The sequence below is a fragment of the Salmo trutta genome, chromosome 17, assembly GCF_901001165.1.
Source record: "Salmo trutta chromosome 17, fSalTru1.1, whole genome shotgun sequence".
NCBI lineage: Eukaryota > Metazoa > Chordata > Actinopteri > Salmoniformes > Salmonidae > Salmo > Salmo trutta.
The window spans coordinates 2,003,927-2,216,426 of NC_042973.1; the positions used below are offsets into that span (position 1 = coordinate 2,003,927).

General features: G+C 45.3%; 4 protein-coding genes and 1 long non-coding RNA gene across 12 annotated transcripts in view; 3 read left to right on the plus strand and 2 right to left on the minus strand.

Moving 5' to 3' along the window:
* Positions 1 to 7,388, plus strand: part of dpt (dermatopontin) — a 21,164-nt gene extending 13,776 nt beyond the window's left edge. The window contains exons 2-4 of the mRNA XM_029695375.1: positions 2,703 to 2,828; positions 5,147 to 5,254; positions 6,424 to 7,388. Coding sequence (XP_029551235.1) covers positions 2,703 to 2,828; positions 5,147 to 5,254; positions 6,424 to 6,490 — 301 coding nt within the window. The 3' untranslated portion in view covers positions 6,491 to 7,388. The remainder of the gene's footprint in view (positions 1 to 2,702; positions 2,829 to 5,146; positions 5,255 to 6,423) is intronic.
* A 16,048-nt stretch (positions 7,389 to 23,436) lies between these two features.
* Positions 23,437 to 59,340, plus strand: zbtb11 (zinc finger and BTB domain containing 11). Of its 3 annotated transcripts, none has more exons than XM_029695376.1 (12): positions 23,437 to 23,967; positions 29,262 to 29,512; positions 31,610 to 31,841; positions 33,321 to 34,459; positions 36,058 to 36,363; positions 40,235 to 40,466; positions 41,273 to 41,440; positions 44,398 to 44,515; positions 53,761 to 53,842; positions 53,879 to 54,006; positions 55,887 to 56,062; positions 58,605 to 59,340. In XM_029695376.1, exons 1-12 carry the CDS (start codon positions 23,658 to 23,660, stop codon positions 59,132 to 59,134), a joined length of 3,672 nt encoding a protein of 1,223 aa, XP_029551236.1. In that variant the 5' UTR covers positions 23,437 to 23,657; the 3' UTR covers positions 59,135 to 59,340. The 3 variants fall into 3 exon arrangements, with proteins under 3 accessions (XP_029551236.1, XP_029551238.1, XP_029551237.1); XM_029695378.1 differs by having other exon boundaries at positions 53,930 to 54,006; XM_029695377.1 differs by having other exon boundaries at positions 36,061 to 36,363.
* LOC115151446 (uncharacterized) lies at positions 36,518 to 38,735 on the plus strand. Its single transcript, XR_003867293.1, has 4 exons — positions 36,518 to 36,703; positions 36,785 to 36,824; positions 36,879 to 37,868; positions 37,963 to 38,735. It is a non-coding gene; the product is annotated as an uncharacterized LOC115151446 (long non-coding RNA).
* A 975-nt stretch (positions 59,341 to 60,315) lies between the features above and the next one.
* On the minus strand, positions 60,316 to 133,793 carry tp63 (tumor protein p63). 6 transcript variants are annotated; one of them, XM_029695383.1, is made up of 12 exons: positions 133,585 to 133,792; positions 115,786 to 116,043; positions 89,286 to 89,472; positions 88,837 to 88,952; positions 86,607 to 86,716; positions 86,230 to 86,354; positions 85,354 to 85,436; positions 82,351 to 82,475; positions 67,433 to 67,584; positions 65,355 to 65,499; positions 64,845 to 64,938; positions 60,316 to 64,439 (listed from the first exon to the last, which is right to left on the minus strand). In XM_029695383.1, exons 1-12 carry the CDS (start codon positions 133,624 to 133,626, stop codon positions 64,143 to 64,145), a joined length of 1,734 nt encoding a protein of 577 aa, XP_029551243.1. In that variant the 5' UTR covers positions 133,627 to 133,792; the 3' UTR covers positions 60,316 to 64,142. The 6 variants fall into 6 exon arrangements, with proteins under 6 accessions (XP_029551243.1, XP_029551240.1, XP_029551242.1 ...); XM_029695380.1 differs by having other exon boundaries at positions 67,433 to 67,641; XM_029695382.1 differs by having other exon boundaries at positions 86,218 to 86,354.
* Positions 133,794 to 152,752: 18,959 nt separating this feature from the next.
* LOC115152509 (tumor protein 63) lies at positions 152,753 to 183,537 on the minus strand. Its single transcript, XM_029697369.1, has 4 exons — positions 183,315 to 183,537; positions 161,452 to 161,589; positions 161,050 to 161,195; positions 152,753 to 152,946 (listed from the first exon to the last, which is right to left on the minus strand). Exons 1-4 carry the CDS (start codon positions 183,368 to 183,370, stop codon positions 152,753 to 152,755), a joined length of 534 nt encoding a protein of 177 aa, XP_029553229.1. The 5' UTR covers positions 183,371 to 183,537.
* Between the last annotated feature and the right edge of the window lie 28,963 nt (positions 183,538 to 212,500).

Here is a 212,500-nt window from a genome sequence, read left to right on the forward strand (position 1 = left end):
AGGCCGGAATTATTCTCCAAAAACGTCAAATGGGCTTGTGTACTCATTCAACATTTTCAACAGACTGTCTTGTGTGTTTTTCTTCTCCTGGTGATTTGTAACAGTCTTTATACAACTAGCAGTTTCTTGTCCATCCTCTGACAGTTCCTTTGCTTACTTTATGATCCCAGTTTCCTGTGCTTTTAGAACTGTTTTGATGTTGGGCACAGCTTTCTGACACCATGGCCAGCTGAGATCACTCCACTTGATCAGGAAGCTGAACAAATATGTAATTAACTCGAGACAACGTCATTATTTCAGATTAAAATATTCACTATTTTTCCCCTAAGAAACACTGTCATTCATGTGTAGACTGAAAAGAAACATTTCCAATAGACGTAATGTATATTTATTTAGTCGTTAGGCGGTGATCAGCACGCCGCTGCGGTTTGAAAAGGTATTTCATTAATATTGTGTTCCACCCTATAACCATTGTGTTCCACACTAACCATTGTGTCTCAGCTTGCGGTAAGGTTAGGTTACAATCATGTCTGGAAACAAAGGCTTCCTCTGGGAACTGAGGTAGACGTGCTCTCTCTATCATCCCAGGGGCTGAGGCACACACCGTGGAAATCTTTATTTATTAATTTAAATTGTACCTTTATTTAACTAGGCAAGTCAATTAAAAACAAATTCTTATTTTACAATGACGGCCTAGGAACAGTGGGGTTAACTGCCTTGTTCAGGGGCAGAACAACAGATTTTTACCTTGTCAGCTCGGGGATTCGATCATGCAACCTTGCGATTACAAGTCCAACGCTCTAACCACTAGGCTACCAAGGTGAGGCGCCGAGGTAGACGTGCAATGTTCCATAAAATCAAGCTGAGACACACACATAGACAGAGACGTGCACTGTCCCATGGGCAGCTCACACAGGGTTTTCCCTCAGGTTAATGGGGCTCAGTTCTGATATCTGATCCTCTGATATCTGATCCTCTGATCATCTGATATCTGACCCTCTGATCCTCTGATATCTGATCCTCTGATATCTGATCCTCTGATATCTGATCTTCTGATCCTCTGATCCTCTGATCCTCTGATATCTGATCCTCTGATATCTGATCCTCTGATCCTCTGATATCTGATCCTCTGATATCTGACCCTCTGATCCTCTGATATCTGATCCTCTGATATCTGATCCTCTGATCCTCTGATATCTGATCCTCTGATATCTGATCCTCTGATCCTCTGATCCTCTGATATCTGATCCTCTGATATCTGACCCTCTGATCCTCTGATCCTCTGATATCTGATCCTCTGATATCTGATCCTCTGATATCTGATCCTCTGATCCTCTGATATCTGATCCTCTGATATCTGATCCTCTGATCCTCTGATATCTGATCCTCTGATATCTGATCCTCTGATCCTCTGATATCTGATCCTCTGATCCTCTGATATCTTAACCTCTGATCCTCTGATCCTCTGATATCTGATCCTCTGATCCTCTGATCCTCTGATCCTCTAATATCTGACCCTCTGATCATCTGATCCTTTAAATTTTGATCCTCTGATCTCTGATCCTCTGATATCTGATCTCTGGTGCTATGATCTCTGATCCTTTGTGAAATCCTCCTGTAACGGGGTTCAGCATGGATACCGCTGAGCTCTGAATTTCCGGCCTGGCCTCAAAGACTAGATGTAACATAGTAAACATAATCTAACTATGTTAGCATGCTAGCAAATATGTTAGCATGTTAGCAACTATGTTAGCATGTTAGCAACTATGTTAGCATGTTAGCAACTATGTTAGCATGTTAGCAACTATGTTAGCATGTTAGCAACTATGTTAGCGTTTTAGCAACTATGTTAGCATGTTAGCAACTATGTTAGCATTTTAGCAACTATGTTAGCATGTTAGCAACTATGTTAGCATTTTAGCAACTTTGCAACTACTTAGCATGTTAACTGACCCTTCCCTTTTACAAATTGTAATTAATACATACCATACGAAACGTAACAAATCATACTAAATGGATTGCGCTATATACATTTTAAGGTCATTTCTAATTGAGCTGACACACGCAGCATTTACTGTGAATGCAGTCCATGCTAACACAGGAACAATGCTAACCTTCTGCAGTATATGGACTTATCCTCCACATTAGTTCTATAGCTGCTGGCTGGGTCACTGTTGCCATGACAAAGGGCTACAGATCACTGTGCTCTCAGCGCTCTAGGTTACTGTTGATCATATTGTTCTGTTGTGATGACAACTGGCTGCATGGACTATAAACACACTACACCGTGTTTATATCAAATCACCAGAGTGGAGGAGAGGAAGAGAGGAGGGGAGGAGGAGAGAAGATGAGAGGGAGAGGAGAGGAGGAGAGAGGATGGGAGGGGAGGAGGGGAGGAGAGGACAGGAGGGGAGGAGAGGAGGAGAGAGGATGGGAGGGGAGGGGAAACGATGAGAAGATTGTTAATAGATAAAGCTTTCCTTCATGTAAAATGATAACTGCCTCATTTTCAACTCTTGGATGTCAATTGTATTGAAAGGATGAATTCATCTTACTTTGTTTAAGTGATCTGTAGTCAACTGTGGCAATGAAGCCATTACAACTCTGTATCATCGGTTTCTGAGACAAATCCTTTGAGATTCTTGGCCAACTATATTATGGGTCTTTGGGTCATAAAGTTTAATTTACAAGTTGTATTTCAGGTCTTCAACATGCGGCAACAATGGTCTGGTGGCAGGGGTGATGAGCAAGTACTTTGAGCCTGTCCTGGACCGTGAGTGGTCGTTCTACTGCTGTCGCTACAGCCGCCGCTGCCCCTACTCCTGCTGGTACGTCCCCTACGTCTAACCCTACTCAACCTAACCCTAACCTTAACCCAACCCTACCCAACCTTAACCCTACCCAACCTTAACTCTACCCAACCTAACCTTAACCCTACCCAACCTAACCCTACCCAACCCAACCTTAACTCTACCCAACCTAACCTTAACCCTAACCCTACGCAACCTAACCCTAACCCAACCTAACCCTAACCTTAACCCTACCCAACCCAACCTTAACCTAACCCTAACCCTACCCAACCTTAACCTAACCTTAACCCTACCCAACCTAACCCTAACCCTACCCAACCTTACCCTAACCTTAACCCTACCCAACCTTACCCTAACCTTAACCGTACCCAACCTTAACCTAACCTTAACCCTACCCAACCTAACCCTAACCCTACCCAACCTAACCCAACCCTAACCCTACGCAACCTAACCCTAACCTAACCCTAACCCTAACCTTAACCTTAACCCTACCCAACCTAACCTTAACCCTAACCTAACCCTAACCCTAACCTTAACCTTAACCCTACCCAACCTTAACCTAACCTTAACCCTACCCAAACTTAACCTAACCTTAACCCTACCCAACCTAACCCTAACCCTAACCCTAACCTTAACCTTAACTTTAACCCTACCCAACCTTAACCTAACCTTAACCCTACCCAACCTAACCTTAACCCTACCCAACGTTAACCTAACCTTAACCCTACCCAACCTAACCCTAACCCTACTCTACCCAACCTAACCCTACCCTAACCCTACCCTACCCAACCTTACCCTAACCCTACTCAACCTAACATTACCCTAACCCTACCCAACCTAACCCTAACCCTACCCAACCTAACCGTAACCCTACCCAACCTTACCCTTCCCTACCCACACTATGTGGTTACATTATGTAGTTACACTATGTAGTTACACTATGTAGTTACACTATGTGGTTACACTATGTAGTTACACTATGTTGTTACACTATGTAGTTACACTATGTAGTTACACTATGTAGTTACACTATGTGGTTACACTATGTAGCTGCACTATGTAGTTGCACTATGTAGTTACACTATGTAGTTACACTACACTATGTAGTTACACTATGTGTTTACACTATGTAGTTGCACTATGTAGTTGCACTATGTAGTTGCACTATGTAGTTACACTATGTAGTTACACTACACTATGTAGTTACACTATGTAGTTACACTATGTAGTTACACTATGTAGTTACACTATGTGGTTACACTATGTAGTTACACTATGTAGTTACACTAGGTGTTTACACTATGTAGTTGCACTATGTAGTTGCACTATGTAGTTACACTATGTAGTTACACTACAATATGTAGTTACACTATGTAGTTACACTATGTGGTTACACTATGTAGTTACACTATGTAGTTACACTATGTTGTTACACTATGTAGTTACACTATGTGGTTACACTATGTAGTTACACTATGTAGTTACACTATGTAGTTACACTCTCTCTCTGTCTCTCTCTGTCTCTCTCTCTCTGTCTTTCTCCACTCTCTCTGTCTCTCTCTGTCTCTCTCTCTGTTTCTCTCCACTCTCTCTGTCTCTCTCTCTCTCTCCCACTCCCTCTCTCTCATTCTTTCTCTCTCTCTCTCTCTCTGTCTCTCTCTCTCTGTCTCTCTCCCTCTGTCTCTCTCTGTCTCTCTCTCTCTGTCTCTCTCTGTCTCTCTCTGTCTCTCTCTCTCTGTCTCTCTCTGTCTCTCTCTCTGTCTCTCTCTCTCTCTTTCTCCACTCTCTCTGTCTCTCTCTCCACTCTCTCTGTCTCTCTCTCTCTCCCGCTCCCTCTCTCTCATTCTTTCTCTCTCTCTGTCTCTCTCTCTCTGTCTCCTTCTCTCTTTCCCTCTCTCTCTCTCTCTCTCTCTCTCTCTCTCTGTCTCTCTCCCTCTGTCTCTCTCTCTCTCTGTCTCTCTCTCTCTCTCTCTCTCTCTCTCGCTCTCTCCTCTCTCTCTCTCTCTGTCTCTCTCTCTCTCTGTCTTTCTCCACTCTCTCTGTCTCTCTCTCTCTCTCTCTCTCTCTCTCTCTCTCTCTCTCTCTCTGTCTCCCCCTCGTCTTTATTATTTTGGAACTTTTGTGAGTACTGTTTACTGTTCATTTTCATTGTTTATTTGACTTTTGTTTGCTATCTATTTCACTTGCTTTGGCAATAAATCCAGGGAGAGAGTGAGGGAGAGAGGGAGATTTCAGATGTCATATTATGTCTATATACAGTGTTGCAACAATGTGCAAATAGCTCAAGTACACAAGGGAAAATAAATAAACATCTCTCTCTCTCTCTCTCTCCATAGGAAATCATTGGAGGTACCTGGGCAATACAGAGAGGAGGGAGAGTTTGTCATCCCAGGCTACGGCTACTTCATCAGAGGGGCCCAGACCACCTTCGATGGAGTTCTCAGGTCTGTAGACTGTAGCTGCAGGTCATTCATTGGTCAGTTAGTTAGCTAGTTAGTTAGTTATTTATCTAGTTAGTTAGTTAGTTAGTTAGTTAGTTAGTTAGTTATTTATCTAGTTAGTTAGTTAGTTAGTTAGTTATTTATCTAGTTAGTTAGTTAGTTAGTTAGTTATTTATCTAGTTAGTTAGTTAGTTAGTTATTTATCTAGTTAGTTAGTTATTTATCTAGTTAGTTAGTTATTTATCTAGTTAGTTAGTTAGTTATTTATCTAGTTAGTTAGTTAGTTAGTTATTTATCTAGTTAGTTAGTTATTTATCTAGTTAGTTAGTTATTTATCTAGTTAGTTAGTTAGTTAGTTAGTTATTTATCTAGTTAGCTAGTTAGTTATTTATCTAGTTAGTTAGTTATTTATCTAGTTAGTTAGTTATTTATCTAGTTAGTTAGTTAGTTAACTAGTTATCTAACTAGTTAGTTATTTAGCTAGTTAGTTAGCTAGCTAGCTAGTTAGTTAGTTAGTTAGTTAGTTAGTTAGTTAGCTATCTATCTAGCCAGTTAGTTAGTTAGTTAGTTAGTTATCTAGTTAGTTAGTTATCTAGTTAGTTAGTTATCTAGCTAGTTAGTTAGTTAGTTAGTCAGTCAGTCAGTCAGTCAGTCAGTCAAGGGGCCCAGTACTCCTGTCTGTAGTAGCTAGTTAGTTAGTTATCTAGCTAGCTAGTAGGTTAGTTAGTTATTTATCTAGTTAGTTATTTATCTAGTTAGTTAGTTATCTAGCTAGTTAGTTAGTCAGTCAGTCAGTCAGTCAGTCAGTCAAGGGGCCCAGTACTCCTGTCTGGCCTCAGGAGGGAGGACTGCAATAGTAGTCCATTTATAACACTGAAGCGGGCGAAGCCATCTCATATCTCAGCCTGACGTTTCATAGCAGTATCTATCCATCCATCCACTCACTGTGGAAACAGCCTGTCATTCACCTCCATCCGTCCACTCACTGTGGAAACAGCCTGTCATTCACCTCCATCCATCCACTCACTGTGGAAACAGCCTGTCATTCACATCCTGTCTGTCTGTCTGTCTGTCTGTCTGTCTGTCTGTCTGTCTGTCTGTCTGTCTGTCTGTCTGTCTGTCTGTCTGTTTGCCTGTCTGATAACCTTCTTCTCTCTTTTTGTTTGTTGCAGAGATCGGCAGTGGAAGTACATTGTGTGCAGAATGACCGATTTCGACTGTGAATTTGAGAATTTATAGATGTACATTCAGACTCAGTAAACAAGGCGAGATGGCCACTGGTGTTTGGCGAAGAGAGTCCCGCGTGCGACAAACCGCTGTTCTACTACCATCAGCGAAACAGATGCTTCCTTCTACATGAATTTGTCTTTCACTTCAACCACTAAAGTATGACGACACAAACCCACAATAGCAACAGATCCCTAGAATCATTAAGTCCAATATTCACATCCCCTCCCAGAATCATTAAGTCCAATATTCACATCCCCTCCCAGAATCATTAAGTCCAATATTCACATCCCCTCCTAGAATCATTAAGTCCAATATTCACATCCCCTCCTAGAATCATTAAGTCCAATATTCACATCCCCTCCTAGAATCATTAAGTCCAATATTCACATCCCCTCCCAGAATCATTAAGTCCAATATTCACATCCCCTCCTAGAATCATTAAGTCCAATATTCACATCCCCTCCTAGAATCATTAAGTCCAATATTCACATCCCCTCCTAGAATCATTAAGTCCAATATTCACATCCCCTCCCAGAATCATTAAGTCCAATATTCACATCCCCTCCCAGAATCATTAAGTCCAATATTCACATCCCCTCCTAGAATCATTAAGTCCAATATTCACATCCCCTCCCAGAATCATTAAGTCCAATATTCACATCACTGTTTACTATTAATATTGCAATATCCTTGATTCTTGATAATAACCATGCTTGTATTATTTTTTGGGATGAATGTAATCTTAAGTTTTAGATGTCAAATCACTTATCTTTATATCTATCACAGCACCATAGCAATATAAATAAAATGTCTGTGTACAGCACTTAGCCTACTTTTCCAAATGTAAACGATCCAAGTAATGTCTCTACTTGTTATGATCAATAAAAGTCCAATGGTTGAACGATAACAGAGTATCAGAGTGTATCAGTTTGGGTTCAGTTGGTAGGTCACGGTTCAGTTGGTAGGTCACGGTTCAGTTGGTAGGTCACGGTTCGGTTGGTAGGTCACGGTTCGGTTGGTAGGTCACGGTTCAGTTGGTAGGGCACGGTTCAGTTGGTAGGTCACGGTTCAGTTGGTAGGTCACGGTTCGTTTGCAGCACCAGGGTTGTGGGTTTGATTCCTATGGGGGTGACCCCATGCATTCCCTACTCTAAGTCACTCTGGATAAGAGTGTCTGCTAAGTGACTAAAATGAACAATGAGATGTTAGACCACAGGGTGAACCAGGGAAGAGGACTGGAGAGGAGAGTGTATCCATGTTGTGATGTCAGACCACAGGATGAACCAGACTCCAACACTGCAAGATGAAGGCAGCTCTGAGTAGCACATTAACTGCCGCATATACACAGCGCCTTCGGAAAGTGTTCAGACCCCTCGACTTTTCCCCATATTTTGTTACGTTACAGCCTTATTGTAAAATGGATTAAATACATGTTTTTCCTCAGCAATCTACACACAATACTCCATAATTACAAAGCGAAAACAGGGTTTTAGAAATGTTTCCAAAAAAACAAACAGAAATACCTTATTTACATAAGTATTCAGACCATTTGCTATGAGACTCAAAATGTAGCTCAGGTGCATCCTGTTTCCATTGATCATCCTTGAGATGTTTCTACAACTTGATGTCTGCAGCATTGAAGGTCCCCAAGAACACAGTGGCCTCCATCATTTTTAAATGGAAGATGTTTGGAACCACCAAGACTCTTCCTAGAGCTGGCCGCACGGCCAAACTGAGCAATCAGGGGATAAGGGCCTTGGTAAGGGAGGTGACCAAGAACCCGATGGTCACTCTGACAGAGCTCCAGAGTTCCTCTGTGGAGATGGGAGAACATTCCAGAAGGACAACCATCTCTGCAGCACTCCACCAATCAGGCCTTTATGGTAGAGTGGCCAGACGGAAGCCACTCCTCAGTAAAAGGCACATGACAGCCCACTTGGAGTTTGCCAAAAGGCACCTAAAGACTCTCAGACCATGAGAAACAAGATTCTCTTGTCTGATGAAACCAAGGTTGAAGTCTTCAGCCTGAATGCCAAGCGTCACGTCTGGAGGAATCTTGGCACCATCCCTACGGTGAAGCACGGTGATGGTATCATCATGCTGTGGGGATGTTTTTCAGCAGCAGGGATGGGTGAACGGAGCAAAGAACAGAGAGATCCTTGATGAAAACCTGCTCAGGACCTCAGACTGGGGCGAAGGTTCACCTTCCAACATGACAACGACCCTAAGCACACAGCCAAGACAAAGCAGGAGTGGCTTCGGAACAAGTCTCTGAATGTCCTTGAGTGGCCCAGTCAGAGCCCGGACTTGAACCCGATCGAACATCTCTGGAGAGACCTGAAAATAGCTGTGCAGCGACGCTCCCCATCCAACCTGACAGAGCTTGAGAGGATCTGCAGAGAAGGGTGGGAGAAACTCCCCAAATAGAGGTGTGCCAAGCTTGTAGTGTCATACTCAAGAAGACGTGAGTCTATAATCACTGCCAATAATCTGAACTGGAGACAGTATCTATAAATAATCTGACCTGGAGACATTTACATTTACATTTTAGTCATTTAGCAGACGCTCTTATCCAGAGCAACTTACAGTAGTGAATGCATACATTTCATACATTTTTTTCTCCGTACTGGCCCCCCGTGGGAATCGAATTCGATTAGTGTCGGTGGCGGCTCTGGTACGGGACGAAGTACCCGCTCATCCCGCGGATCCGCCAGCATCAGGGGCGGCTCTGGTGTGGAACGAAGAACCCGCTCATCCCGCGGATCCGCCAGCATCAGGGGCGGCTCTGGTGTGGAACGAAGAACCCGCTCAGCTCGTGGATCCACCATCTTTGGTGGTGGCCCTGGTGCGGGCCGAAGAAACCGCTCATCCCGCGGATCCAGCCATGGACCCAGGCTGAACACTGTGCCTGGACTGGATCTCGATGCCGAGGAAGGCTCCTGCCATGGAGCTGGACTGGACACCGTGTTTGAACTGGACATCGGCGGAGGTTCCGGATGGTGGACCGTCGCCGGAGGTTCCGGACGGTGGACCGTCGCCGGAGGTTCCGGACCGTGGACCGTCGCCGGAGGTTCCGGACCGTGGACCGTCGCCGGAGGTTCCGGACCGTGTACCGTCGCCGGAGGTTCCGGGTTGTGGACCGTCACCGGAGGTTCCGGGTTGTGGACCGTCTCAGGAGGTTCCGGGTTGTGGACCGTCTCAGGAGGTTCCGGGTTGTGGACCGTCTCAGGAGGTTCCTCGTTGTGGACCGTCTTAGGAGGTTCCGGACATCCACTGTACATCAAAAAACCTTTAATAAGCAATGAGGCTGATGCAACAGATCACAACGTTTAGCTTAAAATGTTGATCAACTATCAGGCTATTTATTCACATTATAAGTGCAGTAATGCGTACCTGGCAGTGGGCTATAACCGCAAATGTTCCCAAATTGCAATTAGAGGGAAAACACTGTTCTCAAAAGTGCAAATGCAAATGCCAGCGGTTTCATATGACAGAGATGAAAACATCCTTCAGAAATGTAGAGAGGGAAGATTCAACAACAAGCATGAGTTGTTAATATGGGTTGTTATTATGGGAGGTTAATATGGGTTGTTAATATGGGTTGTTAATATGGGTGGTTAATATGGGTGGTTAATATGGGTTGTTAATATGGGTTGTTAATATGGGTGGTTATATGGGTTGTTAATATGGGTTGTTAATATGGGTGGTTAATATGGGTGGTTAATATGGGTTGTTATTATGGGTTGTTATTATGGGTTGTTATTATGGGTGGTTAATATGGGTGGTTAATATGGATTGTTAATATGAGTTGTTAATATGGGTGGTTAATATGGATTGTTGATATGAGTTGTTAATATGGGTGGTTAAATAGGCCATGGTGGCAAAGTAATTACAATATAGCAATTAAACACCGGAATGGTAGGATGTGCAGAAGATGAATGTGCAAGTAGAGATACTGGGGTGCAAAGGAGCAAGATAAACAAATAAATAAATAAATACAGTAAGGGGATGAGGTAGATAGATGGGCTGTTTACAGATGAGCTATGTACAGGTGCAGTGATCTGTGAGCTGCTCTGACAGCTGGTGCTTAAAGCTAGTGAGGGAGATATGAGTCTCCAGCTTCAGAGATTTTTGCAGTTCGTTCCAGTCATTGGCAGCAGAGAACTGGAAGGAAAGACGACCAAAGGAGGAATTGGCTTTGGGGGTGACCAGAGAGATATACCTACTGGAGCGCGTGCTACAGGTGGGTGCTGCTATGGTGATATGGGTTGTTGATATGGGTTGTTGTTATGGGTGGTTAACATGGGTGGTTAATATGGGTGGTTAATATGGGTGGTTAATATGGGTGGTTATTATGGGTGGTTAACATGGGTGGTTAATATGGGTGGTTAACATGGGTGGTTAACATGGGTGGTTATTATGGGTGGTTAACATGGGTGGTTATTATGGGTGGTTATTATGGGTGGCTATTATGGGTGGTTAATATGGGTGGTTAACATGGGTGGTTAATATGGGTGGTTAACATGGGTGGTTAACATGGGTGGTTAACATGGGTGGTTATTATGGGTGGTTATTATGGGTGGTTAACATGGGTGGTTAACATGGGTGGTTATTATGGGTGGTTATTATGGGTGGTTAACATGGGTGGTTAATATGGGTGGTTAATATGGGTGGTTAATATGACTAGGATTGTGTCATTGGCTGCTGGAAAACGAAAGAAAGTTGAGAACATGAGAGAAATACTGGTTTCAATGGCATTTATAAAAGTGTTTATAAAATAATAAATCCACTTAACATCGCTATGGTTGGAACATGGTGACACATGCCTCCAAAAAACAAAAACAAAAAACGTGGAATTAATTTAAGTCAACATCTAACAGGTTAAGTATTTTTACGTAAATTGTTAAATGTGTATGAGCTATAGGAGGACGGGCTCATTGCAATGGCTGGAATGGAGTAAATGTTTGGTGGTAGAATGGCATCAAACACCATGGAAACCATGTGTTTGATGTATTTGATACCATTCCACGGATTCCGCTCCAGCCATTACCACGAGCCCGTCCTCCCAAGTTAAGGTGCCACCAACCTCCTGTGTACCAAACACATGGAATCAATTTGTTTCACAATGTGTTTCCAATCGATTCCATTCCAGCCATTACAGTGAGACCCTTAATTCCAGTCTGGTCCCAGATCTGTTTGTGCTGTCTTGCCAAATGCAGATCAGTGACCAGGCTAACAATGTTTCCATAGATGGGGCCCATTTATATTATTTATATTTTTTATTTAACTAGGCAAGTCAGTTATATAAAGTGCAGTGAATTAACTTAATGAGGACAGAGCCAGCAGGAATTAAGAACCAACGGAACAAAATACATTTAATAGTTCTGGTAAGTTCCAGAATCTTCCAGTTAACAGTGTGGTTACGTCACAAATGCCATCCTATTCCCTGTATAGTGCTCCATCAGCCCGTGTCGAAAGTAGTGCGCTACACAGGGAATAGGGTACCGTTTGGGACGCATGCTATGTGAACAAAACAATGACCGGGTGTTGTAGTCACCTCTCCATTCAGCTATCTACATCACAGGCCATAAACCTCTCATTCATTCTGCTACACTACCCGGGAATCCACCAATGAAGAAGCCAGCGGTAATAATGACGCTATTGTTTGTGGTCTCTACCAGCAGGGAGGGAGAGGGAGAGGGAGAGGGAGAGGGAGAGGGAGAGAGAGAGAGAGAGAGAGAGACAGAGAGAGAGACAGAGAGAGAGACAGAGAGAGAGAGAGAGAGAGAGAGAGAGAAACACAGTCACGGTACAGTCACAGTAGGCTGGTTCTGTTCTACTCTGTTCTGTTCTGTTCTGTTCTATAAAAACACAGTCACGGTATAGTCACGGTAGACCTATAATGGATGTGTCTGTGACTCCGGTAGGAACAAATGAAGATGAAGGAGATTGTAATTGTGTGTTGAGATGAATAACCCACTGTGATTGGGTGTTGAGATGAATAACCCACTGTGATTGGGTGTTGAGATGAATAACCCACTGTGATTGGGTGTTGAGATGAATAACGCACTGTGATTGGGTGTTGAGATGAATAACCCACTGTGATTGGGTGTTGAGATGAATAACCCACTGTGATTGGGTGTTGAGATGAATAACCCACTGGGTTCTATGGGATCCTATTCATTCAGAGCCCTGAGAAGAAAAAGGTGTCTGTCTGCAGTAAGGACAAACACAGCTGGGAAATAGACAGAGAGGAGATTGCCTTATCTTTCATTGCCTCTCCTGGATCTCTCTCCACTCTGCTCTGTTCAGCCTGGTTCCACTCTGTTCTGTTCAGCCTGGTTCTGTTCTGCTCTGCTCTGTTCAGCCTGGTTCCACTCTGTTCTGTTCTGTTCTGTTCAGCCTGGTTCCACTCTGTTCTGTTCTGTTCTGTTCAGCCTGGTTCTGTTCTGCTCTGCTCTGTTCAGCCTGGTTCTGCTTTGTTCTTCTCTGTTCTGCCTGGTTCTGCTCTGTTCAGCATGGTTCTGCTCTGTTCTGTTCTGTTCAGCCTGGTTGTGCTCTGTTCTGCTCTGTTCAGCCTGGTTCTGCTCTGTTCTGTTCTGTTCTGCTCTGTTCTGTTCAGCCTGGTTCTGCTTTGTTCTGTTCTGCTCTGTTCTGCCTGGTTCTGTTCTGTTCTGCTGTTCTCTCTCCTCTCCTTCGTTCTGCTCTGTCGGGGTCATGGTCATTGATATGGAGCTGAGTAGGGCTGCCTTGGTGCTGGAGTAGTTTTCCATCACACACACACACACACACACACACACACACACACACACACACACACACACACACACGCGCACACACGCACACACACGCACACACACGCACACACACACACACACACACACATACAAACAAACACTGAAGGAAAGATGGAGCCATACTTTGCTATTTTATGATTATTTTGGCCTTTATTTGTACTTTATTTTCACTAAATGTATCCGCTATCATTTCTTACAACCAACAATAACTATTGAACATCAGATCAGCAGTTACTTACCTCAATTCCAGCTTCAACTGCTCACTGGGGCTTTACCTCCTCTGTCACCCACCACAGAGGCTGTCAAATGGGACCCTATTCCCTAATATATTGCACTGTTATTGACCCAGAGCCTGTAAGGCACTGTATAGGGAATAGGGTGCAATTTGGAACCTGGCCAATAACTCACACAGGACAGGAGAAATGTAACGCACCTCTGAGTTGAAGAGAAGTTGAGCGGCCAAGTTTTTTTTTGTTTGTTTGTTGTTGTGTCAATAAATGTGAGTAGAATCACGATGCTCTTGCTGTGGCATCCCTCCAGCTTCCTGCTACTTCCTGCTTCCTGTCAGCCAGGCAACAATACAAAACTGTCCTCATCTTCTTCGTCATGTTGTGTGTCACAGATGTACTAATGAGCTGACAGAGAAACCTCAAGGTTAAAGGACTACTTTCCTCCGTCGAACGGATTGTAGTGTGGATGTCATTTAGGGCCCCTTAGTAAGACATACATGTAATTTACTGTGTAAAAGTTAAATACTCTTGGAAATGTCATGAGTACAGTAAACACAGTGATGATTGTGTCAACAGACATACTGCTGGGCAGTATGTGGACGCGTGGTATAAACAAATACTACCAATACAAAGACCAAAGGACCAATAGGAGCACTGTCCTGTTAGAGGGATACTTCTCCTAAAGACCAAAGGACCAATAGGAGCACTGTCCTGCTAGAGGGACACTTCTCCTAAAGACCGAAGGACCAATAGGAGCACTGTCCTGCTAGAGGGACACTTCTCCTAAAGACCGAAGGACCAATAGGAGCACTGTCCTGCTAGAGGGACACTTCTCCTATAGACCAAAGGACCAATAGGAGCACTGTCCTGCTAGAGGGACACTTCTCCTAAAGACCAAAGGACCAATAGGAGCACTGTCCTGCTAGAGGGACACTTCTCCTAAAGACCAAAGGACCAATAGGAGCACTGTCCTGCTAGAGGGACACTTCTCCTAAAGACCAAAGGACCAATAGGAGCACTGTCCTGCTAGAGGGACACTTCTCCTAAAGACCGAAGGACCAATAGGAGCACTGTCCTGCTAGAGGGACACTTCTCCTAAAGACCAAAGGACCAATAGGAGCACTGTCCTGCTAGAGGGACACTTCTCCTAAAGACCAAAGGACCAATAGGAGCACTGTCCTGCTAGAGGGACACTTCTCCTAAAGACCAAAGGACCAATAGGAGCACTGTCCTGCTAGAGGGACACTTCTCCTATAGACCAAAGGACCAATAGGAGCACTGTCCTGCTAGAGGGACACTTCTCCTAAAGACCAAAGGACCAATAGGAGCACTGTCCTGCTAGAGGGACACTTCTCCTAAAGACCAAAGGACCAATAGGAGCACTGTCCTGCTAGAGGGACACTTCTCCTAAAGACCAAAGGACCAATAGGAGCACTGTCCTGCTAGAGGGACACTTCTCCTAAAGACCAAAGGACCAATAGGAGCACTGTCCTGCTAGAGGGACACTTCTCCTAAAGACCAAAGGACCAATAGGAGCACTGTCCTGCTAGAGGGACACTTCTCCTAAAGACCAAAGGACCAATAGGAGCACTGTCCTGCTAGAGGGACACTTCTCCTAAAGACCAAAGGACCAATAGGAGCACTGTCCTGCTAGAGGGACACTTCTCCTAAAGACCAAAGGACCAATAGGAACACTGTCCTGCTAGAGGGACACTTCTCCTAAAGACCAAAGGACCAATAGGAGCACTGTCCTGCTAGAGGGACACTTCTCCTAAAGACCAAAGGACCAATAGGAACACTGTCCTGCTAGAGAGACACTTCTCCTAAAGACCAAAGGACCAATAGGAACACTGTCCTGCTAGAGAGACACTTCTCCTAAAGACCAAAGGACCAATAGGAACACTGTCCTGCTAGAGAGACACTTCTCCTAAAGACCAAAGGACCAATAGGAGCACTGTCCTGCTAGAGGGACACTTCTCCTATAGACCAAAGGACCAATAGGAACACTGTCCTGCTAGAGGGACAGGTCTTCTAACCATCACATTTCAAGGTTGGACTATAGGGGACATTACCTTTTTTTGGTCCTTTCTTCATCCTCAATATAAATTAATTTGATAAAAGCTGACAGGAATCCCTGTGACAATAGTGTTTCTTCATACATTATATAGTCCTACAGCCTTCAGGAGCTATATGTGGCCTTTGTTTGTAAGTGCTTGTGTGTGCATACATGCCTGTGGTTTAGGGCCTGTATGTGTGAACTGACCACATAGAGAACGTGACAGTCAGAGATAGGGGGGGGACACACAGACAGACAACAGGACTGTTGTTAGATGAGGATAGCTGGGATACGGTCCATCAGAAAACAGCGATGTGATGAGTCACCCAGGGCTGTTGCCCAGCAACCCCCTTCAGAGGTGGAGGCTGTTCAATTATCTCTTCCAGACAGAATGGAGAGCGCTGCCCAGACCAGACAGAGGGGAGGAGGGGAGGAGACAAGGGGGGGAGGCGAGCAGAGGAGAGGAGGGGAGGAGAGAAGAGGAGGAGAGGAGGGGAGGAGGGGAGGAGAGAAGAGGAGAGCTGAGCAGAGGAGGAGAGGAGGGGAGGAGAGAAGAGGAGGGGAGGAGAGCTGAGCAGAGGAGAGAGGAGAGGAGGGGAGGAGAGAAGAGGAGGAGAGGAGAGGAGGGGAGGAGGGGAGGAGGGGAGGGGAGGAGAGAAGAGGAGAGCTGAGCAGAGGAGGAGAGGAGGGGAGGAGAGAAGAGGAGGGGAGAGAGGAGAAGAGGGGAGGAGAGGAGGGGAGGAGAGGAGGGGAGGTGGAGAGTCAACACACCCAATAATGTCTCTCTAAAAGTCCTCTGTGACTGTGGCTTTTGATTGGCTTCATCTTGATGACAAAGCAATGTCATTGGTTTATTTCATTACCCGTCGACTATTGTACAGCAAGATGCATTTTGGTTTATTCTATTATTTGGATGTGATTGGATATGATTGGATGTGATGTGATTGGATGTGATTGGATATGATTGGATGTGAATGGATATGATTGGATGTGTATGGATATGAATGGATGTGATTGGATATGATTGGATGTGATTGGATATGATTGGATGTGAATGGATGTGATTGGATATGATTGGATGTGATTGGATATGATTGGATGTGATTGGATATGATTGGATGTGAATGGATGTGTATGGATATGATTGGACTTAATACACAACAACACACTCAACTGCCGTGAAACATCTTATGAGGTCGCATGAAATCTCTTTGCAAAATCAAATCCACCCTTATTCCTTAAAACTGCCTGTCATGCCCTTCCTTGGAGGGCTCCTGGAGGAAACAATGCTTTAGTTAAACTGGTACCGGACAGCCTTCCTTGGAGGGCTCCTGGAGGAAACAATGCTTTAGTTAAACTGGTACCGGACAGCCTTCCTTGGAGGGCTCCTGGAGGAAACAATGCTTTAGTTAAACTGGTACCGGACAGCCTTCCTTGGAGGGCTCCTGGAGGAAACGATGCTTTAGTTAAACTGGTACCGGACAGCCTTCCTTGGAGGGCTCCTGGAGGAAACGATGCTTTAGTTAAACTGGTACCGGACAGCCTTCCTTGGAGGGCTCCTGGAGGAAACGATGCTTTAGTTAAACTGGTACCGGACAGCCTTCCTTGGAGGGCTCCTGGAGGAAACGATGCTTTAGTTAAACTGGTACCGGACAGCCTGCCTTGGAGGGCTCCTGGAGGAAACAATGCTTTAGTTAAACTGGTACCGGACAGCCTTCCTTGGAGGGCTCCTGGAGGAAACGATGCTTTAGTTAAACTGGTACCGGACAGCCTTCCTTGGAGGGCTCCTGGAGGAAACGATGCTTTAGTTAAACTGGTACCTGACAGCCATCTGGGATCAACGACTGGATCGGGTGGTTTGGACTTGGGAGGAGGCCATTGCTGATTCTGAGATGTTGTTGATTATTAGTGGTTTGTTCGAACAAGCATTCATATATATATATATATATATATATATATTGTCAATGTTTGCTCCTTTTCTATCAGGCCATTTAAATATGTAGCCTATGAAAAAGCAAAATGATACTTACTAGGAGATTAATTTGAAATAGGAATCATGAGTAAAGCTTTGGGAAAGAGGAAAACAGCTTGGTTTGTTGTCACATTGCGCCGTCTTGTGGTGAGAAATGAACATAGCAAGGCATCGTCAAAGACAGTACGGTATGAAGACAGGCAGAAACTGCTTCTCCAATAGAAATCCCCGATCACACTTGTAGGCCATGTCATGGTGGCGTCGGCTAGCTAAGAGTCTAGCGGTCGTCTCGCCCCGAACGAAGGATCTGCAGACCGTCAAATCAAAGACCCTCCTTCCACATAAAGTTGTTTTGGACGAAAATGAAAACGTGTCAGTTTGTCATTTTCACCAGGTTGGAGTAATAACATGTTCAACTACTGAAGACATTGGCTCCAATCTAGGTTATGCCTTTACATTTCATGAAAAATGAACAACTAAAAAAGAATTTGTCACGTCTCTCACTTGACAAACCCCAAATCCTGTCTTGCTTGGTCTGTTTCTCAAGAGTTCCTGGAAGTCTGTACAAAACATTTCAGAAGAAGTAAACTTGGTTAAAGCTTCTCTAGTGTCCGTGAGTTATTTACTCTGGAAAATAAGACCCTAACAGTTGTTACCCGGGAGATCCATTTGAAGTCTCTATAAAAAAAATCGTGGATGAGTTGAATGAGGTGAGAGTAACGAGAAGTGGGCTTATTTGGGTTTTCTGTGTGTCTATGTGTGTCTAGAAGGAGTGTACTCTACGCCTCATGAAGATATCGGATTGGAATGTGTTGTATGTAGGTGTAACGCTCGTCGTAACAAGGAGAAGTGGACCAAGGCGCAGCGTGGTGTTCATGATACTTTATTCAAGAAAACACTCAAACAAGAATAACCAAAAGAAACCAATATGAAAAGCGAACAGTTCTGTCATGCTCAGAATGCTAAACAGAAAACAACCTCCAACACAAACACAGGTGGAAAACAGGCTGCCTAAGTATGATTCCCAATCAGAGACAACGATAGACAGCTGCCTCTGATTGGGAACCACACTCGGCACAAAAAACAAAGAAACGGAAAACATAGACTTCCCCACCCGAGTCACACCCTGACCTAACCAAACACAGAGAATACTAAGGATCTCTACGGTCAGGGCGTGACAGTAAGACTGTGGCGGTCATGACATTTCATCAGCCAGTGATGCCGGTCTCACGGTAATTGACCGTTAATTAACATAAACACGTTTATCATCTCCTGGCTTCCACACATGCTGATCTTTGGAACATCTACATTTTAAAAAGTCAAATAAATCCATGTAATGTAGCCTAAACCATCACAATAAATCCATGATTTATTTTTAGACAGGTCTAAAGAAACATGATATGAAGAAAATGTAGTCTATTTCAGAAGAACAGAATAGTGTACTCTGTTGTCTGGGACAATGGCTTTGGATTCCGTGGCATTATTTTATAGTATGAAGAACACAATTGAACATAGCTGAATAAAATAGCTGCAAAGGATTTGAGGAAGTGTGCACATGCAGCTATTCTGTGTTGAGCGGTTAACAAAGAAACAGGTACTCCTATATGCTTCATTTAGAGTTATTTATGTAACTTTAGTTGTGATACAAATGTTGGGTTATATGTTTAGATTTTTAATACATTCTAAGGCTGCATGAAGGGCATGAGCTCTGCTTTGTTTATTGTTTCAGGCTGTACACACTTCATCAGTCTCTCATTCACAATTTGACAAGCACTTCATAATGCGTCGAATTTCTCTTTTAGACTCTCGGAACTAATAGCTGACAAAGATGGCAGATACACTACATGGCCAAAAGTATGTGGACTCCTGAGTATATTCTCCCCAGGTATATTTATTTTGTCACTAGAGTCCCTTGGCTGCACCATTAGAGCTAAGGAGGATATAAATGGAATCACTTTGAGTGGTCATGACTTAGAAACCAACCTATACTCTGATGATATCTTAGTAACACTGTCAAGTCCCAGCTGTTCGATACCAAGGGTGCTACAGCTCATAAGAGCATTTGGCTCATGTTCTGGACGTATATCATGATTTATATACTGTTCTGGACCTATATCATGATTTATATACTGTTCTGGATATAAAGTGAATAGGAGGGAGACTGGTCTGAAATACCTAGGGGGAAATATCAGGTTACCGATCAATAAGATATTTAACGTAAATGGACCAGGTCTCTTAATGTCATCTCTAATGGTTTCTAGGAGACGGACAGTTCTATCGTTATCACCATGGGGTAAAGGTGACAAAGATGACTATCGTTCCTTATGTCAGCTATGCCACTTCAGTTCCCTCAGGACTGGTTTAAAGAGATACATCGTTTATTTTCTGGCTTTTTGTGGAAAGATTAAAAAAAAAATTTTTTTAATAATAATTAAACCATAAAAACTTGTCCATGTCAAGAAGCAAGGTGGTCCTCATCTTTATTTGTATTAGTGGTCTTATAATGCCAGATACCCATTGTCATGGCATTATAAAGTCTTATAATGCCAGATACCCATTGTCATGGCGTTATAAAGTCTTATAATGCTTGATACCTATTGTCATGGGGTTATTAAGTCTTCTAATGTCAGATACCCATTGTCATGGCGTTATAAAGTCTTATAATGCTTGATACCTATTGTCATGTGGTTATTAAGTCTTCTAATGTCAGATACCCATTGTCATGGGGTTATAAAGTCTTATAATGCCAGATGCCCATTTTCATGCCGTTATGAAGTCTTATAATGCCATAATCCCATTGTCATGCCGTTATGAAGTTTTATAATGCCAGATACCCATTGTCATTCTGTTATGAAGTCTTATAATGCCAGATACCCATTGTCATGCCGTTATGAAGTCTTATAATGCCAGATACCCATTGCCATTCTGTTATGAAGTCTTATAATGCCAGATACCCATCGTCATGCCGTTATAAAGTCTTATAATGACAGATACCCATTGTCATGCCGTTATGAAGTCTTATAATGCCAGATACCCATCGTCATGCCGTTATGAAGTCTTATAATGCCAGATACCCATTGTCATGCCGTTATGAAGTCTTATAATGCCAGATACCCATTGTCATGCCGTTATGAAGTCTTATAATGCCAGATACCCATCGTCATGCCGTTATGAAGTCTTATAATGCCAGATACCCATTGTCATGCCGTTATGAAGTCTTATAATGCCAGATACCCATCGTCATGCCGTTATGAAGTCTTATAATTCCATAATCCCATTGTCATGGGTTATACAAATGGGGAATAGTAGGCAGCTGGGAGTGGTTCGTTTTAGACGAAAAAAAAATGTATGAAATGAAATGTATGCATTCACTACTGTAAGTCGCTCTGGATAAGAGCGTCTGCTAAATGACTAAAATGTAAATGTAAAATGTTAGAGGAACACATTGTAACTGAACATAGCAATCATTATGGTATTACATCAAGTTCTACTGTAAGATAGATAACCCAGGACAGCGGAGTCAATCACCACCTTCCGGAGACACCTGAAACCCCACCTCTTTAAGGAATACCTGGGATAGGATATAGTAATCCTTCTAACCCCCCCCCCCCAGAAAAGATATAGATGTACTATTGTAAAGTGGTTGTTCCACTGGATATCATAAGGTGAATGCACCAATTTGTAAGTCGCTCTGGATAAGAGCGTCTGCTAAATGACGTAAATGTAAATGTAAATAACCCAATGCTTGAGTTTTCATGTGAAAAGGGGTGCAGCTAATGGGAAAGGAACGGTTTCCGCCTTATACACGCTGGTTGGCCTCTCCTCCACAAACAGCAACATCTCTACTCCGTTACCTTGGGAACAGGACCTGGGTGTATCTCTTACCGCAGTACAGTGGGATGCAATATGGAAAAACACCAGCAATATCCAAATTATTCAGATTAACTTCTTACATAGGGCTTATATAAAACCTCACTTGTTGAAAATTTTTTTTTATCAAAGCCTTTCAGATTTGGCATAGGTGCGGTGAGGTTGGTAAACCAAATGCATCTGTTCTGGAAATGTCCGGCCGTCAAAAGATTTTGGACAGAAGTATTTGATATCGTATCTGGAATTTTGAACGTATGAATTCCATTTTGTCCTGTAGTGTGCTTGCTAGGAAGTAGGATGGACAATATCCGACCTAGAGCCACGCATCATTGCACTGGCCTTCCTATCGGTCGAACGAACAATACTTATGAAATGGAAACAGTGTACACCTCATGGACATTTGGTTAAGGGAATTCGTGGATTTATTGAGTACGGAAAGAGCGGCATCGGCCCTTCAGGACTATGGTCTAGAGGGTCTCTGGGACGTTATAAAAATTAAATATAGTTAGTTAAATAAAAGATAAATAAATATTTTTTTTACATTTAAAAAAAAAAATATGTCACGTTTATCAAAGAGCATAGCCTAATATATTAATGGTCTGTATTTGTTTGTGAACTGTAAGTCCCCAGGCTTTTATTTTTTATTTATTTTATCTTTATTTAACTAGGCAAGTCAGTTAAGAACAAATTCTTATTTTCAATGACGGCCTAGGAACAGTGGGTTAACTGCCATGATGCCTGGCTCACATGATGCTGCCTGGCTCACATGATGCTGCCTGGCTCACATGATGCCTGCCTCACATGATGCCTGGCTCACATGATGCCTGGCTCACATGATGCTGCCTGGCTCACATGATGCTGCCTGGCTCACATGATGCTGCCTGGCTCACATGATGATGCCTGGCTCACATGATGCTGCCTGGCTCACTGAGTGTCCTGTGTTTCCTGGTCATGATGTCATCATGTTGTTATTGTCTTTCTAAATGTAAAATAATGTATAAAATGGACACACACTATAATAATCTGGCAGCAGCAGCTGTGATGTGTGTTAAGTGTAGCAGATGGGGAACTTACTCCTAAGCCTGAAGTGTCCCTCTTGCGTCGCCTCATTAGCTAGCTTTGAGGTGGAGCGATCGGATAAGACACTTGACGGGGGCAGTTGTGTGTTTGCGAGGCAGAGGTCTCGAGTTCACGCCAGGTATTGGGCTAAATCGGGAGGAAGTGGTACTCGCTAAGCAAGCAGCTCAATATTAAATGGGTGTTCTCGTAATTGTATACTCAGTGTATATAGAAACAGTATCAGACCTCTGGTATCACACGGTAAGGAAGAGAACAGACTGTTGGTATCAGACCTCTTGTATCACACGGTAAGGAAGAGAACAGACTGTTGGTATCAGACCTCTTGTATCACACGGTAAGGAAGAGAACAGACTGTTGGTATCAGACCTCTGTTATCAGATGGTAAGGAAGAGAACAGACTGTTGGTATCAGACCTCTGGTATCACACGGTAAGGAAGAGAACAGACTGTTGGTATCAGACCTCTGTTATCAGATGGTAAGGAAGAGAACAGACTGTTGGTATCAGACCTCTTGTATCACACGGTAAGGAAGAGAACAGACTGTTGGTATCAGACCTCTGTTATCAGATGGTAAGGGAGAGAACAGACTGTTGGTATCAGACCTCTGGTATCACACGGTAAGGAAGAGAACAGACTGTTGGTATCAGACCTCTTGTATCACACGGTAAGGGAGAGAACAGACTGTTGGTATCAGACCTCTACCCCCCCTCTAAATGAATATTTTTGTTTCCTTACCCTGTACAGTAGGTGGCGTCAATACACCCGTAGGTTGTAGTCCGCCATTAAAACCTCAAAGAAGAAGGAGGACGAGGCGAAGCGAGAGGGTTGAATCTGTCCACGATAAACAGACCACCTGCCTTCGGGACACCGACTAACACTGTTAGGGCGGAGACAAGATTATCTCGCCGTTACATACAGTATCTCTGCTCTTCCGCCATTTCTCACGCCACATCCGGTTGTGCAGCAGCCATTTTGTCTGTTCGTGCAAGTCCACCCCTCACGGTCAAGAACTGCGTTCCCCCTTTCGAAAATAACCTGAAATATTCTATTTTTTTGCATATTATGCGGCACTTATACGGATTTAAAAAATTACGAGTTCGAAGATGCTTTTCTCTTCGAAATAAATAGCGTAATTAATTTTTTTGTTGTTGTGTGCGCGAATAATTAAGGTGATGTCGTGCGAGGAAAGCTACTTAGCCATTAGACGTTATCTGACCGACGAGCGGGAGCCGTACGCACCAGGGACCCATGGAAATACTAAGAGAAAGATTCGTAAAGCAGCCGCTTGTTATGTCGTGCGGAATGGCACACTGTACTACCAGAGAAGACAGAAAGGCCTGGATGAATTCACCGAGTTGGAAGTGGTGTTGCAGGCGGGACGGAGGAAGGAACTTATCGTCGAGTCACACATTGTCGCCGGAGAAGAGCACCTCAACCAGCATCACACATGGGAATCCATTTCTCAGAAGTATTGGTGGAGAGGTAAAATACTATTCTACAGCTAAATTATCTAGCAACACTTTGTTTATTAGGCCAGAGAACACGCTGGTTTATTTCCTACGCAGTTTGTTAGCCATGTGGCTCGCTAGTTAACCGGTGTCTGATTCATTGGTACGTTTTTAAAGGAGCAATATGCCGAAATCATGCCGCCATTTCCTGGTTGAAAAAAAATTCTAATATTTGGCCTAATTTCAGTTTGTGACAACCAAAGTCATTGTATAGACAATCATTACCGTCTAAACAGCTGTGAATCATTTGTTTTGTATTTTCAGATATTACATATTGTATTTTCAACTATTTTTGAAGCTGGTGTACAAAAACCGAATGTAAAAGACAACGAAAACTAAACGGGAACCATAGAGATTGTACACAGAACAGATACACCACAGCTTCTTAGACCGGCTTTCAATGAGAATGACATATCTTTAACTTTCATTTCTATGTGAATTTGGTGGCTTACCCAAAAAGTTACATATTGCAGTTTTAAGTTATGTGCAGGTTGAGTCATACCCGCAGTCCCCATGGGTATATCTGTGGGGCAGGCGGGTTTAGGGTTGTGAAATATTGCGTGGATGAAGGTCAGTAGAGCCCTGTACAGGCATGGATTTTAAGCCTTATGCCTGCAACGTTCAGGCCCACAGTTTCTAAACCCAGAGGTGAAACATTGCGAGACTTCTGTGAATGCTTGCCAAACAGGCCAGGGTTTGAGAAGTGTGAAATTCTTCCTTTTTTTAGTTGTTTGTTTTTTCTCTATCTAAATGCACAACCAAGATTCCAGCCAATGTCATAAGTAGTTGAACATGTTACTCCAACCTCATGAAAATCACACTTAAAAAAAAAAAATTCTTTAAAAAAACAACTTCATATCGAAGGATTTGATTCACATTTACATTTTAGTCATTTAGCAGACGCTCTTATCCAGAGCGATTTACAGTAGTGAATGCATACATTTCATAATTGTTTTTTTGTTTGTACTGGCCCCCCGTGGGAATCGAACCCACAACCCTGACGTTGCACACACCATGCTCTACCAACTGAGCCACAGGGAAGATTTGACGGCCTGAACATATACAGTTCGGCGAGAAACTACCATTGGACCCGATGACGTGTTTTTACGATGTACATTTGTCGTCATTTAGCAGACGCTCTTATCCAGAGCGACTTACACGAGCAATCAGGGTTCAGTACCTTGTTCAAGGGCACATAGGCTGATTTTTCACCTAGTCTGCTCAGGGATTCGAACCAGAGACCTTTCAGTTTCTGGCCCACCACTCTTAATAACCTCTTGGGGCTATGTGGGACGCTAGCGTGCCACCCGTGGTGCACCCTATCATCAGCAGGTGCATTTCAAGAGCGGCAAATTTGAAACCAAATAAATGTCAAAATTCAAATTTTTCAAACATACAACTATCTTACACCCTTTGAAAGATAAACATCTCCTTAATCTAACCAAGTTGTCCGATTTCAAAAAGGCTTTACGGCGAAAGCATAAAGTTAGATTATGTTAGGAGAGTACATTGACAATAGCTGTGTGTAATGTTTTGTCAATTCAAAGACAGGCGTCACCAAAATCAGCTAAAATGATGCACTAACCTTTGACAATCTCCATCAGATGACACTCCTAGGACATTATGTTAGACAATACATGCATTTTTAGTTCTATCAAGTTTTACTATGGCGTTGATGTTCAGGAAATCGTTTCCCTCCAATAACCGGCAGTCAAGTCAGCACAACAAATTAAATAATTAATATTAGAAAACATTGGTAAAATATTATATTGTCATTCAAAGATTTATAGATTTACATCTCTTGAACGCAACCGGCTTGCCAGATTTAAAAATAACCTTACTGGGAAATCACACTTTGCAATAATCTGAGCACTGTGCCCAGAAAAATACGCTTTGCGATACAGACTAACCGCCATGTTGGAGAGATCTAAAATCGAAAATAGTATGTAAATAATCCATTACCTTTGATTCTCTTCATCAGATGTCACTTCCAGGAATCCCAGGTCCATAACGAATGTAGTTTTGTTCAAAAAAGCTCATCATTTATGTCCAAAAAGCTCCGTGTTGTTAGCACATGATCTAAGCCCGCCGGACTTCACTTCATGAACGAGGGGGGGAAAAAATATTTACGTTCGTTCAAACATGTCAAACGTTGTATAGCATAAATCATTAGTGCCTTTTTTAACCAGAACATGAATAAAATTCAAGGCGGACGATTGCGTTCTCTTTTAAAACGTATTGGAACGAGAGTACCCAACATGAACTCGCACGCCAGAGTCTAATCGGCCATCACCGTTCCATGGCTCTTGTTCGGTCAGATCTCACAGTAGAAGACTCAAAACACTTTGTAAAGGCTGGTGACATCTAGTGGAAGCAATAGGAAGTGCCAAAACATTAATAAGCCCCTGTGTGTTTCAATGGCATAGGCTTAAAGGTAATTCAACACATCAGGTATCCACTTCCTGTCAGAATCTGTCTCAGGGTTTTGACTGCCATATGAGTTCTGTTATACTTACAGACACCATTCAAACAGTTTTAGAAAATTCTGAGTGTTTTCTATCCAAACCTGAACAATAATATGCATATTCTAGCTTCTGAGTTGGTGTAGGAGGCAGTTAAAAATGGGCACATATTTTTTTCAAAATTCTCAATACTGCCTCCTAGCCCTAAGAAGTTTTAACAGGTAGGCTTACCGGCCGCGTGAGCTTTGATAGCCAACGTTGCCTAGAAGAAGTGTGATCGGGGGATTTCTATTGGACAAGCAGTTATCTTCATATCGTACGGTCTTCGTTCAGGCCCTACCCAGGTCAATTGCTTCTGCGAAATTGAAGGCAAGACTGTAACAGAAATCAGAAATAAGTGAATAAGTGAATTCATTAGCTGCTCCCCTCTTTCACTCGCTCCCTGCATGCTGCTCGCTCATGGCTCTCTGAGTCTGTAAGTATCCATCGCCACGGAGCCGCTTTTTTTCTTTTTTTGATTTAACCTTTATTTAACGAGGCAAGTCAGTTAAGAACAAATTCTTATTTACAATGACGGCCTAGCCCGGCCAAACCCGGACGATGCTGGGCCAATTCTGCGCCGCCCTGCGGGTCTCCCAATCACGGCCGGTTGTGATACAGTCTGGATTCGAACCAGGTTGTCTGTAGTGACGCCTCAAGCTGAAATGCAGTGCTTTAGACCGCTGTGCCACTTGGGCTGCTCTGCTCAATGAAGAGCCATGAGAGAGCAGTTAGCTACTTTTCGTCACTCAACTCCGACAACACTCAAGTAACATTTATCATTTTCTGTGAAATAATCTCTCCTTCTATTTGACGAGGTTGAAGCACTTCTGACCCCATGTTATGATCTTAGTCAGATATAACTGTACCACGCAGCAGAGGACATGCAGATGGCTCAGCATCAAACCCGAGCCCTGGCCATTTTGTCTCTGTGTCCAGTATGATGGACATTTTAGAGGTAGTTTTGTGAAACAATGCTAACTAGCTTCAGCGCAATAACTGGAAGTCTATCTGCTAGCATGCTAGACTCGAGGACATAACAATTGTAGCCACGAGTTAATCGGACTCTGAGGAAGTAGATAAAGTGCCTCATTGCCAAAATCCTGAAGTATCAAACTTTCAAAAAACAGAGCATGATGTCAAGAATAGTTCACATGGTGTTCTATAATCTATATTTTAACTTTATAAATGAATATGTAAAAAAACAGAAACAATCAAACTGTCATTTGGAAATTTTGCACAGACTTCAGTTTTGATAGTTGTTGCATTTTCTCCCCGGTCCCTAACGTTTTCTCCCCGGTCCCTAAACGTCTTTGCTCTGCAAAAAAAGTAGAGATGACAGAGAACCTCGCTGATGTCAACTGGATTGACGCCTCCATTCTATCGATTTATAACATTCTGGTGAGGTTCTCTGTTATCTCTACATTTTTTTTTTGTGGAGCAGAGACCTTGTTAGGTTTTATTTATTCTTCATATGACAAGAGAGAAGCTACATGTATGTAATTATAGACAACAAATAGCTAAAAAAGAAAATATATTGGAAATTCAAAAAATCGTTGCACCCTTTGACTGTAGTCTACGGCACATTTAAAAAATGTTTTATTTAACCTTTAGTTAACCAGGTAGGCTAGTTGGGAACAAGTCCTTTAGTTAACCAGGTAGGCCAGTTGAGAACAAGTTCTCATTTACAACTGTGACCTGGCCAAGATAAAGTAAAGCAGTTCGACAGAAACAACACCGAGTTACACATGGAATAAACAAGCGTACAGTCAATAACACAATAGAAAAAAAGAAAGTCTATATACAGTGTGTGCAAATGGCGTGAGGAGGTGAGGCAATAAATAGGCCATAGTAGCGAAGTAATTACAATATAGCAATTAAACACTGGAGTGATAGATGAGCAGATGATGATGTGTAAGTAGAGATACTGGTGTGTAAAAGAGCAGAAAAGTAAATAAAAACAGTATGGGGATGAGGTAGGTAGATTGGGTGGGCTATTTACAGATGGACTATGTACCGCTGCAGCGATCGGTTAGCTGCTCAGATAGCATTTTCTATATTAGCGGTTCAGGTGATTTTTCATTTTTATCACATCTATACGGATTATTAGCAATTGTGGGTGAACAAACAGCTGACCGGCACGCCACTGGTACGCTTAGCAACACGCCACTGGTACGCTTGGCAACACGCCACTGGTACGCTTGGCAACACGCCACTGGTACGCTTGGCAACACGCCACTGGTACGCTTGGCAACACGCCACTGGTACGCTTGGCAACTGGTACGCTTGGCAACACGCCACTGGTACGCTTGGCAACACGCCACTGGTACGCTTGGCAACACGCCACTGGTACGCTTGGCAACTGGTACGCTTGGCAACACACCACTGGTACGCTTGGCAACACGCCACTGGTACGCTTGGCAACACGCCACTGGTACGCTTGGCAACACGCCACTGGTACGCTTGGCAACACGCCACTGGTACGCTTGGCAACTGGTATGCTTGACAACACGCCACTGGTACGCTTGGCAACACGCCACTGGTACGCTTGGCAACACACCACTGAAGGGAATTCAATATTAAAATACCAACCTGCACATGTTTCAAAAACTGGAATTTTTGTCCAAAATGTCTACTCTTCATTGATGTGATGAGAGTACTGCTGCACCATAACGATGAAGGGAATACATGCAGCTACTGAAACCATTCGATGTGTACGTAGTATACTGTTGATAAATCAATGTGATTTAACCCTGTGTCATCCCAGGTATCCTGAAGCAGGTGAAGGACTACATGAGACAGTGTAGCCAGTGCCAGAACAGACAGGACCGGAGAGGCCTATCGGAGGACCGGAGCGGATCCAGACTGGTGGGCCGACCGGGGAGACCAAGGAGGGTCACGACCCCAGCCAGTGACGACGACGACGAGGAGGAGGAGGACGAGGAGATGGACTTGGTGACTTCCGTTCATCACAAGACCAAGAGCCCCAGGACTGTGGCTAAACACGAACTGGTCTTTGTCAGTGCTGCTGAATTTTAATGGGGGGATATAGCCTAGTCACTTTACTGATACTATACTGTCTAGTGCTGTCTTAGGTCTCTCTCTCTCTCTCTCTCTCTGTCTAGTGCTGTCTTAGGTCTCTCTCTCCTTCTAGTGCTGTCTTAGGTCTCTCTCTCTCTCTCTCTCTCTCTCTCTGTCTAGTGCTGTCTTAGGTCTCTCTCTCTCTCTCTCTGTCTAGTGCTGTCTTAGGTCTCTCTCTCTCTGTCTAGTGCTGTCTTAGGTCTCTCTCTCTCTGTCTAGTGCTGTCTTAGGTCTCTCTCTCTGTCTAGTGCTGTGTGATTTGTGCTATATTTGTATTTTTAATCCCAATAAGTAAATGTCATAGACCAACATGTTGATCAGGGCTTCATCTAGATGTCGTTACTACCTGTGTTATCTATCCAGGTGGGAGACAGTAGTCGTTACTACCTGTGTTATCTATCCAGGTGGTAGACAGTAGTCGTTACTACCTGTGTTATCTATCCAGGTGGTAGACAGTAGTCGTTACTACCTGTGTTATCTATCCAGGTGGGAGACAGTAGTCGTTACTACCTGTGTTATCTATCCAGGTGGTAGACAGTAGTCGTTACTACCTGTGTTATCTATCCAGGTGGGAGATAGTAGTCGTTACTACCTGTGTTATCTATCCAGGTGGGAGACAGTAGTCGTTACTACCTGTGTTATCTATCCAGGTGGGAGACAGTAGTCGTTACTACCTGTGTTATCTATCCAGGTGGGAGACAGTAGTCGTTACTACCTGTGTTATCTATCCAGGTGGGAGACAGTAGTCGTTACTACCTGTGTTATCTATCCAGGTGGGAGACAGTAGTCGTTACTACCTGTGTTATCTATCCAGGTGGTAGTCGTTACTACCTGTGTTATCTATCCAGGTGGTAGTCGTTACTACCTGTGTTATCTATCCAGGTGGTAGTCGTTACTACCTGTGTTATCTATCCAGGTGGTAGTCGTTACTACCTGTGTTATCTATCCAGGTGGTAGTCGTTACTACCTGTGTTATCTATCCAGGTGGTAGTCGTTACTACCTGTGTTATCTATCCAGGTGGTAGTCGTTACTACCTGTGTTATCTATCCAGGTGGTAGTCGTTACTACCTGTGTTATCTATCCAGGTGGTAGTCGTTACTACCTGTGTTATCTATCCAGGTGGTAGTCGTTACTACCTGTGTTATCTATCCAGGTGGTAGTCGTTACTACCTGTGTTATCTATCCAGGTGGTAGTCGTTACTACCTGTGTTATCTATCCAGGTGGTAGTCGTTACTACCTGTGTTATCTATCCAGGTGGTAGTCGTTACTACCTGTGTTATCTATCCAGGTGGTAGTCGTTACTACCTGTGTTATCTATCCAGGTGGTAGTCGTTACTACCTGTGTTATCTATCCAGGTGGTAGTCGTTACTACCTGTGTTATCTATCCAGGTGGTAGTCGTTACTACCTGTGTTATCTATCCAGGTGGTAGTCGTTACTACCTGTGTTGTCTATCCAGGTGGGAGACAGTAGTCGTTACTACCTGTGTTGTCTATCCAGGTGGTAGACAGTAGTCGTTACTACCTGTGTTATCTATCCAGGTGGGAGACAGTAGTCGTTACTACCTGTGTTATCTATCCAGGTGGTAGACAGTAGTCGTTACTACCTGTGTTATCTATCCAGGTGGTAGACAGTAGTCGTTACTACCTGTGTTATCTATCCAGGTGGGAGACAGTAGTCGTTACTACCTGTGTTATCTATCCAGGTGGGAGACAGTAGTCGTTACTACCTGTGTTATCTATCCAGGTGGGAGACAGTAGTCGTTACTACCTGTGTTATCTATCCAGGTGGTAGACAGTAGTCGTTACTACCTGTGTTATCTATCCAGGTGGGAGACAGTAGTCGTTACTACCTGTGTTATCTATCCAGGTGGGAGACAGTAGTCGTTACTACCTGTGTTATCTATCCAGGTGGTAGACAGTAGTCGTTACTACCTGTGTTATCTATCCAGGTGGGAGACAGTAGTCGTTACTACCTGTGTTATCTATCCAGGTGGGAGACAGTAGTCGTTACTACCTGTGTTATCTATCCAGGTGGACAGTAAAGGCGTGGTGAAGCAGTACCTTCCCAGACACGGTCAGACGATGCTGGACAAGCTGAACCAGCAGCGCCTCAACAACCAATTCTGTGACATCACGCTGCTGATCGAGGGCGAGGAGCACCGGGCTCACAAGGCTGTGCTGGCGGCCTGCAGCGACTACTTTAATGAGCTGTTTATCGAGAAGGGAGCCGTGTCCAGCCACGAAGCGGTGGTCGACCTCTCAGGTGAGTCTAGAAGCGGTGGTCGACCTCTCAGGTGAGTCTAGAAGCGGTGGTCGACCTCTCAGGTGAGTCTAGAAGCGGTGGTCGACCTCTCAGGTGAGTCTAGAAGCGGTGGTCGACCTCTCAGGTGAGTCTAGAAGCGGTGGTCGACCTCTCAGGTGAGTCTAGAAGCGGTGGTCGACCTCTCAGGTGAGTCTAGAAGCGGTGGTCGACCTCTCAGGTGAGTCTAGAAGCGGTGGTCGACCTCTCAGGTGAGACGTGAAGCTGCGGTGGTCGACCTCTCAGGTGAGACGTGAAGCTGCGGTGGTCGACCTCTCAGGTGAGACGTGAAGCTGCGGTGGTCGACCTCTCAGGTGAGACGTGAAGCTGCGGTGGTCGACCTCTCAGGTGAGACATGTAGAAGTTGCGCTGGGTGAGGACGTCTGATAAATGACTCCAATGTAAATAGACCTTTTCATCTCATGGACTCCAGACCACCGGGTGATGAATCGGGGTACAAGTCTGTCGAGAGCAGTTATCAGAACAGCGGGGAAAAGTCACCGTGTCCTGTGGCCGAATATAGATCCTGAGTTATAAAACGGTCGGATGATGTCTGAGTAATTGGTTTCCCTGTAATCATCATCTTACTGAGGTGGTTTGATCAGTGGAATGACCTCTGTCTCTCTCTCTCTCTCTCTCTCTCTCTCTCCTGTCTCTCTCTCTCTCCTCTCTCTCTCTCTCTCTCTCCTGTCTCTCTCTCTCTCTCCTGTCTCTCTCTCTCTCTCTCTCCTGTCACTCTCTCTCTCCCGATTTCTCTATCTATCTCCTGGTCTCTTCTCTCTCCTCTGTCTCTCTCTCTCTCTCTCTCTCTCCTGTCTCTATCTCTCTCTCTCTCTCCTGTCTCTCTCTCTCTCTCTCTCTCTCCTGTCTTCTCTCTCTCTCTCTCTCTCTCTCCTGTCTCTCTCTCTCTCTCTCCTGTCTCTCTCTCCTGTCTCTCTCTCTCTGTCTCTGTCTCTCTCTCTCTCTCTCTCCTGTCTCTCTCTCTCTCTCTCTCCTGTCTCTTCTCTCTCTCTCTCTGTCTCTCTCTCTCTCTCTCTCCTGTCTCTCTCTCTACTCTCTCTCTCCTGTCTCTCTCTCTCTCCTGTCTCCTGTCTCTCTCTCTCTCCTGTCTCCTGTCTCTCTCTCTCTCTCTCCCTGTCTCTCTCTCTCTCTCTCCTGTGTCTCTCTCTCTCTCTCTCTCTCTCTCCTGTCTCTCTCTCTCTCTCCTCTGTCTCTCTGTCTCTCTCTCTCTCCTCTGTCTCTCTCCTCTATCTCTCTGTCTCTCTCTCTCTCCTCTCTCTCCTGTCTCTCTCTCTCTCCTGTCTCTCTCTCTCCTCTGTCTCTCTCTCTCTCTCTCTCCTCTGTCTCTCTCTCTCCTCTCTCTCTCCTCTGTCTCTCTCCTCTCTTTCTGTTTCTCTCTTTCTGTCTCCCTGTCTTCTCCTCTCTCTGTCTCTCTCCCCTCAGGTTTCAGCAAGGTCAGTTTCCTCCCCCTGCTAGAGTTTGCATACACCTCCAACCTCTGCTTCAACTTCTGTGTGATGGCCGACGTCGCCACGCTGGCTCGACACCTTCTGATGGCAGAGGTCCTTCAGATCTGTGAGTCCGTCCACAAGAAGGTAGAGGAGCAGAAGCTGATGGTCTACCAACAAGGAGACATCCACACTGTGTTGTCCAGCCAACCTGTACCCCAACAGGCCCTGAATGAAGACCCCGGGGCCTACATTATGACCATCGGGAACGACGGCCATGCCGTGGTCACTCATACCGGGCTAGCTGGAACAGGGGACGACCTGGACTCCTTGTCTGTCATGGCCCACACAGCAGAGTCCTTCAGAGGGGATCTGACGTCTGTAGTCACCCAGGCTCTGGGAAGTGAACCAGAGGAGACTATGACCGTGGTTGGGGAGGCTGGGTCAGAGACGGTGACTCTAGTCACTCACAGCGGCCAAGCCCGGGTAGGCGAGTCTGTCACCCTCTTCTCCCCTGCTGGAGAGGCAGAGACCATGACGGTGGTGACCCACAGCGGCCAGGCCGGAGCCACTGAGTCCCTGGCCGTGGTGTCAGCCTGTCTGGCCCTGGAGCAGCAGCAGCTGCATGATGATGGGGACGACGGAGATGGGGACTCCCTCTCCATGGAGCCGGGGGCCTTCCTCATCAGCGTGGACCCAGGGAAGGTGGCCCCTACTGAGGTGGTCCATCTGGCTGTAGCGCCACCTGTAGTCCAGGAGGACCCAACGCCCCAGGAGGAGGAGGAGACGACGACGTCAGCATCGGCGCACCAGATGGTAGATCCAGCACCCCAGGCCGAACCCCAGCCTCCTGCTGCTCCCCAACCCCCCAAGAGGAAAAGAGGACGTCCTGCCAAGGTGAAGCAGGAGGTGATCGAGGAGCCAGAGTCTCCTGTCGAGGAGGAGGAGGAAGTGGTGCCAGAGCCGGTCTCTACTCCTGCAGAGGATGTTCCGAGGACCCATGACCCCTATAAGAGACGCCTACGGCAGCGCTCCATGGGGGAGGGGGGGTACGTCAGGCTACACATGGGGCTGGAGGACGACAGAGAGGACAAGAAGGGAGCCCAGACCCCACAGCGCCCCAGCACCCCCAAGGTAGGCTGTAGACAAACAAACTGAACGGAATCACAGTCACTATAGATTCATGCATGGATAATACATTAGTCTTGCAGAGCAGTCTTTGCGCTTGTGTGTGTATGTCTCTCTCTCTCTCACTATTCAACAGCCAGTGAAATAGCAGGGCGGCAAATTCAAAACAACAAAAATCTCATAATTCAAATTTCTCAAACATACAACTATTATATCCCATTTTAAAGATACACTTTTCATTAATCCAACCACATTGTCCGATTTCAAAAAGGCTTTACGGCGAAAGCATAGCATTAGATTATGTTATGACAGCGCCGAGACAAGAAAAACCACACAGCCATTTTCCAAGCAAGGAGAGGCGTCACAAAAAACAGAAATACAGCTAAAATTAATCAGTAACCTTTGACGATCTTCATCAGATGACACTCCCAGGACTCAATGTTACACAATGCATGTATGTTTTGTTCGATAAAGTTCATATTTATATCCAAAAACCCTATTTTTACATTGGCGCATGATGTTCAGAAAATGTTTTGCCTCCAAACCTTCCGGTGAATGAGCACATCAATTTACAAAAATACTCATCATAAACGTTGATAAAATTTACAACAGTTATTGAAAGAATTATAGATACACTTCTCCTTAATGCAACCGCTGTGTCAGATTTCAAAATAGCTTTACGAAGAAAGCACATTGTTCAATATTCTGAGTACAGAGCTCAGCCATCAAAGCAAGCTATACAGTTACCCGCCAAGTTCTCGAGTCAACAAAACTCAGAAATAGTATTATAAATAGTATTACTTACCTTTGCTGATCTTCGTCGGAATGCACTCCCAGGACTCCCACTTCCACAAGAAATGTTAGTTTTGTTCGATAAACTCCATATTTATGTCCAAATACCTCTGTTTTGTTCCCACGTTCAGATCACTATTCCAAAGGCACAATGCGCGAGTGTAAAACCCGAGACAAAAAGTCAAAAAGTTCCATTACCGTTCGTAGAAACATGTCAAACGATGTTTACAATCAATCCTTAGGGTCTTTTTATAATAAATATTCGATAATATTCCAACCGGACAATAGCGTATTCATTACAGAGGAAAAAGAAGGAACGGCGCGCCTGCGTGAGGGCGCAGTAAACAACTCATTGGTCTCAGCCAGTCCAATTGTTGTCAGCTCTTATTCTCTCAGTAATAGTAGAAGCATGAAACAAGGTTCTAAAGACTGTTGACATCTAGTGGAAGCCTTAGGAAGTGCAAAATGAACCCTAAGTCACTGTGTTAGATAGGCAATCACTTGAAAAACAACAAACCTCAGATTTCCACACTTCCTGGTTGGATTTATCTCAGGTTTTGGCCTGCCATATGAGTTCTGTTATACTCACAGACATCATTCAAACAGTTTTAGAAACTTGTTTTCTATCCAAATCTACTAATAATATGCATATCCTACCTTCTGAGCCTGAGTAGCAGGCAGTTTACTACGGCCACGCCTTTCATCCGGACGTCAACATACTGCCCCCTACCCTAGAGAAGTTAACTTTTGACTGGTTGTGTGTGTGTGTTACCCATCATAACTGTTCTGTATCTCTTTTCCAAACCCTCAAGAAGAGGGGTAGACCTGCCAAGAGGCTAGTTGAAGAGATGGAAGCTGCCGTGGCAGGGATGAAGAATGTTGTCCAGACAGAGACTGACGGCGTCCTATCACCAGACGGCATTGTAGATGGAGCACCTATCACAGAGCAGCCCGTGGGGGAGGGGCCAGAGCCGGGTCAAGGCCCCGCCCAGCCAGATGGAGGGAGTGAGGTGGAGGGAGAACACACCTGTTCAGAATGTGGACTGTCCTTTCACCGGCGCTACGCTCTCATCATGCACACACTCAAACACGAGAAGACCAGAGGATACAAGTGTAGTGTACGTACCAACAACACTGTTCTCCAGATGAGGTAGAACAACACTGTTCTCTAGATGAGGTAGAACAACACCGTTCTCTAGATGAGGTAGTAGTGTACGTACCAACAACACTGTTCTCTAGATGAGGTAGTAGTGTACGTACCAACAACACTGTTCTCTAGATGAGGTAGAACAACACTGTTCTCTAGATGAGGTAGTAGTGTAGGTACCAACAACACTGTTCTCCAGATGAGCTAGAACAACACTGTTCTCTAGATGAGGTAGTAGTGTAGGTACCAACAACACTGTTCTCTAGATGAGGTAGTAGTGTAGGTACCAACAACACTGTTCTCCAGATGAGGTAGAACAACACTGTTCTCCAGATGAGGTAGAACAACACTGTTCTCTAGATGAGGTAGAACAACACTGTTCTCTCGATGAGGTAGTAGTGTAGGTACCAACAACACTGTTCTCCAGATGAGGTAGAACAACACTGTTCTCTAGATGAGGTTGAACAACACTGTTCTCTAGATGAGGTAGTAGTGTAGGTACCAACAACACTGTTCTCCAGATGAGCTAGAACAACACTGTTCTCTAGATGAGGTAGTAGTGTAGGTACCAACAACACTGTTCTCTAGATGAGGTAGTAGTGTAGGTACCAACAACACTGTTCTCCAGATGAGGTAGAACAACACTGTTCTCTAGATGAGGTAGTAGTGTACGTACCAACAACACTGTTCTCCAGATGAGGTAGAACAACACTGTTCTCCAGATGAGGTAGTAGTGTACGTACCAACAACACTGTTCTCTAGATGAGGTAGTAGTGTACGTACCAACAACACTGTTCTCCAGATGAGGTAGAACAACACTGTTCTCTAGATGAGGTAGTAGTGTAGGTACCAACAACACTGTTCTCTAGATGAGGTAGTAGTGTAGGTACCAACAACACTGTTCTCCAGATGAGGTAGAACAACACTGTTCTCTAGATGAGGTAGTAGTGTAGGTACCAACAACACTGTTCTCCAGATGAGGTAGAACAACACTGTTCTCTAGATGAGGTAGTAGTGTACGTACCAACAACACTGTTCTCTAGATGAGGTAGAACAACACTGTTCTCTAGATGAGGTAGTAGTGTACGTACCAACAACACTGTTCTCTAGATGAGGTAGTAGTGTACGTACCAACAACACTGTTCTCCAGATGAGGTAGTAGTGTACGTACCAACAACACTGTTCTCTAGATGAGGTAGTAGTGTACGTACCAACAACACTGTTCTCCAGATGAGGTAGAACAACACTGTTCTCTAGATGAGGTAGTAGTGTAGGTACCAACAACACTGTTCTCCAGATGAGGTAGAACAACACTGTTCTCTAGATGAGGTAGTAGTGTACGTACCAACAACACTGTTCTCTAGATGAGGTAGAACAACACTGTTCTCTAGATGAGGTAGTAGTGTACGTACCAACAACACTGTTCTCCAGATGAGGTAGTAGTGTAGGTACCAACAACACTGTTCTCCAGATGAGGTAGAACAACACTGTTCTCTAGATGAGGTAGTAGTGTACGTACCAACAACACTGTTCTCCAGATGAGGTAGAACAACACTGTTCTCTAGATGAGGTAGTAGTGTAGGTACCAACAACACTGTTCTCCAGATGATGTAGAACAACACTGTTCTCTAGATGAGGTAGTAGTGTACGTACCAACAACACTGTTCTCTAGATGAGGTAGTAGTGTACGTACCAACAACACTGTTCTCCAGATGAGGTAGTAGTGTACGTACCAACAACACTGTTCTCCAGATGAGGTAGTAGTGTACGTACCAACAACACTGTTCTCCAGATGAGGTAGTAGTGTACGTACCAACAACACTGTTCTCTAGATGAGGTAGTAGTGTACGTACCAACAACACTGTTCTCCAGATGAGGTAGAACAACACTGTTCTCTAGATGAGGTAGTAGTGTAGGTACCAACAACACTGTTCTCCAGATGAGGTAGAACAACACTGTTCTCTAGATGAGGTAGTAGTGTACGTACCAACAACACTGTTCTCTAGATGAGGTAGAACAACACTGTTCTCCAGATGAGGTAGTAGTGTATGTACCTCTAAATAGGTATGTGAGACGGGAGGGGCCGGGAGACACTGGGGTCTGAGTCATGTATGACTGGCAGCCAGTGGTCTTGTACTGTTTTCCTTTAGAGGTGACTTAGTTCTGAGTGAACAGAGACGTTATAGTATATATATGATCTATCGTGACCGTGTATGGCAGGGTTCCCCTACTGGCGGCCTGCGGGTCATTTTATTTGGCCCTCCCAAGTTTTCTGAACAGGAAAAAAAGGTTTTTATGTGTGTGCGTGTGTGTGTGTGTGTGTGAGAGAGAGAATCAAAAAAAGGTAGAATCAAAAAGGTAGAATATAGAATCAAAAAAGGTTTATTTATATATAGATATATATAGATATAGATTTTTTATATATAGTGATTTTAATGTAGGAAATCTGTTCCAAAGTTTTCACACGCATTATATAGAGAGATGTAACATCACGAAGGGAAAGGGGGGATACCTAGTCAGTTGGAAAGGGAAAGGGGGGATACCTAGTCAGTTGGAAAGGGGGGATACCTAGTCAGTTGGAAAGGGGGGATACCTAGTCAGTTGGAAAGGGGGGATACCTAGTCAGTTGGAAAGGGGGGATACCTAGTCAGTTGTACAACTGAATGCATCTTCTGCATTTAACCCTCTGAATCAGAGAGGTGTGGAGAGGGGGGGGGGGCTGCCATAATCCACATCCACGGCGCCCGGGGAACAGCACTGTAACATCACGGAGGGCAGTAATTGGTCCTTTTGGACCATGGCGCTCTCAATGACTTATTAACAGTAACTAGACAGCATCCCCAGGTAGTCTCTTCATTCACGTTGGAAACAGGACTTGTTTGATAACGTTATCTGTGTAGTGCTAGCTAGATCCCCTTCCTAATATTCAGTTGAAACCTCCCTCTTCCTTTTGCACTCAGACTAGCCTCAATTTGTCAGGATTTTGTTTATTTTTTTATTATTATTATTTCTTTAACCTTTTTTATTTAACTTGGCAAGTCATTTAAAGAATCAATTCTTATTATCAATGACGGCCTTCCGGGGAACAGTGGGTTAACTGCCTTGTTCATGGGCAGAACGACAGATTTGTACCTTGTCAGCTCAGGGGATTCGAACTTGCAACCTTTCGGTTACTAGTCCAACGCTCTAACCACTAGGCTACGCTGCCGACATGGACTCTACAAGGTGTCGACAGCGTTCCACAGGGATGCTGGTCCATGTTGACTCCAATGCTTTCCACAGTTGTGTCCAGTTAGCTGGATGTCCTTTGGGTGGTGGAACATTATGGATACACACGGGAAACTGTTGAGTGTGAAAAACCCAGCAGCGTTGCAGTTCTTGACACAAACCGGTGCGCTTGGCACCTACTCCCATACCCCGTTCAAAGGCACTTAAATCTCTGAATGGCACCATACACAATCCATGTCTCAAGGCTTAAAAATCTTTCTTTAACATGTCTCCTCCCCATCATCTACACTGATTGAAGTGGATTTAACAGGTGACATCAATAAGGGATCATAGCTTTCACCTGGATTCACCTGGTCATTATGTCATGGAAAGATCAGGTGTTCTTAATGTTTTGTACACTCAGTGTAAGCAAGGTTTGAAAGTATTATGTTTTAGTGAAATATATCCGTTTTGGGTTTTTTGCATTAAATTTGCAGTTTACAAATGATTTGTAATTATGTTCTGGCCCCCCGACCAAAACAAATTGGTCCCGCAGCTGAATCTAATTGATGATCCATCCCTGCTGTGTGGTCTCACCAGACTGCAATGCTGACTACAATTTCTTCTTTCTCTAGTTATGTAACAAGGAGTTCCAGTATGCTGCCTCTCTGAGGGCCCATCTGGCCAGACACAAGCACCAGAAGAGCCAGAGACCCACCCTGGTCAGGGTTCCCCAGCCCCACGGTGAGGGCCTCGAGGTGGACGGCAGGGCCAAGGGACGCACCAAGAGAGAGTTTGTCTGTGACATCTGTGGAAAGACTCTTCCTAAGCTGTATTCTCTGAGGATCCACATGCTGAACCACACTGGTCAGTTTCCACCAGCTCTCAAGGTGGTAAAAGCGCCTGTATAAATACCAATCTGTTGTTGTTATTGTTATCAGGGGTCACGTTAAACTTTCCGAAATCAGCATTTTTTTTTTCAAAACACAGACCATCAAAAAACAAATCTGTTTTTAAACCATTTCATCTGTGTTTTTAATTTTAAAATGCATTAATATTCCGTCAGATTTCGTATGTTTACTATCAAGCGAATACAGCCAGCTACATTTCCTAATGTTTCGCCTTAACTTAAATCTTAGCGTTTTTAACTTGGTGTACCTTTCTCCGGTAGTTTTTACTATCGTCTCTTCCTCTCTGATAATCGGTCAGAGCGCTGTCTCCTGATCGAATGCCTGTTTGTGAACGCGGGAATTTGATTGGTCTGACGACGAGGGCGAAAGTTTCTCGTCTGATTTGGAGAAACGCAATTGAAGCACAACATTTAGTCTGAAGCCGAGCAGAAATGACAATAAGAAACATTTTACATCTGCGTTTTTACGCAATGCAAGCAAGATAGTTAAATATTTTTTTTTTCCTGTGAGAAATGTAGAATTCTCTGACGTGGCTTATTATTATTATTATTATTGATTTTAAGGATTCAATTCTATGGCGGGTTTTAGGCTTCTGCCTTTTTAAAGGCAATGTTCCTGCAATCACAGAAATTCTATTCACTGCATAAAACACTGCATATATTACCTCAATTTGAAGTTGCCCTTTTTTTAAAGCAGTATTGCCTCTATTACCCACGATGGGCTGTGAATCCTAGCCTAATATTGTTGTTGTTGTTTCCACAGGGGTGCGGCCCCACTCCTGCAGGGTCTGTGGGAAGACGTTTGCTCACAAACACAGCCTGAAGATGCACAGAGCTCTACACGACGCTGCTAAACAATTCCACTGTTTGCTCTGTGACAAATCCTTCGTTAGTAAGAGAAGTCTGGAGGAACACACCAGTATTCACACAGGTACAATATACAACATTATCCTCAGGCGCCAGTATTCACACAGGTACAATATACAACATTATCCTCAGGCGTCAGTATTCACACAGGTACAATACACAACATTATCCTCAGGCGTCAGTATTCACACAGGTACAATATACAACATTATCCTCAGGCGCCAGTATTCACACAGGTACACTATACAACATTATCCTCAGGCGTCAGTATTCACACAGGTACAATATACAACATTATCCTCAGGCGCCAGTATTCACACAGGTACAATATACAACATTATCCTCAGGCGCCAGTATTCACACAGGTACAATATACAACATTATCCTCAGGCGTCAGTATTCACACAGGTACAATACACAACATTATCCTCAGGCGTCAGTATTCACACAGGTACAATATACAACATTATCCTCAGGCGTCAGTATTCACACAGGTACAATATACAACATTATCCTCAGATGTCAGTATTCACACAGGTACAATATACAACATTATCCTCAGGCGTCAGTATTCACACAGGTACAATACACAACATTATCCTCAGACGTCAGTATTCACACAGGTACAATATACAACATTATCCTCAGGCGTCAGTATTCACACAGGTACAATATACAACATTATCCTCAGGCGTCAGTATTCACACAGGTACAATACACAACATTATCCTCAGGCGTCAGTATTCACACAGGTACAATACACAACATTATCCTCAGGCGTCAGTATTCACACAGGTACAATATACAACATTATCCTCAGGCGTCAGTATTCACACAGGTACAATATACAACATTATCCTCAGGCGCCAGTATTCACACAGGTACAATATACAACATTATCCTCAGGCGTCAGTATTCACACGGGTACAATACACAACATTATCCTCAGGCGTCAGTATTCACACAGGTACAATATACAACATTATCCTCAGGCGTCAGTATTCACACAGGTACAATATACAACATTATCCTCAGGCGTCAGTATTCACACAGGTACAATACACAACATTATCCTCAGGCGTCAGTATTCACACAGGTACAATATACAACATTATCCTCAGGCGCCAGTATTCACACAGGTACAATATACAACATTATCCTCAGACGTCAGTATTCACACAGGTACAATATACAACAGTATCCTCAGGCGCCAGTATTCACACAGGTACAATATACAACATTATCCTCAGACGTCAGTATTCACACAGGTACAATATACAACATTATCCTCAGATGTCAGTATTCACACTATGGAGGCCGTTGAGCTGCTGAAAGCAGAGTTGTTCTGCGTTGGCCTGACTAGGTATCCACCATATTTGGTAGAAATAGCCAGTGTGGTACGTCACGATAAGGGGTGTCATACTATACTGTTCACTCAATACAGAAGTCCTTGGTTTGGTGAATCGTAAGTATCTCTGGTAATAATATCTCTGTTAAATGTCTTCCAGGTGAATCTAAGTATCTCTGGTAAAAATATCTCTGTTAACCTCTCTAGGACCGGTGGGACGAATTCGTCCCACCTACGTAACAGCCAGTTGAATCCTGTGGCGCGATTTTCAAATACCTTTGAAATGCTATTACTTCAATTTCTCAAACATATGACTATTTTACAGCTATTTAAAGACAAGACTCTCGTTAATCTAACCACACTGTCCAATTTCAAAAAGGCTTTACAACGAAAGCAAAAAATTAGATTATGTCAGCAGAGTACCCAGCCAGAAATAATCAGACACCCATTTTTCAAGCTAGCATACAATGTCACAAAAACCCAGAAGACAGCTAAATGCAGCACTAACCTTTGATGATCTTCATCAGATGACACACCTAGGACATTGTTATACAATACATGCATGTTTTGTTCAATCAAGTTCATATTTATATCAAAAACCAGCTTTTTACATTAGCATGTGACGTTCAGAACTAGCATACCTCCCGCAAACTTCCGGCGAATTTACTAACAATTTACTAAATTACTCACGATAAACGTTCACAAAAAGCATAACAATTATTTTAAGAATTATAGATACATTACTCCTCTATGCACTCGATATGTCCGATTTTAAAATAGCTTTTCGGTGAAAGCACATTTTTCAATATTCTAAGTAGATAGCCCGGCATCACAGGGCTAGCTATTTAGACACCCACCAAGTTTAGCCTTCACCAAAGTCAGATTTACTATTAGAAAAGTTTGATTACCTTTCCTGTTCTTCGTCAGAATGCACTCCCAGGACTTCTACTTCAATAACAAATGAAGGTTTGGTCCAAAATAATCCATAGTTATGTTCCAACAGCGACGTTTTGTTCGTACGTTCTAGACACTATCCCAATGGTAAATAACGGTCGTGCGCACGGCGCATTTTGTGACAAAAGATTTCTAAATATTTCATTACCGTACTTCGAAGCATGTCAACCGCTGTTTAAAATCAATTTTTATGCCATTTTTCTCGTAAAAACGCTAATATTCCGACCGGGAATCTGCAATTAGGTAAACAGCCGAAAGAAAATATATCATTGGGTCGACTCGGGCACGAGCCTAAGCCCTTTGTCCTCTGATGGGCCACTTGGCAAAGGCGATAATGTGTTTCAGCCAGAGGCTGCCTCGTCATCGTTCAGGTTTTTCCCGGGCTCTGAGAGCCTATTGTAGCCGTAGGAAGTGTCACGTTACAGCTAAGATCCTGACTCTTCAATAAACAGAGCAAGAACAACAACACCTTGTCAGACAGGCCACTTCCTGCATGAAACCTTCTCAGGTTTTTGCCTGCCAAATGAGTTCTGTTATACTCACAGACACCATTCAAACAGTTTTAGAAACTTTAGGGTGTTTTCTATCCAAAGCCAATAATTATATGCATATTCTAGTTACTGGGCAGGAGTAGTAACCAGATTAAATCGGGTACGTTTTAAATATCTTCCAGGTGAATCAAAGTATCTCTGGTAATATCTCTGTTAAATGTCTTCCAGGTGAATCGAAGTATCTCTGTACCCAGTGTGGGAGGTCGTTCCACCGAGCCTCTGGTCTGAGTAAACATGTAAAGAGACACCAACCCAAACCTGACGTACGAGGGTTCCCCTGTAATCAGTAAGGACCTGCTTCTCTCTCCTCATTCTCATACATTCATTTGGATTAAGTAGGTTTATCTGAGTGGGTGAGTTTTGTCTTTTCGTGTGTGTGTGTCAGAGAGGTTTTGTGATGTCATGTCTGTGTGTGTGCTCATTCCTCTCTGCCAGCTGTTTATTTTAGGTGTGTGAGCAATATCGTCTGTGTCGCTGTGTACAAAACATTAGGAACACCTGCTCTTTCCATGACCACAGACTGACCAGGTGAATCCAGGTGAAAGTTATGATCCCTTATTGATGTCACCTGTTAAATTCACTTCAATCAGTGTAGATGAAGACGAGGCAAACGGCACTGACCCAGTGACGAAGACGAGGCACTGACCCAGTGACGAAGACGAGGCACTGACCCAGTGACGAAGACGAGGCATACGGCACTGACCCTGTGACGAAGACGAGGCATACGGCACTGACCCTGTGACGAAGACGAGGCACTGACCCTGTGACGATAATATTCGCTCAATTAAGTTGAACATTTTGAGAACTAAAAGACGGATTAGTCTTTACATTGTCTTCTCTTTGAAGCAGTAGCCTATTGTTTCCAAACTAAGTTTTCCTGCAATTGTAGTTTGAAATACTGCGATATGCCTCGCTGGGCCCCTCTCTTTCATTGACATTTGCAACTCTAATCATTTATATGATAGACTATTTTCCACACCCTCGGCCTTCAAAACAGGCTATGGGATTTAAAACAATTTTCCAAATTGTTTAATTCTAATCGTTGGTTTAACTAGAGTATGATTGGCAAAAAATTTTAAAACCAACAAAACAGGCACATTTCATTGTGCCAATACAACGGGCCAATGGAAATGCAATATTGAATGATTCAAGAAAATTAACCTGTTTTTTGTTTTGTGTATTTGCTAGGGCATCTGAATAACAATTATACATGGACAATAATTTCACATAGCGTAGTTTATTTTAACATCTAATAGGCTATAAATAAATTGCTGTTACACTGAACAAAAATATAAACGCAACATACGCAAACAGATGTTTACTGAGTTACAGTTCATATCAGGCAATTGACATGAATTAATTAGGCCCTAATCTATGGATTTCACATGACTGGGAATACAGATATGCATCTGTTGGTCACAGATACCTTTATAAAAGGTAGGGGTGTGGATCAGAACCAGTCAGTATCTGGTGTGACCACCATTTGCCTCATGCAGCACGACACATCTCCTTCACATAGAGTTGATCAAGCTGTTGATCGATAAAATGTGCATCGATAAAATGCAACTGTTCGTTGTCTATAGTTTATGCCTGTCCATACCATAACCCCACCATGGTGCACTCTGTTCACAACGTTGACATCAGCAAACTGCTCGCCTACACGACACCATACACGCCGTCCACCATCTGCCCGGTACAGTGGAAACCAGGATTCATCCGTGAAGAGCACACTTCTCCAGCGTGCCAGAGGCCATCGAAGGTGAACATTTCCCCACTGATGTCGGTTACGACGCCGAACTGCAGTCACGTCAAGACCCTGGTGAGGATGAACGAGCACACAGATGAGCTTCCCTGAGACGGATTCTGACAGTTTGTGCAGAAATTCTTTGGTTGTGCAAAACCCACCGTTTCATCAGCTGTCCAGGTGGCTGGTCTCAGACGATTCCACAGGTGAAGATGCTGGATGTGGAGGGCTGGCGTGGTTACATGTGGTCTGCGGTTGTAAGGCCGGTTGGACATACTGCCAAATTCTCTAAAACAATGTTGGAGGTGGCTTATAGTAGAGAAATTAACATTTAAATTCTCTGGCGACAACTCTGGTGGACATTCCTGCAACCCTGTAGGATATAGGATCTATAGGTACCTCCACCCTGTAGGCTAGATGGGTGGGGATGGGGGGGTACCTATAGCCTACGAGGTGGAGGTACCTATAGATCCTGTAGCCTACGTGGTGGGGGTACCTATAGCCTACGTGGTGGGGGTACCTATAGCCTACGTGGTGGGGGTACCTATAGATCCTGTAGCCTACGTGGTGGGGGTACCTATAGATCCTGTAGCCTACGTGGTGGGGGTACCTATAGATCCTGTAGCCTACGTGGTGGGGGTACCTATAGATCCTGTAGCCTACGTGGTGGGGGTACCTATAGATCCTGTAGCCTACGTGGTGGGGGTACCTATAGATCCTGTAGCCTACGTGGTGGGGGTACCTATAGATCCTATAGCCTACGAGGTGGAGGTACCTATAGATCCTGTAGCCTACGTGGTGGGGGTACCTATAGATCCTGTAGCCTACGTGGTGGGGGTACCTATAGATCCTGTAGCCTACGTGGTGGGGGTACCTATAGCCTACGTGGTGGGGGCACCTATAGATCCTGTAGCCTACGTGGTGGGGGTACCTATAGATCCTATAGCCTACGTGGTGGGGGCACCTATAGATCCTGTAGCCTACGAGGTGGGGGTACCTATAGATCCTGTAGCCTATGAGGTGGGGGTACCTATAGATCCTGTAGCCTACGTGGTGGGGGTACCTATAGATCCTGTAGCCTACGTGGTGGGGGTACCTATAGATCCTGTAGCCTACGAGGTGGGGGTACCTATAGATCCTGTAGCCTACGTGGTGGGGGTACCTATAGATCCTGTAGCCTACGAGGTGGGGGTACCTATAGATCCTGTAGCCTACGAGGTGGGGGTACCTATAGATCCTGTAGCCTACGTGGTGGGGGTACCTATAGCCTACGTGGTGGGGGCACCTATAGATCCTGTAGCCTACGTGGTGGGGGTACCTATAGATCCTGTAGCCTACGTGGTGGGGGTACCTATAGCCTACGTGGTGGGGTACCTATAGCCTACGTGGTGGGGGTACCTATAGCCTACGTGGTGGGGGTACCTATAGATCCTGTAGCCTACGTGGTGGGGGTACCTATAGATCCTGTAGCCTACGTGGTGGGGGTACCTATAGATCCTGTAGCCTACGTGGTGGGGGTACCTATAGATCCTATAGCCTACGTGGTGGGGGTACCTATAGATCCTGTAGCCTACGAGGTGGGGGTACCTATAGATCCTATAGCCTACGTGGTGGGGGTACCTATAGATCCTGTAGCCTACGTGGTGGGGGTACCTATAGATCCTGTAGCCTACGTGGTGGGGGTACCTATAGCCTACGTGGTGGGGGCACCTATAGATCCTGTAGCCTACGAGGTGGGGGTACCTATAGATCCTGTAGCCTACGAGGTGGGGGTACCTATAGATCCTGTAGCCTACGTGGTGGGGGTACCTATAGATCCTGTAGCCTACGTGGTGGGGGTACCTATAGATCCTGTAGCCTACGAGGTGGGGGTACCTATAGATCCTGTAGCCTACGTGGTGGGGGTACCTATAGATCCTGTAGCCTACGAGGTGGGGGTACCTATAGATCCTGTAGCCTACGAGGTGGGGGTACCTATAGATCCTGTAGCCTACGTGGTGGGGTACCTATAGCCTACGTGGTGGGGGCACCTATAGATCCTGTAGCCTACGTGGTGGGGGTACCTATAGATCCTGTAGCCTACGTGGTGGGGGTACCTATAGCCTACGTGGTGGGGGGTACCTATAGCCTACGTGGTGGGGGTACCTATAGATCCTGTAGCCTACGTGGTGGGGGTACCTATAGATCCTGTAGCCTACGTGGTGGGGGTACCTATAGATCCTGTAGCCTACGTGGTGGGGGTACCTATAGATCCTATAGCCTACGTGGTGGGGGTACCTATAGATCCTATAGCCTACGTGGTGGGGGTACCTATAGATCCTGTAGCCTACGAGGTGGGGGTACCTATAGATCCTGTAGCCTACGTGGTGGGGTACCTATAGCCTACGTGGTGGGGGCACCTATAGATCCTGTAGCCTACGTGGTGGGGGTACCTATAGATCCTGTAGCCTACGTGGTGGGGGTACCTATAGCCTACGTGGTGGGGGTACCTATAGCCTACGTGGTGGGGGTACCTATAGATCCTGTAGCCTACGTGGTGGGGGTACCTATAGATCCTGTAGCCTACGTGGTGGGGGTACCTATAGATCCTGTAGCCTACGTGGTGGGGGTACCTATAGATCCTATAGCCTACGTGGTGGGGGTACCTATAGATCCTATAGCCTACGTGGTGGGGGTACCTATAGATCCTGTAGCCTACGAGGTGGGGGTACCTATAGATCCTATAGCCTACGTGGTGGGGGTACCTATAGATCCTGTAGCCTACGTGGTGGGGGTACCTATAGATCCTGTAGCCTACGTGGTGGGGGGTACCTATAGATCCTATAGCCTACGTGGTGGGGGTACCTATAGATCCTGTAGCCTACGTGGTGGGGGTACCTATAGATCCTGTAGCCTATGAGGTGGGGGTACCTATAGATCCTGTAGCCTACGTGGTGGGGGTACCTATAGATCCTGTAGCCTATGAGGTGGGGGTACCTATAGATCCTGTAGCCTACGTGGTGGGGGTACCTATAGGCTACAGGATCTATAGGTACCCCCACCACGTAGGCTACAGGATCTATAGGTACCCCCACCTCATAGGCTACAGGATCTATGAGGTGGGGGTACCTATAGATCCTGTAGCCTACGTGGTGGGGGTACCTATAGATCCTGTAGCCTACGAGGTGGGGGTACCTATAGATCCTGTAGCCTATGAGGTGGGGGTACCTATAGATCCTGTAGCCTACGAGGTGGGGGTACCTATAGATCCTGTAGCCTATGAGGTGGAGGTACCTATAGATCCTGTAGCCTATGAGGTGGGGGTACCTATAGATCCTGTAGCCTATGAGGTGGGGGTACCTATAGATCCTGTAGCCTATGAGGTGGGGGTACCTATAGATCCTGTAGCCTACGAGGTGGGGGTACCTATAGATCCTGTAGCCTACGAGGTGGGGGTACCTATAGATCCTGTAGCCTACGTGGTGGGGGTACCTATAGATCCTGTAGCCTACGTGGTGGGGGTACCTATAGATCCTGTAGCCTACGTGGTGGGGGTACCTATAGATCCTGTAGCCTACGAGGTGGGGGTACCTATAGATCCTGTAGCCTACGTGGTGGGGGTACCTATAGATCCTGTAGCCTACGAGGTGGGGGTACCTATAGATCCTGTAGCCTACGAGGTGGGGGTACCTATAGATCCTGTAGCCTACGTGGTGGGGTACCTATAGCCTACGTGGTGGGGGCACCTATAGATCCTGTAGCCTACGAGGTGGGGGTACCTATAGATCCTGTAGCCTACGAGGTGGGGGTACCTATAGATCCTGTAGCCTACGTGGTGGGGGTACCTATAGATCCTGTAGCCTACGTGGTGGGGGTACCTATAGATCCTGTAGCCTACGAGGTGGGGGTACCTATAGATCCTGTAGCCTACGTGGTGGGGGTACCTATAGATCCTGTAGCCTACGAGGTGGGGGTACCTATAGATCCTGTAGCCTACGAGGTGGGGTACCTATAGATCCTGTAGCCTACGTGGTGGGGTACCTATAGCCTACGTGGTGGGGGCACCTATAGATCCTGTAGCCTACGTGGTGGGGGTACCTATAGATCCTGTAGCCTACGTGGTGGGGGTACCTATAGCCTACGTGGTGGGGGTACCTATAGCCTACGTGGTGGGGGTACCTATAGATCCTGTAGCCTACGTGGTGGGGGTACCTATAGATCCTGTAGCCTACGTGGTGGGGGTACCTATAGATCCTGTAGCCTACGTGGTGGGGGTACCTATAGATCCTATAGCCTACGTGGTGGGGGTACCTATAGATCCTATAGCCTACGTGGTGGGGGTACCTATAGATCCTGTAGCCTACGAGGTGGGGGTACCTATAGATCCTGTAGCCTACGTGGTGGGGTACCTATAGCCTACGTGGTGGGGGCACCTATAGATCCTGTAGCCTACGTGGTGGGGGTACCTATAGATCCTGTAGCCTACGTGGTGGGGGTACCTATAGCCTACGTGGTGGGGGTACCTATAGCCTACGTGGTGGGGGTACCTATAGATCCTGTAGCCTACGTGGTGGGGGTACCTATAGATCCTGTAGCCTACGTGGTGGGGGTACCTATAGATCCTGTAGCCTACGTGGTGGGGGTACCTATAGATCCTATAGCCTACGTGGTGGGGGTACCTATAGATCCTATAGCCTACGTGGTGGGGGTACCTATAGATCCTGTAGCCTACGAGGTGGGGGTACCTATAGATCCTATAGCCTACGTGGTGGGGGTACCTATAGATCCTGTAGCCTACGTGGTGGGGGTACCTATAGATCCTGTAGCCTACGTGGTGGGGGTACCTATAGATCCTATAGCCTACGTGGTGGGGGTACCTATAGATCCTGTAGCCTACGTGGTGGGGGTACCTATAGATCCTGTAGCCTATGAGGTGGGGGTACCTATAGATCCTGTAGCCTACGTGGTGGGGGTACCTATAGATCCTGTAGCCTATGAGGTGGGGGTACCTATAGATCCTGTAGCCTACGTGGTGGGGGTACCTATAGGCTACAGGATCTATAGGTACCCCCACCACGTAGGCTACAGGATCTATAGGTACCCCCACCTCATAGGCTACAGGATCTATGAGGTGGGGGTACCTATAGATCCTGTAGCCTACGTGGTGGGGGTACCTATAGATCCTGTAGCCTATGAGGTGGGGGTACCTATAGATCCTGTAGCCTATGAGGTGGGGGTACCTATAGATCCTGTAGCCTACGAGGTGGGGGTACCTATAGATCCTGTAGCCTATGAGGTGGAGGTACCTATAGATCCTGTAGCCTATGAGGTGGGGGTACCTATAGATCCTGTAGCCTATGAGGTGGGGGTACCTATAGATCCTGTAGCCTATGAGGTGGGGGTACCTATAGATCCTGTAGCCTACGAGGTGGGGGTACCTATAGATCCTGTAGCCTACGAGGTGGGGGTACCTATAGATCCTGTAGCCTACGTGGTGGGGGTACCTATAGATCCTGTAGCCTACGTGGTGGGGGTACCTATAGATCCTGTAGCCTACGTGGTGGGGGTACCTATAGATCCTGTAGCCTACGAGGTGGGGGTACCTATAGATCCTGTAGCCTACGTGGTGGGGGTACCTATAGATCCTGTAGCCTACGAGGTGGGGGTACCTATAGATCCTGTAGCCTACGAGGTGGGGGTACCTATAGATCCTGTAGCCTACGTGGTGGGGTACCTATAGCCTACGTGGTGGGGGCACCTATAGATCCTGTAGCCTACGTGGTGGGGGGTACCTATAGATCCTGTAGCCTACGTGGTGGGGGTACCTATAGCCTACGTGGTGGGGGTACCTATAGCCTACGTGGTGGGGGTACCTATAGATCCTGTAGCCTACGTGGTGGGGGTACCTATAGATCCTGTAGCCTACGTGGTGGGGGTACCTATAGATCCTGTAGCCTACGTGGTGGGGGTACCTATAGATCCTATAGCCTACGTGGTGGGGGTACCTATAGATCCTATAGCCTACGTGGTGGGGGTACCTATAGATCCTGTAGCCTACGAGGTGGGGGTACCTATAGATCCTGTAGCCTACGTGGTGGGGTACCTATAGCCTACGTGGTGGGGGCACCTATAGATCCTGTAGCCTACGTGGTGGGGGTACCTATAGATCCTGTAGCCTACGTGGTGGGGGTACCTATAGCCTACGTGGTGGGGGTACCTATAGCCTACGTGGTGGGGGTACCTATAGATCCTGTAGCCTACGTGGTGGGGGTACCTATAGATCCTGTAGCCTACGTGGTGGGGGTACCTATAGATCCTGTAGCCTACGTGGTGGGGGGTACCTATAGATCCTATAGCCTACGTGGTGGGGGTACCTATAGATCCTATAGCCTACGTGGTGGGGGTACCTATAGATCCTGTAGCCTACGAGGTGGGGGTACCTATAGATCCTATAGCCTACGTGGTGGGGGTACCTATAGATCCTGTAGCCTACGTGGTGGGGGTACCTATAGATCCTGTAGCCTACGTGGTGGGGGTACCTATAGATCCTATAGCCTACGTGGTGGGGGTACCTATAGATCCTGTAGCCTACGTGGTGGGGGTACCTATAGATCCTGTAGCCTATGAGGTGGGGGTACCTATAGATCCTGTAGCCTACGTGGTGGGGGTACCTATAGATCCTGTAGCCTACGAGGTGGGGGTACCTATAGATCCTGTAGCCTACGTGGTGGGGGTACCTATAGGCTACAGGATCTATAGGTACCCCCACCTCATAGGCTACAGGATCTATAGGTACCCCCACCACGTAGGCTACAGGATCTATGAGGTGGGGGTACCTATAGATCCTGTAGCCTACGTGGTGGGGGTACCTATAGATCCTGTAGCCTATGAGGTGGGGGTACCTATAGATCCTGTAGCCTATGAGGTGGGGGTACCTATAGATCCTGTAGCCTACGAGGTGGGGGTACCTATAGATCCTGTAGCCTATGAGGTGGAGGTACCTATAGATCCTGTAGCCTATGAGGTGGGGGTACCTATAGATCCTGTAGCCTATGAGGTGGGGGTACCTATAGATCCTGTAGCCTATGAGGTGGGGGTACCTATAGATCCTGTAGCCTACGAGGTGGGGGTACCTATAGATCCTGTAGCCTATGAGGTGGGGGTAGATGTGTGGGGACACCCTTAGTGTGGGGTGTTTTTTCCTTGGCACACATTGGGGCCCCTTGAACGCCGTAGGATCTCTGAACATCATTGCCAATCGTATGCCTCCCTTCATGTCAGCGGTGTGTCCATCAGGGAATATATGTTTTTCAGCAGGATAATGCCCCATGCCACAAGGCTAGGGTTGTCCAGGAATGGTTCCACGAGCATGAATTCAGCTTACTGCAGTGGCCTGCCCAGTCGCCAGATCTCTGCCCAGTCGCCCGCCGCCCGATCTCTGCCCGGTCGGTCCCCCGCCGCCCGATCTCTGCCCGGTCGGTCGCCCGCCGCCCGATCTCAATCCACTCCAATGAGCTGGAACGAGCTATTTGAAGTAGAGATCCACTAGCAGCCAACTGTGGGAATCATTGGAGTCAACATGGACCAGCATCCCTGTGGAACGCTTTCAACACCTTGTAGAGTCCATGCCTCAACGAATTGAGGCTGTTCTGAGGGCAAAAGGGGGTGAAACTCAATATTAGGAAGGTGTTCCTAATGTTTTGTACACTGTGTGTGTGTGTGTGTGTGTGTGTGTGTGTGTGTGTGTGTGTGTGTGAGAGAGATGTAGTGCCTGTCCTGACTGGTCTGTATCTCCTTCTCTCCTCCAGCTGTGATAAGAGTTTCTTTGAGGCCAAAGACCTGCAGCAGCACATGAACAAACACCTGGGACTCAAGCCCTTCCAGTGTCAGGTGGGGAATAATTATAATGGTGTTATATTCTATCAGGTATGTGGGAAGTGTTACAGCTGTGTTGTGTTTGGTGTTGTATTCTATCAGGTATGTGGGAAGTGTTACAGCTGGAAGAAGGACTGGTATTCCCATGTGAAGTCCCACAGTGTGGCAGAGCCTTACAAGTAAGTCCACCACCATAGGAATCTAATTCTATTCATCACATGCTTGGTAAACAACCGGTGTGGTCTAACAGTGAAATGCTGACTTACGGGTCCTTTCCCTTCAACGCAGAGAGAAAGAAAATAGAGAAATAATAATAGATACACAATAAATAACGATATACAAGCGGTGCCAAGTCGATCTGCCAGGGTACGAGTTAATTGAGGTAGGTATGCACATATAACTAGGAATGAAGTGACAAGTGGTAAAGTATAGCATGGTAAACGATAGTAAGTAAAAAAAAAAAAAGAGTCAATGCAGAAAGTCCAGCTAGCTATTTGGTTAACTATTTATCAGTCTTATGGCTTGGGGGGGTAGAAGCTGTTCAGGATCCTGTTGGTTCCAGACATCGTTACCGTTTGCTGTGCGTTAGCAGAGAGAACAGTCTAAGACGTGGGGCCTTCGGTTGGTATAGAGGTCCTGGATGGCAGGGCGTTCGACCCCAGTGATGTACTGGGCCGTACGCGCTACCCTCTGAAGCGCCTTGCAGTCACCATACCGAGCGGTGACGCAGCCAGTCACGATGCTCTCAATGGTGCAGCTGTAGAACTTTTTCAGGGCCTTGCCAAATCTTTTCAGAATCCTGAGGGTGAGAGGCGTCGTCGTGCCCTCTTCACGACTGTTTGGTGTGTTTGGACCATGACAACAATAGATCCCTTAACCACCTGGGGGTGCGACCCGTCAGGAAGTCCAGGATCCAGTTGCAGAGGGAGGTGTTTAGTCCCAGGGGTCCTTACCTTAGTGATGACCTTGTAGTGACCTATGGTGGTGAACGCTGAGCTGTAGTCAATGAACAGCATTGGCACGTCGGTGTTCCTTTTGTCCAATTGGGAAAGGGCAGTGTGGAGTGCAATAGAGATTGTGTCATCTGTGGCTCTGTTGGTGCGGTATGCGAATTGGAGTGGGTCCAGGCTGTCTGGAATAATGGTGTGTGAGCCATGACCAGCCTTTCAAAGCATTTCATGGCTACAGATGTGAATGCTATGGGGCGTTAGTCATTTAGACAGGTTACCTTAGCGTTCTTGGGCACAGGGACTATGGTGGTCTGCCTGAAACATGTTAGTATTACAGACTCAGTCAGGGAGAGGTTGAAAATGTCAGTGAAGACACTTTCCAGCTGGTCAGCACATGCTCTGAGTACGCGTCCTGGTAATTGGTTTGTGAATGTTAACCTGTTTTTAAAGGTCTTACTCACATCTGCTATGGAGAGCGTGATCACAGTCGTCTGGAACAGCTGGTGCTCTCTCTCATGGTTCAGTGTTGCTTGCCTCCTCGTCTGGTAAGCTCGCGTCACTGGGAAGCTCGCAGCAGTGATAGTTTGCAAGCCCTGCCACATCCGACGAGCGTCAGAGTTGGTGTGATAGGATTTGAGCTTGGTATTTGTATTGACGCGCTGACTGTTTGATGGTTAGTTGGAGGGCGTGGAGGACTCAACTTGGATATAACCTGTTTTAGCAGCGACTGCCCCTAAAAAGCAACTTCTCGTTTTGAGCCTTGACAACAGGTGTTTCAAAAACGGACACATTTAGTTTACGTTCAAACATGAAACGGCATGCATTCATATACTCAAACACCTTCATACTAATTCGTTTTTCAGATATGTTCTTTATTTGTCTCTGTTTCTAACGAGTGAAGGGTGGAGGGGTGATTCAACGAGGGAGGGATGATTCAACGAGGGAGGGATGATTCAACGAGGGAGGGTTGATTCAACGAGGGAGGGATGATTCAACGAGGGAGGGATGATTCAACGATGGAGGGATGATTAAAGCACTTTGTGACAATTGTTGATGTAAAAAAGTTTTTCTCTAGATGATATTTGATTTGTTAATCCTTTGTCCTGTAGGTGTAACGTCTGTGGTAAGGAGTTCTTTGAGAAGGCTCTGTTCAGGAGACACGTGAAGAAGGCCACGCATGGCAAGAAGGGCAGAGTAAAGCAGAACCTAGAGAGAGAGTGTGAACACTGTGGCAGGAAGTTCACCCAGCTCAGAGAGTACAGACGACACATGAACAACCACCAGGGTGAGACACACACACACACACACACACACACACACACACACACACACACACACTTAAAGCCACAATATGTCTTCAGCCTAATGGCACTTGGTTTACTATAAATCTGAGCGATGGGGCTGGAGAAATGTAAGCTCTCAAGTTCATAGCTGGAGCTATGCATGCAATTACTATACGGGCAACATTTAACACGCGAATCGCACTATTTAACTGGATCTAAATAGACTCTCTCTAACAGTAAAACGTACTGCTCCTTGATGATATAGGGTAAAGTCTACTTAAGCCCACAAATCTAAGTTTAGATATTTCTAACATATACTTGTTTAATTTTTGTAAGAAAAGCATCGATAAAATGAAAGATTAATTTCAAAGTTTTATGACTTTGTTGTTTAGTTTTTTTTTAGACATATACAAATATTTGATCAAATATGTGAGAAGTCCAGACTGGGCTTAATGGATACCTAATGTACTGTTAAAAGCCCATGGGTGTTCCATATAAGCCCTGTTCTTAAATATTCCATTTTAATTTAATTTCCAAATATTAAACATTCAAACTGACATTTTTCCTAAGTATGATTAGATTATGTTAATTTCCCCTAAAAGTTATTAAAATAAACTGATCATTACTATTCATCATTAAAGTAGCTCTCATAACGAGGGGGTGTCCAATCATATCCATAATGTGGACATAAGGTGCTTCTACACCTGCATTGCTTGCTGTTTGGGGTTTTAGGCTGGGTTTCTGTACAGCACTTTGATATATCAGCTGATGTAAGAAGGGCTTTATAAATACATTTGATTTGATAAGGTGAGAACCAATGTGCTCGTATACTCTCTCTTTTAAAAGACCTTCACTTGAAAAACATGAAAAAAGCAGCAATAGTACTGTTTGTCCATTTTGAGACTCCGTAGCCAGTATACACGTCCTGAAAATAGTTAGAATGGATCTAAGAACTCAAGAAATCTGTCGTTAATTTTGACTTTTTTTTTTTTGCCGACGAGTTCTTAGTCGTGAAATTTTACGTTAACTATGATGTTTGGTGCAGTATTTTTCAATTATTATTTTTATTTTTTTTGCATGACAAAACAGACTTTATTGAAAAATCATTACTGTTGACCAATCACAGCGGCGTAGACTGCCTCCAGAAAAGAATGTGCCCGAACATCCGAAAAACGTGTCGTTACCATGTTGTCCACCGACCACTAGCATAAAAAAATAATTTTAAATTGGCAAGAAATGGTAATTAATGCCCATGAGATATGCTATCGTGCTTATATCTCTTTGTTTTACATAAAGTATGATCTCTCATCTGAGAAGGTCCTAAACAAGTATGTATCTGAGAAGGTACTAAACAACAAGTATGTATCTGAGAAGGTCCTAAACAACAAGTATGTATCTGAGGAGGTCCTAAACAACAAGTATGTATCTGAGGAGGTCCTAAACAAGTATGTATCTGAGAAGGTCCTAAACAACAAGTATGTATCTGAGGAGGTCCTAAACAACAAGTATGTATCTGAGGAGGTACTAAACAACAAGTATGTATCTGAGGAGGTACTAAACAACAAGTATGTATCTGAGGAGGTACTAAACAACAAGTATGTATCTGAGGAGGTACTAAACAACAAGTATGTATCTGAGGAGGTCCTAAACAACAAGTATGTATCTGAGGAGGTCGTAAACAACAAGTATGTATCTGAGGAGGTCCTAAACAACAAGTATGTATCTGAGGAGGTACTAAACAACAAGTATGTATCTGAGGAGGTCCTAAACAACAAGTATGTATCTGAGGAGGTCCTAAACAACAAGTATGTATCTGAGGAGGTACTAAACAACAAGTATGTATCTGAGGAGGTCCTAAACAACAAGTATGTATCTGAGGAGGTCCTAAACAACAAGTATGTATCTGAGGGTTGCCTCAACACTGTTTCTTTGCAGCTTAATAATACAACATCTGATTGGCTTAGAATAACAACTGTTATGGATACTACATCTGATTGGCTTAGAATAACAACTGTTATGGATATAACCAGATTTTTTGTTTTTTAAGTTTTTAAAAAATTATCCAAAGATGGAAATGGGCTTAACACTAAAGTCTGAGTTATAACCAGTTATAGGCTGAGTTATAACCAGTTATAGGAGGGTATGTCAAGTGACAAAGGACAACAGCTAAATGAGATCCAACTGATGGCGTGTACACCGGTCTGTAAGCACGCGCGAGCCCTCAAATAATCTCCAATAACTGACAATGGACTATTTTTGACTGCCGTCATATCGACACCTTGTATTCATTATAATGCCATTATTGCATTTGTGCTGATTTTCACTATTTGACAAGCACACTTGGTGCTTATGATGTTGAAGCTACTGATTTATCTTAAGTTGACCGGAGCGTCATGGTCAGGAATGGGGGGGGGAGTCCAACGAGGCCTTTCTAATGTTTATCGGTACACTCACCCTACAGACGGGTGTTGATTGGGTGGCTGTAGGACTACAGCGTAGTACTGTATGTATCCCTGTCTCCTAACACATGTTCTCTTCTCTCAGGAGTCAAACCCTTTGAGTGTCTGACGTGCGGCGTAGCCTGGGCCGACGCCCGCTCTCTGAAGAGACACGTACGCACCCACACGGGCGAGCGCCCTTACGTGTGCCCCGAGTGCCAGGAGGCCCACATCGATGCCCGCTCCTTACGGAAACACATGACCAAGTACCACGGGGACCTCCTGCCGGGGAAGATCATGCTGGAGAAAGATACACTACAGTTCCACAACCAGGGTACTCAGGTCGAACACGCCGTCTCCATCATGGCGTCCGATCTCCCTCCCGAGCTCCGGCCCGTCCAGCCGCCGCAGGACGAAGAGATCGAGACGGTGCTGATCACGGAGGAGACCGTGGAGGCCGTAGAAGCGGTTCAGGCCGTTCAGGGTGACGGGGTCGCGACCTTGTCGGACCAGAGCATAATGCAGGTGGTGAACTATGTGCTTTCTCAGCAGACTGTGCTGCCTGGGGGGGTGAAAATGGAGGAGCAAGAGGTTATACAAACCATGGAGGTGGTACACATGGCAGAGGTGGAGTGACGTGACAGACCACCTAGTGGACAGGAAGAATCACTCGCGTAGTGACTCGTTTCCCTGAACCAGGTGGAAAGCCGAAGTGACTCTAGTGGACAGGTTGAGTGACCGGTAGACTCAACACAGGCCTGTCACTCTGTCCTGAGGTGGAGGAACAGGGAATCTGTCAGATACCTGTGGGGTGTTCAGTAAGGGGCACACTGTAGCAAAAACATTCTGCAATGGAAAACAATGTGTTCTTATTAGACAAATTCAGGTACTGTTCCCTTGTTTTTCCCCAATTTGAACAGGCCCCTCTGTCTACAGTGGGACAGAAGGTACAAAGTTGACTGTTTTTTACTGAACATATATATATATATATATATATATATATATATATATATATATATATATATATATATATATATATATATATATATATATATATATATATATATATATATATATATATATATATATATATATATATATATATATATATATATATATATATATATATATATATATATATATATATATATATATAATTTGAACGAACTGAATTGATTTAAAGCTCAATCCAATCTTGTGTGTAAATAGTGGCAGTGATTAAAATATTCTGGATTAATCTGGATTAATTTGCCGCATTCATGAATCTCACCAGACCCATTGAATCTCAGATGTTTTATTAAATTATAAAATAATCCAGTTTTCAGACTTTACTTTTGTTTCAGGGCCATTTTTTATTTACCATGTAGTACAACTTTTTGTTCTAGCCTTGTTTTAAATCAGCTCTGCAAGTTTACATTCTGGTTTCACAAGGTTTCTTTCCCCCCCCCCTTTTTATTAGTTAAAGCTCAACGAGCTCCCACCTGTCTGTCCACAGGCTGGAGGAGGCTGGAGGGGAAACATAATAAAACTATTGCTTATGTTAATCTTGTCTGCCTTTCTCTCAAAGACCACACAGTGTACAAGCTGAATTAGTACTGCCAGGAAGTGAATATTCTGCCAGGAAGTGAATATTCTGCCAGGAAGTGAATATTCTGCCAGGAAGTGAATATTCTGCCAGGAAATGAATATTCTGCCAGGAAGTGAATATTCTGCTTAATATAAGGCCATCTGCACTTTTTAGTGTCACTAATGGAAATGGAGAAAAAAAAAATATATACTGACCATATGAAATATTACAAACTCCCAACAGCATTTGATAACTTGGGATATTTTTTATTTTTTTGTTTATCAAAATAAGTACATTGCAACATATTTACAATTCATTTTACAAAATTGTGGAACAGCAGATTACAGTACTAGATTCTGCTTTCAATGTACCAACAGAATGACATAGTAGGGTCATTCATAGCATGTTCATTCAGTGATTTATCACACTTTTTAATATTGAAATTATATAACTGTGTTTATGGCAACACTGCACAGATCGCTTGTAATATCAGTGAGAACAATGACTTGTGAGACAGCGATTTTTTTTAAAAATTTTATTTAATTTATTTAAATGAATACAAATAACCCAAACCCCTTCGTACCATAATGGCTTTTAACCATGCACTATTCTACGCCAAATCCTTTTGGGTTTTTAGTAGAAAATAATATACAAATGTATATACAATGATCTCAATAGTTTGGGCCATCTATCAAGTTAATCTGTAACAACAACAACAAAAAATAACAGTTTACAAAATGTGGTTCCAAAAATCCAGCAATACTACAAGTCTCAAGGATCGTTTGTAATAGAGAAATATAGCCCAGTAAATGTTTTAACAGACCCACACAATACAAAGACTGTGCACCGTCGTTACAGACGGCAGAACAAGCAGGCAATAAAATATCGTCCCAAATGGCACCCTATATACAGTGCACTACTTTCGACCGTAGGGTGCAATTTTGGACAATACCAAGGAAGATCTGTAACATTATTGATACCACCTCAAGGGCTATGAGCGTGTTGAGTCGTTTAAATACTTCAGATAAAAGTTTGTGTAATGCGTTCTCGTTCACGTAGAAATACAGTAAAGCAGTCATAAAACACCATGGTTTAACCAACACTAGGGTAGCAAAATTCCAGTAATTTCCCCAAGAGTTATATAAACACAATTTAACTCAAAATATTCCAGTAACTTCCCCTAAGAGTTATAAAACACAATGGTTTAATTAACAAATAGGGCAGAACACAGGCACAATACAAGGCAATAACTTTGTTCTGTGGTTTTAAAAAAAAATCAACCAATCCAACCAACAAACAGCATATTATTAATAACACTTTTCTCTGACACAAAGTAAAAATGTATGTTGAAATGTATACAATCAAGTCCGGCTTGTGACCAGCAGGTAAAAACAGTGTCGTGGACTAAAAACAGCAGGCAATCCATGACAGTCCATTCGAGAGCAACAGACCGGGATTCAATCCAAGGCGTGGTAAAGAGCAGCGCATTATACTTTTAATGGTAATTTAGGTTTGAGCTCACATGTTATATGAATATTTATAATTTTTGGGCTGTATTTAGCAGTATATGGTGCAGTACCAATATGGCCACTAGAGGCCGCCACTCGCCTGTTATGAGGTTACTTCTTGTTGGCTTGCACTATGGCAGTTGAGAAGTTTGCCAATGTCGGTCAACAGAACCGATAAATACATTTTTATATCTTTATTTTGAAGGTAAGCGGGTGGAAAAGCACCATATTCAATTGAGTAATGTTTTCGGAGGTCGTACATATGTTTTCACAAAACGTATGAAAAGTCCGCTAGCCTACAAGCTAATGTAGCTGGTAGCCCCATAGCAACACTAGCTTCCTTAGTAACGGGCCTTGATCAGCAACACTAGCTTCCTTAGGAAAGAGTCTTGATCAGCAACACTAGCTTCCTTAGTAACGGGCCATGATCAGCAACACTAGCTTCCTTAGTAACGGGCCATGATCAGCAACACTAGCTTCCCTAGTAACGGGCCTTGATCAGCAACACTAGCTTCCCTAGTAACGGGCCTTGATCAGCAACACTAGCTTCCCTAGTAACGGGCCTTGATCAGCAACACTAGCTTCCCTAGTAACGGGCCTTGATCAGCAACACTAGCTTCCCTAGTAACGGGCCTTGATCAGCAACACTAGCTTCCCTAGTAACGGGCCTTGATCAGCAACACTAGCTTCCCTAGTAACGGGCCTTGATCAGCAACACTAGCTTCCCTAGTAACGGGCCAGGTTACTGCTGGGTTGTAACCTCCCTGCTACTATTAGCTATCGGGCGTCCGATATTCAGCACCAGCATTTGAGGAAATGCTTTGAAATCAATGAAAGCTGCTTCTCTGCCCGTGTTGCTCTTGCTTTACGTCGATGGTTGACCCACTCATTCATTAGATCTTGTGAATTGAAATGCAAAAATATGCAACATTTGGTTGCATATGGCCTCGACTATATACACACACACACACAAACACACACACACACACAGATATATACCACTGATTATTTTACTAAGAGCCAAGAAGCTACTATTACCTGAATGTAACGTCTAATGTAACTGGCCCCCTCTAACAGTACAACTGGCCCTCTAACAGTACAAATGGCCCCGGCTTGGCCCCCAGCAGTTGAGATGGTCTAGAACCGCCACTGAGTACAACAGTGGTGTGCAGAACAGCATCCCGGATCGCACAACTCGTCGGTCCTCGTCACGGATTGGACTATTGCAGCAGACGACCACACCGGGTTCTACTCCTATCAGCTAAAAACAAGAAGAAGAAGCTCCAGTGGGCAATTTACGACTGGGAAAAAAACGTTGCTTGGTCCGACGAATGCCGATTCCTTGAACATCACGCTGATGGCAGAGTCAGGATTTGGCGTAAACCCATCGCCCCAGTACAGGCTGGTGGTGTAATGGTTTGGGGAATGTTTCCTGGCATAAGCCTCTTGATACCAATTGAGCAACGTTTTGAACACTACACTTTGTATAATCAATTTCCTGAAGAATTCAGGCTGTTCTGTAGGCAAAATGGGGTCTGACCAGGTACTAGATGGGTGTTCCTAATAAACTGTCCACTGTGAGTGTATACCCTGTTGTATTTTGCAATATTTGTGAATTTATAAATCGTATATTATTATTTATGAAATGGGAGCAGTTGACAGATGTTTGCTAAGGTTGGTCAACAGCAAGACAGAAGCACCTACATAAATACAATCTTTATTTTGAATCTCTCATCTGTCTAACGCACTTTGGATTGAATCCTGGCCATACACCTTCTATAGCCCAACAACACCAACAACAACAAATCCCCCAAAAGGTTTCCTCTCAAGTCATGCTTTAACACATTGGAATGGATTATAAAACGTATTAAAACAATATCAAAGCAAAATCACAAAAGCATTTTAAGAGCTTTGTCTCAAGAAATTTGATTTGAATTTTTTTTTTTTTATGAAATGTATTTTTTTTCTAAAAAACCCAATTTGTCTCATCCTCTAGCTGGCAGCTATGGAAGGCTTTTTAATAAAATAAAATAAGTGCATTTTTATTTGCATAGTATTTTGCTATTTAGGATATCTGAACTAAGGACCAGGGTCTGGTTCCCCCGCTAGCGATGTGATTTAGTCTTACGACGACGCACTTAGCTAGTCTGAGGCAGGTCGGTAAACAACTTCCAACAATGGGTTTTTGGTTCTGCTCCAAACCAGGGTTCTAACAATGAACTTAGCCTTAATAAGATGCTTTTGAGGAAACCGGACCCAGAGCACTTAGAAAGCAGAGATTTCCTAGTTCTGTACCGTGATACGGGAGTGTGGTTGGTCAACAGGTGTATGACGTCAGACACAGGCTGGGGCTTCAAATCCAAGGACCATCGCCGACAAGCGGACTGCACTCAACCTTTTTTTAATGATAAATGTGCGCTTCAGCCGACATCCACAGCGTTTACTGTAAAAAGTGACCTCTGAACGTCAGGGAAATGGCCTTTTTTTTTCCAGACCCGTTTTGGTGCAGTGCGCTTGTCAACAGTTCACCTTTAGATTGAAATTCCATCCAGAGTGTGAGAGTTTTTTCCTATTCTCCTTCTTCCTTGATGCGCTGCTGCTTGTTGCGTCGCGAGTCCAGGTCGAAGGAGAAGTCGGACCAGTCGTCACGCGGTGGGAATGAGATGGTCTGGCGCAAGGTGAAGCGCACGGCGTCGATGACCCGTTCGCTCCGGGCCTCGGAGGACCCTACGCTGACGGTGGAGGCCCCGCTGGAGGTACGCAGGATGTGAGGAGGAGGGGAGAATTCCATGCTTTGCCGGTGCTCCATGATACCCTTCCAGATGACGTGCTGGAACTCCTGCGGGATCTTCAGCCGGGACAGGTCCTGTGGACGAGGATGACATCACACACTGAGGGGTTAGTCTCTTTTTAGTCTTGTTTAGTCTTCTCTCTCTCTCTCTCTCTCTCTCAGGCTATACCCAGGGCCCCAGGCAGCCCCCCCAAAAAAAGACCATTGTCTTACGTCAGATAGCGCGATAAATCCGTCTGCAATGATAGTTAGAATGACGCCATCTTCCGGAAGACAATGCTATCGGGCTCAGCGCCACGCAGCCCGAAAATGAAGAAGTAGTTCTGATTTGCATACAAAAAAAATAGACCAAGATGTCTGCAGATAAATGTTTTTTTTTTTTCTTGCCTTACACGAAAGCTCAGGCCTCTTGAAGCCAGCTGACCCTTCTCTCTGAGTTTAACCGAACAGATGAGGTGCGTGTGCCAGGCAAGGCCTCACCTCCAAGTTATAGTTCTCGATCTGGTAGATGTTGGTCAGACCCTGTGCTGTGAAACAGTCCAGGCAGGCTGCGCAGCCCAACCGCAGAAGAAAGCTGCAACAGGACACACACAGAAAGAAACAGGTTAGTAGTGAAAAATAACACCTCAGCATTCTTGTAATAACTGTGTTATACAGTTACACAGAGAGTTCAGTCAGATTGCAAGCGCTCTACCCTGGTAGAGCTTGTTTAGGTTTCGGTGACAAACTATCGGTGTTGCAATTGTTCTGTCAATATTGCGTCTCGTCCTGACTTTATTAGTGCCCACAACTGTCCAGAAGCATCAACAGACGTGTCGTTATCAGTGGTGGCTGGTGCCACTTTAAAAATCATCGGAAGGGACGGGGCTCTTAGTAACGGAAACGAATGGAACATTATCAAAACACAGATACTCTTAAGCCATTCCAGTCATTACTATGAGTCCGTCCTTCCTTCACCAGCCTCCACTGGTGGTCGTTTTAGCTAGGTACCTGGAGATGCTGCTGTCCATAGGGTAGGGAGGCGGAGGGGTGCAGTGAGAGCTGGGCACCATGGGTAACTGGGGCTGCAGGATGTGGGCGGGGCTCAGGGCAGACATGTCAGCATTCATAGCCATGTGGCCCATCATCGGAGTCACTAGAGAATCACATAGAGATCATAGTTTTATCTCTATAAAGGAAGCAATCTACTGTTAGCTACGTGGCCCATCATCAGAGTCACTAGAGAATCACATAGACTAGTGCGAGTGCCTCTTAAAGGGGAGGGTTTAAAATGTGAAATGTATCTCCAGCATCATTACTATGGTAACCATATTTATGTAGATTAGGTGCAGTGAACATCATAGTGTCACTCCAGAAACAAGCTCCTCTCTAAAGCCACAATCTGTCATTCGTTTTTTCAGCCCGCTCACTTATGGATGAGGCTGGGTGTGGTCCTTAAGGGATGAGGCTGGGTGTGGTCCTTAAGGAATGAGGCTGGGTGTGGTCCTTAAGGGATGAGGCTGGGTGTGGTCCTTAAGGGATGAGGCTGGGTGTAAGGGATGAGGCTGGGTGTGGTCCTTAAGGGATGAGGCTGGGTGTAAGGGATGAGGCTGGGTGTGGTCCTTAAGGGATGAGGCTGCGTGTGGTCCTTAAGGGATGAGGCTGCGTGTGGTCCTTAAGGGATGAGGTCCTTAAGGGATGAGGCTGGGTGTGGTCCTTAAGGGATGAGGCTGGGTGTGGTCCTTAAGGGATGAGGCTGGGTGTAAGGGATGAGGCTGGGTGTGGTCCTTAAGGGATGAGGCTGGGTGTAAGGGATGAGGCTGGGTGTGGTCCTTAAGGGATGAGGCTGCGTGTGGTCCTTAAGGGATGAGGCTGCGTGTGGTCCTTAAGGGATGAGGTCCTTAAGGGATGAGGCTGGGTGTGGTCCTTAAGGGATGAGGCTGGGTGTGGTCCTTAAGGGATGAGGCTGGGTGTAAGGGATGAGGCTGGGTGTGGTCCTTAAGGGATGAGGCTGGGTGTAAGGGATGAGGCTGGGTGTGGTCCTTAAGGGATGAGGCTGCGTGTGGTCCTTAAGGGATGAGGCTGCGTGTGGTCCTTAAGGGATGAGGTCCTTAAGGGATGAGGCTGGGTGTGGTCCTTAAGGGATGAGGCTGGGTGTGGTCCTTAAGGGATGAGGCTGGGTGTGGTCCTTAAGGGATGAGGCTGGGTGTAGTCCTTAAGGGATGAGGTCCTTAAGGGATGAGGCTGGGTGTGGTCCTTAAGGGATGAGGCTGCGTGTGGTCCTTAAGGGATGAGGCTGGGTGTAGTCCTTAAGGGATGAGGTCCTTAAGGGATGAGACTGGGTGTGGTCCTTAAGGGATGAGGCTGCGTGTGGTCCTTAAGGGATGAGGTCCTTAAGGGATGAGGCTGGGTGTGGTCCTTAAGGGATGAGGCTGCACCAATGTAAGAACTCTTAACGTTCTCTGAGATTGTATATTATCTACTTAAGTTAGTGGGGGGGGGGGGGGGCATCTCGACAACAATACATGAGGTGAAGGAGGAGAGAGAGGCTCCAGAGTCTCACAGGGATTTTTTATTTATTTTATCTTTATTTAACTTGGCAAGTCAGTTAAGAACAAATTCTTATTTTCAATGACGGCCTACCAGGGAACAGTGGGTTAACTGCCTTGTTCAGAGGGCAGAACAACAGATTTTCTTAACCTTGTCAGCTCAGGGGGATTCGATCTTGCAACCTTCCGGTTACTAGTTCAACGCTCTAACCGCTAGACTACCCTGCCGTCCCTTTGACCCAGGGGAGGATGCGTTCTGACAGGAAGCTGAGAATTGTACCGTGGCAACCAACACAACCCCTCCCAGCTCCACTTGTGCCCAGACAGATACCGTTATCCTCCCTGACGCGTGTCACATGATCGCCCCCCAGAGGGGACGTGGTATTGGAAGTTGGCGTGGAAGGGGAGTTATGACCCAGACATAAAGACTGGGAGAAAAACAAGCTGGGGGTTGGTAGAGGGAGGACATGGGCCTAGACAGATAAAGTCAGACAGGGGGAGCAGAATCTCTCTATACAAAATGGGGTAAGGCACACTTACTGTCAGTCAGGCCTTGGGCCATGGAGGAAGGGGTGAGGGTGTTGCGCTGTTGGGGGTTGATAAGCTGGCTGACGGACGGGAGCTTGTTGACCTTGCCGTGTGGGGGTGGAGGGGAGCTGGACCCGTATTGGGGCTGGGGGGCCATGGTGCTCCTGGGGCAGGAGAGAGGAGGGTACAGGCCGTTACTCTCATCGCCCCAGAGATCCCATCTTTAACGACAAAGGGTTAACCTGCCTGTTAGTTACATACAGTGGTAAACAACATTTAAGTATTACTGTTCAGTATAGTTAATAACATTGACAGAAACAAACAAACAAAACAGATCATTTTTTTTGACAGATTGTGTAGCTATTGTTATTCTCAAACACGCCAATGTGTTTTCAACACGATCGGAAATGATTCAATTGAAGCAAGCCACAGAAACTCAAAGAATCGCTCGATGACTGTAAAGTGTATGTGTATAGATTCAGATCAGCGGTAACCGTCGACGGCAGATGTTTTGGTTATTGGAGCTGTCAAATCGGTGTCACGAAGCCATGGTCGCCATCACTCTCCTTAGAAGTTCAGAACATCTGGACAATACACTAACGCTCAGATTAAACCTCATTCCAATTCAATGAGGGTTTCTGTCATCCTAATGGAAGGGACATCTGTCATCCTAGTGGAGGTGACATCTGTCATCCTAATGGAGGTGACATCTGTCATCCTAGTGGAGGAGTAGATTACATCTGTCATCCTAATGGAGGAGTAGATTACATCTGTCATCCTAATGGAGGAGACATCTGTCATCCTAATGGAGGAGTAGATTACATCTGTCATCCTAATGGAGGTGACATCTGTCATCCTAATGGAGGTGACATCTGTCATCCTAATGGAAGGGACATCTGTCATCCTAATGGAGGGGACATCTGTCATCCTAATGGAGGAGTAGATTACATCTGTCATCCTAATGGAGGTGACATCTGTCATCCTAGTGGAGGAGTAGATTACATCTGTCATCCTAATGGAGGAGTAGATTACATCTGTCATCCTAATGGAGGAGTAGATTACATCTGTCATCCTAATGGAGGTGACATCTGTCATCCTAATGGAGGTGACATCTGTCATCCTAGTGGAGGAGTAGATTACATCTGTCATCCTAATGGAGGAGTAGATTACATCTGTCATCCTAATGAGGTGACATCTGTCATCCTAATGGAGGAGTAGATTACATCTGTCATCCTAATGGAGGGGACATCTGTCATCCTAATGGAGGTGTAGATTACATCTGTCATCCTAATGGAGATGACATCTGTCATCCTAATGGAGGGGACATCTGTCATCCTAATGGAGGTGACATCTGTCATCCTAATGGAGGAGTAGATTACATCTGTCATCCTAATGGAGGAGTAGATTACATCTGTCATCCTAATGGAGGTGACATCTATCATCCTAATGGAGGAGTAGATTACATCTGTCATCCTAATGGAGGAGTAGATTACATCTGTCATCCTAATGGAGGTGACATCTATCATCCTAATGGAGGAGTAGATTACATCTGTCATCCTAATGGAGATGACATCTATCATCCTAATGGAGGAGTAGATTACATCTGTCATCCTAATGGAGGAGTAGATTACATCTGTCATCCTAATGGAGCAGTAGATTACATCTGTCATCCTAATGGAGGAGTAGATTACATCTGTCATCCTAATGGAGGTGTAGATTACATCTGTAATCCTAATGGAGGAGTAGATTACATCTATCATCCTAATGGAGGAGTAGATTACATCTGTCATCCTAATGGAGGAGTAGATTACATCTGTCATCCTAATGGAGGAGTAGATTACATCTGTCATCCTAATGGAGGAGTAGATTACATCTATCATCCTAATGGAGGAGTAGATTACATCTGTCATCCTAATGGAGGAGTAGATTACATCTGTCATCCTAATGGAGGTGTAGATTACATCTGTCATCCTAATGGAGGTGACATCTGTCATCCTAATGGAGGAGTAGATTACATCTGTCATCCTAATGGAGGAGTAGATTACATCTGTCATCCTAATGGAGGTGTAGATTACATCTGTCATCCTAATGGAGGTGTAGATTACATCTATCATCCTAATGGAGGTGTAGATTACATCTGTCATCCTAATGGAGGTGTAGATTACATCTATCATCCTAATGGAGGTGTAGATTACATCTATCATCCTAACGGAGGTGTAGATTACATCTGTCATCCTAATGGAGGTGTAGATTACATCTATCATCCTAATGGAGGTGTAGATTACATCTGTCATCCTAATGGAGGTGTAGATTACATCTATCATCCTAACGGAGGTGTAGATTACATCTGTCATCCTAATGGAGGTGTAGATTACATCTATCATCCTAATGGAGGTGTAGATTACATCTGTCATCCTAATGGAGGTGTAGATTACATCTATCATCCTAACGGAGGTGTAGATTACATCTGTCATCCTAATGGAGGAGTAGATTACATCTATCATCCTAACGGAGGTGTAGATTACATCTGTCATCCTAATGGAGGTGTAGATTACATCTGTCATCCTAATGGAGGTGTAGATTACATCTATCATCCTAATGGAGGTGTAGATTACATCTGTCATCCTAATGGAGGTGTAGATTACATCTGTCATCCTAATGGAGGAGTAGATTACATCTATCATCCTAATGGAGGTGTAGATTACATCTGTCATCCTAATGGAGGTGTAGATTACATCTGTCATCCTAATGGAGGAGTAGATTACATCTGTCATCCTAATGGAGGTGACATCTGTCATCCTAATGGAGGAGTAGATTACATCTATCATCCTAATGGAGGTGACATCTGTCATCCTAATGGAGGAGTAGATTACATCTGTCATCCTAATGGAGGAGTAGATTACATCTGTCATCCTAATGGAGGTGTAGATTACATCTGTCATCCTAATGGAGGTGTAGATTACATCTATCATCCTAATGGAGGTGTAGATTACATCTGTCATCCTAATGGAGGAGTAGATTACATCTATCAGCCTAACGGAGGAGTAGATTACATCTGTCATCCTCCGTGCAGCCAAATGGTAATGTTCGCTTTAGGTATAATGCCAGGAGCCACTTGTGGATTTGACAGCTCTGACGCAGTTTCACCTCAGACACAGTCAGAATGTCGGATAAAGCTGATCTGATTGAATAGAGCCCTTAGTGGAATCATGGGCTTGAGCTGAGGGTTCCTTGTTTTGCAAAATGAAGAGATGGAGAAATGAAGTAAAGTCAGAGGAAAAAATGAGAAGGAAAGTCAAAGCAGAAAATACATTTATTGAGTTCTGACAGACCAAACTGCAACAAGCCATGAATCACAACAATCTGTTTCAAACAGTCAAAAGAACGTTCTCCATAGAATCTGCTCTCTGTACATAAAGGCATATGTTTGTCATGTCAATCCTAAATAAATGCTAAATATCTTTCAGAAAATTAAACAAAAACAAACAAACAAACTGTCCGGCAGTGACTTTATACAACATGACCAGCATGATCAACTTGACAGTCATGATAAATCTCTCCCCATAACTACTAAGCGCATCCCAAATGGCACCTTATTCTCTCTACATAGGACTCCCCATAATATAATATATAATAATATAATATAATAATACCCAAATGGCACCTCATCCTTTTTATTATGAACTACTTTTGACCAGGATCCATAGGGCTCTACCTAGGACTGCCATAGGGCTCTACATAGGACTGCCATAGGGCTCTACATAGGACTGCCATAGGGCTCTACATAGGACTGCCATAGGGCTCTACATAGGACTGCCATAGGGCTCTACATAGGACTGCCATAGGGCTCTACATAGGACTGCCATAGGGCTCTACATAGGACTACCATAGGGCTCTACATAGGACTACCATAGGGCTCTACATAGGACTGCCATAGGGCTCTACATAGGACTGCCATAGGGCTCTACATAGGACTGCCATAGGGCTCTACATAGGACTGCCATAGGGCTCTACCTAGGACTACCATAGGGCTCTACATAGGACTACCATAGGGCTCTACATAGGACTGCCATAGGGCTCTACATAGGACTGCCACAGGGCTCTACATAGGACTACCATAGGGCTCTACATAGGACTACCATAGGGCTCTACATAGGACTGCCATAGGGCTCTACATAGGACTACCATAGGGCTCTACATAGGACTACCATAGGGCTCTACATAGGACTACCATAGGGCTCTACATAGGACTGCCACAGGGCTCTACATAGGACTACCATAGGGCTCTACATAGGACTACCATAGGGCTCTACATAGGACTGCCACAGGGCTCTACATAGGACTGCCATAGGGCTCTACATAGGACTGCCATAGGGCTCTACATAGGACTACCATAGGGCTCTACATAGGACTACCATAGGGCTCTACATAGGACTACCATAGGGCTCTACATAGGACTGCCATAGGGCTCTACATAGGACTACCATAGGGCTCTACATAGGACTGCCATAGGGCTCTACCTAGGACTACCATAGGGCTCTACATAGGACTACCATAGGGCTCTACATAGGACTGCCATAGGGCTCTACATAGGACTACCATAGGGCTCTACATAGGACTGCCATAGGGCTCTACCTAGGACTACCATAGGGCTCTACATAGGACTACCATAGGGCTCTACATAGGACTGCCATAGGGCTCTACCTAGGACTACCATAGGGCTCTACATAGGACTACCATAGGGCTCTACATAGGACTGCCATAGGGCTCTACATAGGACTACCATAGGGCTCTACATAGGACTGCCATAGGGCTCTACATAGGACTACCATAGGGCTCTACCTAGGACTGCCATAGGGCTCTACATAGGACTGCCATAGGGCTCTACATAGGACTACCATAGGGCTCTACCTAGGACTGCCATAGGGCTCTACATACGACTGCCATAGGGCTCTACATAGGACTGCCATAGGGCTCTACATAGGACTACCATAGGGCTCTACCTAGGACTGCCATAGGGCTCTACCTAGGACTGCCATAGGGCTCTACATAGGACTACCATAGGGCTCTACATAGGACTGCCATAGGGCTCTACATAGGACTGCCATAGGGCTCTACATAGGACTGCCATAGGGCTCTACCTAGGACTGCCATAGGGCTCTACATAGGACTACCATAGGGCTCTACATAGGACTGCCATAGGGCTCTACCTAGGACTGCCATAGGGCTCTACATAGGACTACCATAGGGCTCTACATAGGACTGCCATAGGGCTCTACATAGGACTGCCATAGGGCTCTACCTAGGACTGCCATAGGGCTCTACATAGGACTGCCATAGGGCTCTACATAGGACTGCCATAGGGCTCTACCTAGGACTGCCATAGGGCTCTACCTAGGACTGCCATAGGGCTCTACATAGGACTGCCATAGGGCTCTACATTGGACTACCATAGGGCTCTACATAGGACTGCCATAGGGCTCTACATAGGACTGCCATAGGGCTCTACATAGGACTGCCATAGGGCTCTACCTAGGACTACCATAGGGCTCTACATAGGACTACCATAGGGCTCTACATAGGACTACCATAGGGCTCTACATAGGACTACCATAGGGCTCTACATAGGACTGCCATAGGGCTCTACCTAGGACTACCATAGGGCTCTACATAGGACTACCATAGGGCTCTACCTAGGACTATCATAGGGCTCTACATAGGACTACCATAGGGCTCTACATAGGACTGGTAGTAGGGCTCTACCTAGGACTGACATAGGGCTCTACCTAGGACTGCCTCAGGGCTCTACCTAGGACTACCATAGGGCTCTACCTAGGACTACCATAGGGCTCTACCTAGGACTGTCACAGGGCTCTACATAGGACTACCATAGGGCTCTACATAGGACTGCCACAGGGCTCTACATAGGACTGCCATAGGGCTCTACCTAGGACTGCCATAGGGCTCTACCTAGGACTGTCACAGGGCTCTACATAGGACTACCATAGGGCTCTACATAGGACTGCCACAGGGCTCTACCTAGGACTACCATAGGGCTCTACATAGGACTACCATAGGGCTCTACATAGGACTGCCATAGGGCTCTACATAGGACTGCCATAGGGCTCTACCTAGGACTGTCACAGGGCTCTACATAGGACTGCCATAGGGCTCTACATAGGACTGCCACAGGGCTCTACCTAGGACTACCATAGGGCTCTACATAGGACTACCATAGGGCTCTACATAGGACTGCCACAGGGCTCTACCTAGGACTACCATAGGGCTCTACATAGGACTGCCACAGGGCTCTACCTAGGACTACCATAGGGCTCTACATAGGACTGCCATAGGGCTCTACATAGGACTGCCATAGGGCTCTACCTAGGACTACCATAGGGCTCTACCTAGGACTGCCTCAGGGCTCTACATAGGACTGCCATAGGGCTCTACATAGGACTGCCATAGGGCTCTACATAGGACTACCATAGGGCTCTACATAGGACTGCCATAGGGCTCTACATAGGACTGCCATAGGGCTCTACCTAGGACTGCCATAGGGCTCTACATAGGACTGCCATAGGGCTCTACCTAGGACTGTCACAGGGCTCTACATAGGACTACCATAGGGCTCTATATAGGACTGCGACAGGGCTCTACATAGGACTACCATAGGGCTCTTCATAGGACTACCTTAGGGCTCTACATAGGACTGCCATAGGGCTCTACATAGGACTGCCATAGGGCTCTACCTAGGACTGTCACAGGGCTCTACATAGGACTACCATAGGGCTCTACATAGGACTGCCACAGGGCTCTACCTAGGACTACCATAGGGCTCTACATAGGACTGCCACAGGGCTCTACCTAGGACTACCATAGGGCTCTACATAGGACTGCCATAGGGCTCTACATAGGACTGCCATAGGGCTCTACCTAGGACTACCATAGGGCTCTACCTAGGACTGCCTCAGGGCTCTACATAGGACTGCCATAGGGCTCTACATAGGACTGCCATAGGGCTCTACATAGGACTACCATAGGGCTCTACATAGGACTGCCATAGGGCTCTACATAGGACTGCCATAGGGCTCTACATAGGACTGCCATAGGGCTCTACATAGGACTGCCATAGAGCTCTACCTAGGACTACCATAGGGCTCTACCTAGGACTGCCTCAGGGCTCTACATAGGACTGCCATAGGGCTCTAACTAGGACTGTCACAGGGCTCTACATAGGACTACCATAGGGCTCTACCTAGGACTGCCTCAGGGCTCTACATAGGACTGCCATAGGGCTCTACATAGGACTGCCATAGGGCTCTACCTAGGACTGCCATAGGGCTCTAACTAGGACTGTCACAGGGCTCTACATAGGACTGCCACAGGGCTCTACATAGGACTGCCATAGGGCTCTACATAGGACTGCCACAGGGCTCTAACTAGGACTGTCACAGAGCTCTACCTAGAACTGCCACAGGGCTCTACCTAGGACTGCCATAGGGCTCTAACTAGGACTGTCACAGGGCTCTACCTAGGACTGCCACAGGGCTCTATCTAGGACTGCCACAGGGCTCTAACTAGGACTGCCACAGGGCTCTACCTAGGACTGCCATAGGGCTCTAACTAGGACTGCCACAGGGCTCTACTTAGGACTGCCACAGGGCTCTACCTAGCACTGCCACAGGACTCTACCAAGGACTGCCACAGGGCTCTACCTAGGACTGCCATAGGGCTCTAACTAGGACTGCCACAGGGCTCTACCTAGGACTGCCATAGGGCTCTACCTAGGACGGCCATAGGGCTCTACATAGGACTGTCACAGGGCTCTACATAGGACTGTCACAGGGCTCTACATAGGACTGCCACAGGGCTCTACATAGGACTGCCACAGGGCTCTAACTAGGACTGCCATAGGGCTCTAACTAGGACTGCCACAGGGCTCTACCTAGGACTGCCACAGGGCTCTACCAAGGACTGCCATAGGGCTCTACATAGGACTGCCACAGGGCTCTACATAGGACTGCCACAGGGCTCTACATAGGACTGCCACAGGGCTCTACATAGGACTGCCACAGGGCTCTACATAGGACTGCCACAGGGCTCTAACTAGGACTGCCACAGGGCTCTACCTAGGACTGCCACAGGGCTCTAACTAGGACTGCCACAGGGCTCTAACTAGGACTGCCACAGGGCTCTAACTAGGACTGCCACAGGGCTCTAACTAGGACTGCCACAGGGCTCTAACTAGGACTGCCACAGGGCTCTACCTAGGACTGCCACAGGGCTCTAACTAGGACTGCCACAGGGCTCTAGCTAGGACTGCCACAGGGCTCTAACTAGGACTGCCACAGGGCTCTACCTAGGACTGTCACAGGGCTCTAACTAGGACTGCCACAGGGCTCTACCTAGGACTGTCATAGGGCTCTGGTTAAAAAGAGTCATTATATAGACAATAGGGTGTCATGGGGAACACACTGTTAGGTTTGAGTCCAGCTCCAAAGACAAAACAACAAGCTCAATCAATAGACAAGTATTGTAGAAAAACACTAGCGATTGGTTCCTGACCAGCCCCAGCCAATAGGAGGGAGAGGTCAGCCGAGAGGCGGATAACTATGCATGTGCAATGTGTTCTGACTGCAATACAAGCTGACTGTGTCCCTGTCCATAACTCAATTACTAGCTTTATTTTTTTTTTACCGCTAACAACACAAACTTAAAAAGCAACAAAGACATGAATGGTGCTTTAAACAGGATGTAGGTTATGTGCTGTATAGCCTATTCGCTGACCATAGGGGTTCCCATGTGACACAGGCGGGTAGAGCAATGCGGTTTCAACTCCAGGGTTGTGGGGTTCGATTCCCGCGTGGGACCAGTATGAAGAAGAAGAAGAAGAAATAAAAGTAATAAAATGTATGCACTCACTACCGTAAGTCGCTCTGGATAAGAGCGTCTGCTAAAATGACTCTTCAGTGTAAAACATTTTTAATGAAACAAACTGAATTTTGAATAACTCAAGCGCCCTCTGCTGTTTGAGACTGGTGTTGCCACACAGCTACAACGTTTCTTATGTAAAAAAAGAATCTGGCATGCAAAACATCTTAAAATCTGACTTTTGAATGTGACAGCATCTTATCTGTAGACTGGTATGCAGAGTACTTTCCAGGCAGACTAAAGTTTGTAACATATTTATGTGTTACTACATAAGTAACGAATAGGAAGAAGGAAAAAAACTGTTTTATTTCATGAACATGAAGCACCAACAGACTGTTTTTCTGTTTATTTAACTCTGTTTGGAGAATGTGAGAGTTTCAATAGCGGCACAATCGGAGAGCAGGAGGGAGGGGGAGAAAGAGAGAGAGAGAGAGAGAGGTAGAAATGGAGGGAGGGAGAGAGAGGTAGAAATAGAGGGAGAGAGGAGAGAGAATATTAGAAAGAGCCCTGAAAGAGGGAGAGAGAGAGCAAGATCGATGAGAGGTGAAAGAGGAGCCCCTAGTCTGATTGTGGCTGAGGTTTGAGGGGCGAGGAAACTGAAGGGAGGAGGAAGGAGGAAACTGGAGGAAGGAGGAATGTGAGGATGAGGAGAGTCTCAGGAGGTACTGCATCGTCTCCTCTGCTCGGCTGCTAGGGGTTCCAGGAGCTCCGAACGTAGCCGGGCTTTAAGCAGACTGCAGACAGGAACCAGAGGAGAGAGAGAGAAAGAGAAGAAAGTAAGGACTCACTTTAGGAGAGTAGAAAACAGGAACCAGAGAAATAAACCAGTAGAAAGTCAAAAGTTGAGAGGAGAGAGTTACAAAACAGAGAAACAGAGCCATTTGGAAACACAGTATTGAAGTAGAAAATTAAGGATGGCCATTTCAGTGCAGTGTGGCCATTTCAGTGCAGTGTGGCCATTTCAGTGCAGTGTGGCCATTTCAGTGTAGTGTGGCCATTTCAGTGTAGTGTGGTCAGTTCAGTGTGGTCAGTTCAGTGTAGTGTGGCCATTTCAGTGCAGTGTGGCCATTTCAGTGCAGTGTGGCCATTTCAGTGCAGTGTGGCCAGTTCAGTGCAGTGTGGCCATTTCAGTGCAGTGTGGTCAGTTCAGTGTAGTGTGGTCAGTTCAGTGTAGTGTGGTCAGTTCAGTGCAGTGTGGCCAGTTCAGTGCAGTGTGGTCATTTCAGTGCAGTGTGGCCATTTCAGTGCAGAGTGGTCAGTTCAGTGCAGTGTGTCCATTTCAGTTTAGTGTGGTCAGTTCAGTGTGGTCAGTTCAGTGTAGTGTGGCCATTTCAGTGTAGTGTGGCCATTTCAGTTCAGTGTGGTCATTTCAGTGCAGTGTGGCCATTTCAGTGCAGTGTGGCCATTTCAGTGCAGAGTGGCCATTTCAGTTTAGTGTGGTCAGTTCAGTGTGGTCAGTTCAGTGCAGTGTGGCCATTTCAGTGCAGTGTGGCCATTTCAGTTTAGTGTGGTCAGTTCAGTGTGGTCAGTTCAGTGCAGTGTGGTCAGTTCAGTGCAGTGTGGCCATTTCAGTGTAGTGTGGTCAGTTCAGTGTAGTGTGGCCATTTCAGTGTAGTGTGGCCAGTTCAGTGCAGTGTGGCCATTTCAGTGTAGTGTGGCCATTTCAGTGTAGTGTGGCCAGTTCAGTGTAGTGTGGCCATTTCAGTGTAGTGTGGCCAGTTCAGTGCAGTGTGGCCATTTCAGTGTAGTGTGGCCATTTCAGTGTAGTGTGGCCAGTTCAGTGCAGTGTGGCCATTTCAGTGTAGTGTGGCCAGTTCAGTGCAGTGTGGCCATTTCAGTGTAGTGTGGCCATTTCAGTGTAGTGTGGCCATTTCAGTGTAGTGTGGCCAGTTCAGTGCAGTGTGGCCATTTCAGTGTAGTGTGGCCATTTCAGTGTAGTGTGGCCAGTTCAGTGCAGTGTGGCCATTTCAGTGCAGTGTGGCCATTTCAGTGTAGTGTGTGGTAACATTAACTTCCAGAAGAGGGCACTATTAGACACCAATAGTATCATAAATCAGGAGACTCTGGACTTGACTGTCCACAGAGTAAAATGAAAAACACCTTCTGGCAGGAGTTTTTAATTTGATAATGCTGTGAAGAACACCTACTGGGGTTAGGACTAATACAGGTGAAAGGTCATGGAGAAGAGAGTGAAGCAACAGGATCAGAATAAAGCAGAAAAGAGGCACAAGGATCTGATTTAGAGAACAATCCAGAACACAGTCCAGTCAACTATGCTACAAACTACAGATTTTCAGTCTAGCGTAAATATACAGCTGTTCTGACCTGTTTGTTGAGTTTGAGGATGTTGAAAATATCACCAAAACATCAATAGTGTAAAGTATAGTGTGTAGGCTAAATGCTGTTCTGTTCTTATGACATGAACCTGTGACAGCATTGCAGCGTATAAAACCACTGGGCCCTGCCCTGACTTTAAAACGCCTGCCCTCCTGTGTGTCATACATGCTGCACTGCCACATCCAGCCACACTGTGCATGGGGGGCGCCAGAGAGCAGGACGACAGAACCCAAACTAATAGTAAACCTGAAATGGGGGCTACGCCTAAAACTGGCTTTTCAAACCAGGATTATTTTTTCTTTCTTTCTTTTTTTTTTTAAAGCAAATGTAAGCATTATGTCAGAGAGAGTCTGACAGTTTTCTAAATGAGAAACGATAACAAAAGCAGTAATTATCATAGGGCGTCAAAGAAAGCAGCACACTATTTAAAACTATAATTTACAGACAATCGCCTTTTTCTCCCCAGCCCTTAAACTGAATGGGCGAGGACTGAGGGCAGGGGCGGACTGGCCGTCTGGCATTTCGGGCAAATGCTAGATGTGTTAGTCCATTTTCAGCCCAGTGGGCCAGTCTAACTTGTTTTTTTTTGTTTTTTCTTCAGCGCAAAATTATCCTTATCTGGTTAATAAATGAGGCCGGTGTGGGGGCCTTGAGGGAGATTTTTTTTTTTTGTTCCTGGCGTGTTAGAAATGCCAGGGCCGATTTCTGGTCCCAGTCCGCTCCTCAATGAGGGCGAGGGAGGGCAGCGTTTGTGTTTGTGTATGAGAGTGTATGAAAACACTCAAGCCAATTACTGGGACTGACTGGATAAGGGATTTGGAAACGGCTGTTGTTGTGCAAACCTGGCAGAGCACCTAAAGGCGTTTCCATTAGACTATTGAGGCTTCATCTGGCTGTTGGGTGTAAAACAGAGCGTAGGTTCTGTTGCTCAGGCTTGTAAAACAGAGCGTAGGTTCTGATGCTCAGGCTTGTAAAACAGAGCGTAGGTTCTGTTGCTCAGGCTTGTAAAACAGAGCGTAGGTTCTGTTGCTCAGGCTTGTAAAACAGAGCGTAGGTTCTGATGCTCAGGCTTGTAAAACAGAGCCTCAGGCTTGTAAAACAGAGCATAGGTTCTGTTGCTCAGGTTTGTAAAACAGAGCGTAGGTTCTGTTGCTCAGGCTTGTAAAACAGAGCGTAGGTTCTGATGCTCAGGCTTGTAAAACAGAGCCTCAGGCTTGTAAAACAGAGCGTAGGTTCTGTTGCTCAGGCTTGTAAAACAGAGCGTAGGTTCTGTTGCTCAGGCTTGTAAAACAGAGCCTCAGGCTTGTAAAACAGAGCGTAGGTTCTGTTGCTCAGGTTTGTAAAACAGAGCGTAGGTTCTGTTGCTCAGGCTTGTAAAACAGAGCGTAGGTTCTGTTGCTCAGGCTTGTAAAACAGAGCCTCAGGCTTGTAAAACAGAGCGTAGGTTCTGTTGCTCAGGTTTGTAAAACAGAGCGTAGATTCTGTTGCTCAGGCTTGTAAAACAGAGCGTAGGTTCTGTTGCTCAGGCTTGTAAAACAGAGCGTAGGTTCTGATGCTCAGGCTTGTAAAACAGAGCGTAGGTTCTGATGCTCAGGCTTGTAAAACAGAGCGTAGGTTCTGTTGCTCAGGCTTGTAAAACAGAGCGTAGGTTCTGATGCTCAGGCTTGTAAAACAGAGCGTAGGTTCTGATGCTCAGGCTTGTAAAACAGAGCGTAGATTCTGTTGCTCAGGCTTGTAAAACAGAGCGTAGGTTCTGTTGCTCAGGCTTGTAAAACAGAGCGTAGGTTCTGATGCTCAGGCTTGTAAAACAGAGCGTAGGTTCTGATGCTCAGGCTTGTAAAACAGAGCGTAGGTTCTGTTGCTCAGGCTTGTAAAACAGAGCCTCAGGCTTGTAAAACAGAGCGTAGGTTCTGTTGCTCAGGCTTGTAAAACAGAGCGTAGGTTCTGTTGCTCAGGCTTGTAAAACAGAGCGTAGGTTCTGATGCTCAGGCTTGTAAAACAGAGCCTCAGGCTTGTAAAACAGAGCGTAGGTTCTGTTGCTCAGGCTTGTAAAACAGAGCGTAGGTTCTGTTGCTCAGGCTTGTAAAACAGAGCGTAGGTTCTGTTGCTCAGGCTTGTAAAACAGAGCGTAGGTTCTGTTGCTCAGGCTTGTAAAACAGAGCGTAGGTTCTGTTGCTCAGGCTTGTAAAACAGAGCCTCAGGCTTGTAAAACAGAGCGTAGGTTCTGATGCTCAGGCTTGTAAAACAGAGCGTAGGTTCTGATGCTCAGGCTTGTAAAACAGAGCGTAGGTTCTGTTGCTCAGGCTTGTAAAACAGAGCCTCAGGCTTGTAAAACAGAGCGTAGGTTCTGATGCTCAGGCTTGTAAAACAGAGCCTCAGGCTTGTAAAACAGAGCGTAGGTTCTGTTGCTCAGGCTTGTAAAACAGAGCGTAGGTTCTGTTGCTCAGGCTTGTAAAACAGAGCGTAGGTTCTGTTGCTCAGGCTTGTAAAACAGAGCCTCAGGCTTGTAAAACAGAGCGTAGGTTCTGATGCTCAGGCTTGTAAAACAGAGCCTCAGGCTTGTAAAACAGAGCGTAGGTTCTGTTGCTCAGGCTTGGGTAACATCTCATCAGAGACTAAACCCAGCTCTATATCACACAACCCTCGGAGAAGCAAATGCATCATGCAACTTGTATACGTCTTGTGATAAAATGTAGTGAGTGAGTCAGTGACCAAAAAGCAAACATTTTCATCTGTCAAAACAGCCATTGTCTTAAGCCTTATCCAAATAATCATCATACTGATGTGTTCACTCAGCTCAAACATCACTACTGTAGTACTGTGGTCCCGTGTGGCTCAGTTGGTAGAGCATGGTGTTTGCAACGCCAGGGTTGTGGGTTTGATTCCCACGGGGGACCAGTACGAAAAAAATTTAAATAAAATAAATGTATGCATTCACTACTGTAAGTCGCTCTGGATAAGAGCGTCTGATAAATGACTAAAATGTAAATGTAAAAAATGTACTCGTAACCAACGTTACACAACTCTACGTCTCAATAACAGGCAATAGTCCACCAAACAAGCTATCACGCTCAAATCAGGGTGGTGTTGAATCCAAAACGAAAAGTAAAACTAGCATTTCACAACTTAGGTGGCTTCCCTTAAATAAGCTTTGTATGCTGCAGTACACAGTCTTTCTTTAATTCATAGGCAAACAAGTCAAACAAGTTCAAACGGCAACCGTAGAGCGTGCAGAAGGTTAAGAGACAAAACAAGGAACCTGAAGTTATCCCTTTACCTAATGGAACGGTCCGACAGAGGGTAGTACAGTAATCCTTTACCTAATGGAACGGTCCGACAGAGGGTAGTACAGTAATCCTTTACCTAATGGAACGGTCCGACAGAGGGTAGTACAGTAATCCCTTTACCTAATGGAACGGTCCGACAGAGGGTAGTACAGTAATCCTTTACCTAATGGAACGGTCTGACAGAGGGTAGTACAGTAATCCCTTTACCTAATGGAACGGTCCGACAGAGGGTAGTACAGTAATCCCTTTACCTAATGGAACGGTCCGACAGAGGGTAGTACAGTAATCCTTTACCTAATGGAACGGTCTGACAGAGGGTAGTACAGTAATCCCTTTACCTAATGGAACGGTCCGACAGAGGGTAGTACTCACTGTTTCTGCAGGAGGTTCTGCTGCTGCTGCCTGTACGACTCGACAGTGTGCTGAGGCAGAAACTGCATGAGTTCCAGTGACTCTTTGATTTTCACCAAAATCTCATAGATTTCACGGCCTTTAATCTACAGAGGCAGAGAGAGGCAGAGAGAGGCAGAGAGAGGCAGAGAGAGGCAGAGAGAGGCAGAGAGAGGCAGAGAGAGGCAGAGAGAGGCAGAGAGAGAGAGAGGCAGAGAGAGAGAGAGGCAGAGAGAGAGAGAGTCAGAGAGAGAGAGAGAGAGAGGCAGAGAGAGAGATAGAGGGGTTGGGACAATCCACAAGATTAATTTAAGTCACACAAATGTATACATACAGAGATGTATATAATATTGTTTGATAGAAAACATTCACTACATGACCAAAAGTATGTGGACACCTGCTCGTTGAACATCTCATTCTAAAATCATGGGTATTAATATGGAGTTGGTCCCCCCCTTTTGCTGCTATAACAGCCTCCACTCTTCTGGGAAGGCTTTCCACTAGATGTTGGAACATTGCTGCTATAACAGCCTCCACTCTTCTGGGAAGGCTTTCCTCTAGATGTTGGAACATTGCGGCTATAACAGCCTCCACTCTTCTGGGAAGGCTTTCCTCTAGATGTGGGAACATTGCTGCTATAACAGCCTCCACTCTTCTGGGAAGGCTTTCCACTAGATGTTGGAACATTGCTGCTATAACAGCCTCCACTCTTCTGGGAAGGCTTTCCACTAGATGTTGGAACATTGCTGCTATAACAGCCTCCACTCTTCTGGGAAGGCTTTCCTCTAGATGTTGGAACATTGCTGCTATAACAGCCTCCACTCTTCTGGGAAGGCTTTCCACTAGATGTTGGAACATTGCTGCTATAACAGCCTCCACTCTTCTGGGAAGGCTTTCCTCTAGATGTTGGAACATTGCTGCTATAACAGCCTCCACTCTTCTGGGAAGGCTTTCCTCTAGATGTTGGAACATTGCTGCTATAACAGCCTCCACTCTTCTGGGAAGGCTTTCCACTAGATGTTGGAACATTGCTGCTATAACAGCCTCCACTCTTCTGGGAAGGCTTTCCTCTAGATGTTGGAACATTGCTGCTATAACAGCCTCCACTCTTCTGGGAAGGCTTTCCACTAGATGTTGGAACATTGCTGCTATAACAGCCTCCACTCTTCTGGGAAGGCTTTCCACTAGATGTTGGAACATTGCTGCTATAACAGCCTCCACTCTTCTGGGAAGGCTTTCCTCTAGATGTTGGAACATTGCTGCTATAACAGCCTCCACTCTTCTGGGAAGGCTTTCCTCTAGATGTTGGAACATTGCTGCTATAACAGCCTCCACTCTTCTGGGAAGGCTTTCCACTAGATGTTGGAACATTGCTGCTATAACAGCCTCCACTCTTCTGGGAAGGCTTTCCACTACATGTTGGAACATTGCTGCTATAACAGCCTCCACTCTTCTGGGAAGGCTTTCCACTAGATGTTGGAACATTGCTGCTATAACAGCCTCCACTCTTCTGGGAAGGCTTTCCACTAGATGTTGGAACATTGCTGCTATAACAGCCTCCACTCTTCTGGGAAGGCTTTCCACTAGATGTTGGAACATTGCTGCTATAACAGCCTCCACTCTTCTGGGAAGGCTTTCCACTAGATGTTGGAACATTGCTGCAGAGACTTGATTCCAATCAGCAACAAGATCATTAGTGAGGTCAGGCACTGATGTTGGGTGATTAGGTCTGGCTGGCAGTTGGTGTTCCAATTCATCCCAAAGGTGTTCGATGGGGTTGTGGTCAGGGCTCTGTGCAGGACAGTCAAGTTCTTCCACACCTATCTCAACAAACATTTCTGTATGGTCCTCGCTTTGTGCACGGGGGCATTGTCATGCTGAAACAGGAAAGGGCCTTTCCCAAACTGTTGCCACAAAGTTGGAAGCACAGAATCGTCTAGAATGTCATTGTATGCGATAGCGTTAAGATTTCCCTTCACTGGAACTAAGGGGCCCGAACCATGAAAAACAGCCCCAGACCATTATTCCTCCTCCACCAAACTTTACAGTTGGCCCTATGCATTGGGGCAGGTAGCGCTCTCCTGTCATCTGCCAAACCCATTAGTCCGTCGGACTGCCAGATGGTGAAGCATGATTCATCACTCCAGAGAACGTGTTTCCACTGCTCCAGAGTCCAATGGCGGCAAGATTTATACCACTCCAGCCGACGCTTGGCATTGAGAAAGGTGATCTTAGGCTTGTGTGCGGCCGCTCGGCCATGGAAACCCATTTCATTAAGCTCCCGACGAACGAGTTTGGAACTCGGCAGTGAGTGTTGCACCCGAGGACAGACGATTTTTATGCACTACGCGCTTCAGCACTCGGCGGTCCCGTTCTGTGATCTTGTGTGGCCTGCCACTTTGTGGATGAGCCGTTGTTGCTCCTAGACGTTTCCACTTCACAATGACAGCACTTACATTTGACCGGGGCAGCTCTAGCAGGGCAGAAATTTGACAAACTGACTTTTTGGAAAGGTGGCATCCTATGACAGTGCCACAATGAAAGTCACTGAGCTCTTCAGTAAGGCCATTCTACTGCCAATGTTTGTCCATGGAGATTGCATGGCTATGTGCTCGATTTTAGACACCTGTCAGCAACGGGTGTGGCTGAAATAGCTAAATCCACTAATTTGAAGGGGTGTCCACATACTTTTGTATATATTAATGTATATAACAGGGTTGCTTTTGCCAGTATGGACAGAGGACTTTTATTCTGAAGTTCAGGCTCTTATTTTGAAACGTTCCCCCTAATAAATGTCTTCTTCCTCTTGTACCCGTCGAGACTGTTATATGTTCACCTGGGTTCTATTTCTATAGAACAGACAGTACTAGAACTTCATTCCATAGTTTATTGAAACAACATCATTATGGGGGTCAGTTAATTCCCCTGGGGGGAAAAATCCCAGCTGAATGACAAGAGATCTGTGGCTAGACTGTAGACACTTACAGGCAGACAGAACACTTCCTCATCTGTAGATCTTCTCTTCTTGATGGAGGACATCTGGATACCATGGGAGACCTGGTGGAAGGCTGTGGAGGGGGACAGAGGCCTGGTAAGTACCTGGGCTGGTACACCTGGGATGATGCTAACTTTATCCTACGTATTAACCTCAGCAAGCATAGGATGGGAAAACAAGCACAGAGCAGGAAGAGGCAGAGCAGGAAGAGGCAGAGCAGGAAGAGGCAGAGGCGGGCAGAGGCGGGAAGAGGCAGAGCAGGGAAGAGGCAGAGCGGGAAGAGGCAGAGGCGGGCAGAGGCGGGAAGAGGCAGAGCGGGAAGAGGCAGAGCGGGAAGAGGCAGAGCGGGGAGAGGCAGAGCGGGAAGAGGCAGAGCGGGGAGAGGCAGAGCGGGAAGAGGCAGAGCGGGAGGAGGCAGAGCGGGAGGAGGCAGAGCGGGAGGAGGCAGAGCGGGAGGAGGCAGAGCGGGAAGAGGCAAAGCGGGGAGAGGCAGAGCGGGGAGAGGCAGAGCGGGGAGAGGCAGAGTGGGAAGAGGCAGCACGAGACGGCGTAGCGCAGAACAGAAAGAGAGGGCTCAGCGCAGGAAGAGACGGCTCAGCGCAGGAGGAGAGGGCTCAGCGCAGGAGGAGAGGGCTCAGCGCAGGAGGAGAGGGCTCAGCGCAGGAGGAGAGGGCTCAGCGCAGGAGGAGAGGGCTCAGCGCAGGAGGAGAGGGCTCAGCGCAGGAGGAGAGGGCTCAGCGCAGGAGGAGAGGGCTCAGCGCAGGAGAAGACAGCGCAGCCAAGGGGCTGGCAGCATGCAGAGTGTAGTATAATCAGACTCAGTCAGTCCTTCACCAGCTCCCAGCATTACTTACAACGTTTCATACCCTCACTGGTCTTTGTTCCGTCAGTAACATGCTGCTTGCGGATGCTGTCCTCGTCCGCCTTGCGGTCTCGTCCAGGGCACGCACAGATCCTGGCCTCGAAGCAGCGTCGACCCAGCACCTGACCACTAGGTGGCAAGAGAGAGAAACAGACCAATAAGACCTTTTTTTTTTTTTACCATCTATGAGGTGGGATCAGATACAAAGTACCCAATATAGACATTTCCCCCCCCAAAGTTTACGTTTTGTTTTTCCTCATAAATCCCGTTTTGGAGAATTCCCACTCCTGATTCCGGGGGGAATCCTCCAACTGGGGAAAGTTTTTCAAGAATATTACAAACCTAGTAGCCGCTGAAAACAAAACAAAAAAATGTTCTTACTCTCTGGCTTCCAGGGTGACGATGATGAGGATGGGGCGTCGGTTCATTCCTCCAACACAGCTGGAGTTACACATGAAGTTATACAGGATGGTAGTGAACTCTGTGCCCACCTGGAAGAAGACGAGAACAGCAGGTCAAGTGAATGGAAAAACCTCAATGCATCTGACCATCTGGATAGAAGCAGTGCTTTTAAAAAAAAATATGACAGGGGTAGTAGTGTGTTGAGTGTTCAGAGCCAGGGCCTGGGCTGTTGAGGACACCAGCTGCTAGGCTGACTGTCACTGACTGATTGGATGAGGGGGTATGTAGGGGGGCTATGAGAGGGCCAGTACGTGAGGATAGCCAGCTTTACAGAAGTTCAGGGGCCACACTCTGCCGTGACCCTGTCTGAGACACGTAGGGTGTTGCAGACGTCTAGATTAGAGTGGTGGTTTTGACACTGTGATGACAGAAGGGGACAGGGGAGAGACAAGGGGGACAGGCAGGGGGACAGGGGTTGGAGACTGTCTGTCGCCAGGGCTGGGGGGGGCTTGGTGGTGAAAGGGGGGGACAGGCAGGGGGACAGGGGTTGGAGACTGTCTGTCGCCAGGGCTGGGGGGGGCTTGGTGGTGAAAGGGGGGGACAGGAGGGGGACAGGCGGGGGACAGGGCTGACTCTACACTGCCTGGGGGGGTTGTAAGGAGGACAGATGGGAGTACTGTAGCCTACCTGGGGGGGGGGGGGGTAGACAGGGGAGGACTGTAGCCTACCTGGGGGGTTTGTAAGGAGGGTAGACAGGGGAGGACTGTAGCCTACCTGGGGGGTTTGTAAGGAGGGTAGACAGGGGAGGACTGTAGCCTACCTGGGGGGTTTGTAAGGAGGGTAGACAGGGGAGGACTGTAGCCTACCTGGGGGGTTTGTAAGGAGGGTAGACAGGGGAGTACTGTAGCCTATCTGGGGGGGTTGTAAGGAGGGTAGACAGGGGAGTACTGTAGCCTATCTGGGGGGGTTGTAAGGAGGGTAGACAGGGGAGTACTGTAGCCTACCTGGGGGGTTTGTAAGGAGGGTAGACAGGGGAGTACTGTAGCCTACCTGGGGGGTTTGTAAGGAGGGTAGACAGGGGAGGACTGTAGCCTACCTGGGGGGTTTGTAAGGAGGGTAGACAGGGGAGTACTGTAGCCTATCTGGGGGGGTTGTAAGGAGGGTAGACAGGGGAGTACTGTAGCCTATCTGGGGGGGTTGTAAGGAGGGTAGACAGGGGAGTACTGTAGCCTACCTGGGGGGTTTGTAAGGAGGGTAGACAGGGGAGTACTGTAGCCTACCTGGGGGGTTTGTAAGGAGGGTAGACAGGGGAGGACTATAGCCTACCTGGGGGGTTTGTAAGGAGGGTAGACAGGGGAGGACTGTAGCCTACCTGGGGGGTTTGTAAGGAGGGTAGACAGGGGAGTACTGTAGCCTACCTGGGGGGGGGGGGGGGGGGGTTGTAAGGAGGGTAGACAGGGGAGGACTGTAGCCTACCTGGGGGGTTTGTAAGGAGGGTAGACAGGGGAGTACTGTAGCCTACCTGGGGGGGGGGGTTGTAAGGAGGGTAGACAGGGGAGGACTGTAGCCTACCTGGGGGGTTTGTAAGGAGGGTAGACAGGGGAGGACTGTAGCCTACCTGGGGGGTTTGTAAGGAGGGTAGACAGGGGAGTACTGTAGCCTACCTGGGGGGGGGGGGGGGTAGACAGGGGAGGACTGTAGCCTACCTGGGGGGTTTGTAAGGAGGGTAGACAGGGGAGGACTGTAGCCTACCTGGGGGGGTTTGTAAGGAGGGTAGACAGGGGAGTACTGTAGCCTACCTGGGGGGGGGGGGGGGGTTGTAAGGAGGGTAGACAGGGGAGGACTGTAGCCTACCTGGGGGGTTTGTAAGGAGGGTAGACAGGGGAGTACTGTAGCCTACCTGGGGGGGGGGGGGTAGACAGGGGAGGACTGTAGCCTACCTGGGGGGGGGGGGGGGGTTGTAAGGAGGGTAGACAGGGGAGGACTGTAGCCTACCTGGGGGGTTTGTAAGGAGGGTAGACAGGGGAGGACTGTAGCCTACCTGGGGGGGGGGGGTAGACAGGGGAGTACTGTAGCCTACCTGGGGGGTTTGTAAGGAGGGTAGACAGGGGAGTACTGTAGCCTATCTGGGGGGGTTGTAAGGAGGGTAGACAGGGGAGTACTGTAGTCTACCTGGGGGGGGGGTAGACAGGGGAGTACTGTAGCCTACCTGGGGGGGCTCGTAGGGGACCAAGACACTCTGACGGCCTGTGATGGAGTCCTCCAGATACTGGGAGTGGCTGTTACCCTCCACTCGGATCAGGTGACTGGGAGGGGCTATCTGACCTACAAAAACACAAAATACCATAAGTTTATCAAATAGCAAAACACAATGCATGTTCATATCAGAGAAGACACATAAGTGATCAATGGTTCATCAAAGGTAGTTGAGTTAATAACATCGTGGTACAGGAAGTATCTCAGGGGTAAAGGTTAGTTAATAACATCATGATACAGGAAGCATCTGAGAGGTAAAGTTAGTTAATAACATCATGGTACAGGAAGTAGGCTTGGGCTTAAAATATCCAAAATATGATGTTCTGTATTTTACAGTTTTGTAAAAGCATAATATGTTATCAATGTTGCTTTAGGATTGTTTGAGAGACATAACTAACTGACCGTCGTTGAACTCGCGGCTGAGCTCGTGGTTGGGGCAGCGTTTGACCACCTCGGTGACGTGCTCCGCCTTCTTGTAAACGGGCATGGCCCTGATGACGGCGCCCTGCGGGGGATTGGTCAGCACCTTGATCTGGATGGGACACGTCTTGGCGATCTGACAATATAGCTTCTTCAGCTCTGTAGAGTACTGCAGAGAGAGAGAGAGGACAGGTCAGTACTGGAGAGAGAGGACAGGTCAGTACTGCAGAGAGAGAGAGGACAGGTCAGTACTGGAGAGAGAGAGGACAGGTTAGTACTGGAGAGAGAGGACAGGTTAGTACTGGAGAGAGAGAGAGGACAGGTCAGTACTGCAGAGAGAGAGAGGACAGGTTAGTACTGCAGAGAGAGAGAGAGGACAGGTCAGTACTGGAGAGAGAGGACAGGTCAGTACTGCAGAGAGAGAGAGGACAGGTCAGTACTGGAGAGAGAGAGGACAGGTTAGTACTGGAGAGAGAGGACAGGTTAGTACTGGAGAGAGAGAGAGGTAGACAGGTTAGTACTGCAGAGAGAGAGAGGACAGGTCAGTACTGGAGAGAGAGAGGACAGGTTAGTACTGGAGAGAGAGGACAGGTTAGTACTGGAGAGAGAGAGAGGTAGACAGGTTAGTACTGGAGAGAGAGAGAGGACAGGTTAGTACTGGAGAGAGAGGACAGGTTAGTACTGGAGAGAGAGGACAGGTTAGTACTGGAGAGAGAGAGAGGTAGACAGGTTAGTACTGGAGAGAGAGAGAGGACAGGTTAATACTGGAGAGAGAGGACAGGTTAGTGCTGGAGAGAGAGAGAGGACAGGTCAGTACTGCAGAGAGAGAGAGGACAGGTCAGTACTGCAGAGAGAGAGAGGACAGGTCAGTACTGCAGAGAGAGAGAGGACAGGTTAGTACTGGAGAGAGAGAGAGGACAGGTCAGTACTGCAGAGAGAGAGAGGACAGGTTAGTACTGCAGAGAGAGAGAGGACAGGTCAGTACTGGAGAGAGAGAGGACAGGTCAGTACTGCAGAGAGAGAGAGGACAGGTCAGTACTGCAGAGAGAGAGAGGACAGGTTAGTACTGGAGAGAGAGAGGACAGGTTAGTACTGGAGAGAGAGAGAGGACAGGTCAGTACTGCAGAGAGAGAGAGGACAGGTTAGTACTGGAGAGAGAGAGAGGACAGGTCAGTACTGCAGAGAGAGAGAGGACAGGTTAGTACTGCAGAGAGAGAGAAGACAGGTCAGTACTGGAGAGAGAGAGAGAGAGGACAGGTTAGTACTGGAGAGAGAGAGAGGACAGGTTAGTACTGGAGAGAGAGAGAGGACAGGTCAGTACTGCAGAGAGAGAGAGGACAGGTCAGTACTGCAGAGAGAGAGAGGACAGGTTAGTACTGGAGAGAGAGAGGACAGGTTAGTACTGGAGAGAGAGAGAGGACAGGTCAGTACTGGAGAGAGAGAGGACAGGTTAGTACTGGAGAGAGAGAGAGGACAGGTCAGTATTGGAGAGAGAGAGGACAGGTTAGTACTGCAGAGAGAGAGGACAGGTCAGTACTGGAGAGAGAGAGAGGACAGGTCAGTATTGGAGAGAGAGAGAGGACAGGTCAGTATTAGAGAGAGAGAGAGGACAGGTCAGTATTGGAGAGAGAGAGGACAGGTCAGTACTGGAGAGAGAGAGGACAGGTCAGTATTGGAGAGAGAGAGAGGACAGGTCAGTATTGGAGAGAGAGAGAGGATAGGTCAGTATTGGAAAGAGAGAGGACAGGTCAGAATTGGAGAGAGAGAGGACAGGTCAGTATTGGAGAGAGACAGAGGACAGGTCAGTACTGGAGAGAGGACAGGTTAGTACTGGAGAGAGAGAGGACAGGTCAGTACTGGAGAAAGAGGACAGGTCAGTACTGGAGAGAGAGAGAGGACAGGTCAGTACTGCAGAGAGAGAGGACAGGTCAGTACTGGAGAGAGAGAGAGGACAGGTCAGTATTGGAGAGAGAGAGAGGACAGGTCAGTATTGGAGAGAGAGAGAGGACAGGTCAGTATTGGAGAGAGAGAGAGGACAGGTCAGTACTGGAGAGAGAGAGGACAGGTCAGTACTGGAGAGAGAGAGGACAGGTTAGTACTGGAGAGAGAGAGAGGTAGACAGGTTAGTACTGGAGAGAGAGAGAGGACAGGTTAGTACTGGAGAGAGAGGACAGGTTAGTACTGGAGAGAGAGGACAGGTCAGTATTGGAGAGAGAGAGAGGACAGGTCAGTATTGGAGAGAGAGAGAGGACAGGTCAGTACTGGAGAGAGAGAGAGTACAGGTCAGTATTGGAGAGAGAGAGAGGACAGGTCAGTATTGGAGAGAGAGAGAGGACAGGTCAGTACTGGAGAGAGAGAGGACAGGTCAGTACTGGAGAGAGAGAGGACAGGTCAGTACTGGAGAGAGAGAGGACAGGTCAGTACTGGAGAGACAGAGGACAGGTCAGTACTGGAGAGACAGAGGACAGGTCAGTACTGGAGAGAGAGAGGACAGGTCAGTATTAGAGAGAGAGAGAGGACAGGTCAGTATTGGAGAGAGAGAGGACAGGTCAGTACTGGAGAGAGAGAGGACAGGTCAGTATTGGAGAGAGAGAGAGGACAGGTCAGTATTGGAGAGAGAGAGAGGATAGGTCAGTATTGGAGAGAGAGAGGACAGGTCAGAATTGGAGAGAGAGAGGACAGGTCAGTATTGGAGAGAGACAGAGGACAGGTCAGTACTGGAGAGAGGACAGGTTAGTACTGGAGAGAGAGAGGACAGGTCAGTACTGGAGAAAGAGGACAGGTCAGTACTGGAGAGAGAGAGAGGACAGGTCAGTACTGCAGAGAGAGAGGACAGGTCAGTACTGGAGAGAGAGAGGACAGGTCAGTATTGGAGAGAGAGAGAGGACAGGTCAGTATTGGAGAGAGAGAGAGGACAGGTCAGTATTGGAGAGAGAGAGAGGACAGGTCAGTACTGGAGAGAGAGAGGACAGGTCAGTACTGGAGAGAGAGAGGACAGGTTAGTACTGGAGAGAGAGAGAGGTAGACAGGTTAGTACTGGAGAGAGAGAGAGGACAGGTTAGTACTGGAGAGAGAGGACAGGTTAGTACTGGAGAGAGAGGACAGGTCAGTATTGGAGAGAGAGAGAGGACAGGTCAGTATTGGAGAGAGAGAGAGGACAGGTCAGTACTGGAGAGAGAGAGAGTACAGGTCAGTATTGGAGAGAGAGAGAGGACAGGTCAGTATTGGAGAGAGAGAGAGGACAGGTCAGTACTGGAGAGAGAGAGGACAGGTCAGTACTGGAGAGAGAGAGGACAGGTCAGTACTGGAGAGAGAGAGGACAGGTCAGTACTGGAGAGACAGAGGACAGGTCAGTACTGGAGAGACAGAGGACAGGTCAGTACTGGAGAGAGAGAGGACAGGTCAGTATTGGAGAGAGAGAGAGGACAGGTCAGTACTGGAGAGACAGAGGACAGGTCAGTACTGGAGAGACAGAGGACAGGTATGAATATAATACAATAAAATAGAAAAGAAAATGGTGTCCACACAAGGTGGAAATTTGTCTTTTCCTTCAAAGTTCAACACATAATAAAAACGACATGAAAACCTCATCAGGAGCCCCTTAGGCTTCAAGATCATTTAACATGAACTTTACCAAAAAGTGTGCAAAACGCAGTACAGCAGAGAGACCACAGAGTTCAAAAGGTTAGATTCCTCGACAAAACAATTCAAAAAGGTCCCATTTTAAAATGTCAGGCCCAGGAGATGGTCAGGCCCAGGAGACAGTCAGACCCAGGAGACGGTCAGGCCCGGGAGACAGTCAGACCCAGGAGACAGTCAGGCCCGGGAGACAGTCAGGCCCGGGAGACAGTCAGGCCCGGGAGACAGTCAGGCCCAGGAGACGGTCAGGCCCAGGAGACAGTCAGACCCAGGAGACGGTCAGGCCCAGGAGACAGTCAGACCCGAGAGACAGTCAGGCCCGGGAGACAGTCAGGCCCGGGAGACAGTCAGGCCCGGGAGACAGTCAGGCCCGGGAGACGGTCAGGCCCGGGAGACGGTCAGGCCCAGAGATGGTCAGGCCCAGGAGACAGTCAGACCCAGGAGATGGTCAGGCCCGGGAGACAGTCAGACCCAGGAGACAGTCAGGCCCGGGAGACAGTCAGGCCCGGGAGACGGTCAGGCCCGGGAGACAGTCAGGCCCAGGAGATGGTCAGGCCCAGGAGACAGTCAGACCCAGGAGACGGTCAGGCCCAGGAGACAGTCAGACCCGAGAGACAGTCAGGCCCGGGAGACAGTCAGGCCCGGGAGACAGTCAGGCCCAGGAGACGGTCAGGCCCAGGAGACAGTCAGGCCCAGGAGACGGTCAGGCCCAGGAGACAGTCAGGCCCGGGAGACGGTCAGACCCGGGAGACAGTCAGGCCCAGGAGACAGTCAGGCCCGGGAGACAGTCAGACCCAGGAGAAAGTCAGGCCCAGGAGACAGTCAGGCCCAGGTGACAGTCAGGCCCAGGAGACAGTTAGGCCCAGGAGACAGTCAGACCCAGGAGACAGTCAGGCCCAGGAGACAGTCAGGCCCGGGAGATAGTCAGGCCCAGGAGACAGTCAGGCCCGGGAGACAGTCAGGCCCGGGAGATAGTCAGGCCCAGGAGACAGTCAGACCCAGGAGTCAAAACGAAGAACACAGTCACGTTACCTCAGCTAGTTAACTAGTTAACAACCTGGTAACTTTACCAGTACATCAGTCACGTTACCTCAGCTAGTTAACTAGTTAACAACCTGGTAACTTTACCAGTACATCAGTCACGTTACCTCAGCTAGTTAACTAGTTAACAACCTGGTAACTTTACCAGTACATCAGTCACGTTACCTCAGCTAGTTAACTAGTTAACAACCTGGTAACTTTACCAGTACATCAGTCACATTACCTCAGCTAGTTAACTAGTTAACAACCTGGTAACTTTACCAGTCCGTCTAAACATTTGGGGGCGCAGAAAGGAGAACGGATAGCTTCTTTAGAAGATCAATGATTACGGTCCCGTGTGGCTCAGTTGGTAGAGCATGGTGTTTGCAACGCCAGGGTTGTGGGTTCGATTCCCACGGGGGACCAGTACGGAGAAAAAAATGAAATGTATGCATTCACTACTGTAAGTCGCTCTGGATAAGAGCATCTGCTAAATGACTGTAAATGTAAAATGATTATAGCAATGAATGAATGACTGTTATCATTCGAACTTGACACTCTTAAAGAGACGGTGTAGAATTTAAATGTAATGCATCTCAATAAGGCTAGTGCTTTTAAACAATGTAGAAACATGTTTCCACAAATTACTTTGAAATTAAATACAAATTTAAACAAGTTTTTGTATCAACATTTTAGCTTTGTATAATTGCTACCCATTAAACATGTTAATGTCAAGCCCTGTGTGTGTGTGTGTGTGTGTGTTGTGTGTTGTGTGTGTGTGTGTTGGTGTGTGTGTGTGTGTTGGTGTGTGTGTGTGTGTGTTGCTGTGTGTGTGTGTGTGTGTGTTGGTGTGTGTGTGTGTGTTCGATGTAATAGTTAATGTTATTAATTTATTGCCTTTACCTCCCTTATCTCACCTCATTTGCTCACATTGTATATAGACTTATTTTTCTACTGTATTATTGACTGTATGTTTGTTTTACTCCATGTGTAACACTGTGTTGTTGTGTGTGTCGAACTGCTTTGCTTTATCTTGACCAGGTTGCAATTGTAAATGAGAACTTGTTCTCAACTAGCCTACCTGGTTAAATAAAGGTAAGGTGTGTTCCAGAGCAGTAGCCAGGCTCTACTGAGGAGTGGTGCCATAAAATGGACCCCGTCCTTCCAGGGACAATTTAATTAGCCCTCCTTTAAATAAAAAAATAAATAAAAATGTCCCTCCCTTAACTCTGGGCTTGGATAACTTAACTCTGGGCTTGGATAACTTAACTCTGGGCTTGGATAACTTAACTCTGGGCTTGGATAACTTAACTCTGGGCTTGGATAACTTAACTCTGGGCTTGGATAACTTAACTCTGGGCTTGGATAACTTAACTTAACTTAACTCTGGGCTTGGATATCATCTTTCATCTTCAAGACATGGGGACACGACACAGTGTTGCCATTTGATAGCCAAGACAGGCAAGAGTTTCCTCATAGCATCGTATTGTCTGCGTCTCAATCCAACGACGACGCTCATCGCGCGTTTCGTCATGAATCTTCGATGACTCTTCCTGACTCTTCACTGTAGAGGTCAGAGGTGGTTACCACAATAACATCCATTTCACCACCACCACTACTACCTGGCTGACACAGCATCTGACTAGTCAGAGTCCACGGACCGCAGGAATGGAAGTTTCCTCACTGAACGATTTGTCACTCACAATGCTATGGTGCTACCTAGCTAACGGGACACGCTGTTTCTGCCTAACTGACGCTGTCAGGAAGAGAAAGCAGAAAGGCCATCAGAAAGAAAACAAGTCAGTTGATTCTTCCAGCCGTTACCATATTTACTCAGATCCCTCGTATTGTTGTCTCTACCTTCTTGCCCTCTGTGCTGTTGTCTGTGCCCAATAATGTTTGTACCATGTTTTGTGTTGCTACCATGTTGTTGTCATGTTGTGTTGCTACCATGTTGTTGTCATGTTGTGTTGCTACTATGTTGTGTTGTCATGTTGTGTTGCTACCATGTTGTGTTTCTACCATGTTGTTGTCATGTTGTGTTGCTGCCATGTTGTTGTCATGTTGTGTTGCTACCATGTTGTGTTGCTACCATGTTGTTGTCATGTTGTGTTGCTACCATGTTGTGTTTCTACCATGTTGTTGTCATGATGCTACCATGTTGTGTTTCTACCATGTTGTGTTTCTACCATGTTGTTGTCATGATGCTACCATGTTGTGTTGCTACCATGTTGTTGTCATAATTCTACCATGTTGTGTTCCTACAATGTTGTGCTGCTGCCATGTTGTGTTGCTACCATGTTGTTGTCATGTGCTACCATGTTGTGTTTCTACCATGTTGTGTTTCTACCATGTTGTGTTGCTACCATGTTGTTGTCATGTGCTACCATGTTGTGTTTCTACCATGTTGTTGTCATATTTCTACCATGTTGTGTTCCTACAATGTTGTGCTGCTGCCATGTTGTGTTGCTACCATGTTGTTGTCATGTTGTGCTGCTGCCATGTTGTGTTGCTACCATGTTGTTGTCATGTTGTGTTGCTACCATGTTGTTGTCATGTTGTGTTGCTACCAAGTTGTGCTGCTGCCATGTTGTGTTGCTACCATGTTGTTGTCATGTTGTGTTGCTACCATGTTGTTGTCACGTTGTGTTGCTACCATGCTGTGTTTTCATGCATTGCTGCCTTGCTACGTTGTTGTCTTAGGTCTCTCTTTATGTAGTGTAGTGGTGTCTCTCTTGTCGTGATGTGCTTCCTATATTTTTAATCCCAGGCCCCCGTCCTCGCAGGAGGCCTTTCGGTAGGCTGTCATTGTAAATATGAATTTGTTCTTAACTGACTTGCCTCGTTTAAAAAAAAAATATTACGTCCCCAATGGCCCCCTATATAATGCACTACTTTAGACCAGAGCCCTATTCCCTATATAGTGCACTACTATAGACCAGAGCCCTATTCCCTATATAGTGCACTACTATAGACCAGAGCCCTATTCCCTATATAGTGCACTACTATAGACCAGAGCCCTATTCCCTATATAGTGGACTACTATAGACCAGAGCCCTATTCCCTATATAGTGCACCACTTTAGATCCGATACTCTAAAGTAGTGCACTATATAGGGAATGGGGAGGGGGCTATTTGGGATACGCCCAGTGTGTAAATCCCTCCAGTGAAGAGAACGTGATGGAAAAACACAGAAAAGAAAACTGTCAGCTTCACTTCTGTTCTCAAGCGTCCTGTGAAGATCGTCCCGGGGCTTGTTGCTCGCTGCTCTAGAACAATGCTACATGAAATTCCAGCTCTATTAAGTTGTGTTCCAGTGGAAAAGGAGCCCATCCCAGCAGCTGTCTGACTTGTAATATTACACAATCTAGCTTTTACTTGGCAAAAGATTACGTCTCCTCTCTTCTCCGTGCCAGGACGATCCCTCTAGCTAGCACTCCCTTTCCTTTCATCAAGACTAGCTCCTCCAACACACACATAGGAGAGAGAGACAGAGAGAGAGACACACACAGAGAGAGACAGCCAGAGAGAGAGGGAGAGAGACCAAGAGAGAGGGAGAGAGAGACCGAGAGAGAGAGGGAGAGAGCGACCGAATGTGAGAGAGAGAGAGAGAGAGAATGAGAGAGGGAATGAGAGAGAGAAAGAGGGAGAGAGACAGAGAGAGAGGGGGAGAGAGACAGAGACCGAATGAGAGACAGAGAGAGAGAGACAGACAGAGACAGACAGAGAGAATGAGAGAGAGAGACCGAATGAGAGACAGAGAGAGAATGAGAGAGAGAGAGACAGAGAGAGAATGAGAGAGCGAGAGAGACAGAGAGAGAGAGACAGACAGAGAGAGATTCAGATTCATAGAGAGAATGAGAGAGCGAGAGAGAGACAGAGAGAGACAGAGAGAGAGACATATGATAATGCTGTAAAGGGGAGACTCAGTGCTTATAATTTCAGAACTGACCATTCATTTTGCTAAGGGCAAAAAGATATGAACCATAACGGTGGCATGTAGCCTAGTGGTTAGAGAGTTGGACTAGTAACTAGCAGCTAGCCTAGTGGTTAGAGAGTTGGACTAGTAACTAGCAGCTAGCCTAGTGGTTAGAGAGTTGGACTAGTAACTAGCAGCTAGCCTAGTGGTTAGAGAGTTGGACTAGTAACTAGCAGCTAGCCTAGTGGTTAGAGAGTTGGACTAGTAACTAGCAGCTAGCCTAGTGGTTAGAGAGTTGGACTAGTAACTAGCAGCTAGCCTAGTGGTTAGAGAGTTGGACTAGTAACTAGCAGCTAGCCTAGTGGTTAGAGAGTTGGACTAGTAACTAGCAGCTAGCCTAGTGGTTAGAGCGTTGGACTAGTAACTAGCAGCTAGCCTAGTGGTTAGAGCATTGGACTAGTAACCGAAAGGTTGCAAGTTCAAATCCCCGAGCTGACAAGGTTAAAAAAAAATCTGTCGTTCTGCCCCTGAACAAGGCAGTTAACCCACTGTTCCCCGGTAGGCCGTCATTGTAAATAAGAATTTGTTCTTTAACTGACTTGCCTAGTTCAATAAAGGTTAAATAAATAAATAAAGCATTCAGTATCCGCCACCATCAAGGCAGAAGACTGCTGCCATACTGTAGGTTCACACACACACACACACACACACACTGCCACCCAGATGACGATAAACCCTCCCAGCCCTCGAGCAACAAACTTTGAGCAACTATGTGCTACTGGCTCTGTGTTTGCTAAGGAGCTGCTGCTGAAAGGTACACACACACACACACTGCCCCCCCCCCCCCCCCCCAGTGGCCCTCCTCTCCACTCCCAGGAAGGGTGTGCTACTCTCTCATATATTACTATGTAATTACACGGGTACAAAAAAAACACTGATAACACCATACATAGCTGGTCAAATCCCAAATGGTATCCTAGTCACCTACACAGTGTACTACCCATAAGGCCCTGGTCAAAAAGTAGTGCACTATATAGGGAATAGGTCTCTGGTCTAAAGTAGTGCACTATATAGGGAATAGGGTGCCATTTGGAACAGAGTTAAAAAAGGCTCTACATTTAAATGTCCTAGAACGCTGCCCTATGTGGAAGATAGGTGACTTGTAACAGTGCTCGGCGGCATTCAGAACAAATCTCCCAGCATCCCATTTCCTGTAACATGGCCCGGAGACTCGAGCTTCAGCCTTTCACTTCCGGAAAACAACTGGTTAAAAGTTGACTTGTTGTTACTGAGAAGATATTTCACAGCGATTTAGATGGTACAATCACTCGCTGGCTTTTCTATTCACTGCTTGATTTCTCACATCTGTTATTAGGAGAACAGTGTAGAATTTTAGTAACCCAGGAAATGACAGAGACCCGATTTCTCCATTGGCCACTTGACCCGATTTCCACTAGATAACACAGACACAAAGTCAGAACAGCTTTCTCATTTTGACAACAGATGCCGCTCCTGCGGGTTAAATCAATAGACAAATATCACAGCCAATCACAACACTGTGAAACACTATCATTCCACTGTTATTGCAGATATATTATGGACATGTTCTGCAAATTTCAATGCAAATTTCTAAAATGCTCTGGGAGAATCAGTTAGCATGAGTATATAGGGTAGGTGGGTAGGTGGGTAGGTGGGTAGGTAGGTAGGTAGGTGGGTAGGTGGGTAGGTAGGTGGGTAGGTGGGTAGGTGGGTAGGTGGGTAGGTAGGTAGGTGGGTAGGTGGGTAGGTAGGTGGGTAGGTGGGTAGGTAGGTAGGTAGGTAGGTGGGTAGGTGGGTAGGTGGGTGGGTAGGTGGGTAGGTAGGTGTGTAGGTGGGTAGGTGGGTAGGTGGGTAGGTAGGTGGGTAGGTGGGTAGGGAGGTAGGTAGGTAGGTAGGTGGGTGGGTGGGTGGGTAGGTGGGTAGGTGGGTGGGTAGGTAGGTGGGTAGGTGGGTAGGTAGGTGGGTGGGTGGGTAGGTGGGTAGGTGGGTGGGTAGGTGGGTAGGTAGGTAGGTAGGTGACTTCGTGTTTTTCTTCTTTTATCAAGTAAAGAGACAAAAAAAAACGTGATTTGTTGAAGCTGATGAATTACATTGTTTAGAAAAGCCACCCAAGCCCTCGTCCTTCCTGACACCAAAGATTATTCCTGCAAGACACACCAGCTGTGTGCAGCAGATAGATATAGAGGATGAAAGAGAGCCTGGATTCACTGTAACGCCAGAGGACAACAACAATGTGTGATTATGAGACATCCTGTATATTTCAAATGGTTGAAACTTGCATTTATGCACATTCATTAGCCTACTGAAGACGCATGTACAGTGTAGCATGCCTGCATAACTGTGTGTGTTTCAGTTTCTGTGTGTGTGTGTGTTTCTGTGAGAGTCTACTCCGTCTCTCACCAGAGGTACCCCAACCCAACACACACACACACACACACACGCACACACACGCACACACACACACACACACACACACACACACACACACACACACACACACACACACACACACAAACAGACTGTTCTCCTCCCAGCAACATGTACCAGGTTCAGGTTGAGACAGGCCCACAGCCGTAGCGTTCCTTCCCCAGCCCCGATGGCTGCGGGCGCACGCCAAATCAAGTCCTGACAGAGCTGGGCCTTAAACAAGCAGGGCTTGGCGCCTCCAGTCTTGTCCTCTTCATGCTTGACAGGTTACATCATGTCTTCAGCAGTTTCTCACTAACTTACACAAATCTTTAAAAAAATTAAAAAATGGAGCGTTTGTATTTTATTTTCTCTCCGGGGGGGAAAAACCCCTGCCTCTTGTTGAAGAAGAAACTACAGGATAGAACATTTTAAGGTGATAAAACATATCCTCCTTATTAGCGATTTATTTCCTGTGAAATCATTTCATCGTTTAGTCATCACGTGTTTTGGAAGACAATGTTTCTAAAAACACATCCAAAAGACAAAAAGTACTCCTATGTGTTGCAAAGATAAGTTTGGGAAGCAGCGCCCCTGAAAAGGTAGCTCTTACCAAGGACATCAGCGTACAAAACAAAATCTCTGCAATGATCGTACAAACATATGATGCTGCCGTCATCATGGGATAGAGTCCTAGGTGTCTGGATGACGTAGTGGGATATGACATGTTTATCTAGTCAGATCTGGGATGGTGGCCAAAGATAAGTATCTGTCACTCTTGGGATTAACCAATTCATTTTTGGGGGGGAGCTACAGTTTAAACAACCAATCACATCTCTGTGATAAAGTAATGAGCAAGACAACATCCGAAAAGTGAAAATCAACACATCAACTGCTATGCTATGTAGAGGAACGGACAGATTTTACCTGTGTTCAAAAAGTTGGGGAACCTTACAGCTGATGTATTGTTCTGTGATCTGAGTTGGGGAACCTTACAGCTAAAACTAAAACTCTAAAATGATATTTGGAGAACAGCAAAAAACAAAATGGCCCCAGCCATGATCACCTTGACTACTGAAGCTCCATTCATCTCAGTCCATCTACAAACACACAGCCTATTAGCTATACAATTAGCCGCTACACATGAACTCACATTAACATGAGTTTGCAGTTTACAATTGGGCTCATTCACCCGCCCTCCTCTCCCCTGTAACTATTCCCCAGGTTGTTGCTGTAAATGAGAACGTGTTCTTAGTCAACTTACCTGGTAAAATAACGGATAATTTTTTTTAAAAAAATAATTAAATATAGAAAATTAAATATTTACGCCGCACAGGGATTACAAACTATAATTTAATACATACAGTGGAGAGTGTTAGCAGAAAAAGTATTTTATTAACAAAAGATATACATATATTTTTTAAATACGTTAGTTTTACATAGCTTTTTGTTGCAGTTTCAAAGCAAATTTCCTGCAATTCTACACATTTTGTCATGACTTATGCCATGTTCATACAATATCTGAGTGAGTGGCAATGGGGGCCCCCTGGAATTTATTTTATGACATTATTTTATGACCGAGGCCCGGGGCTCGTGTCTATGTAGCTATGGCCCTGGCAACTACTGCTGTATAGCAGTGTTCCATTATAGCCTGGGTAATCTCTACAGCAGTGTTCCATTATAGCCTGGGTAATCTCTACAGCAGTGTTCCATTATAGCCTGGGTAATCTCTACAGCAGTGTTCCATTATAGCCTGGGTAATCTCTACAGCAGTGTTCCATTATAGCCTGGGTAATCTCTACAGCAGTGTTCCATTATAGCCTGGGTAATCTCTACAGCGGTGTTCCATTATAGCCTGGGTAATCTCTACAGCAGTGTTCCATTATAGCCTGGGTAATCTCTATAGCAGTGTTCCATTATAGCCTGGGTAATCTCTACAGCAGTGTTCCATTATAGCCTGGGTAATCTCTACAGCGGTGTTCCATTATAGCCTGGGTAATCTCTACAGCGGTGTTCCATTATAGCCTGGGTAATCTCTATAGCTGTGTTCCATTATAGCATGGGTAATCTCTATAGCAGTGTTCCATTATAGCCTGGGTAATCTCTACAGCAGTGTTCCATTATAGCCTGGGTAATCTCTACAGCGGTGTTCCATTATAGCCTGGGTAATCTCTACAGCGGTGTTCCATTATAGCCTGGGTAATCTCTACAGCTGTGTTCCATTATAGCCTGGGTAATCTCTATAGCAGTGTTCCATTATAGCCTGGGTAATCTCTATAGCAGTGTTCCATTATAGCCTGGGTAATCTCTATAGCAGTGTTCCATTATAGCCTGGGTAATCTCTACAGCAGTGTTCCATTATAGCCTGGGTAATCTCTACAGCAGTGTTCCATTATAGCCTGGGTAATCTCTACAGCAGTGTTCCATTATAGCCTGGGTAATCTCTATAGCAGTGTTCCATTATAGCCTGGGTAATCTCTATAGCAGTGTTCCATTATAGCCTGGGTAATCTCTACAGCAGTGTTCCATTATAGCCTGGGTAATCTCTACAGCAGTGTTCCATTATAGCCTGGGTAATCTCTATAGCAGTGTTCCATTATAGCCTGGGTTATCTCTATAGCAGTGTTCCATTATAGCCTGGGTAATCTCTATAGCAGTGTTCCATTATAGCCTGGGTAATCTCTACAGCAGTGTTCCATTATAGCCTGGGTAATCTCTATAGCAGTGTTCCATTATAGCCTGGGTAATCTCTACAGCAGTGTTCCATTATAGCCTGGGTAATCTCTATAGCAGTGTTCCATTATAGCCTGGGTAATCTCTACAGCAGTGTTCCATTATAGCCTGGGTAATCTCTACAGCAGTGTTCCATTATAGCCTGGGTAATCTCTATAGCAGTGTTCCATTATAGCCTGGGTAATCTATACAGCAGTGTTCCATTATAGCCTGGGTAATCTCTATAGCAGTGTTCCATTATAGCCTGGGTAATCTCTACAGCAGTGTTCCATTATAGCCTGGGTAATCTCTACAGCAGTGTTCCATTATAGCCTGGGTAATCTCTACAGCAGTGTTCCATTATAGCCTGGGTAATCTCTACAGCAGTGTTCCATTATAGCCTGGGTAATCTCTACAGCAGTGTTCCATTATAGCCTGGGTAATCTCTACAGCAGTGTTCCATTATAGCCTGGGTAATCTCTACAGCAGTGTTCCATTATAGCCTGGGTAATCTCTACAGCAGTGTTCCATTATAGCCTGGGTAATCTCTACAGCAGTGTTCCATTATAGCCTGGGTAATCTCTACAGCAGTGTTCCATTATAGCCTGGGTAATCTCTACAGCAGTGTTCCATTATAGCCTGGGTAATCTCTACAGCAGTGTTCCATTATAGCCTGGGTAATCTCTACAGCAGTGTTCCATTATAGCCTGGGTAATCTCTATAGCAGTGTTCCATTATAGAATGGGTAATCTCTACAGCAGTGTTCCATTATAGCCTGGGTAATCTCTATAGCAGTGTTCCATTATAGCCTGGGTAATCTCTACAGCAGTGTTCCATTATAGCCTGGGTAATCTCTACAGCAGTGTTCCATTATAGCCTGGGTAATCTCTACAGCAGTGTTCCATTATAGCCTAGGTAATCTCTACAGCAGTGTTCCATTATAGCCTGGGTAATCTCTACAGCAGTGTTCCATTATAGCCTGGGTAATCTCTACAGCAGTGTTCCATTATAGCCTGGGTATCTCTACAGCAGTGTTCCATTATAGCCTGGGTAATCTCTACAGCAGTGTTCCATTATAGCCTGGGTAATCTCTACAGCAGTGTTCCATTATAGCCTGGGTAATCTCTACAGCAGTGTTCCATTATAGCCTGGGTAATCTCTACAGCAGTGTTCCATTATAGCCTGGGTAATCTCTACAGCAGTGTTCCATTATAGCCTGGGTAATCTCTACAGCGGTGTTCCATTATAGCCTGGGTAATCTCTACAGCAGTGTTCCATTATAGCCTGGGTAATCTCTACAGCAGTGTTCCATTATAGCCTGGGTAATCTCTACAGCAGTGTTCCATTATAGCCTGGGTAATCTCTACAGCAGTGTTCCATTATAGCCTGGGTAATCTCTACAGCAGTGTTCCATTATAGCCTGGGTAATCTCTACAGCAGTGTTCCATTATAGCCTGGGTAATCTCTATAGCAGTGTTCCATTATAGAATGGGTAATCTCTACAGCAGTGTTCCATTATAGCCTGGTAATCTCTATAGCAGTGTTCCATTATAGCCTGGGTAATCTCTACAGCAGTGTTCCATTATAGCCTGGGTAATCTCTACAGCAGTGTTCCATTATAGCCTGGGTAATCTCTACAGCAGTGTTCCATTATAGCCTAGGTAATCTCTACAGCAGTGTTCCATTATAGCCTGGGTAATCTCTACAGCAGTGTTCCATTATAGCCTGGGTAATCTCTACAGCAGTGTTCCATTATAGCCTGGGTAATCTCTACAGCAGTGTTCCATTATAGCCTGGGTAATCTCTACAGCAGTGTTCCATTATAGCCTGGGTAATCTCTACAGCAGTGTTCCATTATAGCCTGGGTAATCTCTATAGCAGTGTTCCATTATAGCCTGGGTAATCTCTACAGCAGTGTTCCATTATAGCCTGGGTAATCTCTACAGCAGTGTTCCATTATAGCCTGGGTAATCTCTACAGCAGTGTTCCATTATAGCCTGGGTAATCTCTACAGCAGTGTTCCATTATAGCCTGGGTAATCTCTACAGCAGTGTTCCATTATAGCCTGGGTAATCTCCTAATGCTCAAGGAAGAAAACATGCTCAATAATAATAAAAAAAACAGGTTTGAAAAATGGGCCTTTTCCAGACTGCAGCATTATCGAGAAATCATTTCCTTTTCTTTTAAATCTTTTAAATAATTTCCTTATCTTTTAAATCCCCGGCTTTCTTCCCCTTCTTCCTTGCTATGTTTCCCAGCTGTATCTTTGAGGGCTTGTGTCTCTCTGTGTTAGTTCGGGGCGAGTCTATACAGGCTCGTTGACATAAACAAGTCTCAGCCACCATCTCTAAGACACGGGACGAGCCCTGGCTCTGCAGATGTTCCCAGGGGACAGGTTGGGTCTTGCCTAACGCTGTTCCCAGGAACACTCTTCTCCTTTGAACGGTTGGTTCTCTGAGAGGGCTCTCCTCCTGCGGCACAATGCGAGACGCCATGGCAGTCGAGAGCTAAAGATCAACTCCCTCAGAACAAAGACGGAGCACGGAGGCAAACACACGCCTCTCTCTCTCTCTCCCCCCGTGCCAGCCCGGAGCGCAGGGTTCAGCAGAGAAGCACACGGTATTTCCACAGTATTTCCTCTCTCCAGGTCCTCAATCCATTACAGTAATCCCCCCCCGCCCAAGCTCTACACAGCCTGGACCATCACATTCCTCCACTCTACCAGAGGCCTAGTATGTGGTCCAAATGGATCCCCATTCCCTGTGTAGTGCACTACTATTTTTTATCAGTTAAAAGTAGTGCACTACACAGGGAATATGGTGCCATTTGGTACGCAGACCTAGCCTACCTGGTGGCAGGTAATACACTAGACAAACCCCACCTCACGCTGTTCAACCCATTCATATACAGTAGCGAGGGGAAAATACCGCCAAATAGCACATATTTACACTGAACAAAAACATAAAAGCAACATGCAACAATTTCAAAGATTTTACTGAGTTACAGTTCATATTAGAAAATCAGTCAATTGAAATAAATTCATTAGGTCCTAATCTATGGATTTCACATGACTGGGAATACAGATATGCATCTGTTGGTCACAGATACCTTAATTAAAAAGGTAGGGGTGTGGATCAGAACCAGTCAGTATCTGGTGTGACCACCATTTGTCTCATGCAGCGCGACACATCTCCTTCACATAGAGTTGATCAGGCTGCTGATTGTGGCCTGTGGAATGTTGTCCCACTCCTCTTCAATGGCTGTGTGAAGTTGGTGGGAACTGGAACCTGGAACACGCTGTCGTGCACAATGATCCAGAGCATCCCAAACATGCTCAATAGGTGACACGTGTGGTGAGTATACAGGCCATGGAAGAACTGGGACATTTTCAGCTTCCAGGAATTGTGTACAGATCCTTGCGATATGGGGCCGTGTATTATCATGCTGAAACATGAGGTGATGGTGGCGGATGAATGGCACAACAATGGGCCTCAGGAGCTCATCACGGTATCTCTGTGTATTTCAAATTGCCATCGATAAAATGCAATTGTGTTCGTTGTCTGTAGCTACGGACAACCATGGTGCACTCTGTTCACAAAATTGACATCAGAAAACTGCTCGCCTACACAACACCATACACGCTGTCCACCATCTGCCCGGTACAGTGGAAACCGGGATTCATCCATGAAGAGCACACTTCTCCAGCGTGCCAGAGGCCATCGAAGGTGAACATTTCCCCACTGAAGTCGGTTACGACGCCGAACTGCAGTCAGGTCATGACCCTGGTGAGGATGAACGAGCACGCAGATGAACTTCCCTGAGACGGTTTCTGACAGTTTGTGCAGAAATTCTTTGGTTGTGCAAAACCCACCGTTTCATCAGCTGTCCAGGTGGCTGGTCTCAGACGATTCCACAGGTGTCGTGTCTGGCGTGGTTACACGCGGTCTGCGGTTCGGAGGCCGGTTGAATATATTGCCAAATTCAAAAAAAAAAAATTATAGAGGACGGAATATGTTCTGGCTCATTGAACCATAAAAGGACAGTATGTTTTGACTCATTGTAGAATGATTCTGTTAAAGAGACATCGAGGGAGGCGGGGGTGGGGTGGGGTTAGGGAGCAGGGAAATACGGGAAATGTTGAGGTGTCATACCACTCTTTACGTGTGTGGTGTGTGTCACAGTCAGTCCCAGACGGGAAGAGGTTAAGATGTGGGATTAGGTGCGTCTCTTAAGAACAGTCATTAAAAAAAAAAAAAAAAAAAAAAAAACACCAAACACACACGAGACAAAACACAGTGAAATAAAAGGGACTTAGGAATTTACACCTTATATGCATATTCGTCTGCGTTTCAGCACCAATTGGTAGATGTTTAAATACTCTGATCTTATAGATTATTTAGGTTTAGGAAAGTATTCGAGTAAAAAAAATAAAAAATGGTTCGGAGAGACTTTACTCACAAAAAGAAAGAAATGGTGGTTTGTTTCATTCTGAAAATTGGCCACATTCAGTTCTTTAACCCATGGTAATGTTGGAAGATTAGTATACATAGAACTATACTAGGGAGAATAGTGTACAATAGTAGGTTATACCCTCATATATTACCTGCTCTAACAATGGGACTGTTATAACAGGGAGAATAGTTTACAATAGTAGGTTATAACCTCATCTATTACCTGCTCTAACAATGGGACTGTTATAACAGGGAGAATAGTGTACAATAGTAGGTTATACCCTCGTCTATTACCTGCTCTAACCATGGGACTGTTATAACAGGGAGAATAGTGTTCAATAGTAGGTTATAACCTCATCTATTACCTGCTCTAACAATGGGACTGTTATAACAGGGAGAATAGTGTTCAATAGTAGGTTATACCCTCGTCTATTACCTGCTCTAACCATGGAACTGTTATAACAGGGAGAATAGTGTACAATAGTAGGTTATAACCTCATCTATTACCTGCTCTAACCATGGGACTGTTATAACAGGGAGAATAGTGTTCAATAGTAGGTTATACCCTCGTCTATTACCTGCTCTAACCATGGGACTGTTATAACAGGGAGAATAGTGTTCAATAGTAGGTTATACCCTCGTCTATTACCTGCTCTAACCATGGGACTGTTATAACAGGGAGAATAGTGTTCAATAGTAGGTTATACCCTCGTCTATTACCTGCTCTAACCATGGAACTGTTATAACAGGGAGAATAGTGTACAATAGTAGGTTATAACCTCATCTATTACCTGCTCTAACCATGGAACTGTTATAACAGGGAGAATAGTGTACAATAGTAGGTTATAACCTCATCTATTACCTGCTCTAACCATGGAACTGTGTGATGCCACAGCCAAGTATTTCACCATGCGTCAGGTTCAAACTGTCGCAGTCTGAGCTCCACTCCATAACACCTTATCATTAACTGTTACAAATCAACAACCACATGGCCACGATGGCGGGTTACAGAGGAAGCAAATGAAGGTAAACAATTAAATACAGTGGCCTTCTTCAGAAAGTGTTCATACCCTTTGACTTATTCCACATTTTGTTGTTAACAGTCTGAATTCAAAATGGATTAAATCGGGGGTTTTTCACCCATCTACACACAATACCCCATAATGAAAAAGCACACAGGTTTTTTTTTTAAATTTATGCAAATTTATTGAAAATGAAACACAGAAATATCTAATTTACATAACTATTCACACCCCTAAGTCTCTAATGACTGTCTTGCCTGGTTCACCAACTACTTCTCTGATAGAGTTCAGTGTGTCAAATCAGAGGGCCTGTTGTCCGGGCCTCTGGCAGTCTCTATGGGTGTGCCACAGGGTTCAATTCTCGGGCCGACTCTTTTCTCTGTATACATCAATGATGTCGCTCTTGCTGCTGGTGAGTCTCTGATCCACCTCTACGCAGACGACACCATTCTGTATACTTCTGGCCCTTCTTTGGACACTGTGTTAACTAACCTCCAAACGAGCTTCAATGCCATACAACTCTCCTTCCGTTGCCTCCAACTGCTTTTAAATGCTAGTAAAACTAAATGCATGCTCTTCAACCGATCGCTGCCTGCACCTGCCCGCCCGTCCAGCATCACTTCTCTGGACGGTTCTGACTTAGAATTTGTGGACAACTACAAATACCTAGGTGTCTGGTTAGACTGTAAACTCTCCTTCCAGACTCACATCAAGCATCTCCAATCCAAAATTAAATCTAGAATTGGCTTCCTATTTCGCAACAAAGCATCCTTCACTCATGCTGCCAAACATACCATCGTAAAACTGACCATCCTACCGATCCTTGACTTCGGCGATGTCATTTACAAAATAGCCTCCAACACTCTACTCAGCAAATTGGATGCAGTCTATCACAGTGCCATCCGTTTTGTCACCAAAGCCCCATATACTACCCACCACTGCGACCTGTATGCTCTCGTTGGCTGGCCCTCGCTACATATTTGTCTCCAAACTCACTGGCTCCAGGTCATCTATAAGTCTATGCTAGGTAAAGCCCCGCCTTATCTCAGCTCACTGGTCACCATAGCAGCACCCACCCATAGCACGCGCTCCAGCAAGTGTATTTCACTAGTCACCCCCAAAGGAAACACCTGCTTTGGCCGCCTTTCCTTCCAGTTCTCTGCTGCCAATGACTGGAACGAATTGCAAAAATCACTGAAGTTGGAGACTCATATCTCCGTCACTAACTTTGAACATCAGCTATCTGTGCAGCTAACCGATCGCTGCAGCTGTACACAGCCCATCTGTAAATAGCCCATCCAACCAACTACCTACCTCATCCCCGTATTTGTTTTTCTGCTCTTCTGCACACCAGTATTTCTACTTGCACATCCTCATCTGCACATATATCACTCCAGTGTAAATTGCTAAATTGTAATTACTTCGCCACTATTGGCCTATTTATTGCCTTACCTCCTTACTTCATTTGCACACACTGTATACAGATTTTTCTATTGTGTTATTGACTGTACGTTTGTTTATTCCATGTGTAACTCGGTGTTGTTGTTTGTGTCGCACTGCTTTGCTTTATCTTGGCCAGGTCGCAGTTGTAAATGAGAACTTGTTCTCAACTGGCCTACCTGGTTAAATAAAGGTTAAATAAATAAATACTTTGTAGAAGCACCTTTGGCAGCGATTTAAAGCTGTGAGCCTTTCTGGGTAATTCTCTGAGAGCTTTCCACACCTGGATTGAGCAACATTTGCCCATTATTCTTTTCAAAATTCTTCAAGCTCTGTGAAATTGGTTGTTGATCATTGGTAGAAAACCACGTTCAGGTCTCGCCGTAGATTTTGAAGTAGATTTAAGAGAAAACTGTAACTCTGCCACTCAGGAACATTCACTGTCTTCTTGGTAAGCAACTCCAGTGTAGATGTGGCCTTGTGTTTTAGGTTATTGTCCTGCTGAAAGGTGAATTCATCTCCCGGTGTCTGGTGGAAAGCAGACTGAACCAGGTTTTCCTCTAGGATTTACCCTGTTCTTAGCTCTATTCTGTTTCTTTTTTATCCTGAAAAACTGCTGCTCACTCAGTAATGTGTTGTATTGCATTTGCCCCAAACATAACACTTTGTATTCAGGACAAAAAGTTAATTTCTTTGCTACATTTGTTGCAGTATTACTTTAGTGCCTTTTGCAAACAGGATGCATGTGTTGGAATATTTTTTATTCTATACAGGCTTCCTTATTTTCACTCTGTCATTTAGGTTGGTATTGTGGAGTAACTACAATGTTGTTGATCCATCCTCAGTTGTCACCTATCACAGCCATTAAACTCTGTAACTGTTTTAAAGTCACCATTGGTCTCATGGTGAAATCCCTGAGCGGGAATTTCCTTCCTCTCCGGCAACTGACTTGGTGTATTTTTACACCATCCAAAGTGTAAATAATAACTTCACCATGCTCAAAGGGATATTCAATGCTTTTTTTCTACCAATCGGTGCCCTTCTTAGCGAGGCATTGGGAAGCCTTCCTGGTTTTTGTGGGTGAATCGGTGTTTGAAATTCACTGCTCAACTGAGGGACCTTACAAACAATTGTATATGTGGGGTACAGAGACGAGGTAGTCAGTTAAAATGCATGTTCAACACTATTATTGCACACAGAGTGAGTCCATGCAACTTATGTGACTTGTTAAGCACATGTTTACTCCTGAACTTCAGGCATAACAAAGGGGTTAAATAGTTATTAGACTTAAGGCATTTCAGCTTTTCATTTTGTATTAATTTGTACGTTATAATTCCACTCTGACATTGTGGGGTATTGTGTGTAGGCCGGTGACACAACATCTACATTTAATCCATTTTAAATTCAGGCTGTAACACAACAAAACGTGGAAAAAGACATGGGCGGTTTGATGACTTCTGATTGGCCAACAACAAGCCACACGCGCCACTCTCGTAAAAAGCAAAAGAGCAGCGGTATAAATTATACAATTTCTCTCTACTGCAGCAGTCTTGTTCGGATCTGTACGGGTCCATCCGGAATAGTCATTTCAAAACTAAACATACCCGAGACCCGTGACAATCATATCAGCTCTGACCCGCGACAATCATATCAGATCTGACCCGTGACAATCATATCAGCTCTGACCCGTGACAATCATATCAGATCTGACCCGCGACAATCATATCAGATCTGACTCAGACCCGTGACAATCATATCAGCTCTGACCCGCGACAATCATATCAGATCTGACTCAGACCCGTGACAATCATATCAGATCTGACCCGTGACAATCATATCAGATCTGACCCGTGACAATCATATCAGATCTGACCCGTGACAATCATATCAGATCTGACCCGTGACAATCATATCAGATCTGACCCGTGACAATCATATCAGATCTGACTCAGACCCGTGACAATCATATCAGATCTGACCCGTGACATTATTTAGAATGACGCATCCGGAGCCGCTCTGCTCCCACACCGGGTCTAAAGTGTTCATTCAGGTCCACGTGGAAGACCTCTAGCATGAGGTGTTAGAAGCAATTTATAAACTTTCAATCAAAAATAAATAAATTAAAAAAAATTAAAAATCACATTGAAATCAAATAAATTCAACAGAATAGGTTGAATGAACCAAAGCATCATTTTCATAAATCATTCCAAAAATCAGTAAAAGCACTTCAGATGAAAAATGTCGTCGTCCCCCTTTTCTTTTTCTCTTCATTGATTTCCATTTCCATTATGCATCAGGTAAACAAACCCAATATTGCGTCATGTGTTATGACTGTGTGACTTTATAATCCAGAGTAGTTTCACCCCCTCTCACTCTTCCCTGTTTCTCTCCACACACAGACGGACTCTTTTGTTTCTGTGCTGTAACGTTGAGAGGGACGAGATAGAGAGAGAGAGAGGGGAGAGTGAGGCAGTGTTGGAATTGGGTAAATGTTACTATCCCACAGTCGAGTTACTCTCTGTGTCCCCCGCCAGTTGACTCCAAGACATGACCTACCTACCGTTGGTTGATATTTAGGCAATAAGCCCACAGGTTCTACAACACTCTCTCCTCCCGTCTGACAAACAGGAGATTGATGACTTAGCTGAACCATAACCCTTTCCTGTAGTACAGTGGCATAGGATCATGTAAGACTGGTTCAGCCACATAGTTTCCCATGAATATTCTGATTTCACAAGAGAGATCCAGCACGTGAAGTAAACAGCGTATGTACAGTGAGGGGAAAAAAGTATTTGATCCCCTGCTGATTTTGTACGTTTGCCCACTGACAAAGAAATGATCAGTCTATCATTTTAACGGTAGGTTTATTTGAACAGTGAGAGACAGAATAACAACAACAAAAAATCGAGAAAAACGCATGTCAAAAATGTTATAAATTGATTTGTATTTTAATGAGGGAAATAAGTATTTGAACCCCTCTGCAAAACATGACTTAGTACTTGGTGGCAAATTGATCCAACCCAATCATTATTTCCAGTTGTCCCTTTGTGATAACACTGATGGTCGACCTCTCCATCTGCAGGCGAGTTAGGGAGCAGGTCACCTGGTGGCTAGGAACGGAGCCAGTACTGATGGTCGACCTCTCCATCTGCAGGCGAGTTAGGGAGCAGGTCACCTGGTGGTTAGGAACGGAGCCAGTACTGATGGTCGACCTCTCCTTCTGCAGGCGAGTTAGGGAGCAGGTCACCTGGTGGCTAGGAACGGAGCCAGACCATGACGGAGCCAGTACTCATGGTCACGGAGCCAGTACTCATGGTCACGGAGCCAGTACTCATGGTCACGGAACCAGTACTCATGGTCACGGAGCCAGTACTCATGGTCACGGAACCAGTACTCATGGTCACGGAGCCAGTACTCATGGTCACGGAGCCAGTACTCATGGTCGCGGAGCCAGTACTCATGGTCACGGAGCCAGTACTCATGGTCACGGAACCAGTACTCATGGTCACGGAGCCAGTACTCATGGTCGTGGAGCCAGTACTCATGGTCACGGAGCCAGACCATGACGGAGCCAGTACTCATGGTCGCGGAGCCAGTACTCATGGTCGCAGAGCCAGTACTCATGGTCGCGGAGCCAGTACTCATGGTCACGGAGCCAGACCATGACGGAGCCAGTACTCATGGTCGCGGAGCCAGTACTCATGGTCACGGAGCCAGTATTCATGGTCGCGGAGCCAGTACTCGTGGTAGCGGAGCCAGTACTCATGGTCACGGAGCCAGTACTCATGGTCGTGGAGCCAGTACTCATGGTCACGGAGCCAGACCATGACGGAGCCAGTACTCATGGTCACGGAGCCAGTACTCAAGGTCACGGAGCCAGTACTCATGGTCACGGAGCCAGTACTCATGGTCACGGAGCCAGTACTCATGGTCACGGAGCCAGACCATGACGGAGCCAGTACTCATGGTCACGGAGCCAGTACTCATGGTCACGGAGCCAGTACTCATGGTCACGGAGCCAGTACTCATGGTCGCGGAGCCAGTACTCATGGTCGCGGAGCCAGTACTCATGGTCACGGAGCCAGTACTCATGGTCACGGAGCCAGTACTCATGGTCGCGGAGCCAGTACTCATGGTCGCGGAGCCAGTACTCATGGTCACGGAGCCAGTACTCATGGTCACGGAGCCAGTACTCATGGTCGCGGAGCCAGTACTCATGGTCGCGGAGCCAGTACTCATGGTCGCGGAGCCAGTACTCAGGGTCACGGAGCCAGTACTCATGGTCGCGGAGCCAGTACTCATGGTCGTGGAGCCAGTACTCATGGTCGCGGAGCCAGTACTCATGGTCACGGAGCCAGTACTCATGGTCGCGGAGCCAGTACTCATGGTCGCGGAGCCAGTACTCATGGTCGCGGAGCCAGTACTCATGGTCGCGGAGCCAGTACTCATGGTCACGGAGCCAGTACTCATGGTCACGGAGCCAGTACTCATGGTCACGGAGCCAGTACTCATGGTCGTGGAGCCAGTACTCATGGTCGTGGAGCCAGTACTCAGGGTCACGGAGCCAGTACTCATGGTCGCGGAGCCAGTACTCATGGTCACGGAGCCAGTACTCATGGTCACGGAGCCAGTACTCATGGTCACGGAGCCAGACCATGACGGAGCCAGTACTCATGGTCGGGGAGCCAGTACTCATGGTCACGGAGCCAGTACTCATGGTCGGGGAGCCAGTACTCATGGTCACGGAGCCAGTACTCATGGTCGTGGAGCCAGTACTCATGGTCACGGAGCCAGTACTCATGGTCATAGTGGCTACAAACATAAACAAGCTGTGTGCAGGTGGGACTCTAAGCCAACAGCTGTCACTACAGCATTGTCACAATGACAGAGCACCGTAGAGCAGAGCTGTAGAGTAAAAATATTTAGCATTTTCAGGGTATCAACTTCATATTGAGAAAATAGTAGAATACACAAGGTGCAATTTCTAAACGTTTCTCTTGTTAAGTCAGTCACTGAATTAGCCCATGTCAGCAAAAAACATTTTTTACATAGGTAAGTTAGTCTAGTCAGATCTAAACTTGTAGTAATCGTGGTCGAATTACCGACCTGGGAACCCTCATTAAATGTTCTTAGTCACTCCGATATCATATTAAACATCTTTCTCCTCCCCATGGCAAAATGTGTAGAACTGCAGGAATTTAGTTACAAAATTGCAAAATATTCTCTCTGCCTTATGGCAAAATGTGTAGAACTGCAGGAATTTAGTTACAAAATTGCAAAATATTCTCTCTGCCCTATGGCAAAATGTGTAGAACTGCAGGAATGTAGTTATAAAATTGCAAAATATTCTCTCTGCCCTATGGCAAAATGTGAAGAATTGCAGGAATTGAGTTATACAATTGCAAAATATTCTCTCTGCCCCATGGCAAAATGTGTAGAACTGCAGGAAATGAACTCTTTTTTTTTTTACTCCACTATCAAGAGTGGGACCACTAAAATGTTTTGCTCACAAGGTGGGGGTGGGCCCATGATAGAACCCACCCATCAACCATACCTTAGACATCGCAGAATTCTACTTCCAACACAAATAATGATGAATTAAAATCATGTTGAGTCACTTTACATCATTTTTGAAGATATTCAATTGGATGATAAACGGAACGAATGTATTTCCAAACAGAACATCTGTCATTGTTAGAGGTAATAGATACAATTGTGACTGGTGCTATTGGGAATCTGTAAAGTGTGTTGAGACCCATTTGTAAAAAAAAATGCACTTTAAAATGAAGTAATCAACTTCAAAAATCTATCGATATTTTGACATGAACTCTTACCGTCCAGGTGGCAGACTTGGCTGTGGAGGACTGTTGGAAGGAGACGTCGAAGGTGTGTGTCCCAGCGTAGTCTGTGTTGGAGGGGATAGCCGGAGAGGGCGACATGGCGTCGAAGGTGGAGCTGGGCTGGGCGTAGGGTGAAGGAGCTGACACGCTGTTCTGGACATGGTCGTTGTTGTAGGGACTGGTGGAGGTAGAGCCGCCATTTTGAATGTTCTGATCCATGCTGTTCAGCAGCCCCAGGTTGGTATACTGTGACTGGACAGACAGAGAACTTTAAAATGACCAATTGTACACCCAAGGTCCAATGGAAAAAAATTATACTTCCACTTTATCCCAAACCCCACCAAAAGACACACAAAGGTTGGACAGGTGGGAACAGAGGGCAGCCATGTTACAGTGGTGATGGAGCCGTTTTTAGGGGTTAAGGGTCACAGAGCCTTGCTCAAGGGCCAGATTGTTGCACTGTGATTAGAGAGAGGTGAGAAGAGGGAGGGGAAAACACCAACACAGGAATGTCTCCTAGGAATGACTCGTAACAGGAGAATGTTACTGTGTTTTAGTCTAGAGCTCACAGATCAGTCTGAAACTCACTTTCCACAGATTGCAGATTATGTTGATCAATAAAAATAAATGTAGAGAAAGTAATCTGTGATAAAAAAAATAATTTAAAAAAATATGAATGTTTGAAGACAGATTACCCTTGTGTCATTGTCATCTGGTTAAATAAAAATGGTGGATCTGATAAAAGTGACAGAGTGGCAGAGGTACTGAACTAGCCGTAAGGGACCATGTATTTATGTGTCAAAATGTCAGGTAACTTGTATTGGCTGAAAGGGAATAACACTGGCCAAACTCCTGTATTTGTGTAAGGTAGTGAGAAGAGCCCTTAAAAAAATATAGATCTAAAAAAAAAAACGTTAAATTCGCATTTTCACATGTCGAGCTTAAATTTCACATGTGTTAAATTTAAAGTTCACATGATAACACCACCTTGTCACCTCATGTGAATTGCAGTTGCACATGTGAAATGTGCTGTTTCACACGTTAAAAACGTTCACGTTAAAAATCCGGTATGTAGTTTCACATGTGAAAAATCTCACGTTCACATGTGGAATTGCAAGTTCACATGTGAAAATCTAATTCGCAGTTTTCACACGTAAGAAAACTCCACATGTGAAAATCTCACTTTCACATTACGGAATTGCATTTTCACATGTAAAAAATAAATCACACATATATAAAAATGTAAATAAAAATCACATTTGCAATTTCATGTAAGAAACATTGATGAGATCTGAATTTGACATGTGGTAGTGAAATAGTGTTGTTCTCCTCACATGTGAAAAGGTGTTAACATGTTGCAGTAGCAATGTGTCCCCCATGTGGAATTGCTAACTCTGTAAAAAGGTAACTTAGCCTACCTGAATATAATAATTAAAATGTGTTAAAAAATAATGATTTCTTATTTGGGAGTTTTAGCGCTGCAGGTGCCTCTCGTCTACATACTTTGTTCAGTGACCGTCAGAAGAAGTGAAAAACACTGAGCAGTTAGAACTCCATGTCTCCTCCTTTATCCTGTTTAACATGTTAAAATTACCCCCGTCAGAGTTAATCAGTTAGTTAACTTGTTTTTGTAATTGTAGTGCAAATGTTCGTATTTTTTTTAATATTTTTTTTTTTACATTGTCTGAAAGCTTTCAAAATACATTGAAAACCTCCAAATTAGATCATCTCTACAGCTAAAAAAACAACAATGTAAATGTCAAAACAAGTTGATTGAGGTTAAAGAAAAAGTGTTGATCAATTTAATGATTTCGCTAACAGTGACTTCGGACAAAATCAAAAAACGGCAATATTCTTGCAATTCTATTTGTGTACATTTTTTTAAATTAAAGCTCAATTTGAGCAAATTATTCATTTCTGATTAATCATAGCAAATCCTGCACTATACTTGATTAAAATGTTTTAATCATTTGACAGCTAAAGTTGACATTAAAATGTAAAAAAAAAATGCAGACGTGAAAGTGTAGCAGACATGAGTCGGGGATGGTTGCTCATGGTCATGTGATGAGGTAGGCCCACATGTGACTTAAAAATGTGTGTTGGCCCTCTTGGTTGAATGGCCAGACAATCCCGCCAGCTACAAAAGCACACGTAAAATTTATATCACATGAAAAATGTTGGGAAACCACATGTGAAACATGTCCAGAAGCGACGTGTCTGATTCCTGTCTATTTTTCCCACATGCCATTTTACAGCGAGGGGAAAAAAGTATTTGATCCCCTGCTGATTTTGTACGTTTGCCCACTGACAAAGAAATGATCAGTCTATAATTTTAATGGTAGGTTTATTTGAACAGTGAGAGACAGAATAACAACAACAAAAAATCCAGAAAAAACGCATGTCAAAAATGTTATAAATTGATTTGTATTTTAAAGAGGGAAATAAGTATTTGAACCCTCACTGTAAACATGATTTGTTCACATCAAAAATTCATGTGAAACGGCCCATAAGTAAACATTTCACTGTTAGCCTATTTTTTTACGAAGCATATGAGAAATAAAATGTCTGAAAACCAAGTGTCTGAGATTATATATATATATATATTTTAACCTGAAATTTGTCATGTGATTTCTTTCCCAGACTTGTTTGAAAACCATGTGTTTTTTGTTGTAAGGAAGCTCAGTCCTCCACTGAGAGAGCGCTTCCTTCCTGTAGGTCAACAGAGCGTCTGGAAGAAGTCAAGATTATAATCTTCAGATCATAAAAACAAGCTTGTTTACTGAATGTTCTTATTGTTTCTTATCAGTAATATGAGCGGCTGAGACGTTGGTTTTACTCTATAAACTTTTCAGCTCCGAGAACAAAAATGAGAATTGTACCGTCCTTCTCTCTCCGACACCCTGCTGTAGAAACACTAAAGCCAAGAGGAAATTCAGCAACTCCTGGAGTGATTTAAAAAGTTATTTAAAAAATGGTTCTGTTAAAAAAAATAAAAAAGTAAAACCAATGTGTTTCGGCCAATAGCCAGGGGTTTCACCTTCCCTGTACTAAAATAAAAAGAAAATAAACACAGACATAATACAAAGGTAATAAATAATGAATACCAATATAATGTAGATTAGAAACACTGGCCTTAGTGTCTCCATCAATGTGTCCAGTAAACAGAAAGTAACAGAGTTCCTGATTCATTAATCCGGTTTAATGAAGCATCAGTCCTTGTGCTCCATTTCCATTCTGATAGGTCACACTCTCCATGTCAACCGACAAACCTGTACCCCCCCCCCACAGTGAATTGGTACCCCCCTGTATATAGCATCGTTATTATTTTATAGTTTTACATTTTATTATATTTCTTACTTTATTTAGTAAATATTTTCTAAATTATATCATGAACTGCATTGTTGGTAAAGGGATGGTATTCAGCATTTCACTGTAAGGTCTACTACACCTGTTGTATTCAGCATTTCACTGTAAGGTCTACTACACCTGTTGTATTCAGCATTTCACTGTAAGGTCTACTACACCTGTTGTATTCAGTATTTCACTGTGAGGTCTACTACACCTGTTATATTCAGCAATTCACTGTGAGGTCTACTACACCTGTTGTATTCAGCATTTCACTGTGAGGTCTACTACACCTGTTGTATTCAGTATTTCACGGTAAGGTCTACTACACCTGTTGTATTCAGCATTTCACTGTGAGGTCTACTACACCTGTTGTATTCAGCATTTCACTGTGAGGTCTACTACACCTGTTGTATTCAGCATTTCACTGTAAGGTCTACTACACCTGTTGTATTCAGCATTTCACTGTAAGGTCTACTACACCTGTTGTATTCAGTATTTCACGGTGAGGTCTACTACACCTGTTGTATTCAGTATTTCACGGTGAGGTCTACTACACCTGTTGTATTCAGCATTTCACTGTAAGGTCTACTACACCTGTTGTATTCAGTATTTCACGGTGAGGTCTACTACACCTGTTGTATTCAGTATTTCACGGTGAGGTCTACTACACCTGTTGTATTCAGTATTTCACTTTGAGGTCTACCTACACCTGTTGTATTCGGCACATGTGACAAAATCTGATTTGATCAGCCTCCTCAGATCAATGGCTCTTTCCCAGTAATTTAGTTTAACAATAATATCACTGTCACAGTACTGGAGAAGCAGCTTCCCAGCTCGCTGAGGTGAGATTTCCCAACCTATTCTACAGTCAGCTTGTTGATCAGACTCAGATCTGTTTACTTACCGGTATTTGAAGTCTATTATTATGTTGTTAAATTTAGATTTATAGACTTTCCATACACAAAAATAGACACTATCTGCCAGTACAAGTAAACGGTTCACTGTAGCTACTACTGTATAAGAGAGCCAACATCTAGAGACTGAGGTGACAGGGTTCACACAGCAGGAGTAGTATGACAATCAAAATGGCCACCTGTTGAGAGGAGGGAGAATGCTTATTCCCTCCCTGGACCTCAGCCAGCTCCTCCCTCTCCCCTCCCAGCTCTATCCACTCTGCTCCACGTCTCCCTCCCTCCCTCTCCTTCCTTCCCTCCCTCCTTCCTCCTTGCCTCTCCCCCCCTTCCCTCCTTCCCTCCCTCTCCCCTTCCAGCTCTATCCACTCTGCTCCACGTCTCCCTCCTTCCCAATCCTTCCTTCCCTCCCTCCTTCCTCCTTCCTCCTTGCCTCTCCCCCCCCTTTCCTCCTTCCCTCCCTCTCCCCTCCCAGCTCTATCCACTCTGCGCCACGTCTCCCTCCCTCCCTCCTCCTTCCTCCTTGCCTCTCCCTCCCTCCCTCCCTCCCTCCCTCCCTCCCTCCCTCCCTCCCTCCTTCCATCTCTATCCACTCTGCTCCTTCCTTCCCTCCCTCCTTCCTCCTTCCTCCTTGCCTCCCCCCCTCCCTCCCTCCCTCCCTCCCTCCCTCCCTTCCATCTCTATCCATTCTGCTCCTTCAATCCACTCCATTTATAAACTGCACATTCCATGCCGAGGTGTCTCTTTAGACACCCATTAATCTCTGCAGGACAGACAGGCAGTCAAGGGCCCCTTGTTTATTTCAGGCTGCACGGTCCCCGTCGCACACAGCTGTCCAGCTCACACCCTCCCACTCACATCACCAGGTGCTGCTTGCTGTGTGCCAGGTGACACACACACACACGACACACACACACACACACGACACACACACACACACACACACACACACACGACACACACGACACACACACACACACACACACGACACACACACACACACACACACACACACACACACACACACACACATACACACACACACACACGACACACACACACACACAGACACACACACACACACGACACACACACACACACACACACACACACACACACACACACACACACACACACACACACACACACACGACACACACGACACACACACACACACACACACACACACACACACACACACACACACACACACACACACACATGACACACACACACGACACACACACACACATACACACACACACACACACACACGACACACAGACACGACACACACACACACACACACACACACACACACACACACACACGACACACACACACACACACACACACGACACACACACACGACACACACACACGACACACAGACACGACACACACACACACACACACACACGACACACAGAAACAGCACCTGAGGGAAGCCAACCTCAACATAACACAGAAACAGCACCTGAAGGAAGCCAACCTCAACATAACACAGAAACAGCACCTGAGGGAAGCCAACCTCAACATAACACAGAAACAGCACCTCAGGGAAGCCAACCTCAACATAACACAGAAACAGCACCTGAGGGAAGCCAACCTCAACATAACACAGAAACAGCACCTGAAGGAAGCCAACCTCAACATAACACAGAAACAGCACCTGAGGGAAGCCAACCTCAACATAACACAGAAACAGCCTCAGGGGAGATGCTTTGGGTCTGTGTGTCACTAGTCTACTCAATCCCCTGGAAACAACGACACTGGGTCTTTGAAGAGCCTGTCTAGTGGAACAATGTCCTGGGTTAGACAGGACAGGTGTTAGGAGACAAGTGTATTGTGAAGGGAACACACACACACACACACACACACACACACGGGAAGATATCTCCGTACTGGAGAAAGCATAAACTCCAGAGCGTCTGCTAAATGATGTAAATGTAATACAGTAGGAGGTTCTCTCACTCCTTCACAATGATACACACTCCTTCACAATGATACAAACTCCTTCACAATGATACACACTCCTTCACAACGATACACACTCCTTCACAACGATACACACGCATTCACAATGATACACACTCCTTCACAATGATACACACGCCTTCACAATGATACACACTCCTTCACAACGACACACACTCCTTCACAAGCCTTCACAACGATACACACTCCTTCACAACGATACACACTCATTCACAACGATACACACTCCTTCACAACGATACACACTCCTTCACAACGATACACACTCCTTCACAATGATACACACTCCTTCACAATGATACACACTCCTTCACAATGATACACACTCCTTCACAATGATACACACTCCTTCACAAGCCTTCACAATGATACACACTCCTTCACAACGATACACACTCCTTCACAACGATACACACGCCTTCACAATGATACACACTCCTTCACAATGATACACACGCCTTCACAATGATACACACTCCTTCACAACGACACACACTCCTTCACAAGCCTTCACAACGATACACACTCCTTCACAACGATACACACTCCTTCACAACGATACACACTCCTTCACAACGATACACGCTCCTTCACAACGATACACACTCCTTCACAATGATACACACTCCTTCACAAGCCTTCACAACGATACACACTCCTTCACAACGATACATACTCCTTCACAACGATACACACTCCTTCACAACGATACACACTCCTTCACAATGATACACACGCCTTCACAATGATACACACGCCTTCACAACAATACACACTCCTTCACAATGATACACACTCCTTCACAAGCCTTCACAACGATACACACTCCTTCACAATGATACACACTCCTTCACAAGCCTTCACAATGATACACACTCCTTCACAAGCCTTCACAATGATACACACGCCTTCACAACGATACACAGTCCTTCACAACGATACACACTCCTTCACAACGATACACACTCCTTCACAACGATACACACTCCTTCACAATGATACACACGCCTTCACAATGATACACACGCCTTCACAACAATACACACTCCTTCACAATGATACACACTCCTTCACAACGATACACACTCCTTCACAATGATACACACGCCTTCACAACGATACACACTCCTTCACAATGATACACACTCCTTCACAATGATACACACGCCTTCACAATGATACACACGCCTTCACAACGATACACACTCCTTCACAATGATACACACTCCTTCACAATGATACACACTCCTTCACAATGATACACACTCCTTCACAATGATACACACTTCTTCACAACGATACACACTCCTTCACAACGATACACACTCCTTCACAACGATACACACTCCTTCACAACGATACACACGCCTTCACAATACTTCACAAAGGGGCAATTAGATAATAATGAAGCCGCTTTATACTGAGATGACTGCTGAATCTGATGGCTCCTTTGTGCCTGATCCCTGACTGGCTGTACAGCCCAAATGGCACCCTATTCCCTATATAGTGCACTGCTATTGACCATGGTCCAAGTAGTCAACTACTGTTGACCAGGGTCCAAGTAATGCACTATATAAAGGAATAAGGTGCCCATAGGACTCTGGCCAAAGTAGTGGACTATTTAGAGAATAGGGTGCCATTTGGGAATCATACTGGGTGAAGGCTAGCCTGGTTAGGATCAGATCACTTGGCTAGATTAGCCTCATGCTAAAGGCTAGCCTGGTTAGGATCAGATCACTTGGCTAGATTAGCCTCATGCTAAAGGCTAGCCTGGTTAGGATCAGATCACTTGGCTAGATTAGCCTCATGCTAAAGGCTAGCCTGGTTAGGATCAGATCACTTGGCTAGATTAGCCTCATGCTAAAGGCTAGCCTGGTTAGGATCAGATCACTTGGCTAGATTAGCCTCATGCTAAAGGCTAGCCTGGTTAGGATCAGATCACTTGGCTAGATTAGCCTCATGCTAAAGGCTAGCCTGGTTAGGATCAGATCACTGGTCTAAGATAAGCTTCTTATGCTAACGACATCAGCTAGGGACTCATTAATCCCGGGTAACCCAGAACTAGTCTTGCGTAATTGGTCATATGCTTGATTAAGTTCTGGGTTGATAGGTGTTAATTTAAGAGCAAGAGATGGAATGAGGATCCAAGGTTTCTCTTTGCAAGTTACAGGCAAGTCTATGGGCCAAATGTCCCCTCCCCCTTCCAAAAGACACTAAATCCCTGAGAAACCGTGATCTATCCGAACCATTGAAACTAATGCTGCTGGTTATCTCACACACCTCGTTGTAATCAGGACAGATCTACGCTACCATTTATGTTTACATAGTCTGTCCACCAGATATTAGGGACTAGTGTATATCCTGGAACTATGGCCTAAGAGGTTCCACTTTATACCAGGACTACGGCCTAAGAGGTTCCACTTCATACCAGGACTACGGCCTAAGAGGTTCCACTTCATACCAGGACTACGGCCTAAGAGGTTCCACTTTATACCAGGACTACGGCCTAAGAGGTTCCACTTCAAAAGTACCCACCTTGTATTACACTCCAGGAAAGAATGAAAACATCATGAATGAAAAATGAACAGATTAGGACATAAACAATGAAGACAAAAAGGAAATATGGATTCCAATTTTAAAACAAGGGAACCGCCTACAGTCAGCTTGAATGTTTAACTGAGTGGAAGTGGAAGCCATCAACCTTTAAAAAGAGAGATATTCAGGCCTCTTCCCTTTAAAACCAGGTCTGATTCCACCTTTAAACATCCTTCTGTTTACAGCCCTGCTCCTCCTAGCCCTCTGAGGCCCATCCCACGGGGCGGAGGTCAGGCAGAAACACAATGTACCCTATTCCCTTTACAGTCAACTTATTTTGACCATCAGTGGCACCCATATGGCACCCTACATAGGAAATAAGAGTGTCATTTGGGACGTACCTACACTAAAATCAAAAAAGGCCTTGATGTCCTCAACAGCTTTTAATAAAGCTGGTGAAAAGTTGCTGCTGAAATGGAAGGCAGTCTGTTCTGTTCCAGGTCTCTGAGTATTTCTTTGTCTGAAAGGCAGGCGGGGAGATTCTGGAGTAAGCATTTCAGAATCTAAGCCCGGTGGGAAAACTAGATAATGTCCAAAATTGGTACCCTATTCCCTATGTAGTGCACTACTTTCGACCGGGACCAATAGGGCTGTCTTTAAAAGTAGTGGACTAGGCCAGAGTGCTTGCTACCCTAGACTATTGACCTTCAAGAGTGATAGCCTGTCGATTCCACGGGAGGATTCCAATGATGTGATTATGCGGACACACACATGTCGGGGATTCTTCTAATGCAAACAGCAGTAGCTCTCACTCAATAGGTTAGCATCATTACTGCTGGTATTCATAGTGAATGTTGTATCATCGTGACTATTTGGTTTGGCACATACTAGACACCTATATGCTGGATCTTAGCTTGACCACCCTGTCGATGCAGGAAATGCTAACTTTAAAAAATAAATAAAAAAATGTCAGACTTGATTTACCCTGACTAAAAATGTATCAACCCCTATATATATATATTTTAAAAAAATGTCCATGAATTATAATCCTCACAATAATTCACATTTCCTGTGTGCTGCAGGATTATTTTCCTGCTGTGAAACTCTGGGTCAAATTAAGATCTTACATCTGTATGAGCATTGAAATTCTTTGGATTTGACAGTTTAAAAATAAGTCTTATATTTAGTACCACTCGCTCCATGAATCAGTTGTCATAGTTTTGGAACCATATGATTTTATATGGGCTATTTATGTCCTGACCAGTAAAAGGGGCCATTGGTCATTGTAGTATGGTCAGGGCGTGGCAGGGGGGGGGGGGGGGGGTGTTGTTTTGGTGTGTTTTGGGGGTTGGTTTATTTAGTGGGGATTTGTTCTAGTTTTCATTTTCTATGTTCGTTTTCTATGTGTGGCCGAGTATGGTTTCCAATTAGAGGCAGGTGTCTTTCGTTGTCTCTGATTGGAGGCCATACTTAGGCAGCCCTTTTTTTCCTTTGGGTTTGTGGGTGGTTGTTTTCTGTATAGCCTGTGTGCCTTTCGGAACTGTTTGGTCGTTCGTTTATTTTGTTTTGAGTGTTCTCTCGAAATAAAGATAGAAGATGATCACTATACCCGCTGGGCCTTGGTCTGTCCCTTACGACGCACATGGCAATTTAGGGTAAGGGTTGGAACCAAATCAGATCCATCTGAGATACAGTAGTCCAATTCATTACTTGACATGATAACCAAAAAATCAGGCTTACTTTTACTGGTAACTTTTCCTCTCTGGTGAAAGTGACACTGCTTTATTCTATTGTTACTAAATCTTCACCAACAGGAGAAAGTACAGAGACAGGGGAGGTCAGTATTCAGACCCCTACTCCTTGCAATAGCTAACAGGGTGAGGGTGATCCCTGGGTCAGTCTGATGGGTGTGGGTGGTCCCTGGGTCAGTCTGAAGGGTGGAGGTGATCCCTGGGTCAGTCTGAAGGGTGTGGGTGATCCCTGGGTCAGTCTGTAGGGTGTGGGTGATCCCTGGGTCAGTCTGAAGGGTGTGGGTGATCCCTGGGTCAGTCTGTAGGGTGTGGGTGATCCCTGGGTCAGTCTGTAGGGTGTGGGTGATCCCTGGGTCAGTCTGATGGGTGGAGGTGATCCCTGGCTCAGTCTGATGGGTGTGGGTGATCCCTGGGTCAGTCTGAAGGGTGTGGGTGATCCCTGGGTCAGTCTGTAGGGTGTGGGTGGTCCCTGGGTCAGTCTGATGGGTGTGGGTGAGTGGTGTTCAGGGTGTGGGCATTAACAGCTCTAACAAGGTGGAGGGTTATCTACACCTCCTATACAGTGCTGCTTGAAAGTATGGGCCCTTGTGCAATTACAGATTTTTTTTTACCATGAAAACTTCATTTAAATCAGAACCAGTCTTTTGGATCTGACATAAAAGGTTTATATTTACCAATACCATACTTTGGTGTAGATGAAATCATGGGTGTAGTGGAAAAACAACATTAAAAAGGAAATGAGTGCCAAAATAAGTGAACCCCAAGTTGCATTGGTTAAATCAAGTAAGTAAGTAGAATCAGATGAGTCAATAAGTGGGTACCAAATGAACCAATCAAAACGTGGGATGGTTAGGAAAGAGTTTGGGTAGGATTGATAAGAGAGATAAGAAACCAGGATCACTTTGGTGTTAACCCATCCAGGTGAACGGAAAGCACATCATACCGAGAGGAAAGGAGATCTCAGAGGACATCGGTTTGGGGAAGGATAGAAAATAATTTCCAAAAAGATTTCAGCTCCATCAGTCCACTGTGAGGATAAAGCATTTACAAATGGAGAGTCTTTAACATGACAGCAACTTGGCCTAGAAGTGGACGCTCATCCAAAATATCCCCAAGAGCCACAAGAACAATAATAAATCAGGTAAAAGCCAACCCAAACATCTCGAGATTTACAGACCTCCTTGCTGCATCTTGGGTAATGCCATTCATGGGAGGGTTGCTAGGAAGAAGCCTCTGCTGTCAAAAAAAGAACCAAACTGCTCATCTTAACTTTGCTGCAGACCACCTGGACAAACCTTTAAAAGGTTTCTGGAAGTCTATTCTATGGACCGATGAGGCTAAAATTGACCTTTTTGGTCACAATCAACATCGCTATGTTTGACGAAAACTCAACACTGCCTACCACCAAAATAACCTTATCCCAACAATCCAGCACGGTGGTGAGGAATGTGAAGATCTGGGGCTGCTTTCCCCCCTCTGGACCTGGACGACTCCACCTCATTAAGGGAACCATGAATTCTGGAACAGAACATCATGCCATCAGTCAAGGAGTTAAAGCTGGGCCCGAAAATGGGTCGTTCATCAAGACAACGACCCAAAGCATTCAATCAAATCTACCAAAAGAATGGCTCAGGAGAAATAATATTTGTTTTTTTGGGGGATTGGTCAAAGTCCTGACCTAAATCCAATCGAGACGCTGTGGCAGGAACCTGAAGCGGGAAGTTCATGCCAGATACTCCTCAAACCTCACTCAATTGGCTAAGTTCTGTAAAGGAGTGGTCAGAAACAGATGTCATAGACTGATTACTGGCTATAGGAGACGTTTACTCCAAGTTATTCACTGCTAATGGAGGTGCCACAAGCTATTGACGAAAGGAGTTCACATATTTCTGCAAACATCAAATCTGAGTTTCTGTTAAATAAACCACTTTTGTTAAATAAACAATACAAATATATTTTTTATTTTTCTGTCATTTACTTGGAATGTCTTTATTACAAATTGGGGTTTAGATAAGGATTTTTATTTTTTTTTAAATATTTTATAGCAAAAATAATGACCAGACCTGTAGGGTTCACAAACATTCAAGCAGCACTGTATACCTGCTGGGGTAGGCAGAGCAGGTGATCGTATCTACAACAACACACCGTTAAAGCAATTACGAGCGGGGGTCTAAAACAGCGGCGCCTGGCCCTGGAGGCTCCCTGGAAAGATAAGAGGAAGGAACCTGATACTCTACCCAGAGACTGCATCCTAAATGGCAGAATTAGTGCACTATGTAGGTAACAGGGGGCCTTTGGGACACAGCCAGAAGGGATATAGGTGGACAGAGAGAACACCGCTCAGTAAACTTTAAAAAAAGAGTTGCCCTGCCACACCTGTAATCTGCCCACCTTATAAATCAACCATCAGCGATCCTTACGGAGATGGCACGTTCGATACCAACTAGTTTTTTACTTATGACTTCACAAGAAAAGTCCCCCACTTATCACCTGTTTAAAAACAGAATATGCATGATGGTTCATTCTTAAACAATTTAAATAAATAAAAAAACAAAATCTCTTTACAATTTTTTTTTAAATTCAAATTTTTTTTTTCTCCCTCCAACTATCTTTTCAGAATAAATCTGTGACCGTGAGAGAATTACAAACCAAACCTGTGGGCCGTTGGGTTACCTGTCCCCAGATTAAAACCCCCAGGAAGGGGGTTGAGAGGTCTCAGGTAAATCCTGTATCTACGGCCGTCCACTCAGGAATAACTGTGTGTTTGACGCCAGTCCTATCTAGAGAAAAGAAACGCACACCTATAAAGGCGAGGTGCTGGCTAGCGGAGCAGAACACTAGAAAATAAAGGAAAGCCTCACACTCTAAGAGCTCAGATGCAAAAATGTAATAACCAACGTTTCGACAGCGAAGCTGTCTTCATCAGGGTATGACACCAGTCCTATACCAGCAGTGTAGAGCCGTCCAGTAACAGGTAGACAGACTCCCCACCTGAACATTATGAACGGTGGGTTTTAGGAGAACGACCAGACAGGGCCGTTTAGCTCTAACAGACATCCTAGAAGAGGTGGACAGTAGCAGATTAACACCAGGAGACTGCAGTTTTAACAGATAACCTAATGGAACAACAAAAAAATAGGATTCTTTCTGTTTTTAATGACATTAACACAGTTCAGAAGTGTTAATCTCCCCCTCTCCCCCCCCAAAAACAAGCATATTACAAAAATATCAAGATAACAATTTGCAAAAAAATATGAGAAACTATAAATTCCAGAAATATAGATATTCAGGACTACTAAATCCCTGCCACTACAGAAATAACTTTACTTGTTGAAAGTAAAGTGATATTTGACACAAATGATCTAGAAATAGAACAGGACATTAAATAAACAAAAAGCCTTAGTGAATATAATGACAGTGACCAGTCGTCGCCACCATTATCTGTTGTTTTCAAAAGTAACAGAACTTTCTACTGTGTCACTTCTGTCTCGAAGAACAATCATCTTTTTATGCATTTCCAGATGGTAATTTTAGAAGAGACCCTTATTTCACACCTGTAATTCAAACCGCCAAAACAGCTTTTACCACCCCATATTTCTGTTTCCAGTCAATTATAGAGGCTCCATTTTGAATAACCCCAAATAAGTTTAGAATGTATCAATCTAGCTTCATAACGTCACAAATATTTCACATTCTGTACCTGATATCATTCAACTACCTGAACTATGGCACATTATTCCAGGCTATATTGTTTCCATATAAAATGTACATTTTCCTGTTCCTAAACAACGTGAAAAGAGCAAGGCTCATCAAATCACAGCTCAGGTCTCCAGATCCACCCATCAACCACCATTTTATCTTCTGTCTGGAAATGGAATCACAGGAGTAATCTTTATCAAAGCCAGAACGAGGCCTCTACACAATACCAATTCCCACAAAGTTACAGGATCATTTGGGGAGATAAATCAGACATTATATCAATTTTGATTCTGTTCTGTGTTTTTACAATTCAGCAGGTAATCAAAATCAGTCTAAAATCCCAGAAAAGCAATACTATCCATGGCATAATTACTGAACATTCACAGTGTTGTCAGATGAAGGTGAAAACACTGATGTAACTAGAACAAATGGAACTAGAACTATTATAATTAGAACTATTGGAACTAGAACTATTATAATTAGAACTATTGGATCTAGAACTATTATAATTAGAACTATTGGATGTAGAACTATTATAATTAGAACTATTGGAACTAGAACTATTAAAAATTAGAACTATTGGATCTAGAACTATTATAATTAGAACTATTGGAACTAGAACTATTATAATTAGAACTATTGGAACTAGAACTATTATAATTAGAACTATTATAATTAGAACTATTGGATCTAGAACTAATATAATTAGAACTATTATAACAATAACTATTATAATTAGAACTATTATAACTAGAACTATTATAACTAGAACTATTATAACTAGAACTATTATAATTAGAACTATTGGAACTAGAACTATTATAATTAGAACTATTATAATTAGAACTATTATAATTAGAACTATTATAATTAGAACTATTGGATCTAGAACTAATATAATTAGAACTATTATAACTAGAACTATTATAACTAGAACTATTATAATTAGAACTATTGGATCTAGAACTATTATAATTAGAACTATTATAATTAGAACTATTGGAACTAGAACTATTATAATTAGAACTATTATAATTAGAACTATTGGATCTAGAACTAATATAATTAGAACTATTATAACTAGAACTATTATAACTAGAACTATTATAATTAGAACTATTGGAACTAGAACTATTATAATTAGAACTATTATAACTAGAACTATTATAATTAGAACTATGGGAACTGGAACTAATATAATTAGAACTATTGAATCTAGAACTAATATAATTAGAACTATTATAATTAGAACTATTGGATCTAGAACTATTATAATTAGAACTATTGGATCTAGAACTATTATAATTAGAACTATTGGATCTAGAACTATTATAATTAGAACTATTGGAACTAGAACTATTATAATTAGAACTATTATAATTAGAACTATTGGATCTAGAACTATTATAATTAGAACTATTGGATCTAGAACTATTATAATTAGAACTATTATAATTAGAACTATTATAATTAAAACTATTGGATCTAGAACTATTATAATTAGAACTATTGGATCTAGAACTATTATAATTAGAACTATTGGAACTAGAACTATTATAATTAGAACTATTATAATTAGAACTATTGGATCTAGAACTATTATAATTAGAACTATTGGATCTAGAACTATTATAATTAGAACTATTGGAACTAGAACTATTATAATTAGAACTATTATAATTAGAACTATTGGATCTAGAACTAATATAATTAGAACTATTATAATTAGAAGTATTGGATCTAGAACTATTATAATTAGAACTATTGGATCTAGAACTATTATAATTAGAACTATTGGATCTAGAACTATTATAATTAGAACTATTATAATTAGAACTATTATAATTAGAACTATTGGAAATATAACTATTATAATTAGAACTATTGGAACAGGAACTAATGGAAATATAACTATTATAATTAGAACTATTGGAAATATAACTATTATAATTAGAACTATTGGAACAGGAACTATTATAATTAGAACTATTGGATCTAGAACTATTATAATTAGAACTATTGGATCTAGAACTATTATAATTAGAACTATTGGAACTAGAACTATTATAATTAGAACTATTATAATTAGAACTTTTGGATCTAGAACTATTATAATTAGAACTATTGCATCTAGAACTATTATAATTAGAACTATTGGAACTAGAACTATTATAATTAGAACTATTATAATTAGAACTATTGGATCTAGAACTAATATAATTAGAACTATTGGATCTAGAACTATTATAATTAGAACTATTGGATCTAGAACTATTATAATTAGAACTATTGGATCTAGAACTATTATAATTAGAACTATTATAATTAGAACTATTATAATTAGAACTATTGGAAATATAACTATTATAATTAGAACTATTGGAACAGGAACTAATGGAAATATAACTATTATAATTAGAACTATTGGAAATATAACTATTATAATTAGAACTATTGGAACAGGAACTATTATAATTAGAAATATTGGAACAGGAACTATTATAATTAGAACTAATGGAAATATAACTATTATAATTAGAACTATTGGAACTAGAACTAATAGAAATATAACTATTATAATTAGAACTATTGGAACAGGAACTATTATAATTAGAACTATTGGAACTAGAACTAATAGAAATATAACTATTATAATTAGAACTATTGGAACAGGAACTATTGGAAATATAACTATTATAATTAGAACTATTGGAACAGGAACTATTATAATTAGAACTAATGGAAATATAACTATTATAATTAGAACTATTGGAAATATAACTATTATAATTAGAACTAATGGAACTAGAACTAATAGAAATATAACTATTATAATTAGAACTATTGGAACAGGAACTAATGGAAATATAACTATTATAATTAGAACTATTGGAAATATAACTATTATAATTAGAACTATTGGAAATATAACTATTATAATTAGAACTATTGGAACTAGAACTAATAGAAATATAACTATTATAATTAGAACTATTGGAACAGGAACTAATGGAAATAGAACTATTATAATTACAACTATCTATTCCACATCTCAACAGGACAGGGTAGCGGAGCAGAGCAGCCATTTCATATAGCACCTTTTCCTCTATTCAACAAACACTCCAGGTGTTTACATTCCCCTGCACACACACACACACACACACACACAACGCCACTAAATCGAAAGGCAAACAAAGAGGAATCTGCCGCCAAAACATCTTTCTCTGTTTGTTTGCGAGTGCCACAGACAGATTTAAAATGACCACTTTTTGTTTTTAACTACTAAAACATATTCCTTTGTTAAATGAAAGCTCTATACCGCCACTAAACCCTAATCCGCCAATAAACTCAGAGCCCAAAACATATCAAACTGATTTCATGGGGTGAAATATAAAATATTAAAAGCAGCAGTAACAATCCTATTAGGTATTTCAGTTTGAGGCCTGACATCAAATATTCCATCTGTCCCCACTACCATCAGAGCTCCATGGAGCCAAGAGGGTGTTAGTGGTCCCTGATGCCCCAGTAGGAGCCTCCTCCCTGGGCCTTACCTCGCTGTACGACGTGGGCGTCCCTGTCTCCAGATACAACATGTTGGCGCTGAGGTTGAGCAGTGCTGCTGCTGTTTGCTCCACTGGCTCCAGGATGAATCTACACCTCTGGTCCCTGTCTCAGTCTGAATGAACGAGTGGCAGGCAGAGGACTATAGATGACAACAGGACAGGACAAGCAGAGAGTCTCTATAGGAATCTATGGGAGGGAGATATATACCAGGAGGTGTGGGGGGGTAAGGAGGAGGAGGGGTCTGAGGAGGTACCTGTCCAATACCTAGGGTGGTTAAGTCCACACCCATCTCCCGGAGAAGCTCTCAGGTTCTCCTTGTGTCTCTCCCTAAGACGACTCTGCAGCGATACACAGTGTCAAACATATACAGTTCACTCAGTAAATTCCCTTCTTATATCGTCAACATCAATACAACCAGTAGAGTTAAATACAACCTGCTTTCTGACAACTCACTGCTATGTTCTACAGGACAATGTGTCAACACATATAGCTTTGAATATCCACATAGAGTACTACGTTCTAATGTCCTTAAAAGGCTCTGAATGCTGAACTGACCTGCTGTCGGTTACCTGGAAGTGTAGCCTGTAGAGGCTAAATAACACGTCTGATGTATTGGCTGGAAGTGTAGCCTATAGAGGCTAAACAACATGTCTGATGTATTGGCTGGAAGTGTAGCCTGTAGAGGCTAAACAACACGTCTGATGTATTGGCTGGAAGTGTAGCCTGTAGAGGCTAAACAACACGTCTGATGTATTGGCTGGAAGTGTAGCCTGTAGAGGCTAAACAACACGTCTGATGTATTGGCTGGAAGTGTAGCCTGTAGAGGGTAAACAACACGTCTGATGTATTGGCTGGAAGTGTAGCCTGTAGAAGCTAAATAACAACCAATAATATAAAACCAAGAATTTAACAGCACATTGAATAGGCTAAATACACAGAAATGCTATATTATAACATTATCCACTACATTACGACTGTCTGTCTTATTACATGACCCCCATGAAGAGATACCACTACATTTAAAGTAAAGATATTTGAGCAGTTGTAATCGTTTAAAGGAAAAATTTAATCTGTTATCAATTAAGAGACAAAAACTAAAGTATTAGTAGACCACAGGGCAAAAACAGACTATTTCCACAGGGCAAAAACAGACTATTTCCACAGGGCAAAAACAGACTATTTCCACAGGGCAAAAACAGACTATTTTCACAGGGCAAAAACAGACTATTTTCACAGGGCAATTACTATGAGAATATTCCAGAGTATATAATTCCAGAGTTAATCAAAGTACTCTCACACTAGACGGCTACAAAGTCAGGATCTCTGGATGCTTTAGAGTGGCTGGGAAAAGTACAGTGTTAGTTAGCATAAGAATCAACCCAAACAAAACCCAGCAGCCGGGCATCAGTACAGCAGCCGGGGGCATCAATACAGCAGCCGGGGGCATCAATACAGCAGCCGGGGGCATCAATACAGCAGCCGGGGGCATCAATACAGCAGCCGGGGGCATCAATACAGCAGCCGGGGGCATCAATACAGCAGCCGGGGGCATCAATACAGCAGCCAGGGACATCAATACAGCAGCCGGGGGCATCAATACAGCAGCCGGGGGCATCAACACAGCAGCCGGGGACCTCAATACAGCAGCCGGGGGCATCAATACAGCAGCCGGGGACATCAATATAGCAGCCGGGGACATCAATACAGCAGCTGGGGGTATCAATACAGCAGCCGGGGGCATCAATACAGCAGCCGGGGACATCAATACAGCAGCCGGGGACATCAATGAGACCCCTGTAGACAGCTTGTATCTATCAGGGATGACTGGTGTACAGGTGTTGTGAAATCAGGCATTTTGTTTCAGGTAGCAGGGACACTGGAGGTATTAAAGGAAAGGTGGTTGATGACAGTGCAGGGTAAGTGGGGTGGAGGTGGGGTAAATTCTATTCCTGCAGGACAAGAAGGGGAAACTCTTACCCTCTGGCCCAAAGTTAAACTCTTTCAAAGCTGTCACTAAACGGAGCAGAACCCTTACTACTCTGTGCCCTTGAGTCATCTGTCGCTGATTGTCTACAATCAGTAGCGACACCCAGCCAGCCCAGACCCCATGTCCAGGGGCCACAGACCTACCAAGACCACTATACCCCCAGCCAGCCCAGACCCCATGTCCAGGGGCCACAGACCTACCAAGACCACTATACACCCAGCCAGCCCAGACCCCATGTCCAGGGGCCACAGACCTACCAAGACCACTATACCCCCAGCCAGCCCAGACCCCATGTCCAGGGGCCACAGACCTACCAGGACCCCCTGACTACTACACACCCAGCCAGGGATGGAAATTAAGATAGGCTATCACTTCTCAGACTGGGTTATGACATACTAGTCCGCCGGTGAGTGAAATGTAGACTTTTACGATATCCCATGGCACAGATATTAGATCCGAGCCAAGCCAATAGAATGTCTAGTAGATATAGCCCAGCTGGCCAATACCCAAGAATCTTGAGTTCCAATCCCAGGCTCCTTGGGCTGCAGACTTACAAGTCAGCCTGCACTGGCTGTAGAGCAGAGGGACACGTTAAACCAAAATTGGCCCCCCCATTCTGATGGCCCCCACACTTCCTCTCCCTGCCACAGTACGATGACCTCATCTCATTCAAGCCCTGACCTCTTTTGAAGCTGGTAATTAGTTGAGCTAGCTAAACCAACTTGAATTATGTTATGACAACATTGGCAAAACGTTGGAGAGGTTAGGGAACTCTTATTGTTGTGGTTCTGGATACCTCGGTGTAAAGCGACGATAAACCCGAATCCGACCATCACCCCTGGTGAGACAAAACCGCAACTCATCAGTGAAGAGCACTTTTTGCCAGTCCTGTCTGTTCAAGCGAAGGTGGGTTTGTACCCATACGCGACATTGTTGCCGGTGATGTCTGGCGAGGACCTGCCTTACAACAGGCCTACAAGCCCTCAGTCCAGCCTCTCTCAGCCTATTGCGGACAGTCTGAGCACTGATGGAGGGATTGTGTGTTCCTGGTGTAACTCGGGCAGTTGTTGTTGCCATCCTGTACCTGTCCCGCAGGTGTGATGTTCGGATGTACTGATCCTGTGCAGGTGTTGTTACACGTGGTCTGCCACTGCGAGGACGATCAGTTGTCCGTCCTGTCTCCCTGTAGCGCTGTCTTAGGCGTCTCACAGTACGGACATTGCAATTTATTTCCCTGGCCACATCTGCAGTCCTCATGCCTCCTTGCAGCATGCCTAAGGCACATTCACACAAATGAACAGAGACCCTGGGCATCTTTCTCTTGGTGTTTTTCAGAGTCAGTAGAAAGGCCTCTTTAGTGTCCTATGTTTTCATAACTGTGACCTTATTTGCCTACCGTCTATAAGCTGTTAGTGTCTTAACGACCGTTCCACAGGTGCATGTTCATTAATTGTTTATGGTTCATTGAACAAGCATGGGAAACAGTGTCTAAACCCTTTACAATGAAGATCTGTGGAGTTATTTGGATTTTTACGAATTATATTTGAAAGACAGGGTCCTGAAAAAGGGACGTTTCTTTTTTTGCTGAGTTTACACACACAACTTTGGAGACACCTACTCATTCCAGAATTTTTCTTTATTTTTACTATTTGCCAATCAGTTGTGTTGTGACAAGGTAGGGGTGGTATACAGAAGATAGCCCTATTTGTTAAAAGACCAAGATCATATTGTGGCAAGAACAGCTCAAATAAGCAAAGACAAATAAAACAAATAAAATACAAAATAACAACGCCAATCAGTGAAAAGTTCACAGAATAAACATGATTAGTCTATAGTCTATAGTTTAGAGGTAATCATGTTGACTGAGGTATCCACCCGGCACAGCCAGAAGAGGACTGGCCACCCCTCATAGCCTGGTTCCTCTCTAGGTTTCTTCCTAGGTTTTTGGCCTTTCTAGGGAGTTTTTCCTAGGGAGTTTTTCCTAGCCACCGTGCTTCTTTCACATGCATTGCTTGCTGTTTGGGGTTTTAGGCTGGGTTTCTGTACAGCACTTTGAGATATCAGCTGATGTACGAAGGGCTATATAAATAAATTTGATTTGATTTTGATTTGACTGAGTGAAATATCACTCTGCTCCCATCAACTGTAATGGCACCTGTCCTGCATAGCGCCCGAGTGACTGTCAGTCTTTGGTTCCATTTCTCCAACCGCACCCCTCATAGCAAACCAAGTTGTGGTCTGTTGTTTTAGTTCTTGTTCAAAATGAAAGAGAGGGCCTTTAAGTCAAAAGGTAACTTTTACAAGTCACACACACACACACACACACACACACACACACACACACACACACACACACACACACACACACACGCCGAGGTGAGTCTGGTTAGCCAATATACACATCATCTCTGTAATCGGTCCTAAACGAGAAGAATGGGCACGAGTCTTAACTATTGACTTTTAACATTAGCCCTCCTAGTTCAATAAAAGGATAAGGTGACAACGGTTAGAGTGTCGCCTCAGGTGACACAGCAACACAAAAGAGGGGGAGTAGAGCCCTAAACCTGACCCTCACAAATTACAGCACAGAGCCACAGTGAAAGGTGGTTAAATCCCTGAAAGAGGACCAGCCTTCGGGGGGACTACTGTTTTATAATACACTATTGTCAGCAGGACAAAATAGGTTATTGGAGTAACGTTTAGAAAGTAGAATTGATCAAATACAACAAAACATTATTTTTTTTTAAAGTGTCCCACTTGACTATTCAGCAATCGGTGATTAAGGCTTTGAGTTACTTCTAAAACGGTAGTAGGTAAACTAGGCCTGAAATCCAACACCAAACAGACAGCTTGTTTACAACAGAGAGTTAGCCACAGGCTAAATGAATTAGCTATAGGCTACGGAGTACACTACTCTACAGCTACCATATAAATCAGTCATAACACTCATCTCTTACTGAGACTCAAGACAAAAAGAGGGCGCTGCTCCGTTTGCCCCTTCAAGAGCCTTTTCCTTTAAGAGCCTTTTCTCCTTAAATCTGCTAGATTAGTCCTGTATCATGTGTCAGGGTGTGAGAGTGCTGCACTGTGCAGAGGGAGAGAGAGCTTCCTTCCACACAGACCAGACAGGACAAGACAGCAGGCGGTGGGAGAGAGAGCCTATCCTTTTACACACCGCAACACCTCTTCTGCCCAGTCATCTGCTATTTTCATTGGGTCGGTGTCACGCTCAGTCAACTACATAGAATTGGTTTTCTTACTCATTTTAGCAGTGGGCCGGACTGCATTTCTTGATACAGGAAATGAATTTATTACTGGAAATTCATCTGTTGACAAAATTAGGGAAAACAAATCAGATGGTCGTCAGTGTTTCCCTAGAAATATACATAACCTTTTTGCAGCAATGGCAACAATTTAACAGTTATTGGACCACCTGAATATATGATAAACATAGCTGCTAAAATCAATATACTGTTTCTTATGAGTTGCATTCAGGATTATGACAAAGTCTTACGCTGTCTGTGTTCAACATCCTAGTCAACCAACATCTAAAACGTTGTCTGTGTTCAACATCCTAGTCAACCAACATCTAAACGCTGTCTGTGTTCAACATCCTAGTCAACCAACATCTAAAACGCTGTCTGTGTTCAACATCCTAGCCAACCAACATCTAAAACGCTGTCTGTGTTCAACATCCTAGTCAACCAACATCTAAATGCTGTCTGTGTTCAACATCCTAGCCAACCAACATCTAAACGCTGTCTGTGTTCAACATCCTAGTCAACCAACATCGAACGTTGTCTGTGTTCAACATCCTAGTCAACCAACATCTAAAACGCTGTCTGTGTTCAACATCCTAGTCAACCAACATCTAAAACGCTGTCTGTGTTCAACATCCTAGTCAACCAACATCTAAACGCTGTCTGTGTTCAACATCCTAGTCAACCAACATCTAAAACGCTGTCTGTGTTCAACATCCTAGTCAACCAACATCTAAACGCTGTCTGTGTTCAACATCCTAGTCAACCAACATCTAAAACGCTGTCTGTGTTCAACATCCTAGTCAACCAACATCTAAAACGTTGTCTGTGTTCAACATCCTAGTCAACCAACATCTAAAACGCTGTCTGTGTTCAACATCCTAGTCAACCAACATCTAAAACGCTGTCTGTGTTCAACATCCTAGTCAACCAACATCTAAAACGCTGTCTGTGTTCAACATCCTAGCCAACCAACATCTAAACGCTGTCTGTGTTCAACATCCTAGTCAACCAACATCTAAAACGCTGTCTGTGTTCAACATCCTAGTCAACCAACATCAGTGGTTTTCTAGAATTGGTTTTCTGTTCAAGGGCAGATTTTTACCTTGTCAACTCGGGGATTTGAACTTGCAACACTTTTGGTTACTAACCCAACGCTCTAACCACTAGGCTACCTGCTGGTTACTAACCCAACGCTCTAACCACTAGGCTACCTGCTGGTTACTAACCCAACGCTCTAACCACTAGGCTACCCTGCCACCCCAGAACAATACGACCTGTACCAATGTCAGATTAGGATATAGGACAAGGACTAGATGAAGTATATTTTTTACTACTACTTTCACCATTTTAGTCTTAATCTTTGGTTGTTTACTAAAACTACCTTACTCTTTTTAGCAGGTCCACACACACACACACACACACGTGAATCTTTTAAGGAGATGGGTGGGGCTAAGGCTTAAGAGAGGGTGTGAACGACGCTGAACGGGTGTAAACAAAGGAGAGCTCTCCAGTAGGCTCCAGCAAAACATTCATGGCACATTCTCTCAAAAGTGGGGTTACAAGTTTATCAACTTTCAAAGCAGAATTATTGTTCCTCAACTGTAGTGTATGATATAACATTTTCTAGCTCTGAGTCTCTACTTTTGTCCAATGTAAAAAAAAAAAAAAAAATCTAATTTTGCTACCTAGGACCTGAATCAAGGTGGTTGGTCACATATGATAATTAGAGCCCTCACGGAATCAGGGAATTAAAACGGAAATCAACAATATATATATTTTTTTACCTTAGTAGGGAATCAACTAAAATGTATTTAAAATTAATTAATCTGCTCATGTTCATCATAAAAGACATGAAAAGAATGCATCAGTGATTTGTGTTTTCTGCAACTTTCTGAAGAGGAAACAAGAAAAAGTCCATGTGTCTGTATATGTGCAGTGCGTGAGTCTACCACTTTGTGTACCTGTTAGCGAGGATGCTAACTTAAACAGTCTTCTGGACGAGGGAAGGCTTTCCCAAAAACCTTCTCAATTAAAATGTGAACTACTGTACAAAAAGTAGCCTATCCTCACCTGGCAGAATGATATCATGACTATTTTCATCAATCTAGTGGGTATTTGTTTTGCAAACTCTACCATCACCTGACAACAAAAACTCTGATAAACAACAGCCGACTGCTAGCTAGAGCACTTGAATGAAAGGGTAACTACATCCTGGTAACTACGTCCAGGTAACTACGTCCAGGTAACTTCGTCCAGGTAACTACGTCCAGGTAACTACGTCCAGGTAACTACGTCCTGGTAACTACGTCCAGGTAACTACGTCCTGGTAACTACGTCCAGGTAACTACGTCCTGGTAACTACGTCCTGGTAACTACGTCCAGGTAACTACGTCCAGGTAACTACGTCCTGGTAACTACGTCCAGGTAACTACGTCCTGGTAACTACGTCCAGGTAACTACGTCAAGGTAACTACCGGGTAACTACATCCGGGTAACTACGTCCTGGTAACTACGTCCGGGTAACTACGTCCGGGTAACTACGTCCTGGTAACTACGTCCAGGTAACTACGTCCTGGTAACTACGTCCTGGTAACTACGTCCAGGTAACTACGTCCTGGTAACTACGTCCAGGTAACTACGTCCAGGTAACTACGTCCTGGTAACTACGTCCAGGTAACTACGTCCAGGTAACTACGTCCTGGTAACTACGTCCAGGTAACTACGTCCTGGTAAATACGTCCAGGTAACTACGTCCTGGTAACTACGTCCAGCTAACTACCGGGTAACTACGTCCTGGTAACTACGTCCAGGTAACTACGTCCAGGTAACTACGTCCTGGTAACTACGTCCAGGTAACTACGTCCAGGTAACTACGTCCTGGTAACTACGTCCAGGTAACTACGTCCTGGTAACTACGTCCAGTTAACTACCGGGTAACTACGTCCGGGTAACTACGTCCAGGTAACTACGTCCTGGTAACTACATCCAGGTAACTACGTCCTGGTAACTACGTCCAGGTAACTACCGGGTAACTACGTCCTGGTAACTACGTCCAGGTAACTACGTCCTGGTAACTACATCCAGGTAACTACGTCCTGGTAACTACGTCCAGGTAACTACCGGGTAACTACGTCCTGGTAACTACGTCCAGGTAACTACGTCCTGGTAACTACGTCCAGGTAACTACCGGGTAACTACGTCCTGGTAACTACGTCCGGGTAACTACCGGGTAACTACGTCCGGGTAACTACGTCCTGGTAACTACGTCCGGGTAACTACGTCCAGGTAACTACGTCCTGGTAACTACGTCCAAAAATTCTCTCAAAATGTTTAATTTATTTTTCAAGATAATGTGGGCTATTTACTTAATTCTTCTGTTTTAATAAACTATATAAGTTGAAGAAAAAAACATTGTGGCAATTCATATCTTGCTGTAAACTCATGAGAAAACAGAACAAATGTTAAAAAAAAGTTTAATGTTCTTTTACTTAAAATAAAATAAATATTGTCCTGATCATATAGGCCTGGACGATATGTTCAGTTATTTAAATTGTAAAGTCATGTCTTTCTACACACAATACCACATCAAATTTGTCCATTCTGGGAGGTAAACTCAATAAAGTATTCAATCATTTCGTTGTGTATTTCTAATGGAATCAAGGCATTAGAATATACCAGAGGCCACCAAAATGAGATTGGGCTCAAGAAGGCAGTTTATCACAGATGGGGGCAATGGGGGCTTTCTTAGTGCCCCTTACATTCTCTCGCTCTAATGCAGGGATGAAAGGCCCGCAGATCCATTTTCAAAGAGCGAGAGAGATGGAGAGAGATAGATACAACATGATCAAAAGTATGCGGACAACTGCTCATTCTAAAATCATGGGTATTAATATGGAGTTGGTCCCCCCCCTTTTGCTGCTATAACAGCCTCCAGTCTTCTGGGAAGGCTTTCCACTAGATGTTGGAACATTGCTGCGGGGACTTGCTTCCAATTCAGCCACAAGAACATTAGTGAGGTCGGGCCGGCTGCGACACAGCCTGGACTCGAACCCAGAATCTCTAGTAGGACAGCTAGGGAGGTCCCTGTATTTTTCATTCCTTCTTCTGGTCCTAGGATTTCTTGGACGGAGAGAAGGTTCATCATTGTCAAAGGTCCAATGAAGATGTTTTTACCTCAATATAATTTCTGGGTAACAATTAAGTACTTTACTATGATAATTTTCCATACAAATTTTTTTAGAAAAAAAAACAAATAGCTTCTTAGCAAAGAGCAATTTCTCAAGAAATAATTTAGCGAGGACTGTCTGGGAGTGGTCTGAGTGGAGAGGGGAAAACTGAAAACTAGCTGTTATTGGCAGAGAGAGTATTGGAACTCTCTTTCTTATTGGTCTATTAACTAATGTACCGGCTTCGTGATGTCACCAGGCAGGCCAAAACAACATCCCACCAAAACAGGCTGAGATTTGAGGTAGTCTTTTCAAACAGCTCTTCCACTATAACAGCATTTATTATAATTTTCAACATTCCACAGTATTATTCCAACCTCACAGTATGGAAATATAAAAACACAGGAACATTGTGTTTGACTGCACTGGGCTTTTGGAGGTCCTTTCAGCCACTTTCAGGGCCTGCCAAGCCCCGACAGCGATACAGTTTATCCGTCTCTAAAGGAGTGCAGTTTATATCTCGAAGCCTTCAGCTTGTCCTGAACAAGTCTATTGTTCTATCACTGCAGCTCCTAGACACTGTAAAAACGTTGAGATTCTTTACAACAACCCACGGTGTCCCTAAGCGTATGGGTGGACTGTGTTGCTACAACCCACGGTGTCCCTAAGTGTATGGGTGGACTTACTACAACCCACGGTGTCCCTAAGCGTATGGGTGGACTGTGTCCCAACAACCCATGGTGTCCCTAAGCGTATGGGTGGACTGTGTCCCAACAACCCATGGTGTCCCTAAGCGTATGGGTGGACTGTTTTACTACAACCCACGGTGTCCCTAAGTGTATGGGTGGACTGTGTTACTACGACCCATGGTGTCCCTAAGCATATGGGTGGACTGTTACAACAACCCATGGTGTCCCTAAGCGTATGGGTGGACTGTTACAACAACCCACGGTGTCCCTAACCGTATGGGTGGACTGTTACAACAACCCACGGTGTCCCTAACCGAAATGTACAGTGTCCCTAACACTGTACATTTCAATGAAACATGGTGAAGCCCCAAAATTGCCCTCGCTAGAAGCCTGTGTTTCAGACATAAGGAAGTGGATGGCTGCAAATTTTCTACTTTTAAACTCGGACAAAACAGAGATGCTTGTCCTAGGTCCCAAGAAACAAAGAGATCTTCTGTTGAATCTGACAATTAATCTGGATGGTTGTACAGTCGTGTCAAATAAAACTGTGAAGGACCTCGGCGTTACTCTGGACCCTGATCTCTCTTTTGAAGAACATATCAAGACTGCTTCAAGGACAGCTTTTTTCCATCTACGTAACATTGCAAAAAATCAGAAACTTTCTGTCCAAAAATGACGCAGAAAAATTAATCCATGCTTTTGTTACTTCTAGGCTGGACTACTGCAATGCTCTACTTTCCGGCTACCCGGATAAAGCACTAAACAAACTTCAGTTAGTGCTAAATACGGCTGCTAGAATCCTGACTAGAACCAAAAAATTTGATCATATTACTCCAGTGCTAGCCTCCCTACACTGGCTTCCTGTTAAGGCAAGGGCTGATTTCAAGGTTTTACTGCTAACCTACAAAGCATTACATGGGCTTGCTCCTACCTATCTTTCCGATTTGGTCCTGCCGTACATACCTACACGTACGCTACGGTCACAAGACGCAGGCCTCCTAATTGTCCCTAGAATTTCTAAGCAAACGGCTGGAGGTAGGGCTTTCTCCTATAGAGCTCCATTTTTATGGAATGGTCTGCCTACCCATGTGAGAGACGCAGACTCAGTCTCAACCTTTAAGTCTTTACTGAAGACTTATCTCTTCAGTAGGTCCTATGATTAAGTATAGTCTGGCCCAGGAGTGTGAAGGTGAACGGAAAGGCTGGAGCAACGAACCGCCCTTGCTGTCTCTGCCTTGTCGGTTCCCCTCTTCCCACTGGGATTCTCTGCCTCTAACCCTTTTACAGGGGCTGAGTCACTGACTTACTGGTGTTCTTCCATGCCGTCCATGGGAGGGGTGAGTCACTTGAGTAGGTTGAGCCACTGACGTGGTCTTCCTGTCTGGGTTGGCGCCCCCCCCTTGGGTTGTGCCGTGGCGGAGATCTTTGTGGGCTATACTCGGCCTTGTCTTCGGACGGTAAGTTGGTGGTTGTAGACATCCCTCTAGTGGTGTGGGGGCTGTGCTTTGGCAAAGTGGGTGGGGTTATATCCTGCCTGTTTGGCCCTGTCCGGGGGTATCATCGGATGGGGCCACAGTGTCTTCTGATCCCTCCCGTCTCAGCCTCCAGTATTTATGCTGCAGTAGTTTATGTGTCGGGGGGCTAGGGTCAGTCTGTTACATCTGGAGTATTCTCTTGTCTTATCCGGTGTCCTGTGTGAATGTAAATATGCTCTCTCTAATTCTCTTCTCTCTTTCTTTCTTTCTCTCGGAGGACCTGAGCCCTAGGACCATGCCTCAGGACTACCTGGCATGATGACTCCTTGCTGTCCCCAGTCCACCTGGCCATGCTGCTGCTCCAGTTTCAACTGTTCTGCCTGCGGCTACGGAACCCTGACCTGTTTCACCGGACGTGCTTGTTGCACCCTCGACAATTACTATGATTATTATTATTTGACCATGCTGGTCATTTACGAACATTTTAACATCTTGACCATGTTCTGTTATAATATCCACCCGGCACAGCCAGAAGAGGACTGGCCACCCCTCATAGCCTGGTTCCTCTCTAGGTTTCTTCCTAGGTTTTTGGCCTTTCTCAGGAGGTTTTCCTAGGGAGTTTTTCCCAGCCACCGTGCTTCTTTCACATGCATTGCTTGCTGTTTGGGGTTTTAGGCTGGGTTTCTGTACAGCACTTTGAGATTTCAGCTGATGTACGAAGGGCTATATAAATAAATTTGATTTGATTTGATTTGATGGGTGGACTGTTACAACAACCCACGGTGTCCCTAACCGTATGGGTGGACTGTGTTACTACGACCCATGGTGTCCCTAACCGTATGGGTGGACTGTTACAACAACCCACGGTGTCCCTAACCGTATGGGTGGACTGTGTTGCTACAACCCACGGTGTCCCTAAGCGTATGGGTGGACTGTGTTACTACGACCCATGGTGTCCCTAAGCATATGGGTGGACTTACTACGACCCATGGTGTCCCTAAGCATATGGGTGGACTTACTACAACCCATGGTGTCCCTAAGCGTATGGGTGGACTGTGTTTTACTACAACCCATGGTGTCCCTAAGCATATGGGTGGACTTACTACAACCCATGGTGTCCCTAAGCATATGGGTGGACTGTGTTCCTACAACCCATGGTGTCCCTAAGCATATGGGTGGACTGTGTCCCTACAACCCATGGTGTCCCTAAGCGTATGGGTGGACTGTGTTTTACTACAACCCATGGTGTCCCTAAGCATATGGGTGGACTTACTACAACCCATGGTGTCCCTAAGCATATGGGTGGACTGTGTCCCTACAACCCATGGTGCCCCTAAGCATATGGATGGACTGTGTCCCTACAACCCATGGTGTCCCTAAGCGTATGGGTGGACTGTGTTTTACTACAACCCATGGTGTCCCTAAGCATATGGGTGGACTGTGTCCCTACAACCCATGGTGTCCCTAAGCATATGGGTGGACTGTGTCCCTACAACCCATGGTGTCCCTAAGCGTATGGGTGGACTGCGTCCCTACAACCCATGGTGTCCCTAAGCGTATGGGTGGACTGTGTTACTACAACCCATGGTGTCCCTAAGCATATGGGTGGACTGTGTTGTTACAACCCATGGTGTCCCTAAGCATATGGGTGGACTGTGTCCTACCAGCCACTATTCACACCAGCAGTCTGCCCAGTGTTTTTTTTCTTTTCCAGGTTAATGTACCTAACCCCATCTTTGGCCCTGGTCAACACCTTGGAGCCTATGGCTTTCTGCCTGTTGCCTTCCCCAGAAGAGCGTCCCATCGCTGTCCAGTGGGCATCGACTTCAACTGTAGGAGAGTTCAGGCAACGGTGTCATGCTCTTCGCTCATTGGGCACCATCCTCGAGGAACCACTTCTCTCCTCTACGGTAATGATGTTTATTTATAAATTAATGAACCCCTTCGAAGGGGCCTGGATGGCCCCTCTGCTACAGAAGAGTGTACCTGTTGGGCCCTGGGTTTTGGACATAACTCAGATTGGAGCAATGTATTGGGCTTCACTTCTTTATAAGGAGGTTTTTTCCCCCCCGATGGGCTGTTTCTGGACCTTCTTGGGTGTTTACTCCTTGCTGTTTAACCTATGGGCAAGAGTGAGCCCACAGGTTAAACAGCAAGCATGAGGAATGTGCTTTATTGTGCCGTGCTCGTAGGTTATAAAAAGGTCAATAGGTGAACGACATTCCCCACCACGTAGCGAATAGAGAGGAGAGATCTGACGTTATGCTGATGATAACATTTGTAACCTCACATTACATTCCCACTATGACCATAGAATAGGAAACCACATGAATTATATTAAATATTATTATTAAGTTAAAGCATTCAGACCAACCTTACTGATTTTACTTCTGTAAAACTACATTTTCAGAGCCTCTGAGGGTTGCTGATGCTGGAACTACCCTGAGTGATGCTTGGTAATACCCTGGGGTATGCTGGGTACTACCCTGGGGGATGCTGGGTAATACCCTGGGGTATGCTGGGTACTACCCTGGGGGATGCTGGGTAATACCCTGGGGGATGCTGGGTAATACCCTGGGGGATGCTGGGCAATACCCTGGGGGATGCTGGGTAATACCCTGGGGGATGCTGGGTACTACCCTGGGGATGCTGGGTGATACCCTGGGGGATGCTTGGGTACTACCCTGAGGGATGCTGGGTAATACCCTGGGAGATGCTGGGTACTACCCTGGGGGATGCTGGGTAATACCCTGGGGGATGCTGGGTTCTACCCTGAGGGATGCTGGGTACTACCCTGGGGGATTCTGGGTACTACCCTGGGGGATTCTGGGAACTACCCTGGGTGATGCTGGGTACTACCCTGGGGGATGCTGGGTAATACCCTGGGGGATGCTGGGTAATACCCTGGGGGATGCTGGGTACTACCCTGAGATGCTGGGTACTAACCTGGGGGATGCTGGGTTCTACCCTGGGGGATGCTGGGTACTACCCTGGGGGATGCTGGGTACTACCCTGGGGGATGCTGGGTACTATCCTGGGGGATGCTGGGTAATACCCTGGGGGATGCTGGGTAATACCCTGGGGGATGCTGGGTAATACCCTGGGGGATGCTGGGAACTACCCTGGGGGATTCTGGGAACTACCCTGAGGGATTTTATGGAGGTGAGGGGCTCACCTCATTCGCCACGCTACCTGTCTGTCTCCAACAGACGCTTTTGATAGGTTCTTCCGAGAGTATGTGACTCTAGCGAATCTCCCACACGTGAGATATCTCACTCATAACATCAGAAAACCGGGAACTTGCTGAGTGAAAACAGCCTTTCAAAAGAGATCATAGTGCAAATTCTCATGGTTCTGCAAAGACACAACATCTGTTGAAATGCCAAGGCAGTGAAAGGTATTCATGTGTAACTCATTGAGATGAACGGTAAAGCTCATGAGAGAGTCCTGCTTTGGGAATGAGTCCGGCAGGAATTGGAACTATTCTCTAGCTTGGACTGTTGCGTCACCTTTTTCCCCCTTCCATTCATGTGATAACAAAAGTATTCCCATGCACAGCCAGAAGAGGACTGGCCACCCCTCATAGCCTGGTTCCTCTCCACCCGGCACAGCCAGAAGAGGACTGGCCACCCCTCATAGCCTGGTTCCTCTCTAGGTTTCTTCCTAGGTTCCTGCACAGCCAGAAGAGGACTGGCCACCCCTCATAGCCTGGTTCCTCTCTAGGTTTCTTCCTAGGTTCCTGCACAGCCAGAAGAGGACTGGCCACCCCTCATAGCCTGGTTCCTCTCTAGGTTTCTTCCTAGGTTCCTGCACAGCCAGAAGAGGACTGGCCACCCCTCATAGCCTGGTTCCTCTGTAGGTTTCTTCCTAGGTTTTGGCCTTTCTAGGGAGTTTTTCCTAGGGAGTTTTTCCTAGCCACCGTGCTTCTACACCTGCATTGCTTGCTGTTTGGGGGTTTTAGGCTGGGTTTCTGTACAGCACTTTGAGATATCAGCTGATGTAAGAAGGGCTATATAAATAGATTTGATTTGATTTGACGTGAAAACAGAAGGCAAAAGAATCAGGCATACCTTGAAAAAAGGGACCATTATTAGTTATAACAGTTAACTTGAAATTCCAATAGTTGTATTGTTATTATAGGAAATTCTTACAGCAATATGTAGCTGTTGTTCTAAGAATTCAAAAGGAAACATGGCTATGTAACGCATGAGAGGTGTACTGAAGATAGACGGGTGATTCCAGACATGCAATAAGAGCCACTCCTCTGCATGTTGACAGAACAACTCTGCTGTGAATCTCCATCCTGCTCAGTCTACGTCCTGTCTCTAACAGGGACCTCTCAGTCTCAGTCCACATCCTGTCTCTAACAGGGACCTCTCAGTCTCCATCCTGTCTCTAACAGGGACCTCTCTGTCCTCATCCTGTCTCTAACAGGGACCTCTCAGTCTACATCCTGTCTCTAACAGGGACCTCTCAGTCCTCATCCTGTCTCTAACAGGGACCTCTCAGTCCTCGTCCTGTCTCTAACAGGGACCTCTCAGTCTTTATCCTGTCTCTACAGGGACCTCTCAGTCTCAGTCTACATTCTTTTTCTAACAGGGACCTCTCAGTCTCAGTCTACATCCTGTCTCTAACAGGGACCTCTCAGTCTTCATCCTGTCTCTAACAGAGACCTCTCAGTCTACATCCTGTCTCTACAGGGACCTCTCAGTCTCAGTCTACATTCTTTTTCTAACAGGGACCTCTCAGTCTACATCCTGTCTCTAACAGGGACCTCTCAGTCTTTATCCTGTCTCTAACAGGGACCTCTCAGTCTACATCCTGTCTCTAACAGGGACCTCTCAGTCTACATCCTGTTCCTAACAGGGACCTCTCAGTCTCAGTCTACATCCCGTCTCTAGCAGGCACCTCTCAGTCTACGTCCTGTCTCTAACAGGGACCTCTCAGTCTCAGTCTCCATCCTGTCTCTAACAGGGACCTCTCAGTCTCAGTCCACATCCTGTCTCTAACAGGGACCTCTCAGTCTACATCCTGTCTCTAACAGGGACCTCTCAGTCTCAGTCTTCATCCTGTCTCTAACAGGGACCTCTCAGTCACTATCCTGTCTCTAACAGAGACCTCTCAGTCCTCATCCTGTCTCTAACAGAGACCTCTCAGTCTCAGTCTCCATCCTGTCTCTAACAGGGGCCTCTCAGTCTACATCCTGTCTCTAACAGGGACCTCTCAGTCCTCATCCTGTCTCTAACAGGGACCTCTCAGTCCTCATCCTGTCTCTAACAGGGACCTCTCAGTCTTCATCCTGTCTCTAACAGGGATCTCTCAGTCTTCATCCTGTCTCCAACAGGGATCTCTCAGTCGTCATCCTGTCTCTACAGGGACCTCTCAGTCTCAGTCTACATCCTGTTTCTAACAGGGACCTCTCAGTCTCAGTCTACATCCTGTCTCTAACAGGGACCTCTCAGTCTTCATCCTGTCTCTAACAGAGACCTCTCAGTCTACATCCTGTCTCTAACAGGGACCTCTCAGTCTACATCCTGTCTCTAACAGGGACCTCTCAGTCAACATCCTGTTTCTAACAGGGATCTCTCAGTCTTCATCCTGTCTCTAACAGGGACCTCTCGGTCTACATCCTATCTCTAACAGAGACCTCTCAGTCTCAGTCTACATCCTGTCTCTAACAGGGACCTCTCAGTCTCAGTCTTCATCCTGTCTCTACAGGGACCTCTCAGTCTCAGTCTACATCCCGTCTCTAGCAGGGACCTCTCAGTCTACGTCCTGTCTCTAGCAGGGACCTCTCAGTCTCAGTCTACATCCTGTCTCTAACAGAGACCTCTCAGTCTACATCCTGTCTCTAACAGGGACCTCTCAGTCTACATCCTGTCTCTAACAGGGACCTCTCAGTCTATATCCTGTCTCTAACAGGGACCTCTCAGTCCTCATCCTGTCTCTAACAGGGACCTCTCAGTCTACATCCTGTTTCTAACAGGGACCTCTCAGTCTACATCCTGTCTCTAACAGGGACCTCTCAGTCTACATCTTGTCTCTAACAGGGACCTCTCAGTCTACGTCCTGTCTCTAACAGGGACCTCTCAGTCTCAGTCTACATCCTGTCTCTAACAAGGACCTCTCAGTCTACATCCTGTCTCTAACAGAGACCTCTCAGTCTCAGTCTCTATCCTGTCTCTAACAGGGACCTCTCAGTCTCAGTCTCCATCCTGTCTCTAACAGGGACATCTCAGTCTACATCCTGTCTCTAACAGGGACCTCTCAGTCTCAGTCTACATCCCGTCTCTAACAGGGACCTCTCAGTCTACATCCTGTCTCTAACAGAGACCTCTCAGTCTCAGTCAACATCCTGTCTCTAACAGGGACCTCTCAGTCTCAGTCTTCATCCTGTCTCTAACAGGGACCTCTCAGTCACCATCCTGTCTCTAACAGAGACCTCTCAGTCCTCATCCTGTCTCTAACAGAGACCTCTCAGTCTCAGTCTTTATCCCGTCTCCCAAATGGCCCCATATTCCCTATATAGTTCACTGCTTTTGACCAGAGCCTATAGGGATTGGAAATAGAGCTCTGGTCAAATGTAGTGAACTTTATAGCGATTATGGTACTATTTGGGATGCATCTTCCTTCTCAGCTCTGTGTTGGCCCGGCCACGCTCAGCTCTGTGTTGGCCCGGCCACGCTCAGCTCTGTGTTGGCCCGGCCACGCTCAGCTCTGTGTTGGCCCGGCCACGCTCAGCTCTGTGTTGGCCCGGCCCGGCCAAGCTCAGCTCTGTGTTGGCCCGGCCGGCCACGCTCAGCTCTGTGTTGGCCCGGCCCGGCCACGCTCAGCTCTGTGTTGGCCCGGCCCGGCCACGCTCAGCTCTGTGTTGGCCCGGCCCGGCCACGCTCAGCTCTGTGTTGGCCCGGCCACGCTCAGCTCTGTGTTGGCCCGGCCTGGCCACGCTCAGCTCTGTGTTGGCCCGGCCACGCTCAGCTCTGTGTTGGCCCGGCCCGGCCACGCTCAGCTCTGTGTTGGCCCGGCCCGGCCACGCTCAGCTCTGTGTTGGCCCGGCCCGGCCACGCTCAGCTCTGTGTTGGCCCGGCCACGCTCAGCTCTGTGTTGGCCCGGCCACGCTCAGCTGATCACAGCTTTATCAGGCTGTTCAATCAGCTGTTTAGGGTAGGATATAACCTTTCTCATGCCACTGTTTCTGACACATTCCTTCATGTTATTCTACCCTCCCCCTGTTCCCCACCCAGGTAGAGGTGACACACACACACACACACACAGAGAGAGAGAGAGACAGAGCGAGAGACGGGACCTCTGAGGGAGGCAGGTGCTGCGTTAAATTGCTGCCCTGCAGCTATGGGGGGGGGGGGGGGACCTACCAGAAGAAGAGGAATTTCAAATGAAACATGAAACCCTCCACAAAACAACCATTCCCCCAGGGCCATCAACAGAACGGCATTCTAACGACTCATGAAAGAGAGAGAGAGACACCTCTGTAGGAGGGAGGTGATTTGAGGGAGGGAGGGAGGTGATTTTGGGGGGAAGGAGAGAGGTATTTGCCTTGCCCATCGTGGTCTTTCATCAATAGAGGCTGGGTCTAACTAGGTAATAATCGGGTTGGGTGGCAGGCTGGGCGGCAGGCAATGGTGATTGGCACCCTGCCATGTTCAGCCCCACACGACGCTGCATGCCCCCGTACCACGCCCCTCCCTTGGTGGAGGTGGAGCGGAAGGTGGGTGGAGGTGACGAGGAAGGTGGGGGCGCGGTATTAATCACTATATCGAGAGAGAGAGAGAGACAGAGAGAGAGAGACAGAGAGAGAGAGACAGAGAGAGAGAGACAGAGAGAGAGAGACAGAGAGACAGGAGAGAGAGACAGAGAGAGAGACAGAGACAGAGAACAGAGAGACAGAGAACAGAGAGACAGAGAGACAGAGAGAGAGACAGAGAGACAGAGACAGAGACAGAGAGAAAGACAGAGACAGAGACAGAGAGAAAGACAGAGAGAAAGACAGAGACAGAGAGAAAGACAGAGAGAAAGACAGAGAGAAAGACAGAGACAGAGAGACAGAGAGACAGAGAGAAAGACAGAGACAGAGAGACAGAGAGACATAGAGAGACAGAGAGACAAAGATAGAGAGAGACACAGAGAGAGAGAGACAAAGACAGAGAGAGACACAGAGAGAGAGAGACACAGAGAGAGAGAAACAGAGAGAGACAGAGACAGAGAGACAGAGACAGAGAGACAGAGGCAGAGAGAGACAGAGAGACAGAGACAGAGAGAGAGAGAGCAGAACAGCCCCCCCTGAGGCAAACACAATGAAGTTGGAGCAGCATTACTTAGTTCCACACACTGCTCTGCTGCTGGCAACAGCACTCCTCCATTGGGAGCAGGAGAGCATTCACCTCATCTACAATAGTGTAGAGGGCATGGCGGCTAACTGATGTCAGAAAGACACAGCTGACTGACCCGTGGGTTTGGCTACAGCTTCCCCTGTGGCTCAGTTGGTAGAGCATTGTGTTTGCAATGCCAGGGTTGTGGGTTGGATTCCCACGGTGGGCCAGCACAAGATTTTTTTTTTTAATGAAATGTATGAAATTGTATGAAATGTATGCATTCACTACTGTAAGTCGCTCTGGATAAATGACTAAAATTGAAATGCAAAGACGTTCCACTATTCTAGGTCATGTACGGTTTGTATGACGTTATGGCAAATCTGTGCTCTTTTCAAAAGATAATTACATTTTACCAGACGCTCTTATCCAGAGCGACTTACAGTAGTGAATACATTTCATACATTTTTTTCCCCCCGTACTGGTCTCCCGTGGGAATCGAACCCACAACCCTGGCATTGCAAACACCATGCTCTACCAACTGAGCCACACTGTATGGTGTACAGGTCAACAGAAACTGTTTGTGACTCGTTTCAGGAAACTAGGCGCATGTCTTGGGTCACTACTTCACAAGAGAGCCGTTTGAACGTACACTTTAAAATTGTTTTTTATTTTTTATTATCAAAATGTGTTTTATTTTTGGGCAGAAATGCCTTCTGGAACATGTGAACTTTCATGTGCCTTAATAACAAACTTGTACGCCATCTGTAAATACGAATAAAACGTCTAAATTACGAGCCTAGTTGGTTTAGCTACCGAAAAAGTCAGCAAACCTTCCCGCTAGCCATGATTGGCTGAGATAATGAGTAGGCTGGATATGCAGAGAGATGAGTTTGGATTGGTCTGCCATATAGCACGCTTCTCTCTATTTGAGCTGGTTAGTATGTGTTGGTAATCCTGTCTAACGATGCTTCTTAAAATATATATATATATATATATTGTGTAGTAAAACTGTATAAGTGTTGCTCTCCACTGTCTGGAGGGCCGAGTTTTGAAATCAGTGTATGATAGCGTAACCGATGTGAAATGGCTAGTTAGTTAGCGGTAGTGCGCGCTAATAGCGTTTCAATCGGTGACGTCACTCGCTCTGAGACCTGAAGTAGTTGTTCCCCTTGCGTTGCAAGGGCCGCGGCCTTTGTGGCGCGATGGGTAACGATGCTTCGTGGGGTGTCAGTTGTTGATGTGTGCAGAGGGTCCCTGGTTTGAGCCCAGGTTGGGGTGAAGAGAGGGACGGAACCTACACTGTTACAATAGCTAAGGAGATGGAGAAAACACCCGTCTCCGGATTACATCTTCAAACTAAGGGCAAACATGGCATCTTTGACAGGAGACGCGTCCACCTATGATGTAATACGGGTAAGAAAGTGGTTTAATTTCAAGGTAAAGTGTACTATTAGCTAGCGAACAGATGGCTAGTTCACTAGCTAACGTTACGTGTATGATTTTATTATTTAGTATCTCAGAGCCATTTGCTTGGCTAGCTAACATTGAACCTGGTTGGTTAGCTACGTGCAGATTCATGCAAGGTGGTAACATCATGAGTTGTGCTTATGGTTCATTGTTTACCTAGTTAGCTACATGTCTTAACAAAAAGACTCCACTATGCAAGTAACCATTTCGGGTGCGTTCGTAAATTCAGTGTGGCCATCTACTCCGATTTCAGAGCACTCTCGTCTGAGTGTTCCAGAGCGCAGAACAACTGATGAATTTACGAACGTCCAACACCCGTTGAATATGGCCGGTGTCAGTAAACTTCGGCAAAAAAAAATAAAAAATTAAATTGTCACCAACACTCTGGATTACATGAAAACAGCCTAACCAGCTCTGCTAGGGCGAGTAAAATGGTCAGGCACTACAAAGGGCAGTGCGTACGGCCCAGTACAACACTGGGGCTAAGCTGCCTGCCATCCAGGACCTCTACACCAGGCGGTGTCAGAGGAAGGCCCTAAAAATTGTCAAAGACTCCAGTTTTTACCCCCAAGCCATAAGACTCCTGAACAGGTAATCAAATGGCTACCTGGACTATTTGCATTGTGTGCCCCCCCCCAACCCCTCTTTTACGCTGCTGCTACTCTCCGTTTATCATATATGCATAGTCACTTTAACTATACATTCATGTACATACTACCTCAATCAGCCTGACTAACCGGTGTCTGTATGTAGCCTCGCTACTGTATATAGCCTCTCTACTGTATATAGCCTCTCTACTGTATATAACCTCTCTACTGTATATAGCCTCTCTACTGTATATAACCTCTCTACTGTATGTAGCCTCTCTACTGTATATAACCTCTCTACTGTATATAACCTCTCTACTGTCTATAGCCTCTCTACTGTATATAACCTCTATACTGTATATAGCCTCTCTACTGTATATAGCCTCTCTACTGTATATAGCCTCTCTACTGTATATAGACTCACTACTGTATAAATCCTATACTGTATATAGCCTCTCTACTGTATATAGCCTCTCTACTGTCTATAGCCTCTCTACTGTATATAGCCTCCGTACTGTATATAGCCTCTCTACTGTATATAGCCTCTCTACTGTATATAACCTCTCTACTGTCTATAGCCTCTCTACTGTATATAACCTCTCTACTGTATATAGCCTCTCTACTGTATATAGCCTCTCTACTGTATATAACCTCTCTACTGTATATAGCCTCTCTACTGTATATAGCCTCTCTACTGTATATAGTCTCTCTACTGTATATAGCCTCTCTACTGTATATAGCCTCTCTACTGTATATAGCCTCTCTACTGTATATAGTCTCTCTACTGTATGTAGCCTCTCTACTGTATATAGCCTCTCTATTGTATATAACCTCTCTACTGTATATAGCCTCTCTACTGTCTATAGCCTCTCTACTGTATATAGCCTCTCTACTGTATATAGCCTCTCTACTGTATATAGCCTGTCTACTGTATATAGCCTCTCTACTGTATACAGCCTCTCTACTGTATATAGCCTGTCTACTGTCTATAGCCTCTCTACTGTCTATAGCCTCTCTACTGTATATAACCTCTACTGTCTATAGCCTCTCTACTGTATATAACCTCTACTGTATATAGCCTCTCTACTGTATATAGCCTCTCTACTGTCTATAGCCTCTACTGTATATAGCCTCTCTACTGTATATAGCCTCTCTACTGTATATAGCCTCTCTACTGTATATAACCTCTCTACTGTATATAGCCTCTCTATTGTATATAGCCGCTCTACTGTATATAGACTCGCTACCGTATATATCCTATACTGTATGTAGCCTCTCTACTGTATGTAGCCTCTCTACTGTATATAACCTCTCTACTGTATATAACCTCTCTACTGTATGTAGCCTCTCTACTGTATATAACCTCTCTACTGTATATAGCCTCTCTACTGTATATAGCCTCTCTACTGTATATAGCCTCCGTACTGTATATAGCCTCTCTACTGTATATAACCTCTCTACTGTATATAGCCCCTCTACTGTATATAGCCTCTACTGTATATAACCTCTCTACTGTATATAGCCTCTCTACTGTATATAACCTCTCTACTGTATATAGCCCCTCTACTGTATATAGCCTCTACTGTATATAACCTCTCTACTGTCTATAGCCTCTCTACTGTATATAGCCTCTCTACTGTATATAGCCTCTCTACTGTCTATAGCCTCTCTACTGTATATAGCCTCTCTACTGTATATAGCCTCTCTACTGTATATAGCCTCTCTACTGTATATAGCCTCTCTACTGTATATAGCCTCTCTACTGTATATAACCTCTCTACTGTATATAGCCTCTCTACTGTATATCACCTCTCTACTGTATATAGCCTCTCTACTGTATATAGCCTCTCTACTGTATATAGACTCACTACTGTATAAATCCTATACTGTATATAGCCTCTCTACTGTATATAACCTCTCTACTGTATATAGCCTCTCTACTGTATATAACCTCACTACTGTATATAGCCTCTCTACTGTATATAGCCTCTCTACTGTATATAACCTCTCTACTGTATATAGCCTCTCTACTGTATGTAGCCTCTCTACTGTATATAACCTCTCTACTGTATATAGCCTCTCTACTGTATATCACCTCTCTACTGTATATAGCCTCTCTACTGTATATAGCCTCTCTACTGTATATAACCTCTCTACTGTATATAGCCTCTCTACTGTATATAGCCTCTCTACTGTCTTTTTACTGTTGTTTGTATTTCTTTACCTACCTATTGTTCACCTAATACCTTTTCTGCGCTATTGGTTAGAGCCTGTAAGTAAACATTTCACTGTGTGGTCTACTACACCTGTTGTATTCAGCATTTCACTGTGAGGTCTACTACACCTGTTGTATTCAGCATTTCACTGTGAGGTCTACTACACCTGTTGTATTCAGCATTTCACTGTGAGGTCTACTACACCTGTTGTATTCAGCATTTCACTGTGAGGTCTACTACACCTGTTGTATTCAGCATTTCACTGTGAGGTCTACTACACCTGTTGTATTCAGCATTTCACTCTAAGGTCTACTACACCTGTTGTATTCAGCATTTCACTGTGAGGTCTACTACACCTGTTGTATTCAGCATTTCACTGTAAGGTCTACTACACCTGTTGTATTCAGCATTTCACTGTGAGGTCTACTACACCTGTTGTATTCAGCATTTCACTGTGAGGTCTACTACACCTGTTGTATTCAGCATTTCACTGTGAGGTCTAATACACCTGTTGTATTCAGCATTTCACTGTGAGGTCTACTACACCTGTTGTATTCAGCATTTCACTGTGAGGTCTACTACACCTGTTATATTCAGCATTTCACTGTGAGGTCTACTACACCTGTTGTATTCAGCATTTCACTGTAAGGTCTACTACACCTGTTGTATTCAGCATTTCACTGTAAGGTCTACTACACCTGTTGTATTCAGCATTTCACTGTAAGGTCTACTACACCTGTTGTATTCAGCATTTCACTGTGAGGTCTACTACACCTGTTGTATTCAGCATTTCACTGTGAGGTCCACTACACCTGTTGTATTCGCCGCACGTGACAAATAAACTCTGATTTGAGTGAGCTGTTCTCTCATTTGTGTCTGGAAGTACCTAACCAGTTAGCTTGGGTGATTGACTGTTGTGACGTCAGAACGTTCGAGTCAACCCTACTCGTCGGCCAGAGTAGTCCAGTGTGTGCGCTGAACGGGTCGAGAGGCGAAACGCTCTGAATTTACCAACGGACAATCTGACAGCACAGTTACAGTCCCCAACGCTCCGGATAACATAACAGCCTAACCAGCTCTGATAGGGCGAGTAATGTTCAGTGAGCTGTTCTCTCATTTGCGTCTGGAAGTAGCTAGCAAGTTAGCTTGGATGCTTGACTACTATTTAAAAATATATATATAATTATGAAAGAAACAAATAGAAAAACAGAAATATACAAACAATAGTAAATACACCTAAAAGACAGGGGTATTAGATATCCAGATACAGTTTCAATTTGTCAAAAACACTTACTGATTAAATTGAAATAATCTTCAACAAATGTGAAGAGGGTTTATTTTTTCTCCCTTCGCTCACTTCATTTTATGGATAAAGAATCTGCCATGAAAAATAAACAAATGAACAATGAAAGTTAAAATCAGGGTCCATATCGTTTGATTCACAATAAAACATAATATCAAAGTCTTACAAATAAACATTAATAGTCGTTTCCTTTTCAAATTAAATCGAACTCAATCTGAAATCTTCTGACATGAGAACAGTCCCAAAATAAACGGTCAAGAATCTCTGGGTCAGAACCACAAAATACACATTTGTTATCAATAGCTATTTAGAATCTGTGTAAAATAAAAGGTCTTTACAGGGGCGCTGTTGCTCTTAGTACAACCCTGAAAGGGACGGGTGGGGCTAAGGCTTTAATAAGAGGGTGTTAATAAGAGGGTGTTAATAAGAGGGTGTTAATAAGAGGGTGTTAATAAGAGGGTGGGGCTAAGGCTTTAATAAGAGGGTGTTAATAAGAGGGTGTTAATAAGAGGCTTTAATATGAGGGTGTTAATAAGAGGGTGTTAATAAGAGGGTGTTAATAAGAGGGTGTGAATAAGAGGGTGTTAATAAGAGGGTGTTAATAAGAGGGTGTTAATAAGAGGGTGTTAATAAGAGGGTGTTAATAAGAGGGTGTTAATAAGAGGGTGTTAATAAGAGGGTGTGAACGATGCTGAACGGGTGAAGACAAAGAAGAGCTCTCCAGTAGTGGAACCAAAACATTCAAAAGGACATTTTCTCAAAAGTGGGGTTTATAAGTTTATCAGCGTTCAAAGCAGAATTACTTTCCCCATTGTTCCTCAACTGTAGAGTATGATATAACATTTAGTAGCTCTGAGTCCAATTAATTTTTTTTTTTTTTAAATCGATCTCTAATTTTTGCTACATAAAACCGATTTCAGCTGGTCGGTCATGTATGGTGTACAGTACCACAGTGACTGTACGGTGTAACAGTGACTGAACGGACCCGCCTCTAAAAGGTCTTGCTATTCTATTTACTAATTCCATTGTAACAGTGACTGCACGGTGTAACGGTGTAACAGTGACTGTAACGGTGTAACAGTGACTGCACGGTGTAACGGTGTAACAGTGACTGTAACGGTGTAACAGTGACTGCACGGTGTAATGGTGTAACAGTGACTGAACGGTGTAACGGTGTAACAGTGACTGTAACGGTGTAACGGTGTAACAGTGACTGTAACGGTGTAACAGTGACTGCACGGTGTAATGGTGTAACAGTGACTGAAACGTGTAACAGTGACTGCACGGTGTAACGGTGTAACAGTGACTGTAACGGTGTAACGGTGTAACAGTGACTGAAACGTGTAACAGTGACTGCACGGTGTAACGGTGTAACAGTGACTGTAACGGTGTAACGGTGTAACAGTGACTGTAACGGTGTAACAGTGACTGCACGGTGTAATGGTGTAACAGTGACTGTAACGTGTAACAGTGACTGCACGGTGTAACGGTGTAACAGTGACTGTAACGGTGTAACGGTGTAACAGTGACTGTAACGGTGTAACAGTGACTGCACGGTGTAATGGTGTAACAGTGACTGCACGGACCCGCCTCTAAAAGGTCTTGCTATTCTATTTACTAATTCCATTGTTGCCCTCTACACCGCCAGGTGTGTTCTTGTGAGACCTACCCCCCAAAGTTCGGTCTATTGCCCTCTACACCGCCAGGTGTGTTCTTGTGAGACCTACCCCCCAAAGTTCGGTCTATTGCCCTCTACACCGCCTGGTGTGTTCTTGTGAGACTATAAATAAATAATTTGTATTTTACATTTGTGACATTTCCCAGTAGGCTATCTATAGTATTGTAATATTATAATGTACTGTACCTATTTAGCCATGTCCCAGTACAGTACTCACAGGTAGAGGCTGGTCAGATAGTAGAGTCCATGCAGATCTGGATATTGTACAGTACGTGGGTGTTCTACTGTTACATGTACTTACAGACAGAGATTCCTGTCCCTCGTGCATGCTAATGCAGTCCATGCTGATCTGGATGGTGTCCCCTGCTGGTCCATCTCCGTCTGCAGGGCTGTCTGAGAAGTTCAGCTCTATGGGCTGCGACGAGTGGAATGCAGACCTGAGAAACACACACACAGGGCAACACTGATTTAACTAGGTTTAGAACTGTGTGGTGTGGTGTGTGTGGTGTGTGTGTGTGTGTGTGTGTGTGTGTTGTGTGTGTGTGTGTGTGTGTGGTGTGTGTGTGTGGTGTGTGTGTGTGTGTGTGTGTGTGTGTTGTGTGTGTGTGTGTGTGTGTGTGTGTGTGTGTGTGTGTGTGTGTGTGTGTGTGTGTGTGTGTGTGTGTGTGTGTGTGTGTGTGTGTGTGGACTCACTGGTCCAGCATCTCCAGTAGCTGGTTAAACACATCCTGACTGAGGATGTCAGAGCTCTGTTCTGATTGGTTCTGTGACATTATGGAGGCCAGGAAGGAACTCTCCGTCCAGGACAAACAGGAGGAGGGGTCTCTATACCTGCAGGAGGAGAGAGATAAAGGAACACCGTCACTAACTACTAGAACTCTCCGTCCAGGAGAAACGGGAGAAGGGGGCTCTATAAGCAAGTCCCTGCAGAAATGTTCCAACATCTAGTGGAAAGACTTCCCAGAAGAGTGGAGGCTGTTATAGCAGCAATGTTCCAACATCTAGTGGAAAGCCTTCCCAGAAGAGTGGAGGCTGTTATAGCAGCAATGTTCCAACATCTAGTGGAAAGCCTTCCCAGAAGAGTGGAGGCTGTTATAGCCGCAATGTTCCAACATCTAGTGGAAAGCCTTCCCAGAAGAGTGGAGGCTGTTATAGCAGCAATGTTCCAACATCTAGTGGAAAGCCTTCCCAGAAGAGTGGAGGCTGTTATAGCAGCAAAAGGGGGGGACCAACTCCATATTAATGCCCATGATTTTAGAATGAGATGTTTGATGAGCAGGTGTCCACATACTGTTGGTCATGTAGTGTACTTTCAGCCAACATGTAGTGCATCTAGAGCTGCTCTTAGTTTATTACACTTATGGCTGGGACTGCGGATTGTCCCGGGGCTTCCGGCTGTCTAGATCCCTGCTGCTTGTTGTCCCGGGGCTTCCGGCTGACTAGATCCCTGCTGCTTGTTGTCCCGGGGCTTCCGGCTGTCTAGATCCCTGCTGCTTGTTGTCACAGGGCTTCCGGCTGACTAGATCCCTGCTGCTTGTTGTCCCGGGGCTTCCGGCTGTCTAGATCCCTGCTGCTTGTTGTCCCGGGGCTTCCGGCTGTCTAGATCTCTGCTGTTTGTTGTCCCAGGGCTTCCGGCTGTCTAGATCCCTGCTGCTTGTTGTCCCGGGGCTTCCGGCTGTCTAGATCCCTGCTGCTTGTTGTCCCGGGGCTTCCGGCTGTCTAGATCCCTGCTGCTTGTTGTCCCGGGGCTTCCGGCTGTCTAAATCCCTGCTGTTTGTTGCGGTTTCCATCTCCCCTGTGACCTGCCCTGTCTGGAACTATGAGTAACAGCGTAGCCTACCTTGCTACCATGACAAAGACCAAAGCCGGTGGGAGTACCATTGAGGACCCTGGGTGTCTCTCTATCAAAGGTGAAGGATCTTTTAAAACAATCAAAAATAGTTCTACAAGCAGTTGTTACAACAAGAAAATAACTTGAAGTTGTTTTGTCCAAATACTGGTGGAGCCAACCAATAGAAGAATGGACGACCAGACCAGAGAGGTCCAGGACCTAAAGGACAGTTTGCAGTTTTTCCAGGGTCAGCTCGATGTGTTTAAACAGGAGAACGGAAGGATGACAGTAATCTGTAAGTCATTGATAGAGGACATCAGTTCTGTGTGTGAATCCGTGATAACAATGACGGAGAAATCAGATTATCTCGAGGGACAATCAAGGTGGAATAACATTGTTGCAGACGGAATTGCAGAATCTCCACGAGACTTGGATGGAGTCTGAGGACAAAGTGAGGGAAATGATCACGGAGAAACTGAAGCGCGCCCACAGGACTGGAAAACCCACCACAGGCCCAGGTCGATATTGGGCAAGTTCATGAGGTTCAAGGAAAGAGACAAGAACTTGAGAGAAACGCACATCTTGCTCAACGAGGACTATCCCGAAGCTGTGCGCCAGAAGAGTGGGGACATTGCTTACATCTGATATGACAGGCTCATTGTCCACCTTCCCTCCCAAAAGCCTGGAAGGGATGAGAGAGCTAAGCCTATGGGTTCGTAGCTTCAACCCCGCAGCACACACATACCCCCCCCCAATTGATTAATGGACTGCTGAATGTATATTTTCTTCTCTTTCTTTGTTTTCTCTTCTCAGTATTATGTCTATCTCTGATAAGCTACGCAGTAAAGAGCTGAAAATAGCCCATATTAATATATATATAGCCTTAGAAATAAGGTTCATGAAATCAATCAATTGCTAACGTCAGACAGCATTCCTATATTAGCCTCACTCAGATAATTCCTCTAACAGATGCATATCTGTATTCGCAGTCATGTGAAATCCATAGATTAGGGCCTAATGAATTTATTTCAATTGATTGATTCCCACGTATGAACTGGAACTCAGTAAAATCTTTTAAATTGTTGCGTTTATATATTTTTGTTCAGCGTAATTTCCTGCACTTCTACACATTTCGCCATGCAGCTCAGAGAACATGCTGCAGTTTTAAAAGCAAATGTACTGCAATTCTATGCATTTTGCCACGATTAACGCTGTTCTTTTTGCTCAAACATAAAAATCTATTCTTCTATGCTTATATTTAGGTGACTGTTAGCTCTCAAAGATTATATTATTTAAAAAAAATATATATATATAAGTCCATTATCTTTTCTACATAGTTTATATCTGGTTTTGGTTGTTTAAGTTTATACTGAAAGTTTCCTGTAACTAACTTCCATAACACTCTGTCCAGGACAGGTGGGAGGACGGGTCTCTATACCTGCAGGAAGAGAGAAATACATCATCACTAACTAGTAACTACAACTAACTACCGTAACTAACTACTGTAACTAACTAACATAACCATAACTACCAGGACAGATGGGAGGACGGGTCTCCATACCTGCAGGAAGAGAGAAATACAACATCACTAACTAGTAACTATAACTAACTACCGTAACTAACTAACATAACCATAACTACCAGGACAGATGGGAGGTCTGGTCTCTATACCTGCAGGAAGAGAGAAATACATCATCACTAACTAGTAACGACAACTAACTACCGTAACTAACTAGCATAACCGAATACCATAACTACCAGGACAGATGGGAAGACGGGTCTCTCAACCTGCAGGAAGAGACAGGAACAGCATAATAATTAGGGCTGGGATTGTCACGGTACGATATTAATAACACGATACTTAGGTGCCGATACGATCTGTATTGTGAATATCACAATTATCACGATTCTACTTGTATTGTGATTTAATGTTCTAAACATATCGCTCACTATATGTCTGCTGCAGAGAGACAGCGTGTAACGGCAGCGGAGGTTGTGGATTCATTATGAATATTTAATAAAATGAACCACTATAAACAAAACATAAAACACCAACGATAGCAAACAGTCCTGTCTGGTCAAAAACGAACGAGACAGAAAACAATCACCCACACAACCCAAAGGAAAAATAGGCTACTTATGTGTGACTCCCAATCAGCAACAACGAACTACAGCTGTGCCTGATTGGGAGCCACACAGGGCCCAAAACAAAGAAATACAAAAACATAGAAAAATGAACATAGAACGCCCACCCAATGTAACACCCTGGCCTAACCAAAAATAAAGAACAAAAACCCCTCTCTATGGCCAGGGCGTTACAGAGCGTGAGATAACGAGTTTTGATCGGTGAGGGAAATAAAAGTGCTGAAAATATAAGTTGGTTCACTATTTAAATAGAAAACGGAGAACAAGCTATAGGATGAAACAAATAACTCTGAGGACAGGTGGGGAGGGTCAGGTCTCTAAACCTGCAGGGAAGAGAGGAGGGGAACACCATAACAAACTAGCTGTGCTTTATACAATGGATGAACCTCCTAGTCATTTCATACTAGGGAGGTAGAAGCAGAGCCTATAGCTGTGAACGGTTAAGAGCAAAAAGGTTGTAAAAAGTTGGATTTTAAAAATATGAATTTATAAGGGAGGTATAAATATCGTAGCGTAAAAGACATCCAGCAGAAAACATACTCGTGAAGAGCTCCATTGTCATGGCACTGAGGATCATGTTGTCCATCTACATAAAAAGGTGAATAATGTGTACTGAACAGCTCATTCAGAGAGACCGGGAAAAAAAGAAGAGAGAAGGAAGGAAGGAAGGAAGGAAGGAAGTCAGTCAGTGAAGTAGGTTGGACTACATTGACCTGCTCCCCTCTGTAACACTACAGCAGTCTGGAGCAGCCTGGAGCAGCCTGGAGCAGTCTGGAGCAGCCTGGAGCAGCCTGGAGCAGTCTGGAGCAGCCTGGAGCAGCCTGGAGCAGCCTGGAGCAGTCTGGAGCAGTCTGGAGCAGTCTGGAGCAGCCTGGAGCAGCCTGGGGCAGTCTGGGGCAGTCTGGAGCAGTCTGGAGCAGTCTGGAGCAGTCTGGAGCAGTCTGGGGCAGTCTGGGGCAGTCTGGAGCAGTCTGGAGCAGCAGTGTCAGAGAAAGGTCCATTGTTCAAGCGGCAGCCAGGCAAACTCCGCTGCTGCTGTCATCTGTGTGTGAGTCGAACACACAGCCAGTCGGAAATCCCCACACGGTGTATATGATACCACAGCACTGAGATTCCCAAACGCCTGGCATGTGTACAGCTGTACGGGGGGCTTGACAGGGGGCTGTGTGTGTGTATGTGTGTGGGCGGGGGGGGGGGGGGGGGGCATAATCTGAAGCTGCCACTATTTGAGGGCCCGGGTGGAGGGTGGAATTCCCCAACATTCTGTTATGTGTAGGGGGAGGGTAGAGAGAGAAGATATGAATACCTTATTCAACAACACAGTCAGGCATTTTGTAATGAAGCCCATCATCTGAGCCGGGCTAATCATAATGTACTCTAAGCAGGGACACACAACACAAGAGTGTGTGTGTTGAGAGTGTGTGTGTGTGTGTACCAAGTGGGGCATTTGGGGGTTTGGAAACTAGACCTCTAGGAGGTTGAACTACAGCTATGAAGAATCTTAAACACATTGTGTCTCAGTATGCGGTACTGAGTGATTTGTGTTTTTTTTGCGGTCGGTTCAGTTTCATTAGTTAAAAATAAATAAGCAATTTTGGTTTCAATAAAATAAAAAATAAAAACATGTAAACACAAAATCCATAATTAAATAATGACATAAACATTTTTTTTTTTAAATGATTAGAGATTTTTAATGGAAATTCCATAGCCAAAAATAGTGAACATTCAAAAAACATTGAAAATCATAATTACTAAAATATTTCAGTTGTGTATATTACTTTGTTTTTATTCAATGAGATTATTCGTAAATTAGAGAATTGTACATTTTTCAAACACCTGAAACAGCTTTTTACTGCAGCAATCCAGAGCCATAATACGTCTATTTTTCTGATTTTCTAAGCATACCTCTTGAGCAGTCTCCTCCTGACTGATGGCTGTTTTTAAAGAAACTCAATACGCTTGATTAAAAGGAGTGAGTCTTATTCAGTACATCACTGGATATCATAAGGTGAATGCACCAATTTGTAAGTGGCTCTGGATAAGAGCGTCTGCTAAATGACGTAAATGTAAATGTACATTTAGTCGCTTGCTTTTCTACAGTCTACCAACCATGCCAGCTTAGTGGCTAATAGTATTACAGAGAAAAACATTTATTTTATTTTATTTACAGGACAAATCTGAGGTGGCACGTGCCTGTGCTCCCGAAGGGCTCCAAATCTCTGCAATGGATTATGGTTATTGTAGTTTATTACCACATTTCTGCAATGAACTAGGTTCAATATTTGCTGAATGAAAACGCTGTGTGTGTGTGTGTAACGTCCATTTTATAGTTTACTCCGCTACTTGAATCCTCTGTCTCAATTCAATTCAAACGGCTTTATTGGCATGGGAAACGTATGTTAACATTACCAAAGCAAGTGGAATAGATAATAAACAAAAGTGAAATAAACCAAAAAAAAATGACAGTAAACATTACACTTATAAAAGTTCCAAAAGAATAAAGACATTACAAATGTCATATTATATGTATATATACAGTGTTGTAATGATGTCAAAATAGTTAAAGTACAAAAGGGAAAATAAATAAACCTAAATATGGGTTGTATTTACAATGGTGTTTGTTCTTCACTGGTTGACCTTTTCTTGTGGCAACAGGTCACAAATATTGCTGCTGTGATGTCACACTGTGGTATTTCACCCAGTAGATATGGGAGTTTATCAAAACTGGATTTGTTTTCGAATTCTTTGTGGGTCTGTGTAATCTGAGGGAAATATGTCTCTCTAATATGGTCATACATTTGGCAGGATGTTAGAAAGTGCAGCTCCGTTTCCATCTCATTTTGTGGGCAGTGTGCACATAGCCTGTCTTCTCTTGAGAGCCAGGTCTGCCTACAGTGGCCTTTCTCAATAGCAAGGCTCTGCTCACCGAGTCTGTACATAGTCAAAGCTTTCCTTAAGTTTGAGTCAGTCACAGTGGTCAGGTACTCTGCCACTGTGTACTCTCTGTTTAGGCCCACATAGCATTCTAGTTTGTTAATTATTCATTCTCTCGATGTGTCACGTAATTATCTTTTTGTATTCTCATGATTTGGTTGGGTTTAATTGTGTTGCTGTCCTGGGGCTCTGTGGGGCCAGCATCTAAGCCTGTCATTTATCCATGACAACATCAACCAGCATCTAAACCTGTCATTTATCCATGACAACCTGATCCAGCATCTAGACCTGTCATTTATCCATGACAACCTGATCCAGCATCTAGACCTGTCATTTATCCATGACAACCTGATCCAGCATCTAGACCTGTCATTTATCCATGACAACATCAACCAGCATCGAGACCTGTCATTTATCCATGACAACATCAACCAGCATCTAGACCTGTCATTTATCCATGACAACATCAACCAGCATCGAGACCTGTCATTTATCCATGACAACATCAACCAGCATCTAGACCTGTCATTTATCCATGACAACATCAACCAGCATCTAGACCTGTCATTTATCCATGACAACATCAACAAGCATCTAGACCTGTCATTTATCCATGACAACATCAACCAGCATCTAGACCTGTCATTTATCCATGACAACCTGATCCAGCATCTAGACCTGCCATTTATCCATGACAACATCAACCAACATCTAGACCTGTCATTTATCCATGACAACATCAACCAGCATCTAGACCTGTCATTTATCCATGACAACCTGATCCAGCATCTAGACCTGTCATTTATCCATGACAACATCAACCAGCATCTAGACCTGTCATTTATCCATGACAACATCAACCAGCATCTAGACCTGTCATTTATCCATGACAACCTGATCCAGCATCTAGACCTGTCATTTATCCATGACAACATCAACCAGCATCTAGACCTGTCATTTATCCATGACAACATCAACCAGCATCTAGACCTGTCATTTATCCATGACAACATCAACCAGCATCGAGACCTGTCATTTATCCATGACAACCTGATACAGCATCTAGACCTGTCATTTATCCATGACAACATCAACCAGCATCTTGACCTGTCATGTATCCATGACAACATTAACCAGCATCTAGACCTGTCATTTATCCATGACAACCTGATCCAGCATCTAGACCTGTCATTTATCCATGACAACATCAACCAGCATCTACACCTGTCATTTATCCATGACAACATCAACCAGCATCTAGACCTGTCATTTATCCATGACAACATCAACCAGCATCTAGACCTGTCATTTATCCATAACAACCTGATCCAGCATCTAGACCTGTCATTTATCCATAACAACCTGATCCAGCATCTAGACCTGTCATTTATCCATGACAACCTGATCCAGCATCTAGACCTGTCATTTATCCATGACAACCTGATCCAGCATCTAGACCTGTCATTTATCCATGACAACATCAACCAGCATCTAGACCTGTCATTTATCCATGACAACCTGATCCAGCATCTAGTCCTGTCATTTATCCATGACAACATCAACCAGCATCTAGACCTGTCATTTATCCATGACAACCTGATCCAGCATCTAGACCTGTCATTTATCCATGACAACCTGATCCAGCATATAGACCTGTCATTTATCCATGACAACATCAACCAGCATCTAGACCTGTCATTTATCCATAACAACCTGATCCAGCATCTAGACCTGTCATTTATCCATGACAACATCAACCAGCATCTAGACCTGTCATTTATCCATAACAACCTGATCCAGCATCTAGACCTGTCATTTATCCATGACAACCTGATCCAGCATCTAGACCTGTCATTTATCCATGACAACCTGATCCAGCATCTAGACCTGTCATTTATCCATAACAACCTGATCCAGCATCTAGACCTGTCATTTATCCATGACAACCTGATCCAGCATCTAGACCTGTCATTTATCCATGACAACATCAACCAGCATCTAGACCTGTCATTTATCCATGACAACATCAACCAACATCTAGACCTGTCATTTATCCATTTAAAAATCAGCTGACATTTCTACTGTCTTTGTCCCATTAACATCAGGTCTGAGCCACTAATGAGGAAGGGGATTCAACATTCTCTCTCTTCTGCAGACAGTAACTAGTCCAAGCATTTGACTGGCTGTAAACATAACCACTGAATAGGCCACTTACTGTAAATCACTCCCTTAAAAAAATGAGGTGTGCCGGTGCAAAGCTATTGCGACACTCAGGAACCTCATCCAGCATCTAGGCCTAGCCCTACTGTTGTATCCATTTAATCCTGCTGTCTTTCCGTTTTAGCCCATTTCTTCAGGCTACAGGTCTGAGTCAATTGTAATATATCTTCTAGCTAACTTTGCTGTGTTCAAAGTACATCTCCCTTTCCCCCCAAAAAAACCTGGCTTGGCAGTTCTCCTCCTCCTCCCCCTCCTTATGCGCTAAAGAGGCGTGGTGGTTTGCAAGGCAGTGGGGAACATACGCTCCAGTTGCATTACTAGGACAACAAGGTGCTGCCAAGCCTGTCATAAGGTAGAAAAGCTTCTTTCAACCCACTGTGTGTAGTCAATAGATAGTGATTTGGCAGAGAGAGACGCACACTGGGTATACGAGTCCCAAATTGCATCCCTATTCCCTATGCAAGTGCACTACTTTTGACCAGACCCTTACGGTCCTTGGTCAAACAATGCGCACTACATAGGGAATATGATACCATTTGGGACTCGTGTACAAGAGACATGCTAGCAGGTCAGTTGTCTTTTCACTCAGAGTGCACATCCAACTCCCCCTCTACTTTTCCACTTACCTATTGTATACAGAAGAAAACTAAATCCTCTTGTATTTTACGCAGGACATGCGTAGTTCAGTCTTTTGTGTTTTTGAGCAGGTAGGCCTAGGCTATATGTTTTATTATGCATGCTGAACTAGCTATAGACCCTGGCGGTGCACGGAAACATCTCCTAAAGACCAGCTGAAGGTGAAATCAGAGCTGTTTCCAGCTTGTGGTGGTGGGGGAGTTTACACCTTGACTTCATACAATGCACATCACCTACATATTTGCAGGACCTACAGTAAAACGTATCACATTAACATGTTATAAATGATTAAATCAGCATTAGCTAGCTTCCCTGTAATTGTAATAAACTATTTAAGGTTAGTTATGTAGAAACAGAAACATTGACTGCCAGACAGCTAGCAAGTCATGCATGACGTACTTTTACACACTATTTGATTCGCGCACATTCACACAAAATTAAAACATGCTTCAACTAAATATTGTAATAGTAAAAAATACACTTACTTTACAATTTGCAGAGATAATATTAGCTACAAGCTGGGTTCGCAATGCATGCATAAAACTTTCAGCGCTGCTTTCTGAGATTCAATTCAACTCAAACTTTATGCACCTGTCAACAATAACAAACAGACCACTGAGACAGATTATTTGAAGAGGCCCCTCGTAGATTTTTAGGCCTAAACTTTATGTAAAAACAAAACATGTTTAGAAAAGGTTAAAAATTGTGGCCCTTGGTGTACATAGTCCAGCGCATTAGAACCAAATATACCCGAGCTCATTCCACTTTATGATACGAGTATCAAACTTGGTACACTAATACTAGCTAGATACTTTAAGGCGGTTCCCACCAGGGGTACTAGGAACCCTGGGGGTACTTGGCCTATCCACATGGGGATGGCCTATTCACATTGAGAAAACGTATGAAACCATAGGACTACTAGTAAAATGCACATGAGGGGGTACTTCGGGGGTACTTTGGGGGGTACTTCAGGGGTACTTCCGGGGTACTTCAGGGGTACTCCAGGGGTACTTCAGTGGGGTACTCTTGGCAGGTTCACTACTATGGCCTATGTATTGCCTTACCTCCTAACTCCATTTGCACACACTGTATGTAGATTTTTCTATGGTGTTATTGACTGTACTTTTGTTTATCCTATGTGTAACTCTGTGTTGTTTTTTGTCGCACTGTTTTGCTTTATCTTGGCCAGGTCGCAGTTGTAAATGAAAACTTGTTCTCAACTGGCCTACCTGGTTAAATAAAGGTGAAGGACCACTTGAAGCCATAAACTACACAGAGCTGGGCTTTACAGAAGAGTGGCCAGAAAAAAGCCATTGCTTAAAGAAAAAAATAAGCAAACACTTTTGGTGTTTGCCAAAAGGCATGTGGGAGACTCCCCAAACATATGGAAGAAGGTACTCTGGTCAGATGAGACTAAAATTGAGTTTTTTGGCCATCAAGGAAAACGCTATGTCTGGCGCAAACTCAACACCTCTCATCACCCCGAGAACACCATCCCCACAGTGAAGCATGGTGGTGGCGGCATCATGCTGTGGGGATGTTTTTCATCGGCAGGGACTGGGAAATGTCAGAATTGAAGGAATGATGGATAGCGCTAAATACAGGGAAATTCTTGAGGGAAACCTGTTTCAGTCTTCCAGAGATTTGAAACTGGGACGAAGGTTCGCCTTCCAGCAGGACAATGACCCTAAGCATACTTCTAAAGCAACACTCGAGTGGTTTAAGGGGAAACATTTAAATGTATTGGAATGGCCTATTTAAAGCCCAGACCTCAATCCAATTGAGAATCTGTGGTATGACTTAAAGATTGCTGTACACCAGCGGAACCCATCACACTTGAAGGAGTTGGAGCAGTTTTGCCTTGAAGAAAGAGCAAAAATCCCAGTGGCTAGATGTGCCAAGCTTATAGAGACATATCCCATGAGACTTGCAGCTGTAATAGCTGTGAAAGGTGGCTCTACAAAGTATTGACTTTGGGGGGGTGAAAAGTTATGCACGCTCAAGCTTTCCGTTTTTTTTTTTACTTATTTCTTGTTTGCGTCACAATAAAAAACATTCCAATTATTCAAAGTGGTAGGCATGTTGTGTAAATCAAATAGTACAAACCCCACAAAAATCTATTTTATTTCCAGGTTGTAAGGTAACAAAATAGGTAAAATGCCAAAGGGGGGGTGAATACTTTCGCAAGACACTGTAAATCCTTTTCCTCTTTACCTTTAACCTTCTCATGTCTCTCCTTTGTTGTAGAGGACTAACAGTTGTCTCTCAGGCTTATCATGTCTCTCCTTTGTTGTAGAGGACTAACAGCTGTCTCTTCAGGCTTATCATGTCTCTCCTTTGTTGTAGAGGACTAACAGCTGTCTCTTCAGGCTTATCATGTCTCTCCTTTGTTGTAGAGGACTAACAGCTGTCTCTTCAGGTTTATCATGTCTCTCCTTTGTTGTAGAGGACTAACAGCTGTCTCTTCAGGCTTATCATGTCTCTCCTTTGTTGTAGAGGACTAACAGTTGTCTCTTCAGGCTTATCATGTCTCTCCTTTGTTGTAGAGGACTAACAGCTGTCTCTCAGGCTTATCATGTCTCTCCTTCGTTGTAGAGGACTAACAGTTGTCTCTTCAGGCTTATATCACAGGATGGATCCCTGTGTGAAGGGATTGAGTTTTCTGCTTATTAATGATCCGTTACAATATCAATATTGTAAATATTTCCACCCGGTGAGAACATGTTGTAATACATGTTCCTAGCAGCAGGTTCTGAGTTCCTCTATATCAGGTCACACTGTGTTTACATGCACTGCCAAGACCAGAGGCCAGTCGTGCATATGACATCACCGGCCTGAGAAAAGGCCCACTGAACATGGACGGAGAGAAGGCCCACTGAACATGGACGAAGAGAAGGCCCACTGAACATGGACGAAGAGAAGTCCCACTGAACCCGGACGGAGAGAAGGCCCACTGAACATGAACGGAGAGAAGGCCCACTGAACATGGACGGAGAGAAGGTCCACGGAACATGGACGGAGAGAAGTCCCACTGAACCTGGACGGAGAGAAGGCCCACTGAACATGGACGGAGAGAAGGCCCACTGAACATGGACAGAGAGAAGGCCCACTGAACATGGACGGAGAGAAGGCCCACTGAACATGGACGGAGAGAAGGCCCACTGAACATGGACGGAGAGAAGGCCCACTGAACATGGACAGAGAGAAGGCCCACTGAACATGGACGGAGAGAAGGCCCACTGAACATGGACGGAGAGAAGGCCCACTGAACATGGACGGAGAGAAGGCCCACTGAACATGGATGGAGAGAAGGCCCACTGAACATGGACGGAGAGACTGTTAATGATACAAGTCTATGAGACTGGAGAAGTCAGTTGACAATCGTGCACTACTTTTAACAAGGGCCCATAGGACATAGTGTTCCATTTCGGATACGACCAGGTTGTTGATTGTGGTGGGTGGCGTGCAGCCTGGTCAGGGAGGAGGTAGTCATTTCCTGAATGAAGGCGTGAACTAAACTGTCTCTCTAGTGAGGTCATCTGAATGAAGGTGTGAACTGAAGTGGGTGGGTTATTACAGGGTGAGTCAGCAGAGGGAGTTGAATGAAATGTTAAATTATATGTCATGTTTTGTTAGCAGTGATTTGGTTGCCGTGTCTCGTTCAACTTATTTTGTTTTACAAGTTATTGCAGTGTGTTGAATATTCCCAAGGATCCATGATTCCATGCAGTGTGTTGAATATTCCCGAGGATCCATGATTCCACGCAGTGTGTTGAATATTCCCGAGGATCCATGATTCCATGCAGTGTGTTGAATATTCCCAAGGATCCATGATTCCATGCAGTGTGTTGAATATTCCCAAGGATCCATGATTCCATGCAGTGTGTTGAATATTCCCGAGGATCCATGATTCCATGCAGTGTGTTGAATATTCCCAAGGATCCATGATTCCATGCAGTGTGTTGAATATTCCCAAGGATCCATGATTCCATGCAGTGTGTTGAATATTCCCAAGGGTCCATAATTCCATGCAGTGTGTTGAATATTCCCAAGGGTCCATGATTCCATGCAGTGTGTTTAACTTGTGTCTGGTGTAGACTAATAGGTACGGACAGTTTTGTAATAACATTTTGTCAGAGCTAGGCTGTTGTTTGGGTGTTTACAGAGGAGTTTAGTCTTTTCAGAATCAGAAGTACATTTACACATACCTGGAATGTGACTTAGTGAGTAGGTGTTGCCAGCAATAGGAAATGTGGAAACAGAATACAGACACTCTGGTTACTCAGAGAGTTATTTAGTCAGTCAGTCTTTCTGCCCTGAAGGGAAGGCTGTTCAGCATGACCCTACAGACAGACAGGCAGACAGGCAGACAGGCAGACAGGCTGGGCCCCTCCAGCCCCTCACCTGAAGACAGACAGACAGGTAGGCTGGGCCCCTCCAGCCCCTGGGCCCCTCAGCAGTCCAGAGTGAAGACTGAGCGCTGGGGCAGAGGTCACCACTAAACAGAGCTGAGCTATTGTCTCTCGCCAAGTCGGTCACATCCACCGATGAAAATGCAATCAAAACAAACAGACCAGCCAATCCGGGGGCTTTTCCTGTGTCATCATTAATCACACCTTCAAAGACCTCAGCCTTTCTTACGCTCAGCCACTCAGCCTCTCTGCTCCTCCCTCTCTCATCCCCCCTCTCTCTCTCATCCCCTCCCTCTCATCCCACCTCCCTCTCCCCCCCCCCTCTCTCTCTCTCTCTCTCTCTCTCATCCCCCTCCCTCTCATCCCCCCTCATTCTCTTATCCCCCCTCATTCTCTCATCCCCCTCCCTCTCTCTCACCCCCCCCTCTCATCCCCTCTCTCTCTCATTCCCTCTCACCCCCCCTCTCGCCCATCCCCCTCCCTCTCATCCCCCTCCCTCTCACCCCCCCCCCGCCCATCCCCCCTCACCCCCCCCCCCCTCACCTCCCCCCTCATTCGTCAACCAGGCTAAAAGAGGGACATGACTGCTCAACACTAGATTGCCCGAAGGTGTCTCCTGCTCTCTGTTGAATGCTTCTACTGTGTCCAAGGGTCTCAAACTAGGTAAAGGGTCTCAAACCAGGTAAAGTGTCTCAAACCAGGTAAAGTGTCTCAAACCAGGTAAAGTGTCTCAAACCAGGTAAAGGGTCTCAAACCAGGTAAAGTGTCTCAAACCAGGTAAAGTGTCTCAAACCAGGTAAAGGGTCTCAAACCAGGTAAAGTGTCTCAAACCAGGTAAAGTGTCTCAAACCAGGTAAAGTGTCTCAAACCAGGTAAAGTGTCTCAAACCAGGTAAAGTGTCTCAAACCAGGTAAAGGGTCTCAAACCAGGTAGTTGAATGGTAAAAAGGAGGGACATTCGAAATGAGAATCTCAGTCCAAAAAGTTTTACCTTGATGAGAATGTTTCCTAACGTGTCTTATAAAATAGATACATTTTTATTTTATTTTTTTATTTTATTTATTTCACCTTTATTTAACCAGGTAGGCTAGTTGAGAACAAGTTCTCATTTACAACTGCGACCTGGCCAAGATAAAGCAAAGCAGTTCGACACATACAACAACACAGAGTTACACATGGAGTAAAACAAACATACAATCAATAATACAGTAGAAAAAGGGGGGTAAATATATTATATCATTTTTAAACTTCCACAAACAAATGTATTGAGGTTGTTATACATCTATGCTAATTAAATATTGTACTTTTTAGGTCAATTAGCATGAGTTTCAGACTGTTTTCTCTAGCCAAAGTCCTTCATACAGCTATAGTAATGCTTTCAGTACACACGAGGTTCCCGGCTGTGTTTGTAAACCAGGCTTAGGGTCAAAGGTCAACCTCACCTTTGTATGACTGTCAGATGTAACCAACAGCTAGCTATCTTATCAGACTGCTCCCCTTACACCCCACACCCCAAGGTACCACTTCATCCAAGTTAAAAAAAAAAAACACCCAGTATTTACTCGTATAATATCCCATATCTTAAGTAAAGTATAAGTAAGTAAATCTAAAACGTGTTGTTTGTTTAGATTTCCTTTCGCTTTGTTATGAACACTCAGAAGAGACTTCTATATTGGAAAGCAACGTTCTAGTAGGAGGAGAGGATTTCAGCACAGTCTCACCCTCCTTAGACTTTTACTTATCATCTATGTTAGAGACAATTTAGACATGTTTGTGTCATTATGGGGTATTGTGTGTAGATTGATGAGAAGAAAAATTATTTAATACATTTTAGAATAAGGCGGCAACGTAACAAAATGTGGAAAAAAGTCAAGGGGTCTGAATACTTTCTGAAGGCAGTGTATAGATAGATAACGAGAGCGAGGGAGAGAGAGCGAGGGAGAGAGAGAGAGGGATGACACTTAATTCTATATATATCTGAAATATGAAGATGATATATATGAAGATTACTTTTTAAGATTTGATTATCTTTGGAGTGGCAGGTAGCCTAGTGGTTAGAGCATTGGGCCAGTAACCGAAAGGTTGCAAGATGGAATCCCTGAGCTGATAAGGTAAAAATCTGTCGTTCTGCCCCTGAACAAGACAGTTAACCCACTGTTCCCCGGTAGGCCGACATTGAAAATAAGAATTTGTTCTTAACTGACTTGCCTAGTTAAATAAAAATACACCTTGTCTCTTTAACTCTTCATATTCTTCTTTTCATGTCTGTCACGTCCTGACCCTTGTAAGGGATCATTTTCTATAGTAGAGTGGTCAGGGCGTGACAGGGGGTGTTTTGGGTGGTTGTCTTGCTTTCTGTTTCTATGTGGGTTTTCTAGATTTCTATTTCTATGTTGGGGGTTATTGGGATGATCTCCAATTAGAGGCAGCCGGTTCTCGTTGTCTCTAATTGGAGATCATATTTATGTAGGGGTTTTTCCTTTTGGGTTTTGTGAGTTGTTCATTTTTGAGTAGTGTTTGCCCGCTCTGCGTTACGGCTTTTGTTGTTTTGGTTATTTAAAGTGGTCGGTGCATTTAGTTTCACGGTTAATAAAGATGTGGAACTACGAACACGCTGCGTTTTGGTCCTTCAGAAAGTTGTGACAATGTCACAGTGACTGATAAGTGCAGTGGTGTAAAGTACTTAAGTAAAAATATTTTAAAGTACTACTTAAGTAGTTTTTTGGGGTACCTGTACTTTACTTTACTATATCTATTTTTGACTACTTTTACTTTTATTTCACTCCATTCCTAAAGAAAATAATGTACTTTTTACTCCATATATTTTCCCTGACACCCAAAGTACTTTTTACATTTTGAATGCTTAGCAGGATAGGAACATTGGCAAATTCACGCACTTACGAAGAGAACACGTCCGTACTGTAAGACGCCTAAGACAGGGAGACAGGACAGACAGCTGATCGTCCTCGCAGTGGCAGACCACGTGTAACAACACCTGCACAGGATTGGTACATCCGAACATCACACCTGCGGGACAGGTACAGGATGGCAACAACAACTGCCCGAGTTACACCAGGAATGCACAATCCCTCCATCAGTGCTCAGACTGTCCGCAATAGGCTGAGAGAGGCTGGACTGAGGGCTTGTAGGCCTGTTGTAAGGCAGGTCCTCACCAGACATCATCGGCAACAACGTCGCCTATGGGTACAAACCCACCGTCGCTGGACCAGACAGGATTGGCAAAAAGTGCTCTTCACTGACGAGTCGCGATTTTGTCTCACCAGGGGTGATGGTCAGATTCGCGTTTATCATCGAAGGAATGAGCGTTACACCAAGGCCTGTACTCTGGAGCGGGATCGATTTGGAGGTGGAGGGTCCGTCATGGTCTGGGGCGGTGTGTCTCAGCATCATCGCACTGAGCTTGTTGTCATTGCAGGCAATCTCAATGCTGTGCGTTACATGGAAGACATCCTCCTCCCTCATGTGGTACACTTCCTGCAGGCTCATCCTGACATGACCCTCCAGCATGACAATGCCACCAGCCATACTGCTCGTTCTGTGCGTGATTTCCTGCAAGACAGGAATGTCAGTGTTCTGCCATGGCCAGCGAAGAGCCCGGATCTCAATCCCAATGAGCACGTCTGGGACCTGTTGGATCGGAGGGTGAGGGCTAGGGCCATTCCCCCCAGAAGTGTCCGGGAACTTACAGGTGCCTTGGTGGAAGAGTGGGGTAACATCTCACAGCAAGAACTGGCAAATCTGGTGCAGTCCATGAAGTGGAGATGCACTGCAGTATTTAATGCAGCTGGTGGCCACACCAGATACTGACTGTTACTTTTGATTTTGACCCCCCCTTTGTTCAGGGACACATTATTCCATTTCTGTTAGTCACATGTCTGTGGAACTTGTTCAGTTTATGTCTCAGTTGTTGAATCTTATGTTCATACAAATATTTACACCTGTTAAGTTTGCTGAAAGTTAACACAGTTGACAGTGAGAGGACGTTTCTTTTTTTTGTTGCAGAGTTTATTTAAAACCAAATACTTTTAGACTTTTACTCAAGTAGTATTTTACTGGTTGACTTTCACTTTTACTTGAGTCATTTTCTATTACGGTATCTTTACTTTTACTCAATTATGACAATTGGGTACTTTTTCCACCACTGACAAAGTGACAGTTGGAGTTGATTAGTGGATAAGTTAAGCAGTACTCTAAACAATATAAACACAAATACAAAAAGCCTAACTCTTCTAAATCATCAGATGTACTTTATTGTTTCTATGTGTGGAACTTAACCCCAGTAATAGGTACAATATCCCACTATGGTCAGACATACATACCACTGTATCAATATCCCACTATTGTCAGACATACATACCACTGTATCGCTATCCCACTATGGTCAGACATACATACCACTGTATCGCTATCCCACTATGGTCAGACATACATACCACTGTATCAATATCCCACTATGGTCAGACATACATACCACTGTATCAATATCCCACTATGGTCAGACATACATACCACTGTATCGCTATCCCACTATGGTCAGACATACATACCACTGTATCGCTATCCCACTATGGTCAGACATACATACCACTGTATCAATATCCCACTATGGTCAGACATACATACCACTGTATCAATACAGATCAATCAAGAGCTCGTATTTCCTCTAAATCAACTTCATCTCAACAGCCATTTAAATGTACAGTAGGGTGAAGGAGCACAAGGTTTCATGTGACTGCTAGACTGCTCTGCTGTCACCTTAGACTCTGCCTGGCGCTCCTGTCCTGTACTGTGGAGGCATTGTTGCCATATGTACGCCACACCTATAAATATCAGGCCAGACCAGGCTGGCAGCTGAACATCTAGACACAACTGTTTTAACGTCTGTTTGCACCTCCAGACACCTTAGTCGGACAACCGTCTCTGACCCAGCTATAGACACACTACCCCTGTTTTGACCCGGCAACAGACTCCCTATCCCTGGTCTGGTCAGACCTCCTCCCCTGGCTTGAGCCAGCAATAGACCCACTATCTCTGGGCTGGTCCCAACATCCAACCGTCTCTGACCCAGCAACAGACCGACCCACTATCTCTGGGCTGGTCCGACAACCCACAGAGGGTTTCACCCATGAAATCAAACCAGTGTGCTTTTGTTCCCCTCTTTCCATTAATACATGTCAGACAGTTCTCTACAGTGGATAAGTACACCTATAGACCTTCTCTTCCTGGTCGACCAACCATCTCTGACTGACCCAGCTAGAGAGAAGCTGAGACCCATGAAATCACCTTACAGACCTTCTCTCCCTGGTTGACCAACCATCTCTGATGGACCCAGCTAAAGAGAGGCTGAGACTGAGACCCATGAAATCACCTTACAGACTTTCTCTCCCTGGTCGACCAACCATCTCTGAAACCAAAATGACTTCTGGGAAAATTCCCGGGAACATTTGTTAGGTTGCGGCAAATGTTCTCATAACACAACAAACTGTCCAGTTGTGCTGATGATTATAAAATGTTTGTATTAAACATTCGTCTGACATTTCAAGAATGTTCCCAGAACACATTTAGTCTGTTCTGTTAAGGTTCTCAGAATGTCAGAATGTCAGATTCTCAGAATGTCAGAATGTCAGGTTTTCAGAATGTCAGGTTCTCAGAATGTCAGAATGTCAGAATGTCAGGTTCTCAGAATGTCAGAATGTCATCAGAATGTCAGAATGTCAGGTTCTCAGAATGTCAGAATGTCAGAATGTCAGAATGAGGCTGTAGGAACACTCTGGTGGGAATATTGTTGGAACATCACAAAGATATGTTCCCAAAACACAAAAACTCTCCAGTTCTGCAGCTGATTTTCAAGATTTATTTTAGTGTGAAAAAACATTGTTGTTACAAGAAAATTCCCAGAACACATTTTTGTATGTTCTTTAAAAGTTCTTAAAACATTTATTTAGATTGTGGGGACATTGTGTGGATATGACAAGAGATAAGTTACTAAAACTCTCCTTAGATTGTGGGGACGTTGTGGGGATATGACAAGAGATAAGTTCCCAAAACACTAAAACTATCCAGTTGTTCTGACATTCAGATAATGTTTGTATTAGGGTGCACAAAACATTCCCTCACTGTCCTTAGAATGTTATTCCTATGTTCAAATTAAGTTTAAAACAGTCCACAGAGGTTTTTCCCCCTGAGTTATCTTACTGATGAGGAAATTAGTTATACAACAATCCATGTGGAAGCAACTTTTTTTTGGCAATTATTTGGAATTATATGACAATTTATTAGACATATTATTTTACAAACATAGTTTTACCATATTTTGTTGAAAGTCACAAGCGAGGGAGCTTTGGAGTGGTATCCCATGGAATTGATCCACTGTGTCACTAGAACGTAACTAAGACAAATATAAATCTGTTTATACCTTTTCCTCTGACTTTCAGGTTGGGGTCTCTGTCTTTGTATAGAGAGGATAACTACATCTAGAAAAATAACTATCCTCTATGTCCTACTCTACCAGTCTTCTTTATATCCTGATAAGTTGTGATGTTTTGACTTTTATTTTCTCTACGGACTTGATTTCAGAAATCATGTTAAATGATTGGCTGGCAGATTGCGTAGACATAGACATAGATGTGCATAACGTACTAAAACATATAACCATAGTTTGGACTATAATTGAATTAAGGATTTCAGTACAAAGAGAAATCCACTAGAAACTGTAGGATCCTGGTGGCTCGGCAGTCTCAGTTGCCTACAGCGCTTGCAGACCGCAAATCTACTTGATTACCTTTCTTTAAAAAAAAAAGAAGAAGCTATAACTATGTTTGGACAATACCCTAATGTTCTAATAACATTACTGGAACATTGTGTTAATACACTCCCCGGCAACCATACACTCCCCGGCAACCATACACTCCCCGGCAACCATACACTCCCCGGCAACCATACACTCCCTGGCAACCTAATGAGAACCTTCAAGTTTTTTTTTTACAGATGTTGTAAACAACATTTTAGTGAATGTTAGGAGAACATTCCAAGGATATTTCATTAAAAAAAATATATATATATTCTTAGAAAATAATATTTGGTAATTAAAAACATTCTTTGAATGTTTGTGGGACGTTATCATACTGATATTAGTTCAAGCCCTAACTAGAACTTAATGGGAATGTTAGCTAACGTTCTGGGAATGTTTCAGGTTTGCTGGGCTCTTTGTTGTTATCAATACACACTGTTGGTTGTTCATTGACCACCCTGTTGCAGAAGAAAAGTTCCTGCACTGCATGAAATGAACACTTGTACTGTATTCAAGGTTTTAAAGATATTTGTAATTTCCATTTTCTATCAAATATTTATCAACCCATACATAAATGTCCATTCATTTTAATCCACATAGTAACTCACATTTCCTGTTGCTGCAGGATTATTTTCCTGCTGTGAGAAACTGGTCAAATTAATATCCTATACCTGTGTAGGTGTCTCGGGTGATATCCCCATTAATGTTAGTGCAACGTTCTCCTAATGTTTTATCAGAACCAATTTAATTTAATCCAGAGATGATCGCTGAAGAATGTTTAGGGAACGTAAATTGGAACAATCATGTCATAACGTCAACGCTATAACTTTATGAAAGCGTTGTAGGACTATTTCCTGCTTGTTGTTGTTATTATGGATGGTTTTAACAACATGTCCATCAACGTTAGCAGAACGTTCCCGTAATGTTTTCTCAGAACCGTTTCTGTTGTTTCACGTTTTGTCACGGCAATATATTCAACAACAAAAAAATATTGTGTTATTATATTCTGTGGGAACCTAATGAGAACGTTTGGGGAACGTTCTGTGGTGGTTGTTACAGGTGTTGTGCATAATATTTTAGTGAACTTTAGGAGAACATTCCAAAGGATATTTCATTTAAAACATTTTCTGAAAGAAAACAAATATATATATATATATCTATACATTCATTACATTCATTTCATGTTTTCATTTCATGTTTTGGAGATGTTATCTTCCTAATGTTAAATAAAACACTAAACAGAACTTAATGTTCTGGGAATGTTCCCTTCCTTCATCTTTAAATGGCTGATGGTCAAGGATTAACACGGAGAATAAAATAGCCTTGTCCGAGCCAGAACAAACCATAATGCAGATCTCCTGTTTCTGCAGCTTGATAAAGAAGCACATTCCCTGGACAGGACGCAAGTCTATCACAAGGGGCCCTTGGAGAATAAGTATGTCCGATTTGTGTAAAGTTCAAGTGGTCTGTTTTTTGTTGTTTTTTGTTGTTGTTGTTGACCAGTAACATGGCTAAATGCTATTATAACACACCACTCACAGCACACCAGTTATTAGCTAGCTACTTACCGATGAAAGGGGAGCTCGGGGCAGTACTGCACAGCTGTGGAATAAGGACAATTCATTCTGGATTTTTCTATCTTCTCGTGATCAACTCTTCAAAGCTGGCAGTAGATCACATCAACACATGTATTAGTGATCATACATGGACTAGGTGAATAAAATCAGATAAATAGTAGACTAAATAAATACAGGACTGGGTTAAAGTGCTGAAAGGGTCAAGTGCACAGCAGTGAAGACAGTCTGGAGGATGTTTTGGGGGTCTTTTTTTCCTTCGGCTCACCAGCGAAGAGGCGGAGTTTGCGCCAGAGCACTGACCAATCCCCGGTAGCAGTTGGACAAGGGGTATCACTCTCCCTCAGTTGCTAGGATATAGATACCAAGCAACACCCCTCCTTCCTCACCCATTTCCCTAGGTCTAACTCTAGCCACTATCTCACCACTATCCTGAAAAGCTGAAGCTCATGCCTGTGCCATATGCTCCCGCGCCTTGCTCTGACATTTCCACCCAGATTCCCTGAAGGTTTAGCCGACAGACATGTCTGTTGCATCACACTGCTCACTATACTGCCCACCGCAAGCCCCACTGTGCCTGGTATCAGTCTGGCTAGTGTAGAGATGCCATAAACAAACCCCCTGGTATCAGTCTGGCTAGTGTAGAGATGCCATAAACAATCCCCCTGGTATCAGTCTGGCTAGTGTAGAGATGCCATAAACAAACCCCCTGGTATCAGTCTGGCTAGTGTAGAGATGCCATAAACAACCCCCCTGGTATCAGTCTGGCTAGTGTAGAGATGCCATAAACAATCCCCCTGGTATCAGTCTGGCTAGTGTAGAGATGCCATAAACAAACCCCCTGGTATCAGTCTGGCTAGTGTAGAGATGCCATAAACAAACCCCCTGGTATCAGTCTGGCTAGTGTAGAGATGCCATAAACAATCCCCCTGGTATCAGTCTGGCTAGTGTAGAGATGCCATAAACAAACCCCCTGGTATCAGTCTGGCTAGTGTAGAGATGCCATAAACAATCCCCTGGTATCAGTCTGGCTAGTGTAGAGATGCCATAAACAATCCCCTGGTATCAGTCTGGCTAGTGTAGAGATGCCATAAACAATCCCCTGGTGCCCATGGTGTAGTCTGTAGTCTATCTAGTCTGTAGTCTATCTAGTCTGTAGTCTATCTATTCTGTAGTCTATCTAGGCTGTAGTCTATCTATTCTGTAGTCTATCTAGTCTGTAGTCTATCTAGTCTGTAGTCTATCTAGCCTGTCGTCTATCTAGTCTGTAGTCTATCTAGCCTGTAGTCTATCTAGCCTGTAGTCTATCTAGTCTGTAGTCTATCTAGTCTGTAGTCTATCTAGCCTGTAGTCTATCTATTCTGTAGTCTATCTAGTCTGTAGTCTATCTAGCCTATCTATCTAGTGATTGCCTCCTGACCCCTCCTGTCTCAGCCTCCAGTATTTATGCTGCAGTAGTTTATGTGTCGGGGGGCTAGGGTCAGTCTGTTATATCTGGAGTATTTCTCTTGTCTTATCCGGTGTCCTGTGTGAATATAAGTATGCTCTCTCTAATTCTCTCTTTCTTTCTTTCTTTCTTTCTTTCTTTCTTTCTTTCTTTCTTTCTCTCGGAGGACCTGAGCCCTAGGACCATGCCTCAGGACTACCTGGCCTGATGAGTCCTTGCTGTCCCCAGTCCACCTGCTGTCCCCACTCCACCTGCTGTCCCCAGTCCACCTGCTGTCCCCAGTCCACCCCAGTCCACCTGTTGTCCCCAGTCCACCTGCTGTCCCCAGTCCACCCCAGTCCACCTGCTGTCCCCAGTCCACCTGCTGTCCCCAGTCCACCTGCTGTCCCCAGTCCACCCCAGTCCACCTGCTGTCCCCAGTCCACCTGCTGTCCCCAGTCCACCTGCTGTCCCCAGTCCACCTGGCCGTGCTGCTGCTCCAGTTTATTATTATTTGACCCTGCTGGTTATTTATGAACATTTGAACATCTTGGCCATGTGCTGTTATAATCTCCACCCAGCACAGCCAGAAGAGGACTGGCCACCCCTCAGAGCCTGGTTCCTCTCTAGGTTTCTTCCTAGGTTCCTGCACAGCCAGAAGAGGACTGGCCACCCCTCATAGCCTGGTTCCTCTCTAGGTTTCTTCCTAGATTCCTGCACAGCCAGAAGAGGACTGGCCACCCCTCATAGCCTGGTTCCTCTCTAGGTTTCTTCCTAGGTTCTGGCCTTTCTAGGGAGTTTTTCCTAGCCACCGTGCTTCTACACCTGCATTACTTGCTGTTTGGGGGTTTTAGGCTGGGTTTCTGTACAGCACTTTGAGATATCAGCTGATGTAAGAAGGGCTATAAAAATACATTTGTTATGATTTGATTTGATTACACAGTCAGATTGAGAGAACCTCTCAGCCCACACAGATCTAATGTCAGCCTATTCTATGCTTCAAGCTTGTCTTGAAGATGGTTAAGGAAGTGGTAACGGTAACAGTAGACAGAGCTGCTGAGAGGTAAAGAGCAGTATACCTTGCAAGTTAACTTAGGTCTCTTCCTCTTGGGATGTTCTTTGTTACCCATCAGTGTATTACCTTGATGTCCCCCGTCACTGTATTAACTGGGACCGTAGAAACAAAGCGATGCCAGACAGACAGAGAGAGAGATTAGAAGTTTTACACTAGTCTAATAATCTAACATAAAAATGTTTTATTCCAACACCTAAACACCAACCACATCCTTGGCTTGTTTTCTCACTATCAGTCTCTCTCTCTCTCCCTCTCACCCACATAGTACGAGCCTGTAAACCAAGATGCGTTTTGCGGTTTTAGGAGATGAATGGAGAGTGAATCAGCAGGCTAAAATAAAGGGCAGGGTCACAGAGGGGGGAGATAATAAATAGATCTTGTGTATCCAGGGAACACTAGCCCTGTGGTTGATATGGACTGTTGTCTGTCTAATAAAGAGAGAGAGAGAGAGAGATGGAGAGAGAGAGAGAGCGAGAGAGAGAGACAGAGAGACAGAGAGAGAGAGACAGAGAGAGAGAGAGAGAGAGAGAGAGAGAGAGAGATGGAGAGAGAGCGAGAGAGAGAGATGGAGAGAGAGAGAGAGAGCGAGAGAGAGAGAGAGAGAGAGAGAGAGAGAGAGATTTGATGGTATCCTAAATGAAAGGATCAAATATACAGACAACAAATTCCATTTGGCTAAACTTAAACTCTTTAACATCATCCTCAGCTCTGGCATCTTCCCCACTATTTGGAACGATGACTGATCCTCGCCAATCCACAAGAGTGGAGACAAATTTGACCCCAATAACTACCATGGGACATGTATCAACAGCAACCTTGAGAAAATCCTCTGCATGATCATTAACAGCAGACTAGACTAGTACATTTCCTCAGTGAAAACAATGTACTGAGCAAATGTCAAATTGGCTTTTTACCAAATTACAGTACGACAGACCACGTTTCACCCTGCACAGCCTAATTGACAAACAAACAAACCAAAACAAGGCAAAGTCTTCTCAAGCTTTGTGGATTTCAAAAAAACTTTGATTCAATTTGGCATGAGGGTCTGCTATACAAATTGATGGAAATTGGTGTTGGGGAAAAACATACAACATTATAAAATCCATGTACACAAACAAGTCTGCGGTTAAAATTGGCAAAAAAACACACATTTCTTTCCACAGGGCCGTGGGGTGAGACAGGGATGCAGCTTGAGCCCCACTCTCTTCAACATATACAGTATATATATATATATATATATCAACGAATTGGCGAGGACACGAGAACAGTCTGCAGCACCCGGCCTCAACCTACTAGAGTATGAAGTCAAATGTCTACTGTTTGTTGATGATCTGGTGCTGCTGTCCCCAACCAAGGAGGGCCTACAGCAGCACCTACATCTTATGTACAGACCTCTCTGGAGAGACCTGGGCCCTGACAGACCTGGGCCCTGCCAGACCTAGGCCCTGCCAGACCTGGGCCCTGACAGACCTGGGCCCTGACAGTAAATCTCAGTAAGACAAAAATAATGGCGTTCCAAAAAAGGTCCAGTTGCCAGGACCTCAAGTACAAATTCCATCTAGACACCGTTTCCCTAGAGCAGTGGTTCTCAATCCTGGTCCTGGGGACCCAAAGGGGTACACATTTTTGTTTTTGCCCTAGCACTAGACACCTAATTCAAATCATCAAAGCCTTTTGATGTGGTCCACGACAATGAAGAAGCAGGTGTCCCTTCCAGTGATGTGGAGTTGCCCTTGGACCTGGTGCCAGTAAGGATGATCTTCACAGAGGCTGTAAGACCCTAACTTCCTTGATATAGAAATCCTTCGATTTCACCGCCTCTTCAGTGGTAAGGTCCCTTGCACCATAGGGACACTTGACCCCCACCACTGCTGCGGTAGGATCCCAGACCCCATGACCCTTAGCCCTGACTCCTGCACATCCATCCCTGTAGCCATATCTGGGCATCACTTAACAGAAAACACCCCATCCAACGACTGTGATTTGAGGACCCTTTTTTAGCAGCGACGGAGTAACATGCTTGGTCCTAAACACTGCTCCGTCCAACCTCCCTCTCCTCATGGTGTGGGGTTGGTGTGCTGTCCGTCCAACCTCCCTCTCCTCATGGTGTGCCAGTTGGGGTGTTGTCCGTCCAACCTCCCTCTCCTCATGGTGTGGGGTTGGTGTGCTGTCCGTCCAACCTCCCTCTCCTCATGGTGTGCCAGTTGGGGTGTTGTCCGTCCAACCTCCCTCTCCTCATGGTGTGCCAGTTGGGGTGTTGTCCGTCCAACCTCTCTCTCCTCATGGCGTGCCAGTTGGGGTTGGTGAGCTGTCCGTCCAACCTCCCTCTCCTCATGGTGTGGGGTTGGTGAGCTGTCCGTCCAACCTCCCTCTCCTCATGGTGTGCCAGTTGGGGTTGGTGTGCTGTCCATCTGTTGCCTGCCATATAGCCTCCTGCAGCTCCACCGACAGCACCATGCCAGCCAGGATGTCTGGTACTGACAGGAAGGGCAGCGGTTCAAGGTTCAAGCAGACATGTATTCCACTGAACCAGCCCCAGAGACGGTTCCTTAGCTACTAGATCCTCTGTGGGCTCTCGGGACAGAGGGGTTGTAGTCTTCAGCTGGGTACAGGTCCTCCACTAACTGCACCTGGTTTGGCACGGCTGGCTTCCTCCGCTCACATTCCACATCCTTACGGCCGATATTGTGAACCACCAAAATAGGCTTTATGGCTACACTGATGAGCTCCATGGAGGCTTTTACATGTTGTAGAGAGAATCCCCTGGTCACCTATAGAGACCTGCCAACAGGAAGTGGTCACCTATAGAGACCTGCCAACAGGAAGTGGTCACCTATAGAGACCTGCCAACAGGAAGTGGTCACCTATAGAGACCTGCCAACAGGAAGTGGTCACCTATAGAGACCTGCCAACAGGAAGTGGTCACCTATAGAGACCTGCCAACAGGAAGTGGTCACCTATAGAGACCTGCCAACAGGAAGTGGTCACCTATAAAGACCTGCCAACAGGAAGCTGCCCCAGAGACGGTTTCTTACCCACTGAAGACCCTCACCCTCACCCTCATCCTCACCCTCACCCTCACCCTCATCCTCACCCTCACCCTCACCCTCATCCTCACCCTCATCCTCACCCTCACCCTCACCCTCACCCTCACCCTCATCCTCACCCTCACCCTCACCCTCACCCTCATCCTCACCCTCAACCTCACCCTCACCCTCATCCTCACCCTCACCCTCATCCTCACCCTCACCCTCACCCTCACCCTCACCCTCACCCTCACCCTCACCCTCATCCTCACCCTCACCCTCACCCTCATCCTCACCCTCAACCTCACCCTCACCCTCATCCTCATCCTCACCCTCACCCTCACCCTCACCCTCACCCTCACCCTCATCCGTTACACTTCTTCAACCATTCCTGGACCTGTGACCATAAAACGAGCTACATATGGACAGCACCAAAACAAATGATCTAATGACTCTGTCTCTTCACAGCTAAATCTGCAGAGCTGGGAAGGTTGTATCCCCCATTTATATATATATAACATTTTATTGGTTGCAAAAAATTACAAGTTTTTAATCCGGTGTTGTTTTGCGTATCAGTTCATAAACCATCAATTAGTATATATATATATTAGACATTTACATACATTATTGGTAGCTGCATGTGTAACATAACTCCACCAAATCAAATCAAATGTATTTATATAGCCCTTCTTACATCAGCTGATATCTCAAAGTGCTGTACAGAAACCCAGCCTAAAACCCCAAACAGCAAGCAATGCAGTTGTAGAAGCACGGTGGCTAGGAAAAACTCCCTAGAAAGGCCAGAACCTAGGAAGAAACCTAGAGAGGAACAAGGCTATGAGGGGTGGCCAGTCCTATATATGATATAAATCCTAGTGGGTTTATCCTCTGTGGTGTCCTAGTGGGTTTATCCTCTGTGGTGTCCCAGTGGGTTTATCCTCTGTGGTGTCCCAGTGGGTTTATCCTCTGTGGTGTCCCAGTGGGTTTATCCTCTGTGGTGTCCTAGTGGGTTTATCCTCTGTGGTGTCCCAGTGGGTTTATCCTCTGTGGTGTCCCAGTGGGTTTATCCTCTGTGGTGTCCTAGTGGGTTTATCCTCTGTGGGGTCCCAGTGGGTTTATCCTCTGTGGTGTCCTAGTGGGTTTATCCTCTGTGGGGTCCCAGTGGGTTTATCCTCTGTGGTGTCCCAGTGGGTTTATCCTCTGTGGTGTCCTAGTGGGTTTATCCTCTGTGGGGTCCCAGTGGGTTTATCCTCTGTGGTGTCCTAGTGGGTTTATCCTCTGTGGGGTCCTAGTGGGTTTATCCTCTGTGGTGTCCCAGTGGGTTTATCCTCTGTGGTGTCCCAGTGGGTTTATCCTCTGTGGTGTCCCAGTGGGTTTATCCTCTGTGGTGTCCTAGTGGGTTTATCCTCTGTGGTGTCCTAGTGGGTTTATCCTCTGTGGTGTCCCAGTGGGTTTATCCTCTGTGGTGCACATGCTGTATTATAAACCTCTGGTATAGTAGACTCCAGTCAGGTGAGGCTGACCAATATCGGATTTGTTTCTGTAAACTCAACCAAGTTAACCCCAGATAGTGTCACGCTCTATCCTAGGAGAGCTGTGTTTTCTCTGTTTAGCTAGGCCAGGGTGTGATAGGTGGGTGGGCATTCTATGTTTTTGTTTTTCTATGTGTATGGGCCGGGTATGGTTTCCAATCAGAGACAGCTGTCTATCGTTGTCTCTAATTGGAAGCCATACTTAGGCAGCCTGTTTTTTCCCCTTTGTTAGTCTTGGGTAGTTGTTTTCTGTTTTGTTAGTATAACCTGACAGAACTGTTGGCTGTCGTTTTTTGTTTTCTTTGTTTAAGTGTTTTTCATTAAAAGTATAGATGAGCAATCACCACGCTGCACCTTGGTCCCCTTTATACGACGCTGTCACGATTCCCACCGACGGTGGCGCCCCCTCCTGCTCGGGTGGCGCTCGGCGGTCGTCGTCACCGGCCTATTAGCTGCCACCGATTCCCTTTTGCTTTTCCCTTTTTTTATTTTGTGACACCTGTGGTCAATTAGCCATTAGAAGGGCTATTTAGTTTAGCTGGCCCGCTCCTGTTCGTGCGGGATTAATGATTGTTTATTTGATAGACGGCTTATGTTCGTGTCGACGTTGTTTTGACGCCGTATGTATTTTCTCCCCTGTGTGTGGGAACCTTTGTTTTTTGTGTGAGTGTATATATTAAAAACACCACTACCCTGTGTTTGCTGCTTCCTGCGCCTCCTTCCTCCTCCACGATCACCAAGCCGTTACAGAATCCCGCACCGTAAGAAAAGGCATGGAATCAGCGGGAGCAGCGGCCACTCCTCTGCCCTCGATGGAGGAACGCGTACTCCACCACACGACAGTCCTCCATCGCATCAGATCGGCAATGGACCAGATGACGGAGAGGATGGACCGATGGGAGAGAAGTGGTATCCTCTCTCCACCTCCACCTCCCCCGATACAGCCATCTTCGCCCCCCATGACGTCTGGCTCTGGCGCGCTTCGTTTGGCGCTCCCGAGGGAGTACGATGGGGCGGCGGCTGGGTGCCAGGGATTTTTGCTCCAGCTTGAGCTGTACCTGGCCACCGTCAGACCTGCTCCCACGGGGGAGGAGAGCGTGAGTGCCCTCGTTTCCTGCCTGACGGGCCGAGCTCTGGAGTGGGCTAATGCGGTCTGGAACGGTCCAGACTCGGCGAGGGACCACTACCCAGAGTTCACCCGCCGCTTTCGGGCCGTGTTCGACCACCGTCCGGAAGGAAGAGCGGCGGGTGAACGGCTGTTCCACCTCAGGCAGGAAACGAGGAGTGCCCAGGACTTCGCGCTGGAGTTCAGGACCTTGGCTGCTGGGGCGGGGTGGAACGACAGGGCCCTCATAGACCACTACCGCTGCAGTCTCCGGGCGGACGTCCGCAAGGAGCTGGCCTGTCGGGACACAGCTCTGTCCCTGGACGAGCTCATAGATATGTCCATACGACTGGACAATTTGCTGGCTGCTCGCGGGCGTTCGGAGAGGGTCCTGCCCGTTCCACCCCCGCCCCTACCCCTATGGAGGTGGGGGGGGGCCGTGCAAAGGGGCACCGGAGGAAGTGGCTCCTCCTGCACCAGCTGTGGTCGGAGAGGACACACGGCCGACCGGTGCTGGAGGAGCCAGTCTGGGAGTCGAGAGGGCAGGCAGAACACTTCTCGGTCACCTCAGGTGAGTCAGCACCAGATTCCCAGCATAGGGCGCTAGTCGATTCAGGCGCAGCTGGGAATTTTATGGACCGTGGACTTGCCATTAAGCTGGGCATTCCGCGGGTGCCGATAGATTCCCCTTTCCCTGTGCACTCCCTAGATAGCCGGCCATTAGGGTCAGGGTTAGTCAGGGAGTCTACGGTGCCACTGGACATGGTAACGCAGGGGAATCATAAGGAACGCATTAGTTTTTTCCTTATTGATTCGCCTGCGTTTCCGGTGGTGCTGGGGGTCCCCTGGCTGGCTGGTCACAATCCCCGTATTTCGTGGAAACAGGGGGTTCTCCAGGGGTGGTCAGAGGAGTGTTCAGGTAGGTGTCTAGGAGTTTCCATAGGTGCCACGTCGGTGGAGAGTCCAGACCAGGTGTCCACCGTGCGCATTCCCCCTGAATACGCCGATTTGGCGATCGCTTTTTGTAAAAAGAGGGCGACTAAATTACCACCTCATCGACAAGGGGATTGTGCGATAGATCTCCAGGTTGACGCTGCGCTTCCCAGGAGTCACGTGTACCCCTTGTCACAGGAGGAGACTGCGGCTATGGAGACATATGTCACGGAATCCCTGGGACAGGGGTACATTCGGCCCTCCATCTCACCCGCTTCCTCGAGTTTCTTTTTTGTGAAGAAAAAGGAGGGAGGTCTGCGTCCGTGCATTGATTACCGAGGTCTAAACTCTATTACGGTGGGGTTTAGTTACCCACTACCTCTCATCGTTACGGCGGTGGAATCATTTCACGGAGCACAGTTCTTCACAAAACTGGATCTCAGGAGCGCGTATAATCTGGTGCGTATCAAGAAGGGAGATGAGTGGAAAACCGCCTTTAGTACCACATCAGGCCATTATGAGTACCTCGTCATGCCGTATGGGTTGAAAAATGCTCCAGCCGTCTTTCAATCCTTTGTTGACGAGATTCTCAGGGACCTGCATGGGCAGGGCGTGATAGTCTATATCGATGACATTCTGATATATTCCGCCACCCGCTCCGCGCATGTGTTCCTGGTGCGCAAGGTGCTTGGTAGACTGCTGGAGCATGACCTATACGTTAAGGCTGAGAAGTGTGAGTTTTCCAAACGAGCCGTCTCCTTTCTGGGTTATCGCATTTCCACCACGGGGGTGGTGATGGAGTGTGACCGCGTTAAGGCCGTGCGTAATTGGCCGACTCCAACCACGGTGAAGGAGGTGCAGCGGTTTTTAGGCTTTGCCAATTACTACCGGAGGTTTATCCGGGGTTTTGGCCAGGTAGCGTCTCCCATTACCTCACTGCTGAAGGGGGGGCCGATGCGTTTGCGATGGTCGATGGAGGCGGACGGAGCCTTCAAGAAGTTGAAGACGCTGTTCACCGACGCACCCGTGTTGGCGCACCCGGACCCGTCTTTAGCGTTCGTAGTGGAGGTGGACGCGTCCGAGGCTGGGGTGGGTGCCGTGCTATCACAGCGCTCGGGTGTGCCACTGACACTCCGCCCCTGCGCTTTCTTTTCGAAGAAGCTCAGTTCGGCGGAGCGTAACTACGATGTGGGGGACAGGGAGTTTCTAGCAGTGGTCAAAGCTTTGAGGGTGTGGCGGCACTGGCTTGAGGGGGCTAAACACCCCTTTCTCATCTGGACCGACCATCGAAACCTGGAGTACATCCGGGCAGCGAGGAGACTGAATCCGCGTCAGGCGAGGTGGGCCATGTTCTTCGCCCGGTTTAGGTTTACCATCTCCTATAGACCGGGTTCCCTGAATACTAGGGCCGACGCGCTGTCCCGTCTCTATGACACGGAGGACCGGCCCATCGATCCAACTCCCATCATTCCAGCGTCTAGGCTGGTGGCACCTGTGGTATGGGAGGTGGACGCGGACATCGAGCGGGCATTGGTGTTAGAACCTGCGCCTGCGCAGGTGCCCTTGGGGCGCATGTATGTGCCGCTCGGTGTTCGTGATCGTTTGATTCGGTGGGCGCACACGCTACCCACTGCGGGTCATCCTGGTGAGGCGAGGACAGTGCGGAGTCTAAGGGGGAAGTACTGGTGGCCCACCTTAGCTAAGGACGTGAGGTCCTATGTCTCTTCCTGTTCGGTGTGTGCCCAGAGTAAGGCTCCTAGGCATCTACCAAGAGGGAAGTTACAGCCCCTCCCCGTTCCACAACGACCATGGTCGCACCTGTCCATCGACTTCCTGACTGATCTTCCCCCCTCTCAGGGGAACACGGCGATTCTGGTGGTTGTGGATCGGTTCTCTAAGTCCTGCCGTCTCCTCCCATTGCCCGGTCTCCCTACGGCCCTGCAGACTGCGGAGGCCCTATTTACCCACGTCTTCCGGCACTACGGGGTGCCGGAGGACATTGTCTCTGATCGAGGTTCCCAGTTCACATCCAGGGTCTGGAAAGCGTTTATGGAGCGGCTGGGGGTCTCGGTCAGTTTGACCTCCGGTTATCACCCCGAGAGCAATGGGCAGGCGGAGAGGGTGAACCAGGAGGTGGGCAGGTTCCTGAGGTCGTATTGCCAGGACCGGCCAGGGGAGTGGGCGAGGTATATTCCCTGGGCTGAGTTAGCCCAGAACTCACTTCGCCACTCCTCTACTAACATATCACCCTTTCAGTGTGTGTTAGGTTACCAGCCGGTCCTGGCACCATGGCACCGGAGTCAGACCGAGGCTCCTGCGGTGGAGGACTGGGTCCAGCACTCCAAGGAGACCTGGAGAGCCGTCCAGGACTCACTAAAGGAGGCCAGTGCGCGGCAGAAGAGGAGTGCTGACCGCCACCGCAGTGAGGCGCCCGTGTTCACACGGGAGACAGGGTCTGGCTCTCGACCCGGAACCTGCCCCACCGCGTGCCCTGCCGGAAGCTGGGGCCGCAGTGTGTGGGGCCCTTCAAAGTCCTGAGGAGGATAAACGAGGTGTGTTATCGGTTGCAACTCCCTTCCTATTACCGTATTAACCCCTCGTTTCATGTGTCTCTCCTCAGGCCGGTGGTAGCTGGTCCCCTTCACGAAGATGAGGTGCCGGAGGTCCCTCCGCCCCCTCTAGACATCGGGGGGTCCCCGGCAGACAGCATACGGGCCATTCAGGACTCGAGACGCCGGGCGAGGGGCCTACAGTACCTCGTTGACTGGGAGGGGTACGGCCCGGAGGAGAGGTGCTGGGTGCCGGCGGCGGACGTCCTGGACCCATCTATGTTGAGGGAGTTCCACCACCTCCGTCCGGATCGCCCTGCGCCTCGCCCTCCGGGTCGACCTCGAGGCCGGTGTCGGCGCGCTGCGGGAGCCGCGCGTCAGGAGGGGGGTACTGTCACGATTCCCACCGACGGTGGCGCCCCCTCCTGCTCGGGTGGCGCTCGGCGGTCGTCGTCACCGGCCTATTAGCTGCCACCGATTCCCTTTTGCTTTTCCCTTTTTTTATTTTGTGACACCTGTGGTCAATTAGCCATTAGAAGGGCTATTTAGTTTAGCTGGCCCGCTCCTGTTCGTGCGGGATTAATGATTGTTTATTTGATAGACGGCTTATGTTCGTGTCGACGTTGTTTTGACGCCGTATGTATTTTCTCCCCTGTGTGTGGGAACCTTTGTTTTTTGTGTGAGTGTATATATTAAAAACACCACTACCCTGTGTTCGCTGCTTCCTGCGCCTCATTCCTCCTCCACGATCACCAAGCCGTTACAGACGCCCGTTACAGATAGTGTACTTTGTAGGGTACAAGTACTAGCAACAACATTGATTTGAGATTTTGAAGAGTCCATTCACGGCTAGGTAATTAGAGCCTATTGAGATTCTCGACCTTTGTAATTCCAGACACTCATCCCGTCTGTTTGCCAGAGATTACAACCTCGTGACAGTTATACCTGAAACAGATTGTCACGTCCTGACCAGTAAAGGGGGTTATTTGTTATTGTAGTTTGGTCAGGACGTGGCAGAAGGGTGTTTGTTTTATGTGGTTCGGGGTTTGTTGGGCTATGTTCCTATGTAAGAGGGGTGTTTGTTTTATGTGGTTCGGGGTTTGATAGTATATGTGTTTATGTAGAGGGGTGTTTGTTTTATGTGGTTCGGGGTTTGATAGTATATGTGTTTATGTAGAGGGGTGTTTGTTTAGAGTTCCAGGGTTTTCATGTTCATGTTTTGTGGTTGTTGGAAGTGTTTCTTCCAGCCATGTTATTTTACTATGGGAGAAGTTTCATTGTGTTTTTTTGAGTAAAACACGTTTTTGTTTGCACTCATCCCTGTGTCCTGCGCCTGACCCCGATACTTCTCATAACGAAAAGCGTTACACAGATGAGAAGAAGAAAAAAAAAATTGTTGGTGAATTTTAGTGGAAACTTGCTAATTTGTATCAAGCATGGTAACAAGCATCTGTCGTGGCACCTCTGTAGTTACAGGCCTTAACTATCTACAGCTACATGTTGTTATTACAGTGTAACTATGAGTTGTACAATACTTGTTACACATTAAATACATATGTAATGACGCTGTTGTATGGACCCTTTAAAATAAAGTTTTAACAAAAGTGACATATGGAAAGAAAAAAACAAAAACCCTTCCCACGTTCCGGACCGCCCCACACACACACACACACACACACACACACACACACACACACACACACACACACACCCACACACACACACTCACACACACACACACACACACACACACACACACACACACACACACACACACACACACACACACACTCACACACACACACACACACACACACACACACACACACACACACACACTCACACACACACACACACACACACACACACACACACACACACACACACACACACACACACACACACACACCGCCCCAGGGCTCATCCCCCACCCTAAACACACACACACACACACACACACACACACACACACATATATGTACGCAAACACACACACACACACACACACACACACACACACACACACACACACATATATGTACGCAAACACACACACACACACACACACACACACACATATATGTACGCAAACACACACACACACACACACACACACACACACACACACACACACGCACATATATGTACGCAAACACACCAAGGCTTCTCTTCTCCAGCTTCCAAGGTAGCAGAAAGTAATTTTTAACCCCATTCTCAGTCAGAAACATACTGTACTGCAGCAACACAGACATGCAGCCAGTTACAAACACCTGCTAATTTACCAACCAATTATTCAACTAGTACGACTTTTTCATATAATAAAGTTATCGGTATTAAAACAATGCTTTAACGGCACAAATCTTTCACTGCGTCAAGTAAAGTCAGTGTTTAGACGAAATCATAATTTCATTTTACGTTGGAGCGTATAATCATGAGTGGTCGATCAACATCAAAAGGAAATACATGAAGGTTTTAACAGGATTATGGTTTGTGATGGATGGTTTGCGAGGGTCTTTAGATGTGTGTCAACGTGACTGGTTACTTGGAAAAGCTTTGATCATGTTTACTATACTTTTCTGCACTGGTCCACATCACATCCCAAATGGCACCCTATTCTCTATGGGCCTTCTGGTCAAAAGTAGTGCACTAAATAGGGAATAGGGTGCCTTTTGGGATTTGATACCTTGCAGAAGAACAACCACACCATCCAGAAAAACTAGTTTCAACCAGAACAGGAAAACAGCACTGTAATCCACTGTTTAATGTGAGTAGGATTATTTAATCCCCGTGTCATGCTGTGGAATCCACATACACAGAAGCTGTCAAATATACACTATATCCATATACACAAAGCTTTCTCTCCATTCAGTTATCTTCCATCGCTTGTAGGTGGAAAACTCTAGAACCGTCTGCATAGAAATCCAAACACGTGAAGCTGTAAAATGCTCCTTGCATCTCACTGTGTTTACTCTCCTTAATAGTGTAGCTTGTTGTAGAATAAAAAATAAAAAATAAATATATATATATATATAGAAAAAAAATAAAACATTTGTTCCAAAAAAACATATGTCTACTGAAATACCGCCTCTTCAAATCATCAAATATTGTTTCGTGAGCAATTACTTTATTTTTCAAACGGTGCAGATTTGAGTAAATTAACCTGGGTCAAGTATTCTATATACAGTTAAATATTTATGAAACATTTCATATTTTCAAAGTTTTATAGGGAAAGTGCATGCTTGATTTAATACACTATAAACTCGACAGACCTGCATGTTGTTTTGGTCTGTGTGAAGTGAACTGTAATATCACAGGCTAATTCAACAGTATTTTGTAATGCTTCGAAACAATGGATTGCAAACATCACTACAGTCCCATAAACCCTATAACGAGCTCCACCTTTGTAATGAGATGAGAAAAAAAATAATAAAATCTGACAAACAAATCTGGTTCCCACTGAAAAGTGGTTGTACGGGATATGGTTTCTTTTACATTTGGCCTTCAGCCTCTTTATTGGTTGCCGACGGCAGCGTAGATTTTCCCATGAATGGTGACACAGCGTCTGTCAGGTGTAGAAGGCAGTGTGACAAAAGACAGGTTGAATCACGGCGTGGGAAAACATCCTCCTACGTCTTCGGAGATCGAGGGCCCGCATCCCAAATGGCACCCTATTCGCTGCACAGTGCAGTTCTTTTTGAACACTATTTCGAAGTGCACTATGCAGGGAATAGAGTTCCATTTAGGAGACACTGAGAATATCCCATAATGATAAATCAAGGAGGTTTAGAGCCAGTCCTCCCTGTCACTGCAGAGTGGAGAAGATCCTCCTCCAGTCTGTCAAATAAAAAACTCCTGGGTTTCTTAAAAATAAATGTGACTCATTTAATGACCTGTTTTTAGTACATATGTACTGTAAGCAGTCCTGTGTGCTAAAATACGGTAAGAAAGTTGACTGAAGGCCAGAATTATTAGTTCCACTGATTATGTTGGGTTGTCTCAGTGATAGTCATTAAACACTAGGAATAACTTTCGTTTTCATCAAACATTAGGAATAACTTTCGTTTTCATTAAACACTAGGAGTAACTTTTGTTTTCATTAAACATTAGGAGTAACTTTCATAGTCATTAAACACTAGGAGTAACTTTCATAGACATTAAACATTAGGAATAACGTTCATAGACATTAAACATTGGGAATAACGTTCATTGTCATTAAACAGGATTAACGTTCATAGACATTAAACGTTAGGAATAACGTTCATAGACATTAAACATTAGGAATAACGTTCATAGACATTAAACATTAGGAATAACTTTCATAGTCATTAAACAGGAATAACGTTCATAGTCATTAAACATTAGGAATAACGTTCATAGTCATTAAACATTAGGAATAACGTTCATTGTCATTAAACAGGAATAACGTTCATAGTCATTAAACAGGAATAACGTTCATAGTCATTAAACATTAGGAATAACGTTCATAGACATTAAACATTAGGAATAACGTTCATAGACATTAAACATTAGGAATAACGTTCATAGACATTAAACATTAGGAATAACGTTCATTGTCATTAAACAGGAATAACGTTCATAGTCATTAAACATTAGGAATAACGTTCATAGTCATTAAACATTAGGAATAACGTTCATAGACATTAAACAGGAATAACGTTCATAGACATTAAACAGGAGTAACGTTCATAGACATTAAACAGGAATAACGTTCATAGACATTAAACATTAGGAATAACGTTCATAGTCATTAAACATTAGGAATAACGTTCATAGACATTAAACAGGAGTAACATTCATAGACATTAAACGTTAGGAATAACGTTCATAGACATTAAACATTAGGAATAACGTTCATAGACATTAAACAGGAGTAACGTTCATAGACATTAAACGTTAGGAATAACGTTCATAGACATTAAACAGGAATAACGTCCATAGACATTAAACAGGAGTAACGTTCATAGACATTAAACAGGAATAACGTTCATAGTCATTAAACATTAGGAATAACGTTCATAGTCATTAAACATTAGGAATAACGTTCATAGACATTAAACAGGAATAACGTTCATAGACATTAAACAGGAGTAACGTTCATAGACATTAAACGTTAGGAATAACGTTCATAGACATTAAACATTAGGAATAACGTTCATAGACATTAAACAGGAATAACGTTCATAGACATTAAACATTAGGAATAACGTTCATAGTCATTAAACATTAGGAATAACGTTCATAGACATTAAACAGGAATAACGTTCATAGACATTAAACAGGAATAACGTTCATAGACATTAAACAGGAGTAACGTTCATAGACATTAAACAGGAATAACGTTCATAGACATTAAACATTAGGAATGACGTTCATAGTCATTAAACATTAGGAATAACGTTCATAGACATTAAACATTAGGAATAACGTTCATAGACATTAAACAGGAATAACGTTCATAGACATTAAACGCTGTTATCATTATGTGTAATCCCTGATTGATTTTGTAAATGTATTCAAACAGCAATATGGATAAATCCCCCATCTCAATCTGTTTGATCATTTTATTCATCCACCGTTGGATCAGTTTAGATTGCATTAGTTGTCTCTTGAATTTATATCGCCCAGTACTTACTCTTCCCTGTTGTCACTCTGTAAGTGTTGTACTCTCAGGGACGTTATAAACAATGCCATAGTTGCTGGTCAGTTTAGTGCGTCCTGAATTATCACCTCTGGGGCTGCTGTACTGGACACGCAGACACTGTAGCGGGCTTCTGACTCATCCGGAATTCCCCCGCATTAGTCACCGACTGGAATACATATACCGTCACAAACAGAACCCTGTTCCCTATATAGTGCACTACTTTTTTGACCAGTGCTCTCTCTATATAGCGTGTCGTTTGGGATGCAGACCACAAGTGTGGCCACGTGATCCCTAGAGTCTAGAGAGACTGAGAGTGGCTGTCTGGCTGGTTGGTGTATGTGGTTGACACTGTTAATACATAATACTGCTGCTGGTGCTGTGGACACCAGGGCCCCTCTGGTGCTGTGGACACCAGGGCCCCTCTGGTGCTGTGGACACCAGGGCCCCTCTGGTGCTGTGGACACCAGGGCCCCTCTGGTGCTGTGGACACCAGGGCCCCTCTGGTGCTGGCCACGTCAGGGCCCCTCTGGAGCTAGCCACGTCAGGGCCTCGCTGGTGCTGGCCACGTCAGGGCCCCTCTGGAGCTGGCCACGTCAGGGCCCCTCTGGAGCTGGACACATCAGGGCCCCTGTGGTGCTGGTCTCAGGGCCTCGCTGGTGCTGGTCTCAGGGCCTCGCTGGTGCTGGTCTCAGGGCCTCGCTGGTGCTGGTCTCAGGGCCCTGGGTCTCAGTCTCAGGGCCCTGCTGGTGCTGGTCTCAGGGCCCCGCTGGTGCTGGTCTCAGGGCCCCGCTGGTGCTGGTCTCAGGGCCCAGCTGGTGCTGGTCTCAGGGCTCCGCTGGTGCTGGTCTCAGGGCCCCGCTGGTGCTGGTCTCAGGGCCCCGCTGGTGCTGGTGACAGGGCCCAGCTGGTGCTGTTCTCAGAGCCCCGCTGGTGCTGGTCTCAGGACCCCGCTGGTGCTGGTCTCAGGGCCTCGCTGGTTCTGGTCTCAGGGCCCCGCTGGTGCTGGTCTCAGGGCCCCGCTGGTGCTGGTCTCAGGGCCCAGCTGGTGCTGGTCTCAGGGCCCCGCTGGTGCTGGTCTCAGGGCCCAGCTGGTGCTGGTCTCAGGGCCCAGCTGGTGCTGGTCTCAGGGCCCCGCTGGTTCTGGTCTCAGGGCCCCGCTGGTTCTGGTCTCAGGGCCCCGCTGGTGCTGGTCTCAGGGCCCCGCTGGTGCTGGTCTCAGGGCCCCGCTGGTGCTGGTCTCAGGGCCCAGCTGGTGCTGGTCTCAGGGCCCAGCTGGTGCTGGTCTCAGGGCCCAGCTGGTGCTGGTCTCAGGGCCCAGCTGGTGCTGCTCTCAGGGCCCCGCTGGTGCTGGTCTCAGGGCCCAGCTGGTGCTGGTCTCAGGGCCCAGCCGGTGCTGGTCTCAGGGCCCCTGCTGGTGCTGGTCTCATCAGTCCAGCTGCCCTGCCGACTGCTCCCTGGCCTCCCATAAGTAAACGCTAGACAGCAATATGCCGTATCCGCTGTACAACCAGGCTCAACCATAATGCATTCAGGAAGACGAACACATACATATGAATTAAGGGACCAAGCAGTCTGAACTTATACAAACAGACAGCATAGTGTGTTCCAAATGGTACCCGATTCCCAATACAGTGCATTCCTTCTGACCAGAGACCTATGCAGCATTTAGGGGAAAGGATCCTATTTGGGACATATCCATAGTCTCTATTGACAGCTGATCAATCACATGTGACCAGATAACTCACTGTGTCCTCTAACCAATCACAGATGATTACAGGAGGCTTACTGCTAAAACAGATCCTCACTGTGTCCTCTAACCAATCACAGATGATTACAGGAGGCTTACTGCTGGACCAGCTCCTCACTGTGTCCTCTAACCAATCACAGATGATTACAGGAGGCTTCTTGCTGGACCAGCTCCTCACTGTGTCCTTTGACCAATCACAGATGATTACAGGAGGCTTCTTGCTGGACCAGATACCTCACTGTGTCCTCTAACCAATCACAGATGATTACAGGAGGCTTCTTGCTGGACCAGATACCTCACTGTGTCCTCTAACCAATCACAGATGATTACAGGAGGCTTCTTGCTGGACCAGATCCTCACTGTGTCCTTTGACCAATCACAGATGATTACAGGAGGCTTCTTGCTGGACCAGATACCTCACTGTGTCCTTTGACCAATCACAGATGATTACAGGAGGCTTACTGCTGGACCAGATCCTCACTGTGTCCTCTAACCAATCACAGACGATTACAGGAGGCTTACTGCTGGACCAGCTCCTCACTGTGTCCTCTAACCAATCACAGACGATTACAGGAGGCTTCTTGCTGGACCAGCTCCTCACTGTGTCCTCTAACCAATCACAGACGAATACAGGAGGCTTACTGCTGGACCAGCTCCTCACTGTGTCCTCTAACCAATCACAGATGATTACAGGAGGCTTACTGCTGGACCAGCTCCTCACTGTGTCCTCTAACCAATCACAGACGATTACAGGAGGCTTACTGTTGGACCAGCTCCTCACTGTGTCCTCTAACCAATCACAGACGATTACAGGAGGCTTACTGCTGGACCAGCTCCTCACTGTGTCCTCTAACCAGGGCCTTGTGAAGATAATCAGCAGAAAAGGGGGCACGCCTTGGAGACAGATAGAGATAGAAGCACGTATTGGAGATGGAAGGAAACAGAGACTAGCTGACGTAGCTGCTAACACGTAAACACATACATCTCTCATGAGGTAATGGAGGTTCGGTGACTGTGTCCTGATGCCCGATGCCTGAGCGTTAAGGTAATTAATGATGGAAGGGTTTCATGTTGATGGAAGGGTTTCATGTTGATGTAAGAGGTTCATGTGTCGTTGTAAATATCAGGTTTAATCACAGCTAGAGGTCAGTTCTGTGAGTGGCAGTTGTCCAAGCTCAGAGGAGAAGAGAAGAAGGGTACGGTTCGAAGCTGGAAGTCCTCGTGTGTGTGTGTGTGTGTGTGTGTGTGTGTGTTGGATGAACTACTGAACTACTAAACTTTGTACAATTTGCAGATGTTTTCAACTAGTACAGTAGAGATAGTGGTGTTTTTCCTAGCTCAGAAAGGAGACTGTGAGGTGGTTGAGGCTTGAAAGTCTTTGTGTGTCTACGGATGGAAGGAACTACTATAACAACAGGCTGTTTCAGCACTGACTCCACTTAGAACGTAGAGCAACACGGGGAGAATGAGATCCTACAACACACTGAGGACAGAGCTGCTGTATGATTAAGCTACTTATATTCCAGTGTTGAAAAGAGGGAAGAATTCATTGCTTTTGGAAGTGCCATCCTATCTGTTTTACACACACTCCTACTGCACCGAGACACCCACGATAACACTCCTACTGCACCGAGACACCCACGATGACACTCCTACTGCACCGAGACACCCACGATAACACTCCTACTGCACCGAGACACCCACGATGACACTCCTACTGCACCGAGACACCCACGATAACACTCCTACTGCACCGAGACACCCACGATAACACTCCTACTGCACCGAGACACCCACGATGACACTCCTACTGCACCAAGACACCCACGATGACACTCCTACTGCACCGAGACACCCACGATTACACTCCTACTGCACCGAGACACCCACGATGACACTCCTACTGTTATACCAGTTACCCACGGTTACACTCAAACTGTCATACCAGTTACCCACGATGACACTCAAACTGTTATACCAGTTACCCACGGTTACACTCATACTGTTATACCAGTTACCCACGGTTACACTCAAACTGTTTTACCAGTTACCCATGGTTACACTCATACTGTTATACCAGTTACCCACGGTTACACTCATACTGTTATACCAGTTACCCACGGTTACACTCATACTGTCATACTGTACGTTCAGAACACAGCCTCCCAACAGCTGGCTGGGTGATATGACATCACTATCCTGGAAGTTGGTTCCACCTAACACCACAATCACCCTGTTCCCCATTACACCCCCCCTCCCTCCCTCCCCCGTTCCCCTCCCTCCAAGCCCCCATTACACCCCCCTCCCTCCCTCCCTCCCTCCAAGCCCCCATTACACCCCCCCTCCCTCCCTCCAAGCCCCCATTACACCCCCCCTCCCTCCCTCCAAGCCCCCATTACACCCCCCCCTCCAAGCCCCCATTACACCCCCCTCCCTCCCTCCAAGCCCCCATTACACCCCCCCTTCCCTCCAAGCCCCCATTACACTCCCCTCCCCTCCCTCCCCCGTTCCCCTCCCTCCCCCTTATCCCCCCTCCCCCATTACACCCCTACCCCTCCACTTTATCCATCCATTCTATCATCATCATCATCATCATCATCACAGACCTTTAGAAAGGCTTCTACAATATTTCCTTCCATCCAAACATTCAACCCCTGTGTTGGGTTCCATTGTGCTGAGTGTGAGCCCATGGATGGAGGACAGTCTCTGCCTCTCCACACCATTATATGGGCTGGGTGTGAGCCCATGGATGGAGGACAGTCTCTGCCTCTCCACACCATTATATGGGCTGGGTGTGAGCCCATGGATGGAGGACAGTCTCTGCCTCTCCACACCATTATATGGGCTGGGTGTGAGCCCATGGATGGAGGACAGTCTCTGCCTCTACACACCATTATATGGGCTGGGTGTGAGCCCATGGATGGAGGACAGTCTCTGCCTCTCCACACCATTATATGGGCTGGGTGTGAGCCCATGGATGGAGGACAGTCTCTGCCTCTCCAAACCATTATATGGGCTGGGTGTGAGCCCATGGATGGAGGACAGTCTCTGCCTCTACACACCATTATATGGGCTGGGTGTGAGCCCATGGATGGAGGACAGTCTCTGCCTCTACACACCATTATATGGGCTGGGTGTGAGCCCATATGGACAGAGGACAGTCAGTCTCTGCCTCTACACACCATTATATGGGCTGGGTGTGAGCCCATATGGACGGAGGACAGTCTCTGCCTCTCCACACCATTATATGGGCTGGGTGTGAGCCCATATGGATGGAGGACAGTCTGCCTCTACACACCATTATATGGGCTGGGTGTGAGCCCATATGGACGGAGGACAGTCTGGATGGAGGACAGTCTCTGCCTCTACACACCATTATATGGGCTGGGTGTGAGCCCATATGGACGGAGGACAGTCTCTACCTCTACACACCATTATATGGGCTGGGTGTGAGCCCATATGGATGGAGAGCGTTTGGGCCAGTAACCGAAAGGTTGCTGGATCGAATCCCCGAGCCGAAAAGGTAAAAATCTGTCGTTCTGCCCCTGAAAAAAGGTAGTTAACCCACTGTTCCCCTGAACAAATGCAGTTAACCCACTGTTCCCCGGGCGCCGAAAGACGTGGATGTCGATTAAGGCAGCCCCCAAGGCACCTCTATGATTTAGAGGGGTTGGGTTAAATGAGGAAGACACATTTCAGTTGAATACATTCAGTTGTACAACTGACTAGGTATCCCCCCCATTTCCCCAGTCTATGCCTGTAGACATCATTATATGCTACACATACTGCACATTCCCTTAATAGGTTGAGAGCTAAACCAATCACAGTGGTCACTCTGTTGATTGGTTACCAGCATCCTGCGTTACTAAACACCCGCGGTCCACAACTTTTTAACATGGTGGACTATATTTTCTGGAGAGTTAGAATCAGAAGGTGTTGTGTTACCTCACAGTGCTGAAGCAGACCTCTTGAACACCTGCTGTGGTAGGGTAACATATCATCGCCCTCATACCCCTCTCGGGGGGGACGGACGGACGAAATGTCTTTACTTAGTGTGACCACGCTCGTTTGTCATTAGATGCTGTCTATAATTAACATACAGTATCGGGCTTATTACATTGTCAGGAGGTATTAAAGCAGCTAGAGTGAGTGACAAGTGCGATTTGCAAAGGCATAGAGACAGATCCCTTAAAACCAATAGGTATGGGCACTAAAGTAACGCACTAAATAGGGAATAGGGTGAACATTGGGGGCTCCTTCAAAAGCGTGTTGTGCTGCTGAGCGGCGAACTACCCACAAATGCACTTTTTAATAAAGTGATTTCCCCCAGACGTTTGCAGACATTGCGTTGACGGTAAAAAGGCTGCGGATGCCGTCTCAAGCGTTAATTACTTATAAAGGGCACCTTCACAAAGCGTAAACAAGTCCTTGGCCTCAGGCTGTAGTTACACCGTACCCTATTCCCCATATAGACCCATAAGGCTCTGGTCAAAAGGTAGCGCACTATGTAGGAAATAAGATGCCATTAGGGGGACGCAGCTTCTGACTGACTAGATCACAGCTCAATAACAGGGTCTGAGTCACCTTGGTTGGCAGCTGTATCTTTGATTGACACCTGGCCCAATGACACAAAATACAGCTAGATTAAAAAGGTGCCTTAATCTTGTGGTGGACCCCGTTACTCACGTATACTGTACGGGGGGGGGGGGGTCACTGTGCCAATATGTGTTTCATTTGTCGCTGTGTTTTAAAAACAAAAATAATAATAAAAGGATGATTTTTAATTCTTTAGTTTGACCAGAATAATGTCAGAGCCAAGGGGTTTTCCCCAGCTAGCACCTAATGTTCTGAGAACTATATGTTTCTTTGAGTTTGGTGAGGTTGTCCTTTTGATTATTTTGCATACAACCTTCCCACAATGTCCTGGAAATGGTGCAGGATAGTTGACTGAATTTGGAACATTCTCAGCACATTTAAGGAACTTGACAAAAAAAAAACCCCAAAAAATGTTATTTTCTTGGTATTTTTATTAACAGAACATTTCTTAATTTCAAACATGGTTACTGTCACACCCTGATGTGTTTCCCCTGTCCTTGTGATTGTCTCCACCCCCTCCAGGTGTCGCTTGTTTTCCCCCAGTGTATTTATCCCTGTGTTTCCTGTCTCTCTGTGCCAGTTCGTCTTCTATGTCCAAGCCTACCAGCGGTTTTTCCCGGTTTCCTGCGTTGCCTTTTCTCCTTTTTCTAGTCCTCCCGGTTTTGACCCTTGCCTGTTTTCTGGACTCTGTACCCGCCTGCCTGACCATTCTGCCTGCCCTGACCTCGAGCCTGCCTGCCACTCTGTTCCTCCTGGACTCTGGTTTTGACCTTTTTGCCTGTCCACGACCATTCTCTTGCCTATTCCCTTTGGATCTATTAAACATCTAAAACTCCAACCATCTGCCTCCTGTGTCTGTATCTGGGACTCACCTTGATAGTCACATTGAATCACATTTTTTCTAGGAACGTTCTCAAAATAGTAACAGAGAACGTTAAGAAACAACATAGTTCTGTGGGAATTTCAGTACTTTTAGCATAACGTTTCTTACAGGTTTCCTCATGATCTCAAATTATTCTGACAACTTTAAGAAAACTTTTCATAAAAACCACAAGAAAACTTTAGTACCGTTCAGAGAACGCTCTAGGAATGTAATTAAAAGCAAACATTCGATTCTCAGCATCAACAAAACTCTCTCTCGATTCTCTATCTTGTTAAGTGTGTTCAGGTGTTGAGCGGTTGCCAAACCAGGTGGTGATGCACCTGGTCAGGATGCTCTTGATGGTGCAGCTGTAGAACTTTTTTGAGGATCTGGGGACCCATGCCAAATCTTTTCAGTCTCCTGAGGGGGAAATAGGCATTGTCGTGCCCTCTTCCCGACTGTCGTGGTGTGTTTGGACCATGATAGTTTGTTGGTGACGCCAAGGAACTTGAAGCTCTCAACCCGCTCCACTACAGAACTGTCGATGTGAATGGGGGAGTGTTCGACCGTGCTTTTTCCTGTAGTCCACAATCAGCTCCTTTGTCTTGCTCACATTGAAGGAGAGGTTGTTGTCCTGGCAACACACTGCCAGGTCTCTGACCTCCTCCCTATAGGCTGTCTCATCATTGTCGGTGATCAGGCCTACCACTGTTGTGTCGTCAGCAAACTTAATGATGGTGTTGGAGTCATGCTTGGCCACGCAATCGTGGGTGAACAGGGAGTACAGGAGGGGACTAAGCACGCACCCCTGAGGGGGCCCCAGTGTTGAGGATCAGCGTGGCAGATGTGTTGTTGCCTACCCTTAACCACCTGGGGGCGGCCCGTCAGGTAGTCCAGGATCCAGTTGCAGAGGGAGGTGTTTAGTCCCAGGGTCCTTACCTTAGTGATGAGCTTTGTGGGCACTATGGTGTTGAACACTGAGCTGTAGTCAGTGAACAGAATTCTCACATCAAAAAATCAAATCAAATTGTATTTGTCACATGCACCGAATAAAACAGGTGTAGACCTTACAGTGAAATGCTTACTTACAAGCCCTTAACCAACAATGCAGTTTTAAGAAAATACTGCCCCAAAAAGTAAGAGATAAGAATAACAAATAATTAAAGAGCTGCAGTAAATAACAATAGCGGGGCTATATACAGGGGGTACCGGGACAGAGTCAATGTGGAGACTATGTACAGGGGGTACCGGTACAGAGTCAATGTGGAGGCTATATACAGGGGGTACCGGTACAGAGTCAATGTGGAGGCTATATACAGGGGGTACCGGTACAGAGTCAATGTGGAGGCTATATACAGGGTGTACCGGTACAGAGTCAATGTGGAGACTATATACAGGGTATACGGGTACAGAGTCAATGTGGAGGCTATATACAGGGGGTACCAGTACAGAGTCAATGTGGAGGCTATATACAGGGGGTACCAGTACAAAGTCAATGTGGAGACTATATACAGGGGGTACCGGTACAGAGTCAATGTGGAGGCTATATACAGGGGGTACCGGTACAGAGTCAATGTGGAGGCTATACACAGGGGGTACCGGTACAGAGTCAATGTGGAGACTATATACAGGGGGTACCGGTACAAAGTCAATGTGGAGACTATATACAGGGGGTACCGGTACAGAGTCAATGTGGAGGCTATATACAGGGGGTACCGGTACAGAGTCATTGTGCGGGGACACCAGTGTCGAGGTAATTGAGGTAATATGTACATGTATGTAGAGTTATTAAAGTGACTATGCATAGATAATAACAGAGAGTAGCAGCAGCGTAGAAGCTGGGGGGAATGTAAATAGTCCAGGTAGCCATTTGATTAGCTGTTCAGGAGTCTTATGGCTTGGGGGTAGAAGCTGTTTAGAAGCCTCTTGGACCGAGACTTGGCGCTCTGGTACCGTTAGCCATGTGGTAGGCGAGAGAACAGTCTATGACTAGGGTGGCTGGAGTCTTTGACAATTTTTAGGGCTTTCCTCTGACACCGCATGGTATAGAGGTCCTGGATGGCAGGAAGCTTGGCCCCGCTGACATAGGCGTTCCTTTTGTCAAGGTGGGAAAGGGCAGTGTGGAGTGCAATTGAGATTGCGTCACCTGTGGATCTGTTGGGTAGGTATGCAAATTGGAGTGGGTCTAGGGTTTCTGGGATGATGGTGTTGATGTGAGTCATGACCAGCCTTTCAAAGCAATTCATGACTACCGACGTGAGTGCTACGGGTCGGTAGTCATTTAGGCAGGTTACCTTCGCGTTCTTTGGCACAGGGACTATGGTGGTCTGCTTGAAACATGTAGGTATTACAGACTTGGTCAGGGAGAGGTTGAAAATGTCAGTGAAGACACTTGCCAGTTGGTCCGCGCATACTCTGAGAACACGTCCTGGTAATCTGTCTGGCCCCGCGACCTTGTGAATGTTGACTTGTTTAAAGGTCTTGCTCACATCGGCTACGGAGAGCGTGATCACACAGTCGTCCTGAACAGCTGGAGCTTTCATGCATGCTTCAGTGTTACTTGCCTCGAAGTGTGCATAAATGGCATTTAGCCCATCTGGTAGGCTCGCGTCACTGGGCAGCTCGTGGCTGGGTTTCCATTTGTAGTCCGTAATAGTTTGCAAGCCCTGCCACATCCGACGAGTGTCAGAGCCGAGGAAGTAGGATTCAATCTTAGTCCTGTGTTGACGCTTTGCCTGTTTGATGGTTCGTCTGAAGGCATACCTGGATTTCTTATAACCGTCCAGATTCATGTCCTGTTCCTTGAAAGCTGCAGCTCTAGCCTTTAGATTGGCGCAGATGTTTAAAGGAATCAAAGTAAAAGGTTCTCAGAACCTCCCTGCAACCTAAAAAAAATAAACGTTCCCAGAAAAGGTGACATTTTCACTTATGTTCTCAGAATGTATAAAAAAAAAAAGTTATGTTGTACTGGTCAGGAAACGTACGTCCCACAACCAATGTAAAAACTAAAAACATACGATCACACAACTTCCAAGGAACAAATTGTGTTAGCTGGGTGATGACTCTATGGTGTTCATATGACACATAACCTAGGTGAAAGACCAGACCAAAGGAATTTGCCATGCTCAATACAAATCCATTGATATACAGTATGTATGTAATGGGTTAGCTTGATTGACATGTTATATTTGCCTCTGTGGTTTCCCGTAGAAGGTAAAGGGTAGGGTTGAATTTTGAAGGTAGAGTTGAGTTTGGATTCCTCAGTCGGACCACTAAAAGTTCGAACCAGTGTCCCGGGCCCATATTCACAAAGTGTCTCAGGGTCGGAGCGCTGAACTAGGACCTGTCCGTATCGTCTTATTGCTTCGGAGCTAAAATGCTAAACTGATCCTAGACCAGCACTCCTGCTGTGAGATGCTTTGTGGATAGTATGAGCCCTGATGCCTATGGCGTTGTTCACTGTGCCAATGTGTGTTTGTGATGTTACTGGCTAAGCTTGATTGACACGTGACATTTCTCACTGTAGTTTCTTTATAGAACGAGCAGTTTCATTTTAATTATTCAGTTGGACCACAACAGTCAGAGCCAAGGGTTTGATGATGGTGTTACATATGACAGATATAATCACTATGGTGCTACATATGATAGTTATAATCACTATGGTGCTACATATGATAGTTATAATCACTATGGTGCTGCATATGACAGTTATAATCACTATGGTGTTACATATGACAGATATAATCACTATGGTGCTACATATGATAGTTATAATCACTATGGTGCTACATATGATAGTTATAATCACTATGGTGCTACATATGATAGTTATAATCACTATGGTGTTACATATAATCACTATGGTGTTTCATATGACAGATATAATCACTATGGTGTTACATATGACAGTTATAATCACTATGGTGTTACATATGATAGATATAATCACTATGGTGTTACATATGACAGATATAATCACTATGGTGCTTCATATGACAGATATAATCACTATGGTGTTGCATATAATCACTATGGTATTTCATATGACAGTTATAATCACTATGGTGTTACATATGACAGATATAATCACTATGGTGTTTCATATGACAGATATAATCACTATGGTGTTACATATGGTAGTTATAATCACTATGGTGTTTCATATGATAGTTATAATCACTATGGTGTTACATATGACAGATATAATCACTATGGTGTTACATATGACAGATATAATCACTATGGTGTTACATATGGTAGTTATAATCACTATGGTGTTACATATGACAGATATAATCACTATGGTGTTTCATATGACAGATATAATCACTATGGTGTTTCATATGATAGTTATAATCTAGGTGAAAGATCAGAGGAATGGAAAACGTGACTTGTTGGCATAAAGGTTAAGGAGAATCACCATTTTCTCACTAAATTCTGAAAAGGAAAACTCCATTCCTGTGTTAATATCAACCATCTTGAACAATGTGAAAAACAGCATTGTTCACCAGCAACTATTGATTGTGATTCACCTTCTTGAATAAACGTGATGCGGATGAACAGTTTCAGTTTCAACAACAACCCCGTTCAGCGTGTTTCTCTTGGCTTTGTTCTGTACCTTAGAACACGATTCAAACAGCTAAACCAGGAGCAGGAAATGAACAGGT

Coding starts and splice junctions, on each gene's coding strand:
- zbtb11 (XM_029695376.1), top strand. CDS start 23,658: ATGTCGTGCGAGGAAAGCTACTTAGCCATTAGACGTTATCTGACCGAC. Junction 23,968..29,261: donor TCAGAAGTATTGGTGGAGAG/GTAAAATACTAT, acceptor GTGTCATCCCAG/GTATCCTGAAGCAGGTGAAG. Junction 36,364..40,234: donor CCAGAGGATACAAGTGTAGT/GTACGTACCAAC, acceptor TTCTTTCTCTAG/TTATGTAACAAGGAGTTCCA.
- tp63 (XM_029695379.1), bottom strand. CDS start 133,626: ATGTTGTATCTGGAGACAGGGACGCCCACGTCGTACAGCGAG. Junction 88,953..89,285: donor CAGCCGCGAGTTCAACGACG/GTCAGTTAGTTA, acceptor GTGTTTTTGTAG/GTCAGATAGCCCCTCCCAGT. Junction 64,939..65,354: donor ATGGACAGCAGCATCTCCAG/GTACCTAGCTAA, acceptor GTCCTGTTGCAG/CTTTCTTCTGCGGTTGGGCT.
- LOC115152509 (XM_029697369.1), bottom strand. CDS start 183,370: ATGAATTGTCCTTATTCCACAGCTGTGCAGTACTGCCCCGAGCTCCCC. Junction 161,590..183,314: donor CCCGAGCTCCCCTTTCATCG/GTAAGTAGCTAG, acceptor CTCCTCCTGCAG/GTATAGAGACCCCTCCTCCT. Junction 161,196..161,451: donor CTACTGGAGATGCTGGACCA/GTGAGTCCACAC, acceptor TGTGTTTCTCAG/GTCTGCATTCCACTCGTCGC.